This window comes from Equus asinus, chromosome 13 (assembly GCF_041296235.1).
Source record: "Equus asinus isolate D_3611 breed Donkey chromosome 13, EquAss-T2T_v2, whole genome shotgun sequence".
NCBI lineage: Eukaryota > Metazoa > Chordata > Mammalia > Perissodactyla > Equidae > Equus > Equus asinus.
Window position 1 is genome coordinate 60,290,812 of NC_091802.1, and position 275,200 is coordinate 60,566,011.

General features: G+C 58.8%; 7 protein-coding genes and 2 long non-coding RNA genes across 48 annotated transcripts; 4 read left to right on the forward strand and 5 right to left on the reverse strand.

The window, feature by feature from the left end:
• Nucleotides 1-337: 337 nt before the first annotated feature.
• Nucleotides 338-19,843, reverse strand: LOC123276096 (uncharacterized). The gene is made up of 5 exons (XR_006512372.2): nucleotides 19,563-19,843; nucleotides 6,415-6,526; nucleotides 1,533-1,683; nucleotides 1,080-1,289; nucleotides 338-997 (listed from the first exon to the last, which is right to left on the reverse strand). It is a non-coding gene; the product is annotated as an uncharacterized lncRNA (long non-coding RNA).
• Nucleotides 19,844-20,162: 319 nt separating this feature from the next.
• BAIAP2 (BAR/IMD domain containing adaptor protein 2) lies at nucleotides 20,163-95,833 on the forward strand. 14 transcript variants are annotated; one of them, XR_011493976.1, is made up of 16 exons: nucleotides 20,163-20,330; nucleotides 36,402-36,477; nucleotides 39,547-39,633; nucleotides 66,123-66,184; nucleotides 66,978-67,049; nucleotides 67,958-68,095; nucleotides 79,847-79,999; nucleotides 82,554-82,778; nucleotides 83,066-83,147; nucleotides 83,823-84,024; nucleotides 85,133-85,201; nucleotides 85,829-85,991; nucleotides 87,959-87,993; nucleotides 90,674-90,719; nucleotides 92,273-94,181; nucleotides 95,178-95,833. XR_011493976.1 is itself a non-coding variant. In XM_070483799.1 (15 exons), exons 1-14 carry the CDS (start codon nucleotides 20,277-20,279, stop codon nucleotides 90,699-90,701), a joined length of 1,446 nt encoding a protein of 481 aa, XP_070339900.1. In that variant the 5' UTR covers nucleotides 20,163-20,276; the 3' UTR covers nucleotides 90,702-90,719; nucleotides 95,178-95,833. The 14 variants fall into 14 exon arrangements, 12 of the variants coding, with proteins under 12 accessions (XP_070339900.1, XP_070339901.1, XP_044602100.1 ...); XR_011493975.1 differs by having other exon boundaries at nucleotides 20,164-20,330; nucleotides 82,946-83,147; XM_070483799.1 differs by lacking the exon at nucleotides 92,273-94,181.
• A 1,315-nt stretch (nucleotides 95,834-97,148) lies between these two features.
• Nucleotides 97,149-137,264, reverse strand: AATK (apoptosis associated tyrosine kinase). Of its 5 annotated transcripts, XM_044746157.2 has the most exons (14): nucleotides 136,857-137,262; nucleotides 113,585-113,718; nucleotides 110,539-110,686; nucleotides 107,870-107,949; nucleotides 107,265-107,383; nucleotides 106,984-107,071; nucleotides 105,893-106,026; nucleotides 104,544-104,628; nucleotides 104,348-104,469; nucleotides 102,640-102,789; nucleotides 99,491-102,149; nucleotides 99,232-99,379; nucleotides 98,891-99,076; nucleotides 97,149-97,726 (listed from the first exon to the last, which is right to left on the reverse strand). In XM_044746157.2, exons 1-14 carry the CDS (start codon nucleotides 136,936-136,938, stop codon nucleotides 97,686-97,688), a joined length of 4,176 nt encoding a protein of 1,391 aa, XP_044602092.2. In that variant the 5' UTR covers nucleotides 136,939-137,262; the 3' UTR covers nucleotides 97,149-97,685. The 5 variants fall into 5 exon arrangements, with proteins under 5 accessions (XP_044602092.2, XP_044602093.2, XP_070339893.1 ...); XM_044746158.2 differs by lacking the exon at nucleotides 102,640-102,789 and having other exon boundaries at nucleotides 136,857-137,264; XM_070483792.1 differs by lacking the exons at nucleotides 113,585-113,718; nucleotides 136,857-137,262 and adding an exon at nucleotides 112,007-112,322.
• Nucleotides 111,686-136,646, forward strand: LOC139040091 (uncharacterized). Of its 2 annotated transcripts, XR_011493978.1 has the most exons (4): nucleotides 111,924-112,060; nucleotides 113,613-116,864; nucleotides 122,379-122,494; nucleotides 122,780-136,646. It is a non-coding gene; the product is annotated as an uncharacterized lncRNA (long non-coding RNA). The 2 variants fall into 2 exon arrangements; XR_011493977.1 differs by having other exon boundaries at nucleotides 111,686-112,060; nucleotides 113,613-122,494.
• Nucleotides 137,265-137,525: 261 nt separating the features above from the next.
• On the forward strand, nucleotides 137,526-150,022 carry PVALEF (parvalbumin like EF-hand containing). The gene is given in 5 exon segments (XM_044746059.2): nucleotides 137,526-148,884; nucleotides 148,887-148,919; nucleotides 149,159-149,294; nucleotides 149,562-149,572; nucleotides 149,575-150,022. Coding segments are annotated over 5 exon segments (912 nt in total). The 5' UTR covers nucleotides 137,526-148,439; the 3' UTR covers nucleotides 149,862-150,022.
• A 5,485-nt stretch (nucleotides 150,023-155,507) lies between these two features.
• CEP131 (centrosomal protein 131) lies at nucleotides 155,508-176,610 on the reverse strand. Of its 3 annotated transcripts, none has more exons than XM_070483794.1 (26): nucleotides 176,378-176,610; nucleotides 173,385-173,577; nucleotides 172,516-172,625; nucleotides 171,954-172,068; nucleotides 171,526-171,656; nucleotides 168,339-168,452; nucleotides 167,332-167,487; nucleotides 165,801-165,918; nucleotides 165,264-165,374; nucleotides 164,888-165,047; nucleotides 164,316-164,410; nucleotides 163,631-163,813; nucleotides 162,969-163,145; nucleotides 162,764-162,889; nucleotides 162,457-162,582; nucleotides 161,205-161,321; nucleotides 160,083-160,185; nucleotides 159,142-159,343; nucleotides 158,626-158,733; nucleotides 158,430-158,547; nucleotides 158,094-158,168; nucleotides 157,110-157,252; nucleotides 156,808-156,985; nucleotides 156,529-156,725; nucleotides 155,828-155,888; nucleotides 155,508-155,752 (listed from the first exon to the last, which is right to left on the reverse strand). In XM_070483794.1, exons 2-26 carry the CDS (start codon nucleotides 173,559-173,561, stop codon nucleotides 155,678-155,680), a joined length of 3,276 nt encoding a protein of 1,091 aa, XP_070339895.1. In that variant the 5' UTR covers nucleotides 173,562-173,577; nucleotides 176,378-176,610; the 3' UTR covers nucleotides 155,508-155,677. The 3 variants fall into 3 exon arrangements, with proteins under 3 accessions (XP_070339895.1, XP_070339896.1, XP_014719530.3); XM_070483795.1 differs by having other exon boundaries at nucleotides 156,817-156,985; nucleotides 165,264-165,380; XM_014864044.3 differs by having other exon boundaries at nucleotides 165,264-165,380.
• Nucleotides 176,611-186,714: 10,104 nt separating this feature from the next.
• On the reverse strand, nucleotides 186,715-199,107 carry TEPSIN (TEPSIN adaptor related protein complex 4 accessory protein). Of its 8 annotated transcripts, none has more exons than XM_014864068.3 (13): nucleotides 198,999-199,102; nucleotides 196,921-196,993; nucleotides 196,518-196,609; nucleotides 196,269-196,362; nucleotides 193,969-194,036; nucleotides 193,689-193,767; nucleotides 193,492-193,563; nucleotides 192,402-192,605; nucleotides 191,137-191,314; nucleotides 190,887-191,000; nucleotides 190,668-190,746; nucleotides 190,282-190,416; nucleotides 186,715-189,287 (listed from the first exon to the last, which is right to left on the reverse strand). In XM_014864068.3, exons 1-13 carry the CDS (start codon nucleotides 199,044-199,046, stop codon nucleotides 188,730-188,732), a joined length of 1,794 nt encoding a protein of 597 aa, XP_014719554.2. In that variant the 5' UTR covers nucleotides 199,047-199,102; the 3' UTR covers nucleotides 186,715-188,729. The 8 variants fall into 8 exon arrangements, with proteins under 8 accessions (XP_014719554.2, XP_044602071.1, XP_070339911.1 ...); XM_044746136.2 differs by having other exon boundaries at nucleotides 187,414-189,287; nucleotides 190,668-190,761; nucleotides 198,999-199,103; XM_070483810.1 differs by having other exon boundaries at nucleotides 187,414-189,287; nucleotides 196,518-196,620; nucleotides 198,999-199,041.
• Nucleotides 198,297-202,340, forward strand: NDUFAF8 (NADH:ubiquinone oxidoreductase complex assembly factor 8). Of its 3 annotated transcripts, none has more exons than XM_070483811.1 (4): nucleotides 198,297-198,750; nucleotides 199,239-199,496; nucleotides 199,677-199,787; nucleotides 202,085-202,340. In XM_070483811.1, the coding sequence occupies exons 2-4, from the start codon at nucleotides 199,413-199,415 to the stop codon at nucleotides 202,112-202,114; spliced, it is 225 nt and encodes a 74-aa protein (XP_070339912.1). In that variant the 5' UTR covers nucleotides 198,297-198,750; nucleotides 199,239-199,412; the 3' UTR covers nucleotides 202,115-202,340. The 3 variants fall into 3 exon arrangements, with proteins under 3 accessions (XP_070339912.1, XP_070339914.1, XP_014719638.1); XM_070483813.1 differs by having other exon boundaries at nucleotides 198,524-198,750; nucleotides 199,255-199,496; XM_014864152.3 differs by lacking the exon at nucleotides 198,297-198,750 and having other exon boundaries at nucleotides 199,198-199,496.
• Nucleotides 202,341-205,571: 3,231 nt separating this feature from the next.
• Nucleotides 205,572-247,825, reverse strand: SLC38A10 (solute carrier family 38 member 10). Of its 11 annotated transcripts, XM_070483805.1 has the most exons (18): nucleotides 247,421-247,790; nucleotides 246,017-246,651; nucleotides 244,757-244,874; nucleotides 239,366-239,411; nucleotides 238,399-238,492; nucleotides 238,057-238,200; nucleotides 236,880-237,004; nucleotides 234,200-234,302; nucleotides 233,082-233,264; nucleotides 230,274-230,385; nucleotides 228,955-229,061; nucleotides 218,679-218,835; nucleotides 212,619-212,786; nucleotides 211,844-212,296; nucleotides 211,153-211,257; nucleotides 209,996-210,019; nucleotides 207,561-207,722; nucleotides 205,572-207,298 (listed from the first exon to the last, which is right to left on the reverse strand). In XM_070483805.1, exons 3-18 carry the CDS (start codon nucleotides 244,827-244,829, stop codon nucleotides 206,238-206,240), a joined length of 3,117 nt encoding a protein of 1,038 aa, XP_070339906.1. In that variant the 5' UTR covers nucleotides 244,830-244,874; nucleotides 246,017-246,651; nucleotides 247,421-247,790; the 3' UTR covers nucleotides 205,572-206,237. The 11 variants fall into 11 exon arrangements, with proteins under 11 accessions (XP_070339906.1, XP_044602068.1, XP_044602066.1 ...); XM_044746133.2 differs by lacking the exon at nucleotides 246,017-246,651 and having other exon boundaries at nucleotides 205,572-207,295; nucleotides 247,421-247,825; XM_044746131.2 differs by lacking the exon at nucleotides 246,017-246,651 and having other exon boundaries at nucleotides 247,421-247,825.
• Between the last annotated feature and the right edge of the window lie 27,375 nt (nucleotides 247,826-275,200).

Sequence of the window (275,200 nt, forward strand, 5' to 3'; positions counted from 1 at the left end):
TTTTTTCTTAATTTTGAATTATTCATTGCTAGTATATGGAAATAGAATTTATTTTTGTATATTGGTCTTATATCTTGCAACCTTGCTTAACTCGTGTATTAGTTTTAGTAGGTTTTCAGTGGAATCCTTAGGGTTTTTTATACGCAAACTCATGTCATGTACAAATATAGTTTTACTTCTTCCTGTCCAACCTGGATGCCTTTTATATCATTTTCTTGCCTAATTGCCCTCCAGTTAGAATCTCCAGTATAGTATTGACTAGAAGTGGATATCTTCACTTTACATGTTTCCATTCCACTGCCACCCCCAAAATATTAACAACAGGAAGAACAAAGTCCATACAAAAAGCATTTTATGCAAAATTCAGCCCATTTCTTTTTCCTTTCCCATTGTCCCTTCCTTCCTTTCTTCTTTCTTGCCTCCTTTTTCTTTTGGGGCAGGACAGGGGCAGTCTTGATAGACCAGATCATGCCTGACCTGCTGTGTCTTCAGAGCGGCACTTGTCAGTCTGCCAGATACCCTTGTGGATTTGATCATGAAACATGAGCTCCATGATGGCACAATTGAAGGTGGATTTGCTGTCAGGCAAGTAATTGTTCCCAAAGAGAACTGACTAACAGCTCAGTGTCAGAGGGGAGCTAGATCTCTCATTAAATGATCCGAAGCTGGGAGGAGAGGCAGCAGAGTGAATAAACAGCAGAACACTCAAAGAACACCACGCAGAATGGTGGCCACAGTCATGCCAGAGCCAACCAGACGATGTGTTAGCAAAGCACATGTAAAGTCCGGTAAGCTCAGTAGACGGCTTCAAAGAAAACCTTGTTTGCAGCAGCGATCTGAAAAAGATCTGCGGACTTTGCCTGCCTGCAGAGTCTCTGCAGGTTAGCTGTGGGAGGCAGCGGCTAAGTCTGCCGTGCAACCTTAGGCTTCGTGCACAGAGCATCTTCCTGACCGGACGCAGCAGCCTTCTCACCAGCTCATACCTACAGTGCTGTCCCTGAGTCCACAGCAAAGGCCTAAATTAGATTCAGAATATTCTGCTTAAGATCAGAAAGTGCTGTGGAGAAGGACAGACTTACCTACTGTGGTATCTCCGCTTCCAGAGGACTGATTCGCTCATACAACAGGTATCCCCAAAACTCTGGTAAAGGAACAAACGATCTACATCTCTCAAGTGTCCACTGGCTAAACAGGCGAACTGGAGCCTTCCTTATGCAGAACACGTGATTCCCTGCTGCCGGCTGCCGGCCGGAGAGTTGGTCCACATCTTCCTTTGTATATTGGTCCTCCTGAGGTATGTAAAAACAATTTGTTCTTAAGTGCAATATGGTCTTAGTATTGTAGTATCCCCCTTGTGGTCTTACTTACGCCACTTATTTCTTAGGAAACATTTTTCATAAATAATATAAAAATATAGCCATCCGAGTTTCTCTACATTAGTTCCACATCAGTAACATTTACGTAAGTTTAGCTGTGGATTTAAAGAAGCCATGAGAACACGTCCGTCTATGCAAGGGGAAGTGGTCACTTGCCTATCTCAACGGCGATGTCCCAGCAGAAATCCCTGCTCTGCCACAGGAAGTCTCCCGGGACCATCTGTCTGACCGCTGGGCACACCTCACATGCCTGTCCACCAGCGAGGCGATGCGTGGCTGATCCTGTTTGTCTGTCACCTTCCCTGCCCTGAGGAGTAACAATGAATCCTCAGGCAAAATAGGAACGTTTACAAATTAATTGTTTCGGAGAAACTACATCATCTCCAGGTTATTTTTCTTGTTTTAAAGTAATATACGGAAGGGTCCAGCTCTGTTATGGTGGCATAAGCCCACTTGAGCCCATCTCTGTCACCATTACAACTAAAAACTCAAGTGAACACAAAAGCTCCCTAAGGACTCTGCAAAGTGAACACAGCAGCAGACCGTGGAGCGAGGCAAAGGCTGACGGGACCCATGTGCAGAGGGAGTTCCTGGTTTTATCTTCTCTTTCCTCTCATGGCTTTGCCCTGGGCAGGCCTCAGTTGCAGGGGTGCAGAGCAACACAGAGGTAAAACTCTGACAGCACCTCTCTCTGGCAGAGGAACTCTGAAGAGGAACCGAGGTCCAGAAAGTTCAGGACATTCCAGAGAGGAGACAGCTGGAGAAAGGGCCCCCGCACTCTGTGTATGAACAAGTCCTGGGCCCACCTCTGGGTTAGACAGACACAGGGCAGACCCAAAGCAGCACAAAGAGGCCTTGAAAACTGAACTTAGACTAGAGCTACTGGCCACCGAAGGCAAGCAGAGCTTGTGGTCTGAACTAACCAGGTTGATGGGCTGCTGAAACAGAAAAATAACATTCTCCAGAGGATTATAACAGACCCAGAGTCTACACAACGTAACAGTCAAAATGTCAAATTTACAATCCAAAATCGCTTGACATACAAAGAGTTGTAAAAATATGACCGTTTTCCAAGGAGAAGACAACAGATGCCAACTCTGAGATGATCCAAGTGCTGAAATGATCAGACAAAAACTTTAAAGCAATTATTATAACTATGTCACAGAAGGTGAAGCTAAGCACACTTGAGACAAATGGAAAAGTAGAATTTCTCAGCTGAGGAGTAAAAACTATATAAAGAACAAATGGGAATTTTAGAACTGAAAAATACAATACCAGAAATCTAAAAAATACCAAACAGGCCCAATAACAGGAAGGAGATGACCAAGGAAAGACTCAGTGCACTTGAAGATAGATAAGAGAAATGATCCAATCTGGAGAACAGAGAAAGAAAAGATTAGGGGGGAAACCCCAAGCCTCAGGGACCTGTGGGACAGTATCAAAAGGTCTAACGTGTTATTGAAATCATCAATGTTAAAAGCATGAAAAAACATCTGAAGAAATAATGGCTGAAAATGTCTCACATTTGGTGAAAGACATCAATTTACAGATTCCAGAAGCTCAGCAATCCCCAAACAGGAGCAATTTTTTAAAAACTGTGCCTGGACACATCACAATTAAACTACTAAACATTAAAGGCGAAGAAAAGATCTTGAAAGCTGCTGGATAACAATGAAACATTACATACAGAGAAGAACAGTTTGAATGACAACAGATTTCTAATCAGAAACCAGAGGCTAGAAGATAGTGAAACAGTATCTTTAAATTACGGAAAGAAAAGAACTATCAACCCAGATTTCAAGACATTCTTAGATGAAGGGAAACTAAGAGAATTCGTTGTGCAGACCTGCTCTAAAAGAAACACTACAAGATAGTATGTAGGCTGGAGGGGAATTTATCAGATGGAAATCTGTATCTTCGGGAATGAAGGAAAACAACAGAAACGGTAAATACAAAAGATAATTGTTCCATTTAAGTTTTTAAAAATATGCATGACTGTTGAAAACAAAAATTATAAAATTACCTGGTGGGATTTTTTAAGGTAGGTAAACGTATATGTACGACAACTCTAACATGAAGGGGGCGGCAGAGGGACTTATCTGGGTGTAAGACTTCTACATTTTAATTGAAATGGTACAACTTACCTCTAAACAAAGTGTGAAAGGTTAGGTGTATGTATTGAAAATCCGTAGTGTGGCCATTAAAAAAATACAGAGATACAACCAGAAAAGCCAATAGAGTAAGTGGAATGCTAAAAAGATTTTCAAATAATCCAAAAGAAGTCAGGAAAGGGTAAAGAAAGGAGAGAAAAACAGAAAACAATAAAACAGTAGACCTAAATTCAACTATATTAATAGTTACATTAAACGGAAATGGTCTAAAAATACCAAGTAAATTCAGACATTGTCAAATTAGAATTTTAAAAAAACACCTCACTATAGGCTGTTTATAAGAAACTCATTTTAAATATAAAGACAGAGGTAGGCAAAAAGACGGGGAACATTAATCAAAAGAAAGCTGGAGTGGCTATATTAATATCAGACAATGTATATTTCAAAACAAAGTATCATCAGGGATAAAGAGGGACATTACATAAATAAAAGACAGCTTAACCTCCTAAATGTGTATTCACCTAAGAATAAAACTTCAACATACAGGAAGCAAAAACTGGCAGAACTAAAGGACAAATAGTCTCTTAGAGATTAGACGCTCCTCCGACAGTAAGTGACAGACAGGCAGACAAAAGTCATTAAGGATAGAGAAGACCAGACAACATCATCAATGAGCCTGACCTAACTCACATTTATAGGCTATCCCACTCAACGACAGCAGAGCACACATCCTATTCAAGGGCACAGGGGACGTTTACCAAGATATGCCATCAAATAGACCTTAACAAATTTAAAAGAATTGAAATCATACAAAGTATGTTCTCTGACCATAATGAAATTACTTTAGAAATCAGTAACAAAGAGATATCTGGAAAACCCACAGGTATTAAATAATTCCTGAGTTAAAGGGGAAATCAAAAGGGAAATTAGAAAATATTTTGAATTGAATGAAAATGAAGACAGAGGGGCCGGCCTGGTGGCCAAGTGGTTGGGTTCGCATGCTCCGCTTCAGCAGCCCAGGGTTTCGTTGGTTCGAATCCTGGGCGTGGACATGGCACTGCTCATCAAACCACGCTGAGGCAGCGTCCCACATGCCACAACTAGAAGGACCCACAACGAAGAATACACAACTATGTACCGGGGGGCTTTGGGGAGAAAAAGGAAAAAAATAAAATCTTTATTAACAACAACAAAAAAAGAATACATAGATAGGGCCGGCCCAGTGGTGCAGCAGTTAAGTTCCACTTTGGCGGCCTAGGGTTTGCCAGTTTGGATCCTGGGTGTGGACATGGCACGGCTTGCCAAGCCACGCCATGGCAGGCGTCCCACATATAAAGTAGAGGAAGATGGGCATGGATGTTAGCTCAGGGCCAGTCTTCCTCAGCAAACAAAAAGAGGAGGATTGGCAGCAGATGTAAGCTCAGGGCTAATCTTCCTCAAAAAAAAAAAAAAAGGAATACATAGATAAACTGAATAGTCACTCATCTATTAAAGAAATTAAGTTCTACCAAACATTAAAGGAAGACAATGCAAATTCTCCATAAACTCAGAGAAAGTAGACAAGGAGGGACTACTTCTCCACTTGTTTTATGAGGCCAACATTACCATGATACGAAAACCACAGGTCCTCACAAGAAAAGAAACCTGAAGACCAATATCCCTCATAAATATAGACGCAAAATCCTCAAAGTATTAGCAAACGGAATCCAGCAACATGTAAAAAGGGGTCTTTAGCCTGGAATAACCTGTTTATTCTGGGATAAGTCAAATGGGGTTTGTCCTGGAAATGCACGGTTGGCTCAGCCTTCAGAGAGCAATCGAAAGAATTCACCATATCAACAGACTAAAGAAGAACAACCTTATGACAGATGTCTCAGTGATGCAGGAAAAGCATCTGACAAAATTCAACATCTATGTATGATTTAAAACAACTCCCAGGAAACCAGGAATAAGAGAACTTCTTCAACTTTATAAAAGGCATCTACAGAAACCCGACAGCTCAGGACACTGGATGATGCCAAGACGGAAAGCTTGGCCCAGGCCGGCAGCAAGGTAGGAGGGGCCCGCTCACCGCCTCCAGTCAGCCTCACAGGAGGGCCTTATCGGTGTAGTAAGCAACAAAAGAAAGAAAATGCACGCATGATGGGATGAAGAAATAAAACTGTTTCTATTTGTGGACAGTGTGCCTCTGTACATATCCCAAACGAATCTGTCAAAAATCTACTAGAACTAATCAGTAAGTTTAGGGGGTCACAGACTGCTAGGCCAACACACAAAATTCCACACAGTTCTGCTTACTGACAGCGAACAAGTGGCAACTGAAGTTAAAATTTTAAACATGGGAAACAGAATCCACTCCCAAGCGGGGATGGAGTAGCGTGTGGCAGATCAGTGCTCCCACTAAGAACTAGAAAAGCTACACAAAATACAAACGTCATCTCTTCAAAGGCATGGGAGAGCTGCAGAAGCAATGAAAACGAAGGGGGGTGAGATTCCACAGCACGCGGAGCCACAGAAAGATGAGCTGACCATCTGTAGGCAGCACTTGCCAAGTGTTTGTTCGTGCTGGGTTTAATGACCAAACTGGAGATTTAAGGGGCGTCTAATCGTGACAAGGATGGAGGTTGAGGGCTGCTCTCCCCTTCAAGGCTGACAAGTTTGGGAGATGTGTGAGGATGCTAGTTGGAGCCAACGTGAAAACCTCTGGAAAGCAGGCTTGTCTGCCCATCTTCAGGGCTGAGGAGACAAAGACCCACCAAGGGAGGCTCCAGTGATGACACTAGGCTCTCTGGTTAATGTCCTGGAGGACCAGCCCCTGGAAAGAGAGCCGACCAGAGATGGACTTGCCAAAACCGCACCGCTCCTCCACTCAGCTCAGTCTTGGCTGGGACACGGTCTTCCTTAACAGAGGAGAGGTCGGACCTTACCTGCTGGAACGCATCCTCTGGGGGAGGAGTTGCCGAACTTTTTCCTAAGGTGCCGGATAGTAACTGTTTCAGGAGATGGGGTCTGTTGTAGGGCGCCGTCTCCATGGAGATGCTGTGTAAACAAATGGGCGCGGCTGTGTTACAATACACTTGGTCTACAAAAACGGGCACTTCGCCCTCGGGCTGTAGTTTGCTGACCCTTGATCAGACACTTCCACCTTCCTGAACATGTGACACCAGCATTCAACCAGAGGACCAGAAGACTGAAAACCAAGAGGAAAAACCCATCCGTGGCAACGAGCCACAGGCACTCCAGGTACTGGCGGTAGTAGAAAAGAATCTGAAAGATCTGTGACCAGAATGTCGTCATTTTTTTTAATAGAGGAAACAATGAAGAAAGTAGATTAACAGCTGGAGAATTTCAAGGAGAATTGGAATCTGTATAAACAAACATTTGAGGATCTCTGCATACCCTAAGCTTCCCCGCCCAGACAGGTCTGAGCACGTCATTTTATCCCGGGCAAGAACCGGGTATTTCACGTGCTAAAGGAAGCTGCTCTTGTGACCATAAGTGACCAGTGGACATTTACTACCCAAGAGGGACGGAGGCCCTGGAACCTGTAGGGGCGGGAGTGGAGGCCTCACTGGAGCTGAGCCTGTCTCACACGGTCACAATGCCCCTTTCCTGCCCCCTCTCCTGTGTGCCTTCTGCGGGGCAGTGGTTTGTGAGCAGCCCAGTGTGTGGAGATCAAGGACGTGGGACCACACGGGTGTCCAAAGTCTCTTGCACAGCCCTAAGGAAGGGGCTTCTGACCTCTGCCCCTGGGGGAGGGCACAGCAAGGCAGAAGCTCAGTGCCACACAGTCCCTTCTGCCCAGCTGAAGGCCAGAGCGGCTGGGGGTCAGCGAGGGGTTCGTGCACAGTGACGCTGCAGGGATCACGGGGCCACCATGCAAGGAGCCAGTCTCCATCCGTGGAGCAGTGGGACGCCGGCGCAGCGCTGCACGGGGCAGTGGGGTCAGAGCCGCACTTGAGAGCCTCCCTGGGCTGCAGCGGGCACTGGTTTGGGCGGGCTGGGGGTACTGGGGTGTCAAGCGAGGGACCACTGCCCGGGGCTGGGCTGAGACGGTCCCAGAAGGGACCTCGCTGGGGGAGGACCACGTAGGCAGGTGGAGCTGAGCTTAGGGAGCAGGTCTGGGCAGGAGATACAAATGTGGGAGCCATCTGAGTCTAAATGAGGGAAGTGGTCTGCACTGTAAGCCAGGGGTGAGCGAGGCGCGGACCTGCAGGACAGGCCCAGCGCCCAGGCTCACACTCTGGTCCTGATGGAGCAGGCCTCTAGATCACGGCCTGGCATCTCCGTCGGCCCCGCCTGCCCCCGTGGGTAGATTCCTTCCTGAGGCATCAGTTTCTTCACCTGCAGAGGAAGGTCACAACTGAGTCACCTTCGGAGGCTGTGGAGAGGCGCCCAGTACAGCACCAGGAGATGATAAACAGTATCAGTTCCTGCTGCTCTGGGCTCTCAGGTGCCTCCGTCTGGAAACAGGTTTCTTGTCTTGTTTTGAGAAATGAATTTGACTTGATATTGGCACCCCTTCCTGGGTGTGGGAGGTCAGAAACCTTCAGGCACAGGCTCCCTCTGATAAACAGCCTTAGGAGGATGGGGGCTTACGGAGAGGAGAAAAGGCCTCTAGGGGTTTCCAGAGTTTAAAGACATCTGTCCAGACACCATGTGTGCGTTCCTACAGGCGCACACGTGCGTTCCCAAGTGTGATCTTGGAGACTGCGCCATGCAGGGTCGGAAGGCGGATGAGGGAGAGGGGGTCCAGGTATCAGAGCCGCCCTCATAGTCATGGGGTTCCTCAGCACAGGGGCTTTAGTGAGACAGCTCATAGGAGTGGGCGGGGCGGGCTGGGCCTTGGATGGGAGGGGCCGGGGAGGCAGTGAGAACAGGGGGTGCGATGGGCAGAGCTGGCCGCGACAGCAGGAACTCCAGGTCAGGGACGCAATCCCAGCACTGGGTCACTGTTTGCTGAGCCAGGTGGCCCCTGCTGGCATTCTCAGTTGGCTCTCCAGGCTTCCTGGAAACCCAATAATTTACCCAATCTCCTTTCAACAAAGCCCACTTCTGCTGAAGTCTCTGAGACTCTCGACAGCCAGGACTAGCAGGGGCCGCTGCCCAGTGCCCCGGGAAGGGGCGAGGCCTTGAGAGGGAGTGAGGCCCTGCCAAGCCTCGTGGCCTCGGGAAAGCCCCTCCCAGCTCCGGGTCCTGCCCCACCTGTCCTTTGGGCTGGTGGTCAGATGCCTCAGGCAGGTTGCTGAGCCCGGCTCCCTGGCTCCTGGCCACCACCTGGCAGCACAGTCCTCCTGCCAGGGCCACGGATGGTCTGGGCTCCCACCCAAAGCGTCTGCAGGCAGCAGGTCAGGCCTTCCATTCACTCCATGTGTCTGAGGCCCTATTTCTTCACCGAGAGTACTGGCCAGAGCGCCTCCTGACTGACAGTTAGATGGCTGGTCAGCTGAGGGACCCTCAGTTCACACACACCACCCCCTTAGACCACAGGGCCTCATCTTAAGGACGACCAAGAATTACGCAACTCAGAGATACAGTTGTGGTGGTCCTTGCTGCTTCTGGAACCCTGCCTGGGCTGGAAGACGCAGCTGAACTGGGTCCAGGGAGCCCCTTGTTTAGCTAGAGGAGCTGAGTTTTGGTCAAAAGCCTCTGAGAGGAGGCCAAGCACGGGCTAGTTGGCCTCCACGGCATCTCCCAGGCTCACTTCCCTGATGGAGTTCTGAAATGAAGGTACTGAAATTCTAGAGGTCTCGTTCCTTTAAAAAAGATGCCATAATCATGAAACGATGCTCCATGTCATTAGGCATTAGGGAACTGTAAGTCAAAACCACAATGACATACCACTTCACACCCACTAGGATGGCTAGAATTGAAAAGAACAGAACAAGCGTTTTTGAGCCTGTGGAGAAATCGGAACCCTTGTGCATTGTTGGGGGGAATGCAAAATAATGCACTCGCTAGGAAAAACAGCTTGGTGCTTCCTCAACAAGCTACACATAAAATTACTATATGACCCAGCAGTTCCACTCCTTGAGATATACACACCCAAAGGAACTGAAGACAGGTGTTCAAACAAAAACTTGTACACGAATGTTCACAGCAGCACAATTCACAATCACCGAGAGGCGGGAACCACCCAGCATCACTGACGGTAGACAGACACAAGGCGGTCCATCCGTGCAACGGGGGATTGCTCAGCCACGAAAAGGAATGCAGCACTGACACACTACAGCATGGATGAACCCTGAAAACATCACGCTCAGCGAAAGGAGCCAGACATACAAGGCCACATATGCCTGCTTCCATTTACGTGAAATGTCCAGAACAGGCAAATCCACAGAGACAGAGAGCAACTGGTGCTTGGCAGGGGCTGGGGGAGGGAGAGGTGGGGACTGACTGCTAGCGGGTACAGGGCTTCCTTTTGGGTTGGTGAAAATGTGTTAGAACCAGACAGAGGGGGTGGTTGCGCTACATTGTGAATGCACTAAATGTCACTAAAGGGGACTGAATTGTATGCTTTAAAATGGTTAATTTTATGTTACGTGAATTTTATCTCCATTTCTAAAAAAGATATCATAGGGCTCTTTGGAAATGCATACATATCACGGCGAGCAGTTTTCCTGGTAGAGCTGAAGTTGCCAGGGGAGATCGCACATTCCTGCACACGCTCCCTCTGCAGGCTCCGGGCGCCGTCTGCACCGCGCGGAGAGGCAGCCTTCTCACACCAAGTGGCTTTTCTTCCTCGCTGGGCCCTGGGAGGAGGGTGTCATTCTTCCCCTTCTGAAGACGAGGGGACAGGCTCAGAGGAGGTCTGTGGCTTTGCCCAGGTCTCACACGTCATAGGAGAGTTTTAGTCCCACAGACCCGGTGCCCTTGCAGGCACCTGCCCACTGCCCAGGTTCAGGGGCTGCCCCTCTGCCTGTCACCACCCCCTCCACTCCGCCCCAGCTGTTCTCTGCATGGTCCCTACAAGGCCTCTCCGCGCCCAGGCCACCACTCTCTGTGGCTGCCACGTGTCCACGTTACCTCTCTGGGCTGTCCACCAGGTGGCAGCGAAGGCTCCCCAATGTGGAGTCCCTGCCCGCCCGTCCAGGCCGGCACTCCATGCCCTCTCTGCAGAACACGGGGCAGAGGTGCCAGGGTCACTTCTCCCCAAGGGCAAAGCTTATTATAAACCCAAATGCCTCTGTGACCTCATGAGGCTGAGCTCCCAATACCAAGGAGCATGAGGGCAGGTGCCTGTCCAGCAAAACGGATAGCAGAGGGGCCAGCCAGGTGGTGCGGTGGTTAAGTGTGCACATTCCACTTCAGTGGCCCAGGGTTTGCCGGTTCCGATCCGGGGTGCGGTCATGGCACCGCTTGGCAAGCCGTGCTGTGGTAGGCGTCCCACATATATAGTAGAGGAAGATGGGCACAGATGTTAGCTCAGGGCCAGTCTTCCTCAGCAAAAACAGGAGGATTGGCAGCAGATGTTAGCTGAGGGCTGATCTTCCTCAAAAAAATAAAATTTAAAAAACCCGATAGCAGGGCTATCCTCCTCCCCTTGACACTCCAGATCAGACCTGACCTGGCCGAAGCTGCTTGCTCGTCACCAACTCAGTTTCCCTGGGAAGCTGCACTGAAGGCCCACCGTGGCTTTCCAGCAGGAGCCTGTGCCCCGGCTGAGAAGAGTCTAGGCTTTTACTTTCCTGATGCAGAATCAAGGTCACTGGGGTTGTCCCAGTGGGAATACTACGCACCAAAGAATGAGGGGAAATTACAACTGAATCCAACACTGCCGGCCTTAGGGGCTCTGAAAAACGAGGCCTGTGGCTGCACAAAAGATTCTGTCAGCTCCTGCGGCTGCAGAGAAAATCTCAGAATCTGGGCGAGAATTAACAGCAGATTCCAGGGGCCAGGCTGCCAGAACTCCACAGGGGCCTCGTTTCTGCTGGCAGCAGAGCGACACTCTGCAAAGGTTGAGTGGAGCCCGTGTCTGGTTGGGCTAGGGCTTAAATGCTGCCCAGCTCTGTTTAAACTGTTTGCCCCCGTGGATGGAATATTCTTTTCATTTGGACAGCTAGGGAACAGCTAAAGTTTTCCATGGGCCTCTACAAAGATGTCTGTTTCTTCCAACTTTTGAGGAAAAAAAAAGAGCCTGATGGGGCAAATGATATTCTCGAGCTTGATGCTAAAGTAATTTTTCTCGAAATCATATTACCTTCTGACCAGAGCTGCCAGTAAGGCAATTCAGAAACACTCCACATGTCTTTAGAAAACGAAAGTCCTGGCCGTAGTTTTCAATTCTATTCAGACAACTGCCTGGCTTTCCCCAGAAACGGAACCCCCACTCCGGGTCCCTGCAGCTCCGGCATCAATTCCAGCCAGTCTCTCGGCCGGACCACCGTGAGCCTCCTGCTGAGACGTGCCCAGCTGTCTCCAGCCGGCTCCCCAGCCCAGCCCCTGCCAGAGGGCGGCTCTGCGGCTTCTTGTCTGGCTCCGCTGCAGACTGGACTTTGGGCATCGCAGATCTTCACAAGACTCCCGGCTCCTCTGCTTCTCAGGCTTCCTCACCATTTTCTCCAGGAGCTTGTAGTGAGACAAACACACTCCATCCCCCACAGGTGCCCAACTAGCACCCTCTGGGGGCCTCTGGAGCCCAGCTTGGCCCCTCAGCTGATTTTCCCTTCTCCCTACTCAGTTTCATCACAGTCTTTCTCGCACATTCTAGTATAAGCCACAGAAGGCGATGAGGGTAGTTATGTGCCACTCAAAGAGAACAGGACTTCACGTTTCTCGAGTGCCTGCCGCCCACTTGGGCTGTGTCTGTGGGTCCCCCGCTGACCGACGTTGTGCAAATGAACACTTGGATGACTGGCTCGCGCTTTCCTGTTGGAGCAGTCCAGTGTCCTGTCAACATAGCCAGAGCACGCAGAGCCCCTCTGGATGTCCTTGATTCACAAATACGCGAGAAGACGTGTGAGACCGGCGTGCCAGGAAGAGCAGAGATGGGAGAGAAGCCAGCCCACCGCAGGCTCGCCGCAGCTGCCTCCCCAGGTAGGAACTGCCGATACTGTCCCTGTTCTACCTCTGGGGGACATACCTGGTCCGGGAGACGCCCTGCTGTGTTAGGACCCACCCTAGACAGGGGACAACTGGGAAGTCGGCCCCAGACACCCCCTCTCACGTGCACCAACTGGCACTGTAGGGGACATGCGCCCCTCACCTGAGACCTGCACGCCACTTCTCCTGCACTTGGGAACCGAGGCCGTCCAGAGGGGCTCTCTGTTCTGGCTGTGTTGAGAGGACACTGGACTGCTCCAATGGGAAACATCAGCCGATCATCTCAATGTTCATTTGCGTAACATGGGACAGCCGGGGGCTCTTTGTCCCACTGGCAAGCCGACCCCCAGCCCCAGCCCCAGTTGGCTTGAGTTCCTCCTTTGGGAAGTACAGGGTCCTAAGTCGGGTTTCAGGATCTGCAGCAAGAAGGAAAAGTCAGATTTCACAGCTGAAGACAGCATTTTCAAATCTGGCTTTAAATAAACGTGGAATAAAAAAAAAAAAGAGAGCGCGCGGAGCCTCCAGCAGCTGAAATTAGAAGCAGCCACCCTGGGCAGGGAAGCCATCTGCGTTCGCAGCAGCGGGAGCGTCTGCAGCCTCACTCGCAGCACTAAGAAGCTGGCGAGGGCAGGTAGGCCCGGCCATCTCCCGGTGGGAGGGACCCGCGAGAACACAGCCAGGGCTTGTTCTCCACCCTGTCCTCTGAGCTCGGGTTCCAAAGAACAGATTTTCTGCTCTCCACTCCAAAAATACCTTTCAGATCATTTTCAAGGCAGCTTAAGTCACTTAAGAGGCAGGGTGCTAAGAAGACAAAGACGGCATTTCAGGGGTAAACGAGGAAGAGTGACGGCGTTGAGTGTGAAGCCAGTTCTCTTTCCTCATCTTTCCTGGGAAGCTGAGTGACCACTGAGTCTTGGGGGCGGGCCCGCCGGCACACAGCACTGGCCGTTCCCCTCCGCCCTCGGGGCCAGTGCTGATCTCTCAGCCTCGGCCTCATCACCTAAAAGACGGTCTTGTCAGGACAGAGGCAGCTTGCACGACTGCCGGCTCTTGGCTTCCTTCACTTCCAGACTTCATGCTCACCAGCTCACTGAAGAATCCTGTCACAGGCTGGGTTTGTGTGTAAGATGGCGAGGGTGCCCAAGGTGCAGTGGGTGACTGGGTTGATTTCCCCTGCTGCCTGGGTTCTTCGCCTGCCTTCAGAGGCCCCCTTCCCACCCGATCCCAAACTTGGCCTTGGCCCCTCAACTTGGGCCGCAGACCCGCCCTGCCCAGCTCTTTGCGTGAGGCGGCGCTGGCATTCTCCCTCCGACCTGGCCCTCACGGCCTCACCCCGGCCCATGCAGGAGGCCCAGGTAGAGGGGGCTCGGCCGGAGGCCTCGTCACCTGCCCGAGTTATTTAAATCTGCATTGTCAGTTAGTGTATTCTAATAAGCAAGTGGGTGACGGAGCTGGCAGACGCAGGGTGACGCTGAAATGTAATGAGAGGGGGAGGAACGCCCGAGAGAAACTCTGAGACGCTCGCGCCCCTGCGCTCACCCCCACGCTGCCTCCCACGGGCACCTGGAGTCACGCCGAAGCCGGGGCCCAGATTATGTAAGGGGGCCGGTTGCTGCGGAACCTCTCCCCGCCCAGCGCCCAGCCTGGGCCCTGACCTCTCGTGCCCTCCACCCTCCGAGGAAGCCCCCTCAGTCCCCTCCCAGCCTGACCACGAGCAAGCAGGGAACTTTCTAGGCTGCCTTGCTGAGAGGATTGAAGCTAGACCACAGCAACAAATAGGCAGGAAGGGCTGAGGGAGGCCATGCCCATGCCATGCCTGCGCCCGTGCTCCCCTACGTGCCTCTGTGGGGGACAGCCTCAGAGAGCTCCCATGGCCTTCCAGATCAGAGCCCTGCTTCACCGGCGGTGGGTAGCCTGGCTCCGCTCAGCCCTTTTTGCAGGCAGGCTCCATCACTCCCTCAGGCCAGCAGTGAAGGTAACAGCACAGATCCCTGCAAGCACGGGCTGGAATCTGTCCTGACCGTGGCTGAGCCTTTGGTTATAGAGAAGACAGCCTCTGAACAGTGCTCAGATCAAGGGGGAGCAGGGTTTGGGGGAAATGGCAAATCTAAGTAAAAGTCTGGGGGGGAAGGAGGGTGAGAAGCCACATCTGGGGTGGCAGGCAAGCGGGGCATCTGCCGGCCCATACCCCTCACCCCCTTTGCTCCTTCGGCTCTAGGCTCCCTCACGGGCAGCGGGCCACGGCTGCAGGCTGGGGCCCCACGCGCCAGCCTCCTGCATGGAAGCCACGCGGCAGCCCAGGGTGCTCTTCATGGGAACGGGGCCATTGTTCCACCGCTGACCCCACAGGGACCAGGTTCTGAGGAGCAGGCACTCACCTCAGACCTGCAGGGCGAAAAGAGGCTTGTGCCAAGGTTGCTAGTGCCCCGCTTTTAAGAAACTTCTACCTTTAGGACAGTTTCAGATTTATATAATTATGGCAAAGATACCCCACACCCAGTTTCCTCTGCTGTTAACGTCTTAACGTTAGTGTGGTGCCTTTGTTACAAGTGACGAACCAACGCTGATACATCATTATTAAAGAAAGTCCACACTTTGTTCCATTTCCTTAGTTTTTACCTAGTGTCTCTTTACTCCTCCAGGACCCCACTTCACATCTAGTCGTCCCCTCTCCTCAGGCTCCTCTTGATTGGGATGGTCTCACACTTTCCTGGTCCCAATGACCGCGACAGCTTTGAGGGGCGCTGCTCAGGGACTTTGCAGACTGTCCCTCTGCTGGGATCTGTCTGATGCTTTCTCACGATGGGCGCGGGCTTGTGGGTTTGGAGGAGGAAGAGCGCAGCGGTGAATGTCCTTCTCATCACGTCAAGGCTACATATGGTCACCGTGACTCACACTGTTGATGTGACCTGGCTCACCTGGCTGAGGTGTGCTTGTCAGTGTCCCACGTAAAGCCACTCTTTCTCCCCTTCCATCCTGTGCTCTCCGGAAGGAAGCCGCACTGAAGGGCCCCACTTTGTAAAGGGCAGCATCTCACGTGCCTTTCTACGTAGCATCTGAGTGTGTCCTAGAAATGTCCCATCTGGTCGCTAATGACAATGATCTCTTAAACATACTGAGGGCTTGCCACACGCCAGGTGCAGTTCTTGGAGCTTTTCCTGCCCTGTTTACGCCTGACCCCTCCTCCGACACGCCGCAGCAGGTACCATGCCGCCTCCACTCACCGGGGGCTCGGAGGTGAAACCTGCCCCAGGCCTTTGGTGGCCGCTGTCCCAGTGCCTGGCTCCTCCTTCACATGGCGCTACTCCCTCCACAGCACACCCAGCCCTCACCCAAGGCAGGAACCGGGGCTCTGCCCTCGACACTGGACAGGCCACAGTGCTGAGGCCGCAGAGGTGGCCTCCCTGCTGGCAGGAGGCAGGACTCCCTGAGCCCGCGAGCCTCCTCGCCTTCGTGCCGATAATGCTGACGATCGTGAAGAATGTGGGCCTGGCCAGGAACCAGGAAACAGCACTCTGGACACAATGTGGACAGTTCTGCCCCGTGACCCCAGCCCAGGCCAGTTGCCCAGAGCACCCGGCGTGGAGGGAGGAAGCAGCAAAGGCTGGGAGGGTGGGGAGGAGGAGGCCCGCTCACTCCGGATGCGCCTCCCGTCTCTCCTGCTCTGGAACTTTCTGGTTACAGATTTACAAGTGCTTTAATCCAGGAAGGAGAAAGGGAAGAGGAGTTCTGATTGGGTGGGTCCTCCTCTTGGAGAGACAGGGAGGCTGCCAGGAGGAGAGGGGAGGGGAGGGGAGGGAGACAGCTCCCTCGACAGGCTCGAAATTTCCCTGTGATCTGAGACAAATCACTACCCCTTAGGCCAAGCTCCCCCGAAACGGGGTTAGGCTGGTCAGAAAGAGAGATGGAAGTGAAAACCCTTCAAAGTTTTGCTGGGCGGTCACCTCAGAAAGGGCTCCTTCTGTTTAGCAAAAATTCACAAATCCTTGTGCCTGCCTTGCCAGGAGAACAGCTTGCTTGAAAAGCAAAGGCTGTCATCCTGTAATTAAATCTGAGACCCCCCCTCCCTACGTGACGTTAAGATGAAGCCACTTACATAACGTGACTAAAAATAAGCTGATGAAGAGATGTTCTTTCATTCTCACTGCTTCCACTCCTTTTCTCCCGGGCTGCCCCAAGCCGGGGCCAGCTGGCCCAGGGTCACTGTCACAGCTCAGTGTGGTCAGTCTTACTTCCAACCCCGGCTTAGAACCCTGCATGCTCAAGGGCCAGTCGCGGGGGACCTGCTGGTTCCCAGCAAGGGTGCTGAAGATCACCATGGCTACACGCCTTCCTGGTCGCAGGGACCTTGATGGGAGGGGCAATCAGAAGTGACAGGGAGGGGGCCGGCCCCGTAGTTAAGTTTGCGTGCTCTGCTTTGGTGGCCCAGGGTTTCGCCGGTTCGAATCCTGGGCGTGGACATGGCACCGCTCATCAGGCCATGCTGAGGCGGCATCCCACATGCCACAACGAGAAGGACCCACAACTAAAAATGTACAACTATGTACTGGGGGGCTTTGGGGAGAAAAAGGAAAAGGAAACTTCTTAAAAAAAAAAAAAAGAAAGAAGTGACAGGGAGAGTCGCTTCCTCAGTAAGCCCTGAGGAGCTGCCCGGCTATAGAAACCTGCTCCCCACCCGCCCCAAGCGCAGGAAGAACACCTGGGCCTGGGGCATGGACACTGGGCCTGGGGGTGCTGGTGGCTAACCATCTTGGCCAGTGCTGGCCCTCCTGCTAGTCCTTTGCAGAGAAGGCGGGAAGAGCAAAGCTTCTCCACTGTGACAATGGCTTCCTCTTGCTGGTCTTGGAGAGGGGTGGGCCAGACCTCAAGTGTGGGCAATGACTTCCCAGCTGCACTGACTGCCAACCTCCAGGCGAGTCGCTGGATCCCACAGCCTCCCGACTCACTCTCAGAGTCGAGAGCAGAAGGAACAAGGTGGGGGTCATGAAGGGCACTGGACACCTCTGAAATAACGAGGGGGCAGGACACACGTGCCCTCTGGCCCTGGGGAGCTGGCACTGACCTCTCCTCACCCAACCCACTGCCAGCCCTGTCCACTGCTTGGGCCCTAGGTTCTTACCCTTGGTACCCACAGCCACCCCAGATGATGCCATTTGAAGAGCCTTCCATGTCAGTAAGAAAGGCCTCAGAGGACACAGGTGGTCTCCTGGCCTGGGGCTCAGACCTCCTCCTCATGGCTGAAGGGGTCTGCATGCCCGGGCTGGAGACCTCTCACAAGGCTGGCGGCTCGGGGAAGTGCCAGCAGGGTGCTGACTTTCTTGTCTCAGTTCTCCATGCCTCAGTACGACTACCTCACCCACATCCCACTCTGCGCCTGCCGTCAGCCCCAGTGCGTTTTCTTGGTCCTTCAGGGCACAATGCTCATTCATTTCATTTGCGGCAGATGCTCTGTGCATGTTTTTCTGACTGATGGCTTCCCTCCCAGCTGTTCACCTCCTGCCCAGCTGCCAGGTGGAAGGAGCGGCCCTAGGACGAGGCTGCTGAGCCATTAGCCCACCTGGAAGGGAGACTAGCTTGAGTGGGTCCCCCACTGCGGCCGCTACCAAATGTGCATGTTCGTTGGGCAACAGGAAGGCGGTCAACGAGCAGGACTTTCTAGAAGGTGGAGTAGGGTTCGGGATCATGGATGCTTCTCTGGAGAGGTACCTCTCCTCTCTCTCCTGTTTCATAGCTGATGGGAGCAGATGGCCCAGAAGAACTCTCCGCAGGCTGCTGGCCCTTCCCGAGCCGTGAGACCGGGTTGTGCCTGCCGGTCTCCACCTGTCCTTCTTCTGATCCCAGCCACTCCAAATCCCTTTGGAGGAGCCATGGCTCTTCCCCTTCACCAGCCAGCTCCAAGTTGGCCTGTGACCTGGCTCGGTCAATAGATGTCACCAGTTGGAGGAAAGGGAAAGATGGGGAGGAAGTCCGTCCTGACTTCAGTCATGCCAGCCAATAAATGCCCTCATTGTTAGAGCCAGTTTGAGCTGGTCGTCTGTCACAACCAAAAGAATCCTAGAGACTACATACACAGGGATCTACCTTAAAACACTGCAAGCAACAAAGAAAAAGGAAGAAACCAGGCACGGTAGCCAGAAGAAAATTAAACCAAAGAAGATCTGTCTGTGGAGGAAGGCTCAAGGTTAGGGAGGAAGGCAAAGCCTTCCTGAATATCGCTTTCCTTCCCTTCGCATCCACGTGATGAGCAGCGAGGCCCATTCCAGTCACACAGTCTGCAAGCTCGAGACCTGTCTTAGTCCCCTGCTGTCTGTTGGGGGGCCTGCCAGTGTCTGTGGGTCTATGTCTCCCTGGGCACCTGCGCTTAAAGAGATCAATGAATGACTGTCCAGGAATGGGATGCTAACACAGAATGTTGGGTTTAATCAAAGAGAAACACTCAGATCTGGTGTTTCACAATGTAAAGCAAATAATTCCTCTATGTTAGTCTAATTTATGCAAATATTTCTCCAAGGGAATTGTGCTGGGAACCCTGTGTGCCAGCTTGCTCAGCTTCCTCAGCAGAACCTTCCAGGAAGCACCTCTTGATCCCATCTACAAGGTTCCCCTCCCTAGCTTTTTCCACTCCACAGGGTCCTCTCCTCCCCAAGGAAACTTCACCCTCCCACGAGGATCTTCCAGCAGCACGAGGGTCCTCTCCTTCCTAGAGGGTTTCCCCTCAATCCTCCTCACAGGATCCTCTCTCCGCCCTTCTCCAGAATCTTCCTGTCAAGTTCGCCCGCCCCCCCCCGGCCGCCCGCCAGAGTCTTCTTCCGCACCCTCCTCCTCCCAGAGTCCTCCCCTCTCCAGGATCCAACCCTCTCCAGTGTCCTCTTCCAAGTCTTCCCCCCAGGACCCTCCCCCCCTTGCCCTCCCGCCTTCATCTGTCTCTGGGATCCCCACTCGCCTGGGGCCCTCCCTCTCCGGTTCCCCGGTCCACCCTCCTCCCTCCCCAGAAGGGCCGGCCCGGGGGTCGGCGCCTGCCCCGCGGACTTACCTCCGAAGGTGCCGGGTCGGGGCAGACCCCGGGCAGCGCGCCAGCCTCTCCCATCCTTCACCATGCCCGCACGGCCTGCGCCCAGGGAGGCCCCTGTCCCGCTTGAGCCCGCGACCCTGGCCCCTTCTGGGGAGCAGCGCCCAGGGCCCGACCGCCCAGACTCGCCACTTTGCGGAGCACCGCCCGCACGCGCCTCGGCCGCGCCCCCCGCCCCCCAGCTTCTGCTCCCATCTTCCCGAGCCACCCGCCCCCGCCTCCCCGCCCCCAGCCCGGCTGTCGCCGGAGCCCCCCCAGGCTGTTCCCAGGGCCCCAGCGCGCGCCGCGCCTCCGCCTCCTCCCCCGCGATCGACAGTGCTGCTGGCCAATCGCTGCCTGGCAGCGGCCCGCAAATCCCACCCCATGCCCCCGCCTCCTGCTCCATCTCCAGAACCTGCCAATGGGAAGGGCGGCGCGGGGGCGGGGCCTGCAGGTTGCCTAGCAGCGGCGGGCTGGGCGGGGGCGGACGGCCGGGGTGGTGATCCGAGCGCGGCGGGGGCGGGAGCACGGGGGGGCGGGGCCCGTGGGGGGGCGGGGCCTGGGCCGCTATAAATGCGGCGGCCGCCCAGGTTCCGCGCTTTTGGTCCGGTTCCGTTCGCTGCTGGTCTTGCCTTTTTCTCCCGCCGCCGCCGCCGCCTGCGCCCCCGCTCTGGTCCGTGGTGCCGCCGGACCAGCACCATGTCTCTCTCGCGCTCAGAGGAAATGCACCGTCTCACGGAAAATGTCTACAAGGTGAGCCCCCCGCCGCCGCGCGCTGGGGCCCGACCCGGCCGGCCGCGGGACCCTCGGGGGTCTCCTCGGCGAGGCCGGTCACCGGTGGCGGGCGCGGGTGCCCCCGCCCCGACGGCCCCAGGCTGCCCCCGCGCGCCCCTCCGCGCGCCGCTCCGGAGTCCTCGGACCCGAGTGGAGCAGGGGCACGGGCGCGGGGCTGCTGCGTCCGGGGGCTGCCGGGGTCCGAGGCCGCCGCTGCCCGTCGTCCTGCGCCCCGGTCGGCGTGGCGGCTCAGTGGTGGCCCCTCTAGCCGTGGTTACACAAGCCTTGGGCACTTTTTTCTCAACAGGCGTCCCTTTCACAACTCCTTCGCGGGAATTGGTGGACTTGGCCTAGGTAGGAGGTCGCGCGCGGGCAGGTTGGATGGGTGGACAGATAATCCATCGTCTTATGTAACCGCGGAGAGAGAAGACTAATCGTGTAGGAGGCTGGCGCGCCTGCCTCTGCTTCTCATGTGTGTTGAGAGTCGGATTCGCATCGTTCTCTGTAGAATGTCAGTGTCACATCTGAGGACCGCGGGCTCCAGGGAAGCCCCTTGGCAGCCCCCTCCCCGGTCATTTCTGTGCCTTGTTTGCACGTTAACGGGCTTTTCGGTTTCTACTTCATCAGCATCCATTTTCTCAGTTTGGATCCCCCCCCCACCCCCCCCAACGAAACAGAGCCAGGCTCCCGGTGGCTCAAGGCCCGCTGCGGTTCCAGGCGGGCATTTTCTCACGAGGGAGATTCGTGCTCTGGGCGGCCCGCGGCGGGCCTGTTACAAAGCTGTGCTTTATTTCGAAACTGTATCTGAAGGTGAAGTAGGCTGGGAGATTTGGGTAGTTGGTGTTTACATGGCAGTTGCTGGTTCATGGCCGCTAAATGGGATTGCCAGGCGCTGGCAGAGCAACAGTTTCTAATTGTACTAAACAGCTGTGGTTGTGCCTCCCTAGCCAGTGGCCTGTGAAACCCTCTTAACTCACTCAGGCTCTGGAAAGCCAGAGGGAGGCTCCGGGAGTGGCCCCTTTGCTTTCAGCTGGAGTCAGGGGCCGGAGTGTACTCTAAGAGCTTTAATAAAGGTTTTAAAGTTGCGGCTATGTCATCTGGAGGAATCCCGAAGCCAGGTCAGCATTGACTAAGTCAGTTCTGAAGCCATGTTAGAGCTGCCGGTAAACAGCAGTCGGAGACTGAAGAGGAATCAGCGCGTAAAAGGAACAGCCGTTGGGGTTTTCTTGTTTGGTGTCAGATGGAATCTGTGGCATACGTTTGTAGTCGTGTTGCTCTGCACATGCTCTCAGGGGAGGGAGCTTTATTAAATTATTAGTCATTAGTTCCATTAGATTTGCTCAGTACTGCAGGGAGTGGGAGAGAAGTGCCCGTCACAGTGGTTTTTTTTCCCTGTTTTTCCTGCTTCTGCACCAAAACCATTAAACAGGAACTTCCATGGCAAGAATTCCAAGGGGTACAGGGTGTGGCTTTGTTCTGGGGAATCCCGCGGTCCTTCTTAATAAAACTCCCGTAACCTGGGCGGTCAGGCGCGGGGTTCCCCCTCCGCAGCTTCTCCTAGATGGAGTTGCAATCTGGACGTCTGAAGTGAGATCTGTCGGCAGGATGGTGACAGGAGACGCAGGATCTGAGTGTTTGGGGACTTTTAGCCCATTTGGAAGCAGCCTGGAGGGTTGGGGGCACACATTCAACAGGGGAGTCTGTGGTCGCCGGTCCCATCCGTGGCTCATGAGCTCCGGTGGAAGGTATGGCAGTGAGACCTAGCGTCTGCGGGGCTGACACAGCGGGCTTTGGAGTCTGCGGGCTGTGGCCCCTGCACAGGCTCCCGGCCTCTCGGGGCGGCCTGCACTGCACCGTGGCAGGTTGGGTTTGGAGGCGGTGCTCTTCCTGCCGCCCTGCGGGCTGACTGCCGAGCCTTCGAGTGCTGGCGTGGTTACCTTTTTGTCTGGTCACTGGGGAGCCCGAGTTCCACGGCAGAGCCAGCACAGATCCAGCATCTTTGGCACACTGGCCAGGCAGAAACCAGTGCACACCAAGGCACAGTCAGGACACCATGAGAGCCGCCCATGTGTGGACCGCGGCCGGTCCGGCTGGTCCTCCATCTTGCTTGGGGCCGGCACTGCCTCTGTGCCTGGGGGGGCAACTTGTGCAAGAGTGGCCGGGATGTGGCTCTGCTCGGTGTCACCCTGCGCTGCAGCTCAGCCGTTTGCTTTGGCTCCTGTGTCGCCTCAGCTGCAGTTCTGAGTGGTGTTTGTCTTGGCAAAGAAGAGACGGCAGGGACGCTTGTCCTTGGCCTCGTTGATTAAAAATGTGAGAATAAAACGTACAGTTTTGATTTTCTTCCTGGAAGAATCCATAATGCACAGTTTGACTTCTTTTCTCATGGCCCAGTTCCCATGGGAGCCATGTCCTCGGGGAAATTTCATGGAAGATGAAGGGACGAGGAGTAGAATGGCTCCCTGATGTCCCCTGAGAACTCATCCTCTGACCCTAGGCAGACAGATGGGGACGGCAGCTCTCTGGGGGCTTCTGGAGGACCAGCACTGAGCTGGGCCCTTCACGGGCTGGGGCTGCGTGCAGCAGAGCTTGGAGCCCAGGACCCGGCCCTCGGGGCAGCCCTGGGTAATTGCCCCAGGGTGAGGGGCAGAGTGCAGGGGGTAGATAGGCGTCTATGCTCAGGATTAAGGCCAAACCGCAGCCCTTGTGGGAGAGACCGCCAAGTGTCCCCCATGCTGACAAGCGTTCCCTGTGCTGACCGCAGACCTCGTGGGAGGGACCGCTGAGCGTCCCCCATGGTGGGGAGAAGCTTCTTTAGGAACTGATCTCAACTCCAAGTGGTTGCAGGGAGTGACTGTCAAGTTGATGTTCTTCTGGTGGTCCCATATCCCAAGAGAAGCTCTGGCTCCCGGCAACCTGATGACCTTTGAGAGTGGCAGACCCCAGCAGCTTCTCTTGGAATAGTACCATTGCCTGTCCTGGGGGTGCAGGGAGGTGGAAACAGCCGACAGCGTGAGGAGGAGGAAGTCCCTAGGAAAGGCTTGGGCGTGGCTCTTCGTGGTGTCGTGATCCTCGGGCCTTGGTCAGTACAGCGGGCTGGTCACTGGCGGCTGTCTGGTGGTCCTCACCCTGCAGCCTTTGTGGGGAAGCTGACCGGGCCGTGCTGCAGCAGTCCTCCAAGGCATGGCGCAGCAGGTTCCCGCAGCTGGGCATCAGGTTCGCCACCTCTGGTGCTGTGGGTGAGGGCTCGGACAAGGTGGTGGGTGTCGGATGCTGGTAGGAGGGGGCCCGTCTGGACAGGTGAGGGCCCACTGCTGGCCTTCCTGATTGAGGCCTAGCTGCCCGGGCCTTGCCCACTACCCTCTGCCACATCCCACCCCCTCTTCCAGGTGGGTGTCTGGGGGAGCGCTGGTAAGCATGGGGCCTCCAAGCCCTATGCTGCTGACCTCGGCCCCCTTGCACACTCACCCACGGCTGGGCAGTCACACCAAACTGTTGGCCGCTGGCGGAGGCCTGGCGTTTGGAGTGAACAGGACTCAGCAGGCCCCCAGTTGGAGATGGTGAAGTGGAATCTGTGATAGGCACTTCCTTGGCAACAGAAATGTCTGCTAGGGGGAGCAGACCCAGTGCCTGCTCTGCTAAGGAGGTAAGGAGTCACAGCGCTGTGCTCAGCTCTGTGCGTGCATGTGTGTGCATGTGTGTACATGTGTGCGTGTGCATGTGAACATGTGAGCATGAGCGTTGTGCATGTGTGCGATGTGTGTTTGTATGAACATGTGAGCATGTGTGCATGTGTGCGTGAACACAGGTGTGTGTGAGAGTGTAAACATGAATAGTGTGTATGTGTGTGCATGTGCTGTTTGCTTTGGTCTGCTTTAGAGGTACTTTCAGGGGCGCCCCACTGGGGTAGCGTCTTCCAATCAGATGGGGGGGCCTGCTGTCACCCCCTGGACTATGCACTTCCCTTCCCTGAGCATGCCCCTCCATGCCTGCCCTCGCCCACGCCAGCATCTTAGCAGGAGTGCCTCTCCTCTCCTCTCTCTGCAGTAGTCAGGGCGGTGAAGAGCCTTTTCTCTGTCGTGATGATCTCTGAGCTAACTGGCTTTAGCAGCTCCTTGTCCCAAGGTCACGTCCCACAGATCATCAGCCACCGCACAGGACTTTTGCCGTTGGCTCACATGGTGGCACAACCAGTGTTTGCTGGTAAAAGTGATGGGGGAGGCTCGGGGGCACTTCGGCCCAGGGTGTGGCAGTTCTGCAGCATTCCAAGCTGGGTGGGGAGCATCTTACCTGCACTGCTGTCCCGATGGGTCTTGACCCGAGCATCTGTCCCTTGTTCAGAGGGTTGGCTTGGCTGGTGGCACTGACCTGGAGGCTCCAGGTCAGAATGGCAGCTGGTGCTGCTCCGGGGTGTGGGGCACGGCCAGCAGGGAGAGGCACAGGCGGGTGCTGCCCGGGCTGCCTTCTTGTTGACACCCAGTTTTAGACTAAGCTTCCTAAGGGCCAGCCTGGTTCCTTGGGCACAGGCAGTACTGGTTGGGCTGCCCAGGACAGGCAGCCTTTCTGGAGAGGACTGGCCGCTGAATGGGAGGGCCCCATCTTTTCCTCTTCAGCGTGGGGAGGAAGGCCCCAGGAAGTCTGGGGCCCAGCTGGCACTCCCCAAGTTTTCGATCTGGGTCCTGCTCAGGGAAGCCCCACAATGTCACTGTAGGATCAGACGGTGCCAGGCAGGGCTGACCTCGCCACCCATCTCCACTCGGCCTTGCGTGGCTGCCCTGCACAGGCATTCCCTGTGCTGTCACCCTCGAGTGGGCACACGTGGCAGTGGATCTGGTGTGGGGATGCCGTGTGCTGCTGGCCAGGCTGGTTCCTGTCCTTTTTCCTTGGCTCCTGGGTGCACCAAGCTAGGGCCCACCTCGCATTGCCTTCCTGGCCATCCTGCCCAGGCCTCAGGATGGGGAGGTACAGACCTGTGTCCCCAGGACACACTGCACTTGGGCCTCCCTCTTGCAGTGCTGTGCTACCATCTGCTGCCTACGGCCGTAGTAATTACAGACGGGCGTGGACCGAGCTGGCATCTTCCTCCAGTGTCCTCCCGCCTCCCAGCTCTGATTCATGCCTGGCCCTGATTGTGCTGCACAGCCGTGGATGTCCCAAGGGGCCCCAGTCAGAGGGGGCAGGGCAGGTTGGGGGGGTGCGCCGGTGTCCCATACCTGGCAGCCAGCAGCTCCATCTTGGGAGAGGTTGGTATTCAGGCTTTTTGAAGAAAATTTTTCCATCCCCCCAAGTGACGTGCTCCCAAGTAAACCCGGCCTTCCCCTGGGACCCAGGAGTCCTGACTCAGGACCCATGTGGCTGCCTGACTGTGGGGACCTCCCAGGCCCTAGAACTATGGCAGGCCTGTGAGCGTCAGTGTTTGGGAATGAATGAAGCCCATTTCTGGGTTCTGGAGTGCCTGCACTTGCATCGCCATCACTGCCTCTGTTGGGGTCTGCTCTCTTTAGCTGTTTGCCCCAGGAGCAGCCACCCAAGACCCCCGTGGGTTCTGGAGATGGTGGCAGGATTGTGTTCCTAAGCAGATGGAGTCTCTCTTTCTCAGGGCCTGCAGGCAGGCTCGGGTGTTAGCCAGGAAGCAGTTGGTCCTGGGGGCCTTGGTGTTGGTCACCACTGAGGGGACCAGAAAGCTCAAGGGGACAGTCAGGCCTGTGAAGGGAGTGGTGGGCGTGTGAAGGTGGGGCCTGATGCGACACTGAGTCCTGTCTCCAAGAGGTGACCTTGGAAACCTTGGGGGCAGGCAGGGGTCTGTACCTGTGTTGTTGGCATGACTGCGCTCCACCTGCCAATGGGCCCTTGGGGCCTCGGTGAACCCCTTCTCCTGACTTAGACTGCGGGAACCTCTGCCTGTCCCGGAAAACCTGTCTGGTTCTCAGGCTCCTGATGGAGGTCAGAGGAATCTCCTTGCGCCTTTTCCGCCCCTGGCTGTGGCTGTGCAGAGTCTTGCTCCTTCCGTGGCGTGCACCGATGATCAGGATGGTCCCGGGTCGCTGCAGGCTCCCCTGTGGCTCCTGTGCCTGCCTGGGCCACCAGTCCTCATGTCACCGGCTGTGAGGCAAGCATCTCGAGGGTTCTGCCGCATGCCCTCTGGGACAGTGTGTGGGGGGTGCCTGAACAGGTGCCGTTGGACCCCTGCAGGCTGAACTGTGAGACACCAAGGATGTCATGGACCACTGGGAGGAAAGAAGGCTGCTGATCCAAACACTGCCACCTTGTTTGGGATTTCTGTTTTCTACTTACTGGAGTAGTTCTTTCAGAATCATTTGGAGAGATTTTTGAAAAAATCATACATCAAATATATGTGAAATAAATCGGTAGGGTTTTCCCAAACCACTTTGCATTCAGGGTCTGGCTCTTTTGAGCTTCCTTTCAGCTCCTGGCTCTCAGGGTCGGGTGTCCCATCCCGTCCCCCTGCCCCACAGCATCTGCGTTGGTCATGGGCATTCCTCACAGCTCTGGGATTTTTCTCCAAGGCCATGTTCTGTTTTTGTTGCTGGCACTTTATTGTTTCTTGATCAAAGATGGATTTCCAAGAACAGCCAGGACTCCTGTTTTCTTCTTTGCTAAGAGGCTTGTGGATGTAGCATCCAGGCTTGCCCCTGCCCAGCCATGCCAGGGACAGTCTCCAGGTGGGCCTGTGCCAGGTGATAACACACAGGTGGCAACTGCTGCTGATCTCGAGACTCAGAGATGGTGAAATGCACGGGGATTTCATAGGTCTTTGTGCTGTGAAAGTCATTGACATCTTGACGTTGGAGTGAGGGGGTGAGGATGGTTGGTGGGGTGGAGCTAGAATTCCACCCAGCAGGGTGTTTGCATCGCCTGGAGCCATGTGTGGTCAGAGTTGACCTGCTAAGGCGGAGTGGGCTTGCTGGTCCCAGCTGGGCTTCTAAACTAGGGCGGTGTGGTGGAAGCAGAAGTGCGCAAACCTGGGGCCCCTCTGAGCCCACGGTGGGGCCGCTCAAGCCGCCTCTGCACTGGATGGCATGCTGGCAGCAGAGGCCTGTGGTCCACACCTCCATGTGTTTCCTCCTGCCCCTTCCCAGAAAAGGCCCGCCCTTTGCAGTCTAGGGACCCAGAGAGCTCAGGCCCTGGCCGGACCTGCCTGGGGAGTTCAGGGTCTTGCTGGCTACAGCCTGGGAGGTGGCCTGGACACACCTCTCAGCCAGGGGCTGTGGTCAAGCCAGTGGCAGGAGTCCTGATTTCAGAATTCTGGCTGAGGCCCCCACCTGGGGAGGGAGGGGGCTGTGAAGTCGGTGCCTGGGTCTGGATGGTCTCACGCTCTTTCGTACTCAGGCTCTCTGCCGGGGAGGCAGACTGTCCTGGCTGGGCCTTGCAGTCTGCTGGTAGCCGTGAATAATCATGAGTAGCCTTGGGTGGCTGCTGGGCTGGCGCTGTGCTGAGAGTGGTGTGCGCCCCACCTCGTTCATCCCTAAACCTGCTTCACAAGGGGGCTTTGGGTGTCCCAGCTGGCAGGGGCGCATGGTGGAGTGAGCCAGTGTGTCCTGTCCCCCGGCCTGGCTGAGCTGGCGTGGGACCAGGGCTTCCAAACCGCTGCTCTGCGTGTCCTCTCAGGAGCCCCGCGGGCTTCGGGCAAGCCTGAATGTTTTTTGGTTTCTGTGGCGCCGCGTTCGCATTAATGATTAAGTGGGATGAGAGAATACTTGCTGGCACATCGAAAGTCTCGGGTAAGTGGTGGCTGTGACTCTCGGCTTCAGAACAGGAGGCTCTGCGGGGAAGAGGAGGGCAGGGTCAGAGAGGGGAGGCCCAGCTCAGGCCTCTGTTTTGCTGTCTGACTTCTGGGTGCAGAGTGGCCTGTGGTCCTGTCAGTGTGACAGCCTCCTGGGCCAGCACATCCCACCTGACATGAGGGCGCTGGGAAGAGGGGTAGTTCCTGAGCATTCCGAGGATGTGTCCCTGCTTGCTCATCCTTGGTTTCTCTTCCAGTGGGGAGCCCAGCCCTGTGAAACTTAGGTCCGAGCATTCACAGGAACAAGGACAGGTCACTGGCCTTGGAATGTTGTAACCGGTCAAGCAGTACCAGACTTGGTTTTGTTGGCAGTGATGACAAGAGAGGTAATGGTGGGGCCTCCACACGGCAGGTGGGATTGGCCCGACGTCTTAGTCAGCCAGGCTCCTGTGCTGAAGCACCGCCCAGGCGGCCCGGACAGCAGACGCTTCTTCCTCACAGGCTGGAAGTCCCAGATGGAGGCGCTGGCAGGGCTGGTTTGTTCCAGGGCCTCTCTCGGTGGTGTGCTGATGGCCATCACCTCCCTGTGTCTTCACACAGTTGTCCCTCTGTGTGTGTGTCCTAATCTCGTCGTCGTCTTGAAGGACACCAGTCAGATTGGATCTGTGCCCACCCATATGACCTCGTTTTAACTGGATCACCTCTATAAAGACCCTCTCTCCAAATATAGTCACCTTCTGAGGTTTGGGGGTCAGCATTTTGATACATGAATTTTTAGGGGACAAATTCAGCCCCTAACCCCAGTGAGCAGTTGGGCCCCTGCCCCAAGGTGCAGCGTGCTGGTCCCCGGTGTGTGTAGGGGTCGTCCTGGGTGCTGTGTGTCTGAATTGCAGCAATGTTTCCAGGCCGATCGTGTATTTCAGGCCCGCAGTTATGTTCTCTCTGACCTCAATCAAATGGCAATCCTCAGTTTATGACAACATGAAGATTTCCACAGGGACACGCTGTGATTTCATCAGGAAAGCAGTCAGTGGGAGCATGTGCTCCAGCCTGGCGCTGCATACACCCGCCTGGTCCAGGCCAGACGCCCCTGCGATGCTGAGCCGTCAGGGCAAGTGCAGCCGTGGCCTGGACACTGGGAGGAGTCTGCAATGCCTCACGGGGACATGCCCCACTGGAGTTGGGATGGACAGGACGTGCTTCTCAGCCAGGAAGGAAGTGGCTAGGCTGGTGGGGCCCATGTTTGGACCCTGCTGTGTGAGGTTCCTTGGTCTGATAGGGTTTGTCTGGTTCCTGCAGGGGGTGGCTCTCGCAGTGGGACAGACCCCACCTGGTGCTCACCAGCCCTGCTCCCTCAGCATGAGCCGATTTGGGGCTCCCCTGTCCCCGGGACTTTGTTCAGGAGGGGTCAGGGTTGGGGCACTTGAGGATTGCAGGCCCTGAGAGAGCTGGGAGTGGGGATGTGGGTGTCTAAGACCCAAGGAATCTGTGATGGTCTGTGACCCCTGCAAAGGGAGTGGGGGACTCGGGGGGTCCTGGGAGCTTAGGCTGCTCCTTCCTCGTCTGTGTGTGGGCTTGTGCCCATCCCCTGCGGGGAGTGCGGAAAGCCAGGTCTGGGAGAGTGGGCCGGAATTTTGTCTTTTATCCTAGTGTTGCTCAGGCTGTGGCTCAGGCCATCCCTTCTCCCAGGGCCGGCCAGGGTCGATGGGAAGGGGCACCCGACCCTTGGCCCCTCCTGATGGGAGACCACCATACTTCCTGGTGTCACTCTGTGCACTGTGCCAAAGACACGAGCTGTCACTTTTTTATAACATTGGCGGCTTCTGAACCACCGCTTTTGAGCAGGGCGGCTTCTCAGCCTCACACCCCTGGGCCACCCTTGCTGGGGGGCTGGAGTCCCCTGCAGCATGAGGCCCACCTGCAGCCACCCTCCAGGGCTCTCCTCTACTTCCTGAAGGGGCCGGGCTGTGCCCCTGCCTGCCCACCCCTTGCTCGGGGGCAGGGCTCGAGCCCTGTCTGTTCTGGAACAGTCTGTGCCTCAGTTGCCTAATGCTTGGTTCTGTTACAGAGTGCATTTTCACGCACCCTCCTCGGGTTGGCCTCCCCATGCACTCTTGTGGCCCAGGCCCTTGTCCCCACTGGAGGCTGTCGGGCTGAGGCTGTGAGTGCCCATGGGAGGGTCTTGTGGCCCAAAGGGTGATCGTGGTCTGTGGGGGGAGTCTCGTGAAGGGTGTGGGAGGGGACCCTGGTGCTGCTGAAATATAATTGATGTGTGTGGAGCACCTCTCCGTTTGTCCCTGTTCCTTTGGGGACCTTTTCTTTAGCCCCTGCCAGCCTTCACTCTCCCACCCTTACCTCCCAGGCCACTTCAGCCTGGAAGCTTCCAGTATGTCCACGCATTTTCTAAATGAGTGCAAACACTTACCTGCTCTAGCTCTAACCAAGATCCAGCTCAAGATCTGCCTCTTCCAGGAAGCCCTCCCAGCACTCACTGAACTCCTGGAGTTGGTTTTATTCTTTCCGGAAGGGTCCTCAGGATAGATGTCTCAGTTTTTAGAGGGGAGACAGAGCCTTCCACCCACCTCATTCCCAGGCCCAAGTCACACAGGGCTGCCCTGAGAAGCCAGGCTTCCTGGCTCAGGTTAGGTTGTCCCTCCCCGCTGCCCCACACCTGTCCCTCTTGCGTTGTGGGCGGGGCCCTCGGGTCAGGGCCCCAGCCTGTGGGTGCTCCTTATGGGGGGAGCTGCAGCAGGCAGGGCCCCCCTTGGAGGATGGCTGCTTCCTTCCCCTGGCAGTGCCTGGACAGTGGCACCAGTGGACTTGGGCTGTCAGCCCTAAAGTTGGTGACAGGGTGGGGACATGAGGGCTGGTGGTCGGGGGCATGACCTCAGGCCTTGGGCCATTGGAGGCTGGAGATGGTGTGCCCTGGGTGAGCAGATGGGGCTTTGGCCCTCCTGGAGGGCGCATGGAGCGGACTCTGTTCTGACGTGGCTGGAACGTGGCTCCTGAGGGAGCCCAGGGCAGGTGGAGTTGCTGTGTCCTGTCCTGCAGCCTTGACAGCCCATCGGGATGGCACTGAGGCCTGTGTGGAGAGCAGGATCAGCTCAGCTGTGCGGCCAGCCTGCGGTTGAAGCCAGAACTGGCTCCCCCAGGAACCAACAGTCCGGCCCTTAACCTCCCCGAGCCTGTCTTTGTGCATTTGTAAAATGGGGCAGCGGCACTCATGGGCCCGTGGGGTGAGAATTCAGGGTGATGTGGTGTAAAGGCCGCCTCTGCCCTGGCGGCCAGGTGGAGTCTGACGTCTCGCCCTGTTTGTTCTTCCGGGTGTCGAGTGTGTAGGGAAAATGCAGCCTGCTCGGCCACACGCACACATCCCGACACGGGTAGGCGCACGCACGCAGGCCTCCCCCCGCCCCCCAACGTGGGCACACGCATGCACGTGCCTGTCCTCCCCACCCCACGCGGGCGTACGCATGCGCGTGCACGTCCCATCCCCCCCCCCCCCCCCCCCCCCCCGCCACCTTGGGCATACGCATGCGCCTGCACGTCCCCCACGCGGGTATACGCACGTACGTGTCCCTACCCGGGCATACGCATGCGCACACGTCACCGTGTCCACACAGGATGCCGGCGGACACGCCCCGTGTCCTTCCCGGGCTGCGTGTGAGGGACCCGGGGAAGCAGGGGGATCGTCGCTTCCGTGGTTCCCGGAGGGACTTGGCTGTTGGTGGCGGTCCTCCAGCACAGGGCTACAGGGGGCCGGCCGGCCGGCGCTAGGAAGCGGAGCTGAGGGGCCGGAGCGGAGTCCCTTGTCAGGGCTCCTTTCTAGAAACGCGCTGGCCGTTCTCCTCCTCCCCCAAGTTGGACACGGGGTGCCTTGCTGCCCTTTGTCCTTGCTGGACGGGCAGACCCTTGAGGAGAGTAAGTCAAAGTGGCTGTCGCCGGCCAGGCAGCCAGGCCTCCCGGGCTCACGGCCCTGTGCCCCTGGACTCGGCCGCTCCCGGTCACACCTGGAAACGCTCCGCTGGGGTCCCAGGGCTGGCTGGGGCGGCCGGGCACCCCTGCCGTGGAGATTGGGTTAAGGCCTGGATTCCTGTGACTCCAAGGGGGGCAGGGACGTTCAGCTTTGTGACAGCCCAGCAAGAGGGTGACCATGAACCTTGCCGAGCTTGTGTCTCTGGCAGAGAACCCTCGTCACCCCGACCCTTCTGCATTGGGTACTCTGTGGGATGTCCAGGAGTCCTTTGCAGGCACCCTGAAGGTGTTCCCTAGTAAACGTGGAAGGAACTAACAAGGGAAAGCACGTCCGGGTGGTGGATATGGAAAAGCTACCAGAGGACTAAACTCAGTCGCCGTGAGCCACAGTGGGATGGGATCGAGTGGCGGCATTTCATCTGCACAGCGCGGGTGTTGGAGTTTGAAGAAGCAGCTGGTCGTTACTCATGCTGCAGGTTTTCTGCCCTGGCTGGGGGAGCCTGGCCCCTGGAGTGTGTGGTCCTCGGGTGCCCGTTTCATGACAGCATCATGTGCCTGGGTGTCCACAACACAAAGACGACCCAGGGAGAGGCCGCCCCTGCTCAGTGCTGGGTCACGGGGAGGCTCCCTCCTGGCCTCAGATTTTGAACCCTCTTTGGTGTCGATAATGAAAAGATACTCCCCTCCCATTTTAAAGGAAACAGGCCCGCGGGCGTTGCTCGGGAGGACGTTCAGGAGTTTGCAGGAGTCCCACAGAAAGATAGTTGTTTTGTCATTTCCGAAAAAGTACCGTGTGGTGCATGAGGGAGCCCGTGGAGCACTGTCTGAGCGATAACTGGGTGGAAGCTTGCAGTGCCCCTGCCTCCCAGGGACCCCCGCCGTTGCCTGTGTGCAGAGAGGCTGCACAGGGCCCTGTTAGGGGAGCTGGCTGGTGGTGGGGGGTGGGCGTGGAGAGTGCTCACCCCGTGGCGGGCTGTGTCCGGGGGGACAGTGGCAGGAAGCCCACTCGAGGCCTCCAGGGGTGGGTTTGGGCCCATCTCGGGCCTAGGGAAGGCACAGGCCACTGGGTCCAAATGACTCTGCGTAAGCCTTAGAATGGCCTGAACAAGGGTTCTAAGAGGTCCCTGCCAGAGAGGCCCCCCACTTCCAGAGAAGACTTCCCTACTGGAGGGCTTGGGTCCTTCTTAGGTCACCAGGGTCCCTCCTGAAAAAGTTGTTGTGGACCTGGATGGTCTCTGGCGGCTGAGATTTTAAGAGATCCAGTGACCCAGAGGTGGGTGGGTGACTGTTAACCGGGAGTACCCACCACAGGCTTCCACAGCAGGCCCACCCTGTGTGTGGAGCTGGCAGGAAGAACTGGCCCTTCCACAGGGAAGGAGGGCCTCCCTGTGCACATATGCTCCATGACGTTTCTGCCTCTGCCACTGCCTCCAGGAGGGACGGCGGCATCTGTGTGACCAGGCCCAGTGTCCTGACCGCCAGCCCCTTCTCAGCGGAGCAGAGGCTGTGCCCTGCCCAGGTGGCCTGGCTGGCACCCCAGCACTGGTCCTGCCCTGCCCACTCACTCCCGCATTCCTTGTACGTGAGCTCAGCTGCTGCACTAAGGAAGCGAAACCTGGCGGCTGTCCCCATGTGTCATTGGGTGAGCGTGGGCGGGCCACCACGGTTACCCCCTCTGTTGGCCTAGGCGGATGCTGGCCTGTTTCCTGCTGTCGCTCAGGATGTTAATGGGGTTCAAAGGATGAGCTCGGGTGGAGGCTTTTCTTCCTCCCTGGAGCGGTGGGGAGGTGTGTGTGTGTGTGTGTATGTTGCTACTGGGTCCTGCTCTTGCATGCCCACCCACTTGGACAGTGTCTCGGACCTGTGTTTGTCACTACAGTGAGAAACACGTTTAATGCTGAAACACTGTGCAGAAGCACACGAGCATACACTCATGTGCCTACATGGACCTGCATGCACACAGGAACATACTCACGTGCGTACACCCACGCACACAAGCATACACTCAGATGCATACACACACGAGCAAACACACACACACACACGCACACCTGGAACACCAGAATCGGATGGAATCCACCCTTCCAAGGTGTATACCTGTCTCTCTTCTGTTTGATTTGAACAAACCGCATGACCCATGCAGCGTTTCTCTGGCCTGAGGTCTGCGCGGGAACGTGAGCCATGGCTGCGGGCTCAGCAGGCCTCTTCGTTTCCCCGTCTGCTGCTCAGCCCAGACCTGGTCTCCCACTCGAATCCTCCTCTCCCTGCTCCCTGTTCCGTGACATCCCTGCCCCGCTCCCATGCGCTCCCTAGATGTGACATGTCCACACTCCGGGTTCCCCACCACAGTGTCTGGCCCCCAGACCAACAACCCATGTCCTACCTGCCTCCCCCCGGCTCATGCCCCATCGGCCCCACGTTGCAGTACCTCATGTTCAGGACAGGTGGGCCTGACCCCTCTCCACCCTCGCCTCACTTCTTAGATCACTGAGCAGCTCCAGCAGGTCTCCCTGTGCCTGCCAGGCCCTTGGCTACAGTGTGGTCTCCCCGAGCCATCAGAGGGAACCTTTTGAAATGTAGTCAACTGGCCTGGTTCTGCTCAGACCTCCTGCAGCTTCCCGTCCTGTCCGGGGCTGGGGGGTGTGAAGTAGGGCCTTCCCTGCCGTGGGCTGCAAGGTGAGGCAGTAGGCTCTCATCTGTTACTGCACCCCTTCTCCCTGTAGGCTGTCATACTGTCCCTGATGCACTGGCGGGCCCTGGCCTCAGGACCTCTGCCTGTTCTGGCCTGCCTGTGGCTCTCCTCACTTGGCCACATGCTTCACTCTCCTACTTTCCGAACTTGGCTAAGAACTCCTTTCCCTGCCTCTACCCCAGCCCATGTCCTGCTGTCTTGTTCTCCAAACGCACAGGATACTCCCTGGTGTATTGTGTGGGTGTGCCTTTCCTCTTGGGACGTCAGCCCTGTGGGGACAGGACTTGCTCAGGTGGAATCACTGCTATGTCCCCTTGTGGCCTCAGTTCTGCTGTAGCACATGGCAGGTGCCCTCATCTTTGCTGCATCTGGGAAGGAAGGTGCATCTGCCCTGTGGGCTCGCCCTCTCAGCTTCCCCACATGGAGTCAAGCCCAGTGCGCATCCCCTCGACAAGCTGCCCACCCAGCCTCAGAGGAGTAGGGGGTAGCTCAGGTACAGGGCCTCGTCCCCTGTAAACACGGGTCTCAGTTTCTCTCGGCCGATGCTCCTGGCTGCACCCTCAGGGTGAGTGGATGGAGCAGGTGCCAAGTGGCAGGATTTCTGGAGCCAGCTGTCACAGCCCTTCTGCGAACCCACCGTGTTGGTCATGCTGGCGGAGGGCAAGGAGCAGGGAATGGGGGGGCGTCACCTGAGGCCAGGCTGGGGCTGGGAGGGTGAGGGCCGTGTGGCCTCTGTTCAGGCAGAAGCATCTGGGGCCTCCGTGGTGTGTGGCAGGACCAGGCTGTTTCCCCTCCCAGGTGTGTTTGTCTCTTATCCTCAGGAAAGATCAGATGCGTATCATACTAGTGGACCCGAAGACATAGGCTGGGGCCACGGCAGAGTTTTCTTTGGAAGTTCCTTCCGGTGTTCTTACTGGCTGGGGTTAGCTGTCGGCAGTCAGTGTGTATTACCCGGTAGAACTCACATTTGGCGGCTGTTTGTGCGTGCCTGTTTTTATGCCTTGTAATTAAAACATTCATTTGGCCTTCGCACTGAAAATCTAATTTCTTCAGTCTAAGAACTGCTGATATTGGCACCGAGACTTCAGTCCATCGGGCAAACAGATCTGGAGTGTGTTGGATTATTCATAGCCTGGTGTTTGCAAATCAGCCCGTGGAGCGCTCTAATCAGAGCTGGTGTTTGGTAATTGATGTGTTGAGGGAAGATTTTAGTGGGAGGGGGCGCCAGGCGGGCGGCACCGTGTCGTGTGTATGGCCGGCAGGAGGGCCTTCCTCGGCTGACTCAGCCCTGCCAGATGGGGCGATGGCGCCTCAGCAGCCACCGTCTGCGTGCTGATCGCGGGCCAAGTGCTGCCCTGTGGTCTGGGTATTGTCCTCCGTTTGTTTACCCCAAACAGAGCCCCGTGCAGCAGGGTCTGTTCTTATCCCCATTGTACGGATGTGAAGACTGAGGCTCAGGAGCGTTCTTTGCCAGATCCTTCAGCAAGGGCAAAGCTGGCACTCGGACTTGGGGAGCCTGGCCGTGGCTTCCTGGTCTCCAGCCAGGAGGTGACACCTGCCATTTTCTCCTCGCTTTTGGGACACTCCCAGAGTCACCAGGTCGCACTGACGCTCATTCTTTCTCTTCTTTGCTTTCCTCCAGACCATCATGGAGCAGTTTAACCCCAGCCTGCGAAACTTCATCGCCATGGGGAAGAACTACGAGAAAGCCCTGGCAGGTAGGCCTCGGGGTGGGAGCAATGGCCTCTCAGTGCACGGGCAGCTCGTGGGCCCTCATTAGAAATGGAGGGAGGTGTTCTGTTCCCGAAACAGAGTTCAGCAGAGGGAGGGTGTAGGTGCCGCACCTCAGAGGCCTGTGAGCCCTGAAATCTGTCCCCACTATCACGGGGACAGCTGCGCCCTTGGTCTTGTGTGGTGGCTGTGACGAAAGCTCGGAGTCTGGTTCTGTTTTAGTCTGCGGCACCTAAAGATGGGTGGGATGCGGATGTCTGTCCTCCAGAATTGTCCTGATGCTGTAGGACTGGGGCTGAAACAAAGCAGTCGGTGCCCACGGTGGCTTTGGGTGTGGGGTCAGGGGTCTGGCTGGTGAGTAAACTCCCTGCAGCTCACGAGGGACGGGGGGCGATGGGGGCTGGGCAGGCGCTCTGCTCCATCTTCTCAAGACCCCCGCCTGTCCAACTCAGAGAGGGGCGTCAGTGCTGGCCACTGCAGTGGGGGCAGGAGTGCATCTGGGCCCTTCCACCCCAGCAGGGGCCGGCTGAGTCATGCCGTGGTTGGGGATACCCTGTTCTTGGGCACTAACCTCTGGTATCTCAGACCCTTAACTGTGTCTCTCCTGGCTGGGTGTCAGACTGTCGCTCTACATACACCATCGTTGGGGGCAAAGGCTTCACTCCTGTGTCTTCAAAATGTGCACCAGCCTCCGCTGGCTGTCTGGGACCTCCACGGCCCCGTGGGGGCTTGTTGGATGCGGCCTTAGGTTAAGGAGGCAAGGAGAGGGCTGGAGCTGGTCAGCTCTTGTTCTCTTCTGCCCCTGTAGCCACTTGGGGACAGAGCACCCAGCAGAACCCCCCTGTCCCTGGGTAGTGGCCTTGCTAGTCTCCAGGTAGAGGTATCTCGCAACAGTCCTGCCCACTCGCCAGGACCAGGGACCAGAGAGGGCCTCCTGTGGTGCCTGAGTCGTACCACGTGGCCCCCTGTGCCCTGATCCTTCCTTCTAAGGACCACTCCTGCAGGCTGACCGTTTGGGAGGGAAAGGCAGCAGTGACCTACACAGACCGTGCTGGGGGTGCGGGAGGACTGTGCCCCTCTGTCTCACCTCTCGGGAGTCGACAGCATCAACAGGCAGCCCCTGGCTGTCTCTCTGTTTCTGTGGGCGTGGAGGCGTGGGGGCACCAGATGTTCTGCAGCTGGCACCCTGTGACACTGCCACAGGGGGCCCGTGAGGTCTTAAGCAAGAAAGAAGGCTCCTGGTCGTCCACTGCAGCTTCTGTCGCATCACACTTGTCTGAAGGAGCTGTCCTTCCTGGAGCTGAGACCCAGCCTGTGGGGTCTTAATGACAACAGCAGATCCCAGGCTGTGGCGGTGACCTGCATCCCCACCGGGAGTTGATAGCAGGGTCCATGGCCTCTGGACAGCTGGCCTCGGGTCGCCTCCCCTGCAATACTCCATTTGCAGGACAGGCTCTCCTGTGTCATCTGAGGGCTGACTGTGCATCCTGTCTGCAATGTTGATGGACAGGAAGGGGCTTCTGAACCGAGGTGGGAGGGCCGAGGCATGGCTGAGACTGGCTTAGAGGTTTCAGACCCTGTGTGTTCCCATCACCTCAGGTGCAGCATGTGATGGTCACTTTCTCCAAGCAAAAGTCATTTCTGTTCCCTTGGAATGAGGCTGGTTTCATCCGTTCTGGGCTGGGCCTGAGTCTTGTGCACCCTGGATGTGGGACCCGAAGGTGCCAGGACTCTTCAGCCCATGGAGACAGCGGCCTTGCGTGTCTCAGACTGGTGGGGGTCGTTTTCTGAAAGCCACCTCTGTAGGACGCCACCTGCCCCTCGTGAAGTGCTGTAATCGCACTGCCGCACGCGCTGCGTCGGTGCCTCTCGCACTGAGTCCTGGTCAGAATCGCCGCCTGCCTTCTCTTTGGTTTGTGCGCCCTGGCTCTTTGTTGCGAGGCACAGGTTTCCTTCCAGGCCTTTCTGTCGCCCTTGGGTTCCTCATGAGGTTCTGCTGGGAACCATGTTGGAGAATCAGAGGTTTCCTTCCTCTGCCTGTTCTCCTGGACTGTGCCCTAGGACAGAGCTCAGCTGGCCACATCACCATCGTTATCTCAGCTGCACTCGGCCGCCCCAGCGCCAGACTTGAGCCCAGTTTGACTTTGCATCCATTTGTTTTAAGGAGCACCCCCTTCCGTCGGCAGGCGCCCTCTGGGGCACAGATGCTGCATGCGCTCGGGCTGCAGACCAGTGGCATGTGCTTAGTTGAGAACAACCTAAGTAAAACTGGATAAACGCCCAGTTATGAGCCCCTAACTGGGTTGTGTAGAAAATTGATTAGAAATTGTAATTATGCCACTGGTGGCTGTTCCTTAAGGCCCTGCTCTCCAGGCGTCCTTGTCCTCCCTCCAGCCTGCAGGGCTGGGCGGGCTCCTTCTCAGAGGAGGGAGTTTGCCAGGCACACCTGGGTCCCACAGGGTCACCTGTGTTCCCCAAGGAGGAAGCTCTCCCCAGGCAGCAGGCATGGGGCGTGGGTCCTGGGAATTGAGCTGGCACCGAGCATTTCAGGCTCAACGAGAAGTCGGATCCACCTGTGATAGGTCTGAAGTCGCGGTGGGAAGCCCCCTGCAGCGATGCCTTTAGCCTGCTTTGAGCAGGTGACTCCCTCCCAGTCTTCTCTGAGACCAGGGAACCGTAGAGAGAGTTCTCTCTCCAGCTCTGCCGGGATCGTTGAGTACCTGGTTTCCTGCCCTCCGACCTGCTGGTCCCTTGTGCAGCGCTGGCCTTTGTCTCCTGTATACACTCAGGATTCCCTCCTCCCCCTGGCAGAGACCACGTGGCCCGACGGCACCCTGCAGTTTGACTTGAGTAGCTCTGGACCTGAACTGCACACTGTGTTCTTATGGAGAAAAGGAGTCCTCGTGATTGGGCCAAAGAAGAATATCAACAAGAAAGGGGGTCAAGTTGAGGCCGAGGCCCCGGGGAGGCCGGCATGCGCCACAGCCACTGTGTTGGTCCAGGGTCTCAGCAGGCCCTAGTGAAGGGACTAACCGCTCCCTTCTCTCTTCCCTCAGGTGTGACGTATGCAGCCAAAGGCTATTTCGATGCCCTCGTGAAGATGGGCGAGCTGGCCAGCGAGAGCCAGGGCTCCAAGGAACTCGGTAAGACCCCCGATGCAGCAGAGACCCCTGAAGTCGTCGGATGTGCAGGGGCGGGTTTGTGTCTGGTCCTTCTTTGATTTGGGATCATGTTTTCCTGTCAAATAAGGAAAGATTTTCTAAAATGACAATAACCCTCAGGGCTAGCGAGGACAGTGAGGCGCACGTCCCCTGAAAGTGGGTGCACCAGGCAGCCCCAGAGTGCTGCTCAGAGTGTACACTGGCAGGTCCGTCTCCCTGAGAAGCGCTGCTTGGGAGGGCACATGGGCAGATCCATGTTTATGGGTGTCGTGGCAAAACTCAAATGGCTGACATAGGGGAGCCGTGTATGAAGTTGGACTCAGATGATGGCATAGAATGGGGTGACCCAATTTTGTATAAAGACTTTGGGCACACACACATCTCATGGTAGAGGAAGAGACCCCAGAAGTGTGACAGGTGGAACTCCTGGGATGGAGTCTATTCTTTATGCGTTTTGTATGTTTTGCGAGTTTTCTACAATGAACTCATGCTACGTTTATAATCAAGGCACACAGTATGACACGTGAGGAGTCGTGGGCTGCCCTTGAGTGACCTGAGGCCCTGGGTTGTGCTGGCAGGTTTGGGAACTTCGATTTCTCTCTGTGTCCATTAATTCCAGCTCCCAGAGTGGCCTCTGTCTCAGGCATGTGGTGGTATTCAAGCAGAGGTCCTGTAAATACAGCTGCCGCTCACACTCGCTCTCCTCCCTTCGCAATTTCCTTGCTGTCCTGCACCAGAAGTCGGGCCTGTCCGCTGCGGGGCTTTCCAGTGGCCTCTGCCACCCCTTGTTTGAGAACACGGAGGCCTGAGCCTGTCAGTGGCCCAGCTGGCCCCTGTGTCCCCGCCCTGGGTCAGCGTCATTCCTCGCGGGGCTGCCAGGTGTGTACCGTGATTGCTGCTGGGCAGCACAACAGTGGCGTCCGGATTTCCGAGAGACCAGTGTGAGAATGAGGCTGCTCTGTTGACAGCTGCAACTATGGGCCCTCTTGGGCTGGGAGGAGAAGGCAAGGGACATGGCTGGGTGGGCAGAACGAGTGACTAGGGCCAGATTCCTCACGCAGGCTGGGCTCTGCTTGCTGTCAGAGAGGCAGTACTGCTCCCTATCTCTGTGGCTTGAGAGGGAAAGCCCCAGCCTCTTGTGGGCGCAGAGCTCACCTGCCCTTGGCAGCCCTGTGAGGACAGGGAGGCGCTGAGGGGTGCTGTGGTGGTCAGGCCTGCGGGCTCAGCCTGATTGTGACGTGTAGGACGTTTGGGTGGACGGAGGCCTGGACTCTTTTGTGATAGACGTGGCTGTCGACCAGTGGGCTCTGGGCTCAGAGACCACATCTGGGCTCTGCCCAGTGCCCCTTGGCCTCCAGGTTGCAGCTCCTGCAGCCACAGTCTGGGCCCCCAAGCTCTCAGAGGAAAGTCTGATGGTGTGCGTTTGCACACAGGCTCCTGTTTGTCTCCAAAGGGACATTTTCTTATTGTGGTTAATGATATGGTGGCCATGGGGACCAGGCATGTCTTCTCCACGTAGTCACAGACACACAGACAAGCGAGGGTCTGCCCACTGGAAAATCCAGTCTCCGTGTGGCCCCACAGTGAGGGTGAGCATGTCTGAAATGGTGGTCAGATTCCAGGACATCCTGTTGGCAGAGTCCTTGGGGGTTGTTGCTACAGCAGGCCTGGTGAGCAGGATGGATGAAGTGGGCAAGCAGCGGAAGGGGAGGGCGCTGTGGGAAAGACATCCCTTCACCACTCTGGGAGCTCTTCAGGGCTCCAGCTTGAATCAGGGAGCTTCTGGTTTGCTCCTGGGGTTTTGAACTGTTTGCTGGGGCTCATCTGGGGCATGGGGTCCGTCACCAAGTAGGAGTTCCTGCTGTGTGCATCTACAGAGGTGGCTGGCAAGGTGCCAGCCAAAGGAAGACCCTGTTTTCTCTACTCACAACACTTCTGACAGCAAATGGGATTTTCCCACACCAGCCAGCTCTCCAATTCCTTGTGGACGCCAGTGAGTGTCCTCCAGCTCATTTCAGCTCTGACATATCTACCTGGAGGGGCTGCAGACCCCACAGGTTGAAGGCTCCACCCAGAAGACTGCTCTCCCTGCAGAGGCCAATTGCAAGTAGTGGGTCCCCAGCTACTCACACTTCTGTCCAGTTTGGCTACAAATCAGGGGTTCCCATGATCCTCTGCTCAGTTTGATAGTTTGCTGGACTGGTTCACACTTAGGCAAACACTTGGGTTTTCCGGTTTATTATGTAACATAGGGTGTGATAAGGATACAGATGAACAGCCAGATGAAGAGATAGACAGGGCAGGGTCTGGGAGGGTCCCGAGCTCAGGAGCTTCTGTCTGCGTGTCCCCTCCTGGCATGTGGATATGTTCACTGACCTGGAAGCTCTCTGAACCGTGTGGTTTAGGGATTTTTATAAAGGCTTTGCTGTGTAGACATGATCAGTTATCAACTCAAACTCTACCCCCTGCACCTCCCCAGACAATGGGGGTGGGGCTGAAAGCTCCAACTTCTAATCATGGTGTGGTCTTTCTGGTGACCATCCCCTACCCAGCAGCCCACCCAGAGTCGCCTGGTTAGAGCGACTTGTCACCCAGGAATTGCCAAGGATTTAGGAGCTGGGTGTCAGGAACTGGGGGGCAGAGACCACTGTCTGTCTCTTGTGTCACACCAGCCCTGCTCCAGGAGTTGGATTTTTTTCTCTTAGTAACAGTTTTATTGAGACATAATTCGTGTGCCATACGACTTACCCATTGAAAGTGTACAATTCAGCGGTCTGTCGTATATTCACAGAGTTATGCAGCCATCACCACGATCTAGTTCCAAAACTTTTTCATCACCCCCAAGAAAGAACCATACCGATTAAGCAGTCACTCCTCATTCCCCTCCCCTTAGCCCCTGGAAGTCACTCATCTGCTTTCCGTCTCTGGATTTGCCTTCTCTGGACAATTCATAGAAATGGAGTCACACATATGTGACCTTCTGCATCTGGCCTCTTTCGGTTAGCATAATGTTTTTGAGATCCATGCATGTTGTAGCATGTGTCGGTACTTCATTCCTTTTTATGACCGAATAATATTCTGTTGTATGGATGGGCCACATTTTATTTATACATTACAGTTGATGGACATTTGGGTTGTCTGCACCTTTTGACTAATTTAAGCAGTGCTGCTGTGAGTAATCCTGTACAGTGTTGGTGTGGACACTTGTTTTCATGGATGCCTGGGAATGGAACTGCTGGGTCACGTGGCCCGGAGTTGAATTTTTATTAAAGCAACACTCATCCTGGGCTAAGAGTAAGTTGATCCCTTTGCCCCACCCCGTGCACATGCCCAAGCCCCACTTTTTTGAGGCAATAACCTACAGCTTTGCATGGTTTTTTTTTGCTGAGGGAGATTCGTCCTGAGCTAATATCTGTGCCAGTCTTACTCTATTTTTTAGTATATGGGCCACCAGCACAGCATGGCTGCTAACTGAGCAGCGTAGGACCGAACCTGGGCGACGGAAAGGGAGCGCACTGAACTTAACCACTAGGCTATTGGGGCTGGCCCTGCGTGGCGTTTTCTTGCTGTTTGCTCCCATTTGTCTAAAAAGGTAGGTTTATGCTGTTCTTTTTAGATACTGTCTAATAAATTTTTATTATAGAAGATTTGGATTTAGCATTTTTGTACTGTCCCCTTGGCCCACCCAATATAATGATCACAACTTTTGCTTAAATCAGTATCTGGCGTTTATGTAACAATGGCATGAATCCCGTTCACAGCTAAGAAATGTAGTGTATTATAACCGCTGTCTTTACAGCTTACTGAGGGGTGATCAAAGGGCAGTAAACTGCACGTCTCAAGTGGACGACGTGATGAGCGTGGGTATGTGTACACACCTGTGAGAGTACTGAAAAGCTCTGTCGCCCCCAAAGTTTCCTGGGCCCCCGAGAAAGCCCTCCCACCTCTCCCCCTCCCCTGCCCCCAAGCCGGGCACCACCGATGAACGTTCTGCACTGTAATCGCGTGTGCATCTGCCGGAGCTTCCTCCAGACAGAGTCACATGGTGTGTACTGCACTCCTCTTTGTCTGGCTGCTTTCATCTGCATAATTATGTAGAAATCCATCCACTTGTTGCACATGTCAACAGTCTGCGGCGCTTGGGGGCTGTGTCAGCTCCATGGACGTGCCCAGTTGTTTATCCGTCTTCCGTTGGTGGACATTTGGGTTGTCTCCAGTTTGGGGCATTTCCACATTTGCGTTTCTCTGGAACTGACAGCGCTGAGCGTCTTTTCATGCTTATTCGCCACTTGTTTATCTTCTTTGGCGAAGTGTGTCCAGATCTTTCCCCCTTTTTTGGTTGGTTTTTGTCTTCTTACTATTGAGCGATAAAAGTTCTTTGTATTTTAGATAAAAGTGCACTGTCAGGTAGATGTTTCACAGATATTTTCTCCCGGTCTGGTTTGCAATTTCATTTTTGTGTTTTTAGAAGAACAAAAAAGTTTAATTTTAATGAAGTCTGGTTTATTTTTCTCTTCAATTATAGTTCATGCATTTTTATTATTTTGACTTTGATTATGATTTTTATTATGACATCTTTGTTTTTGCTGGAGTCAACAGTTGCCTCACTTTCATTTGCTTGGTTCTCAGTGTCCTGTTATTAACTTATTCCCAGCCCCCAGCGCACGAGGACTGCACTGCCAGCAGCTTCCCAGTCAGTCTGGCTTTTTCTTCTCTTGGAGCCTGTCCTCTGGAGCCCCCTCCTGCTCTGCTGCCTCTGGGCTGCCGCTCGGCCGTGCGTGGGACGTCTCGTCTGTGTCCCTGGGACTGTTTTTTCTGGGCCCTGTTTCTCCCTCAATTAGGGGGTCATACTTTGTGATACAGCCTGCTTCCTCAGCAGGTACATGGAAAATACGTGTTCCTGGAGCCCGTGTCTGTCTGCAGCTGTTTCTCTGCCTGGCACCGATGCCTTAGGATTCCGGGCGGGGGCCGGTCTTCCCTCGGAGTGGAAGGCATCACCCACTGTCCTCTGATTCCCAGTCTCGTCGTCTTCAATGCTGTCTTGACGCTGATTTTTTTTTTTTATGTGAGTTTTGTTCCCCCCTGGGGAAGCTTTCGAGATCTCTGTCCTTGGTGGGTGTTGTGAAATTCCCTGATCCCGTGCCTACGTGTGTCAGGCATAGATCTGAGGGGAGGGTCCAAGGAGGGGCTGGTGTTGAAGCTCCGACCCCAGGTGAGGAGGGATTGAGGGGGCGCCAGGAGGGGCAGAGAACAGGAGCAAGGGGTACATCCAAAGGCGTGAGATGGACAAAAACGAGGCGTTTTTGCTGAAGTGAGAAGTCTGGAGCAGAGGAGGGTGGCGAGGGGGCAGGGCTGGGAGCAAGCAGTGCCTGGCAGGGCTTCTGGGCTTCGGGCCCCAGGAAGATGGGTTTGTGCAGCTCTCTTTTTGCACTTGGAATTAGGACCCATCTGTGTCGTCGCCAGCAGCGGGGCCCGCTTGTTTTCGCTGCTGTAGAATAGTCCGTGAACACATGATAAACACAGCGTATTCCTTTGTTCTCCTTTCCATCAGCAGTTGGGTTATTCCTGGTGGGTTTTGCTGCTCTGAATGAGCTGGTCCACGGGACCATGACGCTGAGCCCTGCCTCAGGGTGACCTCCACATGGTTCTGCAGCGTCCACGGCAGCTGTTTGTGGGAGTGCCACTCCACGCACTGCCCAGGGGCTGGTGCCACCCTGCAAGGCCACCTCCGATGTGGCACCAGGGCTGGGGCAGGCAGCCCCGGGCTCTCCCTCCTGGACTGCTGTCCTCCTCAGCGACAGGAGTGAGCGAGTGGGCTGGCACCCGGCCTGTGAGGTTTTGGAATGCTCCTGTCTGAATGAGGCCTGGCACAGCTGCCTTCTCTTCTTGTTCCCTCATGCCACCTTCTATGTGGGCAAGTCCTGCCCGGCAGGCCAGCACAATCCCCAGGCAGAGAAGTGGCAGCTCTGGCTGACCTGGTTCTTGGAGGGGAGGGAAAATCAAAACCGGGACCCAGCACCTCGGATATCAGTGGACAGATTGTTTTCACTTTGTTGTAACTGGAGTGTCTTAGGTGCCAGTGTATCAGGCGTGTGATCCGGCCCTGGGCCTGCTGTGCGTGGTCACCTGCTGAGACAGCTGAGGTCTTCCGGGCCCTTAGGGCCACTCACCTCTGCTCCCTGCTGTGAGACCCTGGTGGAAATTCAGATTTGGGATCTTTTGTTCTTACCTGAATGTAGAGGGGTTTGGAGTTTAGTGGGACATTTTGGCCACTGTCCTCATGGAAGAATATCATTGGGGTTTTAGATATTGAGGTCACTCTCTCAGGACATGTTTTCCTCCCAGTTCCTCAGTTCCTTGGTCTCATGAACTTCGTCTGCATCTGTGGGCATCTTTGTGAGCTCCCCCTCCCCAAAGGCTGGTCAGGACCGGGCAGGGGGCCTGTGCTGAACCCGAACAATCTGAGTTTTGGATGTTCATTGACGGTCTATTCTGTCTGGCATGTGGCCCGTGTTTATAGGTATCTGTTATGTTTGAAAAGAACATATATTTCCTGATTACAGCTGCAGAGTTTCTGATTGTGTTCAAGTCTTCAGTAATTTCATCTGCTCGTTAATAAGTGAAGGAGACATTCATCTTACTCCCTAGAATGGTGGGCTCATTGGTTTCTCTGTGTAGCTTTTGCTTCACGTGTGTGCAGGCTGTGTTACTGAGTGTGTAAACTACACATTGGGCAGCGATGTCTTCCTGATGACCTGAGCCTTATCATGTAGTGACCTCCTCTGTCCCTAATGATCCCATTTTTAGTCTATTTTGTTTGCTGTTGACTGGTTTCTTCTTTCTCTTCCTGTCTACAGCCCTGGGGAATTGCTCGTTTCTGATCACTTTCTCCCCAGCAGACTTTACCCCCCAGGGCAGGAGGGAGAGATGCGATGTCCCTGCTGTCCCCAGGTGAACGGAGCTGGGGCTCTGGGGAGTCTCGGAGGCAGCGTTGAGGGTGCTCTGCTCAAACCAATGGTGTCCTAGGCCAGGGCATTTTCAACAGAGATTGTTTTCAGAGACGTGATCTCGATGCCCAGCAAACCAGGGCTTCATCCGCCCTCTCGCTTCTGACTTAGTGCCCGGGTCCCTCCGAGTGTGGCCCCTGGTGGCTGAGGGGTCAGGGATTGTCGGGCAAGCTGTGGCAGAGACCCTGGCCACTCCTAGTTTGTCCTTCCTTTTCTGTTCTGATCCTGTCCCCGCTTCCCATTCTTCTGGTTCTTCTTGCCTTTTCCTTCCCTTTAGGGCAAAATCTTCTGTGGCTCCTGCTCTGCTCACTGGGCGACAGCCGTTAGGATGATGTAGGATTCAGCTGCACTGACCCGTGTCTAATTGCTGCAGGAGATGCTACACCCCCCTTCTCCTGCTGAGCCTGCACCCTCTGAAGAGCGAGGGTCTTGAGCAGCATATGTCCTCCTACATTAGCCTACCATGGACTGCTCAGAGGGAAACCCCAAGTCACCAGAGTAGACAGACTTCAGATGCAAGGTTTCCCACTTCTGAGTGAGAGCCGCTGAGCCATGTGGTCGAAGGCCAGTCAGGTTGTGCTTTCAACAAGCAGGTGGTGGGAGGGGCTGCCCCTGCCCCTTTGTTCCGCCCTCTCCTCGTGGAAGGAACTCTGCCTTTGTCCCTTCAGTCTCTGTGCTGGGGCGGCGCGGCCTCACAGAGGGAACGTGCTCTCATCCTTACTCTGACTTCTTTCCCTGCAGAGAAGAGTCTCTATGGCCTGCTCTCAGGGTTTGCTTTGATATGCAGGCTGCTTAGTCAGGGAGTTCCGGAATCTTCTCACAGCCCTTCTAACCCCCTGGCCAGCAGCCACCCACACTCGACTGCATGCTGGTTGACTTCAGCCTCTCAGCCCTTCACCCCCGTCTCTGCCGAGGCGCGCCTCAGGGGCCCCCTCACCCCGCGGTGGGTAATCATGGAGGCGGATCCCGCCTCTCTCATCTGATCTGTGTACTTGGGGGCAGCCTTCCCGAGGCCCCACTCTGCTGATCTTCCTCACAGCTTTCTGTGCTTGGACTGACTGGCAGCTCAGGGCGATGAGGGTATCCAGCCCGGATCTGAGGCTTCATGCCAGTTCCCTGTGTGTGCAGACACATGCCTTCCTGGAGGCCATGGATCCAGGACAGTGGCTAGAGGGAGGGTGACCCCCATCTGTGTGCTTATCTGCTGATAGACCAGGGATCCAGGCATCTGCTAAGATCTGGGAGTGAGCGCATCTCTTCCGCCGCTCCCCACTCTCTTGAGCCCCTTGGCAGCGGCGGGCACAGCGAGGGCCCAGCCCAGAGACCATAGGCAGAGGGTGGGCAGGTGGCCCCCCCTGCTGCCAGCCACAGCAGGGTGCGCTTGTCTCTCCCCATTCCTCCTGTCCACAGGCAGTCAGAATACCTGATGGGGCAGCACAGCAGAGAATGGCGGATGTTTCTCGAATGCTCTGACGTGGGCTTTGGGGCTGGTCCGGGAGGTGGGGTCTTCGAGTCAGGATGTCTTCGCCCTGAAGGAGGACAGTGTTTTCCTGGCTCTGCAGAAGCCGTCCAAGCCCAGCTGAGTGTGAGCATCTGTCTCCCATCCTGGGGGCCATCTGAACACCTGCTCTGCAGAGAGCTGAGCCGAGGAGGACTCACAGCGGTGGCTGTGTCCCCTCTAGGCTCTCTGCTGCTTCTTTAAGCTTTAAGTTACAGGAAATTTCAATTCTTGTAAAAGCAGAGAGAACAGTGTGAAGAACCCCGGGTGCTCATCACCAACCTGGTACAGACCAAGTTGTGGCCGTCTTGTCTGTGCCCCATCCCTGCTGCCCCCAGGCATCTCCGGTGTCACCTTGTTTCTTCTCTGTGCCAGCCTCCGTATGCACCATGGGCATTTTTGGCCTTGGCCGTGGGGCTGAAAGCACATGTGTTTGTGGTCCAGCTGGTGAACGGGCTGGACCACAATAGTGCTCTATTCCACTGTTACACCAATCAAGAATGGATCACGCCAGGGGTCACAGTCTGCATTGACGTGCTTGCTGATTTCTTTCCCCATTGTTGGCTCCTGGGGGTGCCTGGTTCCTAGGGGTGCCCTGCTTCCTCAAGATGTCTTGGCTTCTCAGGGCATCCTGGCTCCTGGGGTGTAGTAGCCTTTTGGGGTACCCAGTTCCTGAGAAGGCCCTGCTCCTGGGATGCTCTGCTGCTGAGGGGGCGCCACCATGGACATTGCTCTGGTTCTTTGTGCAGTGGAGGGTGCTGTCCACCAACAGCTGTGCTGTCATCGCAGTACCCCCAGGGTACTGCGCACCTGAGCATGTTTGGCTCACTGTACGGCCACCTGCAGCCAAGCCCCTATCTCTTCTTTCCAAAGAGACTTTGTCCAAAGAGCCAGCTGAGCCCCAGACAACGGGGGTAGGAGGTGGAGGCCAGAGTCCCGATGCACCTGGGTTCCTGGGACGGTGTGCGAACGTGGGCAGGTGACTCAGGTGCTCTGTGTCGTTGGAATCACTCATGTGAGAAGAGGGTCACGTGGCTTTGCAAGGAGACTGTTTTCTTAGTTTTCTGGAGAGTTCTAGACTTTTCAGGAAGGTGGCACTGTTTAAAGTGAAGGCATTGTTACAGCGAGCAGGGCACAGCCTTCCCCGTGCCCTCCGTTTCCCCGTTCGTGGCTGGACCTGTGCCCTCTGGAGCTTCTGTCTGGGGCCTCACATCTGTCTGCTTGGCTGAGGGCTGGCGCTTAGCAACTGTTTTCTTTGGCCCCCACCGTCTCCCGAGGCCTCTGTTGTGTTCTCTGCCTTTGAAGAGGCCGCTTGTTTGTGATCTTTGGGCATGTGTGTGCTTGCAGGGCTTCTAGGCCTGCAGTCGGCCATCTGCCCACGCCCTGCACCCCTGAGAGCGGCAGGATCTCCGACTGGGCGTGGCCTGGGACGGGATGCGGGCCGGCAGGAGGCAGCTCCCCGCACCTGAAACTGGGCTGGGTTTGGTCACTGAGTCACTGGATTAAGGTGTGGCCTGAATAGCCCCTGGCATTTGGCTGCCGTCCACACCTGGTTACCCGAGTGAAGAACAGAGGCAAATATTCCCATGCCCGCCTTGGAGACTCGCCTTGTGGCATGCAGGCACCTCCTCTTGTTCCTTCAGGCACCCGCTGACTTTCCCAAGTTGGCTTCATGCTTAGAAGCACAGGGTGGCTTGTCCCTGTGTGTGGTGTCGCTAAATGCAGGACCCCGGGAGAAGGGAACGCCCTTGGCCGCATGACCCCTGGAGCCTTTGAGACTGTTGCCGGTGGCTCCTGTTGGCAGAGGTAGTTCTGAGATGGTGTGCTAGGCTGGTCCAGCTGCTCACCTGGTCAGGCTGCCCACCTGGTTGAGGGGCTGTTCATCTGGTCCAGCTGCTCACCTGGTTGGGCTGCTGTGCTCACAGTGAGGCCAGGGGTTTGTCTGGCGTCATCCCAGCCCCTCCCAAGTTAGAGCCATCCACAGCTGGCCCAGGAGCTTGAGTGTGTCCCAGCCTCCCCTTTGGACATATGACAACAGTCTGTCTGATATGCCACCTGCTGTCAGACCCTAACAGCAGGACCCATCTTTGAGTGCTAATCCTCTTGACAAATGCTGTTTCAAGGCCTTAATTAGACCCACGCAGTGGGAGCTGTGTCAATTTCACACCCCTGAGGGGTTTGACTCAGAGCCCCCACATCACCCAACACTACAGTCCGGTGATGGCCACAGGCCTTCGTGGCAGCCAGCTGTCGGCAGATGGTGTCCCCATGGCAGCCTGGAGCAGGACTCCTTGCCTGCAACCTGCCTTGACCTCTCCTTCCGGCTAATAACACCAAGGCCCCCCGACTATTTCTCCTGCCCTCACCCCTCCTATAGCACCTGGAGGTGGGAGCACTCCTTGAACAACAAGCAGAAGAGGTGGCTGGTGCACAGGCAGTCACTGGAAACTCAGGAACAAAGACCATGCTCTCCTGGCCTTCCACAGGCAGTAGTGATCTGTCAGAGTTTTGGCACAGACAGCTTTTTTGCAGAGTCTCTGTCCTCATGCTCAGCTTTGTGTGGACACTAAATAAATTCAAGCCAGGCAGTGGGCAGGTAGGACAGCCTCATCTGTCTTGGGCTGCGTTTACTCCACCCAGCTTGGCAGCCGAGGCCCTGGGGCAGAACATGGGAGGTCAGGGGTAGGGGGGCCTTCCCAGGGCCCCCTGGGCTCAATGGCCAGTGTGGAGGGCCTGAGGCCTCCAGCATGCCGGCTTTGCCCGTGCTGCCGGTGAGAGTGTTATGGTGCTGGATTGAACCTTTGTCGGGAGAGATTAATAAACGTCGTAATTGTGCCTGCGTGTTCACGAGGCAGCTCTGGTGATAGCAGGAGACAGACCAGGGTGCTTTCATGTTGCCTCGACATCTAAGGGCTCACTCTGGGGCAGGAATGTCGATGGGGAAGAGCAGTGCATGGCCGGGTCTTGTCCTAAGGATGGGCTGGTGGCCACAGGGCCTCTGGCCTGGCTACTGGGGTTCCTGCCTGGGAGGAGGCGGAGGAGACTTCAGCTCTGGTTCCAACCTGAGCTTGTTTCCTGGCAGTGACATGGGTCTGGGTGGAGTCTGTGAGGACCTATCCTGGGTCTTGGCATGTAGCAGGAGGCTGCTGAGGCTTTTTAAACCTGTTCCTGCAGCAGCGTGTTCGCTGGGCCCAGAGCCCCGGGGGCACTGAGCATGAAGAGTCCTGGGAGGACGTCTTTCCCACCCTAGCCAGTCTAGCCTCAAGTGCTTGGACGGCCAGAGGGACCCGGGGGCCCCCAATCCTGTGATGCCCCCCCGTGTCTCCTGCGGAATTGAGGCACCACTGACGGTGTGTACCCTGTTCTCAGTGCTGTCCACAATCCTCCCAGTGAAAGTATTTGAGGAGAACAGCAGCGCCCTCATTTAGCCTCAAGCAGAAGCTGGCCAGGAACCGGCTGCCCTGGAGTGTGGCCCCCACATGGCAGTGGCCATGGGGAGAGTTCAAGTGCTGGCTCAGGATCCTCTGTGGCAGGTCTCCGACCATCCCAAGGGGTGCCGGTCCCTTGAGTGCCCGGCGTTGGTGAGAGGACAGGCACATTAGAGAGACCGTTGATGCTCTGACTGCAACAGCCTGGTGTACTGATGACCGGTCCTCTCCTATTGGCCTCTCTTCCTCTTTGAGTCTCGAAAGATTCAGAGTAAGTTGGTGCCAGAGAAACCGTCCCCAGGAGAGCTGGTGTCCACCTGGACAGTGAATCAGGGGGCATGAGTGGGCGGAGTTAACAGAGAGCCACCATCGCTTACAGTAGTGGGTTCTCAATGGCACTTGGTAAGGAGCTGATCAGCAGCACCTCCCCATGGCCTGAGGCTTCATGGGGCTGCTCTGAGCTGGGGGTTGAGTCGGGGGGGCGGTGGGGGGCGAGTATCTACAACTTCAAGAAAGGAGTGAGATCTATGTGCCTTCGGGAAGGGAGAGAGAGGATCCGGACGCCTTCAGGAAAGGAGAGAGAGGATCCAGACGCCTGCAGGAAGGGAGAGAGAGGATCCAGACGCCTGCAGGAAGGGAGAGAGAGGATCCAGACGCCTGCAGGAAGGGAGAGGGATCCAGACGCCTGCAGGAAGGGAGAGAGAGGATCCAGATGCCTGCAGGAAGGGAGAGGGATCTACATGCCTGCAGGAAGGGAGAGAGAGGATCCAGACGCCTGCAGGAAGGGAGAGGGATCTACACGCCTTCAGGAAAGAAGAGAGAGGATCCAGACGCCTTCAGGAAGGGAGAGGGATCCAGATGCCTTCAGGAAGGGAGAGGATCCAGATGCCTTCAGGGAGGGAGAGGGGTCCGCACACCTTCAGGAAGGGAGCAGATCTACACACCTTTAGGGAAGGAGAGAGATCTACACGCCTTCAGGCTTCGGGCCTGGTCTCCCGCCCCGCTGAGGTCCAGGAAGTGTCCCATCGCTGTGTTGGGGTGTGCTCCACCAGGTGTACGGGTGCGTCTTGCCACTCGTGTCTTTCCTTTGAGTGAAAATGTGGGAAGAAAACATCTCCATCTGTTCACACCTTACATTTCCTTGCAGATCACATCAGGCAGAATTAAAAATGGCATTTTGAAAATCTTTGTGGCTGGTGGGTGGAGGGTCTGCTGGAGATGAGTCCCACAGACGAGTGAGGCGGGAGAGGCACACAGGGGAAGCTCGCTGTTCCCTCTGTTGCCTTGCAGCTCAGCGAGCGTCTCGCTGTGCCCATTGCCTGCTTCTCTGGGCGCCCGGCCCAGCCTTCCTGTCCTGTGAGAGAAGACATCCAAGTGACTCGAAGTCCCTGCCAAACCCTGCATCCACCTCTGTGTGTCACCCAGGGCTCAGCCCACTGCTCACGCTTTCCTGCCAACAAGTCCCTTTGAAGCAGCCTCCAGCCACCCTGGAAGACGGGCTGGCAACCCCGAGACCCTTCCGTGTGACTGTGGACGCCTGAGAGCGTACAGATGACCTAGGATGGCATCCAAATGCAGATTTGACTCCAGAAGGCCCAGCATGGGCCTGAGGTTCTGAGACACAAACAGGCTCCCAGGCATGGCCGACACCAAGCAAGGACCTGACCAGAGCAGATGGGGGTGGAGGCTGTGGGCAGTAAAGAGAGGGGAAGGAAGCCAGCTGGACGGACGGGGGCCGCATGTCCTCTCCCTGGTTCCGTGGAGGTCCCGTGCCCAGGCACTGACTGTTGACACATTGACACTAGAAGTCTCTGGTCTTGTTTTGTTTCAGAACAGCGCTTCGCTGTCTGTCATCACCATGGCAGCACAGCCATCCACTTTTCTCTTGGTTACCCCTCCGCAGCCACCTTCCATTTTTGCCCCTTTTTATAGGTAAGAGAAGAACCCTACTTCTCCTAGGAAGAAGCTGGTGGCTTTGAGGCCAGCAGAGAGGACGCTGGGGTTGGTAGCTGATCCCAGGGCAGGGTCCCTCTGTGCTCTCTGAGCTCTGTGTCCCGTCCTGATGGCTCTGACGGCATGATACCCTCGCAGCCCCTCAGCTGTCCATCTTCCCGTAATGAGAGCTCTATATTCGTGCCTTCTTCAGGCATATGCTAATTAGCTCTTGGAGGCGCCTTTCCGCTCTGGAAGCCACCAGAATAATTGCACATTATGGGTATTTGCTTCAGAAGGTTGGTGTGCACTCCCAGCCAAGTTGGAGCAGCTGACCCCTTAACTCAGAGCCCCTTTGCCACCAGTAGGGAACGGGAGCTCCCCCAACCTCCTGAAATGACAGATACTGGAGAAAAGAGTGTTTTGGTGCCCTTGGTGGCCACTAGTGTCCAAAAGGAATGCCATGACCACTGAGCATCAACAGCGCATCCTGCCCACCAGATTCGAGTCCAGCCCCCGGAAGACATGGCTGAAGGTCAGATATCGAAGGAAGGTCAGATGCTTTCTCTGTGCGCTCTGGCACCATCTGGGGCTGCTGAGGAATCTCCCAGCATGTGGCTCTGCCTGGGAGGAGGTGGAGAACACCAGTGAATCCCACCCACCCCAGTACGGCAGACGCATACACACGCACACCAGTCATGGCTGTGCTGGTTCCAGCTTCGCTTTTCCCGAGCTGGTCATCCAATACCCAGTGTCAGTGCCTGGGAAGGGTTGAAGTTCCCGGCAGGCCTGTGGCTGCCATGGTCCTTGCCATGGTCCTTATCTGCAGCTCCAGTTCCCAGACCTGTGAGGAGGGGCCAGCCAAGTATGGGTTCCACTGGCCCGAGGGCAGCCGACACTTCCTTTTCCCGAGGCTTCCACGCCCTCACCATCCCCAGGCTTTGTGGGCTCCTCCAGTGAGGCAGGCTGGCCGTGGCCTGCCTGGACCCATCTTGATCAGGGAGCAAGAGGTATTCTCTTGGCACTCCTATGGCCGTGCCTCGTGGCATTGCGAGTTCTCAGAGTCCCGCCAAGATCCTCTGCTCTGTGTGACACCCTCAGTTGTCAGTCTAGCCTCTGCGCCAAGAAGCGTTGACCTCCCCAGTCTGCCAGCATGAACACTCTGTTCCCAGTCCCACCCTGGCCGTGGCCTCGTGGGCACCCCAGTCTGGTGTTTCTGTGAACCCTCAGCCCCTCCCTGGCATATTGGGGGTGCAGGCAGTCAGAGAAGGGGCTACCTTCCCTCAGAGGGTCCTGGTGCTGCAACCCTGGGGTCTGAGAGAGCTTTGACCTTCGTGGGTATAGACAACAGCCCTGGGACCGCCCTGCCATCTGAGACATCTTCACTTCTGGCCAAATTGGGGTACCGCTGCCCCTTCACTGGTCACACAGTTTTGCCTCTGGGAGGGAGTAATATCAGCCACTGTGGAGTTGGGCTGGGGGCCTCAGCAGGTGGCACATAGCTCTTCCCAAACCTTCCTTGACAGTCTCCTGTTCCCTGGGGGGTTGGCCAGTGCATGCTGGATCCTCCTCCAAGGCATCATCCCGGCTGCTCCTGGGGGCCCGTCTGGGCTGAGAGAGTCTGGCTGGTGGTGCCTGTGTTGTGGGGTGACTGGGGTTGTCTGTTTGCTGGGCACGGGCGGACAGGTTATGGGATTCACATTTAGGGCTTGCAGGCAGCTCCAGGGAGCCCTCAGAGGTGACCGAACTTGACTCAGGGCCCCAGGGGCCACTTGCCAAGAACCAGGGCTCGTGCGTGGGTGGGGACTCAGAGCATGGACTTCCACTGCTGGATGTCCCCATTCTTCCAGCACATTATTGGATCCCATCCTGGAAGCCCAGTGCTTTCTGGAACGCCCGGCGTGGTCTGACAGTGCTGGGTGTTCCTCAGATCCAGGCGGCTGGGGAGCCAGGGGTTCATCAATGTCCTCCACGTTGGTAATGCTGCTGAAGACACCCCACTTTCTCACAGCATCCGCTCCCCATGCACCCCAACACCACGCCTTCATGGGCAGCTCCCCTGGCTCTTGTCCACAGGGCCCTGTGCAGTCAGTCATCTTTATGGCCTGGGTCAGAGACCAGCATGGTCATCTCGTGGCCAGGGACACAGCTGTGTAGTGGGCATGGTGAGGCAGACACCTGGTGCTTGGGACTCCCACCACTTGGGACCCCTGTTCAGGCCTGACTTTGTCATCAGGGATGAAGGACATCGGGGGTGGAAGTGAAGGGGGCGCTGGTGATGCCCACCCCTTGACCACCAGCAGGTGGTGGCCCTCCTGCAGGCACAGGGCCTGGCTCCACAGAGAGACAGAACGCAGCTGTGGGCTGGGGGTTCTTCCTGTCTTTTTGCCCATTTTTCTTAACCACTTCACGCACCATTCTCTTGCTTAAAAGGAGGAGGGTGTGCATGGAGGGGCCGCAAAGATCAGGGTGGAGCTGCTCCCACATTCCTGGCTATCATTGTCACTGTTACAGATGGAGGCAAACACTTGCCCTGTCCTTTCCCTGGGCAGGGACTGTGCCATGTGCCTTACCAACCTGATCCCCCAAATCATAAGACGGGGTCTTATTGATTTAATCATGGTACGAGGGACCAACGTCCACACTTAACCGATGAGTGATGAGGTCAGCCCAGGAGCTACCGTCCTGGAGCCCAGGCCTCGAGCCCTTTCCCCACAGAATTCTGCTCTGTTGGGACCTGTCACCCCACAGAGAGCCCTGCCTGATGGACATCTTCTGGCCCGTGGACAGGGGTCAGAGTGGAGCCTGGTCTCTGCCCCTGGGGGTTGGCCCGCTGTGTGTGACAGTGGGTTCCAGAGACCCTGTTGTTGGAAGGCCCCTCCGTAAGTGGTGTTGGACTCTCCTTCCTGTCCCACACTCCCCACCTCTCCTCCAGCCAGGGCTCAGCCTGCCTGTGCCCTTCAGAGATTGAAATTTCCTTCTTCAGGCTCCCACTCCCCGGGATCCCCAGCTTCCTCTTGGTTTCTTGGGTTAGTCAGATTGTAGAAGTTTCACTGGGTTACCCTCCGGACACTGATCTTGGAGACGATGCTCCCCTCTGATGGTCACGGTGTTCCGGGGGCCTGGCCTTCCATGGAGCACACCCAGCCCTGAGGTCTGGCATCTGGCTCCTTAGCTGCTTCATCCTGCATCGGGTGGCTCACCGTCACTGTGGGGTCAGCTCAGGCCACTGGGCTTCTTCATGGGTGTTGTTGCCAAGCTGGTCTCCTCAGGCCTGTGTTGCTTTGGCAGAAATATCTTCTTTTTTACGCCTAAATGGGTGCTAAATCCTTTTGAAATGCCAGCCTCACTCCTTTGGGATTAGGAGTCCAGTTACGCCCTGGAGGGGTGGGCCCTCGGGTGGAATCTGGTCCATGCTCCGCCTTCACCGGTAAGGATGGGAGCTCCACTGGGAGATGTGCTGGCGTGTGTGTGGCCAAACGTCAGGGCCCAGGTCTCTCTCCCCACCCTATCTTTTTCACAATCTTCCGGATTCATGCTCCCTCTCAGCTTCTTGTCATGTGCACGTTATAAGAACATGTCATACTTTCTGCAGGGGGGGAAAAGCCTAAATTTTAGTATATCAGTGTTGTGGAAGACACAGTGCGAGAGGACTTGACTAGGTTAAAGAGACTAAAGACACCTGCCACCCAGAGAGGAAGGATGGGAATGTTCATCCCTCTTGACCCACGTTTAGGCCTGTGCATGATTCACTTGTTCCGAATGCTTGTGAAGAAGCATTCAAATAAACTGAATGCTGACTCATTAAGAGAGAGACTGAAGAAACATGGTGAGATCCTGGAGGGGGACGTGGATGCATGCTGGGACATTCTGGGACACTGGGGTGGACTGTTGACTGGAAGAGGGTCTGTGTCAGTCGTCGCTTTTCTGAGCGTCAGGATGGCCGTGTGCTGACGCAGCAGATGATCATTGCTCTTACGGCATGCAAGTGGACGTGTTGGGGGCCATGTCGTGACGCTTGGCACCAGATCTCAAATGGTTCAAAGAAGTGTGTGCACGTGCACGTGTACGTACGTGTCAGAGAAGGAGCTACAGCAAGTAAGCCTGTGCACACGCCAGAAAAAGAGCTGAAGCACATGTGGCAAGATGCTCACACCTAGGAGCCTGGGGGATGGGTGAACGGCCGTTCTCATAGGCAGATTTGGAAGCTTGGGCTGGGCGGAGAACGTGTTCCATCTTCTGAGCCACAGGAAAGAACAGACTTGGCAAAGCCATGAGTCACAGCCCTTTCGATCTCCCAGCACTTCCCACCCCGTTCACCCGGGGCCAGTGGTGGACATCTCTGAGTGTGGCTGGAGGACTGTCCTTAGACCCACACCCACACCGTCCTCCAGCCACATTTGAGTCCTTGTCACGCCAGCGTTCATGTCATGGGAGACTGCCAAGTGCCTTGTTGAGTTCAAGTGGGAGGCGGGTCTGTTGTACCTGTGCTGGTCCAGGGCTCAGAGAAGCAACAAGATAGGGGCCGCTGGCCCACTCCCCATGGTCTCTGCACCACACGGTGGCCACAGGGATCCTGTGAACACCGAAGCAGGTTGTGCTCTTGCCCCCATCTCCCACCTCCTTCTCCTCCCCTCCCCATCTGCTTCCAGCCTCATTGGCCTTCGCAGTCTTCTGTGAGCACACCGTACCCTGGCCTGTGTCCTCCTGGTCCATTGTCTGGGCCGACTCCTTCCTGATTTTGCCTGGCCTGCTTGCTCTTCACTCTGCCTCCTTTCCTCCACTTGGTGCATTGTTTATCTGCCTGCCTTTCCCAGGAGACTGTGCAGATGCCGTGAAGGCAGGGCCCCTGGTTAGTCCTCTCGCCTGGAATGGTCCCTGGCACGGAGGTGCTCCCTAAACGGTCAGCATCATGAGGGTGGAACATGAGCCGGTGCTGCAGGCCCGGAGCTGTCACCTTGATCTGGGTAATGGCTCTTGCACCAGGATACCAGCCTATGATTTCTAGATTCTGTAACTTTTAAAAATCTGGTGTATGTAATTTTCTTTAGTCTTCTGGAATCTTATCTTTTCCCAAAGAGCCCAGTTTGGGGGAAACATTTGTGTTTTTCTAGTTCTGAGATGTCATCTGTGTGGTCCTACATCCCTGAAGGTGTGTAAAGTGGTTGAAGATGTCTCGCCATCTTCCACCATTTGCTGCTCCTCCGCGTTGTCTTTGGAAGTTCTGGAAGCACCCGGGGATGAGTGTCTCATCCTTCTCTGCCATCTGCCACCAGGACGTGGCCCTGTCGCAGCGTGGCACTGCCTTCCCATGCTCCTGACCTTGCCTGGAGCTCTGAGCCAGAGCATCTCTGTGCCTTTGCCTCTGAATGACCCACCTTTGAGCTTTGGTCCAGCTCACGCTCCTGTGCCGAGTGCTTGCCCTGCCTGGCTGTCCTCCCTGTGTGGCCCTCCTCCATCTGAGCGCCCCTTGTCTTCAGTTGTGCCCTGTGTATTCTGAATGCATTGCCACGCTCCCACATGCTCTGGTTTCTGCCTTTTCTCCCGAGTCAGGATTGCTTGGGCCGGAGGGGCGGCGTTGGTTCACATCTTTGCTATCCTCTCGCCTGCTCCTCCTCCATGGCTACCTTCGGTCCTCAGGTGATTGTCTTGGCCAGTTCCAGCCTCTGTGTGGGGCTGGCCGGGCCTCTCCACCCTTGTCCTGGCCTCGAGGTTCTTGCCAGGGTCTGTGCACATTTTCCAGGCTTTGTTGGGATTTTTTTTGAGCCGTGGTGAAATATAGTGTGTAAGGAAGAGAAGCAGAAGCGACTCAGTCCTAGTGTTGCCTCTGAGAGCTCATGATTCCAAGGTTTGGCAGAAGCCAGCCTGCTGGGGGGCCAGCCAGGCAGAGGCTCCCCTGGGAACAGCCCCTCTCCCTGTGCTTGCCTGCTGGGCTCTGCCGGAGGAATGCTGAGTCACCTAGAGCTGCTGGGTGGCGGCTCCTCCTTATGGAGTCAGTTCCCATTAGTATTGGTAGCTTGGCTGATGGGATTCCTATTTTCTGTTCCCGGGGGATTCACACTAGCCTGGGGCAAGGAGCCGTCCCCATGGAGCTGGTGGGGGCCGCCTGGGAGGGGCCACTGGCTCTGGCTCCTTCCCAGCAGTGGAGGGCTCCGTCTGGATCAGGAGGGACCTCGAGAGGGCCCCACTACTCTGGAGTTCTGAGGCTCTGACCACCCCCCCCCCCCAAAGGTCATAGTGCTGGCAGGGCGACCCCCAGTTTGCTCAGCTCCCCCGGGGTCTGCTGGCCTGCAGACTGTTTTTCTCAAAGCAGATGGTAAAACCTCAAAACACATATTGTGAAGACTGATCGTATACAAATAGAGTTTAGGGTCATTGTAAAATAAAACTGCTTCCTGAAGAGAGCTGGGGGTCATAGCAACACTATTCGTAATAGCCCCCAAGTGGAAGCAGCCAGTGTCCATGGATGAAAGGCTGGAGAAACAAAGTGTGGTCTGCCCTTGCACTGGAATACCATTCAGCTGTAAAAGGGAGATGTGCTGGCACACGCTATGACATGGATGAACCTCAGAAACACACTCAGTGAAAGAAGCCGGATGCAAAAGGATGTATGTGATTCTGTTTATGTGAAGCATCCAGAACAGGCAAATCCGTAGAGACAGAAAGTGAAATATTGGTTGCCAGGAGCTGGAGGGAATAGGGAGTGACTGCTAATGGGGATGGGGTTTCTCTTTAATGTGATGGGACATTCTGGAACTAGGGGTGGTGGTCGCTCCACATTGTGAATGTGCTCTAAGACGGAGTTGCGTGTCAGGGCAGGGGTTGGGGCGGGCTACACACAGGGCCTGGACTCCAGCAGCTCCCTGTCCAGCCATCCCAGGTCCAGTGCTGTGTTCTTCCTGAGGGCGGTATGCCAGGGCTGGGTGCCACTCCTCCCTGCTGGAAGGAATCAGTGCCTTCTGCACCTGTCACCTAGGGCTGGGTCACCACCTTAGGGGACAAGGGCCCCGCCTCGCTCCTGAGGCCACTTGGCCTCTCTGCAGCTGCACACGGATGCATCTACATGATGCTCGAACTCCAGGTCTCAGCTGGTCATATAGAGCCAAGGTGGTAGTGACTGTATCACCATTGTTCTGTGTTAAGTGTACGAGACAAAACTGGCCTGTGTCCGGCCACGCGTTTCCTGCACATTTCGCTCACCATGATGGGTTGTGCTGGAGTGGGAAGGAGATGCCTGGCGCATCCCCCATGTGTCCATGAGGAAGCACGTTTGCCCGTGTGTGCATGTATGCATGTGTGTCTGTGTGCATGTTTGTGTGTGCACGCATGTGCGTGTGTGTTGGCGTGTGTGCATGTGTATACGTATGTGTCTCTGTGTGTGTGCTGCCTGCCCTGTCCCTGCTTGTCCCCTGAGGATGGGTGTTGCCACATGGACTGAGTTCCACTCTTTACCTGAAGATGTGAGGCTGCCATGTCAGAGGTCACAGAGTACCAGAAGTTTTAAAACTCAAGAGCTGAAGGGTGTGCAGCTGGAGATGACTCAGCGCTGACCTGGCTGCTTAACCTGCAGAGTAAACACTTGGTGAGAGGGTTGAAGAGGGTGTGGCCTCATGTTCAGATGCCACCATGTTTTTGACACACTTTTGTACCTGTTGAAGCCTCGTGGTGCCCACATGTGCCTGTGTCCTCTCCTGTCCCTTCTCCTGATGGCCCTTACCCCTTCCTCACTCTCAGTCCCTCCTCCGAGGCCTGACCATCAGGCTCCAGGGTGTGCTGACTGACTTGCCCCGGGTGTGGCAGGGGCTGCCCTTGCACTGCCGCCCCCTCTCGACGCTCGTCTGAGCCCTGGAGGTCCTGTGAGGTGGCGACTCTCCATGCTGAGTTATCCCAACTCACTGGCTGTTTGATGTGCAAGACTGGGTCTGAGCTGCTATCTTAAACCTGGTTGTCCGACTTGAGGGCCCACCTGTGCTGTGGACCTGGGACCCAGATTCCCAGGGGCCTGTGGCTTCTGCACTCAGAGAGGCCAGGTACCTGGGAAGGTGTCCGTGCCTCCTGCTGTCCCTTGAGCCTGGAGGAGGAGTGGGAAGGCCATGGAGCCCAAGAATGAGGCTTCCGGCTGGCTCGCTGGCTCCGAGAGCCTTCGCTAGCCCTCCTTCCAGGACTTGGAAAGGACACAGGAACGAGAGGACAGGTGACTGTTACTGCTGATGCCTGAGGTTCCCAGTGTTGTTCGGGGAGCCCAGTTTGGGGCACAGCCTTGTCCCCGTGGTGGGAGTGACCATCCCCTGCAGCCTGCCCAGTGCACCCTGCAGTGCTCGGAGCGTCCAGTGCCTGAGGGCTTGCACACGCTCATATCATCGCTTTGCACGTTCCATGTGCACATGCCTTCCTGCAGCTGCTTGTAAAATATGCTTAAAATTCATTGTGTGGGCTGGTTTGTGCAGCCACCGGCTTGCAGCTTAGAGCCCTGTGCAAGCTTTGGCTGTGCGTCCCGTGGCTGGCTGCACACCGACCACATGACTGTCAGCCTAGGGGGGCAGGTGGCACCCTGAGGGCTGGGGCTCCAGCTGGGTGGAGACACTGGTGCAGTGGCCAGAATTCCTTGAGAAGCTTCACAGAGTTTTTTTGGCATCAGAAATTCCTTTTCTAAAGGATTTGCTGTTTGTTGTTGTTCTTGTTTTCAAATGTTCTCCTTGAAGTAGTTGTATGCAGCCTTTTAAGGAGATACACGTTTTCAACTTAGTCTTGACGTTAACTTACAATTCTAGGCCCTAAAGGGTATGGCAGACGGCATGGGCGCTGCCCCGGGGAGGAGACTTTCCTGGTGCCCAGCTGTCTCGGCAGCAGGGCAGCCTGTGCGTGACCACCGCCACTGCCACTTACTTCACATCTTATTTATGAACTTGCTGCCTCTCTTGAGGGTCAGTGGGGCCAGAGGGTGCTGTGTGAGGTGGTGCCTGCAAGGCTGACAACTGAGGCTGCTCCCCAACACTGGCCAGACCTCTTGCTGTCTGGGCATCGCCATCCCTTTGGCTCAGTTTAGCCAATTTCTGGATGCCCAGCTTCCCTAGAGCTCCTGACAAAGGAAGACCCCAAAGTCACATGAACACAGGTGAGACCCCAGGTGGTTTCTGGACCTCAGAGTGGTAGGTGTTTGTCCTGGGAAATTTACAGAATGCTGAAAAGCACACAGAGGCAGAGTGAAGCCCTCTTCGTTCTCAGTCTCATTCAAGTGTCCAGAGGTTGGACCTGTGGGTCTCCATTTCCCGTGTGCGCTGTTCTCGACGGCAGGACAGCTCCCGACCATGCAGGTCGGATTGGGGGCGATAAATGGCGGCAGGAGATGCCCAGAAGCCTCAGCCCCCCAAGGGGTGCTGATGGAGCTGGAGGTCCCCTGTGGGTCTGTACCAGGCAGGGCAGGTGGCAGCAGCCTGGCCTGTCCCCTGGGCAGTGCCCACTTGTGTTTTTCCCTGCAGTTTCCTTTCAGCCAAAGATAGGGACCAGGCTCTTTCATGCCACCTTCTGTCCTCCGTCATCTTTGGCCTGTTCCCTGACACCTCAAACCCCTCAGGTTGGGATGAGGTAGGAGTAGGGTTAGAGCCAGGAGAAGCCAAGTGAGACTGGTTTCCTTTCCTGCTGGGGCTGGTCACCCTCAGCTCACCCCATCAGCGTGTGGTTGACCACATGTCACGGCTCCATCCCACCCACAGGAAGCCACGCAGAGGTGGGGCCTTCTTGTTCCCAGGTGACGCCCCACCATACCCTACAGCAGCATCAGGCCCTCATCTGGCCAGTATTTGGAGCTGGGGTGGAAGTAATTTCCGGGGACTCTCGGCCCCAGTGGGCATCGCCTGTGCTGTGATTTTGGCGCTGGCATCTCTGGAGGTGCTGGCACGCTGCGGCGTAGATGTTTACCACATGGAATTAGAGGACTTGTGCTCCTGGTGTCTGCACCTGCTCATGGATGTCCCCCCTTCTCCCTCTCCCAGCTTGTGGACGAGCACGGTCCTGGAGACAGACCTGGTGTGACCCAGTCTCCGGTCCCTGTAAGCCACGTGTCATGACCCGGCTACTTGGCTTTCCAAAGCCATGTGTGTCCATGGGGGGATGGTGGCACCCCAGAGCTGCTGGAAGACTGAAGGGAGACTCAGGCTCACACACACACTCTCATGGCCACATGTGTACACTCAGCACACCCACACACCTGCTCTCACTGACAGCCACACACACTCGCACCCACACTCATGCATTGTGCACTCACACCCATGCACGCTCACCCACATGCACACTCACAGTCCTACACTGTGCACTCAAACACACCTGCACGCATGCTCACCCACACATGCGTGTGCACACACACTCATGCTCAGCGTGGCACTAGCCCTTCCTGCTGAGCGACCCTTCGCAGCACAGCAGCCTCAGACTGAGGTGTGGGTGTCTTTGCTTTTTCTGTCACAGCTACAAGCAGCTTGGTGCCAGGCGGGGCCTTTTAGTTCTTCCCTGCCACCCTGGCCCCCAGGGGTCTGTGCTTGCTCTCATGGCAGGCCCCGCCCAGGAGGGGGTCTCTGCACCAGTTGGGCAGAGGGAGTAGGGTGGATGTTCAGCGCACACTGGGTGAGCCCAGGATACCGTTGTCTTCCCTCCATGGCTGAGGAGGGATGTGATCAGGCCTTGCATGGCCTGTGATAGGACATAAGTCCCGTGGCACGTGATGGCCTGGTCAAAGCTGCTGGGTGACTCGCTGGGCTCCCTGGGAAGCGCTCACATCCCTTTCTTCTCCTCCCTGGACGTAATTTGTGTGTCTAAGGTGAAGCCCAGGCTCTTGGGAGCCTGGCGCAGCAGCGCACTGAGAGCCAGAGTCACTCAGAACTCAGGCAGCGTGTGAGGCGCCCAGACAGCATTCGCAGTGGCTCTCATGTGTCGCTCTGACAACAGAGAGTGATCGTGGGAGATGCAGCTCTGGGCCCTGCAGCAGGGAGTCTGGCTCCATGACACTTGCCAGCCCCCTGGCCTCGGGCAGCCTAGCCTGCCCACTCGGGGTGTGAGCTGGTGGACCCCTGGGCTGTGCCGGGTAAAGGAGATGCGTCCGTGAGGCTCCTGCTCACGGTCAGTGCTCAGCTCCCCCTCTCGTCGTCAGGGCTAGGGCAGCAGCAGCAGCTCCTGGAACGGCCAGGTGACCAGGAGAAGCTGCCCTCCCCTGGAGCCCAGCCATGCTTCCGGGAGGGAAAGTGACTCCGGGCAGGGGACTATCTGCGTGGCTGGTGACCATGGTCTTGGAGGGCAGTGTCATCCTATTAGGGTCTCCTGGGGTCCATAGGCACTTGTTCTGGTTTCTGGCTGGCCTTGTTCGGGGCCAGGGGTGCTCCTCATAGCTGTCCCTGAAAGGACCCTCTGGGTTGTGTGACCCCCAGGCGTCCCAGCCATGAGCAGGAGGGGGCTGTCCAGGGAAAGGCAGCACCCTGAGGTCAAGGTTTGTCAGAAAGTAACACTGTGGAGGGCAGGGATGGGCCTACTGCTCCATTTGTCTGCAGCATGTGGTCAGCACCTGCCGCAGAAGATAGCCGCTCCTCAAATACCTGCGATCGAGTGAACGCGGCCTGGACCGCCCATTCCAGCCCCTCCCTCTGCGGACCCATGCTCCTTGATGTCCTGGCTGGAAATGGCCTCAGGGTGACAGCCTGCATCTTTGTGTTGTCACACTCTGATTTCTTAATCTGCCTCTTGCGAGTGCACCAAGGAAATGCCAGTGTCCCTGAAGTGTCCCTGCTTTGGAGAAATGCTTGGAGAGCTGTACCCAGTGTTCCATGTGTCCCCAGAGGCCCTCGGTGGCATTAGCTAGGCCTTAGTGCACGGATTTGGCTGCCTGATGAGCCAGCTGATGGCCATGCACGTCTAGGGAACCGGCCCCCTCAGACTCCTCACTCCCTGGGGTTTAGAGCCGAACTCTGCTCCCAGGAGCACCGTGGGACCTGCAGCTGGTCAGGTCTCCCCTTTGTTCTGTAACTCGGGGGTGCGACCTGGGGGACGAGCCTGCTCTCCCGCCTCCCCAGGAGTCGCACAGGCTTATGCACCTACATGTCCTGAAGGAGGTTTATTCACTCTGGTGTCACCTGCTCCCAGACCAGGAGGGCTGGTGGTTGTTGGCATCTGTGAGCGAGAGCTAGACGTGTTATAAATATGCATGTGCACTCATGGGCTCACACACGGGCTCTCGACATGCAGACGTGGGCTCTTTCTGTCGTTTTGCTTTGTCATGAACATGAACTCTGATGCAGACACCTGAGGACCCCCACCTGGCCACCCCAACAGACACCAAGGTATCATGCGTTTGAGGTCCAGTGTCCCTTGTCATTCTGGAATTTTCTGTTTCCTCTTGGGGGCGTCACCAGAAGCAGCACCCCTCTCCCCCGCCCCTAGTGCACCTCTGCCTGCCGGTCACGGGGCCTCGCTGGGTGCAAGCCTCCTACGGTCCAGACTGTGGCAGCCCCCGGTGCCTGGCCTGCTGGTGCCCAATCCTGATCTTCAGCCATGGGTCAGGGTGGCAGGCACAGTGTTAGAAGTATTTAACTTTCTTCTCCTTCTCTTTTCTTTCCTGCTGTCCAGGAGATGTTCTCTTTCAGATGGCCGAAGTCCACAGGCAGATTCAAAATCAGTTGGAGGAAATGGTGAGTCCCAGCTTTCCGGTGGGGGCCCCCGGGGAGGAACAGGCAAATGCACGTGGGCAGGCACCATCAGAGGTGAGGGGAGAGCCATCTGCGTGCTTTGCCGGGGCATCCACTTGGGAACATTGCTCCGTCACGTGGCCACACTCAAAAATGTGAGGACGCAGCCTGGGCTCAGAACAAAAGTCACATACCAGGGCGGTGACTCACCATAGGGGCTGAGGATGGACAGAGGGACTTGGGAGGAAAGGACACGGGCCAGTTGGGGTCTAACACTCAGCTGGCTGCGGGGCCAGATGGAGACACTGGGTGGCAGGTCCCAGGGAGCACATGAGGGCCTGATTATAGGACCAGCCTGGACCTAGGCAGTCTAAAGTGAGAGGTCCCTCAGGTCCCTCCCACTTCACGTTCAAGTCCACAGCTCGTGTCACCTTGTGCCTGAGTAACTCCCCAGCGGAGGAGGGCAGAGTGGGGACAGTGAGGAGGCTGTGTCTGTTTTCCTCATGGGAAATGGAGCCTCTAAGTCTGTCGAAGACCGAGGTGGTCTGACATTCCAGAATTCTGTGCAGCACTCCCAGAGCCTCCTGGCTCCACGGGGCCCACCTGTCCATGCAGGGTCACCGGCCCAGGGATCAGACGGGCTCCTCTTTCACACTGACGTGCCCAGTGTCCAAGGCGACATGGTGATCCCCTGCCTCTCCCTGTGGCAGCTCCTGCCCACCTTCCCCTGACGCGCCTCCTGCTCCCAGGCCTGCGCATTGGGCTGACTGCTGATATGTGTTCTCTCCCTGTCCAGCTGAAGTCCTTTCACAACGAGCTGCTCACACAGCTGGAGCAGAAGGTGGAGCTGGACTCCAGGTACCTGAGTGTAAGTAGTCCCAGCTCGCGCCTACTGGATCTCCTCGCCCTGCTCTGGCTCTGGCGACTGTGTTTAAACCCTTCCCTCTGTCTGAAGGGTTTTCAGCTTCCTATGAGCTTCCCATCCAGTGTGCGCCCTGGGGCCCTGACACTTCTGTCCTTTGAGACTGCGTGCAGTCCTGTGGGTGAACCGTCACATCGGATGCCCCGCGTGCCTGCTTTCGCTGTCCCCCCTCTCAGTTGCTTTTAGTAGAGATGATGATGTGATGTTGCCACCCGGTGGAACCCACACACATGCCTTCTCTGACCTGTTGTAGTTTCATCAAATTCTTCGTGCCCCTGTCCTTGACCTTCGCCTCTCCCAGCCAGCTGACGGGAAGAGGGAGTGGAAGGGGTCTGTTGGTGTTTATCACACGAATTCATATGAGGCACATCTGACTGCTGCTGGGATGGGAAAGCAAGGCTCAGCTGGCTTTCCCAGGCCCCGTTTTCTTTTTTTTTTTTTTTAAGATTTTATTTTTTCCTTTTTCTCCCCAAAGCCCCCCAGTACATAGTTGTATTTTCTTCGTTGTGGGTCCCTTCTAGTTGTGGCATGTGGGATGCTGCCTCAGCATGGTTTGATGAGCAGTGCCATGTCCGCGCCCAGGATTTGAACCAACGAAACACTGGGCCGCCTGCAGCGGAGCGTGCGAACTTAACCACTCGGCCACGGGGCCAGCCCCCCAGGCCCCGTTTTCATCTCTGGGGAGCAGGGGACAGCCAGGGGCAAGGGGGCTGAGGCCTCCATGTGCCCCCGCTCGCATTTGCAGCCAGGTGTTTCCTGCGGTCCTGTGGGGCTTGGGCCACTGCCGCCATAGCGAGAGCTTGGACGGGCACATCAGCTCATCAGCCTCTGCTGGTCTGTCCTTTGAACCTCAGGCTGCGCTGAAGAAATACCAGACGGAGCAGAGGAGCAAAGGCGATGCGCTAGACAAGTGCCAGGCCGAGCTGAAGAAGCTGCGCAAGAAGAGCCAAGGGAGCAAAAACCCCCAGAAGTACTCGGACAAGGAGCTGCAGGTGGGACCCGGCCCAGGCGCCAGGGCGGGGCTCTAGCTGGGGGACACGTGGGGGCACCTGTGGTGACTCTTCCAGTGCGTGGGGACTTCTCGTGCCTTCAGCAAGCAGTGAAGGGAGAGCACTCCCTCCGTCTGCAGCACTGAGGTCGGTCCTTTTGACGGTGTTGGGCAGAGCCAGGCTCTGCTCTGCTGGTAGATTCCGGGGTGGCGAGGGCCCCAACGTCCAGAGGAGGCAGGGTGGCCAGCGCAGTTCTATGGTCCCCTGCTTTGCTGTCGCAGCCTTGGTGGGGTGCTGGGAGGCTCTCTGCCAAAGGAACAGAGACTCACCTGTCCCTCTGGATCCCGCCTTGAAGAGAGACCCCAGACCGTTACTCTAATCCACTTGTCATTGCTCTGCCCCGAGACTGGGCCCAGAGCCTGTGAGCAGGCAGATGCCAGCTGGTCAGGCAGGTCAGCAGCCTTGCAGTGAGAGGCAGATGGCACTGGGGGTCACGGGAGGGGCCAGCCCTCGTGTGGGTTCTCTCACATCGTGCCCAGCGCTGCAGGCATCATGTGCTGAGTCGGGTGAGGATTTAGGACAGCATGGCCTGTGATGGGCCTGGCCCCAAAACAACTGATTCAACAGAGCTCCCTGGCTAGTTGACACAGATTAGGCCCCAAACACCCTCACCCGCTCTCTCAGATCTTATGTAACTCAGATAAGGAGGAAAACCAGAACAGGACACCCAGGTGTCTGTAAGGAAACAGGGCGAAAACGGCTTCCTGCCTGCTGGTCAGGAGTGGGAGCTTCGAGGGCACTTGGGGTGCCTGCTTGCCTCCCCAAGCCCCATCCTTCCTGCGAGTTGGCAGGTTGGCAAGCTTTGAGGAATGCCCCACACCCCTGTCCATCACCTTCTGGGCCTGTGTGTGTGTGGCTCGTGTGTGTGCACACATGCACACACGTGTCCCCGTGGAGCCGGGACAGTGTTCCCTGTCTGGCCTCAGCCCGGGACTGAGAGGCTGTTCTTGCCTGTGGAGCACACACCGCACTCCCTGCTTGAGCATGATGCAGATGAGCAGGCCCACCCAGTCCCAACCGCCCTTACCCGCGCCCCTCTGCGCGTGTGGGTCACGGGGGGAGAGGACGGACTGGGCAACGGCAGGTGAGAGTCGGAACCCCTGTGTGAAAGCAGCCACGTGGCAGTGGGAAGTCCCTGTCATCCTCACGTGGCACTGTCGTGGCAGCTCCCTGCAGCCTCCTCCTCGTGTGGTTTCTTACAGAGTGGCAGGAACACAAGTCCTGCCTTCCTCAGTGCGGTCTCGCTGAGATGTCTTCAGTGACAGTCGTAACCCGCGTGGGCCCCGAAGGCCTTCGCAGCGCTGCCCAATGCTGCTGCAGCGAGCCTTCCTTGAGTCATTTCCCTGAAGGAGCCCCGTAGGGGGTCGTGAGACAGAGAAGGAGAAGCACCCGCAGTGATGGCTATCTGCTTTCCTGTCCCCGCCTTGATGCGTTTTGTCCTGAAAGCCTTGGCCCGCGACCAGCACCCCTGCTGCCTGGGAGGGCAGTAGCATCTCAGCGCAGCTGTAGTTGCATTCCCGCTGTTCTGAAGGGGACCCCCTAGGGCTGCTTGGGCGGCTGGGTGGTGGGACACTGAGATGGGCTTGTCCAGGGTTCAGCCGCCTGCCAGGAGCGGCCGGGAGCCTGCGCACCTTTCTCTTCTCCAGGTGCTTTTGTTGGTGTTGCTTTATTGAGATATAGTTCACGTTCCGTGCAGTTCGCCCATTTAAAGTGCACAGCCCAGTGGTTTTGAGGACGTTCACAGCATTGTGCACCCGTCACCACAATCCATTTTAGAAAATTTTTGGCACCCCAAAAAGAAAGCCCGCACCTGTCAGCAGTCACTCCTGTCTGCTGCCACCCCACCTCTCCCGCAATCACTGGTCTACTTTCTTTTTCCGTGAATTTCCCTGTTCGGGACATCTCACGTGAACACAGCCGCACAGTACGTGGCTTCTCGCCCTCAGCATGTTTTCAAGGTTCATCTACCTTGTAGCATGTCAGCGTGTCATTCCTCTTTACTGTTAGTGTTGGTGCTTCCTTTTCTTGTACAGCTGCAAACTTGGGGCTCTGTCCTGAGCAGGGCCCTCTCCCTGGACCAGCTGGCCCTGCTGTGACCAGCTCGCTGGGAGCCGTCGAAAGGGTCTGCAGCTGAAGGGTAGAGGTCATGGCCAGCACACCTTACAGCTGAGGAAAGGGCAGAGAGGGTGGAGGGCCGATGGAGGGTGGATGGAGGTCGGACCATGTGGGCTGGCGGCATCAATGGTATTCACTCCCACACGATACAGAGCCACACAGGCCTCAGATCCCGTCTCCGCTGAGTCATCGAGACTGCTGCATCTGGTTCCCAGTCACCCACTCTGCTCTGCCCACTGCGAACCCTCTCTCTTCAGCAGAGCCCTGACCGTCCACCCTTTGCTTGCCGCTTTGCTCTGGACCCTGGGCCTGCAGATCCTGGAAGGTGGGATTTGCTCCATCAGCCATGCAGGGCTGGAGGGGGACATGGCACAGGCCCTCAACCCCTGCTCTTTCCGTACGGGGAGTTCGAAGTCCTCTTCTCCTTGTGGAGGGCCTTCTGGCACTTCCCTAGCTTGGTGAGGCCACTCACGTCCAACCTGGCCTCTTTGGGCCTCACCTGGGAGATATCTGACACTGACCTTTCTCTCTGTGTCAGAGAGTCACCCCGCTACTGAGGCTCCCTTGTGCCCTGCCTCCGTCCTCCTCAGCACAGCCTCACTGACCCCCAGCAAGGCCCGGGCACCTCCTGGTCTCTGCCCCTGCCGGGCGGCAGCTCCCCACTCCTGGGGCTGTCACAGAACGGCCTCCCACAACTTGCGGCAGCTCCTCCTCACCCATCGTGTGGTCCCCTGCCTGGGCACCGCTGTGAGGCCTTGGTAGTCTGGCTCTGCCCCTCGCAGCCCAGTGGGCCTGGTGAGCTCCAGATCCTCTCCCAGCCTCAGGTTCCCTGTTTGTGAGGCGGGGTCCTTCCACCTTCTCCCTGCTCCGAGCACAGATGGGAAGGGCCCCGGGGCCCGCACACAGCCACAGCGGGGTGGCCCCTCCCCGTCCTGTGCATTCGCTCAGCTCCTCTCCTCAGGCCCTCCCCTCTGTCTTCTGCTTTCCTACATATGCTTACTTTCTGTTTTACCCTTAACCATCTGAGGCTTTATTACGATGACTTCCCCCGAATAAGTCACTTCCTTCTGGGGAGTCTGGTCCTGTGTCCCACGTGTGTCCCCTTCGGCGCACGGCACAGGTGGGTTACACTGTGACAGCCAGCGTGGGCTCAGCCATTTCAGTCACTCTTCTGAGGCTGGGAAGCCGGGGACCGGTCCAACCAGTGTGTTTTTTGCTCCGCCATGGTGTAGAACCCCAGGAGTCCCGGCTCGGGCGCCCTCAGAGTCCTTCATCCCATGTCTGTGCTGGGAGGATGGGGTACTTGGTGTGTGGCTGCCCATGGGGCCAGCGCTATAAGCTGGCAGGAGGCAGGCCGACTGCTTGTCCGGGTGAGATACGCAGCCTGCCTGGGCAGCTGAGGGCTCCTCGGCACCAGGGGCTGTTCCTGTGGTTCTCAGAGCCTTTGTAAACCTGGCCAGCAGCCAGTGTCTTACTGCTTCAAGGTGTGGTTACTGGGGGCTGGGAGGGTCCTGAGGACCTTTCGATGTGGCAGTGCCTCACCTCCCTTCCGTTTCCCTCTGAGGGAAAAGCCCTGCAGGTGCACTGAGCCGATCTCGCAGCTAGAAGGAAGGGGGTTTTGCCTTGGAGCGTGAAGGCTCCACTGAGGTCCCGGTGGTCTCGGAGCTGTGTGCGCCCCTGGTGGTATGCTGGGGACTTTCGCGGTTGTCCCCCAACCCTGGAGAAGAGCTGGCAGAGGCTGATGTGCCCCTGCATTGTCACCAGGGTGGGAGCAGGATTCTGACGTTTGGGTGTCTGGGCCTGTGTCCTTGAGCCAACCACGAGGTGGGCAACAACCCCAGGAGGCGGGAGTGACCTGGACTGTGAGCCCCTCCAGGGGAAGTGTCAGGCACGGCCCGTGGCCTTTCCCTGCTCCTTTGGAGACATTTGTGCCCAGGGTGCCTCGCACTCTGCAGGTGCCCTCGCTGGGGGGCATCACCATGTGCAGCCCTGTGGGCAGTGCCTGCAGGTGGAGGTAGGTTCTGGATCCCACGGCTGGCGCAGGGGCTGTGCTTGGGGGTCCTCAAGCTGTAATGAAGCCCCTGTTCTGACACGAGCTGCCACTGGAGGCTCCTCTTGGTGGAGGAGAAGGTGGCATGCCCAGACCACCCGAGCCCACACCGCTCTGCTCTCCAGGTGTGGATGCTGTGGCGAGAGGCTCTGACGTGTGGCTTCAAGCATGTGTTTCCTCAGTGCTCCTGAGACATGGATAGTCTTCCATGAGAGTCAATCTTGGGATCACTGTGTGCCTCCTGGAGCCCCCAGCCCACGCGTTCCCCCATCCGCACTTCAGCTTCATGTGTCTAGAACACTCGCCGGGGAGGGTGGGGAGGCTTTCCAGGTGTCTGCCGGGCAGGGGATCGACCCTCAGAGCTCATCGGGGACAGCTGCACGCCCTTCAGGGTGCTGACCTGGCAGAGGGCGCCCACCTGCTCTGCCCTCCCCCGTGGACTCTGCTGCCGGGCACTGCCGGAGCCTCGTCCACCTGGGCCTCATAGCCAGGCCAGTGACCCAATCTGCACTGAGGACAGGCTGTACCTGGAGTGGTGGTCACTGCCCATGGGGTGGCACAGGGGGCGGGAGTGGAGGAAGGTGGTCAGTTGATCAGAGCATTCCATCTGTCTGTCTGTGATGGGTTCCCCATGAGTGGGACTGGGTCAAGGCTGGCCGTTTTCAGGAGGTGCTAATAATTGAGACTGTGTTTTGGGATTTCCATGGAGAGAATTGATTTTAATTGTGGGTCACGGAACAGGCGCTTAGAGGCATTTGGGGCGCTAACTAGGACGGAGAGTCCTATCTAGAAGCAGAGAAGGCACCAAGCGCTGCCCTCCCAGCCGAGGTCACTTCCCAAACCTCCAGCCATTGCCATGTCACCGGGCCAGGCACTGATGGAAGGGCCCGTCTGTGTGGAGAGGCTGTGGTGGACGTAGTCGGTGGAGGACGTGCCATGTGTCCAGCAGGGTGTGGTTACAGGCCTCATCTGGCGAGCCTGTCTCCGCAGCCTGGGCCTGTGTCCTCTTTCCCAGGCATGTGGGTGTGAGTGGCTGTGCTGCAGCCTGACCATCAGGGTTCTCAAAGCTTCCAGGTGACTCTGATGGGCAGCCAGTCCTGCCGGCCAGCCAGTGGTCCCCAGGGTTTCTGACCGAAGGGTCTGGGCTGGGTGTGGCTGGTGCTGAGAGCTCCTGTTCTGGGCAGAAACATTTTCAGGAGCAGTGCTGGTGGAGCCGGTCCAGTTCCGGCTGCACATTCTCCCTTCTGTAGGTCGTGTGGGACTCAGGTAGGACTTCTCTTTTTTTGCTCCATTTGGCCCCATGGCCCCACCCCAAACCCAGGCCTGGTTAGAACAAGACTGAACTCAGGCAGCAGCCGTCACCCTCCGAGGGCCGTCGTGACTGTTGGGAAGTCCAGCAGTCCTGCGAGTCTTGGGCCTGTGCGTTGGGTGTGTGGCGAACTGGGTCATGGGGAAGTAGGGTGTCCTTCCTGACCCGCGTAGAGGCTCTGAGAGCTGGCAGGGGCCACTGAACCCCAAGCAGTGTTGGGGCCTGGAAGGAAGGGTTGAGCTCCTAGGAAGAAAAAACAGATGAATGTGTGTGGGGGGGGGGGGAGGACCAGGCCCCTGCTCAGTCACCCTGGGTGTGGGCCAAGCCTGCCGGCCTGAGTGCAGAGGCCAAGGTCCAGAATGTCCCTGTAGGCCCAGCACCTGGGCTTCTCGGGTGGCTCAGCACTTGCAGCTGCTGAGCCAGGCAGGGTCGTGCGGTTGAGGAGGCAGAGGGCCTGACCCCCTTCCGCTTCCCCTGGGGGCCGAGGTTGCAAGGAGGCGCGGAGCTGCAAGGGAGCGCCCAGTTCCGGCCCAGATCCACCTTCCTGGTTCCCTCTCTGAGATGCCGGCGTGGGAGGAGGAGCATGCAGCCACAGCTGGCTGGTTGCAGGGGAGGGTGGTTCTCCAGTATTCATGGGTGTGGGGGCTGGCCGAGCTCCTGCCTCAGAAGGCCATGAGGCGGGGCTCTGTAGTGGCCACACGCAGGTTTCATTTGGGGCCTGGTGCTGACCCGATCAGGTGGTTCTGTGGCCCTCAGTCAGTTTGTGCCCCCTTGCTGCGTTTGCTTGTTCTGGAAGGTGCACTTATCCAGATTGCGGTCTGAGAAAGGGGAGAGATTCATTCTATTTAAGGGGATGTGTAATTAACAAAGCAAAAACAAAATAACCATAATTTAGATCTTCAGAAAAGATCATGGCGGAGGCTGGTCCCATTACCGCGTGGAGTGTGATGCGCACTGGTAGTTTCAGCTCTTTCTGCGTCCGCCATTCTCAGTGTAAGCTGCAGCACGAGAGGCGGTCTGTGGACAAGCTGCCTGTCGCAGTGGTGCGGCGTTTTCTTTCCTTGGAGTAAAGTCAGTTAGGGGTCCTCACTGGCGGAAGCAAGTGAGAGAAAGCAGAGGCACTGCGCCCTCTTAGGGCCTCTGTGTCCAGAGCTTGCATCGGATGCTCAGGGTCCCCCGGGGGGGACTCTGCCCCATGGGACAGGCAGCCAGGAAGGACACCCTCCTCCTCTGACCCTCAGGACTGAGCTACTTGGGCCATCTTAGCTCCCCGCACCCTGGCTCCCCCTCCACCCCTCCATTGCCAGATTGAGCAGCTGGCAGGCTGCCGACCTGGGCGCCCACTCAGACAGCGCTTGAGTGAGTGACTGGAGCATCTTCTGCTGTTGGAGCAGGGAGAGGCTTTCGAGGGCAGTGTTGGCACACCACTCTTGTCCTTTCACACATAGAAGTGGCCACGTTAAAAACGAAAGAGACAGGTGAAGTTGGTTCTGGTAGATCTTATTTAGCCAAATAGATTTAGAATGTTATCTCGACACGTTGTAAAAACCATTAGTGAGGTATTTAACATTCTTTTCCCACTAAGTTTTGGAAATTGGGTGTGAATTTCGCACCTGCAGAAGCTGTGGCTGAGAGAGGGCGGGGCCGCTGTGGCCGGCAGTGCCGTCTGGACGATCTGCTTCAGCTCCTTTGGGTCCCAGGTGAGGAAACTGAGACCTGGAGGGTTTCCTGACTGCTTGGCAGAGGTCGCTCAGCAAAGCAGCGCTAGAGCCCAGGCCCTCCCCAGGTCACGGAGGAGCAGAGCAGACCCCAGGCCTGGACAGTGTGGATCCTCATCCTCGAGGGTGGTGTGCTCCCTGGCAGCCACCCAAGGCGTCCACTCTAGTGTGCCCATGGTTTGCTAAGACCCCTCCTCTTGAGTCTTGGGGACACATTGGGGTGTGAGCCTCAAGCCTCTGTCAGCATGTCCAGCCCACTGGTGTGGACAAAAGTGGCCCCACGCTCCCTTTCAGGCCCATGAAGCCTGGACATGGGGATGCTGTGGGCACACACCCCCAGCACGTCCATCCTGAGTGCCGGCATGTGAGTGTGTGGGGCCAGGGTGTGGGCAATGGGATCTGTCAGTTGTGGACTCCTTGCCAATCTGATGACTGCTGTGGGCCCTTTCCCAGGAAAATGGGACCCCGGGGCTCGTGGGTCCCTAACACCTGCCAGAGAGGCGCCAACTTACTTCCTGAGGACGTTCCCACAACAAGTCCTTGTAGAGGTGACTGGCCGGCTCTTCCGCCTCCTGGCCCATGGGCTGGATGGTGCTGTTGCTGGCTGCTCAGCCCAGCCTCAACTCTCTCCAGAGCTCTCGTGTTTAACTGAGATTTTAAGGGCCCTCCAATCCGCTGAACCACTGCAATGGCCCTGCCACGCCGTGACCCAGCAGCTTGAGGCCTCCCTCGCTGACCCCAGACTGGCCTTCCTGTTCTTGGCCTGGGTGCCGGGCCCATCAGACCAGGGAGTGGGGCGCAGGCCTGGTCAGCGGGGTCCAGGGACGCCACCAGCCACAGCCAGCAGGTCCCCAGTGACTGAATGCAAGTAAGGGGCATCAGATTCTTGCTGTCCCCTTCCTGTACATAAGAGCTAATAGGGCTCCCCTGTCACCTCCTTGGAGTAGTAGTTACCAGCAGCTAGGGGCCACAGATCACGCTCGCATTCACAACCTGCAGGGACACAAAGGGGCAGTGTTAGGTTTTTGAGAAACGTGAGACAGCCACAGCGGCCGTATCAGATGAGGTAAAGCACACCGCTCGCGTTGTTCTGGAACGCCCCTCCCCCCTCTGAGTCACTGGCTGGCTTTGGAGAGAAGAGGAGACATATGTTCCGATCACTTTTGTCTCCCCGGATTACAGGGCTGTTCAGCCCAGGGTGACTAAGTGGGAGCGTTCCGTGGGTCTTAAATGCTGTCAGCGGGGGGTTTCTATAGCGCCGTCACCATAGCACCCACTCAGCAAGGAGCAGGCAGAGGCGGCAGAGGGCAGGACACGAGGAGCAGCACTGGCCATGGTGGGACATGCTCGGGGCCATTTCCAGCAGCCTGTTGCTAAGTCATCAGAGGTGTAGGGCCAGGCCATTTTCTGTCCTTTGCGCTCTTCCAGAAAATCCAAACACTCCTCCACACTTGGGCCTGGGTCTGTGGGGGTGAGACAGTGTCCTCTCCCCGTCCCTTTGGGGTGAAGCTCATCACTTGGCCTAGATTTCCAGGATCTGCATGGTGAAGTTGTGGTTTCTCTCACAAGGAGTTGGTGTCCGGGAAAATGAGGTCAGGAAAGCTGGCTGTTCCTCGACAGAAGCGGCAGCCACGTGTGCTGGCGGGCTGGGGCTCTGCCCTGGCCAGAGCGCTTGGCGTTGGGCTCGGACAGCTGAACATCCAGGGCCCCTAGTGGAAGGTGTCAGCTCTTCCCCAGTCCCCTAGGCCCCAACCTGGGCTGGCCGCTTCTCAGGGGCTATGTCTCTCCTACCTGCTCCCCAGGTCGCGTGATCCCTGGGGAGCCGCTCACTGGCCCCGTAGCCCCTGCCTGATTGGCACTCTCCACCCCACCCCTGGATCCCCCCCGGATGCCTGTGCTGCTCCCGGCCCTTCACAGGGCTCCTTTGAATAAATGGAAATCTTAAAAATACAACACCACTCCCTCTCCTCCCAGACCCTGCTAATGAGGCCAGCGGCCTGCACCGCACTTACGTCCAGGGATGTGAAAGATGTTACCGCAGCCTAAAAACCCAGAAACCGTTCGCAGGACAGATAGCTGGGCCCGCTCCGGGCCGGGTTTGGAAGGAGCTATTCTCACTAGCGTTCTCAGGGCAAGCGGACCCAGGGGCCCCGTGTCCCGGTTTACGCTGCTGTCCTGGGGTGACCGTTCACAGTGGCACCTTTCCTTCTGCAAAGTCTACGTTTAGGTGATAACTGGTGTGGAGGCCATCGCTCTGGGCAGTCCTTCCCCACCCTCCCTGACCTTCTTGCACAAGGCTGCCGGCCGCCCGGGCTTGGGGTCTCTGCATGCCTGGCTCCCTTGAGCCCACGTACCCTTTCAGGCCTGGCCCCTGCTGGAGTTGGGATGCTGGAGCAGCCCCCGGGGAGGGCGGGAGGTGGTGACACAAGGAGTGGGGTGGATTAGGGGTTTTCCTAGAGGATTAAACCCAGGTCTTCCCCTTCTGGAACCTTGCAGAGACTTCTCTAGAGATGGCCCCTTTAGGGGGCTGCGGGGCACCAAGCTGAGCCTCTGTGTGCCCCTTTGCATGAGGACAGGGAGATGTCCCTGTCTCAGGCTGGTTGAAGCCTGCAAGGTCGTGGCGAATGTCCATGACGGTCCCCTGTAGGGACAGGACGGCCAGGGAGCAGCCGTGGGACCTCTAAGCAGCTTCAGTCGAGTGCTGAGGGTTGTTTTGGGGGGGGTGCGCTGGGGGTGTGCATCTGTGGTCCCCTACTCGTGCACATGCCCCCTCTGTCTCTGAGTAAGCTCTGCTCCTTCCAGGCTTTTCTATCCAGAGGATGTTCCTGGCCCCTAGGCCTCTGTGTTTTCCTGTCCTCATGTTTGCCTTGTGGGGCTTCTAGGTGGGAGTGTGGGGTGTGAGCAGTCCCCTTGGCAGGTGCCCTCCTCCACAGCCAAGGCCAGGTGGCATCTGAAGAGTCCTCCCCCCACTGTAGGGCCTTTCCCACTGTGCCATCCACAGGCCCCCAGGGGCACCCTGAATCTGCAGGCTGGAGGAGCCGCAGTGCAATGGAAGTTCTGCGGGAACAGGGGCAGCAGGCACATGTTTCATAACCAGAGGAAAAGTACTCGGAGCTGCTCAGGCTGCCAAGGAGGAGGATGAAGCAGAGGAGGAGGAGGAGACGGTGGCAGCGGTAGGGAGCGGAGCTGCCCCGGAGAGCCCCTCCCCTGTGCTCAGACTCTTCTTCTGGCCTGGCCCCACTTCCTGCCCAGGCGCCATCCTGTGTCCCCTTCAGCACACCCCCATAGCGGGGCCCTGCGGCAGCTTGAGAGAGCCAAGGCGTCTTCCTTGAGGCTGTAGCGTTGCTTTGGGGGTGGGGTGGCTATTCTGAGGCCCATTTAAGCTGCCCTCGCCAGTGGGGAGACGCTGGAGTTCGGTGTGGGAAGGTCTACGGGGCAGGAGGAGAAGGGGCCCCAGTGCTGGTGGCAGGGCTGGTGCACGGGTGCCAGCACTGGGGACGAGCCCACACCCGGCAGGCTGGTCCTTGCCCCTCCAGCTGAGCGCTGCTGTGAGGGGAGGTGGCAGGAACAGCCTGCTCTGCACTCCCCCTCCTGTCGCCCACCCCACTGAGTCAGAGCTGGCGGGGGAGGCCGCCCCCACACGTGCCTGGGCCTGCCCCTGCTGGAGGATGGGGCTGCTCCAGAGCAGAGCCGATGCTGCAGAAGCTGCTCTGGGACGGCGATCTCGGCCACTGGAGGTCTGCGCTCCTTGTGAATGGTCTCCTCCGGGCCTGGGGCGGGCAGGGAGGAGAGGCGAGGCTGGAAGGGCCTTCCTGCACCTGAGAAGCAGTGCCGTGCTGAAGCAGCCAGACCCTGCAGGCCCCACACACAGGCACACCAAGAGGGGGCTCTGGTGGGTGTCTGCCCAGGGGCTTTGCAGACACCAATGGTGTGCATCTAGAGTGCTCCTGCCTCCCCATGATGGTGGCCCACAGTCTTGCTGGCGCTTTATTACGTAAAGGTTCTAACTTGCAAAATCAGAAAGCGTTACAGCGTGCCCCAGTGTCACGCGGTGTCTCCTGTGTCTGTGTTCTCTAACCACCCCCACAGGATTTGGGTGTGAATTAGTCACTCTTGAACACACACGTGTGGTTGAGCTTTCCCAGTCCACTGTCAGAGTGGTTCTAGATGGTTGGAATCAGGATCCACAGGCGATGCCACTCTGGCAGACACTGCCACCAGGTCTTGCTGTGTAACCTGCCAGCATGGTCCCCGAATGTGCAGCTGCCAAGATGCGGAGAGGGCAGGGGGTTGGGGGACACATTCCCCCAGGGGCAACAGGCACAGTGAGGCATGGGGCTGCCCCATCACTTCTGCCTGCATCCCATTGACCAAAGTGAGTCATGCGGCCAAGCCCCACACCAGTGGGCTGGCCAAGAGATGTACTCCATCTCCAGTGGGGCGGCCAGACTAGACCTGATCATATGTTGTCCTGTCTCCCCACCCTCTCTTCCACCCCTCAGTACATCGATGCCATCAGCAACAAACAGGGTGAGCTGGAGAACTACGTGTCAGACGGCTACAAGACGGCCCTCACCGAGGAGCGGAGGAGGTTCTGCTTCCTGGTGGAGAAGCAGTGCGCCGTGGCCAAGAACTCCGCAGCCTACCATTCCAAGGTGAGGCGGGCCAAGCCCGTGAGCTGTGACAAAAGCAATACTGTGCTAAACGTCCCTGTGTGTTTTGGATTTCCCCAGGGGTGGAGTCTAGAAGGAGAAATAGCAGGTCAAAGGCTGCAGGTGTTTTTAAGAGTCCTGTTGGAAATTGCTGCGTGCATTTTTGAGAACAGTTACACTGACAGCTCTGAGAAGGTCTCCTCTAAGGAGGAGTGCAGTGCCGGGAGACCCCTCGTAGAGGCTGGGTTAGCCCCCGGGTCAATGAGACCCAAGGCCACAGGCTCCCGTGCAGGGACAGGGAGTGTCTGTGGGGCCTCCATTCCCCATAGTCCACAGGAGCTGGGGTGGGATCAGACCTGTCCACTGGAACATTCCAGAACGTTTGACAGTCTAGAAGTTGTGATTTGGCAGCCGAGCCGACCAGGCAGGCCCTAGTTCATGTCCTTTTTCCCTAAAGGGGTTCTGTGGACTCACACTTGATCTGAGACTCAGTGTCTGGTCCCCACGCCTTGGGCAACCAAGGATATGGTTGCCCTCCCTCTGTGGAGAGGCTCCTGCCTGCCCGGGCCTGTTGGGGGCCTTTTGTTGCAGGTGCAGAACAAGCACTGTGACGGGACCTGCATCCCCTTTGGGATTGGGGGTGGGGCCACCCCACCCCACTGGCTATGCCGTTGCCATCCAGGTCCTGTGCTGGGAGGGCTCGCTGGCGGCCCGGGCGTGGGAACGGGCAACCTCCACCTGCACACCATGCCGGCTGCAAGCTGCAGTATTCGGAGCAGGGGCGGCCGCCCCGCCCACGCGGCTCTGGGCCGTGCTGCGGCAGTTGTCTGCGCCCTCTGGCGGTGGCCAGGCCCTGTGGCTGGTCTGGGAGAGCTGGGGCCCATTGGTGCCGCAGGCAGAAAGCCATCGACCTCCAGGACACTGCCATTTCTGTCTCTGAAGGGAGCCTAGTGTTGCAGGTGGGAGTGATGACAGCTGACTTTCCAAGAAGCTGAACCCAGCCCCCCAGGGTGGGTTTAGAGAGGCACAAGCCCCAGGCTGGGCACCATGGCACAAAGGGCAGGCCCCCGCCCCCCCCACCACCTGTTCCTAAACGCAGGCCCTAGGGCATTTTCCTGCTGTGTAGGCTCAGGCCGCACAGCAACAGGGGCCACACCCTGACCCTGGGGTTATCCCTGATGGCGCTGGGTCCCTGCTGGCCTGCTTTCTCACCACCACCCCATGCCCGTCAATCATTTATCTCAACCCAGAGCCAGATGGTAAATACTTTTGGTTTTTGCCATTCCGTGCATAAGTGGCCAGAGATGTGTAAATTAACAGACATGGCCGTGTTTCACTCAAACCTTATTTACAAAATGGGCCGCCAGCCCTTGGGCTGTGGTTTGCTGATCCCTAGTCTAAACCATCAGCAGAAGAGGGGCTGTAGCCTGCTCAGAGGGCAGTTTGTCTGGCATCTTCCACTTTCCCCATGCAGGCACCCTTCCCCACCCAGACATGGGTCCTAGAAGTAGGAAGATAAGTGGGGAGAGGTAGTGAGGGCTGACAGCCCCTGTGGAGGTCCTGGAGACCAGGGTTGCCCCAAGCTGGGGGCTGCTTCACCCAGAGGGGCCCGGGGTCTGCAGTAGGACACGGATTGTGCACCTGCTGCAGGTCAAGTAGCCCACTTTGGCCAAACAGCCAGGAGCGGGTAGGGCACAGCTGCCCCCAGGCCCTGGGTGTGCCCACGCTGCGGGCACAGGACCTTGAGTGAGTTGCAGGGAACCTCAGGCTGATTCCTCAGTTCTGGCTGCTTCCTCCATCCCAGGACTCTCCGCCAAGCCTGTGGCTTCTCCTCCTTTGTGAGACCCCTGTGTTCATCTGGCCGGCTCTATCCCAGGCAGGCCCTGGTGCACACCAGAGGGACAGCTGGGCTTTCGCGCCCCTGGGTGGGGGGCAGGAGCAGTTAGCGTCCTGTCTGCCGGGTGCCAACAGGGCCCTCCCTCCCTGTGTCTTCAGCAAGCTGGTCTGACCTCACCTGGGCCCCTGGGGTGGCTCTCTCCCTTGCCCATGGTCCCCTCCTTGTCCCTCCAAGGTTTCTTGGTCCTCAGGTCTGCTGGCACAGCACTCTTCCTAGTATATTGTGGTTCACCCACGAAGGGTCTGCCCATTCCATGGCTAACATGAGTCTCTGTTCATTTCTCCTTCCATGGGCCCCTGGGGAGGCCCCTGCCCGGGTCGGGCCTTGGCTTGATCTCATTCCTGGTGGTCCCTCGACTGCATGGTTTGCAGCCACATTCTAGCCACTTTCCTTGTGGGGGGGTCAGAGATTCACAGGTGGCCTGTCTGGCTGTGAGGCACCAGCTGGTGGAGAGCAGCTCTCAGCTCCAGCTAGATGCTCCTGAGGCAGGGGGTGTGTCTCTAGGAGCCTTGGTGCCACTCGGGGTCTGGGCTGCATCAGTGCTGTCAGCAGCAGGCCCTGGCCTCTCCTGGCCCTGCAACAGGTCCCCTGGGATGTGCCTGGCTGCGGGAGCCTGCATTCAGCCCTGACTCCCACCCTGTTCTGCTTCCTCCACTTCAGGGCAAGGAGCTGCTTGCCCAGAAGCTGCCGCTGTGGCAGCAGGCGTGTGCCGATCCCAACAAGATTCCAGACCGCGCCGTGCAGCTCATGCAGCAGATGGCCAACAGCAATGGCTCCATCCTCCCCAGCACTCTGTCAGCCTCCAAGTCCAACCTGGTCATCTCAGACCCCATTCCAGGGGCCAAGCCCCTGCCGGTGCCCCCCGAGCTGGCCCCATTTGTAGGGGTGAGTCCTTGGCCTCCTGAAAGCTTTATGGGTGAGGGAGGATGGCCCCTGGTTGTCATTCTGTGGTAGCCAGGGCGCTCCTGCCGGGGTGAGGGGCTCTCCACGCTGGCTTTGCCCGGGCCAGGCCCCTACTGCAACGCCGCGCCCTTGCCGCCTCTTCTCGACAGCGGCTGTCTGCCCAGGAGAATGCACCCGTCATGAACGGTGTCTCGGGCCCGGACAGCGAGGACTACAGCCCCTGGGCCGACCGAAAGGCCGCCCAGCCCAAGTCCTCATCTCCTCCGCAGTCTCAGAACAAGCTGAGCGACTCCTACTCCAACACGCTCCCCGTGCGCAAGAGCGTGGCCCCGAAAAACAGCTACGCCACCAGTAAGGGCTCCGCTGGGGGCTGGGCTGGGGCCCCAGACCTGCTCTCTTGAGCCCACAGTAGTGATGCCATGCCTGGGGGGAGGTCGGGGGGACCCACCAGCATGTGTGCGCATGTTGTGTACAGCACCCCTTTGAGGTTTCCATCCTTGGAGCTTTGGACCCTTGGGTTTTGCGCAGCTCCCCCATTGTCTAGTAAGCGGTGGATTGTCAGCGCAGCCAGTGACAGGAGCAGATGGATGAGGCTCAAGAGGGCTTTAGTTGACCATGGGATAGCTCCCCACTCCCCATCCAGCTCCCTGGGCTCTGCCTCTCCATGTGCCATGGACAGCACCCTCACTCCCTCCCCTACGCCCCCCAGGGCTCTCAGCCCATGAGGGTGTCCTGATGAGTAGATGGGAAAGCTGAAGCTCAGACCCAGAGAATTGCCCCCAGCTGATGGGTGGCAGGTCTGTGGCTGGATCCATATCCCCAGTACCCAGGTTCTTCCAGAGTCTGAGTCCAAACAGCCCTGGAGGCCTGGTAAGAATCCACCAGGATGGATAGTCCCCCTCTGCCTGCCCAGGGCCTCCTAGCATCTCACCATCAGGCTGCTGAGCTGATGGGTGGGTGGCTGCACCCTTTCCCTCCCCACTTGGGGCAGAGCATCCCCTCACACCTGCCCTGTCGTCCCGACAGCTGAGAACAAGACTCTGCCCCGCTCGAGCTCCATGGCAGCCGGCCTGGAACGCAACGGCCGCATGCGGGTGAAGGCCATCTTCTCCCACGCAGCTGGGGACAACAGCACCCTGCTGAGCTTCAAGGAGGGCGACCTCATCACCCTGCTGGTGCCTGAGGCCCGCGACGGCTGGCACTACGGCGAGAGCGAGAAGACCAAGATGTGAGTGCCACGGCCAGTGCCCATCCCTGCGATGGCCATTTGGGGGCCACAGGGGCGAGGCGGCCTGTCCTGCCCTTTATCAAGCTTGGGGACATCAGCCTCCTGACCTTGCGGCCCTCGGATGTCCTGGCAGCTCTGGGTCCTTTCTCCCACTGATCATCGAGGTCGTACTGTAGAAAAAAACGGGCATTACAGACACGTGTGGTGAGGGCTGTTTGCACACCGCAGCAGGCTTCACCGCGCAGTCCCTGCCGTTTGTCTGGGGCCCTGTGTGTGTGCACTGCGGCATGTCTAGCACCTTCCCTCCTGTCAGGTGTGTGGCTTCCCTGTTGGTAGAGGCCAGCCTTCAACCCCAAAGCCCTTCTGCCGCCCCCACGTCTCCTCCACATGTCTGATCAGCCCTCGTATTTGGGTTCTAGAAGTCACATCGTTGAGTCAGATGAGCTGTACCTCCATGGTTTAATTTAACACCTATTGCCGAGAGGCTGTGTCAGCATCTCTCTTGCTCGACCTGGGGGCCGCCCAGGTCAGGGACCTTGCCCCTTCCCACTGCCACCATTGTTGTCTGGGTGTGTCTGTTGGTGAGAAGGGAGACCCCCACCCCGGAGCAGAGCCAGCCCTGACACTCTGGCCTGCCTCAATCAGGGAGGGAGCTGCTGTACTGAGCTCCACTCTGGCCTCCAGGCAGTTGCTGCCCTGAGAAGGGTGCTCTGAGGGACAGGGACACTGGTGGGCCACCTCTGTTCCTGAGCACTGCCACACCCGCCTCCCTCTAGACAGCTCCTCTGCTGTTGGCACCATGGCTCAGCGTGGCCATTTGGGGCTGAGGGCCTGCCCAGCCAGGTCACGTGGCAGGAAACCATCCCTGCCTGTCGAAGCGTCAGGAGCTCTGCCTGGGGTCCCCACAGGTTCCCCCGTCCTCATGCTGGAGGCCGCCGGAGCTCCCATCAAGGGAGGGGCAGCTCAGAGCTGGATGTACCCCCGGGTCGCTGGCTGGCATGTCCTGTTCTCCCTCCACAGATGCATGCAGCCAGGCCAGGGAACTGGTGGGACTGGGGGCCCTGCCCTGGGGGCCCTGGTGCACTCTCACCTGGGTCTTCTCTTTCAGGCGGGGCTGGTTTCCCTTCTCCTACACCCGGGTCCTGGACAGCGACGGCAGTGACCGGCTGCACATGAGGTGAGTGCACTGGCCCGCCAGGTAGCAGTGAGAATGGGGCCCTGTGGACAGGCACCTCTCAGAGCAGCCCAGGCCCTCAGCATGGAGAGCCTGGCTGGGCTTCTGGTCCTTTCTCCACCCCTACAGTGCCACCCACCCCAGCCCAGTGGGCTGCATGTCAAGGCCCTTGGGGTGCGTGAGTGTGGTGGTGCTTTGTGAGGAGGGGGTCTGAGAGCCCGTTCGCTGGCCCATCATGGTGGAGGCTCTCTTTGCCCCACAGTAGGCCCAGGCTCACACCCCAGCTGCTGTCTCCAGCGGGAAGGGTATGTGGAAGACCCCTGGCCCTTGGAAGAGCTAGAGAGTCCCTTATGGAGCCACAGAGGCGGGGGCTGAGTGGCTTTCAGAGGATCGGGGTCGCCGTAGGACTCAGCTCCACATGGGCTTCGGCAGTTTCCTCGTGGCACACCTTCTCATTTGATTCTGAGCAGGGAGGGAGGCCCGTGGGGTCAGCGTGGCTGCAGCCTAGTCCACTAAGAGCAGCCAGCTGTCATGCCCTCTGTGAGGAGCTGAGCAAAGTGTGGGGAAGGTGAGGGGCTGGGTCGGGGCTGGGGGCCTGCTGACTCGGTCCCTGAGCCCTGGTCCCCACAGCCTACAGCCAGGGAAGAGCAGCAGCACAGGCAACCTCCTGGACAAGGAGGACCTGGCTATCCCACCCCCTGACTACGGCACGGCCTCCCGCGCCTTCCCCGCCCAGACGGCTGGTACCTTCAAGCAGAGACCCTACAGCGTGGCTGTGCCTGCCTTCTCCCAGGTGAGCACAGGGCAGGGGCCTGGGCTGGAAGGGGCTGTTGCTGGGTGGGCTCGGCCACAGACCCACATTGGCACCTCCATAGGACATGTCTGGGGAAGGCTCGGGGATTTGGGCATTGAGTCTATACACCTGCTGTGCTTACCTTAAAGGTCACTGCTGGGCACCCTCTGCAGACCTCAGGGCTCTAGAGGGAGCACGGCCGCCCCTCTGCCTGCCCTTCCCTTGGGCTGGGGCATCGCTGGCCTTGAAACCAAGCCTGGGCATCAGGGAGGACTCAGTATCCAGAGCCCCTCCCTGAGAACTGTGGGGGTCCCTGCAATCCTGGGTCCCAGTGCAGACATGAGAGTCTGCACTCAGGCCTGGGACGTGGCTGGAACTTTCTAGTTAGCATGTTTCTGGGACCCTCAGGAGGCAGGGCCAGGCATACCTGTCAGGCTGTCCAGTACAACGTGGCCAGGGGCAGAAGCTCAAGGCTTGGGTCCTGGGTGTGGGTCCCTGGCGGAGTCTCTGGCGTGCGTGGTGGCCTTGAGGTCCAGGCAGGACCGGGGTGTAAGTGTGGACAGTGCTCACTGGGTCCCGCATGGCTCTGCCCTGGGAGGCTCACGGGGTGGGAGGGAGACAAGGCTTCAAGGACGTTGGTCTGCTGTGGCTGCATGGCAGGCAGGAGCCAGCAGCTTTCCTCCAGGGGCCAGTCTCCAGGGCTGGGTCCTGGCTTTGGGGTCGGGGGCTCCCCAGGCAGGAAGGAGAGAGAGAAAAGAGGCTTCAGCAGCCTGGGTGACCACCACGGGGTTGACCCGACGGCTGAGGGCTTCCATGTTGACAGCATGACCTGAGGCTGTGGAAGTGACATTTTAGGTGGGCGAAGTCCAGGGGAAGGGCCTGGGTACTGGAGGCCAGCTCACCCTGTCCAGCACTAAACAGCGTTGCCCACCTTGTGCAGACGGCCTTGTTGGCACAAGCTTTCTGAGGTGCCGCAAAAGGATCTGTCTGCAAGGAGCTTATGGTTTAGGCAGCGTAAACATGTGGTTTGAGACAAGTGGCAAGGGTGGCAAACCTGGAGTGGTGTGACAGGGCGCTTGGATGGGACCTTCTGGAGGAGGTGAGGTGGAACTGGTGCTCAGGGAGAGGCTGATCCAGCCATGGGGAAGCGTGGCACCTTGGGGTCACAGGGCCAGCCCACCCGGCCTCATGGCTTAGCTGGCCACACCTGGAGGGGTCTGCCTACTGCTCGCTGCTCTCATTTCCCAGTCTGTGGGTTTGGTTTTGGTGCTGAGAAAGTTGAGGAGGGCGTGCCCAGTACCCCTCAATGGCCCTGGGGCCAGGCCAGGCCATCAGACATGGGGCAGCTCTCCAGAGCACAGCCCGCAGCTCCTCGCCCCAAGGGTTCCCCTCCTGGGCAGCGGCACCATCCCTAGGGTGGGAAGCTACTGCTGCATTCTGGTGGCTCAGGGGATGCTCGGCCCAGGGGCCAGCCCAGGCTTGGATGAGGTGGGCCTGCAGGTGACTGTGCACTGCCAGTGACCTTTGCCAGCTTGGCTTCTCCACCTGGCCACCCGTCCATCGCCACCTCCCTGCAAATGTCACTGTTTCAGGCCCTGGGATCCTGGGGATCCCCACCATGTGCCCTGAGTCTGCCAGATAGCCCCAATCTCCCCCACCGGGTGCTCCTACCATGCGACCTGCAGGCACTTTTCCGCCCACCTGCTGGTGGGGAAGGGGGCCAAGTTGACCTCTCTTGCATGTGTCTGTGTGAGCTCACACATTCACAGTCAGCAGCTGGCCACGTGGGGAGGCATCCCCCTGATTTTGGGAGGTCACCACTGGGGAGGATCCTCCATGCCCTCGGCTGCAGGCAGCACCAAACACACTGGGGTCAGGAGGGGCACCTGCCCAGCCTGCTCCTGCCCTACAGACCCCCATCACCCCCAGGACCCCCGGCCTGACCTGTTCCTGCCTTTCCTCCCCAGGGTCTGGATGACTACGGGGCACGGGCTGTGAGCAGGTAAGGGGCTCTCAGACTTGTCCTTGGAAGCTGGGGGGTAGGGTGTTGTGGCCAGGTGGGGAGCAGTCCCATTGGAGGCTAGTGGGCTGGGCCGCTCTGCCGGGTTCTCTGAGGCCTGCTCCATGGGGCCTGGCTGGAGCCCGCGGCATCCACTCCGGGCCAGGCAAGTAGGGTTTAGGGGCCCTGTTCTCTGTCTCTTGCCCCACAGCCCCCCAACCTTCTCTGAAGGACCGGGGTTCTGAGAGCTGGCTACCCTGTCCTGAGGCAGTGGTGCAGGGTCCTGGGCTATCGCCAGGAGGGAAGCAGCCCCTCTCGGGCGCTGCCTTCGTGTCTCACCAGTGGTTGTGCGGGGGCCCTGGCCTGGTGCCTGTGCCAGAGCCGAGGACCCACCCAGCCACTCCAGGGGCTTCCGCTCTTTCCAAGGGGCCCCCTGGGCTGCCCACAGCCACAGCAGGAACCCCCTCGGCCTAGTTCTTTCTCAGCTCTGCTCGTTTTGCTAGTGTCCAGTGCTGCCTTGTCCACTCACGGCCAGGAGGGGGCCCTCCTGCCCCTGGGCTCATCTCCCCAGCCTGGCCAGCACAGACGGCTGGGGACTGCTGCCCCCTGTGCCCTCGCCTTGGCTCAGCCCTCGTCCTGGCTCCGCGACTTCTCGCGTCTCCCCTCCTCCAGAGCCAGGTGGCCAGGTGGCTGCTGCCCCTGAGCTGCTGAGAGGGCTGCCGCAGGGGAGGCGTGCGGCCCGGCAGCTGTCCTGTGCTTTGTTTCACAGCAGCAGCGGCACGCTGGTGTCCACAGTGTGAGGACGCTGACCACGGGCAGCTGCTGCTCGGAAGAGCTTCTGCCCCCCCCACCTGTCTGGTCTCCATCGTTTCCTCCTCAGCTCTTGGTGGTTTGTTCTCGGGTTATTTTTCTTTTCTACCTGCTCCCTCCCTGCCTTTTGTTTGGTGACCCCAGACTCTGTGATCCCCCAGGGTCCATGGTGCTGCCCCATCTCTGCTCCTCGTGTTTACATGCCCCACCCCGTGTGTCCCGCCAGGCGGGACCTGCCAGCCGGGCAGCCACGGGCGGGTGTCCTCACCCCTGCTCACCATCTGCCGTGTTCATGACACACTGTCCCTTTTTGAAGGCTCACTGCGAGCCAGGTCTGAAGTTTGAAGAAAAAGAAAAATCTTTAAAAAAAAGAAACAAAAAAAATGAAAAACAGGAAAAGCACATTTTTTTCCTGAAACACAAAAACAGATATGCATGGACTCCGGTGTACGTACTGTTATTTCTGCATCTGACTTCCCCCAGCGCACGCTGGCCTCTGTGTCAGGAAGGGGAAGGTGCTGGGGGTTGCAAGAGGCTCACGGCCCCATGGGTGCCCTGCCGAGGGCCACACCCAGGGAGGGGCTCGTGCCGAGCTCAGGGGGCCTCCTGAGGAAGCTGGCCGCTCCTGTGAGGGAGGCTGTGGCCCCTGGCCCTGCCCGGCCCACCAGGCCGGGCTCCTGAGGGCTCCCTTCTCTGCAAATGCTGGTGGATGGTGGTCAGAGACCAGGGCACAGGCATCGTTAGCTGGGCCTTGTGACCTCGCGCAGTGCACTGGTGGGGAGGGGGTCGGGAGCAGGCGCTGCCCGACCACACTCGGACATTCCAAAGACCTCCAGAGACCACCCTTCACCCCACCGTGTTCCGGAAATCATTTCTTTAACCAGCCTCGTGAAGAGTGGCAGCTGCACAGGGCAGGGGCGCATCCGGGCCTAGCGAGGCTGGCCTGGGGCAGAGCGGCTTTGGACCGGTGCCCCTCTCCTCCCACCTGGGGAAGCAGGCAGCCCCCGCCCCGTCGTCCCTAAACGCTCTCGTCTTTTTGTGTGTCTCGGTGACTTCAGAAACAGACGCACTGGACTCTGGCTACTGGTACTGCCTCTTTGCACCCTGAATCTGGGAAGTGAGCCCCAGGGGTGCAGCCCGCCCGGCTCTTCCTGCCGGAGCCCTGGGCAGCTGTGGACGCTCCTCCTCTGCTGTGCATTAGTGTCCGGTCCCCCGCAGACCAGAACGTGGCTGGTAGTGTTTGTGAGAGAAGCAGCTCAAGACTCAGACAGACCCCCTTTTATATTTAAGGAGAAACAAAGCCAGAACATGGACCTATGTAAAAAGAACCTCTGTGTTGGTGTTCTCATTTTGCTAAAAGATTTCAAATCCAGGGGATTCCATGCTCAATGGAAGAATGTAGACACAAAACCGCAGAACTTGTATGAAGATGTAAAGTGCTGAAAATTATATTCCCTGTTTCCTTTCTTCTTCCTTTTTTTTTTTTTAATCTGAATTGTGCCCTGTGCCGCAGTTGTTGGAATAAAAGTTTTATTTATTGCATCGAGTTGGGTGTGGAGCCTCCTTCCAGCCCCGCATGCAGAGCCTGGCCACCCTAGCCGGGCGGCCTCCACAGAACCACTGGCTGGCAGACAGCGCCGGCCCACGCCGCTTGCCGGGAGGGGCACCACGGGCAGCCCCACCCAGAGGAGAGAGCAGGGCCACTGGGCGTGACCCAGGGACACCCTGCCCTTCGAGCTCCTCCCTGCAGACGCCTTACCAGGGCTGGAGGGCCAGCCGCCAGGTGTCCCCCATCCTCCGGCCACGCGTCCGCGCAGAGTCCTCACACCTAGCCCTCCGCCTGCACCAACCAAGCCCTTGTGTTTCCTTGCAGCGCCGAGGTGGAAGTGGCCAGGTTTTGAGCGCCCTGACTAGAGTTAGTAAGTTGCCCTGGTTTTCTTGTGCTGGTCATTCTGTGTTCCCTGTGGCTCTGGACAGACCCTCTGGCCTCGGGCAGGGGGTGGGGCCTGAGGGTCTGCTGAGCCTGCCTCTGCTCTGGCTCGGGGCCTCTGCTTCCCCTCGGATCCCTCCTTGGGCTCTCAGATTTTCCCCTTCTGCCTGGAAGCTTGTGGGTCTGACTCGCTGCCCTGCCACTGTGTCCCCTGTCCATGGCACCTCCCCAACTGCTGGGCACGGGTCTGGCCCTGGCCCTCTGCTGGGTTTCTCCTGCCTCTGCTGAGTGCTTTGGCCACATCAGGGTGAGGCTGTGATCAGCTGCGAGGCTGGCTCTGGGTGCCCTTGAGTGTTTCTTGGACGGGCCCCTGTGGGTAAAGGTCTGAGCCTGGCCTGGCTGGCTCCTGGGTTGGTGAGTATTGCAGCCCCGTGGGGGCTGGGGAGACCAGGGTGGGGTCCTGGGGACAGCTCTGTGGCTTGTGCCCAGATGAGTGCTGCAGGCATGCTGGAGCAGGCGCTCATGTCTGCCCCACTGGGGACAGGTGGACACAGTGGCTCTGCTGCCCACTCTGCCCGGGTCAACTCACCTCTGCCCCGACGTGGCTCCAAGGGGCTGCGCCAGGTTTTCCAGACCAGGCCCTTGGCTGCCACATGTGGGTGCCCTTGCTAGCTTCCTCTAGGCCCCTCCTGGTGACTGTCCTGTCCCCTGGGTCCTTGGAAAGTAAGCACTGATGGCTAGTGGGAGAGGGGGAGCTTACTGCCCTGGGCCCCTATGCTGGGTCAAGGCAACACTGCTGCCCATCTCTCCCTACTCCCAGCCCCAAATCACTGAAGAGGTTGCTACATGAAGCTGGTACCTCGATCCTTTATAAAGGATGGTGATCACTTTAGTCCCACTGGGCGTCACAGCAACGCCATCCTACCTGTGGGGAGCTGGACCACTTAAACAGATCCTGGACTCTGTCTCCTTTCACCGCCTTTCTGTTGGTGAGCTGCAGTGTGAGTTCTGGAAAGTTCTGGAATAACTCCTGAAATTTGCGGACAGGGTGGAAATGCCTTTGACCCTGGCTTAGCAGTGGGTGACCCTGGGCCAGCCTCCTTCCCTGCCTTAGATTCTTCCTCTTCTGAGAAGGTGTCTCTAAGAGGCTTGCATCCCCCACCTGCAGACAGTACAAACCCCCCACCTCTGCCACCTCTTGGTCCCTCTGAGCTGGTGGGGCCAAGCTTTCCTCGCATGAGGGAGGCACAGGAAGGGCTGAAGCCTCCAGGACTCCATCCCTTGGTATAAGGCAGGCCTAGGGGGTGCTCGGCCCCAGGAGCATGCAGCACGGCGCCACCAGCTAGGTTCCTGGCTGTACCGAGTCTGCTCAGCCTGACTATTCAGCTGGGGATGGAGTATGCAAAGCCACCACTGGTTGGTTGAGGGACCTGCCCAGCTTTGCCCGAGCTTACAGCCCTGGGAGGGGGGCTGGGAATGAGAAAGACTCAATTCCAGAAAGGCTGACATTCTGAAGTCATGGAAAAACCACTTATGTCTTAGGAGGAGAAAGTTCAGGAGAAAGTGGAGACGTATGCGGTAATTGCTGTCTTTGCTCCTCTCTGCTCTGGAATCACCAAAGGATGGAAGTCGCACTTTGCCATGACTTGGCTGTTCTCAGAATTACAATTTCTTACTCAAGTAGCAGACTCAAAATCGCCTTAGATGATTCTCTAAAACCCGCAGCGACACAAGCTTCGTGAGCCTGGAATTGAACGCTGCTCGACTGCAGCCTTCGACCCTCCTTAGGCTGTAGGGGTTTGCCAGGGGCAGAGGCAGTGGGGTCAGGACCCCTGTGCTGCCCGGGGTCCCTGAGGGCTGGCTGTCCAGGAGGCAGTGCAGGGCAGCCCTGCCCCCTTGAACTGCAGCCCGACCCACCCTCCCCCAGCAGGGGTCCAGCTTGTGCTTTCCTGAGCCAGGGGCTTCATGCCTGGACCGTGCTGTGAGTGGAAATCCGTTCTCTGTGTAAAGCCGCCAGTCCTCCCACGTCCCTGCTCAGGAGTCCCTTGGAGAGGGGACAGAGCTGCACCCCTGGCGTTCCTCAGCCAGTGCCCCCAGGGGGAGAGCCCCACACAGCCCCTCTGGGCCCCAAGCACTTGGGCGGTTCTTGTTGACTTGCTTTGCTGGCACAAGGAGCGTGTTTTGTGTCTTGGTTTGTTGTCAATCAATCGTCCGCCGACAGTGCTGTTGGGAGAAGGCTCGGTGCCTGGCGTCCGCCTCTTGGCAGGGACAAATGTCTGGGGACGAGAGAATCTGCAGTGGCCTTAGGTCAAAATCTTGTTCTGTTTTGTCATCCGGTCGGCGGTCACACAGGTACCCTCCCCAGGGTAGCTCATGAACCCGTTCTTTCACAGAACATTCCAGAAGGTGCTAGGCCCCTGAGCGGCCACACCCCTCCTCTGATGCTGAGTGGTGGGAGGGTCCTGCCCAGGGGTCTCTGGCCAGAGCTGCGAGGGGGAGGGGACTGCGGGCCGCACCCGATCCCTCAGAACCTGCAGTGTGGAGGCAGTGCGCTCCCTGGTTCAGGTCACACTGTTCTTGGGGGAGGAAATAAGAAAAGGGGGGGTCAGAAGCCAGACCCCTGGCAGGGGAGACCCTTCCCATCCCGCAGCTCCCTCTGGCCCCGGCTGACGATGACGCTTTGCCACTGGCCTCTCTGATGAGAATTCAAGTGTGTCAGGACAGGAGTAAGGTGTGAGCTGCCCAAACCCACTCGGCCATTTTGCCCCGGCTCTGGCCAGCACAGTGCTGTCCTCTCTTTTCTGGGGCACAGGGTCTGCGTTCCTCCCTCTGCTCCATCCCTGATCCTAGACGGACTCACGTGCCCCATCTCCAGCCCCCCCAGGACCTCCAGCCTCTACCGTGGTTGGGCACAGCTGAGGGCACAGAGCCCTCTTCTAGAACCAAAGTCTGTAGTTCAGGTAGCAGCCAGGGCACGGGCCATCCTCCACCCTCCATCCCCGGGGCGGATGTCCGTGTGCATGGCAGAACCTCGCCTTTAGAACCTCCAGGTGGCCCCTGCCTGTGGCCGGCGTGGCTGAAGCTCGGCTGCTCCATCAGAGCCGAGAGGCCCAAGTGAGCAGAGCCTGAGGCCTCCTGGGGGCTGGAGGCGCCTTTAATCTGGGGCCGGAACGCTCTAAGTCAGAAGATGCTCGTCGTCTGTGTGCATGGGAGCCGCCGGACTCTCAGATGTCCCCAAGGAGATGCAGAAGCTGCGCATCAAGGGTCAGCTGCCTCTCAGTAGTTTAGCCTTTTACAAACTCAATCCAGGGAGTCTCCGCTTTTTAGAAAACCCCACGTCCTCAGGAAAACACAGGGCTGTCTGCCTGGGCACACTGGAGGGAGTGCCCGCCCGCCTGCCCAGCTCCCGTGGACGCCCAGCCCCGCTCTGCCAGAGGTGACTCCTGTCCAGGTAACGGCTCCGGAGCTGAGCGCTTCACCAGGAGTGCCGTCCTGTCCCTGCCGAGCCCTCCGTGTCCCACCTGCCATCCGTGCTGTCACTCCTAGGGCTGTCTGACGTCCCCTGGCACGCTGTCTTACACTTCCCTGCCCAGGCAGGGCCTCCCGAGCCTGCGGGGATTCGAGGAGGAGAGGCTTCCGCGAGGACCCAGCCCCTCCGTGCTCATGTCGTTCCATCTCAGCCTCTTGTCTGGCGAGTCCATCTGTATGTCAGCTGTGGCCTTGGGCATGCAGGGGAGGGCGTAGCTCCCCTGGGGTGACAGGTGGCTGACCTCTCACCAAGGAGGTGGTCAGACCCCCTGGGGGGGCTGCAGGTGTCCATCCCTGCCAGCCCTGTCGCTGCCAGCGTGCCTGTACCTCGTGTCTGTCATGTCGGCGTGGGGCGGGCTGAGGCCCACGTCTGCTCTGGGCCACCTTCCGGCCCCCGGGATGCATGGGCCGGGCTCATGTGGCTGCTGAGCTGTGTCTCTGTGTCGACAGGCGTGTCCTTGGCCAAGGGCTCAGCTGCTGTTCTCGGGCACATGGCGGGTGGGCTGCCTGGCCTTGTGGGGCCACTCACCAAACTCGGACACAGGCCCTTTTGGGACTGCTCGGGTTGCTGAGAAGGAACTGGCTCTGGGCCCCCAGTGTGAGGTGGAGGCTGCAGTGGGGCCCCTCCCTCACACCCACCACCCTGCCCTGGGAGGGTTGGTGGTTCAAGGCGTGGGGGCAGTGGGGGTGAGCCGAGCGTGGCATATTGGGGGTCAGCTGGCCGTGTGGATGGCACCCTTCCCTGACTGCCATGCAGCCTCCATTGCTCACTGGCTCTGAGCTTGGAGGCTGGGTCATCAAGATCGGCCGGGTCACCAGGTCGAGGCCACCACAGGGCTGGGGACCCACGGGCTGTAAGGTAGTTCACAGCACCCCCCCCCCCGCCCCTACTAAAACCACTCTTCTCTCCTCTCCTCAGGAATCCCTTCGCCAACGTCCAGCTGAAGCCGACAGTGACCAATGACAGGTCTGCCCCCCTCCTCAGCTGATGGCCCCGTCTGCACCCGCTGCCCATTGGGCCCTTCTTCCCCCACCTCCACCAGTAACCTGTTTTGTTACAACCTGCGTGGTCTCTGCTTAGAGAATTTTCTCCTTCCGAGCCCTTCACCTGCCCAGAGCTCTACCCTCACATCAGTCCGGCCTGGGCTGGACCCCGGCTGTTCCTGTGGAGGTGGCACCTGGCACCTGGAGCCGAGACCTGCTGCTGGGCCATGGGGCCGGCCTCACAGGATAGGCGCCTCTGGTTGTGCAGGCATGAAGCCACCAGGGTGCAGGGAAGGACACTGCGTCAGCTTGTAGCTGGAAGGGGAGCCCAGCTCCCACTGCTCATGCCTCCTAAGTGGTCAATAAATGGGCTGCCCCTTTGTGCCCAGCTGTGATCTGTCATCTCTGCCTCTGGGGGCAGAGGCCTGGGGTGCAGGGACCCGGAGAGCCTGCCACCCTTCTTTGGAAGATGAGTTTATTATGAGCACTTAACTTTCTGGGTCCCCGAGCTGTGTGCCATTGAGGGGGAGTCCCCCTCCCCACTATGGCTGCTTCCATATTTCAGCTGAAATACAGATTTTAGAAACTTTATTATGGATCCTGCTGTTTGACGTTTATTGGTGAAATACCGCCACAGTGATCGCGTTGGTGGCAGCAGTCCTCATATGGGAGAAGTTCCAGGCCGAGCTCGCTCCTCCCAGGCCCTCAAGGAGGGGTTCTGGAGCCCTCAGGTGCCTGCCCGTTCCCCAGGATGGGAAGCATGGCATGGGGGGCCAGGGGCACACAGGCCTCTCACCTCACAGAAGCTGGAGACAGGCCCAGTGGGGGAGGCAGGGTCACAGGGCAGATATTTGGTGTGGGGTCGCACAGAAGCCCCAACTCCTCAAAACCCTGCCTCCCAGCTTCCGTCCCGGCCCTGTGCTGGGGGACAGGCTTGGCCCCTGGGAAGGCAGGGGGACAAGCTTCCTGGGGAGGTCTGTGGGTCCCCCTCCGCATCCTTACCTAGGCAGAGCCAGCTATGGGGCAGGAAGAGACAGCTGCAGGAGCAGACCCCCCTGCTCTGGACAGACCCCCACCAGGCATACTGGGGACCCACATCACCGTCTTGTGCCACCAAGGTGTACAAAGGACAGTGTGGGGAAAAGGGCCACTCTCTCCTGCACCCCACTCCCCGTGGTCAGGAGGGACTACTGTGCCCCCCCCAGGCAGAGCTGGCAGCTGGGTCCCCACCCAGCATGGCCATGCCTGCTCCTGCCCAGAGTTTTATCTGCAGACCCCAAAGGAAACATACGCAGCACGAAGGCTTTTTTTTCCTTAGCTTGATTTAAAAAACAAAGAAAGAAGGAACAGGAAAATCATTGCACCAGCATCCTAAGCCTCAAACTAATAAAACTAATAAAAAACAAAAACCACAAACCCCAAATGAGTCCCCCACCCACACCCCCAAAGCAACAACAAACTTTACATCTCTTTGGCAACAATAACTTAAGATCAGCCCATTTCCATTCTCGGTTACAAAAATAGTCCCTGTGCTGCCCCGCCCCCACCCTCCTCCCAGCTCCAGCCTTCCCCATCCCTGCCGGCAGGAGCCCCGGACAGTGACCGGGGGGTACAGCCCCCACTGTCCTTTGGCAGCTGGGCCAGGCTGGGCAGTGCCCTGAAGAGGGGAGCTGCCTGCACCAGCCAGCCATGGGCACCTCTAGAACGGGGCCACCGCGGCAGGGCTGCCCAGCTTGGCCCACCTGCCTGGGCTCCAGCAGCGGGACCCAGGTGCATGAGCCAGCCCAGACCCTTGGGGAGGGAGCGCTCACGGGGTTAGCCGAGTCAGTGAAGGGGAAATACAGCCACAGACTCTGAGGTAAGGGTGGCGGAGGGGGGGCACACGAGCCCAGAGTCCTCATCTATTACTGAGCAAACGCAGAACCAGGCGGAAGGGATGAAGGGGGCGGGGAGAGGCCGTCCCAGCGGGCTTGTGCCTGCTCTTGCGTGGGGTGGGACACAGCATCCTGCAGCGCATGCAGGAGCCAGGTGGCAGGGTGTGCAAGGCCCCCCAGCCAAGAGCAGGTCCCCTGGCCTCAGAGGCCAACCAGTCCAACTGCAGCGTCCAGGGTGGAGGGGCAGCTGCAAGGGGAGTAGCGCCCGGGTCCCGGGCGGTAGGGCATCCCTAGGGGTAGCAGCAAACCCGAGTGTCCAGGACACATCCTGCCCCCGGGGCAGCATGGGCTGGCGTGCACCGTGGCTCCACTGTCCTGGCTGGAGCGGGGCCTCTTATCCTGCCCTGCTCCGGGGCGCTGCGTGGGGCACTGAGGCACCGGAAGCTGCTGCCGACCGCCGACAGGGCTGCGGTCCCCACTCTCTCTCCATCACCATCCTCGCTGCTTCCTGGAGCAGGACCATCAGGGGGTCTGGCGACACTGGCCTCCAAGCGGGAGCTGCCTGGGCCTCAGGCCTCTTTGCAGCTGCCCCCAGCACCTGCTGCAGGGCCTGGCAAACAGGAGGGGCCACGTGAGCATTCAGTGACTGGAGACACAAGGACTCCTGAGAGGACCCTGCCTTCTACGGACAGCCAGAGATTCCTCCCCCAGGACTCCCACCTGGCCTGGATCCCTGGCCTAGAGGCCGCTGACCAGCTGGGGCTGTGGTCCTCAGGCCCCTTCGCTGCAGTAGGTCTGCCTATTGTCTAGGAGGGAGCTGGACCCATTTTTTTTCCACCGCATCACCAGGGCCCAGGCCCAACAAAGCTCAGCAAGTGCCCTCCACGTCCTCCTTTTACAGGTGGGGAAACTGAGGTCCCAACAGGATGGGGCCAGGGTCATGCACTCGCCTCCTGTGACCTGCTTGTTTGCTCAGATGTCCACTAAGGGCCGAGTAGTGCCAAGGACAGGCTGACAGGCCCTTCTCTGGAGGCTGCAGCCACAGGCCAAGGGCAGCAGGGGAGGGGCTAGGTCTGGCCCAGGGACAACATGGCCGGGAGGCATCTCGGTGGAGGTGGGTGTTCAGGGAAATGGCTGGCAGCAAAGGATTTGTCAGGCCCAGGGGTCGGGTCTGTGTGTGCGGTCAGCCTGGTAGGGATGGGCCTGCCTGGTCTGTGGGTGATGGGAGAGGAGCACGGAGGGAGGGTGAGCTAAGGCCCTGAGGAGGGCCCCCACCTGGCACCTGAGCCACCACCATTCGTGCCTCTGGGCAAGAGCTGTCAGATCTGAGACATGCCAGGTCCTGAGGCACCGGCAGCGGCTGAGGCAGATGAGCAGGGGCTGGGAAGGTTCTGGTGGGAACGCTGCCGCAGGTTTTAGGGGCTAAGATCAGGTAGAGAGCAGGCTGGGGGCGCTCAGTGTCCAGTGGTGCCTCGGGAGGAGGGAGCAGAGGGTGAGGCCTGAGGGCCAGGCAGCGTGCAGTCTAGGCCCTGGGGCCCAGGGATGTGCCGGGCCAGCTGTGTCTGGGACACTGCATCTCCCTGAAAGGCAAGGAGGCGAGGCCTTGCCAAGGGGGCCGGGATAGGCAGGCTTGCCGCGACCTTGACCTCTCCAAGCCTCAGTTTCCACGTCCGAAAACAGCTTGTCCAGAAGAGGAAAAATAATGAGGGCACCCGGCCGCCCTCTCCACTACCCTCCGCGAGGTCCCCTCCCGCCAGCCCCGCCGCAGCCTCACCTCCCACGGAACCGGCGTCCGAGTCGGAAACTTGCGTGATGGAGAAGCGGGATGCGGGCGCGGGCGACACGGTGAAGCGCGAGAAGGGGCCGGACGCGGCCGGTTTGCGGGGCGCTGCGGGGGCGGGCGCGGCGGGCTCCGGAGCCGGCGCCAGCGGGAAGCCGTCGTCCCATTCGAACGCTGCGCCTGCAGGCCGCCCGCTGTCATTCGGGTGCGCGACAGCGCAGGGGAGGTGGGGGTTGGGGGAAAGAGGGCGCGGCCTCGCCTGCCCGTGACTTCACGCCCCTCGGGTCCCGCCCACCCGGGGAGTCACCGCCCCGCGGGCCCCGCCCCCAGCTCACCAGCTTCCGCCGCGGAGCCGTCGGGGGAGCGGTCCGCTCGTCGCCGCCGGCCTGGGGCGCTGGGGGAGCTGAGGCTGCCCGCTAGAAACGCGGGGGGCGACTCCTTGCTTCCAGGGAAGGGCTCCCCGAGCTCCCGGGTGGGGCTTTCCTGGAAGGTCAGAGCAGCACGTGGCTCGGGCCGCCAGCAGCGGCCACTCCCACAGCTTCCCGTCTCGCTAGGGACCCCCAGCCCCGTGCAGAGCCCCGTGCGGCCGCCTACCTGGTCGAAGAGGTAGACAGTGACGTCGTCGAAGAAGGATACGGCTTTCTTCTTGCGCTCCAGGTCCTCGCAGAAGGCCTCGGACAGCAGGCTGGGCATCTTGAGCAGGCTGCGCAGGTTGCGCGCGCTCTGGCTCTCGGCCACCACCACGGGCACGGGCGGCACCTCCTCCTCGCTCTCCTCGCTCGGCTCCTGGATGCTGTAGCAGCGGAGCTCCTCGTCCGACTCGTCGCTGTCGTCGCTGTCGTCCTCTTCCTCCTCCGACCGGCCCTCTGGGGCTGTGGGGAGTCCCGGCAGGGCCAGGCAGAGTGGGGCTCTGGGGGCGCTCGGCCCCCCTGTCCGTTCCTTCAGGGCCAGGCCCGACAGCAGTCCCGGGGCCTCCTGGAGCTCAGCGCGGTGGCCTTCTGAGCTCAGTGGAACCGGGGTCAGCAAGAAAATCTTGGAACGCCCGGAGCTGGGCTCCGGTGGCACCTGGGCTGGGCCTAGGGCCCAGGGAGTCTCCTGCCTGGGGCCCGTGGGGCAGGCGCTTGGCTCTGGGAAAGAGTCCTCAGACAGCGGCAGTGGCGGCACCTCCCTGGGGCCAGCGCCCTGTGCCTCTGTGGACACCCCAGGCTCAAGGAAGGGCTGTGCAGGCTGCAACCCAGGGCTATGCGGGCTCTCCAGGTCCAGCTCTGGCCCCGGGGCCTGAACACCTCCTGGCTTCTCCTCAGGGCCCAAGGAGGGCTCAGGCTCAGGATCCAGGTCAGAGAAGTAGGCCGAGTCGCGGTAGGGGTTCTTCTCACTGAGGCCGCCAAGGGAGGTGGAGAGCCGAGTCTCAGGCCCGGGGCTCTCACCTTCTGAGGCCAGCTCCCCGAAGGCCTCAGGCTCGCACAGCTCATGTGCCTCCTTGAGCACAAACTCGGGAGACTCGTAGTTTTCTGTGTCATAGCCACTGTCTAGGGCTCGGGGCTGCCCACCAGGGGTGCCAACAGCCGATGGGCTGAAGACCTCACAGCCGCCATCACTGGCTGAGGACGGGATGTCCAGCGAGTCCAGGGAATCAGGGGTCCCCACCTGCTTCTGCAGGGAGCGGAAGGCCGGTGTCACTTCTGGCTTCTCAGCCTGCGGGCCATCGCTGGACAAGTCAGTGAAGATGCCAGACGTGGCCTCAGTCGTGTCCTCATCCTCACTGCCTGGTGCCTCCAGCTCCAAAGAGCTGCTGCTGCTGTCCAGGGTCTTGGCTGGCTCCGTGGCAGTCAACTGACTGCCGGCGGGTGTCGGGGAGGCAGGCAGGGCGGCGGGGGCGCTGGCCTCCTCAGCAGGAAGCAGGGCTCCCTCTTGGGATGGGGATGGGATGGAGGGAAGGGGCAGTTGGAGTCCAGCAGAGCCCTCAGCCTCCTCTGCAAGTCTGGGCTCTGCCTGGGGGCTGTCACCCCCGCTTACAGCTGCCTCTGTCCAGGGGGTTGTGACCAGGCAGGTGGCAGATGCCAGGCCTTCAGCAGGACACAGATCGGGGAGGCCAAGGCAACAGCCCGGCTCCTGGCCAGAGGAGGCCCCCTTTGGCCCAAGGAGAGGCTCTCTGGGGTCCTCTGGGGCCAGGGGATGGACCAGCTCAGGGACAGCCTGTAGGGTCTGCTTCATGCCAGGGCAGCAGTCCGAGTAGCTGCTCGCATAGCCGGGGTCCCAGGACTCGGCTGCTCGGCTGCTGCTGTTGTTGTTGGCCGATACATTGGAACTCCAGTGTCTGTGCTGGGCGGCCTTTCGGGCCTCTGCCTCCCCCAGCTCCTCCGCACCCGGGGAAAGCCGGGCCCCGGAGCTCCCCGAAGGGGACGTGCCCAGCGGGTCCTCAAAGAAAGGCGGGCAGAAGGCGGTTGCGCCCCAGTCGGTGTCCTCCGCCCCAGGCTCCGCCAGCATGAGGACCCTGGGGGAGGGGGAGGGCGAGCGCGAGGAGCAGGGCGGGTCCCGGGCGCCACTCCTGCACGAGTAGTAGTCGCAGTGGCCCCAGGGGCCGTCGGCGGGCGGCGCGTGGCCCAACAGCGGCTCCATGGCCAGCGAGGTGGCTGTGCTGCCGTCGGAGTCGGAGTCGTGGTCACCGGGGTCAGGGTGCGGGGCCGTGCCGCGGGGGCTGAGGGCGCAGCCGGCGCAGTCGAGATCGTGGCCGGCGGCGGGCGTAGGCTCCTCCAGGCGGATGAAGTATTCGCTGCCCACCGAGGGGCTGTGCGCGCTGAGCACGGGCACCACGCCCGGGGGCGCGCCGTCGGGGGCGCAGAGCTCCTGCAGGCGCTCGGCGCGCCCAGGGCTTGGCGCGCCTCCGGGCAGTGGGAAGGCCTCCGCGCCGCGGCCCGCCTCCCACTTGTACTCAAAGTTGAGGCCGCGGCTCGTCTCTGTCACCGTCAGCACGTCGTCGCCGTCCGCGTGGAAGCCGTCGCCGGCGAACTGCTCCAGCAGCGGGAAGGAGGAGGCGGCCGCGAGTTCGCCAGCGCCCCCCAGTGCCAGGCCCGCAGCCCCCGGCCCGGGGCCCGCGCCGCCCCCGCCCGGCCGCAGCGAGCGCCAGCGCCGCTCGAACTCCTCCTCCGCCTCGGTGGCGCCCTTGGCGCACAGATAGGACAGCAGCAGGTGCACCTCCTCCGCCGTGGGCCGCTGCTCTGGCTGCAGCCAGCAGAACTGCATTACCTCGTACCTGCGGGGAGGGAGGCCCCGGGCTCAGTCCCCGCCCACGGGGCCCTGCCCGCCCCCCACGGGTGGCAGTGCACAGCCCCCGGAGGAGTGAGCCCATCTGCCCTCAACGCGTGCGTCCTCTCCTCCTCACCCTCAAAATCGCTTGAGGGCAGTTAAGGGAATCTCCCACTTAGTTAAAGGAGACCCCACATCTCCCCAGGTGGGCTCAGCGGTGTGGGAACTGGAAGGGTGCCGGGGCACCTTTCCCTTAAGTCATCCCTGCCCTGCCTGCAGGTGAATTTGTGTTTTGGGCAAAGAGGCCATTTCCGTTTGGGGAGAGTGTGGGGCCCAGACGTCACTGCCGGCCAGAGGGGAGCCAGGGGAGCTGGAAACCCGGGCGTCTCCAGTCACGAGGAGCCGCTTCTACCCTAGGGACTCTCAGCATCCCTCTTTGCCTCTGCCCTCCTGCTGGGGACACCCCCCCGGCCCCGCCTGGCATCACTGGTCCTCACCAGCGGTCCGACAGCGTCAGTGGCAGCTGGGGCTTGGGCAGCTTGAGCTGCTGCTCCCGCACAGCATAGGCCAGTACCTGCCGGTCGGAGTGGTGGGGGTAGGGCTGTGTGCCCAGCTCAAAGAGTTCCCAGATGGTCACGCCGAGGGACCTGCAGGGGTGACCGCCATCAGAGGGGCTGGCGTGGCCGGCCATGGCGTGGGCCACACAGGAACCCAGCACCTCAGAGCCTTGGGCACCAAGGGGCAACTCCTATCATCACACCAGCTTCTTGGGATGCCCCTCCCAAAAGACGGTGCCTTCCTTAAGTGAACGGGCAGCATGGGCCACCTGACCAAGACCAAGCCCGCACCCAGGGTGCCAGGCAAATCGAGGCCAGCCTGGCCTTACAGGGACCTAGGTCCATCCTTTCGTTCGTTCATTCATTTCTTGCCATGGTGAAGACCAGTCACTGTACCAGGTATGAGAGGCTGGAAAGAGGGAACCCAGCCGTGGGGTGAGGCTGCGGGAGGGGTAAGCCCAGGGAGGTCCCAGCCCAGCAGGGGTGGGCCTGGGGAACACACAGGGGCCGCCAGAGCACGTGGAGCTAGGAGGTGACTGGGTTCCTTCTGGTGGGTGGTGGCTTCACACAGTTCCTTGGGACCCCGGGCTGTCCCTGGAAGCTGGGGTCATGAGGGACAGAGCAGATTTGGCAACGGAGAAGTCACAGTGACCTTGGCCCAAGCCATCTAGGGGACCGCAGCCAGCATGCAGCAGGGGAGGCAGGCAAGGGAAGGTTAGCTTGATGCAGAGGCGAGGCTCAGGGAGGCAACGCAGTGTCCATGACAGGGCCATGGTTAAATGGCTCAGGGGAGGGCCCCTGGAAAGCTCAGGAAGGCGGGCTGGTCCATGGATCCAGGCTCTGAGGGTTCATCAGGAGCAGAGGGGAGGCCAGACTGAGGCCTACGGGGCTGGGAGGAGGTGGGGAGGGGAAGCGGAAGCTGGTCAAGGACAGGGCCAGAGGACCACCATGGCAGAGATGTCCCTCACAGCCTGTAGAAGTCCACACCTTCCATCTCTCAGGCCGGCTCGGAGCCTGGCCTTGTGGAGGCTGCAGTGCTGGGTCTGAATGCCCACTCTGTGCCCAGCTCGGTGCCTCCAGGCTGCAGTCCTGGAGATCCCTGGCCCCTACCAGCCCCTCTTCATGGGCACAGGTGCCACATGAACCCCCGCCCCGTCTCATGGGTACAGTCTGTTGCTCCCAGCAGGCTCTGCAACCTGACGTGTGCTCTGACCCGGATGTCTATGGGTCCTGGGAGGGATGGGACTTCCTCCACGGTCTCCACAGGCCCTGCTGGCCTGCCGACTCAGCCACTGTGGGCCACTGGCACTGGGCAGCCAGGGGTGGCTCCAGCACCCCCATGACCTCACCTAGGGACATGTTTGGCCCCCTCCAACAGAGTGATGAGATTGGACAGAGGAGCATGTCATTGTACACATGGCCTTTCTTTGAGTGGCCAACGTGCATCCCCTCCAACATGGAGGAACAGGCCGTCAGTGGGGACTCAGGCTGGCAGAGCACCCGGTGGGCCTGCAGGCCCTGCGTCCTCCCCGTGCACTCACTCGGGCTCCGGGCAGGGCAGCCGTGAGGGCTGAGGCAGCAGGTGGCAGTACAGCCATCGACTTTCAGGGGCCGCGTCCTCACGTGGGCCCCCAGGACACACACTCACCACACGTTGCTGGCCTTGGTCTGGTCCACCACCAGCAGGTTGCAGTGCACCTCGTCCACCAGCTCGGGCGCGATCCAGCGCAGCGGCACCCACAGCTGGTCAGCAGTCACGAAGTAGTCCTCCTGTGGGCACACAGGACAGTGTCACCCGCTGGGGCCCGGTTGGCCAGCCCTGCCCCTCCAGCCGGCCCACTTACTCTGTATTTGCCGTGAGACAGGCCGTAGTCGCCAATCTTCACCGTCAGGTCAGCCGTGAGGAGGCAGTTCCTCAGGGCCAGGTCACTGGGGGCAGGAGGGCAGGGTCAGGGCCCTGAGGGAGCTGGACCGCTTGTCACCAAGTGTGTCCTGGGCTCGCTCAGTGGGTGGGTGGGAAGGGGCATCTGAGAGGCTGCCCACCTCCCCATGCCCAGAGGCCCGGCCTCTCCCCAGACTGTGCACTTCAGATGGTCGGCAGGGACAGGGCCTCAAACGTTACAACGCACGTGAGGAAGAGGGGGCCCAGCGAGGGCTAGAGCATGCCCAGGTCCCCTCCTCGAAGACGTGGCCCAGCTGCACTGGGTCCCCTCCCCTGCCCGGCCCACGCCCCTGCTTCTCCTCAGACACCAGTCTGCTGACCCGTCCCTCAGGGGAGAGCCAGCCCAGGGACACTGCAGCCTTTCCAGCCACCACACCGTCACCCTCAGCTCCCTGGGAAGCAAGAACCAGTCCTGGCGAAACAGGTCCGAATGTCCCCAGGGGTCCTGCCCCTGCCTACACAGGGCCCCAGGGCAGGGGGCAGGGCGTGGAGTGCCCACCAGCAGCAGAGCCCTGGCTGCCCGGTGGCCGGGTGGGTGTCTGGGGCGTAGGGCACTGGGGCAAACGTGGGTCAGCGCACATCTGCCACACAGCTGCTGTGCCAGGGGCTACAGCTGCGCTTACACGTGGGGGCGAGCAGGCACCGGGGCTGGGTGGGCGCGGCAGGCAGGTCAGGAGGCTGGCAGCTGCCCTCTTCAACAAAATCACTGATGCTGGAGTTGCGTGTGTCATCACTCAGCACCAGGATATTGTTGGGGAGGACGGCCCATGCGGCGGCCGGGGCTGGAGGGGCCACATCCATCACCACTTCTTCCGGCATGTCCCCCTACGCTGCGCACCCTGGCCGGTTTTTCCGACTTTAGGGCAGGAAGCAGGACAGAGCCATCCCTCCCCCTGGGCCCGAGGGAGACAGGAGAGCAGGGGTCAGCATAGGGCCACGGGGTGGCACTGACCATGTTGGGGACAGAGGATAGCCTCAGGCCCTACTGTGTGCCCACCCAGGCCAGCTGGACAGTGTGCATCGCTTCACTTAACCGTCCTGTAAAAGCAGGTGTCCAACCCCATGTGCCCGGTGCTTATCACATGATAAACTTCCTTTGCACAACGGTCCTTAGAGGCCCAATAAAGACCAACCCGATGAACCTTCCCACCGCCCAGGAAGCAGGAATTGCTGGTGTCCCTTTCTGCCGGGGTGGGGCCCTCAGACAGCCCAGGGAGCCCCCAGGGCTTCCGGGCCCACCCCCGCCCTCACCTGTGCACATAGTTGTTGCGATGCAAGTGCAGGACGCCGCAGGCCACCTCGCAGGCCATGCGCTGCAGGGTCAGGGGGTCAGGTGGCATGGACTCTGCCACCCGGAAGCTCCGCAGGTAGCCCTTGAGGTCCCCCTGCCGAGAGGGGCAGCCCCGTCAGCTGCTGGCCCGGAGCCGGCGCCCGTGCAAACCAACCACTGGGCCTCCCTCCCCACGTGGGGCCTGCTGGGGCGAGCAAGGCATCCGCTAAAGGCCAGAGCAGCCGCTGTGGCCATCCCTCAGTGGCCAGCTCTTGACAGGACGACCCCACAGGCAGGGGGCACTTTCTCCAAACCACCCCCATGGACCCAGGCAGCCCTGCGGGGCCAGAACCCCTGCCACACCCCTCATACAGACCGCTGGGGCTCAGATGCCCACAACCTAACAGCTGGTGAGCAGCAGACAGGCCACACAGGCCGTGACGCTGAGCCAGGATGGAACCCAGGGCAGGTGACCAGAGGGTCAGCTGGCAACTCTCTGACCTGCTGACACCACCCAGCTCCAGGAAGGGCCCAGCCATCCTGGGGAAGCCCCAGGAGATCATGGCTACGGCCAGGAGTCCAGAAACCAGACAGTGGGGTCCTGCATACTGCAGGGACCCATGTCTGCCGAGGGCACCTCTGTAGTGCCGGAGCCATGCATGTGGGAAGGGGCCCTGAGGGCGCAGTTTGCAAGCACAGTCACAGGCCTCAAGATTAAAATGCCACAGAAGCAGAGGTGAGTGGGTGCGAGCCTCCTGCGCTGGCCCAGGTGCCTCCCAGGAAAACTGACCTCCCTCAGCAGTGCAGGTGATGGAGAAGCAGCTGGGGCCTCCCCAGGGTGCAGTGGGGTCCCAGCCCAAACAGCCACCCTCCCTAGTGGCATGGGGTCAGCTCCTCCCCACAGGCCACCTCTGGGAGGTGGTGGGGCAGGGCCCCAGGCCCCACTTTAGGGGGGACTGTGCGGCCCACAGGGTCGGGGTGAGGCCCCTCTTTGAGGAGGCTGGGCCCACTCGCCCATCGTGGACAGACACTAGGGGCAGAGGGTCTGGAGGGCCAGGGAGGGACAACTCACCATTGGGCAGAACTCCATCACCAGCAGGTAGGGCGTCACCTCGGCGCACTGGGCCAGGCACTGGAGCAGGTTGCTGTGCTGCAGGGCCCTGCGGGAGCCAACAGGCTGCCCCCTGACACACACTCAGGACAGGAGGGGGCGGGCGAGCAGGGAGCCGGGCTGGCTCTGCAGGGGTGGGGGAGCAGTGGGGGCAGCACAGAGCTGGCCTTTGTTTACAGGGCACCCCCTCCCCGGCCTGTTGCTGCCTCCTCCAGCCTCGCCTGTCCCCAGGTGCCACCCACCTGTAGGGCTGTGCCTCCTCCAGGAACTGCATCTGCTCCTGCACACTGGCGCTGGCCTTCAGCTCCTTCACCACCACCTGGGAGCTGCTGATGCCCGAGTTCACCTCCCCCAGGAACACCTGTGGGGCGGGCAGCACCTCAGCCTCCACTCTCCCCAGGCTCCGCTCCAGCCCCTGCTCTTCCTCTCTCCCCTGCAACTGGGGACAAGGCACTTCTTTCTGTGCCTTGCTTTACTCATCTGCAAAATGGGTTCTGGATCCCTCCCAGGTGAACCCGGCTGGCTGGAACATTGAGTCTTATGGGTTTGTGTCCCCCAACGCCCCCAGCTGTTCTCAGCTCTAGCTCTGGGGGTCTGCAGGGAGGAAGAGGGACCCGGTTGCCCTGCCCAGCCGGGGTGTAGGGGGAGCGAGGACCAAGATGCTGCTCCCCACCTCCTGTGCCCCCAGCCCAATGAGAGACACCTCCCAGTGTCTGACACAAGGACCTGAAGAGAAGGGGCTGTGGACCCTGTGGACCCTGAGCTCGCCAGGGAGGGGCCCAGCAGGGTGAGGCCTGCAGAGGGGCCCACGGTGCCAGCCCACCCTGACACCCAGGTCGCAACTCACCTTCCCGAACCAGCCGTGGCCAATCTCCTCCAGGTACAGGAGGCTGTGCCGGCCCAGGTCTGTGGACTTGAGCAGCTGCACTGTAACAGGGCAGGGGGCTCAGAGACCCCACCTCAGCCTCCATCACTGCCCCCATCTTCCCTCACCTGGTCCCTCGAGGGGCTGCCTGCATGGCCTGTTCTGGGGAGCCGCCCTGAGCCCCTGAGAGCTGGGGCCACACCTAGAGGCTGCCATCAGGAGCAGGGCATCTGCTGCCCTGGAAAGCCGTGGACCTGCAGGCTGCATTCGGGCATCTTTCCGGCGGGTCTGGGAAGGCTGTGCCCCAGCTACAGGGTCAAGCCAGGCAGGAGACGGCAGGGCCTGGAGCCGGGACTGGTCCACAGGCAATGCCTGGCAGGCAGGGAGGTGGGGCCAAGGCCATGGGGAGGAGGGCACTGGGGAGGCCCGCCCCTCGCCCCTCGCCCCTCACAGGCTGGCATTCCAGCGCCAGGCACGCCAAAGGCCCCTTTGTTGGGGTCTGCTTGGCACAGCCCTGTACGGAACACACTGGGCCCATTCTCCTGCAGGCTGGGCTGGGTGAGGTCAGCAGGGAGAAAGGGTCAGCGAGGGCCCCGGAGGAACGGCCAGGACCGCTGAGCCCACTCACGCCCTGCCTGTGCCCCGAGGGATTCCCTAAATTCTGCTCCCACGCCAAGTGCCTGGAGGGCCCAGGGGAGAGGGCCTGAGCCTGGCTACCAGGAGAGCCCAGGGCTGAGGGGCTGCTCCCAGGGACCCAAGACTTCAGGGAACCTTGACCTTGATGCTGAGCACAGTTTAGGGCGCGGGTCCTGTTAGGCTGTGTCCCAGGGCTCCTCTCCCTGAGCCCCAGACTGATGCCCCCAACTCTCCGGCCTGGGGTCTCCCTGAGCAGGCTCTCCAGCGTCCTGATAGTGGACACTGGGCCAGCGAAGGAGGCGGGAACATGCCACCTGCCAGCCAACTGGAAAGTTCCCCTCTCAGCTGTAGGAGGCACGGCGAGCTGGGGCTGGGGGGCTGGGGTCCACCCGAGGGGCAGCGCCCACAGGGGAGCCCAGAGACGGGGCCTGGCTGACTGTGCTGTCCTTCTCCGCAGTCTCACGGGCTGGGACCTGCTGTCCAGGCTTTTGACCCTTGACCTCCAGGTGGGCTGCCCTCCTAGCATCACCGGAAATCTCTCCCTTTCCTCTCCAGAAGCAGGGTACCCGCAGAAAGCTGAGACTAGAGCTAACAAATAGAGAAACAAGCAATCGCTGTCCTCTCGTGGGTCCCTGCCCCCTGTCCTCTGCAGGGACAGTCCCCAGAGGGTGGGGGAAGCTGGGTCTCAAAGGTTCTGTGGGGTCCCAGGCACACATTGCCCAGGGAGTAACAGGTCTGGGTCTGGGGGGCAGTGGGCCCTGTGGTGGCCCCTGGCTCCCCACCAGCTCCCAGTGTCCAGCAGTGTCAGGGGCTCAGAGACCCTCACGATCACCCGGGAGGGTCAGGGGACCTCCTGCAGCAGAGAGCCCACCTGCAGGCCTTATAGGGTGTTCCTTTGGGCCAGGCAACAAATGTGGGCATGCTTTGAGCCCCAGGCCCTGATTCTTGCCTAACTGGTGACGTCTCCTTCAGGAGATGCTGGTGTGTGTGTGTGTGGGGGCGGGGGGGTGACACTCATGGAGTCCTAGGCCGGGGGGCTGGCAGCCAGTCTCCCCCTAGGTCTGCTCTGGGGGCTGAGCCCAGTGCCTCGGGAGCTCCAGCCCATGACAAAGGCTGGGGCCAGGGTGGGCAGCATCGTGGTTAGGCTGGCAGAGCCCGGCGCACAGCAGGTGTGGCGGGCCGGCTCGTCCAGGCAGTAACCAGCCCAGGGGCCCACAGAGCCCCGACAGGGCCTGACACCCCTCCCTCTGTTCCTGGAGGAGCTGGGGTGGGCACAGGCCTTGCCTAGGGGCTCCGGGGAGGGAGCCTGAGGTCAGACTACCATGGGGGACAGGGATCCAAAGAGAACTCGGGGTTCCCACAGCACCAGCATCACGTGGACGTGGGTTCCAAGCCCAGATGGGTCATTGACCTGCAACCTCTTGAGCTCGGGCCCCGCATGTTCGAATGTAGGTGGTCAGCCTGGTGGGGGGACCCCGGCTCGGGGCAAATGGGAAACGCGGCGAGGAAGCCCAGGAAGTTGCCCCTGCCTGCACCTGCATGTGCTGGGTTGGCCCTGGGCCCCCTTCTGCCCCCAACCCCCAGGGCCTGAGTGAAAGGCTCATTCACAGCCCAGCCCACAGAGGGAGCCCCAGAGAACCTCCTCCCCGAGTGGGTGGGCGGTGCCCACGGCACACTGGAGCCCATGTCCCTGTGTGGCCAGCCAGCGCTGAGAAGTCAACAGCAGAGGAGCCCTCCTCCCAGCACACAGTGGCCCATCCCAGCACCAGAGGGAACACCCCTTGCCCTTGGTGCCTGTCTCCACCCCTTTGCACAGCAGCCCTGGGGTGGGAGAGGTGATGGGGGCAGGGCTGTCCTGGAGCCTGCTCAAAGTGCCCAGGTCCCAGCAGGAGACACACACCAGCCCCTTGCCACCCCCTCCCTAGGAGCGCTAGCTGCTGAGTCCAGAGGCCAGGCCTGCTGACCCCGAGCCACACCCTCCACCCACCACCCGGGCCTACGGGGGGCTCACTCACCTGAGCGCCCCGGCTGCTTAGCCATGGGGAGGGAGACCTCAGTGAGCGGCAGGACGTACACGTCGGGCCCGTTCGGAGCCACCACCGCCGGGGAGCCCTGCACCGAGAAGTTGGCCGCGTACTCTTCCCCCTCGGCATTCTCAAACTCCTGGGCGCAGGCGACAGGCTGTGAGCTCCAGGGCTCCCAAGATGGGAAGGGGCAGGGACGGGTGGAGCACCCACCTATCCTGCTGTGGGGTAGGGGGCTTGACCCCCTCCAGCCATCTCTTCGAGCCTCAGGGCAAAGACAGACCCCACTCCTAACCCCGGCCCCCCCCAGGGACACCTGCTGTCCCAGGAGAGCCAGGATTTGTTTTGTAGTGGGGGCCTTTTCCTCCCAAACTGCAGAGCCTCAAGGTGGGGGAGGGCACAAGCCACAGGGCAGCAGCCCCTTGCCAGCCTCAGCCCACCCCCACCAACTCATCCTGGCTCAGGTGGGGTAGGCAGTGCTGGCCCACACTGGCAGGGTGTGGGTGGGGCTGGAGGCAGGGGACCAGCAGCCCAGGCTGGCCACCCCTGCCCGTCCAGAGCCAGCCCCCAGCGCCTCCCCACCCCACTCCCCCAGCAGCCCTGCCCGCCCACCATGGGGCAGTTGCCTAGGGTCAGGGTTGGGGAGCAGGGATGGGGGCTCCATCACCCCACCCATCCTGCCCCAGAGGACAAGCAACTAAGTGCCCCGGCCTCCGGGACAAGGAACATTCCCGAGAGCAAAGGGAGCCCACCCCCATCCTCACCCCCAGGCCACACTGGCCACCTACCACAGCCATCTGCCAGCAGGCCGCCCTTGGACCTTGACCCCAGGCAGGCTGGCGTCCGCTCCCAGAACTCCTTAAGAGCCTGGCCCTGGGCAGCCTGGGGCTGGGCCCCACCTGGCTGGGCTGCTATTTTGAAATGCAGCTGTCACACCTGTGTGTCTGGGGAAGACCCCTCCCCCAGGGCCAGAGCACATTCCTGAGCCCAGAGCCAAAGTCCCAGCCTGAGGTAAGACAGCCACCTAAGGAAAAGGCAGGAGCAGGACTGCCGGCCTCTCTCAGCCTCACCTACTGTCTGCCCACAACGCCCTGCCCAGGTGGGGAAACTGAGGCCAGAAGGCTCGAGGGACTTCTGAGGAGCTGGAGCCCAGCTGCCCCCCAGGTCACGCCCGTGTGGAGCAGCAGCTGGATTGGGAGCCAGGAGGCCCTCCCTGGGCCTGGATTTTCTCAGCTGTAAGATGGAAGCATGTCCCTACAGGCCAGTCCCTCTTTGTGCCCAAAGAGGACACAGCCACTGGTGACTGCAGCGACGCCCCCTCTCCAGGGCCCGCATGACCAGCCAGGGGGCCTGGGGCCTGGGACCCCCTCTCAGCCCTGTGAGCCCAGCTGTGGCCCTGCAGAGGGCACAGATGCCCGTCTACCCCCATCAGGGCCTAGCCCTGGCCCCAGCCCATTACCTGACGGTGCCACCTGGAGGCCCGCTGGATTCTGCCGGCACAGCGGGTGATCAGGTACGACAGTGTGAGCATGGCTCCCAGCCCTGCTCCAGCCGGGGAGCCCAGCACTGGCCCCCAGAGCCCAGGCAGGAGCCCACTGTGCAGGCAGGCCCTCCCACGAGGCACACTGGCTCTGGAATGTTGTGGGCACCATGTTCCCCAGGAGGTGAGGAAGGCACGGGTGGGAGGGGCCGCTGCTGGCCCTTGTTTGGGGCCTTGTTCTCACAGCACTGTGAGGAGGGGCTGACTTATACAATGGCCAGAAAGTCCCACCCCTCGGCCCCTGTCCCCACCCCTGCCCCCCACGACCTCGCAGGATCCTCCAGGAAAATGCCAGCATTGCCTGCCCCACCCCAAGGGTCTGGGAGGATGGCCGAGCAGTCAACCGTGAGCTCTATACAGGCAGTGCCACATTCACTGTCCCCAACTGGCAGGTGACAGCTCCCCAGGCCCCTCTGTGATGTGAGACCAGAGGGCAAGAGGGGAGGGTGCTGTTTCTCTAAAATGAGGGCCACACAGCTGGGGTGCAGGCCACTTAGTATGGAGACCGATAGGGTGCCGAGCACAGTCACAGGACGGCCCCTCCTCTCCCGACTTCTCCAGGCCCAGGAATCCGACCTCCAGCCCAGGGGCGGGGCTGGCCTGCCCGCGTGGGTGGGTGAACAACCAGAGGCTAGGCTGCTATTTGCTAAGTCGGCAGGAACTGAGCCCACGCAGGCTGGGGTGGGGGGCGGCTCTGGTTGGGGTTCTCAGCTCCCAGCTTTTCTGCCTGGTCCCCCGACCCCACCGGCTCAGAGCTGCAGCTAGACGTGGGGGGCAGCCGTGGGGTTGGCAGGATGGAGGAAAGCACCCCAAGGGATGCCCCTCGGCCACCATCCTTAGTAGGGGGAGGCCTCAGCCCGAGAACCCAGCCCAGGACAACCGCGCGCGGGGAGTTTGGCCCTGGGGAGGGCGGCTGAGGGCCCGGTTGATGCTCCGTACACCACAGTGATTATGACCACTGTCCCCAGCCGCCCCAGCTGCACGTGCCCACACGTGGTCCTCTCCTCATGGGGCCCAAGATGCCCAAAGTCAGGGGATTCCAGCCGGGAGGTGGTTTTGGTGTCGGGGAAGTGTGTGTGGGCGGCTTTGGTTTCCCTTTGCCGACTCCCATGAGCAGGGATCCGAGGACCCCCTGGGCATAGGGCCCCTCCTTCTCCACCAAGAATTCGGGCCTCTAGGAAGGCGAGTCCCCTCCCACGCTGGCTCAGGAGCCCCGGGAGGCCCCCTGAAAGGCCCAACCCATACCCAGCACACAGGCCTGACCCTGAGGTGGGATACGACGGCATGACCCAAAAGCGGAGAGGTAGAGGGCTGGGGTCCCTGAGAGCCCCCAGCTCTGCTGTCGGCAGCCCCAGAGGCGGGGCTGTGGGATCCGGGCCTGGGTCTGCATGGCCCCCAGATGGCCCCAGGAGACAGGGAAGCTCAGTGCTAAGTGGACACAAGAGGGCCTTGCCCTCAGGAGCCCGTCCACAGCCCCCACGGACCCCCAGCCCTCACCTTGAACCCGATGCCACCCTTCTTACAGCACAGGCAGGCCAGCATGAGGGCGATGACGGTGAAGAGCCCGGAGAAGGACACCGCCACCACAGCCAGCGAGGACGACCAGGAGAGCTCACTGAGTGGGGCGCCGTCTGCAGAGGGAGAGAGCGGTCACAGGGCAGCCTCCATGCCTCGTCCCCCAGGTGCACTCAGGGGCCAACCGGACCCCCAGCCCTGCCTCGGGCTCCCTGGCCCACCCCGACTCGCCACGGTCTGGGACTCAGCATCCTGACCTTTGCTCAGAGACCCCACAAGCAGAGGCACAGGTGCCCAGCCCAGGGCAGGTGGACACTTTGGGCGGCCACAATGGCCTGAGCCTGCAGTCCCAAGGCCGGCCACTAGGTGCCACTCTGGTCTCACCCAGCAGACGGAGTTGGCAGAGTGGCCAGAGCCCGCCCAGCTCCCAATTCTGGGGGTTCACGGACACTCCTCCGAGAGGTCAGGGTCTCAGGGCTGTGGGGGACCCCCTCCGCATCTCTCTTAGACTCTGGTCACCCCACATCACCCCTCTGGAGCCTGCCCCAGGGGCTATCATTGCCAGAGCAATGGGGTTGGCACTGGTAAAGGCTGAGACGCCAAGGGGGCTGGGGGGGCACTCCGTCCCCACTAAGTGGGGGAGACTGTGGAGCTGGCTGCTGGCTACAGCCAGGCTCGGGGCAGCTGGGGGTCAGGACCATGAGAAATACAGCCTGTCTGGCCTCTGAGGCTTGGGGACCCCAAGGTCCCCAAGAAGGTGGCACCGCATCAGCTGGGCAGCAGAGTTCCTCCATGTGGCCTGGCATTTCCAAGTGGCCCTCTTGCTGAATCAACCACCAAGGGCCCCCCTTAGTGCTGTTTCTGTCCTGGGGACTGTGGGGACCTCCCTTCCGCAGCATCTGGTCCATGTGAGGCCCCTTATGCTTAACCCTCACCAGATGGGGAAACTGAGGTGCCCAGGACAGCACAACATGGCCCCCAACACAGAAGCATGGCCCTCAAACAGGGCTCCGAGCTGCCCTCAGTCCCCAGCTGAGCCACAGCTCTGGGGACGCTTGGTCCATCTGGTGCCCGCAGGATGGCATGCCCCAGACTGAGGAGGGCAGCGGGGCTGGCAACTCTACCCCCAGCCTGCCACTCCTGTCCCTCCAGACAGGATCCAACGCACGCCCCTTCCCCGAGGACCTTCTGTCTGTCGGTCCTCCACCCAGCCACTGGGGGTGTTCTGCCTGCCCCCAGTTCCTCTGCCCAATGAGCACCCCAACCCCTCACCTTCCAGCAGCTGAGCCCTCAGAGCCCGTAACCGACCAGCACACCTGCCACTGAGGGTCCCTGAGTTCAGACCAGAGGGGGTCTCAGCAGCACTGCCTGGGTTCTTTTTTTTTTCTCTGCTTTATCTCCTCAAACCTGCCCCCGTACACAGCTGTATATCTTAGCTACAGGTCCTTCTAGTTGTGGGATGTGGGATGCCTCCTCAACGTGGCCTGACGAGCGGTGCCATGTCCGCGCCCAGGATCTGAACCCTGGGCCGCCACAGGGGAGCGCGCGAACTTAACCACTCAGCCACGGAGCCGGCTCCACCTCCCTGGGTTCTAACTGGCCCCTGAGGTGGCTGCCATGCCTTCCCCACTGAACAGGAGGAAAGGGGGGCTCAGCAACGCTGTGGAGCCTGCCCGCAGCGGCACAGCTGACCGATTGATGTGCTTCCACTGAGGCCTTCTGTGCCCACATGGGAAGCCAGGGCTGCCTGCTAACGGGGCACCTGGGAGGGCTGCCTGGCGGTGGTGTGAGCCCAAGGGCCTAGGAAGTCGCTGAGCGCAGTGTGGACTCCTGCTCAGGTCTTGGCGCCCGTTCCCCACACCCACAGAGCGAAGGCCTGGCAGGGCTGGGGGGCCCAGAGGACAGGGTCCCCTCAGCAGGGAAACCAGCTCAGCCTGCATTTGGAAGAAACCTGTGTGCAGGGTGGCTGCAGGCCATGTCCCCCAATCCCGCGGGGAAGTGAGCAGATACCTTCACAGGGGCCTCCACAGGCAAGGTTTCGGGTACGCTACGTGGACACCCGCACCCGCCATGGAAGCCCTGTGCTGTGCTCACACCTAAACAACACACAGCACATGGGCCTCACCAGGAGCACACTCACAGGGCACCCCCAGGCAGCAGCCAATGCCCTCGAGGATGCACCATTGCCGTGGTGACCCTGGGTGCTCAACACTCCCCTCCCACCACCTCCGCCCATGTGGGCACTCCTGCGCCTCCTCCTCCGGCTGGTCGGCAGGCCTGGGGCAGGTCTCCTGGCCCCCAGGTCCTTGAAGAAGGCAGAGGCCCCGCAGCCCATCACCCACGCACCTCTCAGGGCTCGCGGGCTGCTGCACCAGGACGACCGCAGAGCCTCAGCCTCTGTCTTCAACCTTCCTGACAGTGCTAGACCCGGCTGGGTGTGACCCCCCTGTGAGCCCTCTCTTGACCCACAGCAGGCCCTGGCCACAGAGCGTGATGTGCTGGACTCAGCAGCAGAGGAGGGGGGCAGATGGAGCACTGAGTGGCCTCCCCCGTCACCCAACGCCCACGTCCCTGAAGATGGGCCTGCAGGGGTGCGGGGAGGACCACACAGACAGGCAGAGCCAGAGGGTGGCTCAGAGAGAGGCTGCGGACTTGAACCTTCAAATCTGTAAGACACGTCAGCTTCTGGAGCCCCCAGCAACGCTGGCACAGCAGAAACCAGAGCAGCCCCCTCAGAGGGCTGCCACGCCAGGAGTGTCACCTACAGACCCCCCTGCAGATGAGGACACAGAGGCCCAGGGAACTTAGGAGCCGCTCTCGGGCACCAGTGAGCCCGGGCCCCACCCTCCACCAACAGGACAACCCCGGCTGGAGGAGGAGGGTTCCGACAGCCCCTCAGCTGCAGGCTGACCCATGCCCTCCAGCATTGCCTGCAGGCCCCCACCCAGCCACCTGCACTCCGTGAGGCAGACTCAGACCCCTGAAGCCGAGCAGGGAGGTCTGCTCCCCACTGTGCATGCTTCAGTTTCAGGCGCTCAAGTCCTGCACCCCAGCACGTTCAGCCAAGGGAACCGCCCTGGTCTGGACGCTCGGAGCCGTTCTCTGCCCTTGGGGGTAGGCACCTGCTGCCTGGACCCTGCTGAGCTCCTAAGACAGACCAGGGGCTGCCCCTGGGTGCTCAGGGCCAGGTTAGGCCCTGGGGCACCGAGACTCCTGTTGCACCAACACAGCATGCACAGATGCACACGTGACCACTTCACAGGTAAGAAAACAGGCTCAGGGACATTCGGAATGCTGACAGGGCTGGGGGCGGGGTCTGGGCCCAGCTGGCTCCTGGGCTGCTCCCGACGCCCTGCTCGCTGCCCCTACAACCCACTCCACACTCCCTCAGGACCGGCTCCCACTGACAGTCAGGGAAGACTGCGTGGGGCCCGCCCGCGTGTCCTGCCCCCTGATGCCGCCTCTTCCCAGAGGGCGAGACGGGTCAGCACCTCATTTCGTTCCGGTGACGACCTCAGCCAGTGGTGTGACCACCCAGGGATGCTCGGTTCAAGGGCCAGAGTGACCCAGGGCACCCCCAGGGCCTGGAGACACAACAGGCACATGTTGAGGGACCAAGGAGAGTAGACGGCGGGAGGAAGCTGCACCCCTCGGGGTTGACACTAGGGAACGCAGGGGCACCTAGAGGGGGCACAGGGCAGCAGGCAAGGACTTAGTTCCTCAGAGCAAATACACCGATCTACTGAATAGCAGGGGCCAGTTTCTCCTGGAGAAGGGAGTTACAGACGCGGACGGGGGCAGAGGGACCCCTGAGGGTCCTAAGGCAGGTGGGCGTCAGTGGGACCCCGGGTTGTAAAACTGCACATCCGCAGGTGGAGAGAGAGAGGTGTGTACAGCCTACAGGCCATTCACAGCGGAAGGCTCCCACGGCACCGACTCGATACCCATAGTCCCAGAAAGTGGTGTCAAAGGAGATGAAGTTGCAGACAGCTTTGTTGTTAGTTTCAGAAACTTGCTGAAAAGCCCATGTAAACAAACCTCACGCCATTCAACCCTCAACAGAGCGTCCAGCTTTCTCCCTGACCTGAGCCCCTCACCTCGCGGGGCCACCCATCCCAGCACAGCTCACACTCAGGCCAACGCGAACCCCAGCCCCGAAGGCTCACTTCCAACCAGCCCCCCGCACCTCAGACGCCTTCTGCTGCCCTTGACCCAGGGAGACAGTGATGACACTGGGCCCGCAGGTGGGCAGGCCAGCGGAGTCCTGGCTCCCGCAAAGCCCACTTTAGTTGTGACCACAGCGTCCCCAGGATGGTTGGCCATGGACGCCTCAGCTGTGTGGCCCTCATTCCCCACCAGGTGGCGCTCTCTGGCCATTTTCTGTCCAGTGCGGAGAGCCTCCCCAGGGACCCAGGCAGGTGAGCATGGACAGGGTCCAGGCACTAGGCTCCCTCTGTGGGTGGCCCAGGGAGGGCCCTGCATGTGGGGAACAGAAGCCCTGCCGTGGGAGTGGAGAGCAGGGTCTGGGGTGCGGCTTGCTCAGAGGGGGCGCATGCAGCTTAGGGGGCCAAAGCTTGGGGCTGCTGCACGGAGGACCGTCCAGCATCCTGGCACACGGCCTCAGTTAACAACCCGTGTGGCAGAAGGGTTCCCCGTGACGCTGCCCCACAGGTTGGGCACTCAGGGGAACCCAGGCCTCCACGGGCATTTCTGTTCACCTGCTGCCCAGGACGCATGTGTGCAGCATCATCACCAAGGCCCTCTGCCTTGCTCCTGGATGCTGTCCTCAATGCAGACAGGAAGGCCAGACCCCCAAAAGCACCCACAGGTGCCGCCCAGCCCCGCAGAGCGCAGCAGCCACAGAGGGACAGACACCACCTATAAGGGCCCTGGGAAGGGGCAGCGGCTCCCAGGTCAGCTCATGGTCAGGGGCTGCAAGCTGGCTGCCCAGTGTCCCGATCACCCCCGCCACTTGCAGCTGTGGGAAGGGGAGATGCCAGTGGCAGGAGTGAGGCACGCCTGCAAACCAGATGAAGCCCTAACGCCCCACACTGGGGGGGCACTTGGCCACTGTGGGACCCAGCCCTCTGGCCCCACCCTCTCTGCTCATTCCGGGGTCCTCCCTACGGGAGACGGACACTTGGCATATCTGCAGACCCTGAGCGAGCAGCTGCCATGCACCAGGTCCCTGTGACCTTGTGCCACTATCAGGGGGCTCCTGGCAGTGGTAGGGAGAAGCCACCCGCTCACCTTCCCCAGGATGGGCTGGGGCAGCTCCCGGCCAGGCTGGGAGGGGACCAGAGGGACAGTGATCGGTGCACCAGGGCCTCCCTGGGCTGAAAATCCTGCCCCTCACCGGCTGTGTCACCCTGAGCCTCAGCTTCCCCATCTGGAAAGTGGGGACACCCCACACTGAGTAGGCAATAAAGGGACATCAGCTGGGCCTGACACAACCCCCTACCACAAGACCCTGCCCCCCTGCCCTCTACACTTCAGTCCAGCCCTGGGTGAGGGGGGCAGAGGCCAGACGTCTCTGAGCTTGAGGCCTGAACCCTGCAAGTGGCTGTGTGTGGAGTGACCTGGCCTGGGGCCCCGGGCTCTCCCTCCCGCCACCGTGTGCCCACAGCGCAGCACCGTGTGAGGGACAAATCCCTGCAGGGCCGTGAGCCACCCCGGGCACCTCGCCCCACCCGCCGGAGCCCCTGTAAACTCAGCCCCTCTGAGCACTTAGGAATGACAGACCCCGAAGACCCCGGAAGGCAGAGCCCAAAGTTCAACAAGAGGGAGGGGTGATCTGAAGGAGTGGAAGCCGTCCCACCCCGTGGGCCCCACCCACCCACGGGCCACACCTAGGAGTGCCCCATCCCCCTCTGTGCACAGAAGGCAGGGGGGCCTGCACAACCTGAGGGCAGAGCTGGACAGGACGGGGTCTGGAGGGGGTGGAATCCGACCCTGAGAGAACTTTCCAGCATTCAGCAGTCATGACAGCCTGCCCTGCCCTCAGTGAGCCCTCCCCCCATCCCAGCTGGACCAAGTCAGGTGACCCGCTTGAGGTCACCTATCAGGAAAGTGGGGCTTGACAGGGGATTCTGAGGACCCCAGGGCACCACACGGGCTTCCCTGGGACCTGGGTGTCCACCGGGGGCTGCGTTTCCTGCCTGGGGGGTGGGCAGTTTGCAGAAGCGGGGAGCTCACTGCATGGGGAACAGCCAAGGGCTCAGGTGCTGGGGCCACCCTCGGCCTCTCCCGAGTCACTCCCCAAATTGTCCCAGTGGTCGGGGTCGTCAGCTGGGTCTGAGGATTATTATTAGAACTTTGGCAGGGTCTTTGGTGGTGGGGGGGAGCAGGGATGGGGCAGGTGGAGTGGCCGCCCCCATGGCCTCGTTGGGGAGCAGCCCGTGCCTGCGTTCCTGGTCCCCTGGCCTGCGCTCAGCCAGCAGCAGGCCCCGGGCGCCTCAGCCCCACTCCGTCAGAGCTGGGTGTTGGAGGGCCGCTGTGCAGAGCGGTCAGCCCCTGGGAGCCACTTTGCAGGCTTCCTCCATCTGAGCCCCCTTGGGCAGAGGCAGGTGGCCAGGGTGGCCCCACCACCAGGAGGAGGGTGGGTGGCATCTCAAATCTCTGGGGCCACCCTACCCCCCGCTCGGTCCCTCAGGCTGGGTTCCTGCCAAGTGGCTGCGGGCGTCTGCGTGCACCCCTCCACTGACGCGGGACTCACTCCCCCCGAGCTGCCCCTTTCACCTGGGGCAGCACCCACGGCCAGAGTCACCCTGCACGCTTGCAGCCTGTCTTCACCCAGACAAAGGGGCTGGGCTAAGGAAGCTGCAGACAGGAACCTGGGCCTCAGAGGCCGGGGCCCCTCGCCCCAGATCCCTCCCTGCGCTCCCCCTTGCCCCCAGCCCACTCTGTGGACAGAACTGTGGGCAGGGAGCCAGGGCACTGGGAACAGAGAGGCGACACTGCAGGGAGAAGCAGGGCCTGAGGGCAGCCGAGAGCACAGGGTGAACCCTGGGCCCAAACCCCTCCAGGGGCCGCAGCCAGGGCAGGGGAGGGGCGGTGGCCGGCGGAGGCCGGGGACTGGGCTGAGGGTTCTGCAGGAAAACCCCACAGGGGTCTCCCTGAGGGCAGTGGCCAGAGCTCACCCAGCACCCTCGGTGCCCAGCGGGTGGGGCTGGCTGGAGAGGGCTCCCATTCCCTGTAATTAAGGTTTCTGCCTCAATCAGACGCGTTCAGACGGGAAGGGACTGCCGAGCCCAGCTCCCTCGTGTGAAACACAAGGTGTGAAAGCCAGTGTGTTTGTGGAATAAACACGCCCGTTCAGAATGACAACCTGAGCTGCCATGAGCAGGTAGCACGTGCCCAGCGCCCCCCACCCCGTCCTGCACCGCGCCCCACTCAGGGACACGCTGGGGCGTGGCAAACGCTACACAGGCTGGCCAACCAGCCGCCTCTGCCTCGGACCGCTGACCCTCCGCCGCCCTGGGCCGCCAGCGCTGAGGCGCAGCAGCAGGTGTTGGACACGCTCTGCTCTGTGACCAGACCCGCCCTGCGCTCCCACCTCTGTGGGCGCTCTCCTGCGGGGACCACCTAGGGCAGAGGGCCCTGTTTCACCAGTTAGATGTAAAGGAAACAACTGTCTCCACTGCAGAAGCAGCACAGAGCGAGACAGACGACAAACCCCCTCCAGACCCGGCAGGCGACTGTCCCCCGCATTGGGACCTTTGGGGCGCTGCCCTCTGCCCTGGCCTGCTGGCCTGAGGCTGTGCCCGGTGCAGCCGTGTCATTTCCAAAAGAGGCACAGCATTCCAGAAGACCGCACGCTTATGAACAGCATCTCACACTTATTGGGCGCCTGCTGTGTACGAGGGTCTCTCACGGACGCTTTCCCCGCAGGGAGGGGCCACTTTCCAGTTTACAATGAGCAAAGGGGGTCTCAGAGACCCCCTCCCCTGGCCTCACAGATCAAATCTCCCCCCCAAGCCCGGCTTTCCCCTGGACCCCGCCTTCTCTGCCACCACCCCAGGCTGCTCAGCCAGGCACATGCGGGGGGCTGACAGCAGGTTGTGTCAGGGGATGTCCCACACACAGCCACAGCCACCCTCACCCTGCAGCCGGCACTGTCTCCCGGGCAGGAAAACAGCCCCCACCGATGGCGCCCCCTCCCCTCCTCCCTCCCCTCTTCTTTCCTTTCGTGATTTGTTTTCAAGTTCAAGACACCCTTCCAGGGTCCCCCCCCTCCCCCACCGCCGCACCTTCTCTGTCGCCCCCAGGGAAGATAAGTGGGCCTGGGGCCTCGTGCCAGACCCTCAGGGCTAGAGTCCCAAGTCCTCAGCCCCTCGTCGCCTCCTGGACCTCCCACAGCCCCCTGGAAAACCTGCCAGGTGCTGGCTCTAGGACACTGCCCCCTGCCCTGTCTCCCAAGTCGTGACAGTAATTGCCCGCTGTGTGACAAGCCCTCTTTAGAAGCTTCTCCAGGACCAGGCCTGGTCCTGCTGGGATGGCAGGTAAGCAGGGCAGGGGTGGGGTCCAGCGCCAGGGGCCAGGGCCCGAGCCACACCCACTCACAGCCAGGCCATGGGCCTCAGGGCATGGATGTGGAAGCAGGCGGGGGTGATGCGGTTAGGCTGGGCAGAGGGCTGCAGAGCCAGACCTGGGTGTCCCTTGAAGGGGCATGAGCAGAAGGCAGATCCCCACGGCCACCCCTGGGGGATGGAGGATTCCTCGAGGCCTCAGGGCCCTTCTTCACGGGGCTCCTGTTTTAGGGGTCTTTACCCTGCAGGTGACATGGGAGGCTGACACAGGATCCTGTGCACCCCAAAGGGAGTAGACATCAGCCCCAAGACGATTCCGCTGGGTGACCCCCGCAGAGTGGGCGCTCTCTGCCCAGGCGTCACGGTGAGTGCAAATCACGCCTCCAGCCTCAGGCCTGTCTCCCAGGGAGGGCTGTAGGGGCCAGTGGGAGGGGGCACGGAGTGTTTCTGGGGGGCTGCGAGGATGGGGGGCTGGGCTGGAGAAGGGGAGGGCGCGGCTCGGGACAGAACCAGGCGCCAGGCTGGGCTCCTTGTAAAGGGAAAGTGACTTGTTTCTGCCAATGGGTGCGGGTGAGGGTCAGGTGAGTGGTGCGCGTGGAGGGGCTGTCACACGACCTGGGTCACCACAACTCCCTCACCACCTCCCCAGACACCTGCCAAGTCCTGTGACCCTACAATGGACGAAGCTCTAAACAGGCGAAAGAAGCTAAAAAAAGAGAGCAGAGCTATTAACGTGGCTATTAACACGTCGAGGAACTACAGTAATTAAAACCCCAGGGCGCCGGCCAGGCGAGACCCACAGGCCAGGAGCCCAATGAACAGCCCAGATCCAGGCCCAGCCCCAGAGAAGAGCCAGTGCGGAACACAGGGGACACGGTGACGGTGACACGGTGACCGAACGGCAGCCCGACGTCTGTCAGTCCGGTGACAGCGTCTTACAGGAAAATAGGTAGGGATCAGCTTTCTTAATGGAGAAGGATTTTGAAGCTAAAAGCAATGGAAGGAATCACAAAATATCAATGGATTTGGCCACATAAAAATATATGTTCAATAAAAAGCCCCAAATTAAAGGGAAACAACGAATCAGGAAAACTGACTGACAGAGAACGTGTCAAGGGACTGGCGTCATCACCACAGAGGGCAGTCATCAGCAAAAACTAAGAAAACACCCGAAGCTCCCACATGAGCAGGCAAACTTTAGTTTTCAGTTTTTCAGTTGGAGTTTTTTTAGTTTAAAAGCCTTTAAACACGCACCGTTTAGTCTATTTCAATTACACTGCGATAAAGCTGAAAACAAGAGGCAGAAAGTAGAACTGTACATAAATCCTGATCCCAACTATGTCAGAAGATCTGGAAGAAAACATCTGAAAATGTGAGCAGCGGTGTCTTGGGTGGTAGAATTCTGGGTGGTTCCTTCTTCCTAGTCGTCTGCACTTTTCATATTTTCTACAATAAGCACGCGCTCCGTCTAGAATCAGACGTGTATAATTTTATTTAATTATCACCCACGCTTAATCTCATCACGCCCATCTTTAAAGACCCCTACAGGACCACCACACACAGAATAAAGCCAGACTCCATCCTGGCATCATGGGTCCTGGGGTCTCCTTGCGTCTCTGTCCACCCCCCTCCCACACTCAAACCCCACAGAAGGAGCCGCATGGCCAGAGGTCAGAGAGGCCTCCCCAGGGAAGCGGTGGGGCCACAGAGGTGGAAGGCAGAGGTGGCCTTAAGCAGGCAAGAGAAGAGGCAGCCATTCCAGGTCTGTCCTGTGGTCGCCAGACCCACCCTGAGGAACTCGAGTTTTGACCACCTTGTGGCCAGAATGCAGACAGGACAGCACGCTGAGCTCAGGCCTGGGTCCAGGGGCGGCCCCGCCACACCCTCCATCTTCTCAGCAGCCCCCTTCATATCCTGGGCTGGATCCTCCTCCCCCAACCCCGAAAGGGCCCTTCCTGACCCCACCCTGACTCCTACCCTGGTGCCCAGTACTTCCTCTGGGGCGCCAGACCCCGGCAGCCACCCAGCCCTAGGCCTGCCCTTGGGTGTTCTTGAACACCTCATACCAAACCAGACGTGCAGTCGCCAGACCCTTGCCCATGCCCTCCTCAAGTGGGAGACCCCAGCTGTCCCTGGATTTCTCTTGCCCCTCCCCACGTCCAGCCCCACCCAGGCCACCAGCCTCCACTGCACGGCCTACCCCTGCCCAGCCTCCTTGGGGCGTCTGTGGCTTCCAGGACATCCATCACCCAGGACAGGAGCCATCTTCCAAAAGCACCACCCACCAACGCCCACTCTGAGCCCTCCAAGCTGACCCCTAACTGCCCAACTGCTGGCCATTCCCCCACTCTGCCTCCATCCTCACTGTCCCCTCGGCCTGGCTCAGTCCCAGCACCCCTGGGGGTCTGAGACCCACAGCACCCAGGAAACACTTCTGGGGAGAGAGGGCGGGCCCATCAGCCTCTCCAGCCTCAGTGCCCAGTGCCTCAGTTTCCCCAGTCTACTTGGAGGGGCCACATCCTGCCGTCTGGCCCAGCAGCTACTCTGAAGATAATAGCAATCTAATCCACTAGGATGGCCATGATTTTTAATTTTTAACTTTTTTTTTTTTTGAGGAAGATTAGCCCTGAGCTAATATCTGCTGCCAATCCCCCTCTTTTTCTTTTTGCTGAGGAAGACTGGCCCTGAGCTAACATCCGTGCCCATCTTCCTCTACTTTATATGTGGGATGCCTGCCACAGCATGGTGTGCCAAGCAATGCCACGTCCGCAGCTGGGATCTGAACCAGCGAACCCCAGGGCACTGAAGCAGAACATGTGAACTTAACTGCTGCGTCACCGGGCCGGCCCCCATGATTTTTAAAAATGGAAAATAAGTGTTGGTGAGGATGTGGAGACACCGTGAGGAAGTCTGACGGTTCCTCGCTGCGACACCACGTGATCCTGCTGACGAGGAGTGTCCAGAACTGACAAGTCCCCAGAGACAGAAAGCTAGTGGGCGGTTGGCAGGGATGAGGGGGATGAGGAGGGACTGCTGGTGGCACAGTGCATTCTTGGGGGGGTGATCAGAATGTTCTGGAACTAGATAGAAGTGGTGGTTGCACAAGGCTGTGCACGCACTAAATGCCCCTGCATCGTCCACTTTGGAATGCTTAATTTTACATTATGAGAACTTCACCTCAGTTGAAAAAACTTCTTAAGGGAGTAGTCTGATACCCCGCAATGTCCGTGCCCCCGGCTGGCTCGCTGCTCTCTCCCCAGAGCCCCTCTCCGCTCTGCCACTAGGTGCCCATAGGCTTCCTCCTCCTCAGGGAGCTGCCCAAACCCTCTTGGAGCAGATGACAGGCCCGCGGGACCCCCAGTGCAGCCCTGGCACGCCGTGTCACCATGCAGGAGGGCCAGACGTGGGGCAGCCCGTCCAGTCTCCCTGCCACACCCCGTCCCACCCCTGAAATTCGATGGATGCTCTTTCCTATAGTCAAAGGCCAGGCTGAGAGCGGTCCCCTCTTGCAAGTCAGGACAACATGGAGGCCAGGACCCCGTCTGCACGCCCACCCCCCATACACACCCTGTGCCCACCAACCACCAGGTGCAGCACCCTGTCCTGGCCCCCGACTCGCCCTCCCTGCCCCCTTGCAGGAGAGGAGTTCTCAGACCCCTCCCAAGGCTGAGCCACTTTGAATCCACCCACGGGGTCAGCACTGGTGCACCCACTCCAGGCGCTGGTTGTCTGCCAGCTCCATTGCTCTGTGCAGCCCAACACCCACCCCGCGCTCCCCCACCTTGTAACGCACTTGGTCAGAGCTGGCCTTGAAGGCCACTGCCTTCCTTCCTGGCCCCAGGAGCTGCTCCATTGGCCCGCAGCACCTCGCCACCCCATGTGCATGGACACCAAACACCGGTCCAACCCCCGCCAGCCTGTGGTTCCAGTGCGAGTGGTCTGGACGTCCGAGGGGGGCCCCTCCCCAGCCCGGTCAGTGAGCCCTGGGCTCCGGGTGAGACAGCCACACCCCGGTATTTCCGGTGCACCAAGTTTTACACGAAGTGCCCCAGCTGTCCTGCCCAGGGCCGGCACAGCCCACGGGGGCTCATGCTCAGGGGTCACCAGCAGGCCTGGGGCGGGGCCTTGACCGGGCATCTGAGGACATCCTGGCACCAGCTCCCTGCCCCCCGCGCCTGCCCGGTGATGCAAACAGGATCTCATGCAGGAAGGAACTGTGTAACCCAAGCAGGCATTTCGCTGAGTTAAGAGGGTGAGGCGAGTGAACAGCACTAAGGATGGTGGTCTGGTTGGCCAGGGTGTCAGGGGCCAACGTCCCAGGGGATCCCGGAACGGCTCTTCATCTGTCTTGATAACTCCACCTCCCGGCCCCCAGCTGAAGCAAGCAGCAGGATTCTGGGGGTGTGCGGGACCGGAGGTACAAGCAGGGGTCGCCCCATACCCCACGAGTATCCTGAGGGCAGATCCAGTGCTGGGGAGCCTGTGGGGCAGAGTTTCCGGTCAAGGGTTGTCCCAAGGGCCCAGACATGGAAGTTTATTCCTAGAGGAACAGAATTCCCAAGTGGGGACACGGTGGCCCTCGCCGGGTGGAGAAAGAGAAGCCAGGTCTCAGCACCCGTGTGGCCAGGCCGGGTGCCTCCCGAGCTCGACCCAGGCCCAGCCCACCTGTCTCCTCTCACTTCTCCCCCAAGATCTCAGGGGTCAGGTGGAGAAACGGAAGGACAGGCCCAGCGACTGAAATCTGAGCCCTGACTTGTCCACAAGCGAGACTCCCAGGGGCTGGGGTAGGAGTGGCCACACACCAGCCTCCTGGCCCCAGCACACCCGCCTCCTCCTTCAGCCTCCCAGGACGAAGGCCACATCTGCAGGATGTCCCCTATCCTGAGAGCTGGCACTGCATCGGGGGCAGTCACGGACCATCGCCGGTCCCAGCTGAGCCACCACCCAGGCTCTCCTCTGGCCCTGGTCACAGCAGGGAAACCGAGGCCTACCCTCCCCATATCAGAACCCAGCTCCAGGCAGGGGTGCAGACAGACCCCATGCCCACAGCTGCCTGGCTCCACCCCCAGCAGGGGAGAGGGGCCCGAGGGGCGCCTGGGAGGGAAGCCGGTACCCCGCTGCCCCCACCTCAGAACCTTCCAAACCCCTCCACCCCAATGTTCCAGTCCCCTAATGTGCCCGGACGTATGTGGGCACCGTCAGCCTCGTGGAGGATGGTGGGTGCCCGGGGCGTGCAGGGCCGGCCCGGTGCTGGGAGGGACCGGGGTCAGGGGAGAAGGTAATTGGGACGGTCTCGCCCCCCAGGGCAGACGGGTGGGCATGAGCTGAAGGCACCGTCTCCCCCAGAGAGGGAAGCTGAGTGTCCCGTGGCCAAGGAGAGGCCGCAGCTGTTCTGCCAGCTAAGCGTAACCTAGCACCAGGCCCAGACCCGGCAAAGGCCACAGGACTCGCGGACAAACGGCTCAAAGGCACACGTGCTCATGGCCCTCCACCGGGCAGAGGGCCCACCGAGGCAACGTGGCCTTGGGCCATGTGGGTCACACCACAGGAGGGTCCTCTCCCAGACCCGGGACCTCAGGTCCGCAGAGGGCACTAGGTAGTCGGTGTGGCCATTGTCACCTCCCTCCTGCCGTCAACGTGGGTCAGGAACTAAAACATCACCCAGAGCCTAAGAAAGGAACCCTCAGGCTCTGCATCCCGCTACCCGCAGTGGGGGCTTGGGGGGGCTTCCCCCCCAGAGCAGGGGTGGGACACACAGACACACAGACACACAGACACACACACAGGCTTGTGCTCAAACGCACACATGCACACACGGATGCCACACAGGCTCACACACAGACATGTTCACACACTCCCACGCTCACACGTGCACTCAGATGCTCCCACCCAGCCACACTCACACGCGCATTCTCCGTCCTCACACCTGCACTCGACACAGGCATATGCACTCACACGCACAGGTATGTGCACCGTACTTGCACACCCACACATTTACACACCTACTCTCACACTCCCAGCAGTCACACACACGTTTATACCCACGCGTGTGCACACACACCTCTCACACCAGGATATGTGCTCTCACACACGCACGGGCAGTGTGGTGGGGGGGGCACCCAGCCCCATCCCCCTTGTGCTGGGACCAGCGTCCACTCCCCACTGGTGTCTCCCGAGTTCCCACCCAGCCAGTGCTGGACACAAACACAGGGACAGAAGGAAGTTCCCCAACTTCAGCTCTGGCTGGTGACATCCTCCTGCTGACACGTGAGAAAGCCGGGGCCTGGTCACCACCAACACCAGAGGCTCCTTGACACTTTCCCCAGTGCACTGGGGCCCAGCCCCAGGGCCAGTCCTGGGGCAGTGTGGGTGTCCAGGATGCCCCCGATCTCCAGTCCCCAGTAGTTGAGAAGCTCCCGAGGGACAGCCAGCAGGGGCGGCTTGGTGGGGTCTGGATGAGAATGGGGTGACACGGGGGCTACGGTCCCTGTGTCTCCACTCCTGGGGCCACCCCCCCGACCAACACACACTGTCCCCTCTGCACGAATGCTCCTTCCACTTGGCCTTCAGCCTCTGGCCACCTGTCCTTCAGAGACACACACACCCCTCGGCCCCTACTCCCCTGTGTGTGACGCCTCTGGAGGGCCTTCCCATTTCGTTCACCTGGGGATCTGCCCTGACGCCTGCCAGGCACCAGGTCACCTCAAGGGACCCAAGCTGGATAGATGAGTCCCTCTCTCGTGTGTGGGCCAGGGGAGCACTGGAGGAACAGCTGGGCAGAGGCCAAGGAGCCGCCAGGCTCAGACTCACCCGAGGGAAACCCAGAGGGGCACAGCCAACCCGGGAAGGGTCTCTGAACGCACCTTGACCACAGTCAGTTTCAGACAGGACTTGAGGGCTGCTGGCCACAAGAAGGAACAGAAACCAGAATCCGACGTGCCGGCTCCCGCTCCACCCCCGGCTGTTAAGGACGGGCGGCGGGCAACCCAAGCCCAGAGCTCCCTGCCATCCTCGCCGCCGAGTTTCTGCCTGGACCCCTACAGGGGGAGGGGAGTGGGGCAAGGCTGCCCAGGAAGCAGGGCAGAGGGGACAGTGCCCGGGCCAGATGCAGCCTCTGCGTGGGCAGGAATGCACCCAGGGGTCTGGGAGAAGGAGCCGGCGGTGGCCCTGCCCGCCCAGAGCAGGCCCCACCGAGGGGCCAGGACAGCTCCCTCCCAGACCCAGTGGCCCCCAGAGGCCCGAGTGCTAGTCCAGGGGTCCAAGCAGGATCATTCCTCTAGTCATTGATCCCCAGGGGCCAGAAACCACCTCTCGGATGCCTACCTCGTGCCAAAAAGATTTCAGGCAGCTTCCCGGGACAAACAGGATGGCCTACACCGTTGGTGTGCTGTAAATGCTTGACAACCGGCTCTCCGGAAAAAGGAAAGAGGTCGGTAGCAGTCCCAAAGTGTAGCGTTCTCCAGCTCCCGCGGTGCAAAGGCTCCCGCCATGGACCATCTCAAGCTACCAGCGTGACGTCACTGTGCCCCGAGTCAGTGTCGGGAAAGACGTGCACTGTCCACCGTCGGTGCCAGCTCACCCTGCAGCCCCACGGCACCAGGCGAGCGCAACCTCCACGAAGTGAAAACTCGAGCCGTGACACACATATCTGACGAAGCGGCAGGTCCCAGGATATGTAAGTACTACCCACAAACACAGAAGGAGGAGCACAAAGGGTATTCACAGGAGAGGACCCCAAACCTCCAGGACCCGGAAAGGCGCCCCACCGTGTGAGGCAGTGGGAAAGGCAGGCAGACGCCACGCTCCCAAGATCACTGAAGTGCAAAGGGGGACAATGCCAAGCGCTGGGGACGCGGGCTGTGAATGTCATAGCCCAGGGTGCCCACTAAAGCTGCCCCAAGACCTAGGCCCACTCCTGGTGTGCCCACAACAGGAGCAGGTGGAGAGAGAGACAGAAGACCCTGGGGGCACGATTCACTGATGTGAAACCTCCAGACAAGGCGACCCTCCAGGGACAGAAAGTGGATGGGGCTGCCCAGCGGCATAGTGGTTAAGTTCACGCGCTCTGCTTCGGCAGCCCAGGGTTTGCAGGTTGGGATCCTGGACTCAGACCTAGCACCAATTGTCAAGCCACTGTGGTGGCATCCCACATAAAATAGAGGAAGACTGGCACAGATGTTAGCTCAGGGCCAATCTTCCTCACCAAGAAAAAAAAATGTAAGAAAGTGGAGGAGTGGCGACAGGGCTAGCAGGAGGAGGAATGGGGAGTGACGGCAGGTGCGTATGCGTTACTACTGGGAGGACAAGAGTGCTAAAACTGACAGTGGTGATGGTTGCACAAGTCTGAGAATAAGTAAAACACTGAAGGATACACTTTAAACAGATGAATCGTATGGTATGTGAATCATATCTCGATAAAGCTGTTAGAGAGAGAATAGAGAGAGAGACCGAGGGAGGGACTGAGCCAGGATGCTCACGGCCACACTGCGTGGAGGAGCCCAGGGCCGGGCAGAAGGTAATGTCCACCCACAGCGCAGCAGAAGAACCTGGTGAGCTGCGCACCTGGTGGCATACCGCCAGCAGAGGGAGTGGGCTACCCCGACACACTCCACACGAGCCCACCTCAGGCGTGAGGCTGAGCGCGAGCAGCCAGCGTTTCTCCTCATGTGCTGCATCCAACGGAAAGTCGAGCCTTCTCTCCAGGAGGCTGCGAGCAAATCCTGAGTGGGTCTCACAGCTCTCGGAGCCCGACCACCTGCAGGGACCACAAGCGGCTCCACGGCTCCAGGCAGCAAACGCAGACGGGAACCACCACATCCCCTGACAAGTGACCGTCTGCCCGGTGCCATCCTGGCTGGGCCCTGAGACTGGACTGGTGGCCCCAACCAGGACTAGTGGCAGAATCTGCAGGGCCCCTTGTTCAAAATCGTTAAGAATTTCAAGTTGGCAGGAGCAGAGCACGAAGCCCTGCAGGGACTCTCCCCAGAGCCAGGCCCCCTGTGAGGAACCCCCCCGCAAGATGCACCATTCTGCTCCCCATCTCATACCAGCCTCAGTGCAGGGGTGACCTCGGCAGGGCCCAAGCCTGGGCCCCAGGTTCCCGTGTCCCTGGCTGGCCCACATGGACAGGCAGGTTGTCTTTCTGGCCAGCCCGAGGCCAGCTGGTCAGGGCTGCCCGATGCCATGTGCCCAAGCCAGTGGGTGAGTGGGAGCCGCACTCCTCTCCCTCGGGGAAAGGTGGCCTGCAGGGCCCCGCCTGGCCCTCCAGAAGCTGGCCAGCATCCTGCTGCCTCACCTCACACCCCCTGCAACAGGTGCCCCCAGCCTGGCGCTGGCTGGCCCTGCCCACTCCCACGCTGCCCCTCCCCCCGACAGGGCCAGAGCAGGGCCAGCCTCAGGACTACAGCCCCCAGCCCGGGCCAAGGGGACAGTGTCCATCCGCCCAGAAGGCCCGTGCACTTACCCGGCTCAGGCAGCCACCTAACCCCAGAGGGACCCTCGGGAGCTGCCACCCATGCTGGGCACCCTAGCCCGGCCCCCCTGCCTTCACTCCCTCCCCGCTTCCTCCGAGGGCAGGAGGCTCCTCTGAGAGAGGCAGGCAGGCAGGTCCTGTGGCCACCTCACCTTCTTCCAGAAGCCTCTGGGGGGGTGGCTGCCCGGTTCACACAGAGGAGGGGCAGGCAGGCGTGGCCCCGGACAGTCCCCAGGGCCCAGAGCGCCCTGTAGGAGCGTGTGGGCTGCCCAAGCAGCAGACCACAAACTGGGGGACCCCTGCAGGGTCTCAGCTATGGGCGGATTCCCCATGTCAGGGCCGTGCTCCCCCCAGGGCTCCAGGGGACGATCCCACCTCTTCCGGCTCCTGGAGGCCCAGGCGTCCCTTGGCTGGGGGCTGCATCACTTGAGTCTCTGCCTCCACTGGCACACGGCCCCTCCTGCTCGCTCCCAGGTCTCCCTCCGCTTTCCCTCGTGCAGACCCCAGACACTGCATTTAGGCCCACCCTAGTCCAGCAGGACTTCATCTTCATTTATAACATCTCCCAAGACCTTCTTTGCAAACAAGGTACCGTTCTGAGGCTTCAGATGGGCTTGCATTGTAGGGGGACGCTATGCCACCACACCCCAGGAGCCCACCGAGGTGGGGAAGGTGGGGTGCAAGGAGGAGCACGTTTTGCAGATGGAGGATGGGTGCATACACCCCAAGGCCATGACTGCGGGTGAAGGGGCCAGGCGCGGCCCACCCTCAGGAAAAGCTCTGCGGCCAGGTGACAGGGGCAGCCTTTGCGGGCCAACCACTGGGAGGAACAGCTCCAGGCCCCCCCAGCCTCAGGCCACCTGCTCAGGGCACAGGCATCCCTGCCCACTGAGACTTCGGGGTGGTTACAGCTCCTGACTGAAATGAGAGCAGAGGTGGAGCTGAGGGCCAAGGGAAAGGCGGCGGGGGATCTGGCTCCCCCTCCCCAGTCATGACCTTGACCCCCACCTAGGGCAGCGAAAGTCAATGTCAGGATAGGGCTGAGGAGGTGATGACCACGCCATGGCTGGATGAAGCAGGGCCGAACAGGAGGTCGGGGGCCACAGCACAAAAGCCCTGGGCCGGGACTAGGTGGGCCTCATGGGCTGGGACCCCCAGAGACAAGGTAGCAGGAACTTCCACACATGAAAGCCAGGGACATCAACACACCTGGTTCAAACTCACCCAAGGCCGGGGAAAGGGTGTGGCCTCGGAGGGACCAGGGTCCAGGCCAGCCCCAAGCTCAGGCTCTGCTAGACAGGAGGAGTACGGGGGCGGCCAGCCCGGGGGTGTGGGGCCAGCAGGTCAGGAGGCCATGCTCGAGGGAACTGAGCCCCAGGAGGCCCCCCCACCCGCAAGGAGGTGACTGCACACTTTAAACAGTGGGCTCTGCGCCAGCAAGTGTGCACAAAGCAGGCGTGTGAGTGTTCACCCATGTGAAGGTGTACGTATGCACGTGTGGGGTGTATTTGTGTGTGTTTACAGGAGTGTGTGTGAGCACTGTGCAAACGTAGGTGTGATGTTTACACGTGCATGATGGCATGTGAGCGTGTGTGCATTCGTGTGTGCATTCGTGTGTGCATTCGTGTGTGCACTTGAGTACCCGTGTGCGCGCAGCTGCACAGGCGCACGTGGGTGCAGGGCCCCGTGGCGGAGAAAGAGCCCCCATGGAGGGAAGGGCAGAGCCCAGCTTCCTGGAGAATGTGCTGGAATGCAAAGAAATTGTCTTCCCTCCCCCCATGCCCAGAGGGGACCATGACCTCCCACTACTACCCCTCCCGCGCTGGCCCACACCCCACAGACCACCCAACAGCCACAGCTTCCACCCGGGGCCGCAGAGGTCAAAGGGCACAGTCCAGGAGGGCCCGGCAGCATGTGCCCCCAGCCAGGCCCGGGCAGCAGGCAGTGAGCGTGGGCCCTCAGGCTTGAGAACCGCTGCCAGGGCGCCTCCACCAGCCAGGGAGCAGGCTTCCAGGCCCCCCCCAAGCCCACTCCCAGGGTGCCCTCTCAGCTCTCAAGTCCCCCAAGTGCACCTGTGCCTGTGCCAGCTCAGACCAAGCCCGGCTGGCACACACGCCCTCCGCCTCACCCTGTCAACGCTGTCACCCTAAGGCCCGGCGTGCCCAGCCCTGCACTGGCACCGCTCACGCTCCAACACCAGTGAGCAGGCTGCCGGCTGAGGACGTGCGCCGGGCACAATGCCAGCCAAGAGCGCCTGCGGGCGGGGTCAGGGCAGGGGCTGCCTGGTCCTCCCCGAGCTTCCCCAAACTCAAGTCCTGCCCACCGGTCAACAGTGACCCCTGCCCAGAAAGCACAGCGCCCTGACCTGCTACCTGCCCAGCACCTGCTGAGACCAGGGGTCGCATCTGGTCAGCCGAGGCTGAAGAGGGCGAGAAGCAAGGTCAGCCCCCTGCCTTGGGGCGCTCTGGTGGGAGAGGCAACCCCGGTTGCCTTGAGGCTACACCATCCCTCCCTCCTAGTCTGGCCCAGCTGTTCCTGACCCCCACATGGCACCCCCATCACCACTCAGTTCTTGGCTTCCATGCCCCACCTACCTGGTCTCCCCAAGGTAAGGTTTCACCTATACAGGGCTGAGTCTCAGAGAGGTTGAGTGACCAGCCCAAGGCCACACAGTGCTGACGTCATGGGACTAGGACTGCCAAGGAATCCCCACAGTCACCCACATCCTGGGGAAGAGCTGGGCCTCAGAGGAGGCAGCCCTTCCAGATGCTCGTTGACACCGGCCCGCGTAGCCCCAGGCACGCACTCAGGCGGGGCCCCTCCAGGGCCCTGGCCCGAACATATCTGAGAGGTGGGGGGGCGTTGGTTTAAATGAGGCCCCTCAGCCCCCAGGTCACACTTGAGCATGGTCCTCAAACTCAGCCCACTTCTCTTGACATAACTGCCAGCAATGCCACCCCCTCTATGGAGACTGCCACAGAATCCCAGGACGGATGCAGAGCCGACCGTGGGCAGCAAGGCTTCTCCTGGTGATGCTGTGAGGACCCTCTGCCCAGGCGCGGCCCCTCTGTCCACCCCTGACTGTGAGCAACCACACAAACAAACTCCGAGACAGCCGTGGACATGAGTCTCTCCTGCCCTCTGGGTTTGGTGGACTCCCAGCGGGCCCCCCCACCCCACCGCCCCCAGATACTGCAGACCTCAGAAAGAACCATCTCTCTCCCTTAGGGGATTGAAAAAAGCCACGAAGCCACTGTGGCCTTGTCTCTGTGTCCCCCTCCCCAACGGAGTCCCAGGTTATTGAGGGTCCAGTTTTCCCCAGGCACACAACCGCACCCAGGGCCTGGTATGTGGGGGAGGAGCAGATGCTAGCGTCCTGATCCCACTTTACAGATAAGAAAGCTGAGGCTCAGAGAGTGAGGGCGGGCAAAGGGACTCCAGGGGGTGGGAGCAGGCTCTGAAAGCCGGGCCTTTAGTAGGGGGCAACGAACCCAACCACTCCTCCTCCCTGCCACCCACGTGGGGGCCAACACAGAGCCCTGCACCCCAGCCCCACAGCCTGCTACCCAGGGCAGGCCCTCCTGCCGTGCCCCCCGTGGGATACAGCTCTCCCCTTTGCTCGGCCTGCAGACAGGAGACCTCCCCTGGCCTCCTGACAACTTTCTCCCCTGTAAGTCATTAAACCGACACGTTATAATTACACTGATCACACCTGTTTACCCGAACACTTGCAAGAAATGCGAAGGCCCGCTGTTTCTCTAAGGTGGAAGAAGGGTCTCTGCTCCGGCCACACCTGGGTGTAGGGAGGGGTAACTGACCCCCACATGGGGCAAGTGTGGGCACCGCGAAGACTGCAACAGGCAGGGCATGGGGAGGCCTCCATGCTGGGTCAGTCCTGGCACCACCCCCTGCCAACAGCTCCAAGGCCGGCAGTCCTGAGGCTGGACCCCCGCTCCCAGCAGGCTCACTGCCTGGAACGCCAGCCCAGACCCTCCTGGCCCCCTGTCCCTAAGGGTTGTCTGGTCCTGGGGCTGCTCAGCAGGGTACCTCCAGCCCCCGCCCTCAGGGCCCAGCCAGGGCTGCAGCCGCCTGGATTCTGGGCCATCCACTAGCGACACCATGTTCTCCAAGTCCCGGGAGTTGCCTGGGAAGTCATTTCTGAACGAGTGACACCCACACCCTAAGCCCAGCAGACAGACCTCCCGTCAGCTCCCCTCCCCCAGGAGCAAATGCCTTCAGATGAGGCCGTGCCCAGGGGACCCTGCGCATTGCTTCACACACTGGCCCTCCTCCAAGGCGAGACCCAGGAGAGCCCGTCACATGGGCGCCCAGCTTTGTTTTGGCTGGATTAGCCTGTGCCAGAGGCCCAGTGACAAGTGGGTGGGACTCTGGGCCCCTGGGCCAGGGCAGGCATTTACCTCCCCCTCAGGCCAACAGGGGGCTGGAGCTGGCCGAGGCAAGGGGAAGAAAGCCTACCACCTCCTGGTGACAGATGCAGGCCTCCAGCCACCGGGGCTCCCTCTGCCCACCCCGGCTGCGCACTGCCGCCAGGAGGCCAGGCAGCCACCGGTAAACACGCTGCCAGGGCCACCGGCCTGGCAGGGTAAGAGGTCCCCTGCAGCTGGCTTGACAGCGCCACCTCGGCCTCCCCCACTGTCCAGGGGGATCTGGGCACCCACTGAGGCCTGTCCCTTGAGCCTCTGCCCAGTGGGCTCTGTCCGGGGGGCCAGCCACTGCTCCCACCTCCCCATGCAGGCTGCCTGGTGGTGGGGCAGGGCTCCCTGGAACAGGCTCCCAGCCTGGGAAGGAGGTTCCCACGCTCAGGCTGTGGACAGCAGGGGCCAGGGTGGCCTGGGCCCCAGGGGACACTCCCACACCTTCCCAGGGCTCTCAGTGCTGGCCTCCTCCTCCCCTGGACACCTGAGACCAACCCTGGCCCTCCTGCCCCAGTTACCTGGAGGCATCCACAGAGACACAGGCTGTGCCTCCACTGCCCACCAGGCTGCCGGAGGCCTCAGCTGTACCGGCGCCAGCCCCAAGGTGTACCCACCTCCACAGATCCGGGCCTCTGGGGGACCCTGCCCGTTCCTTCTGCCGCGGGCTCCGCTCAGGGTGGGGAAAGGGTTAATTTCCATGCAAAATAGGAAACCAGTGGCTCAGGAAGCATCATGTCCGCAGTGGGGGGACGTGAAGCAGGACCGGCAGGTTTGGGGCCGCGCAGAGGGCTGGCGAGGGGCGCGGCCAGCGGACTCACCGGGGTCGAAGTGCGAGCTGAAGGCGAAGCTGGGGTTGAAGAAGGACGACGACATGGCCAGGGCCAGCAGCGCGGCGGGCATCCCCAGGCGGGCGCAGCGCTCAGGACGCCCGCGGCCCCGGCCCGCGCCGCGCCATCGCCCGAGCGGCCGCCGCAGGTGCGGAGCGCGCCCTGCCTGCCGCGCCCCCGAGCGCCCCAGCCACAGCCACCGGGCCGGCGGGGTGCGGGGTGCGGATGCGGGCGGCGGTCGGGGCCGGTGCCGGAGCGGGCGGCGGCGACAGACGAGGCGCCTCCGCCCGGCCGGCCGCGGCGCCGCGGGGCTCCGGGCTGGTGCAGTCCGAAAACACTGGCGGGAGCGCGCGCGGGGGGGGACTCCCTCCCCGGCTGGGGGGGCACGGAGACGCGAGGAGCACCAAGGCAAGTTGGGGCGCGGAGACGTTTGGGGGCACAGAGGCACGGGGGGAGCACAGAAACGCAGGATGGGAAACTCGGAGACGAGGAGGGGGGGCACGGAGGCGGGGGGAGGGGGGCGCTCGGAGGCGGAAGGTGCACGGAGTTGGGGGCACGGAGGCGGGAGGGCGCGCGGCGGCGCGGGGTAGACACCGCGGCCCGCGGGGTACGGCGGCACACGCGGGGGTGGGCACCGTGTCACGCAGGAGGAATACGAAAGCGCGCGCAGGGTGGCCGGAGGCGCGCGCAAGGGGCCCACGCGCACGGGGCTCGGGGCCGGCACGCGGCCTGCACACGCAGGTTTGGGAGGCAGCTCGGGGTCTGGTCCCCGCGCCCTTTGGGCGGCTCCGGCCCTGGTGGGGCGGGGGGACTATTTGTGCACGAACCGCCCGCGCCTGTGCCACGCTGCGACAACCGTGCAGAAGGAGAGGCCGCCCCCGCCCGGGAGTGAACAGCGCCGGGCGTTTAGGGCGGGCGCAGCGGCGCCGGGCACCGAGGGACCGTCCCCTCCCCGCCCGCCGCGCGCCCTGCCGCGCCATCTTGCACCGATGCGGTGGCGCTGCAGGAGGGCGGGCGGGGCCGCGCAGGAGGCTGGGGACGGGCAGGCGGGGACCAAGGCCCCTTCCCCCGGCTCCCCCCCAGTGGGAGTCGGGAGAGTTACAGTGTAGCCAGATTTGCCGAGTTGAGTTTTATGTAACTTGGGTTGCTCACTCGGTTGCTCATCCATCCATTCATTCTCTGGCCAGATGAGCAAAACCCCTTGGCAGGGCCCAGCGGGAGGGAGGGGGTGGTGGGAGCAGGAGGGGCAGCCCCGGCAGCAGGGCCCGAAAGGCTTTGGGCAGAACGAGGATCAGTGTTCCTGGCAGAGGGGTGGGCAGGGACAAAGGAAGGATGGTGAGGGCCCGCCCCTTCAGGAGAGGTGCCCGGATGCACCCTCTGAATCTAGCGCGGCCCCTTGTGTAGAAAGTCCCCCTAATGGGCAAAGAAAGAGTCCGGGGTCCCCTCCTTTCCCCTCAGACCTTAGGGGTCCCCTGCAGTGGGTGGGGTGGCCCCACCTCCCCTCAGGCCTGTAGAAGAGGATGGGGCATCTAGAACCTTCTTACAGGCCTGGATCCTGCAGCTGCTGCTGTAAGTGGCTCTGCCCACAGGCGGCTGTTGAAAAGGCAGGAGCCACAGGTCCAGTGGCCAGTGGAGGGCCCAGCCGTGGCAGGTGCTCAGATGTCAGGGCCCGAGGGTCAGAGGCCACCGTGGCATGAGAGGCTGGGGGCTGTGGTCCAGGAGTGCCCCCAGTGTGAGGGGGCTGGCTCCACAGTCAGGGGCTCCCATCCCTGCCCAGGAGGCAGGGCCAACACTGCCAGCCTGCATGTGGAGGGCCTGTCTCTGCCCCACCCAGGAAGGTGCCCCAGACATCTGGACCCCAACGCAGCCAGGGGGGCTCTTTGGGGACAGGCAGGGGAGATGACCAGTGGCCCTAACTTGCCTGTGTCCAGACTATCTGTGCCACCACGGCTGGCCTCAGTGCCCGGGTCGGAAGCCGGCTTTCTGTGACAGTGGTCTGCCTGTGAACACACACGCGTGCACACCCGGAAGGGCCAGGTCTCGGGGCTTTAGAGATGGGGATCCTCCTCTGGGCTCCAGGTCCAGCGCTCCATTTGATCGGATGACGCCTCTTCTCCACGCCCCAGGGTCCTCGAAGCCCTGCCGCTCCCCTGGCAGAGTGACCGCTGAGCTGGGGTCCTCCAAGGCCCCCCACCACTAATCTGTCACTTTGACCAGTGCTTCCTGTGCGTGCCCGGTCGCCAAGCACTCGCTGCTCACCATGATGTGGGCCAGGAGGACTGGCGCAGGAATACAGGGGAGGGTCTGTCCACGTGCTTCTGGAGTTGGCGCTCAGAACTCCTGCCCTTCCAGGGTCCCCTGAGCCCGAGGCCCCTGGCCTCCCTTGCCTGCATGACAAGGTCACATGGGCAGGATAGAGCTCTGTGGCCCTGGGGAGGCCAGAGCTGGCCCTTGGGGCTGGTCACCTGCAAGCCGGGCTGCATGAGTCTCTCTCCTCAACCTGGGGGCTGAGGGCAGGCCCCCTGCCTCTGAGAAAGGGCAGGGAAGGTGGCAGAGGGCCCCAGCCCCAGTGGCAAAGCCCCCATGCTGCGTGCCCTGGGTCACCCAGCCTTGCTTGTCCACTGTGAGAGGCAGGGGCAGAGAGAGCGACAGGTCTCTGTGAACACGGTGTACGGCGTGGACCTCCCAGTCTGGGGGTGACCAGTGGCCAGCTCATCCCGGGGTTCCCACAGGGCTGGCTTCTGCTGATACTAGAATGGCAAGAGGTCCCTGAAGATGTGCCCCCCTTTCTGCTGACCTGGGTGGAGGCAGGACACCTCAGAGCCTGCCACAGCCCAAGCAGGGACCAGACCTGACATTAGTGGGGGCAGGGGTGCCATATACCTGAGTGACCACTGCCCGAGGGGTGCTGGCTGGTCACCACGTGCTTCCACCCTCCAAGGCCAGGCTGCTTCCTGTCTTCTCTGCCACAGGACTCAGAGTGCACCCAGGTCCACGGAGACCGGGGGATGGACGGGAGCTTGGGGACCAAGAGTATGGGGTCACAGAGGTGTCCCCAGCTGACAGCTGATGGTGTCAAGGGCAAGCCCTGCCTGCCCCCCGCCAGGGGCAGTGTGGGGAGGGCACCTTCCCTAGTTGCAGCTGACCCAAGGGGGCTGGGCCTAGCTGGGAGGGGTGTCCACAGAGGGGGCGCGGGCCTAGAAGAGATCGAGGAGAGCCCCCCTAGGTATAAGTGGGGCAAGGGGAGAGAGGTCACCACGTGTATGAGCAGGGGGGCCCTGGTGGGGGCTGGACCCGGACTCAGGGGAGGTGAGTGAGGCACCAAGTGGCCCCAAGAACTCAGGAATAACATCCACCGACAGAGGAGTGGGTACAGGGAATGTGGTGCAGCCGCACAATGGGATATTATGGATCTGTGAAAAGAATGACACACTGACACACACAGCGACACGGACGGACCTCAGAAGCGTAGAAACGTGATGCTCAGTGAGAGAAGCCGACACAAGAGGACAAAGACTGTGTGATTCCACTCGTGTGAGGTCCCTGGAGCAGGCGAATCCAGAGAGACAGGCGGGGGATTGGTGGTGCCAGAGGCCCTGGGGAGGGGGGAGGGGGAGTGACTGTTAGGGGTACGTGGCCTCTTTTGGGGTGATGACGATGTTCTGGAATTAGCTAGAGGGGATGGTTGCACGACCCTGTGAGTATACTTACAGACCACTGACCTGCACGCTCTGAAAGGGGGAGCTATATGGTGTGTGAATTACATCTCAGGAAAGCTGTCAGAAATAAGCTTAGTGATCAAGGTAGCTAATATTTTAATGCAACCTCTTAAAGAGTCAAAAATAGTGAGAGAAATCCATGATAAGCAAAATGTCACAATTTCGAATCCAAGCAGAAGCAGGAACACAGCTGAGCCGTCTGGAGCCAGAGCCAGGGGACGATTGGCACCCCTCACAGGTGAGCACCCTGGGCCGGCCCTGTTGGGCTCGGAGGGTGCCCAGGAGCCTGGCCAGCTGGGGGACAGCAGCTGCCTATGGCCCCTGGGGGCAAGTGTCCCCCGCATTCTACACCTCAGGGAGGAGGTCAGAGTGAGGGCTGGGCCTGGGGGAGCCTGGGGGAGGGAGGGAGGGCAGGAAGCAGGGGGCATGACAGCATCCCCGGGAGGGGTCATGAGAGTGTCCTGTGGCCACCATAACAAATGACCACCAACTGGGGGCTTAAAACAACGGAAATGTCGGGGCTGGCCCCGTGGCCGAGTGGTTAAGTTCGCGCGCTCCGCTGCGGGTGGCCCAGGGTTTCGTTGGTTCGAATCCTGGGCGCGGACATGGCACTGCTCATCAAACCATGCTGAGGCAGCGTCCCACATGCCACAACTAGAGGGATCCACAACGAAGAATATACAACTATGTATTGGGGGGCTTTGGGGAGAAAAAGGAAAAAAAAATAAAAAATCTTAAAAAAAAAAAACAAAACAGAAATGTGTCCTCTCACAGCTCTGGAGCCTGGGAGTCTGGAATCACCACGTCGGCAGGGCCGCACTCTCTCTGAAGGTCCAGGGAGGGCCCCTTCCTGCCTCTTCCAGCTTCTGGTGGCCGCAGGTGTCCCTTGGCTTGTGGCCACATCACTCCAATCTCTGCCTCCGTGGCCACATGGCCTCTCCTCTTCTCTGTGTCTCTCCTCTTCTCATGAGGAACCAGTCATTGGATTAGGGCCCCTGGAATCCAATGTGACCTTGTTTTAACTTGGTCACACCTACAGAGATCCCATTTCCAAGCCCAGCCCAGTGGTGCAGCGGTTAAGTGCTCACGTTCCGCTTTGGCGGCCCAGGGTTCACCGGTTCGGATCCCGGGTGTGGACATGGCACCACTTGGCAAGCCATGCTGTGGTAGGCGTCCCACATATAAAGTGGAGGAAGATGGGCACGGATGTTAGCTCAGGGCCAGGCTTCCTCAGCAAAAAGAGGAGGATTGAGTGGCAGATGTTAGCTCAGGGCTGAACTTCCTAAAAAGAAATAATAATAATTAAAAAAAGATCCCATTTCCAAATAAGGTCCCATGCACAGGTACCAGGATTAGGATATGGACATATCTTTTGGGGGCACCATTCCCCCCACGACAGAGGTAGAGGACACGGGGCAGGGCCGTGGGACAGGGTCAGCACCTCTTGGGTCCCTCCTGTAATAATAAGCCACATTAGCATTTCTGCACACAAGGCTGCCCTGCATTCAGCCCACAAACCCAGGTGCTAGGCACCACAATGGGCGTCACGGGGCCCGGGGACACCCAAGCCTGCCAGGACTCACCCCCCAGCAGGCTCCCCCCACCCACATCCCCAGATCTGCTCCCCCAGCCCACCCCTTCCTGCTGCCATTGGGTTGTGGCCCCTGCCTAGGGGTAGGGGAGGGGGACAGGTGCCCCTTGTGCCCACGTTGCCCCTCCCTCCTGTGTGTACACAGGACAGTGTAACTGCCAAGGGGAAGGGCTGTCCCCCACCCGAGCCTGCGCAGAGCTGCCCCCACCTCAGAAGAGCCCCTCCCACACAGGCCTGCCCACCACAGCTGTGCTCTGTGGGGCGGGGGTGAGGGGGGACTCCAGCATTTGCCAAAGAGACCGCAGAAGGCAGTGTGCAGCCGCCAAGGGTGCCCGGCCTCCCCAGGAAGGGAAAGATGTTGCCTGGTGTTCCAGGCCGTCCAGGGCCCCCCAGCCCACCCCCGGGGGACATGCCAGGATCTGGAGGAGGCTGTGGCTTGCAAGAGATTCGTCCGTACATAAAAGTGGCTCCCAGGAAAAGAGGAGCTAATTCCTCCTATATTTCTAGTCCTTGCATCAGAGGGCAAGGCTGGGCTGCTGCGGGCTTTGCAGGGGATTCCAGGCTGCAGCAGGGGCCCCGAGCAGGCCAGGCCCTCGATAAAAGATGTTCCAGGCAGGAGGGGGCAGGGCCAGCCCTGCAAGGGCCCGCGAGACCCGAGCCTCCTGAGGGGGCAGTGCCTGCCACTCCTGGGCACAGGGGGGACGACAGTGGCCCCTCCAGGCCAGCTGAGCCCAGAGCGGGGCCAGCGAGCTGGGGCTAGGATTTAGGGTAAGGAGGGGCAGCCTGACTCTGGACAGAAGTGGAACCGCAGGGGTGCCCCGGGGGACTGGCCAACTGTCAGCTCAGGGCAGGTGCCGGTTCCAGGAGTCCGCCCCCACTCCCCACTCCAAGGACCAACCCCAGGCTCCCTGCCCCTTGTCTCGTGGCCCAGGCAGGGTGGGCACAGACAGGGCCTTCCAGAAGATGCCAACAACACCTCCCTCCCTCACAGGGGCCAGGCGGAGAGGGGCTCAGCGCCAGACTGGTCACACTGCAGACCCTGCGTTGCTGCTCATTTCTTTGTGTTTTCTGTTTTATTTACACTTTATTAAAAGCATTGTTTCCCACTCCACGTATTTCTTTTTGTAATTGATGTGAAGTTCATATAACAGCAAACAAACCATTCTAACGTGAACAATTCAGTGGCATTTAGTGCATTCACAATGCTGTGCAGCCATCACCTCGATCGAGTTCCAGAACGTGTTCATCACCCCAAAATAAGACCCGGTACCCATTAGACACTCTCCTCTCTCCCCAGCCCCCAGCCCCCCAACCACAATCTGCTTTCTGCCTCCGGATTTGCTTCTTCGGGACATTTGAGACAAATGGAATCACACATGATGTGGCCTCTTGTGACTGGCCTCTCTCACTCAGCATCTGGGGCTCAAGGTTTGTGGTGTCATATTGTGTCGGTGCTTTGTTCCTCTCGAGGCGGGATGCTGTTCCACTGTAGGGACACACACATCCAGGGGACGTCGGTGCTGCCTGCTGGGGACAAGGCTGCAGTGTAAGTGTGGGTGTGCAGGGCGCCGGGCTCGGCCCACGCAGGGGCACAGGACACCCAGGCGGGGTGGGGAAGCTTTCTGGTAAATCCTTCTGGAGGGGGATTCTGTGGGACCACGGACTCTCGTTTGTTGTGGTCATTCTGTGACATCCTGTGAACATAGCTAAGGAGGGGGCGGGCTCCTTGGACAGAGACACACATGGGAACAGCATCTTTAGTGACAGAATGCTGGGACCTGCTCAGGGCCGAGCAGCAGGTGGCCAGTCAAGGAAGTTACGGGAACGTTCTCAGCCCGCCGGCTGACACGGAGCCGGGTCACAGCGCAGCTTGCGGGGTCGCGGTGGCTGCTCTGCTCGTGATAAACTTGCACTCAGGAAAGTCAATCGTGGAGCCGCCAGGCGCCGCGTGGGAGGCGGGCAGCAGGGACCCTCGCGAAGGCAAGCTGGCGCTGCAGGCTGGAAGGGGCGCCCGGAAGTTCTGTGCTGTCACCACTGGGACGCGGCACTGTGTGCACAACGCGCAGGCTTAACCCATGAACACGGTGAGGCGTCTCCTCCAGGCAGGCCACCACTGGGAGGGACTCTCAGTGGTGTGTCCCTCTCTGGTCCCCCATCCTCACCCTGGAGACTGCCCTGTGAGGGCCCTACCCAGGGAGGGAGGCCCCTGCCTGGGGCCACACAGCCGTGCCTGGGGTCCCATGCCCGCAGGAGCCATCCTGGCCTGACAGAGACCTCTCTTTCCCCCTGTCCCATTTACGGCCGGGCCCTGGCATGGCTCACTGACCACCCCCCAAATGACCAAGGGACAAATGACTGCCCTGGCTGCTTACCAGAGGAGGCCCCGTTGTTCGGTGTATTCTGTTGGCTTCTCAGACACCCTGGCCAGCCTGCACCCTCTGGGCAACCCTGGCAGGCTTGGGGTACCGTCTCCTGGACTGCCACACCCTCTCACCCTCATGAGGCCAGCAGGCGAGGCGGGATCTTAGGCGACAGACAGAAACCCCACTGAGGAGTCTGCAGCTGGAGAGCCAGGCCCCGCAGCCCCAGACAGGTGGCCTCCCCCTCACTGTGTCACATGCTACAGAAAAGCAGAGAACATGGGCAGGACCACACTCCCAGCCCCGACGTCCTTGTCATCAAACATCCCCATGGACGTGATGTCATCTCCTTTGGGTCCTTCTGCATGCTCCAAACATTCTGCAAAAAACACCATTCTTCATCTGATCTGAGAATCTCCTGCCGGTAACACTTCCACCGCCCTAGTTAAATCGACGGCGTGCGTCTAAAGCCCACAGATGGGCAAGAATTCAACTGACCCGCAGTCGCTGCCACAGACAGGACAACTCAGCCTTTTGGGGAAGTGAGCCGGTAGGACCAACTTGTCCCCAGCAGCACCCCCTGGCCATCCTGGGCTGGGACATCCCCCTGAGGGCCAAGCCTGGGCCTCTGAGTGGTGCCTGCTCTGCCCAGCGGCCCCTGGCAGGTCAGTCCCTGTGGTCTCCTCGGGCAGATGCGCTGGGGTCTGCGCTCTCACCTTCCTGGAGTTTCTTGAATAACCTGCCTGGGGGCTGCTATGGGGGCTGCCTGGGACCCTCTGGGGCCTGATAGAGGCAGAGCCACCCAATGGCAGGCGCCACTGCTTATCGCTTTCGTTGTCATTCATCACATATCCCACTGAATGTCACCTTCATTAGTAGGGGCAAAACCCTCACATCCCCACCACCAGGCCACCAAGTCTGTGTAAGGGTCCCAGAGAAAGCCACAGCCCCAACTCACAGCCCTGCCCCAGGCCCAGCTCACAGGCCACTGACCGGGGCCTGACCACCGTGCACAAGCCGGGCCGGGCTCTGGGCACTGGGCAGGGTGAAGCCACCTCCTGGAGCAGAAGGTGACCATGCATTTGGTGTTCAGAGCCAGCCAAGGACCACCCCTCAGCCCCACCTCCCACCCCCCCCCCCCACCTCATCGGGCCCCTCCAAGCCCCGCTCACATGCTGCCTGCAACAGTTGCCTGCGCACTGAGCTGCCTGGGGCGGGGACCAGCCTCATGCTCCCTGAGCCCCACTGAGCATAGACGGCCGCCGCAGCTACAGGCCCACATGCCTGGGTTCCAGCTGCATGCCCGTGGGCAAGTCACCAGGCCCCTCTGACCTTGGGCTCCAGCTGGCAGGGCCATGAGGATGACAGCGTGAGGCTCCCACTCACTCGATCCTCCCTCGAGGATCCTCCTCACTGGAGCTCCTCCCTCCATCACCAGTGCCATCGGCTCTCCCCACCCCCACCCTGGGCTTGGGGAGGCCAGGGCTGCTGACAGTCGAGTCTGCCCACCCGGTGTGGACACGCCAAGTGCCAACGAGCCCCTGGGGGCAACCAGTGCCAGGCTGGAGGGCCCGGGAGGAGCAGGGAGAGAGCTTCATCCTCAAGCTGTAAACAGGCCGAATGGCAGCAGGTATAAAACCTGGAGCCCCCCACAGCTTCTCCCTACATCCAACCTGGACTCGCCTCCCCAGAGCGCTCAAAGGAAGCTGGGCTGAGGGGAGCCCTGCCTGGGGACGGTGGCATGGGCACCAGGCCCAGCCGGAGCTGCCCAAGCTGCCTGGCAGGAGCTTGGGGCCTCGTCTTCACCTGCAGGAAGAGGGAAGGCCCCGGAGGCCAGGGGTATCCCAGGGAGATCCATGGGGGCAGGCAGAGGAGGAGGAATGGGGGGCAGCCCCGAGGGAGCCCCAGTCCAAAGGCAGCTGTGTGCGTGGGTCTGCAGGTGTGGGCAGCGTGCATGCGTCTACTTGTGCCAGCCTCTGAGCGGGGAGCATTCACCAACCTCAGGGCCCCCGGTGCTGAGTGGGGGTGGGGGGCTTGGGAGAGAAGAGTGTCCCAGGCCCCCAGACACACCAACTCTGGCAGGCGCTTCCCTCTGGCCACGAGGCCTTTTTCTCATCTTAGCACCTGAACTTGGTGATTCACGGGCAGAAGCTAGATGCAGCCCACAGTCCCCAGAAGGGCCACAGGGGTGGTTCAGAGGGGTCTTGGGTGGGGGAGGTTTCTGCCATCCTTGGGGGAGCATCCAGGACACAGCAATGCTGGGGACATGTGGGGGCTAGGGGTTCTTAGCCAGACCTTAAAGCTCTGGCCAGCTCTGGCTGTGGAGGGCAGTGAGGTGGTGGTGGGGGAGGTGCAGTGGTGGCGGCGGTAATGACAGGGTCAGGGGCCCTTTCAGGCACTGAGCAGGCCCCAGCAGGCTGGGCAGGGGCCGCAGGGCCGGCTTTGTGTGGTTCCTCACAGCCCCACTGCCCCCACTATACATGCCAAGTGGGACTCCATCCCAGGCCCGATCAGGAGCTATAACTACGCCGCCAGCAAGTTCCCACTCTGCCTCCCCCGCTGTCTCAGCTGTGATCTCAGGCTCCCCTGCCTTCACGGGCGGACGCCTCAGAGAGAGTGGGGTGGGAGGGAGTGGTGAATCGGCACAGCCCAGGGTGCCCACAACACTCTGCAGACAGGATGTCGACCCCAGGCTCGGCCAAACCAGGCCTGGAATTTGGTCCAGCCCCTCCTCCATGAAGGGGATGACACTGGCGTCTGGCGGGGCCCTGAATGTCGGGCAGGGCATCCCCTCCCTCCCGGGGGAGCCCAAGATTCTGGGGTGGGAGAGGGGAGTCGGGGTCTCAGCTGAGGATGTAGGGTGGGGGGCCTGTCCAGTGGGCCTCAGGAGTCCAGGCCTGCCCTTGATCCCGGCTGACCACCCCCGCCCCACCGCCTGTGCTGGCTGCCAGAGTCGGCCATTAGTGGTGATGTGGGGGGGCCCACCGCAGGGCCCAAAGCCACTTCCCCACCATCTTCCTTCCCTCCTGGCTCCTCGCACGACCCTATGAAGGGTCAGGGTGGGCAGGGGTCTCCCTATTCCACAGGTGAGGAGCTGGAGGCCCAGAGCAGCTGGGGGCACACCCAGGGCATGGAAGCAGGACCCGGTCGGGGCCCACACTCCCTGCTCCCCAGGCTGCCAGGGGTGAGCTGCAACCTTTGACTTGTGGCTTCTCCATGGGGAGGAAAGTAGACACTCTTCCAGCCACCGCCCAGCCCTTCTCGGGACCCATGGGCCATGGGGCTGCCCCTCCTGGCGATGGAAGCGTGTTCTGGAAGGCTCCACAACCCTGTGAACTTTTGAGAGGAGAAAGGAGCCTCTGAAATAGCTACTTTGCCTTGAGTCCCAGAACCCAACCCCCCTTGGGGACAGGAACCTGAGATCCCAGAGGGTCACGGGTGCCGTGAGGGGCACAGAATGGTCTGGTTGACGCCTGCTGGTCCCTTGGTCTGTGCCGACCCCTTCCCCCTGGGCTGTAGTCCCAGCCTGGTCGGTGGCTCCTGCTCAACTGTGACTCTCCATGAGGTGGGGACAGTGACATGCACACCTCGCCGGGGCTGTGGGCAGACGCACCCTAGGTCAGCCCTCCTGAGGGCTTGGAGAGGGGTGGTGGTCATCCCTGCTCAGAGAGCGTCTGGGCCTTCCTCCATCCCGGCCACCTAGAGACCGGCCTGTGCCCTGTATGTTTCTCCCCGAGGGGTCAGTGTCCAGCTGGGACAACCAGGGCCCGCTCGTCTGGGATCTGGTAGAGTGAGGCCTGAGTCTCCGTGGGAGGAGGTGGCACTTCAGGCACCCAGGAAGGTTTCCCAGAGGAGGTGGCCTTGAAGGACAGAGGGAAGTTCCCTGGTGGCGTTGAGGAGTCAGATGGCCGCCACCTCTGCCTCTTCAGAGCAAAGTGAAAGACCTTGCTCACATCACTTATGGTTTCGGAGCCTCAGTCTCTTCTGTGAAGTGGGGGGACTACCTCAAGCTGGCCAGCCAGCAAGTGGTGAGGGCTCAGCTGCGTCTTCCTTGGGGCCCTGGGCACAGGGGTCTCCGTGTGGCCAGGGTCCCAAGGGTGCTAGGACAGCTGACTCCTCCCCCTGCCGTCTGCTGCCTGAGGCCAGCTGGGGGCCTGGTCTGGGCCCCTGGGGACCCCACTCGGGGAGCAGGAGCCAGCGCCATGCAGGGTCCCAGAAGAGTGCCCCTCCGCTCTACATGGACCTGCCGAGCCAGCTCCCTGTCCACCGCAGGGCCAGGATGGACGAGGACTTCTCCCCACAGGTGAAGAAGATGGCCTTGGCCATAGGCACTTCCCTGCTGGACAAGGACAAAGACTGCTGCCCACAGACACCAGAGACCAGGGTACAACACACACACGCACACACCCAGCGCGGCCCAGCTGTGGCCGAGGAAGCAGTGGACACAGGAGCCTGTCTGTGAGCTCCCCTTCCCCTTGGCTGAGCAGCCCAGGACACACAGGGGAGGGCACGGGGCCTGGCGCCCACCCCAGGGCAGGAGTCTCCCTCTGGGCCCGGCCCTGCTGGCCAGGGCTGCCCGGCCCTGTGTGAGGTGTCCCAGTGACCCGTGCCTGGTTGTCCCAGGCTCCTTCAACTACCTCAAGTTCTCTGAGTACATGAAGGAGTTCCAGGCCATGGGGCAGCTGGAGAGCGTCATCCCCAAGGCCTTCCAGACCCTGGACAAGGACAAGAGCTGCTTCATCAAGTGGAATGAAATCAAGTAACAGCCAGTGGCCAGTGGCCGGGGGAGGGGACTGAGTCTGGGCCCCCCCCCACCCTCAGCCATCTTGCCTGCCCCAGTGGACCTGGCACCCCCAGTGGGTCCCTGGCTGGCCTTGCGAGAGGCAGGGCCAGGCCATCCAGGCCCCCAGGGACAGCACCAGACCCCCTCTCCAGCTGGGTCAGGTCTCAGTTTCTCCACCTGTAAACCATTGGGCACTGGCCAGATGCTCCCTCAGTTCTGACCTGAGTCCACCCCTGGCCCCAGGTACATCCTGTCCACATCGCCAGCAGTGGGCCTGCCGCCCTGCTGATGGCCGAGAAGGCTGAGGCCATAATCCAGGTGGCCGACAGGATTGACAGTGAAGGTGGGGCAGCACACACGGGGACAGGGACACCTCTCAGGACCTTCCTGGCCTCGCCCCTCCAGGACCCCACCCCCACAGTCACTGGCACTCGGGGCAGTTTGCTTCCAGGCGCAGACCCCACCCCTCAAATTACAGCCACCTGTGGTGGGCACCGTTATCCCCAATGCACAGATGGGGAAACTAAGTCTCGGGAACGCTGAGTGGGGTAGGGCATTCCACTGGGCCAAAGGGAGCCACTGTGGATCTCTGAGCAGAGGAGAGGTGACTGACCCAGTTTTGGGGAAGTTCGACCGGGCAGCAGAGGCCACGGGGTCGGTGGTAGGTGAGCCCTGGGGGAGGGTGGTGGCAGGTGTTCTGAGGTGGGGAGGGAGGCTCGGAGGCAGGGACCAGGGCCTGAGGAGCTGCAGAGGTGGACACAGGGGAGGGACACGGGGGGGGGGTGAGGGGGTTGCCAGGGAGGAGTGGCATTTGAGGGTTGAAGTCCTTCCAGGAGGCTCTCCACCGAGGCCCTCGGGTTGGCATCATCCTGCCACCTCCACCCTCCCGGCTGCTGGCCCCAGGCCTGGAGGGCAGAGGGCAGTGAGGTCCCCAGGAAAAGACTCAGCAGAGGCTCAGATCCCCAGAGGGACTGGCCTCCAGACGACCCTGCCAGCTGTGGGCCCATCCTCACCCCGGGCCTCCGCTCCCTGTCCGCAAATGCTGGCAACCGCAAGGCTCAACAGAGGGGCAGCCTGGCCAAGGGGTTTGCTTAGGGCTCAGCCCCCTAGGCTCCCTGTGCCTCAGTTTCCCCACTGAAAGTGGGATGATCACAGGAGTGCCTGCTCAGAAGACTCTGGCGGGAATTCTGAGGGTCCCCACAGAGCCCCAGTCCAGCGTAAGCCCCCGGAGGCGGGAAGCTCACCACCACCCCATGGGCCAGGCCCAGGGCACACAGCCGCGGTGGGGGGTGCCGAGGCACTGAGGTTCTGGTCCTTCCTGCTCCCCATCCAGGGCTCAGGAGGGCAGGACGCAGGGCCCCCATGGACTGTGGGGTCCCCCCTCACAAAAGGGGCCACAAGGTAGGGGGATTATGTACCAGAAATCTGTCTCTTGCTCTAGAATTTTTTGAGTTGATAAAAAAGAAAATTCCCAAGGAGAAGTAACACCACGCCCAGCCCTGGCCCAGCCAAGGGTCCCCCGAGGGGCATCGTGGGACATGCGTGTGTCCAATCAGGGAGGCTGTGGGGTGGACACAGGAAAATGGGAGAGAAACAGCATCAAGTGAAGGACGCAGCTGTGTGTTTGTGGGGCTGTGCCGTGTGAGCTGGGGTGGGGCACAGTCGAGGGTCTCCGTGATGGCTGGAGGGCAGGGTGGGCGTGTGGGGGTGCAGGAGAGGAAATGGGAGGTGGGGCGGGTGGGTGTGTCCACCCTCTGCCCTTCTGCCCTCCCTTGTCCCCACCTCATTGCAGGTACCCACGGAGGGTGGTCCCACTGCCCTCCCAACACAGTGCTCTCTGGGCCTGGACCCCCTTGCCCAACTCCAGCTGGGCTCTGCTCAGCCACCCTGAGTCCCACAGCAGCTGCATGAACACAGCACGGGGACGCCTGCACCCCAGGGTGCGGCCAAGGGAGGCCCTGGTGCACATTCTGTGCTGTGCCCTCCAAGCGGCCGCATCCAGGGGTCGGTCCTCTGCCTGTGCCTCCTTGCCTCCTCTTCCCTCTCCTTGATGGTGCCCCCCTTCTCCCCAAGCTCTTCCTGCAGGAGACTCCCCTCCACCTGGCTCACCCTGCGCCTCTGCTCCACCCACACCCGCCCGCCTGGGGGCTCCCACCTTGTGCCGGGCCTGAGCCAGCAGTTCCCGCCAGACCTGTCTCCCCGCACTCCAGACTCCTCCGCCCATTTTGGTTACCCAACGCCTCATTTCAGGGAAGGAGGCATCTCAACCTCAAGGTGCCCAAGGCTGAGCTCTGACCTTCCTCCCGAAGCTCCATCATCCCAACCTTCCCGTCTGTTAGAGCTGTGTCACTGCTCACACCAGGAGCCCTGAGGGCGCCATGCACAGGGTGTTGGCTGCGCTCTCCCCTCCCTCCTGGGGGCTGGTGGCCGGGAGAGCACTGGGCCCCTTCCTTGCCCCCTGTGTCCATGTGTCAGGCGTGTGTCACCTGTGGTGCGGTTTATAGGAAGTGGGTTCCCTCCAGCTGCCACACAGGACCCCAGACCCTCAAGGATGGAGGGGCCAAAGGTGGCTGGACCACCCCAGAAGTGAAGGCACTGTCACTCAGAAGCTGGGCTACTGCAGGAGCAACAGTGAACCTCGCCAGGGGCCACCTGCAGCACCAAGCGTGAGCCGAACTCACATGCCATCACCCGCCTGCGAGGCAACCCCACCAGCTCTTCTCTCAAATGGCATTGAGCCTCTCCCCCCATCCCAGCCACCCCCACCTCTTGCCTGGATGACGATTGTGGCCCTGAATTGGCCTCCGTGCCTCAATCCTCTGACAGTTGGCTCTCAGCACAGTAGCCAGGGGAACCCTTGTAAAATAGAAGTCAGACCTGTCACTCCACTCGGAACCCTTTCGAGGCTCCTCTCTCATGCAGAGTTGAGCCAAGTCCTTGGGACACCCACATGTGCTGGCTCCTTATGCATTCCCTGACCTCAGACACCCCCCCACGCCCCACACTGCAGCCTCACTGGTCTCCTCACTCCTCCACAGCCAGGCACCACCCTGTCCCAGGGCCTTTGCACAGCTTTTTCTGGACCTGGCATGCCCTTCTTTAGATATCTGTCTGCGAGACCAGCTCCTTTGTCTCCTTGACCTGCTCTATTTTTCCCCAGAGCATTTACCATCCTCTAATATTCTACAATGTTCACTTATTTATTGTTTATTATGAGCAAGAGAAGCATCAAGGACATAGGTTCTGAGATCCTGGGGAAGGAAAGCCCTGAGGGGTGAGCCTGATGTTGGCACAGGTTTCCCATCAGGCATTCACCCGTTAACGGTGGCTGAGAGGTGGAGTGGCTGAGGTGGGCGTCCAGGCTCCGGGGTGTTCAGTACCCGGCAGGGAGGGGGGCCCTGCTGTGGCTCTGGGGCTAGAAGTGAGGACAGGAGAACACGGCCAGTTCTCACGTAGGCTGGAGCCCGGTCCCTCCCCTAACTGCTGCCAGAGCAAAAATAACTCCCCTGGACCAGGAGCCAAATCCGGCTCAAAGCGGGCCAAGCCTGGCCGTGCTCGTTTGCACATCGTCTGAGCTGGCTTCGCGCTATGCTGAGCTAGAAGGCCAGAGAAAGGCCGAAAGTCAAAGAATCGCAAAGACCCAGCACGCAAACGCTCCGTAGAGAAAGCTGGTGCGGCTGTCACTCTCAGATGGAGGAGACTTGAAGGCAGGAAGACCGAGACAGCGAGGGAGAGTTCATGAAGATAAAAGGCCACCTCGCCGGGAAACACACAGCTCCACGCGCAGATGCTGCTACTAACACAGCCTCAGGATGCACAAAGCAAAGACGAGCCAACTAAACGAGAAAGAGACGGCGCACAACCACGTGGGAGATTTCAGCGTTCCTCTCTCGGGAGCTGACAGAGTGAGCAGGAAGGAATCAGTAACGGCAGAGAAGACTCGAAAAACAAGGACTTAACCGGACCCAAATGGCAAAGACACAACTCTGCATCCAACAACCAACCGCATTCTCTTTAAACACACAGATGGAGCATTTACCAAAACGGACGGAATGCTGGGCCGCGAAGTGAGCCTCAATCTAATGAGAGGACTGAAATAGTAGGGAACCCATTTTCTGACCACAGGGAAGTCAAGTTAAAACTCAACCAAAAGATATAAGAAAAGCGATGCAGTTCTAAACAACCCACATGGTCCAGAGAAACCACCACGGAAATTAGAAAACATTTTGAACCTGAGAACAGTGAAAAAAACACAATCAACCAAAAAGTGTAGCTGCAGCTGAAGTTCTGTTTGGAGGGAAATTCGTGGTTTTAAATGCATGGATTTGAAAGGAAAAGGACCGACTATCAGTGATCTGAGAATCCTTCTCCGGAAGTTACAGAAGAGAAAACGAGACTCGAGGAGAGGCGAGAGAGGGCGGTGCGAGGATTCAGAGACATGCGGCCCCTGCCAGAAGGCAGACCCGCCAGGCAGGGTGTCGGTCTGCTGTCCCCGGTTCTGCCCAGCACGAATGGAACAGAATTCTCAAGGATTGGTTTGCACTGTCACCTGTCTCTAAACAGGACTATGAGTCAGAAGCAGGTTCTGTCACGGGGGCCCAAGAATACAGCGGGCTGTGGGGACAGTGCGGGCAGCCCTCTGCTCCCTGTGGGGCCCCCCAATCCACCCCTACAACCCACAGCCAGGCGGGGAAGGGACTGAGCTGGTGAGGGGAGCCAGAGAGTCGGGGCGCCCCCACCATGAATCAGAGACCCCTCCTGGCCACAGGGAGCCCTCCGTTTCTCCTGCTGGGTGATACCCAGTCCTGCCTCGCCCTGCCTGTCCTCTCGTCCACCGAGAGTTAGAACTACCTGCAGCCGAAGGAGCTGGAAGGCCGAGGCAGCCTTTCTTGGGGGGCTGGGGCCTAACAGCTGCCCCCAAGAGCACAGTGCCGCCCCGCCCACTGCCCCCGCCCCCCAGGGAGCAGGGATGGAGTCTCAGCCCCCCTCTTCGGAGGGCACGTGTCCAGGGGGAGCACCCAGCGGGGCAGGCTCCTCAGCCCTCCCCGCCGTTCCAGCCTCCTGGGGACATGTTCCTCACCCAGCTGGGACGTGTGAAGTGCCACCACATGGCTGGTGGGCAGGTCACGGGCAGCACAGAGACCAGAGATGACATGAAACTCCAAGCCACTTAAAGTCAGAAGCAAATTATCTTTATTATCTCTGACAACTAAATCTCGAGTAAAGTTCAAAGAGCTCTGACGATAGCAGAGGTGGGAGCGTGGAGCGCAGACTGGGACAGCAGGGGCGCCCACCCCGGGCTTGTGAAAAGATGAACGAATGAATGGATGAGGGAATGAATGAACGGGCGCACGAACAGACGAAGAGGAAAGCTGTCACTAGAGCCAGGAAGTCAGGCACCGTCGCCCTGATTGGAAAGTCACCATTGTCCATCTCCTGGCGGCTTTTCTGGCTGTCAAGAAAGAGCCATCTGCCCCCTACCCCACCTCTCTCTGAAGGTCCCCCTAAGCATCTCCCCAGGGCTGCAGAGGGCAAGGGAGGGGCTCTGCCGCCCGGCCGGCCATGGACTGTGACTGGTGGGAGAGGAGGGCCTCCCTGGTCAGCACGGTTCCTGCAAGCGGCTTGGACCCAGCACCCTGGGCCAGGGCAGCAGCAGTGACAGGGCACTCGGTGGAAGGGAGGGGGTGGCGAGCCCTGAGGAGAAGCACCGGCCCGCTCCCCTGCTGGGACCTTGGAGGACGGGCCCCACCCTCCTGTGGTGAGGTCTAGCACACTTTCTCGAGGGTTCCCGCCTGTTACTCCTCTAGGGGCTGTCCCTAAGTGGGGGAAGGAAGGGGACAGTCTCTGGCCATGTGGGGGATACAACAGCCTGTGGGCTAGGGTATCGGCAGGGGTGGGGGAGGAGGCTCAGAGCTCCTTCCAGGGGTGTGGTGGGCGGGCGAAGGGGTGTGGGTGCCCCAGAGCTCGGCCAGGCCCGGCTGGCCCAGAGTGCCACTCTCTCTGCTCAGGAACTGGGGCCTGAGCTGGGGGCTGCAGGGCCAGGCAGGCAGCATGGGGCATCGGGCCAAGAGCAGAGCTGGGCTAGAGACACCCTATGCCTGGCTGCTCTGTGGAGGGGCCCTCAAGTAGCCTCCAGTCCCTGCCACCCCGGGCCCCAGCCCAGGATAGATGAGGCAGGGTCACAAGAAGTATTAAAAAACAGCTCTTTACTGTTAAAAAGCAGCGACGGTGCTCTACCCACGGGATGCGCGAGCAAAGGGCCCAGGGAAGGAGGGGGAGCCATGGGGCCGGGCCATGACCCCTCACGCCAGGACCCCCAGCCCTGCTGCTGTCGCCTGTCCATCCGTGGCACTGGGCGGTCACTGGGCACTGGGGAGCGGCCACCTGCGCTGCTCCAGCAGCTCCTCCAGGTGGTCGGCCCGCTTCACTGCGGCCTGCAACATGCCGTCCGGCTGCGGTCAGGCCCGGGCCACCCCCACCCCCCAGGCAGGCCAGCGGTGGGCACCCACCTCGTGCTGCTTCCGGAGGCTGCTCACGGCCTCCTCCTTCCTTGCCAGAGCCGCCTTCACCCTGCAGGGGGCGCACGGCGGGCTTCTGTGAGGCATCCCCGCCAGACCCCAGGCCAGCAGCTCTGAGCAAGCGGGCGGCAGTGAGGGGCCTCCACCCGCCCCCAGAAGAGCCGAACAGGCAGCTGTCCCGCCCTCCCCGGCCCAGCCCTGCTGACTGTGGGCCCTGGGCCATCCGGAGGGGTCCATGACAGGAGCCGGGACCCCCAGCGCTGGCCCCAGGCCACTGCCCACAGAACCAGGCTGCGTGAGAGTCAGAACCCAAGTGGGAACCCTGGCGGGAAGGGCTCCCTGCTGGGACGGGGGCCAGGAGCGCCCGTGGTGGCAGGTGACGGGAAAGGACTCGGGGGTCCTGCTCACTGCTCTTCACAGGCCTCCACCCTTTCCATGCAGCACCTGCTTCACCCAGGCCCGGGGCCTGGGGGCCGGGGGAGCAGCCGCCCTGGAGACCCACAAGTGGGGCACCTTCCAGGGCCTCCAAGCTGGACCCACAGCAGGGGCAGCTGACGGGCCCCGGTTCTGTGTCAGCAAGAAGAGAGGGGGCGCAGCCCACCCGCTCTCAGCCCCGTGCCCTCTCGCCAGAGCCGAGGTCCTGCCCGCCTCCCCCCCACGCTCCCTGAGGACCCGGGTGGCCCGCAGCCCACCTCCCGTGCACTTCCTCCAGCTCCGCCTGCTTCTCGCGGGTGAGCTGCTCCAGCTCCAGCCGCTGGCGGGCCCGCAGCTCGGCCAGCTCAGCCCTGACCTGCCGGGTCTCCTCCTCAGAGGCCGCCAGCCGGTCAGCAAACTCCTGGCGGATCACCTGGGCCAGGCTGCCCCGCTCTCCGGCCAGCTGCTCGTTCACCTGGGCCGGCACGGGGAGGGTGTGAGCCGGCCGGCAGGGGTGGGCGGGGCGCCGTCCCCAGGTCCCGGGCCGGTCCACTCACCGCCTTCACCTCGGCCAGCTCCTTCTCCTTCTGCCGCACCAGGCCCTGCAGGCGCTCGCTCTCCCCCTCGGCCTCCCCGAGGCGCCCCTTCAGCTCCGCGCACCGTTCCTGGAGCTTCCGCTCCGACTGCTCCAGCTCCGAGAGCTCTGTCTCGTACTTGTCCCGGACGCGCTTGACGCTGGCAGGCAGGAGGGGCAGGTCAGGGGGCAGCCCCTCGGCCCCGGGCGGGCGGCTGGCCTGGTCTCTGAGCCTGGCTGTAGGGGACTCAGGGCAGCGCCAGGCGCCTGTGGGAAAGGCCTCACCGGCTCTCGGTGGCCCTCTCGCTCTCCTCCCTGGCCAGTGTCATGTCGGCCTCCAGCCGCTGGATGACCAGCTCAATCTCCTTGTCACGGCCTCTCCGGATCTCTTCCTTCAGCTCCCGTTCCCGGTTCAGCAACCATGCTTCCTGGAAGGGAGGTGCACGGGGCTCGGCGGGGCTGCCGAAGGTGGCAGGAGAGGAGCACAGATGCGTGTGGACAGAGGCCCTGCCCCAGGCCCCATCAGTCCTCAGGGGAGGGGACCGTGTCCTGTCATCAGGACCCAGGGTGGGACCCGGCAGGGGTGGGGGTTAGCACAGCCTGGTCTGCTGCCAGACCGGCCCAGAGAAGGGACCTGGTCCTGCTGCTGAGGGCGGGCCGGGCGCCCCACACGGGGGCGGGAGCTTCAACGGGGCAGTCTCTTGGAGGGCAGTTTGGGAACTTCCACCACGTCTGACATGACGCACCCTTTGATCCACAAGCCCGCAGAGGGGAACACGTCCCACTAATCTGGCGAGCTCTCCGTGCACGGCCACGGCACCAGGCCGACAGGCCAGGCAGCACCGACCCTCGCCTCATGTCCGGCCCTGTGCACCTCTTCACCATGGCCTCCTTCCGGAAGGACAGAAGAGCCTGGGGGGGGCAGTACGTGCCCCGTGGAAGGCACCAGAAGGGGAGGGAGTCCTCCCCCTGTGTATACCCCTTACACTGGCTAAGTGTCAGTCAGTTAACGTCGAGAGCAACTGTCTGGAAGCTGCCCCAGCCCCTTGGTCTCTCCCTTCATCCCACTTAGGACTGAAGTGGCACACACAAGCAAGGCTCAGGACGAAACTGCCAACCTGAGCGGCCGGATCGTGAACCTAGAAACGTGCCCATGGGGAGGCCAGAGTGAGCCCACACTCGGCCGGCTTTGAAGCCTGGGGTGCTGGGCAGGAGCAGGGGATGAGGCTGGCCCCCTGGCCGCCCACCCTGGCCATGCCCGCCTCCCACCTCCTTCTTGGTGCGGCTGGCCTCCCACATCTGTCTCTCCACCTCCAGCTGGTCCTTCAGGGCCTTCAGCTCCATCTGGGGGCGGGCGAGAGCGTAAGGGCAGGCCTTGCCAGCCACACCCCACCCAGGGCCATGCCTGCTGGGGCCTGTGGTCAAGCAGGGTGAGGGTTTGTGGGGGAGCTGGCTGGGGGCCCGTCACAGGCCTGGCCCAGTGCTCCAAGCGGCTGCTGCCCCAGCACAGTGATGGCCTTGACACGGTACTCCCTTCACCCCCCAAGGGGCTGGCCAGGAGGGGCGGGTGGAGGGGACGGGACCGGGACCAGGTTGGGTGCAGACCTGGTGTCGGCGCTCCTGTTCCTCCCTCCCCTTCTCAAACTCGGCTCTCAGGGCCCGGCCACCCGCCGAGCTGCTCTCCTCCAGCTGCTGCCTCAGCTCCTCCAGCTCGGCCCGCTGCCTGCAGTGCGAGTCGGGGTCAGTCGTGCGGGCAGCCAGACAGCAGGGCGGGGGCGGCGGCAGGCCCTCCCGGGGGCACCTGGCTGCTTGCTGGCCCAGCCGCTCCTTCTCCTCGGCCACCTCGCTGTAGAGCCGCCGCCGCTGCTGCTCCAGGGCCCGCTGCTCCTGCTCCAGGTGCTGCTCGAAGCTGCAGGACGGCAGGCCAGCTCAGGGGAACGGCTAGGACAGGGGAGGCTGCTCATGTCACAGTGGCGCCAGGTCAGCTGAGGGCCAGAGCCCAACAGCAGCCCCACCCCGTCGATCCCAGCCACGGTGAGGGACGCAGTCCCCAGGAGACCCGCTGGTTACAAGGAAACAAGCCCATTCTGAGTCCGTGTGGCGGCCACAGCTCAGCCCCGTGACCTGCCCCATTTTCTCTGTCCCGGCACCGTCTTCAGCATCCGGCAGCATCCCTCATCCTCTGCCCTCCTGAGGGAGACCTCACAAACGCAGGGGTCCCAACATCACTCTGGAGGTCCGGGCACATCCCCAGCTCTGCTCGGGCCTCCACCCCCTGCCCGTGCCCAGTGAAGCCTGCCAGAGCCAGGGCACCCACCGCTGCTGGGCACGCTCCCGCTCCTGCTGGCCCAGCGCCTCCTTCTCCCGCTCCAGGTGCTCCCGGAGCTCCTCCGCCTGGCGCCCGTAGCGCTGTGCTGCCTGCTCGTCCGCCTGCAGCAGCTCGGCCGCGTGCAGGCTCTTGAGCTTCTTGACCTCCTGCTTGTGCTTGGCGATCAGCTTCTGGATCTCGGGCTCCAGGCCTAGGGGGCAGGGCACCGTGCTGCAGGGACCCTGCCTCTCGCCCCCAGTGCTGTAGGGGATTCCCACTTCTCGCCCACTGTGACAAGGGGGCTGCAGTCCAGCCAGGGGACTCCCCCACCCTGGGCCACCTCAGGGGCCCCAGCAGGAAGCACAGCCCCTCCCCCTGCCTGCAGCGTGGGAGCTCCCCCCTTGGCGTTCCGGCCCACGGGTCTCCCCCTGGTGATGCCCAGACCCCCCTGGAGGAGGAAGTCACTGAGGAGGAGGGTGTCCTGGGGCAGGAGGGCTGGGCATGGGTCAAATGTTGGTGGGCACAGCTGGGGATGCCCTGTCAGCCCTCAGACCTGCTAAGTGGGAGAGAAGCGACAGTGCCAGGTGGCAGGGAACCCTGGGACCCCGACCCTGAGCTCCCACATGGCTCACTTCCCTAGAAGCTGCAGGACACGGGGGGTCCAGTGAAGGGAGCCCAGCCTGAGAGAAGGCGAGGCCCATCCGTCTTGGACCCAGCCTGCTGTCTGGGGCACTGAGACTGTGGCCAAGCTCTGGTGCCCGCCAGCCTCCCCCTTCTCCCGGCCGCGGGTCAGCTGGGCAGCATCATCTGAGCACCTCACCACTCCCCAGGAAGGCCTTCTCTGCTAGGTACGTAATTAAAGCTACCGCTCTCTGCCAAGCCCCCCTTGAGTGCCTCCAGGCCTGCGGTCCTCAGCATCTGGCCAGCTCCGGGGCGTGGCCGGCCCCCACCTCGGACTGTAATCTCCTTGATCTTTCGGGTTTTCTCATTGATCCACTTCTCCCTGCGGACTTTTTCAGTGGCACTCATTAATTCTTTGAGTTTCTTAATCTCCTAACAGCAAGGAAACAAGAAGTTAACAGAGGGGCTGTCAGAGGCAAGAAGATGCAAGGGACACCCTCACCCTTGGCCACCCCCCTAGGGTTCAGGAGGTGAGGGTTCTCTCCAGGGGCAGCGTGCCAGCCCCTCCCGGCACAGCCCAGCCATCCTATTCAGCTCTCCCTAGAGGGTGGAGGCCCCACCCTCCGTGGAGGCCTAAGATGGGGGGTCGGCAGCTGGTCTGCAGAGGCCCCCTGGGAAGCCCCTGAGCCAGCACTTCTCCCGTGTGACCAGCAGTCCCCGACTCTGGCTGTCCACTGTGGTCACTGGGGGGCCTTAAACACGCCAGTGCCACCCCTACTCCCAGAGTGGGGTCTCGGCTCGGGGGCCATCATGGCCCACAGCAATGGGAGTGCCGGTAGGCAGGCTGAGGCCCAGGGGGGCAGCCTTTCCACAGCGACCACTGGCAAAGCCCAAAGTGGCAGGAGGTACAGTCCATGATTGACAAAACCCAGGAAGAATAAGTGAGGTCCCTCTGCCCAGGGACCCAGAGCTGGGGTAGGTGTGGCTCACACGCAGCCATCACTGCAGGTGGGCAGGTGGCGGCTCACTGAGTCCTGCCTCCTCATCTATGACACGGGAGGGCCACATGAGTGCCTCAGCCTCCACCCCAGGATCTGGAACCTAACGGGCATGTGGAAAGCAGCTCAGGTGGAAGGAGGGGCAGAGCTTGGTGCTGGTTGGCCCTTCCCCTGCCCGGCCTGCTGGACGGCATCCTGGGTGTGGGGCACGAGCCCGAGGCTTTCACGTGAGGTTCCGGGGCTCCGAGGCTCCACGGTGGGACCAGGGATCTTGTTCACAAGCCCCCACGACTCTGAGGCTGGGGAAGGAAGCTGCAGGGGCTGCCCTGTTCTGGGGTGGCCCAGTGAGGACGTCCCTCCCACAGGGTCCCGAGGTTCACACCAGGTCTGGAGCTGGAGTCAGGCAGTGGGGAGAGGACGCCGAGCCCCTGGCCGCTGCCCCCAGGGGCTCACCAGCTCATGCTGCTCCTGCATCTGGACCTCCCTCTCCTTGAGCCTCCGGTCCCCCTGCTTCAGCTCAGCCACCAGGGCCTCGCACTTCTCGCTCAGGGCCTTCTTGTCCTCGATCAGCTGCGATCAGAAGACCAGAGGTGAAGCTGCTGTGCTGAGATGAGGCACCCCGGCGTGATCCCTAACTGCAAGGAGACCCTACCCGTCTTGCCAAAGGAGGCCAGCACACTGAAAAGGCCAGGGCCACGATCCCGAGCCCCTGCCCTCCCTGGTCTGTGGGGGACCCTCGGGCTGGGAGGGCATGTGTGCATGGACAAGGCGCTGCCGGCCCTCACCCCCCGGAGGGCCAAGGTGATGTCAGCAAAGCCCGAGTGGGCACAGTGGCCTCGGCCACCAGCCCCCCACTGGAGCCACATCAGGATCTTCCTGGGATGGGGGTCATTCTGCCATCCTCATCACCAGCCTATGGAGAAGGACCTGCCCATCGCCTGCCAAGGGTTCTCCATGAAACCCCCAGGACGGCACCCAGTCTCACCAAGGGCTCCAGGCGGACCCCGGTTTGGACACACCTATAAGCGCTAAGCAGAGTGTTGCGAACGGCCACTGCAGGCCACTTGGTTCCTCTGGGCTCCTTCCTCTCCTCACAGACCCCACACCTAGAGTTTTCTCCGAAAATGACCCAATAGGGGCGTGGCTGAGCGCAGAGTGAGCTGGAAGCTTCCACTGCCCTCACTTGGGGTAGCTCTGGCTGCCCCACCAGCCTCAGCTAAGTAGGATCAGCCTGCCCAGGACACGGACGGCCCCACCATGGCATGAGAGAGGTTCAGGGCGTACATCCTGCTGGACAGCTCCCACCAGACGCCCCCCACCCCCACCCCCACCCCCACCCCACCCCCAGAGGGCCAACTGGTCCTCTGAGTGACCCCACACGGCTGGACCCAACCCTGGATGTGCTCTGTCCACCTGCCCCTGTCACCTGCCCACCATGCTGGGCTGGGAAGCATGGCCACGGGGGGATTAAGGCCATGGGGGCAGCACCACTCAGGTTGGGGGGATACCCAATGGGGTTGGTGTGTCTCAGCCCACACGCTGCCCATTTCTACAGAGAGGAGAAGGTGGCCCAGTGTGATGGATCTAGAAGTTTCCGTGAGGCCTGAGACGGACTGGAACCTGGGCCTGTCCCTCGCCCCAACCCCACAGACCCGGCAGGTCCTGACACCTCTGCCCTCATGCCCTGCTTCCCAGGCAGTGTCACCTGGTCGATGAAGGACAGGTGCCGCTGGATGGTGGCCTCGTAGTGCTCTCTCTGCTGCCGGAGCTGCCGGCCCAGCTCCTTCTCGGTCTCCTTGACCCGCCGGACAGTGAGGTCCCGCTGCTGTGCCTGTGGGGGACATCAGGAGGAGAGACCGGAGCAGGCCGGACGGGAGCCAGAGGAGGACACAGAAGATGAAGCCCAGTCAGGCAGTGGTGCTGCCCGGCCACACTCTAGCTCGTGACCCGGGACGAAGGCAGTAATGGCCCCACCATGGGTGTCTGAGGATTTGCCAGGGCGGTGCCGTTACCAGCGCTTTCTGCAGAAGCACCATCGCCTGCTTCTTCTCCTCCATCTCTAGCTTCAGCCGCATCACGGATGTGCTCCCCTCAGACGTGGGCTCCAGGCGCCCCGGCCCCTCCTCCAGCACAAGCCCCTGAGGATGCGGCAGGTGTCAGGCAGGCCCCGCCCACCTGGTGATGGCCTGCTGTCCCTCCCTGGGGACCCGTCCACACCTGGGGGGCTGAGGCCGGCCGGTCCTGCCCCGACTTCTCCATCTCGTCCAGGAAGCTCATGATACTCTGCAGCTTGGCCTCCGAGAGCAGCGTCCCGTCCTCGGGGGGGCCGGTGGATGCGCTGAGCTTCCCGAATTTCTCCAGGTTGTCGGCTGTCAGGGAGCTGGCATCATCCTCCTGCAAGGAAGGGGGAATAGCATTGCAGCTGTTAGGGCAGCCAAAGACTCTGGGCCAGCCTTCCAGGAGCTCCTCAAGGACCCCAGGGGCAGCTAGGGGGAGAGGGGGGGAAAGAGGGAAGAGGAGGGGAGGAGCGCGGGGAGAAGAGAGGGCACAGCAGAGCAGGGGAGGGCAGGAGGCTGGGCCTGGTCTGGAAGGAAGGCCTCTCAGGCTGCCCAGACCTTTCAGGGAGTCGCCTGGGGACAGAGACACCGCTGGCAGAGAGGTGGTGCCCACCCCCGCCCTCAGGTTATTCTGAGGGCCCTGAACCTTAATGAGCCCTCAGATGAGTTGGGGTTTCAATAAGGCCCCATCTGGCCCTCATTACGGTCCTGATTAAAGCAGGAAGAGCCCAGTGGGGTTCCCCGGCACCCGCAGCACCCCGTGATCTGTGTGGATGGTGCCACTGCCCAGGGCTGGGTCGAGGGAGGCGCGCCCATGGTCACCTCGTCGATCCAGGCGTATTTGTCCTTGTGGTAGGCCTTGGGGCGAGGCAGCGGCTCGGGTTCCTCCTCTAGCAGCTTCAGCGTGTCCAGCAGCTCGTCTAGGGTTGCCCTGGACTTGGCCCTGTCCCTGGCGGGGCCCACCACCTCTAAGTCCTCACCAGCTGCATCCTGGGAGCTGGCGTCCTGCAGCAGATGGGCAGGTGGGAGAAGCCGGTGAGGCCGTTAGAGGCTGAGGCCACCAGAGAAGCGCGGGTGTGAGGCTGGGTCTCAGCTTCCTCTGACTGGCGCGGGTCCACTGCGGCCACCCCAGCTCTGCCACGTGGACCGTGGTCACCCCAACCCCTCTCCAGGCAAACACAAGGACGGCAGGTGGGATGCGTCCGGGCCTGGCCCCCTCACCCCCCCAGCCTGGTGGCTTTGGCCGTCACCTATCCTCTGAGCTTCCAGCTTTCTTCTGTGGGCACGGACAAGGCCCACCCTACGTGTCTGTGAAAACCCAACTTGATTCCACAGCAGTCTATGAGGCCCCTCCTGCACTGGAGCAACAAGACCTGTCCCGGCAGCCTTTGCTGGTGTGAGTGACCCCAAGCCAGGGAGGGGCAGGGAAGGGGCAGGGCTCGGCCAGCCAGCATGGATGTTCCCCCGAGCCAAAGCCAGGGAGGGTGGGCGGGGGGCCGTGTGAGACCTGCTGCTTGTCCTCCGGAAACTGCCAGGGCTCTGTGGACGAGGCGGGGGCAGGCAGACAGGGGTCCTCCGGGCCTGCAGTACGCAAGCCGGCCCCTGTGCAACAGAACATGGCGTTGGCCGCCTGGGGGTAGCGAATCGGGAGGAGCCCTTGGAAGAGGCCAGGCCCAGGGGAGGCAGAGGGTGACAGCACGTGCCACAGTGGACTTCACAGAGCAGAGGGGACACTGAGGAGCCCTGACCTCCCGTGGTGAGAGGCTGGAGGAGCTGCTGCGACCCCAGAACTCTCGGCCTCCCTGCTCTGTAGGGTCCCCTGTGTCCAGCTCCAATGCAGGCGAAGCAGGAGCAGAGAAGCAGGGCCCAGTGTCTGAGGCACAGCTGACCCTTCCTCTGTGGGTGGAAGCCACCAGCTGAGTGTGGCACAGGGGGCCAGGGCACATGGACAGAGCCTGCACCTCCTCCACAGCCACAGTCTTCCCCGAGGGAGGGGGCGGGGAGGTCCACACTCAAGATGCCCATGCACGGAGGTGGGGGGTGGGGGTCAGCCTCCGGGATCCCGGCCTCGCTCCTCACCGGCATTGTTGGCCTTGTGTGGCTGGCGAGTGGCGCTCCCTGCCCTCGGGGGCAGCTCCTGGGCAGGCCGGGGCTTCCCTGCCTCCCAGGCCTCCTTCAGCAGCCCATGCTCAGCACCATCAGCGCCACCTGACTTCTGGGCTCGCTTCTGCTGCAGCTCCTGCCGGGGCAGCACCTCTGAGCAGGCTCGTCCAAGGGACAGCAAGGCCCCTTGGCCTCCCTCGGCCTCCCCTAGCCGAGCTGCCCCTCGGCCCAGTGTCCAGGGGCTTGAGGACGGAGGGCTGGGAAGGGAGCGGGCAGGGCCCCTAGGAGCACAGGCGCTCTCAGGGACACGCGGGTCCTGCCTTGGCTCCCGTGCTGCTCAGGCCCCCCGTACCTGAATGGCTGCCCGCCTGGCCTGGCGCGCCTTCTCCTCCCGGGCCTTCTTCCTGGCGGCCTCCCTCTGCTGGTGCAGGTCCAGGAGGTTCCCCTCTCCCAGCCGCTGCCGCTGCTCCTGCCAACGCGGGTCTCACTGGGAAGGTGGGGTCCCCCACCCAGACCTGGCTTTCCACAGTGCCCCCACTGGGCCCCCAGCCTGCCACTTCTTTGCTCCAGAGGACAAGCCCTCCTCCCAGGCGGCCAGAGCTCCCTCGAGTGGGGCGACGGCGCTGCATTGTGGAGCAGGGGCAGGGGCCCCACGCGGGAGACCCACTCAGACCTTTCAGCCCAGGGTGGACCCGGCAGGCCTTTCCTGACACCGAGGTCTACTGCCCGAGTGACTCGAGTAGGGAGGAAACTGTGCCCCCAGATCGGGGGGACCCACGGGGCAATTCTAGGTTTCAATCCACTGGTCCCCGAAACTCCAATGCACGTGGCTGGGACCCTGGGACTCTCGCCTGCCCCTTTGGAGGGCAGCTCACACCCCCACACTGACCTCTCGCTTAGATGCCAGCAGGTGCTCCAGGCGGGCAGCCCCAGCTTGTCGCCGCTGCACCTGGTGGCGGTACCAGCGCTGGATGGTGACGGCGGCCTGGTTCACCTGGTGGATAAACCTGCCCGGACAGTGGGGGTCAGGACTTGGCAGGGCCCCACGCCCTCCCGGATCCAGGTGGCTGAGCAACAGCCTCTCCACCCCAGGTCCCCCGAAGGCCCTGTGGGCAAAGAAGCTGGCGGCCGTGTGCACAGCCCTTCTTCAGGTGGCACACATTCCCTGGGGAAACGAAAACGCCCATCGGCACAGACACTATTCACAACCACTAGAAAGAACCCACAGCCTACCACTCGGCTGTGGGCAAACACCACGTCCGTCCTGCCGGCGAACGCTGCTCACAGACAAAAAGCAACAAACCAGAGCGTCCGCCAGGCCCAAGAGGCCACAGGCCGAGTGTTCCAGTCACAGGCCTTCTAGAAAAGGCAAAGCCCCTGGGGACAGATGGGTGTGGCCGGGGTCAGGCTGGGGAGGAGCAGGGTAACAGGTGCAAGGGACTCTTGGGGGCGACGGACGCTCTGTGTCCTGGATTGGTGGATCTGTAGACAGCACTCCCCACGTGTCACACTCATGGATCCCTACACTTAAGATGGGGGCATTTTACGGTATGCAAATTACACTCAGGAAAGATAATTAAACAAAAGCCTTAACCTTGGCTCTTGGGACCACTTGTCGATTCTTTCAGCAAAAGTGCTAACGGAGCGTCCAGGAGGTAAACGGTCACCTGCCAGGGGACACGCCTGGTGGACCCTCACGCTCAAGAGTGCCCTCCCCCAAGGGGCCCACCCACCACCCAAGGGCAGCCAGGTGGAGGTGCCCGGAGCTGCCGGCTCCTGACCGCACCCAGCTCCTCCTCCCGTCCGCTCACTTCCAGGGCCCTGTCCTCAGGCTCTAACTGGACAGCAGTGGTGACCGCCCAGCCAGGCGGAGACTCTCAAAGTCTACGCTCCCAGCACTCATCGGTTCTCGACCGGAAGCGACATCACGGACGTGGGGCCACAACAGCAGGTCCCACCTCTCCCTACCCTCCACGTTCGCCTGGGGCATGCTTCAAGGGGCAGCCCCGGAGGTTGTTTCAGATTTTTTTAGTTTTATGTTTTCTTTTCACTTAGTGCTTTGTTAATTAACAGTTTTACTGAGATATAATTTATGTGTGATAAAATCTACCCAATTTGAGTACACAATTCCATGAGTTTTAGTAAATTCACAGAGTTGTACGACAGTCAGTGGGATACAGTTTTGGAACATTTCTGTCACCCCCAAAAGACCCCTGCTCTGTGGTCATCGGCCCCAGGCCACCGCCACTCTCATTTCTGACTCTACAGACTTGCCTTTTCTGGAAGTTTTGTATAAACGGACCCGTGAAATATGTGATCTTTTCAATAGGTGATTTTTCCATATTGGGAAACCCATCATTAAATGGAAATTCCTGTCACTGGCACCTCACGCCCCTCCCCAGCCCCCGGCCGGCAGTCACCTCTCGGCCTCCTCCTCCGTCACCTCCCTCCGTCTGAGCAGGCCCACAGCACCCCCGGCGTTGTTCCGCGCCACCTGGTTGCTGCTAGTGAAGTTTTTCTGTGGCTTCCCGAAGCTGCTGCCCTCGCCCTCGCTGGTGGCCGCCTTGATGATGTTGCTGACAAGAAGGCAGAGAAAGGCTCACAGCCACCATTGCTCCCACCGCCCCCCACCGGCCCCCCTCCTGGCCCTAGGGATGGCTCTGCCCGCGGGCACGGGGAGCCCACCCAGATTTGTCCCGGGGCCCTGGGCCTGGAAGGAGGTGCCTGCCTGACATCAGGAGCAGGCAAGGCCTCTCCCTGTTCCGACTTGCTGGTCAGTCCCCAGGGCCACAGGGCCTGTCTGGTGGCAGCCTCAGTTAATGAGTTCTTTACATTTAAAAAAGCAGGGCCCGGCCCAGTGGTGCAGCGGTTAAGTTCACATGTCCCCCTTCTGCAGCCCAGGGTTCGCAATTCAGATCCCGGGTGTGGATCTATGTACCACTTGTCAAGCCATGCTGTGGTAGGTGTCCCACACATAAAGTAGAGGAAGATGGGCACGGATGTTAGCTCAGGGCCAGTCTTCCCCAAAAATAAAAATTTTTTTTAAATAGATAAATAAATAAGCATAAAGGTCTCAAAAGCCACAGGATGCCAGAGCCAGATGGTGACTCAAGGCACCGCTGAGGCCGTCCCTGACTGAGTGAGCCATGGGTGGGCACGGGGGAGGGACGCACAGCTGCTCTGCTCAGTGCAGCCCACCTGAGACGCCCCTTGACTCTGGATGTGGTCGGGGGCCCGAGACCCCAGGGGGCTCTGGTTTCTTCAGTGGGCCCCTGCGCTGGGGGTGAGCCCCAGGCTTGCCCGTGGTGCCCACCCAGGTCTGGTCTGGGGTCCCCTCCCTGGCCCCCCAGAGTGAGGGCAGCAACCAGGGCTGTGGACTCCCGCCAGGCAGGCCCTGGTGCCGCGTTTCCATGGAGCAGAGCCTTACTTGAGGGAGGGAGCCGCGTGGTTGGAGCTCTTGGGGGGCGGCGTCCTCTCTGAGGGGGTGTAGCGGTTGTGTACCATGGTGGTGACACAGTTGCCCACGGCTCCCTTGTTGCTCCTGCCAGAACAGACGGGAGGGCGTCAGGCTCTGGGAGGCAGTAACAGACCCGAGTCTGCTCACTTCGGTGTTGTCCCTGCGGGCTCCTTTCGCTGCCACCGTGCCTAACGGTAGGGCCGTTCTCAGACCGGGAATGCTCCACCCAGGGCATTCCGCCCCGCAGAGCCCAGGTGTGAGCGGTGAAAACCACCACCCTGACGGTGGATACGGCCGCGACAGGGAGAAGGGCCACAGACCGTCAGTCAATGGAGGAAAGACCTTTCCACGCCCCTAAACAAGATGGGGGAATAAGCGCTGCTCTCCCTCTGCCCCTCAAACCCAGTGGAAGGCATAAAAACGGAGTAAACACACAAGGACGAGGAGAGAGGAGACAGCAGCAAAGAAATGTCCACAAAGCTCCAGAGGCTGAGAAACAGACAGCCAGTGACGTGCAAAGTGAGAGAGGGGAAGCCTGGCTGCTGCGGGGGGGCCGCTGGGCTGCACCCCAGAACCTCAGGGAGGTGCAGGAAGGGGAGGCACCCAGCCCTTCCGAAGGAGCAGCTGCACCCCGGATCTCCTTCCTCCCCTGAGCACCCAGCAGCAAGCCCAGCCCTCCCCGGCCCACCCCCCCACAGAGGGCGAGAGGCTGCTCTGCAGGTGGAGCAGTCTGTCCATCCGGCACCTCTCCTCTTGGCCGCAGCACTGGCGAGCGGGACTCTGACCCCGAGGTGGAGGCCGGAGGATCTCTTCCTGGGGAGACTCAGCAGCCCGGAGTCCCCGACACTGACAGGTGGGGAACCCAGTACAGCAGCCCGGTCCCTGCCTAACCACCCCAGTGAGGCCACCAGGCAACGGGCTCCCAGGCCACGCTTGGGGCCTCCCTATTAAATTCCAACAGAGCCAGTATTCCAGACATTCGAGGAAAGACCAGCAAACAGAATGGGATGGAAATGAGGCTAAGTGGAGAATTAGGACATTTCAAAAAGTCTACACTCAGCGTCAGACCGTGCTGATACACGTTTAACAGCCAGGGCTCGAGGGGGAAAAGCTGGTATTTGTAGGGTTCGCCCATTTCAGTGGTGTAACATGCCCACCACGGCTGACGTCAGACATCGCAGACGCAGGCTGGGAAGAGCGGAGGTCAGTCAGTCTTGGGAGCTGGTGCGGCAGGTCCAGCCCCCCATGGCTTGGTATCCTCAAAGACGTGAGAGATGAAGCAAGAAGAGGATGCTCCCGAACAGGGAGGAAGGAAAGAAACACTCAGGAAGAAGGAGAGCTTTCGGAACTGAGACCCTAGGAGAGAACGGAGGTGAGCGAAGGGACGAAAGACACAGTGCAGTGGACCTGTCGGAAAGCGCATCCCACAGCCAGAGAGCATGGAGATAAAAGAGAGGATGCCGGCTGTGCAGGACTGATCCAGGAGGCCTGACCTGCACACAGTGGGAGTCATGGGAAGACAGATCGGAGAACCTAAAGGGAAGAAAACTGTCCACGAAATGACAAGAGCCAAGTCCCTGGGACCGAATGACATGGACAGGACAAAGGGGCCCAGTGCCAAGAGGGAACAGGAGCCGTGCTGGAGGCCCGACACCCTGAGGCTTCACAACAGAGAGACGAAAAGATGATCCAAGATGCTTCTAGAAAGAGGAAGACACAGACACGGAAAAGGAGTGGGAATCAGGAAAGCAGTGAGACTTCTCAACTGCTCTCCATGGAAACGGAGCCATGGCTCCAAGACGTCAGGAACACTTTCCGATCTAGAACCCAGCACCAGCCAAACTGTTAGGCGTGAGGCCCGAGGCATGATCACACACTCGTGGCCTCAAAAACCTTACTTCCCACAGATCCCTTCTCAGGAATCTATGGGAGGATGTGCTGCAACGGGGGGCCCACGTGGAAGTGCAAGCCCAGCGACACAGACACTGACACAGACGCTGATGTGACTGAGACATGCTTCTCCCGGGACGGTCAGGATGGAGGGAGGGTGTGCTCGTGCGTGATGTGGGGAGCAGGGGGCACAAGATAGCAAACCCCTTTTGTCCACAGCGATTAGGTCTAAGATGGAAAAAACAGTCAACAATGAGCAGCCTCAGCATATTTTGATAACTGTTTTCTAGAAAATGCTAGAAGAACTAGCTTGAAAGGGGCTGCTTCTGGGGAGCAGTGGGGGGAGGGAAGAGTAGCGGGTTTGCTATTTTTTAAGTTTGTGGCACCGTCTGACTCTTTAGCGGTGTACACGTATCACTCTGAGAGAAACTGAGATTAAATTTTAATTTAAATTCTCACATTAAACCCAAGAATTCTTCCTGTGCCGACTCTGGCCAACGATTGTGTGAAACCCCCTCAAAGACCAGTCCTTTGCTAAACGGCTCTAAACGTCGGGGAGTTCTTCCTGGTGCTGAGGCAGATGTGTCCCCTTGTCTCTCTGCCCCCGGGTCCTCACTGAGGCCGAGAGCAAGGAGGACAAGCTTTCTCTGCAGCCCAGGGTGGTGGTCCCGAGCCTGCTTTCTTCTGAATGCCCACCCAGATGACTCCTGGCCACCCGCCTCGTCCGCCAAGGCCACAGCCTGCCTGGGGCCCTCTGCAGACCCCACCATCCTGGCCGTCGCTCTGGACCTGCTGGCTTCTGCCACGTCGTGGGTGGCATGGCTGAGAGGTGACCGAGGCAGCCCAGCTCTTGCAGATGGCGAGCAGGGATGGCCCGAGACAACGTGCTCCTCCCCTCCTGACACAGAGGCTGAGCCTCGAAGCTCAAGATCCTCTGACGAGTCTTAAAAAGTTGCTCGCAACCCTGCGTGAGCCTCACCCGGGCCGATCTTTCCAAGAGCAAAGCCAGGCATCTCGGGTCAGGGGTGGGAGGAGACAGCGGGCAGAGGCCTGCAGGCACCTCCTCCGTCTGAGCTCTCCTAGGCCAGAGCAGAGCTCCTCGTGTGCAAGATACCACCCTGCAGTCTCCTCCCTCGGCCCTTGGGTGGAGAAAGCCAGCCATTCATTCACTCATTCATTTATTCTTTCCAAAGCACCCTGGGCCAGCCACGAGCAAGACAGGAACTGCAAGACAGTGCCCAGGCCAGGCACCTGCATCGGGTCGCACCTGTTGTTGGCAGTGAAGCTGGGTGCCAAGGGTATAGTGCACTCTCTCCTCCGTGGGCCCACTGGCACGTCGAGGGTGCTGGGACTCCGGGCGTCATCAGGTGGCAAGGTGAAGGCCCTGGGCTGGTCAGCCTGTTACCACATTAGACACCATCTCAGCCATGACCCCGCCAGCACATACCACTGACACCAGGCCCTCCCTGTCCCCCACTGCCTCACCCACAAACAGGGGCGATGGGATGGCCCAGGGGGCTCCTCCTCACGCTGCAATGCTGTGGTCAAGGCTGGCTAACTCACACTGACACATGCCCTCCCCACCGCCAGCCCCTCCTGCAGGGACAGGGAGAACGAAGGAGGAACCATGTCACCCTCCACAGGACAGGAGCCGCTTGATGTCCCGCCCGCTCAGACTCAGCCCCCAGCCCTTACCAGGACATTCCATGTGGCTCCCTTCTCGCTGGAAGCTTTGCTCAGACTGGCCAGCCTCTTTCTCCCACTGGGGCTGTCCTCAAAGAGCTTCAGGAAGTCGGGGGTCTCCACTGGCCTGTGTCGGAGAGGGGATGGCAAGCAGGGACAGTCACCTGGCCTGGGGAGGCCGACTCCAGGAACAGACGGGGGATATCTTACAAGGACATGGGAGGGGCTGGCCAGTCAGCAGGGAATTCTGTTCCCAAGCCTGAGGCTTAAAATAATGTTTCCTAGCTTGATCTGGCAGCCACGCCTAGAAGAGGCCTTCACACTCCGTTCTGTGGCCACCCCAACACCCACCGGAAAAGCTCAGCAAGGAAAGGGAGAGGAGCAGGCAGGCGACGTCAGCCTCCAGGCCCACATCTCTACTCGTGTGTACATCAGGTCAAGACCTGCCTGCCGGCCTGGCCTGCGCTGGCCCCATGTGAAGGTCACTTCAGGCCCCACTGCCCGACCAGAGTGCATGGAGCAGAGGCTAGAAGGGCTGATGGAGGCAGGGAGGAGAGGAGGGCTCTGGGGTTACCTGAAGGGGCTGGTCCACGCCTGGCCGGCCTGTGGCTGGTGGACTTGCGTGGTGCTGTTAGACCTTCGCAAGTTGTTGATAGCCCGGGAGCCTCCAGGCCCTGTGGCTTCCTGCCGAAGGGGAGGAAACGGCCAATCGCCTGGCGAAGGTTTCAGACGCCCGCCAGTTTGCCCGGCGCCAGGCCAGGCCTTTGAGAACAGTTCGGGGGGGTGGGGCCAGAAGGGTCTCCTGGTTCCCGGGTGAAGCAAAGCCCCAAGGCGGCATGAGGACAGGTGGGCAAGGCCCGCTGAGCGGGAGCTGGTCCTTGACCTCTATGACCCCCGCTTCCTCCTAAGAAGCGAGAGCCTTCACCCCTGGCAGGTGAAGGTCCGAGAGGAAGGGCGCGAGGCCTGGCCCGGGAGTCGCAGCAAAGGCTGCTGGTCCCCCTTCTCGTTCGTTAACCAACGAGCCTGGCCGGCTGCTCCCCCAGCCCCACTGCAGCTCTCGCCCCGCGGCTCCCACTGTCAGCCGCCCACCTGCCCACCTGCCCATGCGGGTTTCTCCAGGCCACTAGGGGCTCATCTCCTTGCCCACAGGTCAACCCCGTTTCTGGAGGATTCAAATGAATCCAAATGTTGGTGGCGCAAGAGGGACAGAGCGCTTGGCGCGGCAGGATCTAGGTTCTGCCTCGGGCCAGCCGGCCCTGACCTTGACCTCTTTGTGAGGTAGCTCCCTGGTCTGTGAGATGAAGGCCCTCCTGTCCCTGGGTCGGCCACAGGGACAGACGGAGGCAGACGTGAAGGTGGCTGCTGTGGTGGGGCAGTCAGATGCCACCCTGATGGTGACTCCCCAGGAGGCGGGGGCCCAGACGCCCCAGCTCGACCACTCACCAGCGCCTTCCTCCTCGGCTCACTGCCCGTGACCACGGAGATGGAGCGGGTGACGGGCTTGGCGGCAGAGGCGCTGTTGGGGCGCCGGGACACGGGCGGAGGGAAGCCTGTGAGACTCAGGTCCACACGTTCCGGGCTGCCCTCAGGGGGGCCGGCAAGAGTCCGGGAGCCTTTCATGGCGGATGAGGGGGCTCTGAGCAGCAGGAAGAGATGCAATGAGACGCCCTCCAAGCAACCAGCTCCCCCACACATGCCACCTCCGCCAGGCCTCAAGGGGCCCAGGGCACCCGGGTCTGCTTGCTGCCACGCTCCCCCGAGAAGCCCGCGACCACCCAGCTGCCCTCGCCAGGTGTCGGTCTCCTCATCAGGAAAACCAGGTGAGTGGCGGAGCAGGACTCCGAGTGATGAACAGCACAGACAAGTCCTCCTGGGGACAAGGACAGCTCCCTGGAGAGACCCCGCCCAAGGGTGGCCCAGGGCAGCAGACAGTCGTGGGTGTGAGTTGGCTCTGCCATTTACCCCCCACCCCTGTGACAGGGACTCCAGCTGTCTGAGCCTCACTTTCTCCATCTGTGAAAACGGGCATTAACAGGTGCCTCTCCCCGGGGTCCTCATGAGGTTTAGACAAGCAGCCGTGAGGCCGGCATGAGGCGAGCACTCCACAGGCAATGCTCAAACCAGGATTCGCTCTGATTAACGCTGCCCGACCCAGGGTCCCCACACTTATCTGGCCGCGGAACCCCCTCCATTTCCTCAGAAACACCTGGAACATCCATGAGATTCTGGGATGCATCTGCTCCCTGGCTTCGGGGTCCCCTCCTACCCCTCCTGGCGGTGGCTGCCGTTCGAGGTGTCCCTTGCTGGCCCTTCCTCTTCCCGACCCCTGAAGTCCGAGGGCCCCCAGGCTCAGCCCCGGGTCTCTCTCCTCCATCCACCCTCTCACCTGGGGGACTGCCTGTGGCCTCCTGGATCAAACACGTCCACAGGCTGCCGGTTCCCACACACGTACCTCCAGACTCAGGTTACGACTGCGCACCTGGCACCTCAGACCCCACGAGGCCAGAGTAGAGCCCTGCCTTCCACCCCCAGCTGGCCCTCCCCAGTGGACATTCTCTGTAACTGGCTCCAGCCAAGGACCCAGGCCTCATCCTGACAGCCTCCCCCTCACCTCCACACCTGCTCCCTCAGCAACTCAGCGGGGGCCCTTGCCCCGTCCATCCCTTCCCTCCACAACCCAGGCCCAAGCCACCATCTCCTCACTAGAGGACAAATGCAGCAGCCCCTCTTCCGCCCCGTCTGGGGGACCCCCCCTGCCCCTGCCCGCAGGGGGCCAGGGCAGGTCTCTGTGAACCGAGTCTCAGAGTACCCTGGGCCCTACTGAAAACCCTCCGAAGGCTCCCCCGGCACCGAGAATGAAGTCCGGCCGCCTGACACTCCTCGGGTCTGACCCTGCTGTCTCTGTGACTCCTCCCTGCCACCCTGCGCCCTCTCACTCTGCTTTAGCCAAACCGGCCTTCCTGCTGGCCCTCACACCTGGCCAGCCTGTTTCCAGGTGAGCCTTTGCATTGCAGGCCCCTCTGCCAGAAGCCCCTTCCCCGGATGTCACGCAGCCCGTCTCACTATCACCCTTCGTCCCTTCATCCTGCTTTCTGTTCCTTCCCCTGGCCACACAGGCTGCCCAGTGCACCGTCTGACCCCCTGATAAGACATAAGCTCCACGAGGACAGGGACCACATAGCCCTGGCACCTGGCGAGTGGCTGGCACTCAGGTAACAGGAATGGATGAGCCAGGATGATCAGAAATGACCACGGAGGAATGGGCATGGCCCTCCCCACCTCCGAGGACTCTGGTGGGCCAGCAGGCACACCCATCGTCATCGAAGGTCAATGCTGCGGCCTCCTCCAGCCAGGGTGCTGCAGGCCTCTCTTCTCTAGAGCGGAGCACAGAGGCTCTGCACGGGCTCCTGTCCTCAGTTATGCATTTCCGGTTGTGTGGGTGAAACTTAACACTCTCCTCTCCTCCGGGCACCGGCCACTCCCAGCTGGCCCCAGGCTGGCCCCCTTTCCCAGTCACGGGAGAGGCAGCAGCAGCAGCAGCGTGCGGGGCTCTGGGATGGTAAACACAGCCTCTCCGTGGAAACCTCTAGGCCAGACTTCATCTGCGTAGAGACGTCCCTCCCAGACCCGAAGGTGGACCCCTCAGGATGGGTTAACCCAGGACCCCCAGCCGCTTCTTCACCAGCAGCTCCCCATCTCCCTGGGGTTTGGCTCAAGGTGGTGGGACCTGAGACTGCTGACTGGACTCTGAACTCCTCCAGGGAAGGCCAGAGGAGGTCACCAGCCCTGCCTGGGGCACAAGCCCTTCCTCACTTGTGGAGGGGGCAGGGCCCCTGGCACCTGCAGGGACCCCTTCTTCACCTGTGCGGGGACCCCCTCATCTGTGCAGGGATCCCCCTCACTTGTGCAGGGATCCCTCTCACCTGCAGGGACACCCCCCCCTCACCTATTTGGAGACCACCGCTCACCTGCACAAGGACCCCCTCACTTGCATGGAGACCACCCCTCACCTGCGCAAGGACCCCATCACCTGTGCGGGGACCCTTTGACCTGTGAGAGGACCCCCCTCACCTGCGCGGGGACCCCTCTCACCAGCAGGGACCCTCTCACCTGCGTGGAGACCACGGCTCACCTGCACAGGGACTCCCTCACTTGCATGGAGACCACCCCTTACCTGCGCGCGGCCCCCCTGACCTGCGCGAGGACCCCCTGACCGGTGCGGGGACCCCCTCACCTGCGCGGGGACCCCCTCACCTGCGCGGGGACGCCCTCACCCGCGCGGGGACCCCCTCACCCGCGCGGGGACGCCCTCACCCGCGCGGGGACCCCCTCACCCGCGCGGGGACCCCTCTCATCTGCGCGGGGACCGCCTCACCTGCGCGGGGACGCCCTCACCTGCGCGGGGAACCCCCTCACCCGCGCGGGGACCCCCTCACCTGCGCGGGCCGGGCCTGGGGCGCCGGGCCTGCGGCGTCAGCCGGCGGCGGTCGTGCGGGGTTTGCCGAGCTGGGACGCCCGAGGCCCAGGCTTCGGGCCGGCAACCTCGGGCCCCTGGCCCTGAGTGCCGGGCCCAGGTGACAATGAAGCGGCCAGGCGGCTGGACTAGCAGCGGCGGCGGCAGCTAGCAACCAGCAACCAACCTAGCACCTCCTCCCGTGTCCGTCACGGAGGCCCGCCTTTCCTGCCGGCGCCGTTCCCGGATTGGCCCTGCTGCCGCCGGCTCCAGCAGTTCCGGAAACTCATTGGGCCACTCGGCTGTCCTTCAGAAGTTCAAGCGTGGGAGGAGCCGCCGAGAGCCTGGGCCGCGCGGCGGCAGCGGGCTGCCGATTGGATCCGACTAAAGAGGGCGGGGCCTAGTCTGGCGTGGGGCGGGGCCTTGGTGGGAACGGGGGTTGGGGCGTGGGGCGAGGCGGGGGCGTGGGGCGAGGCGGGGGCGCGGGGCGTGGGCAAAAGACTAGGGCGGGGCGCGCGGGCGGCTCCGCGTGTCTCCTTTTCCCGGACCTGGCCGGTCTGCGTCGGTAACCAGGCAGTCGTCTGGATGCCACGCCGTCCCGGGCCTTCACGCGGTCCCCGGGTTCCCACGCCGTCCCGGGATCCCACGCCATCCCTGGCTCCCACTCTGTTCCTGGGCTCCCCCGCCGTCTCGGGCTCCCACGCCATCCCGGGCCCCTACGCCGTCCCCAGGATCCCTCCTGTGCCCGTCTGGACACAGGAGCCCCGCCGCCTACCCCACTGCAAAGCTCTGTTTCGGGGCCCAGACCTGCATTTCCCCGGAGGCCGCGCTGGGGCCTTCCTCAGGCAGGCCTGCTCCCGGGACCCGGACACCGACCCCCACCCAAAGCCCCCTAACCCTTTTCATCTCCCGAGACCGCGCGGTGGTGTGCGCCCCGTTTTGACTCTCCTCTCCATTCCTTCACTCTTTTTTTTCGGCCTCCTTCTCCAAAGTTGTAAGCCCCCACCCCCATCCCCGCGCCGTCTCTTCCTTGGGTTGTTTTCACTAGTAAAGCATGTGCAGACCACGGGCCCCACGGGCAGGGCCTCCCCTCCTGGGTGTCCTGCGTGTCCCAAGGCGGGCACTACGCCGTCGGCCCTGGCGCTGCAGGTGCAATCGGTGCGCCCAGCACCCCCGCGCTCCTCGGCCCGGATGTCACTTGGCTGTGCTCCATTTACCTGGAAAGCCCCGATGCTGCGTTCCCCTGAGATCCACCTCAGATGCCCTCTCCTCCATGAAGCCTCTGATCTCCCCAACAAAAGTCATCTTTCCCCTTAAAATAACAGCACATTGCTGGTCTTCGCCCCACTTCTTAAAATGTGTCTAAATTTAAAAATGCTAAATTTATATACAATAAAATTCACACTTTTGAGGGTACAGTTCTTTGAGCTTTGACAAATGCATGCACTTGTGTGGCCTCCACCATGAACAAGGTACAGAACCTTCTCCCCTCTCCAAAACCCCTGGGCTTCCCCTTTGTAGGCGCACCCTCTCCCACCCTTTACCCCTGGCTGCCACTAATCTGTTCTCTTCGCTATGGGGTTGCCTTTTCCAGAATGTCATGGAAATGGAATTGTACAGTATGTAGCCTTCCTTCACTTGGCATTTTGAGATTCATCCGCATTCCTCTCCACCTGCTGAGGGGTATTCCATGGGCCGGGTGAACCACCCTTCATTTATGAGTCATCAACTGAAGGACTTGGGGTTGTTTCCGGTTTGGGGAACTGTGAATGAAATTGCTGTAAACGTTCACTTTTAGGACTTTTCATTTCGCTGGGGTAAATAAAGACTTGGGAGTGGGACTTCTGGGTCATATGGTAGGTATGTGTTTAACTTTATAAGAAATGGCCAAAATAAGAAATGCTTTCCAGAGGAGCTGTGCCGTGTTGCACTCCCCCAGCAGCATGCCAGTTCCGGTCGCTCCTCAGCGCCTGCAGCTCTTGTATTGTCAGGGTTTTTTAAAGTAATTCTAATAGGTGTTTAGTGGCATCACATACAGTTTTAAACTGCATTTCCCCAATGACTAATGATGTGGAGAATCTGTTCATGTGCTTATTTCCCATCTATTCATACAGCTTCTTCGGTGAAGGGTCTGTCCAAATCTTTTGCCCACTTTGTAAACTGGGTTGTTTTATTGTTAAATTTTGAGCGTTCCTTTTGTGTTCTTGATGAAAGTCCTTCATGAGATATATGGCTTGCAAATATTTTCTGCCACTGTGGCTTGTCTTCCCCTTCTCTTAACTGTGTCGTTCAAAGAGAAGTTCTTAAACTTTGACAAAGGACACTTTTTTCTATTACGCTTTGTGCTTTTTGTATCTCAGATCAAAACCATTGCCTAATCCAATGACAGAACATTTTCTCATAGGTTCTCTTGTAGAACTTTTATAGTTTAGGTTTCACACCTAGGTCTATGGCTCACTTTAAATTTTGTGTAAAGCATGAGGTGTGGGCTGAAGTTTTTTCTTTTTCTTTTTTGTACACGGATGTCCAGTTGTTCCAGTACCATCTGTTGAAAGGCTATCCTTTCTCCATTGAATTACCTTGACACCTTTGTGGAAAATCAATTAACCATGTTTCTGTGGGTCTATTTCTGAACTGTCTGTACTGGTGCCTTGATCCGTGCCTGACCTTTCACAGATCCCTCACTTTCTTTTTTTTTTGGTGAAGATTGGCCCTGAGCTAACATCTGTTTCCAGTCTTCCTCTTTTTTTTTCTTTCCCCAAAGCCCCAGCGCATGGTCGTAGATCCTCTTTATAAGTCATTCTAGTTCTTCTAGCTGGTATGCCACCATAGCATGGCTTAATGAGTGTTGTGTAGGTCAGTGCCCAGGATCCAAATCTCGAAACACTGGGTTGCCAAAGCAGACTTAACCACTCGGCCATGGGGCCAGCCTCCTCCATGCTGTCTTGATTGGCGCTGCTTGACATTGTCTTCAAACAAAGTACAATGAGTCCTGTTTGTTCTTTTTCAAAATTACGCTGGCTGTTCTGATTTGACTTTTCCTATAAATTTTAGTATCGGCTTGTCATGTCACCATCTGCAAAAAAAAGTCCAGCTGGAATTTTGATGGGGATTATATCTGTACATCAATTTGGGGAGAATTGATGTCTTAATAATGTCAAGTCATCCAATCCATGAGCATGGTATATCTCTCTATTTATTTAGGTCTTCATTGATTTCTTTCACTGGTCTTTTCTATTTTTCAACTTACAGATCCTACGTATATTTTTTATATTTATTTATTTATTTTTATTGAGTTATTGATAGGTTACAATCTTGTGAAATTTCAGTTGTACATTAATGTTTGTCATTTGTGTTGTAGGTGCACCACTTCACCCTTTGTGCCCACCCCCCACCCCACCTTTCCCCTGATATCCACTAAATTGTTCTTAGTCCATAATTTTAAATTCCTCATATGAGTGGAGTCATACACAGATTATCTTTCTCTCGCTCGCTTATTTCACTTAACATAATTCTCTCAAGGTCCATCCATGTTATTGCAAATGGAATGATTTTGTTCTGTTTTGCAGCTGAGTAGTATTCCATTGTATATATGTACCACATCTTCTTTATCCATTCGTCTGTTGCTGGGCACTTAGGTTGCTTCCACGTCTTGGCTATTGTAAACAGTGCTGCAATAAACATTGGGGTGCACAGGACTTTTGGGATTGCTGACTTCAGGCTCTTTGGATAAATACCCAGTAGTGGGATGGCTGGATCGTATGGTAGTTCTATTTTTAATTTTTTGAGGAATCTCCATACTGTTTTCCACAGTGGCTGCACCAGTTTGCATTCCCACCAGCAGTGTATAGGGTTCCTTTTTCTCTGCAACCTCTCCAACATTTGTTGCTATTAGTTTTAGATATTTTTGTCATTTTAACGGGTGTAAGGTGATATTTTAGTGTAGTTTTGATTTGCGTTTCCCTGATGATCAGCGATGATGAACATCTTTTCATGTGCCTATTGGCCATCAGTATATCTTCTTTGGAGAAATGTCTGTTCATGTCTCCTGCCCATTTTTTGATTGGGTTGTTTGATGTTTTGTTGTTGAGTTGTGAGAGTTCTTTATATATTATGGATATTAAGCCTTTGTCAGATATATGACTTGCAAATATTTTTTCCCAGTTAGTGGGTTGTTTTTTTGTTTCAATCCTGTTTTCATTTGCCTTGAAGAAGCTCTTTAATCTGATGAAGTCCCATTTGTTTATTATTTCTATTGTTTCCCTTCTCTGAGAAGGCATGGTGTCCGAAAAGATCCTTTTAATACTGATGTCAAAGAGTGTACTGCCTACGTTTTCTTCCAGAAGCCTTATGGTTTCAGGTCTCACCTTTAGGTCTTTAATCCATTTTGAGTTTATTTTGGTGAATGGTGAAAAAGAATGGTCAATTTTCATTCTTTTACATGTGGCTTTCCAGTTTTCCCAGCACCATTTGTTGAAAAGACTTTCTTTTCTCCATTGTATGCCCTCAGCTCCTTTGTCGAAGATAAGCTGTCCATAGATGTGTGGTTTTATTTCTGGGCTTTCAATTCTGTTCCATTGATCTGTGCACCTGTTTTTGTACCAGCACCATGCTGTTTTGATTACTGTAGCTTTGTAGTATGTTTTGAAGTCAGGGATTGTGATGCCTCCTGTTTTGTTCTTTTTTTCTCAGGATTGCTTTAGAAATTCGGGGTCTTTTGTTGCCCCATATGAATTTTAGGATTCTTTGTTCTAATTCTGTAAAGAATGTCATTGGGATTCTCATTGGGATGGCGTTGAATCTGTAGATTGCTTTAGGTAGAACGGACATTTTAACTATGTTTATTCTTCCAATCCATGTACATGGAATGTCTTTCCATCTCCTTATGTCGTCATCCAATTCTCTCAGAAAGGCCTTGTAATTTTCATTATATAGGTCCTTCACTTCCTTAGTTAAATTTACCCCAAGGTATTTTATTCTTTTTGTTGCGATTCTGAATGGTATTATATTCTTGAGTTCTTTTTCTGTTGGTTCATTACTGGAGTATAGAAATGCTACTGATTTATGCAAATTGATTTTATACCCTGCAACTTTGCTGTAGTTGTTGATTACTTCTAAGAGTTTTCCAATGGATTCTTTGGGGTTTTCTATATATAAGATCATGTCGTCTGCAAACAGCGAGAGTTTCACTTCTTCCCTCCCTATTTGGATTCCTTTTATTCCTTTTTCTTGCCTGATTGCTCTGGCCAGGACCTCCAGTACTATGTTAAATAAGAGTGGTGATAGAGGGCATCCTTGTCTCGTTCCTGTTTTCAGGGGGATGGGGTTCAGTTTTTGCCCATTGAGTATGATGTTGGCTATGGGTTTGTCGTATATGGCCTTTATTATGTTGAGGTAGTTTCCTTCTATGCCCATTTTGTTCAGAGTTTTTATCATAAATGGCTGTTGGATCTTGTCAAATGCCTTCTCTGCATCTGTTGAGATGATCATGTGGTTTTTATTCCTCAGTTTGTTGATGTGGTGTATCACGTTGATTGATTTGCGGATGTTGAACCATCCCTGTGTTCCTGGTATGAATCCCAGTTGATCATGATGTGTGATTCTTTTGATGAATTGCTGAATTCTGGTTGCCAAAATTTTGTTTAGAATTTTTGCATCTATGTTCATCAGTGATATTGGCCTGTAGTTCTCTTTTTTCGTGGTGTCCTTGTCAGGTTTTGGTATCAGCGTGATGTTGGCCTCATAGAATGTGTTAGGAAGTGTTCCATCTTCCCTAATTTTTTGGAATAGCTTGAAAAGGATAGGTATTAAATCCTCTCTGAAAGTTTGGTAGAATTCCCCAGGAAAGCCATCTGGTCCTGGGGTTTTATTCTTTGGGATGTTTTTGATTGCTGTTTCAATCTCTTTCCTTGTGATTGGTCTGTTCAAATTGTCTGCCTCTTCTTGAGTGAGCTTTGGGAGATTGTAGGAGTCCAAGAATTTATCCATTTCCTCTAGGTTATCCATTCTGTTGGCATATAGTTTTTTGTAGTATTCTCTTATAATCTGTTGTATTTCTGCAGAGTCTGTTGTTATTTCTCCTCGCTCATTTCTGATTTTGTTTATTTGAGCTTTCTCCCTTTTTTTCTTTGTAAGTCTGGCTAGTGGTTTGTCAATTTTATTTATCTTCTCAAAAAACCAGCTCTTTGTCTCATTGATCCTTTCTACTGCCTTTTTCGTTTCAATAGTACTTATTTCTGCTCTGATTTTTATTATTTCTCTCCTTCTGCTGACTTTGGGCTTCATTTGTTCTTTTTTCTCTAGTTCAGTTAGGTGTGCTTTAAGGTTGCTTATTTGGGATTTTTCTTGTTTGTTAAGATGTGCCTGTATTGCGATGAATTTTCCTCTTAATACAGCTTTTGCTGTATTCCATATGAGTTGGTATGGCATGTTATCATTTTCATTTGTTTCCAGGTATTTTTTTATTTCTTCTTTAATTTCTTCAATGATCCATTGCTTGTTCAGTAGTGTGTTGTTTAGTCTCCACATCTTTGTGCCTTTCTCAGCTTTTTTCTTGTAATTAATTTCTAGCCTTATACACTATGATCTGAGAAGATGCTTGTTATTATTTCAATTTTTTTAAATTTGTAGAGGCTTGCCTTGTTTCCCAACATATGGTCTATCCTAGAGAATGTTCCATGTGCACTTGAGAAGAATGTGTATTCAACTCTTTCAGGGTGAAGTGATCTATATATGACTATTAAGTCCAATTGTTTTAGTTTTTCATTTAGCTCCACTATTTCCTTGTTGATTTTCTGTCTGGATGATCTGTCCATTGATGTGAGTGGGGTGTTGAGGTCCCCTACTATTATTGTGTTGTTTTTAACATCTTCCTTTAGGTCTGTTAATAGTTGCTTTATGAATCTTGGTGCTCCTGTGTTGGGTGCATAGATATTTATAAGCGTTATTTCTTCTTGATGAAGTGTCCCTTTGATCATTATATGTTGTCCCTCTGTGTCTCTCTTTACCTGTCTTATTTTGAAATCCACTTGGTCTGATATGAGAATTGCAAAACCTGCCTTTTTTTCCTTGCTATTTGCTTGAAGTATTGCCCTCCACCCCTTCACCCTGAGTCTGTGTTTGTCCTTGGGGCTGAGGTGTGTTTCCTGGAGGCAACAAATTGTTGGATCATGTTCTTTAATCCTTTTTGCCACTCTGTGTCTTTTTATTGGAGAGTTCGATCCGTTCACATTGAGAGTGATTATTGATGCATGTGGACTTAGTGCTGTCAATCTGTCGCTCATTATCTTGTTTGCCTGCGTTTCTTTTCCTGTTTGCTTTAGACTACCCATTTAATACTGCAATTTCTTATGCTGGGTTTCTTAGATTTTTCCTTATTTATGATTTGTGACTCTGTTCTGTACTTTATTTTAGTGTCTACCTTGAAGTTTGTATTTAGAATCTCATGTATAATATAGTCTATTCTCTGGTGGTCTCTTACCTGCTTTACCAATACTGATATAGACCCTTTGCTCTTCCCCTCCTAAATAATTATTTTCATTTTTTATTCCAACTCGTCTTATTAATTTGTAGTTAGAGTGCTAAGATTGTCCTTGTTTTGGTAGTTTCCTTATTTTTGCCCTAATGCTATAGTTGAATATTTGCTATCCTGTTCTGGTTCTAACCATCGGTCTCCCTAGTCTGTGGATTGTGTCCCCTTTCTCCCTTTTTTCTTTTTTCAGGTATGAGAGCCTTCTTGAGGATTTCTTGTAATGGAGGGCTTTTAGTTACAAATTCCCTTAACTTTTGTTTGTCTGGAAAAGATTTAATTTCTCCCTCATATCTGAAGGAAATTCTTGCTGGATAGAGTATTCTTGGCTGAAGATTTTTATCCTTTAAAGCTTTGAATATATCACTCCATTCTCTCCTAGCTTGTAGGGTTTCTGTAGAGAAATCCGCTGACAGTCTGATAGGGGCTCCTTTATAGGCTATTCTCTTTTTTTTCCTTACTTCCCTGAGTATTCTCTCCTTATCATTCCTATTTGCCAACTTTACTACTATGTGCCTTGCAGTAGGTCTTTTTACATTGACAAATCTAGGAGATCTAAAACCCTCCTCTACACACATTTCTCCGTCGATCCCTAGATTTGGGAAGTTCTCTTCAACAATTTCGTTAAGCACACTTTCTGCTCCATTTTCCTTTTCCATATTCTCAGGAATTCCTATGATCCTTATGTTCTTACTCCTCATTGAATCCATTATCTCTCGGAGATTTTCCTCATTTTTTTAAATTCTTAGTTCTCTTTCTTCCTCTGTCTGGCGCCATTCAGCCTGTCTGTCCTCGATTATGCTGATTTGCTCCTCTATGTTGTCTACACAGGCATTCAGGGAATCCGTATTCTGTTTTATCTGGTCCATTGTGTTTTTCATCTCAAGTAATTCTGTTTGATTTTTCTTTATGATTTCAATCTCTTTTGTGAAGTAACTCCAGAACTCGGCTTGTTTCTCTATCTTTCTCTCTACCTCATTGAGTTTTTTGATTATAGCTGCTCTGAACTCATTATCACTTAGTTTACCTAATTCCAAGTCCTCAGGACTTAATTCTGTGTTTTTATTGTTTTGCTTCTGGTCTGGGGCTTTTATAAATTGCTGGATGGTAGAGGAGCGGTTTTTTCTCATGGTGGTAGAATTCAGTTGCAGTTACAGCCTGTCGCCACTAGATGGGGGTCGAGAGCGGCGGGTTAGCTCTCCGCCTTCGGGGCAAGATGGCTGCGCCCACTGGCTTTGTTGGGGGGGGGAGGGGCTGTTTATGGGTCCCCGCGGAAGGAAGCTTTCCCCCCGTCAGCGTCAGCGGGTCTCCACTGAATCAGCGGCAGGAGTCCTGGATGATCCCCGGGTCACGCGGCCCCTCCCCCGCTCCCTCCCGACCGGCGCTGCAGCGATCGCAGACTCTAGGGGAGGGAGCGATGTCCTCTCCTACCGTTCCAGCGCCTCGGAGGGTGTAAGCAAGGTTATGATCTCCGCCTGCTTGGTATTGCAGGTCTCTAACGAGCTGGCATTATGTTTATTCTCTGAAGTTCAGTTCTTCCAATCTTTTGTTGTATTTTGGAGGGGAGAGAATCCCGGGTCAGCTCACCCCGCCATTTTGCTCCGCCTATATTTATTTTTATATTTAATTTCTGGGTGCTATCATAAATAATGATGGTTTGAAAATTTCAATTTCCAATTGTTTATTGCTAATATACAAAAATACAATTGATCGTATAATTTATCCTGTAGCCTGTGACCTTGCTGAACTCACTTGTAAGTTTTAGGAATTTTTGTAGGTTCTGTGGGATTTTTCTACATAGACAATAATGTTGTCTGTGAATAGTCACAGTTTTATTTCTTCTTCTCCAGTGTGTTTGCTTTTTATTGTTTTCTTGCTTTAATGACTGGCCAGGGCTTCTGGTACAATGCTGAACAGAAGTGGTCAGACTGCTTAGCTCTGCCTTGTCCCGTCTTCAGGGGAAAGTATTCAGTCCTTCATCAAGTATGTTAGCTGCGGGGTTTTTGTAGATGCTCTTTACCAGGTGAAAGAAATTGTTATATTTCTAGTTTGCTGAGAGTTTTTGGGAATGAACAATGAATTTTGTGTCTTGCTTTTTCTGCATAAAAGGATAATGTGATTTTCCTCTACGGTTTGTTAATATGGTGAATTACACTGAACTTCAGATGTTGAACCAGCCTCACACCCCCAGGATAAACTCCACTGATTGTGATGTATTGCCCTTTTTATATATTGCTTGATTAATTTTGCTATATTTTGTTGAGGATTTTTTCATTCCTATTCATGAAGGATATTCTGTAGTTCTTAGACCAAGTGCACATGGAACATTCACCACAGCAGGCTATATTCTGGGCCATAAAACAAACTTTAAGAGTGTGACATCTTTAAAAATATAATTGAAGTAATACACAATAGGTTCTCTTACTATGTCAGAGTTAAAATAGAAATAACAGAGAAACACACCTTTAAATAGCCCATTGGAAAAAAGGAAGCCTCAAGGGAAATTAGAAAATAATTTGAACTGAATAAAAATATATAAAAATTCATAGGATGCAGCCAAAGCAGTGTCTAGAGGAAAACTTATAGCACTAAAAATGACTATATTAGAAAAGAAAGGTCTTAAATCAATAATCTGAGCTTCCACCTTAAAGAAAACAGAAAAAGAAGAAAAATAAACCCAAAGTAGAAAGAAGGAAATAATAAAGAGCAGAAATCAATGAAAAAGAAAACATAAAAGTGGAAAAAATAAAACCAAAAGTTAGGTTTTGGAAAGATTAATAATATTAATGAACTTTTTCTTTTTTTGAGGAAGATTGGCCCTGAGCTAACATCTGCCACCAATCCTCCTCTTTTTGCTGAGGAAGACTGGCCCTGAGCTAACATCCATGCCCATCTTCCTCTACTTTATACGTGGGACGCCTACCACAGCATGGCGTGCCAAGTGGTGCCATGTCTGCACCTGGGATCGAAACCCTCAACCCCCAGGCTGCATAAGTGGAACGTGCACACTTAACCTCTGCGCCACCGGGGCAGCCCCTAATATTAATAAACTTCTAATCAGACTAACCAAGAGAGGAAAAATTTATCAATATCAGAAATGAAAGACAGAATAGCATTACAGACCCTGCAGAAATTGAAAGGATACTACAGGTGTGCTACAAAAACAACTTTGTGGCCATGCTTGACAACTTACACGAAATGGATGAATTCCTTGAAAGATACAAACTACTAAAACTCATTTATAAAGAAACAGATGACTCAAATAGTCCTTTATCTACCCAAGAAATTGAATTTCAGTTAAAAACCTTGCAATTAAGAAAATTGCAGGACCAGACAGTTCCACTGGGAAGTTCTCCCAAACATGCAAGGGAGAAATAATGCTGTCCCTACTTTTAGAAAAGAAGTTCTCTCAGCGTGCCCTTTAGTAATGCTAATCTCATTAAAACACACACACATACAGGAAGGAGAGAAAAGGAAAAAAAGGGTGCAGCTTTGTGCAAAAGGTGTTTATTTGGGAAGCTGACCCTTGCACCTTCTGCGGTTCTGCGGGCCCAGAGGCTTCGCTGGGAGGCCAGCGTCGAGGGCACAGAACTGTCACACAGGGATCCGACACTGGAAACAGCTCCAGGCCGGACAGCACAGTCCCACTCTGATGGATGAGGAGACGCATGGCTGCTTCCAACCCCACACTGAGGGAGGAATTTGAGCTCAAAAACAAAGTAAGCCCCAAGCACTGGTTCCAAATCCACACAAAAAAACCTTGTTTCTGAGGGCAAGGCAGGCACCATTTCCCCAGAGGACCCCAGGGTCAGCATCTCTGAGGCCCTGCTGCATGCCTGCCCGCTGCTGTAAGCATTCCAGTCCACCTGGCCAGCCTCTGGCAAAGGAGACAGGGGGCCGAGGTGGCCTGGAGCCCTCCTCTCAGGTCGTCACTTGGCAACTGTGGCAGCTCAGCCGAGAGGCATGGGTGTGACCTGTCTCCTCCTGACTGGCCCCTCAGAGGGCGGCGCCCTGCTCTGCTGTGCCTGAGGAGCCCGGGGACTCTGGACAGCTCCAGAGGTCGCCATGCCTCCTCTCTCATGCCCTCCAGAGAGGCCGTGTAACACCCCCCCGCCACTGCTTCCCCTCCCATGCCTTTGGCCATGGGGAGAGGGGCCTGACAGTCTTTGCAGACAGGACCCAATGTGCGTGTGTCAGCCCATCTGACCAGATGGCTGTGAGGCAGGAGACCCGGCAGCCAGGCCCAGCAGCCGTCAGTCTTACCAAGCAGCTCAGGTCCTAATTCTGCCTAGAAACCGGCACAGCTCTGCCCCATCCTGGGGCCCCTGCAAGTCCTGTGGGCTGCTCAGATGAGCTGCTCCCACAGCCACCACACCCACAAAAAGAGCCTGTGTTGGGGGGGGAGGGGGGGGGTCCTGTCTCCTCCAGCAGGAAAACAGGGAACCTGCCTTGCTGGGGAGCTGAGCCCTGTGGGCAAAGACCACTCCTTTCTGCAGTGCCGTGCTGGTTCTGGCTGTCTCCTGGACTCCTGAAGCATCACCCAGAGTTTATTGCTGGCTGTTCTCTTCACTGGATGGGTCGTCATCCACTCTGAGCTTGCCCAGCGAGGCAGCTGCCTGCACCAAGGCCTCAGTGGGTGAGTGGAAGAGGCCAGAGAGAGATTGAGGCCAACCACAGACACCCGAGGGGAACCACTCTTTGGTGGGACATGAGGGGCTGTGGGCTGAGGGGACAGCACGAAGTCAGGGGGTTCTGGGAATCGTGGGCCAGGGACGTGGAGACTCCACACGAGGCCCACCTGACACGGTCATGAGTTTAAGAATGCAAAAGCTGATGGCTCTGAGCCAGGAGGCTCTCTTGCTGCCGCACTCTGTGACAACGTCCAAGGGGCCTGGGGGGCCGAGGGAGGCTCCCCTGCAGCAGTCCCAGCCCCCAGCAGGCGGGGACAGGCTACCAGCTCCATGCCGGCAAACAAGGAGCTGCAGCCACCACTGGCCACTGGGCTCCACGGGCAGCCGCTGGGGCCTGGCCCGAGCTCTGGCACTCCCTCTGTGGTATCCGTGCCTGAAGGGCCCGGCTCAGATGCAGGCCCCTGCTCCCTGGAACCTGCCAGTCCGGTCTCAGCCTCCCTGGTGTCCCCGGGCCCAGCAAGTGGGGAACCCTGCAGGGGAGGGGGCTGTGCAGGGCCCTTGGGTGAGAACAGGGCTGAATTCAGAGGCTGCAGGAATGCCTGGCCCCCGGCGAAAGGTACAGTGTCGGTCAGCAGGTCGGAGGGGCCCGCGTGGGTAGTTGCAGTGCCTGGCTCGGCCGGGGGCCTCTGGGCAGGGGGCCGCTGTCGGCAGGAAGCTTCAAAGTGCCTCAGGATCTGGACAACGGAAGGAAAGGGGACTCAGTGAGTGTTCCACGCTCTCCGGGAATCATGGGGACTGGCCTGCCCCTCCCAGTGCCTCCTCGCTGCTATCCCACCGACCAGTGTTGGCTGCTTTAACACCGGGGCCCACTGTCCACGCCCAACCTGCGGCCATGTGTCCTGCCCCACACCTGCTGTTACACACGGACGTTTTCCCTGTCACTGAACCTGGCTGCGAGACGAGCCAGCACAGGGAGAGGTGGCCCCTTGTCGGGCACCATGCAACCACCAGACATAGACTGAGAGAAAAAAAGGTGCCTTAGCCCATCCAGTCATTCCCACCTGCCGGACACCTGGGTTCTCCCAGTGTTCCTGTCCTTAGGAATACCCCCATGACGTGCCACCACACTGTGTGTCTTGTGTATCACAGAGTCACTGACACTTTGACCAAAGAGAATTTGAATTTTCAGTGGCCCCAGAGAAAAAGGGAAGAAGCCAGAGGATGCCAACAGGCAGTGAAGGCACCAGGGCTCAGCTGCAGAGAGGCCAGCAGCCCAGAGGCGCTGCCCAGAGGTCCCCCAGTGACAGACTCCCGGTGGCCTCCACACAATTCAAGCCTATGTGGGAACGGGACTCAGATGAAGGAAACATTTCTGCCCTCCAGGAGCCAAGCATGGACCCGTGAACTGTGGGGTGGAGAACAGTGGGATAAATCTCTCCAAGCAGTCAAGGAGGGCTTCCTGCAGGAAGCTCCATGTGAGCTGAGCCACGTGGAAGCAGGGTTGCTGAGCAGTAAGGTGGGCAAGCTTGGGGGTATTCCAGCAACCAGTGAGCCTCGAGGGCCATGAGCCAGTGAGAGGCGAGGACCCCGACTGCAGTTCTCAGGGCATGACTTGTCCTGGGCAGCAAGGGACAGGCACAAGTGTGTGTCTGGGAAAGGACGGTGGGACAGGGTGTAGGACTGGAGGTGTCCCTGTGCCGGCTTCTCTGGGCCATGGCTGCTGCCCACCTTGGTGGCCTTGTTGGTTACAGGTCCGGGGCTGCCCGCGCTGAGCTCCTGCAGCCGTGGCCGGGTGAGGAGCAGGATGTGCTCCTGGGGGAGCAGGTCAGTGCACCCGAGAGAGGCGATGGCACCCAGGGCTCTCTGCAGGGCAGAGAGGAGGTCGGCAGGTCCACCCAGGAGGAAGGCCTGTCTGGCCAGCTCCCTCCCTGCTCACTGAGGCCCAGTCTGAGCCCCAGTAAGCCCCTGCGGCAGCCCCACCAGGATCCTGCGCTCACTGCCCGCTCCCACTTGCCTCCCCCGGGCAGACCACCAGTGAGGAGGCCACCGTGCCACCCCCGCCTGCTCCCCTGGCACAGGCACGCACTCGCCCGCACTCACGGCCCGGCCCTCACCATCTGCACACACTCGCTGGTCCCACCCAGGTGGCAGATCAGCAGCTCCAGCACCGCCTCGCAGTTGAGCAGTCCACACCTGCACGAGGGGGCTCTGGGCAGGGGCAGCGAGGCCATTCCCCTCACCCCCTCACCCGGGCAAGGCTGGGGGGCGCAGGGCCAGGGTGAGGGGCCGGAGGACAGGGGGGTGGGGGTCTGGGAGTTCGGGGGAGGGCTCACTCTTTGACGAAGTGCTGGGTCTCCTCTCTGCTCAGGAAGGCACGCGACCCCCGTGTCACGGTCTGGACCAGGCTCAGCTCCTGCTGGCAGTCACTCAGGGTCATGGCCTCGGCCCTGTGGGGGGCATGGTGGGTCAGAGCAGAGGGTGGCTCCACCGCCACCAAGAGGGGCAAGGTCCTCCAGGTCAGGCCTCCCTCGCCAGGTGGGGCCCAGGAGGGGTGGGGAGGCATGCCCTGAGGCGCGGGCTCACCTTTCCGCCAGGTCGCTGGGGGCCCAGCTGGCCCTGGAGGGGCTGTCGCTGCCTGACCGACTACCCGAGTCTGAGGTCTTGCCCAGGTTGCCGTTCTCCTGGGATGAATTCTGAGAGCTGAGGCTGCTGTCTGGCTCGTCCCAGCCCCCGCCGGCCTGCCCGGGCTGGTGTCTCAGGGCTGGAAGAACCAGTGACCGAGGTAAGACCTGGGGGCCTCAGACCGGCCTCATGCCCACCTCCCTGAGACCCCTGGACCAGAGACCCAGGGAAGGGCCAGAGGGGCTGGGTCCCAAGCTCCAGCTCCAGAAACCAGCAGCAGAGGAGGGCAGGGCCGAGGGAGCACCCCCTCAAACAGGGGTTGAGGTGGGACACAGCCGGCCTGAGATTCGGGTCAGGGGGACACAGCAGCACCAGGCACCAGAAGCCAGGGGGCACCGGACCGTGGCAGACGTGCGAGGCGGCCAGGCTGGGATGGGGCAGAGCCAGCACAGCAGCTCTCAAATCTTATGAGCCACGTGACTGTGATAGAAGCTTCTGGTAGAGGCGGAAGTGGAGGTCCACCCGACACCTATTCCACCTTCCTCTCTAAACGCGTACGTGGGTGGCTCTGTAACCGAGCATCACTGACTGGCTGCTCCTCCCCCTGGGAGGAAGGCACCGTGGAGGCCCGCCCGTGCCTGAGGGTGTCGCTGCCAATACCCCATGGGCCGTAGAGCCGCCCAGATGCACTGAGTGATGGGATGATGGGACAAAAGCTGGAGCTGGGGCCCCTGTCCCAGCTCAAATGCTGGTTCTGCACAGGAGGAGCGGGGACTCTCGGGTACCCCCTGGCCCTCTCGGGGCCGTAACATCCCGCTCCCACTTAGCATAGCTAGCAGAGGCATCTAGACAGTGTGTGGACACTGGTCCATGAGGCAGGATGGGTCTGTGCGAAGCCACTGCAGAGGCCGTGGAGAATGCACGTTGCGTTGGCGGCTGGCTCTGCGGGGTTCCCACATGGCCCATCCAGTAACTGATGGCACTTGGCCTTTGAGAGGTGTGGCAAGACCAGCAGAGCAAGGCTCACAAAACCCCGATGGGTGTGCTGCTTGCTTCCTCCTATGTCTGCTCGCAGCCTGAGCTGGCACCCTGCAGCCCCTGCTGGTATGGAGGTCTTGTCATGTGCTCCACCCCCGGGCCCAGCAGACGACAAGAAGGAGCTTGCTTGCCCGGACCCAGACCGTAGGAAGGGAAAGCCCCTCAAGGAAGGAGTGGCACCTCATTACCTCGGGCACCCGGGACGGCTCCGGGGAGCAGATTCCCGGGACTTGGGTGGGCATGGCTGGCTGAAGGCGCCATGGCAGGCTGGTAGGCATCACCCCGAGGCGGGGGCCTCCTAGTACTGGGGCTCTCAGACCCAGGGCGCACAGCATTGGCTACCACCTCTGCCGCCTTCTGGATGGTGGAGAGGAAGGCCTCCCCCGCAGAGCCTGCGCAGAGGGAGAAGGGAGATGGCGCTGGCCTCCCTCGGTCCCGTCCCACACATTCTCCCATGGCTGCTCCCTGCCCAGGGCTCAGGAGGTCGGGACACGAGCTGCAGTTACAGAGCACAGGCTGCGCGACAGAACCCAGGCCCTTCCAGAAGCTTCCCCAGTGACTATATTCCCAGGCCCGATGGAGCCGGGACGCTCTGCACCTTACAGTAGAGCTATGTCCCTGGGTTCCCACGGTCCCCACCTCGGAGCAAAAGGCCTCCTAAGGAGCTTGTCCTGAGAATTTGACCTCCATGGCCTCTCAAGAGCTACTCGCGTCCAGCGCTGGGGGTGCCCTTCCCTACGTGAGCACCCCATGGAAGGGTGGACCAGCCGTCACCCCCCAGTGAAGAGCAGACGAGGCCTGAGGCAGACCTGCTTGAGGAAGCAGCGCCTCAGAAGTGCCAGGGGGCCCGAGAGCTGTGACGAGGATGGGCAGTGCTACAGAGGGACAAGGCCCAAAGCCCACACGAGGCCCACGGGGCCCTGCTGCGGGCCTGCCGCGCTCCAGCCAACGGGGCCTGTTGTTTCCACTTGAAACGACCAGCATCGTTCCTGCTCTGTCACCTCGGTCACAGCCAGGACCACTGTCCTCTGCTCTCAGCCCTCGAAGGAGCCAGGGGCAGAGGCCCGAGCACGGGGCTGACCTCAGCTTTGTTGAGCAGGCCCGGCTGCCTGCCATGCTCTCCCGCAGGACGGTGCAGAGAAGACGGCAGCGGAACAAGACCACAAAGGCGGAGAGGAGTCAACACGTGGGCACACCGCCCGCCCGCCCTCCACACCCCTCGGCTGACCAGAGCAGCGGCCCTCGTCCCTGCACTCCGAGAGGCCATGCAGCGCTCACCTGTATGGCCCGGTTCCTGGCTGTAGCCGAAGCCCTGGAGGGTGCCCTGGGGCCTGGACTGGGAGCCCATGCCTGCAGGGAGGACCCACGTCAGCCCCGGGCAGGGCAGCTCGCTCGCCCAGGACCCGCGGAGGGAGGAGGCCCTGAACCCTCCCCAGAACGGAGACCCAACGATGGGGCTGGACGTGGTTGCCTACCTGCTGGAGGCAAGGCCCTGGGAGGCTGGGAGGGAGGTGGAGGGGACGAGGTGTCAGAGAACAAGGCCGTCCCCAAGTCCTAGACAAGAGCCGGGGGGCGGGGGTCGCTCAGGGCTGCGGCACATTCGGCCGCAGTCCTCCCCTGCCCCCAGGCCAGCTCTGCGCCGGCGCCCGCCAACGCTTCTCCTCGGAGGGCCAGACCCAGGAGCTGTGGTCACCCAGCAAGAGTGGAGCTGGGCTCCTGGGCTGTCCTGGGGAGGGACCTGGGTCCTGGGCTCACCTGGGCGGCCGCCCGCACCTTCCGGGACAAGCTGTTCCCGTGGAGAGGATCTGGGGGCCCCGCGAAAACTGCAGGACAGAGGCAGAGGGGAGTGGAGCTGAGCTGGGTGCTGCCAACCACCCGTGGGGTACTGCGGTCAGTCTGCTCCCCCAGGGTCGCTGGCCTCAGCCCACCCTGGCCCCACCCTTGTGGCTGGGCCCCCATGGGCCCCCAGCAGTCCACTCCACTCCCCGGCACCCCCAGAGTCAGGGTGAGCTTTCCAAAACACAGGTCTGACCTCAAACGCCCTGGGGTGACATCACTTCCAGGTCAAGTCGCTACCACGGCCCGTGAGCCACCCCCTCCCGCGCCGCCAAGCCTGGGGCCTCTGCTCCTTGGACAAAGCCCGAAGGGCCCGCCACCCTATGCGGTTTCTGAGAGGTGAGCCTGCTGCCCGCACAGCCCCTTGGCTCCCCTAGCCCGATGCCCCCAGGCAAGACCTGTGAATCAACATCCAGAACATCTCCATGGTGCTCCTCTCTCCAGCCCCACGGCAGTCTCTCACCTGTGTTCCCGCATCAGCCACCTAACTGCCTCCCTCAGCCCATTCTCCACCCAGAAGCCACATGACTCGGGTCTTGTCCACTTCCTAGGGCCTTGTTGATAAAACCCAAGTTCCTCACATTGGCCCAAAAAGTCCCCTTGCTGCCCCACCTCAACCTCAGCTGTGCCAGGCTCCTGGCTCAGAAAGCTTCAGTTGTGGCAAATCAGGTTTTCTTACATGGCATTAAGTCATCGCCCAGGCTCTCCCTGCCTCAGGACCTTTGCACATGCTGGAGAGTACCCCTCCCCCATCTGCTGCATGTGCCTCACTCTGCCTCCTCTTTCAGGACTCCATTTGAGAGCGAGAGCAGCCGCCTCCCTGTTTCCTCTATCACAAATGTATCTCACTTTTCATCCCTTCAGTGCCATCTCCACCTGGCAGCCAGTCCCATGGTGCAGATATAGGACCCCACACCCAGCCAGGGCTGGCAGCCAGAAGCCAAATGAGTGGACGAACGGCTGCGTGTGCCTCCCTGCTGTTCCCACCACAGCTTTCACCTTCCCCACTGGGACCCACCTGCCAGGCCCCAGACGCACAGCCCCCTCCACTGCATGTGCCCAGGCCATCCTCTCTGCGTAGCCCCCATTGTCCCCAGCAGCACTTTCTCTCATACCCCTGTCCCCACGGCCCTGCAAACCTGTTGGGGCACCTGTCACCCTGGGGGACAAGCCCAGAGCACAAGGGGCCACAGGGATAAGTGTAACTGTGTGCGGCAGCAGAGATTTCCATGCCACAGAGCCCACGGCCTGCTGCACCCCGAGCCATGCTACCTGCCCTCCCCGAGGAGGAGGATGAGGGGACGGCTGGGGAGAAGAACCGGGCCAAGCTGCCTCGCTCCACAGCTTCGGGCACTCAGCTGTGATGATGCTCGTGACCACGAGTCACCCTGACACCTCTGGGCGTCTAGAGTGAGTTCTGCACCTCCAAGGTGTGGGCACGGCAGCCCGGGCCTCCGCCCCGCCTTCGGGAAGGGAGACAGCAGTTTTGGAGTGTGGGGGGTGAGCCCCAGTGCCTGGCGGACGGGGCAAGCTCACCAACTGCTGAGGAGGTCCTACAAGCAAGTGGTGGCCAAGAGTGACGCAGTCCCCTAACTGGCGGGGCTCCTTTAGCAACAGCTCGGGTGGGTGTATTCCTGCCGGAAGGCCGAACCCTTCCAAAGATTTGTTGGGGTCTGGGACAGCCTGCCCCCGAGACCGACCCCAGCCAGGACTGCCGCCCCACCCGAGAATCTCAGGCCACGTCCCCACAAGTCCTTGTTAGCAAGAGATGCACGATGGCCCCTGGTTGGGGGGGGATGAGGGGATGGGGCCCCACCCAGACCCACCTGTGGCCTGGACCATGACAGGCAGAGCCCCACCTCTCCCGACGGCCTCACCAGCCCCGTCCTCCCACACCTCTGAGGGCGGGAGGCTCACAAGCGCTCCCTCTGTCTCGGGCCCTGAGGAGCAGCCCTGGGGAGAAGAGAGAGCTGGTGGCAGGGGAGGGCGGTGCACCCACTGCGCCTGCAAAGGCCCAACAGGGCCGCAGTCGGAATGAGGAATCACACCCAAGGATGTGCACGGCGCCACTGGCGAAGACACGGGGGAGGAAAGGGCGGTGCCGGGCTGGGGAACTGCGTGCCGGAGCACAGAGCGAGGGGCACCGCGAGTGTCGGGCTGACCGTGCGCTGGCCAGCCTCCCCCCACAGCCCTCTCTCGGAGCTGTGCTGGCCCAGCACCTGCGGCTTCCTGGATGAAGGTGGAGTTCCGCTTGAGGATGAGCAGGAAGGACGGGGAGCCGTGACTGCACAGGTGGAGCATGATCTTCAGCACCTGGGGGGACAAGCCATGTGGGGCAAGCTGAGCCAGAAGGCAACCCACCCGGCACCGCGCCACCTGCCATCCTCAGCCTGTGTCCCTCCCCTCCCACCTTGCCCGTCCCTGACCTGTTCCCCGGGCAGGGGCTGCAGGGCTGCTGCTGGACTCACCTTGAGCTTCACACGGCCGGAGCCACTGTGCAGACGGTTCAGAAGGTACTCCAGGAGGCACTGGCTGCTGCCCAGGGACTCGTGGGAGATTTCTGGGAGGTGACTGGGTTAGGGAAGGAGTGAGCTGACCCCGGGCTGCACTCGGTGGCCGTGGAGGGAAATCAGGCCTCGCTGCCACTGGACCTCTCGCTGCATCCTCCCTGCAGGTACCACCCTGGGCCCTGGTTTCAGGAGCGTCGGGCTCCTTGGGTCTCCTGGGCCCTGTGTCACTGGTAATGTGGCTTTTAGACCCCACCCACGCCTGGTACTATGCTAAAGACACTGGGGGCCCCTCAGGACAGGAAGGCCCCAGGAGACCCGCGTGCTGCTCCAGGCCCCATGTGTGGACAACAAGGAAGGATACTGGCAATCTCCTCAAACAGGTAGCCGGGGCATGGGACGTCATCATCTGATGTTCCCTTCAGGAGAATCGGGAGCTGAAAGTGAGCGAGAGCCCCGGGCCATGATGAGTGACAGTTGCACAAAGGGCCACCCATTCCCAAGAGTGGCTGTGGGAGCCCTAGCTCTCCGGGTGCCTGAGGGAGCCACTGTGCACGCATCTCGCTGCTGGCAGCCTGCCTGGTGAGGGGGCCAGAGGGCACGGCAATGGTCCCACTGGCCACAGGGAGCCTGCAGGAGCCTCCATTCTGGACCAGTGGGGATGGAGGCCCAGGAAGAGACACTCAGTAGTGGTCTCCATGGTGACGGGCCGGTATGTTTGGGTCAGGATGTGGCATGGCCCCAAGGCCTCTACATTTGTAGACGTGCAAGATGACTTCAAGGCGTCCCTAAGGTACCTACTTATGGACTGGCAAAAAAGAGAAGGCGTGAGGTGAGCCCCCCCACGCAGGGGACTGGGGATGTTTCGTATTTCCAGAGCACTGATTGGCAGTGTGACATAACCACTCGGCCCAACCGACCCACAGCTCCACTTCTGGGGACAGACCCCGTGGAAACAACCCACAGGGAGAATGACCGACTCATGTTGTGTCTCATGTTTATTTGTAGCACAAACACATTTTAGTTTATGTGCTGACTCGTTAGCACAGAGACAGAGGGCCTCCAGACATGACAACCAGAAACCCACTGATCCCACATTCAGCAGGTGGGGGCGTGAGCCTCGGGGCAGACAGGATAGAAGACCTTGGGGTACTGAGAACAATTCCGTCAGGAGCTGGCCACAGACTAGAATTTGAACGGCAGCTGTCCAGTGTCACGTGAGCCTATGCACCTGCTACTTACACTACTTGTCCACCAAGACCCAGAGGCGAGCTGGAGAGGCCCGAACTCTCGGCAGGTGCACTGAGAGGACTGACTAGGGGCTTCTAACAGCACGAGGACGCTCTCAGCCCCCTACAGCGCCTGCCTGAGAAGGTTCAAGGCGCCGGGAGAATTTATGGTTCATGCTGGCCAACACCTGGCAACAGGCCTTGACCTTCCTTGACCTTCCGACCTCCCTTTCTTGGAGCATTTACAGTCATGCGCCACATAATGTTTCGGTCAACGACAGACCGCATATACGAAGGTGGTCCCGTAAGGTTAGCACCATACAGTCCAGGTGTGTAGCAGGCTATGCCACCTAGGTTTGCGTAAGCACACGCTGTGTTCATGTCGCCTAATGACGCGTTTCCCAGGACCATCCCCATCGTTAAGCAACACGTGACTGTACTAAAAAGGGCTCACAATTGTGAACATGGGTTTCCTACAACTCAGGAACGTCTCTCTCAAGGACGTGAGGGCCATTCTTCAAACTGCAGCCATCAGGAAGGACAGGGCCTGTCTCCCCGTCCCTCCGGGGCGATAGGACCCTATCTTCCATAACTGCCAGCTAGCAGACACAGCCGGCTGAATCCATGGGCGCTGCTCAGCCCCTCAACATTTCTCAACTGAGCCCCACTCTCCCCTGTTTTCCCTTTAAAACGCCAGTCTTCTCAGCACAAATCCGAGTGGAGCTCAGAGCTTTCCCTACTGTCAGAGTTACCCAGTAAAACGGTGACCCCGATTCCCAAACTAGCGTCTGGCTGAGTTGACCTCGGACACAGTTCGGGGCTCACTATGTTTCTTTTCCTGTAAAGCTACTTTAAATTGGGAAAGAAAGCAAATTCGGGTCCCACCGCTATCTTTCCCAATTCGGGTTCTGTTCAAGGGGCCTGAGTGACCCCAGTGGACCTGGCGTCCTGGCCACGTACATAAGGTGAGGTCCCCCAACCTTGGGAGGGGCTGAAGGGGGGAGAAGTGGGGGTGGGTCGGAGGGACCAGAGGAGGCCAGGCGAGGATGGAGGGGCCGGAGGGGACGGAGGGGACACCGAGCCCAGGAGAAGCCGGAGGGGCCGGAGCGCGGTGACCTGGCGGGGGCCGAGCGGGTCCAGGGAGGTAGGCGGCTCTGGCTCAGGGCGAGCCGGGGAGGCGGCGCGCAGCAGGGCCGAGACCGCCCGCACTCACCCGGTGCAGGAAACTCAGGCGGTCGCGCAGCGGCGGCGTGCCCGCCATGATGCCGGTCACCTCCCGGCCCCGCCCCGCTTCCGCCAGGCCCCGGTCCCCCTCCAATCACCGCTCGAGTCTGGCCCCGCTGGCCAATCGCTCGTGTGGGGCGGGCCCTGAGGCCTATTGGGGAAACAATTTGAGCCTGAGCCAATCCGAAGTCCCAGACTAAAGACAGACAAGGCAACGAGCCAATTGCAGGGCTCTGGGAGACCAGGAGCGGTTCGGAGAGAGGCAGAGACGAGAGCCGAAGCCTGGCCAACTAAAAAGCGCGGAGAAGTTTATGGGCGGAAGCGCCGACCTATCCAGCTGTTGGGTGCCGGAAGAGGACGGACCTAAGATGGCGGCGCCCACAGGTGCCGGGAAGAACCGCTCATGTCGGGGAACGCAGCGGTGTGGGGGCGGGTGCGGAGCCGCCTCCGCGCCTTCCCCGAACGCCTGTCAGCCTGTGGGGCCGAGGTGAGGAGCACCGGGCGGGGAAGCGCCTGCGAGGCAAGAAGGGCCGCGCGGAGGGCGGCGGGCGGCGGGGCGGGGCGCTGACAGCGGCGGGGGGGGGCGGGGCGGGGCCTTCTCCGGGGGTCCGGCGGGAGTCGGGGCCGCCGCGACCCTCATCTGGCCCCGTCCTCTCCCTATCCCCAGGCCGCGGCCTACGGCCGGTGCGTGCAGGCGTCCACGGCCCCGGGCGGCCGCCTGAGGAAGGACCTCTGTGCGCAGGAGTTCGAGGCCCTGCGGAGCTGCTTCCTCGCCGCGGTAGGTGGGCGCCGCCCGCCTGGAAGGGGGACCCGGGGGAGGACCCCACGAGCCCGCGCCTGTGGGTGCTTCCGACGCGCGCTCCACCCCCGCCGCCGTGTGCCGCGTCCGTCAAGTGGGGCACCAGCCTCACCGTGGGGGTGACGGTGGTGGCGGTGTGTGCGCGAAACCGCTTTGTCGCTCTACGTGGTACTGTCGCTGGGCGGTGCTGCCCAAACGAACCCCAACCCGGGACCCAGGTAGCTGGCACCCCGCACCCGCCGCGTCTCAGCCTCGCTGGCGTTCTGGAGCGCCGTGTGCTATGCGTAGGCGGTTACGACGGCGGCCGCCACGCACCCCGATCTCCCCGCGCTGCAGCCCCCTTTCTGCGGGAGGGGAGTCTGTAGGTCACGGATCCGAGGTGCGCCCTTATCACCGAGGTTGACAGGCTAAGTCCTCCAGCGCAGTGCGCTGGCCGCCTCTCACTGGCGGAACTGGGCTGTAGTGGCAGCAGTCTGCTCTCTGGACTCCATTCTGCCTCTGACCCTGAGCAGCAAGTCCCTTCTGTTTCTGAGCTGGGGCGTTTTGTGGTCCTCGTCTGATCAGACGCTGTGCCAGTGAAAGTCTTGTGAAAATCGCCAAGCACTGTACCCGAGTCAACAATTAGAGTGTCGGGGTCGCACGTTTTCATAAAGGACTCGGAGAACATAGGGTTGGAGGAGATGCAGACGTGACGGGAAGTGGGAGAAGCTGGCCGCAGCGGGAGTTCCAGAGCGCGCGAGAAGGCGCTGCCCGCCAGGAGGCTTTAATGACAAAGGTCTTCGGCTGGTGCCCAAGGTGTCACCACCTTTGGTGCCCCTGATTTGATGGGTCTGGGGTGGGCCATGATGCCAGAGACCAGCTCTGTTCCCCGGAGCTGCTGACCTAGAGAACTGGACCAGAGAGAGGGCAGTTGGGCCAGCTCCGACAAATTCAGGGAACCCGAGGTGGAGTTTCCTGATGTTCCGGGATCCTCCTAGGCAGGACGTCTGCGAGTACACGGGACAGGAATATCTGCTTCTTTAGTTTAGGAAGATAGTTCACACACTCCTTTCCCAGAAGGCTCAGCGAACTTCCGCCTAATCTTTTTTTTTTTTTTGAGGAAGACTAGCCCTGAGCTAACTACTGCCAGTCCTTCTCTTTTTGCTGAGGAAGCCGGGCCCTGAGCTAACATCCGTGCCCATCTTCCTTTACTTTATATGTGGGATGCCTACCACAGCATGGCATGTGCCAAGTGGTGCCATGTCTGCACCTGGGATCCGAACCAGCGAACCCTGGGCCTCTGAGAAGCGGAACGTGTGAACATAACCACTGTGCCACCAGGCCAGCCCCGCACCTAATCTTTGCCATTATTCTGCCCCGGACACACAGGCCTCACCCCCGCCCCCGCCATTGGCTCTTGTCACTGACCTCAGATGTGATGGGGCTGTTCACCTGAGGGTGCACGTGTCCCTTGGACTTGTGTCTTGCCCAGTGGCAGCTTCCCTGCTGTACAGCCCTCCCCGAGGGGAGGAAGGGATGAGACAAACCTCCACCCTGTGGCTCCTGGTTAGAAGTCTTTGCATGTGTGACACCCTGGGTTTCCCTCCACCTGTTGGGCTGGTCAGCAGCTGCTGTAGGTCTCTGGTCGTGTCGGACGTGCTTCCACTCCTTTGTCTCCATCACGTAGAGACGATCCCGCAGCGCCTGCCCTGCCTGCCATCTTTCTTCGCTGAGACAGCCTGGCTGCAGGCCCAGGGAATGGGAGCTCAGGACTAGGGTACCGGAGTGTTTCTCACCACGAGGAAACATGCCGATGAACCCGGTTCTGCCTATTCTGCCTGTAATCCAAGGCACTTGTGGGGGCCGCATAAGGAAGCAGAAGGGGCCTTGGGCTCCAATTCCAGCTCTGTCCCTGTGAGCCCTGACCCTAAGCATGGGTCTCAGCATCTGTGACCGCAGTTTCCTTTGTAAGAAGGGGCTCCTGCCACCTCATGAGGACTGAACGTGTTGCCTGAGGGTGCGCCTGCACAGTGCCTGGTGTGGGCGGGCGTGGGTTTGAGGCCTGTCCTCAGTGTCATGGAGCAGATCAAGCCCCTGGGCCTGTGGAGGCTGAAGCAGAGACCCAGGCCCAGGGCCCCATGCTCCAGCCAGCCGGGCCCCTGCCACACACCCCTGGCCCGGGGCGGGGCTCTTTGTAAGGTATTTGCTAGAAGATGGCATTTAGTGTGGTAGTCTTCTTTCCAGAGCCCCATCTAACTTGGAAACAACACATTCAGATAAAATATTTTCTCTTTCAGGCCAAGAAGACCCAGAAGGGAGGCCATTAGGAAGGAGGAGGACTGTGCTTGACATCCATTTGCTGCCCAAGGGTGCAGAGCCAGGCACCTTGTCCTGACGGTCCCAAGGGGCAAACATCTAACGTTCTTAGGGCTAAAAGGACCTCAATGTGTAGGCTGAGCCCAAGGCAAAGAGGAAGCGGTTTTCTGTATTAGAATAAGATGCCGTGAACCAACAATAAAGACGTGAATCAACAATAAAGATGGCAGCAGATCACGCGGGATCCCTCTTTTGTGGTACGTAGTGTGCGTGGGCCTGGCCTCTCCCTGCAGAAGCTGACGGGGCGTGGGCCTTGGCAACAGGCTGCCTCCTGATTCTCACTTTTTAAAGCATTTTCACCAGTATGTCATCTCAATCCAATGGAGCATCTAGATGTATCTCAGTTGACAGAATGTACCAGAGACAACAGCGACACCGTGAGGCAGAGATCCGCTCTGCGAGGAATCCCATACCCAGGCATGCTCTTCTAGACTAAGGCAGTGAAGACAGGTGTGAGCCAAGAGGGGTTTTGGTTTAGGAAGCCAGTGAGGCTGGCCAAAGCTGCAGGCTCCCCTCCCCGCGTGGGCTGGCTGCTCACCATTCCACAGCCTCCTTCGGAGTCAGTGCAAGCCCATCCGGGCCACAGCTCCCAGCCTCCCTAGTGCCACACCCCCCTCCCCGCTTGTCCTGAGAATAAGGTTAGGGGTGCAGCACCGCCCCTCCCAACACACACGGGCACAGGCAGGCCCCGCGACACCGGGGAGTGCCCTCAGTGCCCACTGCCCTGAACGCCACCTGCCGGGTGCATGGGGACTGTGCTCCAAAGAGCATCCTCCCAGGGACCTGGAGGGCACACTGTCCTTGGGCCCACCCAGCCCCTGGCGTCCAGAGCCCCCTGCCAGGAGCCGAGGTCTGCACTCCCTTTTCCTCAAGTGAACATGACTCCACAATTAGCCTGACTCCCCCCATGCGGAGAGCATCACATCTCAGACGTGAGCGTCCGCCTCAGTGAAGAGGGGAATCTGGCCGCTATCAAGGGCTCTGTCCTGCTGGGCAGAGTCACATCTCGCGGGAACCACTGGAATTAAGGTCCAGAAACTGGTGACACGACCCCCCTGCCCCTGCTGGGGTGACGGGAGGCTCCCAGATAGCTCGAGGGCCCACGGGAGGAAGGGGTGAGCCAGGGAAGCGGGCTTCCTAGGAGCCCCCCGAGCACAGCTGTGCAGTCTCCACTGCCCAGCCACGTATTGCCACCCGGCTGGCGCACCCAGCCTTCCTGGGCAGACTTCTCTTCCCGACCCTCCTGCCCTCCACTCGGACCCTTGACAGCTTGTCGGCTAGAGCTTCCCGTATCTTCGCTGGGCACACCCACTCCAGCCCTTCCAGAACTGTCCCCCCAGGCGCTGTCTCCTGCGTCCTTTCAATCTCCAATCCACTGGGGCAGATGGAGTCCCCACGTCTCACATCTCACACAGGGCCAGCCCGCACTCCATGTCAGACTCCCTTCCGACCTCCGCGGCCTTCATCCCTGCTCCTCTGGCCTCCCCCAACTCACTTCATCTTCAAGACTACATTTATAGAAGGGAGTTCGACAAAGTTGGCGTGGGGTGCAGCAAAGACAACTTCCGCCACCTCTACAGCCGGTCATCGCGTAGAACTCATCATGTGCGGCTCCATGCCGTTCGCCTGTCTTGGCCCTCAGGCAAGGGCCTCTGAATTCACTGAGGACTCAGCTCCACTGGGGTTCCCTCCTCGCTCGGTGGAGGCCGACATGGCCTTGGCCCAGCTCCTTTGCGCCCAGTTGGCTTGGTGGCCTCACTCTAGAATGGGAGCCCTGCAGGCAGGGTTGCGTCCAGGGCAGACCTGACCCGTCTGCTGCGAGCAGTAGCCAACACTGAGGGTGGCCCACTGGTGGCCCAGCTTGCTGCTCTAGCTGGGACTGCTGGCGACACCTACCAGTCATGGGACCCAGAAAGAGGAGCAGTCTGTGGTCAGAAAGCAAAGCACTGTTGCTGGTCCCTCCTGCTCCCTGCAGTTCTGACAACAAAGTCCCAGAGGTCTGCCTGGATTCTGGGCAGGAACATTCTTGTTCCTTCCCTGAGGGGCTGCCCACTGGGAGGAGGAGTGGAGCTGAGAGCCAGGAGGAGGGAAAAAGAGCGCTAACTGGGCCGGTGTGGCTCCTAGGGTGTGGAGGCAGGGGGCGGGCAGGCAATGGCAGAACCCCCTGCACTGCCAGTCACGGGTGGTTTTCTGAGCGGGGCTGGGCCGCTCTGAGCTACAGACGAAGTGAAAGGAGGGTGGTGTGACCTCCAGAAAAGGACAGGAAACCTGGTTCAAGCTAAGACATTCAGGAGAAAGAGCTGGAAATAAAATCCCACTCCAAAAACTCACAGTTTCAATCTGAGGAAAACGTCCAGAAGGCGTTTTCCCTCCAGGGATGGTTGGTTTGGAATTGTTTCTAGTTAAGAACGAAGGACAGGCAGCGCCCTAGACACTCCCTCGTCACAGTGCCTTCCTCTGTGTGAACAGTGCCCCAGCCCTGGCCTCCACACCCAGCCCTGGCATTCGGGAGGAATCAGCTTGGCCTCCAGAAGATTCCACTCCTTTTACTCCTCATTTCTAGTCTTCAGGCTGCCCAATGACATGGAAATTACATTAAAAAATACAAATGACTTCAAAAGGTGCCAGGAAAAGTGTGAGCCGAGTTCTGAGGCAGGAGCCCCTGTACATCCGTGGGCCTTCTGTGGGCATGGACACGGCTGGCCAGCAGTTAGTGGGTGGCCCACACAGACCCCTCGAGGTAGGGTCTGGAGCATGCCCCCTACCCCAGAAGGAGAGTGCTGCAGGACCATGCAGGCAAAGGCCCTGGGCTTGCAGGTAGGACAGCCCACCAGACCTGCCAGGCACACCTGCCCAGCACCCTCTGGGACTGTCAGCTTTTCTGCTCCTTGAAAACAAAACACAAGATCAACACCACAACACCCTCCCAACAGATGAGCTGGGTCCAGAGAGTACAGCCTGGAGCCCTGTAGACCTGGGGGGGGGGGGGGGGGGGCGTGCTGTACCTGAGAACAGGTCGCCGCCCAGGGCCAGCCGCCTGGCCTCCCCTTCCCTCATCTACCCTCTCCTTCCTTCCCTTCATCTCAGGATGGTGGTCCCCTCCTCTCCTCCCAACCCCTATCTCCCCTCCCCTCCCTTCATCTCAGGACGGTGGCCCTCTCCTCTCCCCGACCCATCTCCCCCCTCCTCTCTCCCCTCCCCTCCCCTGGGTGAGGGCCTGGTACTGGGGTCCAAATGAGCTCTGAGCAGAGCAGGTCTGCCTGCTTAGGGGTCTTTTTCGGGGCTAGGACACATCCAGTTCCCAGGTCACCGTGAGGTACGACCTCCAGTCACAGCTTTACGTTGTACGGAACCCTGGACTGTTTTCCTTTAGGTAATTTACCTCAACACCAACCTTACTACAAGACATCAGTGGTGGTATTTTTTTTAATCTCAATAACGTGACTGGGACCCACGGAGCATGTGGCGAGTGGAGCAGACCACGAAGAGGTGGAGGTGAGCAGGCGCCAGCAGCTTTCTGACACCCGCGCCCCTGGGGTACGGAGCAGAGTGAGGGGGAATGTTTGTTAAGGTTTTCTACCACACTTGTAGACAACCTTAGATAAAGAGTTAAAACTCGGAGTAACTGGACACTTGGGGCCGGACGGCTGGTCCTCAGAGCAGCCCATGTGCCGGGACTGTGCCCGCACTTGAGGGCACCGACACCTCAATCACATGATCCCGCTCAGTGACGGCAGCCACTCCCCCAGCTGCACGGGACCCACCTGTCTCAGAGAGAGCGTAGGTGGCAGGTCACAGACCTCAAGGCCCTACAGATGCCACATCTCCTCAGAGTCTCAGAGCAGCCGTTTCTCCTCCTGGCCGTGGTGAGCTCAGTCACCTGGGGGAGTTACAGAGGTGCCACAGTGATGGCAAAAACCATTCTGGAAAACGAGGCTGCAGCTAAACATCTTTCAGGCTTCAACGGAGCGTGACCTCCAGAATTCGGTGCCCACCGTGGTCCAGGTCTGCTGGTGGCCTGGGCATGCCAGGGGAGACCAGCTGACCAGGAGAATGGTGGGCATCAGTGGGCGCTCAGGGCTCCTCCAGGGCCAGGGGCAACTGTTTGATCTGGCGGCTGTGGACCACTCGCAAAGCACCCCCTGCGGCCTGGTGGAGCTGGTTCTCCAGGGCACTACGGAGGTCGCTGACCTGCACATCAGGCAGGGGGTTAAAGCTGATGATGACCCTGTCCTTCGAAGCTGGCCCTGCCTCTGCAAGAGGAGCCACCTCCCGCCGTCTCCGCCGAAGATCGGAGCCAGCCTGGACTTTCAGGTCTCGGTTGGGTTTGGCATTGTCTGGCTTCTGAGCACCGGGGACGGCTGGCTTGGGCCCCAGCTCAGGGTCTGGCCTCTGCTCAGGCTCTTGGACAGCAGTATCCTCCCCGGGAGCAGGCACATGGTCCCTGCCGAGGGTCTTCTGTCCCACCTCTGCGTGACCGCCCTGCTGTGCGCCCTGACCCCCGGCAGAGACAGCCCGGTGCTCTGGCTGACGTAACTCGGCCTGGGCCCGAGGGGCTGCTCCTCCTGACCTGCTGGACAGGCCTGCAGGTCCCCGGTCTTGGCCCACTTGTTGGGGCTTCACGTGACGGTCCCCAGTCTCTGCCCCTGCCCCCAACACATCTGCCGCTTGACTGTCAGCACCAGCAGCTGCCGCCTCCTTTCCAGACTTCTTCCTTTCGTGGGAGCCTCCGCCAAAAGCGTGCCGACTCTGCCTGGGGGATTCCCCAGCGTTGCGCTCCCCTGGGCTCCTGGGCACCCCAGCAGGGTCTGGCACGGGGACCCGCTCCTGCACACCAGCACCGGCCGCCTCGGGGACAGCGCCCTGCCGACCTTCCCTCAGCTCAGCCTGGGCTGCCTGGGGCTCCTTGTCAGCGCCCCCACCGCCGGGAGGACCAGCTCGGGCTCTGCCTGCGGCCCCCTCGGGCTCCTCCACAGAGCGCTGGCCGTGCCCCTGGGGCGGAGCAGGTGGATGCCCAGGAGCTCCGAGTACTGGTTCCAAAGGCCGCAAGGGGGGCTGCTCCACCATTCCTCCGTCGTGGGCCTCCTGCTCCTTACCTCTGGCTGCAGCCACCCCAGGCTCGGGCTGTGCATCTACTGCAAATGAAATTGGTCATCCATTTAGCCATGGAAATGAGCAGAAGCTACGATGTTGGGACTAAAAGGAATCAGGTTGCCAGCAAGTAAGAACTACAAATAAAAACTTAAATTTTCCCAGCAGGATTCTAGGCCTCGGAGCCACAGATCTAGCCACACAGGACACCTGGAGATGCTGTGGCAATCATGCATGAAGTGACACCCCACTCACCCCCACCCCCACTGCCCACTCGCTCTGCCCTCCCTGCCGGCCCAGACTTGCCCTCCTCGCCGTCCTGCCTCTGCTGGTGGATCTCCTTGTGCTGCTCTTCGATCACTGCGAGCAGCTTCTCCTGCTGGTCCAGCAGGCGCTTCTGCTGCACCTGCTGCTCTTTTATCACTTGCAACAGGACGGCGTGGTCCAGCATCTCCGCCCTGCCAGCTTCTGGTGTTCAGAAAACACACACAATCAAAGCCTGCTGGCCCTTCAGAGGCTGGGGCAGGGCTGAGGGTGGCGCGACACGTGACACCACCAAGGTTGCCTGCTGCCTCCCCAGGACACCCCGCATAGGCACTGCTCTTCTCACCCTCCAGCCAGCTCAGGGAGATGTTCAGGCCAGAGGGAGCCACTCAGGGCCACTCCCCAGGCACAGCCAAGGCCTCTGCAGTGGTGGCCCATGACCCTTCTAATGGCTCCACTCTCACACTGGCTTGTGGTTTAGACACATCCAGCAGAATACCAGCTACCCTATTGCTGCTCACTGGGAATAAATGTGGAGAGAAAGGCCGAGATTGTGTGCAGAACAACAATGATGATCCGGGCTGGGTGATTTAAACTATCAACTATTCTTAAAAAAGAATATTGGTACTTTAAGAAAGTTCCCTCCAAGGGGAAAATTTTAAAAACAGAATTGTTCTCCTTTTCAGCAGAGACAAGAGCTAGTCTCACTTCAGTGAGACCAAGGTTGGCCGCCAACACGCAGCGGGTCCTGACCACCTGAGGAAGCCGGTGCAAGCCAGCAAGGAGCAGCAGCAGGAGGAGTGAGGGACTGGCCAGCTGCAGCAAGTGTGTGTAAGAGGGCCTGCTATGCTCTTTCACACCCACCGAACACAGAACACCCACCCAAGAATGTGGACTGAGGGGAGGCCCCAGGTCTGAACACCTTGCACCAGCAGCAGCCTCCCGGGGGTCCATGGGGGAGCCCCCATTACAACAAACGCTTCAGCACTGGGTGAGCTATTCACAGCGAGCAGCTGTTGTTGTGTAACTTTTAGACATGTATGTCTGTCTTTTTTTGGGTGAGGAAGATTGTTGCAAGCTAACGTCTGTGCCAGTCTTCCTCTATTTTGTACGTAGGACGCCACCACAGAATGGCTTGATGAGTGGTGTGTAGGTCTGCACCTGGGATCTGAACCTGCGAACCCTGGGCAGCTGAAGCAGAGTGCGTGAACTTAACCATTATGCCACTGGGCTCACCCCTAGATACATAAGTCTTGAAATAGGAAGCCATGAAAGATGACGTAACTGGTTAGGGCCGTCAGGTATAGAAGTTCAAACTGGAAGGAAGAATGTTTTGTGAGTGGTGAGAGCGACCATCTGGTGAGACACCCACATGCTAGGTACACACAGATGTGCTGGCCTGCTCTCCCCAACGGTGACCTGCCAGACAACTCGGAGTGGGCCTTCTCCCAGGGACTGTGGTGGCTTGCCCCTGGAGCCCGGTGCAAGGACGTACATGTGGGCAGGCTGGTGAGGAACATGCTGGGGCCCAATGCAGAGAAGACAGGGCCACCCTGAGGACAGGGCTACAGGGAGGACAGGAGAAGGGCCAGCCCCCTGCTCCCTGCCTGGTACCCATACAGACATCCTAAGGTCATCAAGACGCCTGCCAGACAAAGGCCATGTCCTGTGAATCAGACTGGGGCTTGGCAGACCTCCCTTTAGATGAGGAACATGCACAGCACCATCCCCATGGGTCCAGACCAGCCACCTAGGCCAGGGGCCATGCTGTCACCCTGGGTGCCTGTGGCTCATGACCACATAATGGCTGATGGTACAAGGATGGCCCATATGCTGTCCCCAGGGCAGGTTCCAGAGGAGCAGGCCCCATCACCTCACTGGCTCTTGGAAGATCAGCCCTAGACTGACGCTGGAGGAGGAGGGGAAGCGGTGCCATGTCCAGCCGGAAGCAACATATAGGACAGATGTAAAACAGAGTGGAGGTGACAAGCTGTGCCCACAGCCAGAGCCCCCCGTGCAGCTCTAGGCTCCCACGTGGCCATCAGGACCACGGACCAGGTTCGCGGATGGGATGAGAGCTGCCCAGATATTAATATATGTGCAGAATATATTAATATTGGGCCATGCACACAGCAGAAGGTAAACGCAGGCCTCCCGCCCTGTCTCCTAGGTGGGGCCTTAAGCAACCAGCACTTACAGACTGCACTCAGCTGTCTTCTGGTGACAGCGGGGCCACAGCAGGGCTAAGAAAGACCAGGGCATTTGTGAAAGAAGGGAGTGAGTGGGGCATCAGGGGCCCCACTGAGGGCTGTGGCCGAGCCCGGGGGCAGACAATGCGTGCGGCCCCTGGAGCTCTGCCTCACGCGCTCCATGCAAGGCCGTGACTGCGACGGCGCGCCTGTGCCAGCTCTGCTCTTGCATCTTTAAAAACTCCACAAATGGGCCTTTTATTGGAACACACTCCTCTCGAGTCATACCTGCCACTATCTTTTTGATTTCAGCTGTTCATCCCATTGAGAGGCATATGGAAGAAAGAATAGGAAACCGTAAAACTTCTCTTTTCAGAAAGAAAAAAATTTTAAAAATCAAACAGGTTTAGGTAAACAGATTATGAGAACTGGAACCAATAAATAAAGGGAGACTAAAACCAGAGACAAAGGAACGTGTGTGAAATTCCTGAAGTGGCTCCTGAACTCCAGAAGCCCCAGCACCACGTGGCACTGCCCGCCAGGCCCGGCGCTCCAAGGCTCTGCCGCATCCCCCGCCCCACGCCCAGGGCTCCCTCTGGCTGGCTGTCCCTGCAGGGCCCGGGGGCCGCTCCTCAGACACTGCTACCAAAAGCAGTGACGCCGCAGGGGGCGCAGCCTGAGCGGGACTTGGCACAGAAGCCCGTCGGTCACCAAAGAAATCACTGGGTGACCGCTGGCCAGGATGGCTGCCACCACCTCTACTGCAGAGGCAGCGCCCAACCAGGTGGGACCACGAGAAGGTGGGGGGGGGGCGTCAAAAGCCAACAGCTGGAGTCACCCCGAAATGCGCATGAAGGTCTGGAGGAGGCTTCAGAGCAAGCCTTATTTGCTGGAGACAAAAAGTGTGCCGAGCTTTCATTTGGGGACAGGCGAGGGGTCTTCACGCAGGTGGACACAAATGTCCTGCCAAGCTAAGGGGGAAGACTAGGGTACTGGAGCTGCTGCCAGGGCTGGGTGCTAAGACAGCAGTGACGATCACCCAGCCCTCCCATCCTCGAAATAAGCTACACGTCTGGGTGCACTAACGCCCCCACACCTGGCTGGCTTTAAATACCACACGTGTTAGAAATATTAACATATCTGCTTTGAAATGAAATACAAGTGGTACTGGAAAGCCATGTGACAGAGCAACAGATTCTTTTTTAAGGAGAGAAAAGGAGATAAAAAATGTTCCTAGGGAGGTGCCGGAGAAGAAGCTGTTAGTGGGCAAGGGGGAGCTATTTTAGGTCTCTCCACAGGAGGAAAGTGGAAGGGCAGAGGCTGGGGTGGCCTGGAAAAGCCCCAAGATGATGGGCACCTGGGGTTCCTTCCCTGTCATGGCTCCGGGTCTGGCAGGAAGGGCAGATGCCCCCCGGCCCTGGGGGGATGCGGTGGGAAAGCCTTACCCTCCAACTTGCTGCCAGCGTGCTCTCCGACCTGCCCCTCCACGTTCTTCTGCTCTCGCAGCTCTGCCTGCGGCCCGGCACCCACCGGGAGGGGAGCCTTCCCACCTGGACACATGGTGAAGACTCAGGAGGTTTGCAAAACACTCAAACGGAGGCAGAGGGGGGACAAAGGTGGCAGATGCTTCCTAAAATTACCCTCCACTGCCCTCCCTCCCCCGTCAGCACAGTGTATATTCAACCTGATGATTACCAGGGAAGTAATAAAACATATTTAACAATCTCATAGGCAGAGAGCCAGCATTAACTGCCTTTGCCAATTGACATGCAGGAACCATCCTAACCAGCTCTTAGACAGCACTTAACAACGTGGTACCTGTCAAGTGCTCCTGCGCCATCCCCCGCGTGCACCCAGACACGCAGGAACAGCGCAGCACCTGACATTTAGTGGTCTGGCAAACAACTGTGTGACAGATATTACAGTAGCTGTCAAGCCACCAAACTCCTGGTCTTCCCCAACAGCTGCTGCGGGGGCTGCTACATTCACATGCTAATCTTGAGGGAGAAGAAAGAAAGCAGACAGCAGCAGGGTGATCGGTCCCTCTGGCCCCTCACCCAGCCTGGTCCAACCCCATTCCAGGGATCCCCTCAAGGAGAGGAGAGGGTGCCCAGACAGGTCCAGGCTGACACCCACCAGGCTCGTTCTTCTCTGCCGGCTGGCCCATCGCCCCCGCGGCATGGACTGGCAGGGGGAGACTGTCTGCTCTCTCCCTGGCAACTGCCACCAGGGTATCCTGCTCCTCGGGGGGCACCGCCTGGGGCTGTAAGTGCACACCCCTGTCGCCTGGCCCCAGCTCCTTCTTCACAGGCTCGACAGCTGGCTGGCCATTTTCTTCTGGAACCTTCTGAGGATCTTCAGGAAGACCACCTGCTGCCTCCAAGGCCTGGTCCTGTCCAGGTCTCCCTCTTTCTGAATCCGGCAAAGGAGGCTCCCTCTGACCCTTGCCCCCAGGAGCCTTTTCATTCATGTGTTTGGATGGATGTTCCTTCTCTGGTCCTTCTTGGTCTTGACCTTCGTCCACCATGACCTTGTCATGAGGGACGGGGGGTTCGTGGCGGTGGGCCTCACCCATAGGTACCGCAACGCCTGGAAAGAGACAGAAGATGTGTAGGGGAGTGGGCGGGGGAGGATGGCCCAGGGACTGTGAACTGGGTTCTAGTGCCCGACAGTGAAATGGGCCAGCAAGTGCCACCTTTTATAATATGATAGCTGTCTAGCTGAGGACTGATGCTACTTCTAGAAAACTACAAGAGGGCGCGCTGCCAATCAGTTGCTTCCGTCAGGGGCAAAACATCCACCTGAATCAGAGGAAGAAGGCAGAGAGGACCAGCACCTGGGTAAGCTGAGGGAAAGAGCCCCAAGGACGCCCCTCCTCGCCCTCTGGCCTCCCGCTGGGCAGCCACCCTACCCTGCCCGGGCCGATCCAGCTGCACTTCCTCCTGCTTCTCCTCGGCGTCTTCCCTCTGGGGCACGTTCACGGGGCCTTTAATCTGGGCCTGCTCCATCTCATCTTTCTCACGTGGCAGCTTCGGCTTCTCTCGGCCATCCCCGGCTACGTCCACAACTGGATTCTGGCCTGTAAGCACAGCACAGCTAACTGAGCAGCCTTTGCACACGGCCACATCGCCAATCAGCACAGGTGCCAGGCAGTTTTCCCTGGATTGTAATCACATTTCCCAGTTGAGTGGCAGAGCCTAAGCAGTTATTTGTTTTCCCTCTTCAATCATTAGCAGCTAAGTAGCACAGAAAACTGTTATTTTTCATGTGTATTCATAACAAAAATATGTCAAAATGCAATTTACACCTAACTGGGCACAGAAGAGCAACACTCCATCACCACCAGAGGGCAGCACGAGCCCGCAGCTTGTCGCGGGCTGGGGGCGGCCAACCGGCGAGGCATCTGTGGGGACAACCACCTGCCAAACTCAGCCCCTGCTGCAGACTGGGGGGCGGGGACGGGAAGGCTGATGGCAATTCTGTCGATGTCTTACTGCTGACGGTGGGAAATCAGTATTGAAAGGAATCAAGGAAAAGAGTGTCCCTTCCCACTGCCCACCGCCCCACTCCCCCTGCATCCCACAGCCATGCTCTGAGAGGCCCGACAGCTCCCTGCATGGTAGCCGCACGCAGGTCCCAGGTGAGAGGCGCACGAGGAGGGCCCACAGAACCAGGCCCAGCAGAGCATCTTAGGAAACTGTCTCCATTAAACTCTCCTTTCTACGTGTTAGGCTAACGTGGCAGAAACTAAAGAGCTATCTAGAGAAAAAACTCTACAAAACAGTCATTTCATTTCAGAGGCCTGACGCAACCTCTGCTCCCATCTCAGGAAACGACTGGCCAGGAAGGGAGGCTGAAATCTCTGTGGGCGGCAGTGCTGCTGGCTGGCAAGGCCCTGTGCATGGCCCTGCAGCTGGAGGGGCCCGAGTGAGGACATTGAGGGGATTCACAACAGGCCTGCTCAGATGGGGGCCTGCTGCCTCCCCAAGGAGGAAATGCCCCAGGCCGACTTGATGTGCCGGCCTGGGGAGGCACCTCCACACAGGCAGACAGCAGGTAGCTGGTCTGTCCCCTACACAGACGTCCAGGGAAGGGACCCTGCTGGGTGCTGGGGGACTAGTTAGCAGGAAGCACACCCTGGACTGCGCAGTTTAACCAAGTGGCTAATTCAAATAAGCGTGTGGCCATGGCCTGAGCAGGTGAAAATGTTCTGGTCGCCGCCACACAATTAACCCTGGCAGAGGCCCCTGCGCTCACCCCAGAACCCCGTAAATCAAGGTGTCTGTCTGGCAGATTAGAGTTCAGAAAGGGGCCAGGAGGGGAGGGAAAAACACGAGAAAAGAAGGAAAGGCTCCGTTTGTCACAGGACCAAGTCGCCCCTGAGCACTCCTGTTTCGGCAGGGAACAAAATTAGTCCACGTCAGGCATGCAGGGAGGGACCACCCTCTGGAAATCATCGCGGAAAGGCATGACTCTCAACTGTTTGCGGGGCCCGGGGCTCCCCGACCCGGCAGGCCACCGGCCCGGCCTCCACCCTTCGCAGCTGTCTTCAGGCAAAGGACACGGTGTTTCCTAAAACGGAACCGAGCTCTTCATCGGGACAGTTGGCCAGCAACGCCTCTTGGCTGCAGTGAAACCAACATAAAACTTCAGAATTAGTAACTGAAAGCCCCATGCCTACTCTTCTTCCGATGGTGACACAGCCTCAGCTTGCGCAAAGACAGGAAATCGCCCTGGGTGGGTGGTGGCTCTCCCGCCAGTGAGAGCCAGGCAACAAGTGGGAGCCGGGCGGCTCTGGCCCCAACTTGTCCTGGGAGGCAAGCAGCAGTTGGGCTCAGGAGCAGCCCGCAGAGGGCGTGCCACAGCCAGTTCAAACCCCAGGGGGCTCCCAAAGGGTCCTCCCTGGTCAGCTGCTGGCTGCCCCATGTCGCTCGTCCTCAAGGTCGTCAATTCCAGTTACCGAAAACGATGACTTGCCAGCAATCCCAGGCGAAGGGAACCAGACCCAGGAAAATTCCATGTTGAGGCCTCACTCTGTGGGCGGTGGGAGCTCCCCAACTGCTTGGGCAGTCTGGGATGTCAGCGGCCTCCCTCCACACTCAGAACAGCACTGCGTGGTGACAAGGGACACACTCACCCTCCTGATGGTGAGTCAGGCCGGGAGCGCCCTGAGATAGGCCGACAGAGGGCTGCCCATCAGGTGCTCTTTTCCAGCATCCAGTGTGGGCACCAGTCACTCTGTAAGGCTGGCTCAGGGAGAAGGGGCCAGGCGGACTGGACCTGTGACTCTGTCTCTGGGGTCCAGGACGCATGGCAGTATGGGGGGTATGACATCTAGAGCCGCCCCTGTCCACTGAGATGAGGAAATCTGCACCCGAGGCTGGTTTCCACTTTGGAAGGCAGGGCCGGGGGCTAGGGCTCCTCCTTGTTGACTCCCCTCTGAGACCACCGTCCCAAGTCTGGGGGTGCACCCTGCTAGTCACTGACATCGACCCACCTCTGAGCATCTTGTGATCAATAAAGATGGAAGAAGTCATCTCTGACTGCCCAGCACCAAATTAAAGTGACTTTTAAAATTACACCTGAGTCCCACAGATGGAGTCCCTGTCAACTGGAAAACAGCCCCAAGTTCAGGAGACGCGCAGGACCCCAGGGCCATGCACTCAGAAGCAAGAGCAGCCAGCGGACATTACTTTAAAAAGCCCGGCCCTGCTTTTGGGTAACTTTCCCAATAACTGATTTCTGCCTTTCCTTCCAAGTGCCTGCCTCCACACTGTCCTGAGAAAGGATAACTTGCTAAGGGCTCATTTCTGAAACCCACTCTTCTTGACTTAGCTGGCAGGGAAACCTTGACTACCACATTCTCTCATCTTTTCGAAGATGTGGGAGTCTCAACGGCCCCTTGGACCCTAGTGTCCCGGCGGGTGGTGGCCGTGGCACCAGTCTGGCTCCCTCCTCATGGTTCTCCACGGGCAGGAGGTGGAGGCGGGGGTGCTGTTCCTTGGGGGACCTACGAGGGTGGGCCGAGGTGACTCAGGGCGGGACACAGAAGGCAGCGCCCTCCCTGCCCGAGGGACCCTTCCGAATCTGGCCACGCTGGCGCAGTTATCTGGACAGCGCCAACGAGCTCACTGCCGCAGCCTCGCACACAGGCAGAGAAGCTGGACAGAAAGCACAAGCAGCGGCAGGGGGCGTGACATGCAGCATGGGGGCTGTTAAAGCCCCTGCTCCCAGGGCACGGGACAGCTGAGGCAGGACCATGCTGCTCCCAGACTAGAGAGAAGGCAGCCATGCGTGGAGCCAGTCTCCCTCACACGCACGCTGGCATCTGTCACAGTTCGGATACTTTCCCGCCTGTGTGCACGGGGCTGTGCTGGTGACAGGCAGCAGTCGAAGGAGTCCCTGGGAGAAGCACTGTGATGGAGCAGAGGGAGGGGAAGTGGCGAGCTCCCACTCCGGCCTGTGGTCACCCTCCGCGACCTGAGTGCGAATGCACGGATGCGTAGTTGCTGCCCACAGGCCCTCCTCCTTTCCATGCCACTGAAGGCCTGATCTGCTCTCCTGCCAGGCACCCAGAGGCCCAGCCTGCCCCTTCCTCTTCTCTCTCCCCAAGCAGAAGCACAGCTGTGTCGCTCCCTCTGGGGGGACGAGATGAGTCAGACAACACATGTAGGCCAAGGCTGCTCCCCAACACTGCCAATGGGGTGCAGACGCTGGGAGGAGAAAGGGGACGTGGCTGTAGTCAGAGGGAGCCGAGAGTGTTACAAAGACCGTGCGGCCCTGCCAGACCTCTAGGGCGCTATCAGACAGGAGATAAATGGCCTAATTTGCCTTTTTTTTAAATGGATAATTGCCTTGAGAGCCTCTGCAGGGCACAGCAACCTCTTCCCTCCACACCTGCTGTGCACCTCACCAGCACGTGCGTGGGCTCCGCATGCGTGGGCTCCGCACTCACAGAGCATGCCAGGCTGTGTGTGCCTGTCACATGTGTCCCCAGGAGGGCAGGACTCCCATTGGCAGTCCCAGGACCGGTGCAGGGCGCTAAGAAAGTCTGTACCATTTTGGCCTCTGTGACATCAAAGAGACCAATAAAACTATGCTCACACGCCAAGAGGCAGAAGTCGGATGGGGTGCGCACACGGCAAAGGTCCCTATGGACCCAGCTCTGCTTCAACGAGGCAACCCATCAATTACAGGGGAGGCCAGGGGTGAGAAAAATGGAGAAGGCGCTACAAACAAACGGCATGTGGTTCTGAGAGGGGCCATGTGTTTTGTTACAGCCTCGTGGAAGAAATGGAAACCAGATGTGGCCGCGGCGGGCTCCAGGTGAGTCAGCGGCCCGCGGCCCGCCTCCATGACAGGATGCAGCTGCTCCCGCCGGCCGTGGGCTGGAGGCCGCACAGCAACATGGGGACAAGCAGCTTGGTGCTGCCTTAATGCTGAGAAATCCACTACCGGGCAGGCCTGCAGCCGGCTGAGACAGAGAACACCAGTGCCCAAGTCCACTTCTGTCCCCATAGTACACAGGGCCAAGGAACCCAGCAGGTGTCAAGAGGGGTGAGCGTATGACGTCCACCTCCCTCTTCAAGTGGATTTTTCCCGTCCAAGTTACCAAATCTGTGAAACTCGGCTTGGATGCCCAGGCAGCTTCTGGCCACTCCAACTTGTTTCTCTGCTGAACCCCACTATTCCCAGGGGCCCTCTCTGCAAGGAACCTGCAAAGGGGGAATCTTCTCGCCAGCCCTCGCCATCCTAGGAAGGCACACGAGCGCACGCCCCAATACTCCGGGCTCAGGGACCCCCAAGAAGAGAGCCCAGAGAGACTGCTCTCCGCAGGGGAGTTTGTGTGGGATGCTGACTCCAGCCGGGGCTCTCCAAGCACAGGGAGGAAAAACCGGAAGAGACGGGAACAAATCCGAGGGCCACGTGCCTCCAACTGCTGGCAGGCTCGCCGGCACCAGCAAGCACGCGGAGCACGTTCACCTCTCTTGCCAGCCATTCGGGACCCTTCCCCTGTCAGTCACGGTAGGTGGGGAGCCAAGGCTCCTACCAGGGCAGGCACTCCTTAGCCATCACCGCCAAAGGCACCTGAAATCCACCAGCAAACGGCACTGCTTCCCCACGGGGCCTCCCCCCAGAGGCATGCTGGGCGGGCAGCGTGGCCAATCTCAATCCAAGCCAGGGGTCTCTCTGCAGGGGAAGTGAGCCAGACACTCAAGTACGCACCATTCATGTGAATGCATAAAAACCAACCAGTGTCAGGGCAGAAGCCCCCAGAATGAATGTTACCGCAGACACCACCCGAGCCTGATGCGGCCGGGCAACAAGGGGCCAGCGTGGAGGTAGCCGTCCCTGCGCCTCCCTCCCATCTCTGCCTGGGGGGGGCCAAAGGCTTCAAGAAGCCTCTTTTCTCTCAGCTCCCCAAGCACCAACCACCCCCAGACACAATGGAGTCCCTACTGTACTCTGGAAAGCCACGCTTGGAAACCATGCACCCCCGCACCCCCACGAGTGCACCCACAGGTGGGTGTCAGGGCCACAGCACAGGCGGGGCCTTCTGGGGTGGGCCTGCAGCTGCAGGAGGGAGTGTGGGCCGTCACTCTAGCAAGGGCAAGTGACAACACCGTGACACAGTAAAGCAAGCCAAGGGGGCATCACTGACTTTGTCCACATGAAACCTGGCTCGAAATTTACACCCTTAAAACGAAACAAATGTGAGCAACAGCCACAAATTTACTTACCTCTTAGTGCACTGAATGGTGGGCAGTGAGACCCAAGCCCTGCTGTCCACCATCCATTGTCTGTCCCCTGCACTCAGGTGGCCGCCCACTACTAGCCCCCTGAATGTCCCCTGCCCCTGCCCTCCATCACCCTACAGGACGGAGGCAGCTGGCAGGTGAGACAGCCTGCGTCTCATAACCCTGAGGTGATGCTGCCTGGGCAGCCATGTGTGTACCTGAGAGTCACCTACCTGGGAGCCGGGCCACCTCCACCTTCATGGCACCCTCGGCCTCTCCAAGCGGGTTGCCGGGGGCTTCCTTTGCCAAGTCCATGGGGGTCTCCTCATTCACGGACAGGGTGATGTATGTGCTGACCACCAGGATGCCCACACCGACCCACAGCACCACCTGGAGGAGGAAAAGACCCAGGAGCAAAAGAGGTCACATATTCCCCCTCCCCAACCCTTCCAAGGGCAGGTGGGAGGTGTGGGGTATGCAGCCCCCTCTGTGAGCGCAATGGGAGGGACTAGGGGGCACAGTGCGCGCAGGCCATGATCCTATCTGCCAACCAGCGCCCCTGACCACTAGGAGATGAAGGTGCTGCACTGATTAATGTGACAGCATCATTGGCCAAACCTGCTGGAGCTGCACTGGTGATGTGGGGAGGGGCTGGCGGGGGGGTTGCACAAGGGGAGCCTGAAGGAAGCTGGGGCGTTGTGCATGAACAGAGGGGCCTGCTCGCTGGCAGAGCACAGTGACCAGGCCTGCTGGAGAGGCCAGGCCTGCTGGAGAGCCTGGTGCTGGACACGCCTGCACTCACGGCTACAGAGACTGGGCCCCTTGACAGCTTTGCCCAGAGGAGCAAGAATCTCAGGGCAACTGTCCAGCTTGAAGGTGGGCCCTTGCATGTCCCACCCCCTCCCCCAGTGGCCATGTAGATGCAAGGCCCAGACCACTGGGTGCCTGACTCCTCACAGGCCAAGTATGAACAATCTGTCCCCCAAAGTCACCTAGCAGGCCCAGACGGGGACACAGCCGTGGAGGAGGCGGCTCCTTGCCTGCTTTAGCTGGGGGTGTCCACTGGTGCTGCCCAGTAAGCTGCACTGTAGGCATGCCTGAGAATCAAGGGGCCTCGTCCCCGTCCCTCCTTTGAGGGACCCCACAGCTGATCCTAAATGCTGCCCTCAGTAATTCAGTACAACAACTCCACATTATATAACTGTCTCCCCCTGCAGCTCCTGCTATTTTAAGACGTGCACATGCTGGACCAGTGCTCTCTGTGCCATTCATGCCACCACAGCAGTGGATGCTGCTATTTCTGCCCTGCCCGGGCCCAGCCCACCCGGCTCTCCCCAGGGGGCAGTAACTCCTGGTTCTGCAGAGTTCTGCAGGAGAGGAGCCCGTGAGGCGGCCTGCCGGAGAGCCAGGGAGACCCCGCCACCCTCCTCCGCCTGGGCTCAGAGCCAGAACTCAGAACCCTTTTCTGAAAGGCATGTTGACTCTAAAAATATCAGATCAAAGGAACCAGTGAGACTTTCCTGGGTCCAACACAATTAGAGAAGAGAGATTTCCACAGGAAGAAAGGACCCGTACTCCTGAAGGGGATGCTGACAGCTAGGAAAAAACCTCAGGGAAAAAGTCCATTTTCTTCACTGCCACTCCAGGAACACTGAGCTGGGTCAGTGCTCATGGACACAAAGTGCTAGCCATGCTCCTGGGGTCAGCCATGGTGCAGGAGGCCTGGCCATGGTGTCGCAAGGGGCCCTCTGGTAGTGACCCCTAGCAAGCACAGTCAGGTGCCGGCGGCCGCCTGAGGTGCGTGCAGGGATGCAGTGGGATTTGTGCCTCTGGTCGGAACAGCATCTGCAGACTCCACAATACACAGCTCAGGGCAGAGCTTCTGAGCCCCGCCCTTCGCCCCAATTATTTTCTTAAAAGTGTGTGGCTGCTCAGCTTCAGCTGTGTGCCCACAGATCAGCATATCACATCTTCTTACCATGAAGGGAAAATTTGTGGAGCAATGATGGTGTCCGAATATGACCAAAGTAGTTTTAAAAAATTAAGAAAGAAAGAAACTTTAAATCTCTCTCATTTCATATTTTTCCAGGCAATGGCAGAAATGACGTCTCTGAGAAATAACAACAAAAAATTCACGTCGCAACTTGGACTCCTGCAGCCCTGAGAGGGTAATCGCCACACCTGAGCGAGAGCCCTGAAATACTGAAATGGGAAAAAGAGCGACTCCACCCAGTACCACCAGCCAGTCGGGAGGAAGACAGTTCCAGAATGACACTGAGGACAGCACTTGGGGGGAATTCTGTGAGCCTGGGGTTCCCCACGCCCCGGGGCAGCAACAAAACCCCATTCACCTCCAGGCCTTGGTTTGAGCCGTGCTAAAATGGTCTTGACACAAAGATGAAGACATTTTACTGGTCACTGTATGTCAGGTATTTTTACGAGGACATCAATGAACATTTCCATGGGAGACTGACAAGCCAAAGGCAACATTTCATCCAAGACTTCGAAAGATTTATTTCAACATGCAACTTCCTGGGCTTAATGAAAAAAATCAAATGCAAAATAAAAAACATTAACTCTGTCAATGCTGAGAGATAGCGAGCTTCCTGAGAAAGATCAAGAAAACATCAGCTTAAGGTCGATTTAAGACGAAGGGCCTGCATGGAGCCAGGAGTTCCAGAAAATGAACCCAGCTCCATGTGGCACTGCACATACCTGCCACTGCCACCTGCCTGAGACATCCCATGTCCCCACTTGCAGAGCATGTCCTTCGGCTCCCCAATCTGGTGGCAGTCCCCACCCTCTCTCTTTGCCAAGACCCCACTCGTCTCCTGACACACCTGGCTTGCAAGCCACCCCTGGGCTGTGCGGGGCACTTGCCAGCTGACCACTGTCCATAGCGTGAGCAGCCTGCTGGCCCAGCCAGAGCCTTTGTCATGGGTCACATATCCCAGCTCTCCACTCTCACCCTTTCCTTTGAAGAAACACCATGGGCCCACGAAAACGCCCAGGCAGAGAAGCCAGAGACGCCCAGCTTGAGGGGAACCATGGCATTAACGCCACAGGCATCAGTGAGGACACGTGGGGTTGTGCCTGACACGGAGCGAGTCTCAGTCCCCAGGGTGAAGCTCATGCAGTGACCAGACTGAAGTCTGCAGGTGGCACGTGCTGGAAGGCAAGAGTCAGCCAGAGCCAGGTGGGAACAGGCCCACATGGCAGCATGTGGCGCCCCAGGGGGGCCGGGCATGTGGAAAGGGCACAGGTGTCGCCCAAGTCCCCTGAGGCACTGACTGCAGACCTGTCCCACAGACACAAGGCTTCTATGAGGCCCCAGGATGAGTGAGCGGCCAGAGCTCCTGGGTTCCTGCTTGGCCACTGAGATTGGGAAGCTGACTGCTGAACGTAGGCAAAGAGGAGTGGTTGCTGGTTCTCCCAAAGTCCCCAGTGAGGAGAGACACAGCCCCTGTACGGGTCGGCAGCGGTGGATGGACCAGGAACTCAGGTGGAGCCAGTGTGGGGAGCAGGGGCTGCCACGGCCCTGTCGGGTCCCCCTCTGGGGCCCGAGCCTGGCCCCTCAGCACGCACCTTCCGGGTACAACTTTCTGCGAGTCCAGAGGGCTGCTCCGACCTGGCAAAAGGGAGATAAACGTGCCCCATGTGCCGGACATCCGCCTTCACGGAGCTCTGCTGACGCTGAGTCCTCCCAGCCCAGGCAGGGCCAGCCAGGAGGAGACGTGCAAATACACCCTGACATCTTAGCCCAGGCTTGGAAAACCAGGGGCTCGGCCTGGGGCCCACGCACAACCTGGCATCCCAGAGTACCCCTGAACAGTGACCCGTAGCCTCCATCTCTGCTCAGGGTCCCCAACTCAAGAGCAGAGAGAAGCAGCCAGGGGTGAGGAGCACACATTCGCTGTCCCTCCTGACACCTCCAGGTGTCTGCAGACCGGCAGGCTCACGTGCTGCAGCTCAGTACCGAGACAGGTCAGCCTGTAGGCAGGGCTGCTGCCCTGCAGCCACACGCCCCAATTACGGTCTCCAGGCCGGCGTGGTCAGTGTCAGGCAGGCACCCAGCCAGCACGTGGACTCCAGCTGAGGGTCTTGGGGGTCATGCTCTGCTTCAGATCAGATGGCCGACCCGTGGGGGCTCATTTCTCTGCGAGTCGCGGTGCACGTTTACTTACTGACATCTTCTCAGGAGCAAAGGGGGCAATCTTCTTGGTAGCCTGTCAGAACCTCCTGCTCCCTCTGCTGGCTTCCAGGCAACAGCGCATCAATTCCAGAAGCATCAATTCCAGACAATGGAACCCAAGCTCCTCTGTGTCAGTCAGGACTAGAGAGACCCTCTGATTTCTCCAATTTTCAAGTTACAGGGTGAACCACACAATGGCGGATAAGGGCCAACTGTGTTCTCACAGTTCCAGCATATTCTTCCGAGGACGTTTCCCAGAAGGTCCATGCCCCCCACCTTTCTTGGCTCCTCTGGAGGTCTGTGGGCGGGAACAGGCCCCGCAGCGCCCAGGAGAGCTCAGGCAAGCTGGGCGAGCCAACTCGGCCTCACGCCAGGTCTGTGCCTTCCTCAGGAGCGGCAGCCAGAGCTCCCAGGATGGGGCGGGGGGAGAACGGGGGACAGGTGCCCTGCCACATCCCAAGCAGATGCCCTCAGGCCCAGGCCTGGCATGCCAAACTCCTGCCACATTTCTGAGTGTGTTCCTCAGAAGACTCGTCTTTGGAAGTAAAACACGGCAGCACGCACCAACACTACACCACAGTCTGTGGTCCAGAACTGACTCACAATGTAGCTCCCCAGGACACTGACTCAGAGGGAGCAGCTGGAGCATCTTCTCCACACAGGCTCAAAAAGTAGTTAATAAAACTCAACAAGCTCTGTAGATTTTAAAAACCACAGTAAAACTGGCAGAGAGTGCTTCCTTAACACGATTCCGCGTGTGTTTATGTCTACGTACACACCAAGGCGTGAGAAAAAGCCAGCATTAAACAGTTAAACACTAGAAGCTGTCCCAATTGAGGCAGGAAGATGACGAGCTGGGCCCTCACATCACCAACGCCACGGCCAGGGCTGCGAGACAACACACAGACGAGAGAAAGAAAAGTCGTAACAAAGGAAAAGAAGAGTGAAATTATCAAGAGATTCTGTGACAGTCCAGTAAGGTAAATGGGTAAAAAGTTAATATATGAAAATCTGTAGCCTTCCTATATACAAACAACAAGCAGTTAGACAAACCAGTGGAAGAAGGGATCCCCGTCTCCCAGACATGGTACAGGAGGTGTGCGGTGTCTGCGAGACGGAGACAGAGAAGAGGGCCCAAGAGGGGATGAGACTGAGCACACGCCCGTTCGTGCACAGGGAGACTCACGAGCAGACTGCAGGCGAGCCAGATACAGATGATTCTCTCTAAATTGATCTACAGCGCCAATGACTTCCACTTAGACCAAAAAGCAAAAAGCTGGACTTGTTTTTGTTTAGAGTTAGATTGGCTGATTCATACGTTCATATTAAAAATAAACAAGCAAGAGTATCAAGAAATGTTATTAATAAAGGTGAAGAAGAGGGATTAGAATTAAAGTGTTTCAGAGCAGGCGGCACTACCTCAAGACCGGGTAATTAAAACAGTGTGGAAGGCCACGTGACTAGACAGGCCAGCGGGCGAATTAAAACATAAGACCCAAACTAGGCCTAAATATGTACAAGAATTTACTATATGAAAGCAGTAACATTCCTATCAGTGATGGATTAATAGTGTTCTGACAACCAGGGAACCATTTGGAAAAAACTTAGGATGCCAACTCTGTTTCTTTCATCCAAATAAAATACAGGTGGATCAAAGATTTAAATGAAAAAATGAAGTCATGAAAGTACAAGAAGAACTGAGGGAAAATTTTTTTTAAGTAATACTGGAGTGGGAGGGTCTTTCCAACTATGACTTTTTCCCCCCTAAAAAGAATCTGATGGACTAAAACACTGGGACTTGACAAACTGGGAAAAATATTTGCAATTCGGCAGGCAATGGGTTAATTTCCTCATATTCTAAGGGGTTCCTAAAACTCACTAAAATCACCTCACTGAAGACAATGCTGAACCACTTTGGCAACTGAGACTTGAGGGGCGAGGCCCCAGAGAACAGAGAGAAGCACTGAGGTGCCTCTAGGTCAGGCTTCCCGATCAGTGGTGCTGAGCACAGGGGATAACAGAGCAGCAGCCCAGAGCTGGCACACATGCATAGGGCTGGGCACCAGGAATTGAGAGTGAGGGCTCCCCAGCAGCCAGGACTTGAGGGGCTATGATCTTGGAGAAGAGGAAACTCAGAGAAAAATGCCCACGTTCTGTGTGCAATTCTCCCCAAAGCACGTGCCAGTTGCCAGCTGTGCAGAGTGTCCCACAGAGAGCAGATGCCAGGAAGATGAAACCGAAGCAGGGCACTAGGCAATCTGAGGGTGATGGTGCTTAGTTAGACCCGGGAAGGGCCATACCCTAGGAGTGAGAGCAGACCAGAAACAGGTTCGCCTCAGCTGGACACAGGCCTTCTGCCTGCCTTCCGTCGGCTGGATGGAAGACAACATCACCCAGAACCCCTCCAATTTCTCAAACATAATGTCCACAAACTACCAAGCATGCCAGGAGACGGGACCAAGGGACAGAAAACCAAGAGGCCACAAGGATCGGTATAAATAAATATTGACTATCTGAAACAAGAATAATGTCTTGGGGCTGACCCCGCGGCTGAGTGGTTAAGTTCACACACTCCACTTCGGCGGCCCAGGGTTTCACCGGTTCAGATCCTGGGTGCGGACACAGCACCACTCATCAGGCCACGCTGAGGCAGCATCCCACATAGCACAACCAGAGGGACCTACACCTAGAATATACAACTATGTACTGGGGGGCTTGGAGGAAGAGAAGAAAAGGAAAGAAAAAGAAGACTGGCAACAGATGTTAGCTCAGGTGCCGATCTTTAAAAAGAATAAAAAATAATACTGTCTTGCAGGGATTAAAGTATATGTAAAATTAAAACACATAAAAACAACAGCACCAAAAGCCAGAGGAGGATAAATGGAGTTAAAATATCACAGGATACTTGCCTTATCTGGGAAGTGGTAATAAAAACTAATTTACAGTCAACTCTAATAAGTGAAGGATTCATATCAAACTGCTTTGCATAACCACTAGAAGAATAGAAAAATACAATGTCAGCTAATAAAGGAATAAAGAAGAAATACTTAAAATGCTCGATGTATACAAAAGCCAGCAAGAAAAAAAAAAAGAACAGATGGGACAAAAAAACCAAAGAGTAAGATGGAAGCGTTAATCCCCCCAAAATCAGCAATTACATTAAACTGTAAATAATCTTAAATACTCCTGTTAAAAGCTTGGATAAAAACAAAACAAAAACCAACTATATGCTATTATGCTGAGACACATCTTAAATATAAAGGCATAGAGAGATCAAAAGAGAAAGGATGGAAAAAACTATATTGTGCAAATATAAACCCAAAACAAAGCTAGGTTAGCTACATTATATCACACAAGGCTGACTTTAAGGAGAGAAGCATTTCCAAAGATTAAAAGGGGGCATTTCACAAGAAAAAGGGTCAGTTTAACAAGATATAACAATCTTAAATCTGTATGCTCCTAATAACATAGCCTCAAAATAAAAAGCAAAACTTGATAGACGAGATGAACAAATCTACAATTACAGTGGAAATTATCATTCCTTTCTCATAATGATAAACGAAAAGATTAAAAAGTCAGTAAAAATATGTAAAACCTGAAAATCACAGTTAGTAAACTTGACCTAACCATACATAGGACACTGCATTCAACAACTGCAGACCACAAAGCCCACTGAACATCCTCAGAGTAGGTGATGTGCTGGGCCACAAAGCCCATCTCAACCAACGTTCAAGGACTGAAATTCTTCCGTGTGTGTTCTCCAGCCACAGGAGGATTATGCTTGAAATCAGAGATTACTAGGAAATCCCCAAAAGTTTGAAAATCTATAAAAGCCATAAAAAAAAGAAAAAACAACAATGGAAATTAGAAAATGTTGTAAATTGAATGATGATGCCAATTCTGCGATCTGTAGTTCGGTGCAACCCCAATCGAAAGCCAACAGGCTGCTCTGGGGGAAGTGACGAGCTGATTCTAGTTTAGTTGGAAATGCAAAGGGCCAACACTGGGAAAGACCATCCTGAAGAAGAGTAATGTTGCAGGACTTGTACTGCCTGACCAGACTCCTCAGAAAGCCACAGCCAGCAAAACAGGGCAGCGCCAGTACAAGAGAGAGACCGACAGACCAGTGACAGAAGAGTCCCCCATCCACAGGTGACTGATGACAGTGGAGCTGCTGCAGTGCCATGGGGAGAGGAGGGTGCTGAGCAACTAGACAGCCATATAGAGAACACGAGCCTCACCCCTACCTCACACCATCAAGTCCAGATGGAGCATTGATCTAAATGTGACGGGTAAAATAAAAAGCCTCTACACTGTAACAGGAAATTATCTTCAGGACCATGGGATAAGCAAAAATTTCTTAAATAGTACATAAAAAGCACCCAGCAAAAGAAAAAGATCAATAAACTGAACCACACTCCAATTAAGAACATCTGTTAATCAAAAGGTGTCATTAAGAAAGTGAAAAAGGAGGCCGGCATCGTGACCGAGTGGTTAAGTTTGTGCGCTCTGCTTCGGTGGCCCGGGGTTTTGCCCATTTGGATCCTGGGTGCGGACATGGCACTGCTCATCAAGCCATGTTGAGGCGGCATCCCGCATTCCACAGCTGGGAGGACCCACAACTGAAAAAAATATACGCAACTATGTACCAGAGGGCTTTGGGGAGAAAAGGAAAAATAAAATATTTAAAAAGAAAAAGAAAGTGAAAAGGAAGCCAAAAGTGAGAAAAAATATTTGCAATATATATTTCTGAAAAAAGACATCTAGAATCTTTTAAAATCTTCCGCAAATCAATAAGAAAAAGAAAGACAAAGCAATAGATAAAAAGTGGGCACGACTTGAAGGCCTTCACCAAGGGAGACCCCCACACAGCTATCAGCCCATGCAAAGGTATTCAGCATCATCAGTCACCTGGGAATCACAAACTGAAACTCAAGTGAGGTACCGCTACACACCTGGCGGAAGGGCTAGGATTTGGAGAAGGGGCAGCAGATGTGAAAGCAACTGGAATTCTAATACGGTCCTGAGGACCACTTTGGAAAACTAGGAAAAGTTTGGCAAAATCTACAAAGCTGGATGGACATAAGCTGGAATCCAGCAATGCCTACCTCAGTGAATAATTGACCAAGCACACACATGCGCAGAGAGGTGTGGGGAGCAGCCCACGCAGGACGCTACCTGCTCTGCGTGAACTGTGGTAGAACCGTGCAATGGAAGATCACACAGCAAGGAGAAGGCACAGACCACCTGCCCCACAGTAACAGGTGTGGTTATGGGGTAAGGAGGCCAGAAACATGCCAATACATAAGACTCCCTTCATGCCCACTCAAAGGACAGGCAAAATTATCCCAAAATGTCAGAAGGTGGATGAGCAGCAATCTTTGGGGAGGAAAGCCTGCAAGGTGCCCCAGAGAAGCTTCGGGTGCTGGAATGTTCTATATCTGCCCTGGACGGTGGTTCTGAGGTTGGGTTCACTTAGCAAACACCTAGCAAGCTGTACAGGAGAATTATGTGTATATTTGCTGAATGTATACCATACTGCTGAGAAATTTACCAAAATATATCAATAAGCAAAAGCTCAACAAGTCCATAAAAGCTGAGCACGGGGAATGGAGACTTCCCAGGAAAAGAAATGCAGGGGCTTCTACACACCTGAAGAGACGCTCACTGTTGCTCCTGGGAAGCCGAGATGGCCCCCTTTGTCTGATGAAGGGAAAGAGGCTGGTGCTAAGCTGTGGAGCGACAGCGGCTGATCTTGACACAGCCACCTGGCGAAAGCCAGGCAGTTACGCATGCTCACACCCTTTGTTTTGAAGTTTTTAAAAGCTTCCTAGGATACGTTCTCAAAGATATTGGAATGCTCGTGTGCACAGATGTTCGTCGTTGTTCTGTCTGTAACAGCAAGAGACTGGAGAGGCAACTCCACCAGAGACAGCCCCTCGTGAGGTAACAGGGGTGGCCTCAAGCGGGAATGGTGATGGGAAGCAGCGAGAGGTGTGAGCCCACAAACGGACAATCCAGCCACCACACAGACACACATACAGAGAAAAGCTGTTCAGAGAAGTTGCTGCGACACACACACCAAGCCCCCTGGGAACCACCCTACAAAAGTGGTGGTGGCTCCGGGTGGCCCTGTGGTGCAAAGACTGCTGACCTTGGCTTACCCCATGTTTCCCAGACTCACGGGACCAAGTGCCTTTGTCCTAAGAAACTCCTAACTGGTTCATGGACGACGCGACTGAGAACCCGCCTCCTCTTCTCCCCGCCCCAGATCAGTCCCGGGCGGGCGGGGCAGAGAGGCTGTGAGCAGCACTCACCTGGGAGGAAAGGGCGTTCTTGTGGATTTTCTTATAGATCAGAGCCGGGCAGATGAAGCAGATGAGGCTTCCCATCGTCGCGCCCGTGAGGCCCAGGATCGTCTCCACTGGGGACAAGAAGCAACAGGAAGGGCTGAGCGCCAGCAGGTGAACCAGCCTTGCCACCAAGGCTTCTCTGGGCCCACCTCTGGGACACTAGCAAGGAGCAGAGGCACACCCTTCTGTGCCCACAAGGACACTTAGGGGCATCCCATCTGTCACCACGGACAGAGCACAGTGTGGGGTCTGGGAACCTGGGGCTGCTCCTTTCCCACTATGGAGTCTCGGGCAAGTTCCCTCCTCTCTGTGCCTCAGTTTCCTTGCCAGTGAAATGGGGCTAACTGCTCCTGCCCTTGGTTGTGTGAGCCTAAGTGAGGCAGTAGGAGCCAGCCTCTTCCCGTGGAGCCCAGCACAAAGAGAGCTCAACCCTGCTCTGATTCTTCATACGGCCTCTGGGCATCTGGGTGCCCAGCAGGGGCTTTTCAGATGGCTATTTTTTTTTTTTGGTGAGAAAGATTTGCCCTGAGCTAACATCTGTTGCCAATCTTCCTATGTGGGACGCCTCCACAGCACGGATGATGAGTGGAGTAGGTCCATGCCCGGGAACTGAACTTGCGAACCTGGGTCACCCAAGTGGAGTGTGCGGAACTTTAACCACTCAGCCAGGGGGCCAGGCCCTGGATGGCTTGTCTTAAATCACCCCACCTGCTGCTCTGCGAGCGACTGGCAGGACCTGTGCTAGGACAGACGTGGCAGCCAGGAGCCTGAAGGGTGGGGCCTCTGGGTTGTCACCTGGGGAGGACACACGCAGGTTCCACTCAATATCTGATGACAATGAGCTCTGTCTGTCTGCTGGCAGTAGGACAAGTCTTGCTCAGGGCCTTCACTTTTTCCCTGGATGACACTCAGCAAAGTCAGGGGTCGACAGCAAGGAAGGAGTTGCTTTACGAACTCTAATGTCACAAGTCAGCCTGCGTCCCTGCACTGGAGTCTCTGACCAGGCGTCAACTGCTGAGGTTTCACGCGTGTTTGTGGTTCTCTTGAGCTGCTACGTTTTGTCCTATGCCATTCTCAGGGCGCCAAAAAAAAAATCACCTGAGAGTCTCTAGACTTTCTCAGGAGACCAGAGGGGATGGCAGTAAGATTCCGGGTGACCTTGTTGAACAGCAAGACTCGAGGCAGATGCCCCTGGGGCCCCACGTGTAACAGCCAGGATGGAGAGGAACACAGAGCGGAAGAGCCAGCAGGAAACCAGGCTCCGGAGCAGCCCTCCCACTTACCATTTGGGATCAGGATTCCACCAACCATGGTTCCAAACACAATCGAGAGAGTGAGCGCTTTAAACCGCAGAGGGGGCATGTAGCCGCCAGCGGCAAAGGTCCCGTCTTTTTGCTACGTGAGAAAAAAAAAAATCGTTTTGAAATGACTGACTTCTTCTACTACTCTATTGGAAGCAGGCCCTTAAAGGGCTCTTCCAACAGCCCAGGCAGGTGTGGCTGCAAGGCCGGGAGGGGAGCGCTCCCAGGGCAATCAGATTTGGCTGAGCAACTTTAATGTGAACCCGCAACCCGAACCCGCCAGAGTCCAGGAAGGCATAGGCTGCTCCTCGCTCAGATATGGGATGTCAATTTTATCATCTCGTTTAGGAAAGTCAGTATCAAGTCCTTCCGTTTTCCTTTTAGAGCAAGGCCATGAGAGACTTGAAAAGTGCATGTAGTACAGAAAACAGAACACAGACCCAGCTCCACAGTGACATCCCTGCGGGTTTCAGAGTGTAGCAGGACCCCCCCCACACACACTCTTGCACATGCATAGCTCCACAGTGACATCCCTGCGGGTTTCAGAGTATAGCAGGACCCGCCCACACACACTCTTGCACATGCATAGCTCCACGTTGACATCCCTGCGGGTTTCAGAGTATAGCAGGACCCCCCCCACACACACACTCTTGCACATGCATAGCTCCACAGTGACATCCCTGCGGGTTTCAGAGTGTAGCAGGACCCCCCCACACACACACACTCTTGCACACACATGAGCTCGGCTGCACCATCCTCATCTTCAACAGGTGTGAGACATGCAGTCCAAGGAGAAGAGGAGAAGCCTACGATGTGGTGTCATCAAACCCAAAGTTACTTCACCTCCGTGCCTCAGTTTCCTCATCTGTAAACATGAGGATACTAGAAGCTTCTCCTCATCAGGCTTGGTGAGAACCAAATGAGATGATAAGAATGAATCTTCTAGAACAAGGCCAGGCACACAGGAGGGGCTGCCCATGATTACGACTCCTGGGCTAGGAAAATACCACTTAAGTGAGGCTTCAGAACCTTCCAGAACTAGAATTTCAAAGAACCCAATTTCCAGAATAGACTTTTACACAGACGGCTTCCTTAGGACAGACAGGGAGCTACAGCCAGAATTTCTGGTCGACCTCAGAATGATCACTTGTATACAGTCTAGCAAGGGTGCGAGGTCTATACCTTTCGACCCCGGAACGCCTGCACTAGAAATTTACCTAAGAACTCCTCCTAGCGGAGAGGAGAAGGGGGGAAGCTACATGCATGAAGGAGGTCGTGAGAGAGCTGCCCCTGAGTGGTCAAGGGTGAAAGACCCCAACAACCAGAGCATCAATGAGAGGTGAAAGAGCAAGGGCGCAGGGACGCTGTGGGTTTCCATGGCAACGCCAACTGAAACCGGAAGAAAACAGAGAAGGACTCCTGCCACGCCCCGGGAAAGAGACCGCACCAATGCCAAGCCCTCCACGTGAGAAGGAAGGGACGCAGGTGAATTTCCTTTCTTAACTTAACGTTCCCTATAATGCCACTACTGATTTTTTAATTTAAAAAATTACAAAAATGTGTTATATACAGAAACACAAATGCTGTTCAGGTATAAAGTGCATATCTGCATCAAACAGTCAAAGACTGAAGTCAGCAAGGCTTAACCGCTGGGGGCTGAGGTGGGGCCAGGCCAGTGGGAAGGATGCCACAGCTGCAGGAGCTGGGCCCACCACTGCCCCCCCAAGTGCTAAATCCTGCCTCGCTTGGCACCCAGGTGCCTGAACAGCTGCTGGGGGTGAAGGGGCAAACCGGAGTGGGGAGGGAAGCTAGTCCTTCGGAGCTCAGCCTCTGCCATCAGGTGCTGTCTCTGGTGGCAGAATCCTCAGGAAGCCACCTCCACTACATGCTGGCCACGTGGACAGTGAGCCCTGTTCCAGCTGCTCCGGAGGCCCAGGTGGCCCGCCCTCCTGTCTGGCTCTTGGCTCTCCCCTGGAGTCTCTGGGACCGCAACCCCTCCCCCGCTCTGTGGCCAAGCAGTTCAAGCAGAACTTGTGCAGCCACCAGGAGTCCTGACTGACGACACAGACCAGGCTCAAGGACCTCAGGCCGGGACACAGACACTGCCACAGAGAAAAGCCGTGGTCCGTGGGCTCCCGGACAGGCGTCCTTGGGCGTGAGCTGTTCTACACATGCCTTCTGTCGTCAACTCGGCAACAGTTAGAGAGCCAGGGAAATTCTGCTCCCGTCCGTACGTTTGAAAAGTTCTCATAAAAGACTATACAGAGCTGTGCCTGCACACACGATGGCAAGCGAAACTCAGTGTCTTACGGCTCAGACGTCTTTTGTCAAAGCATTAAAATTTTCAGGTACACAAAGGTAAACAAAAGAGCGCACTGACCCCGGCGCCCATCTGCTGACCTGGCTCCTCCATGTCCCACCCACCCCTCCCCGCACAGGACTGCTCTGAAGAAAGCCCCCGGTTTCCAGCTACTTCTCTGGTTCGGGGAACCAGCAGCGTAGCTGGGAAGTCATGGCAGACAGGCCTAACCTGCCTGGACACTGGCCTGACTGCATGTTTCCCGTGTGAATCGATCCTGGTCTGTCTGGCATTGTCTCTTCTCTCTAAAGTTGGTTTAAAAAAAGAATCCCTATTAAAAGATTTCGTTTTAACTGAAGCTTTTTTATTTTTAACTAGGAAAAGCTCCGCCTATCACAGCTCACGAAAATAAAGAACTGGCAAAGGCCGAGAGGAAAGAACGTAACTGGGATCACAGCAAAACGGCGTCTGAAGGGCCTCCAGAACCTTACCTGCTGCTCAAAAAGCAGCGTGTTCAAGGCCTGTCTGCAGGGCAGGATCATCATGGGGAAGCCCACTGCCACCGACATCATGAAGCCCACTCGGATCATCTCGGTCACCAGGTTGGAGGGGAAGTGCATCAGCACGTTGCCCGCGGTGGCCTCGGCGAAGCTCACGTAGCCGAAGAAGCCCACCTGTGGGAGACGAGAGCAGAGGGCGAGCGTGGTAGGCGCCCTGCCCTCACACGGCCTGCGAGCCGCTGCCCAAGCAGCTATGGCAAGACCAAGCCCCCGCCAGGCTCCTCTCTCCTAAAATCTCCTCCTTCATAACCAGAAGGCTAAATGTCTAGGGGCAACAGTCTGATATGGCTTTTCATGAGGACAACAGGACACCAAGAAAATGGAGCCCCCTGCATGAAAAGGGAGGAGTCAGAATGCCCCACAAACCCACACACAGAGGGGCCGATCTTGCTCTGGTCTCCAGATCCAAACCAGGGAACTGGGGGTAAACTGCGGCCCCTCATGTACTGAGACGCAGTGTCGACAGCAATGTGCATGGACCACTTGTAAAACCAGCAAGCATGCTGAAACCACAAAGGTCAGAGAAACAAGCATAATCTTAGCGTAGTTCTAATTTTATTTGCAATGTAAAAAAACAAACAAACAGGAGCAGTAAGAAGACTGGAAGAAAAACCTACCAAGACATGAGCTGTAACTGCACCTGTGGGCTGGGACTTAAGCTGATCTTCCTCCTCTGCCATCACACTTTCCATCTCCCCTTAAGGGACACGCCCCCTTTCTATAACAAATTAGCAAAGGCCTTGGAGAGGCAGGAAGAAGAGGCTCCAGTGAGCACGACCTGAGGGCAGCCATGCGCCAAGGCACCCGGGCTCCCCCTGGGATGGGAGCTGCCCAGGGTGGAAGCGGCTCCTGGGCTGGCCTGGAGCTGCCTTGAGGAGTGAGCTGCCCTGTGGGTACTGAGATGAGAAAGAAGCCAAGGGCAGGCTTACACAGGGTGGAGGGCCGCGTCCATTCCTGGCACACTCTAAGGAGCTGGAGGGAGGCAGTGTCCCATTGGGCACTGCTGCCTGTGACATGGGGGAGGAGGGGAGGGTATGAAAGGGTCCTACCATGACGTAGAAGGTGGTGACCACATTGAGGGAGGAGGCAAATATGGAGCTCATGGTTTTCACCGAGGGCTCGTCCAGGCTGTCGTAGGTGGGCAGAACCTGGCTGTATAAAAACAATCGAGTTCACAAAGCAGATTCCAGAGAGACACCCTCCTCTGGCTGTGTTAGTTCCCAAGTCCCCAGCCAACAGTCTCTGACACCTTCCTTGCCGCCACACTGGCCACCGCGGTAACTGGGCACCGAGGCCAAGATTTCGCAATCCTACAGACGGCCGGGCGCAGCGGTATGCACTCAGAGCCCCCCCGAACACGCGCTCTGTAAACATTTCAGAAGTGCCACAGAATGAAAGGCCGTTTGTTCTGCTGAAGCAGGAGCGTGACCGCTCCAGGGAGCGCTGGGCCCAGCTGAAGCAGCCCATGTTTACAGGGGAAGCAGGAAGCGGTTCAGAGCATCGCTGTCAAAAGAATGGAAAGTTAAACAAACAGAAGCCGCCAGCCGCCCGCCCTCCTCAGTGCCTCGGCGTGGGCGATCAGAGCTGACACCAAGAAGACGCTCCGCACCCATCTCTGCCCCACCCTCAGTGGGCAGGGGTTGCCCATGGACAGCTGCCCTCCCCTCGGCGTGAATGGAGGGCACCAGATGGCCACACGCCCATGTAGCCCAGGGAGGTGGCAGAGGACCTGCGGGGGAACAGCACAAACGTCTGGGTGCCAACCAGTTCGCCAGGCGGGAGTGGGGTCCACACCAGGGAGCCCCAGATGGGGAAGCAGCATAGGATCCCAGGGGAGGGGCCTCCCCACCAACTCCTAGTACACGCGGGAAGAGTCCCCACCCCGGGAGCTTCAGGTACCCTGGGGAGGGGGCTGTGCCCAGCACGTGGGCATGGGCAAGTGTGCAAAGGCCAAGGCGCCGGCACCCTCCAATCCACACCCAAGGGACCCCTGATGGCAGGAGCCACAGACCCCCACAGCGGCCACTTCAGCACCCCAGAGAGCATTCGCGGACCACCTACGACTCAGTTTACCTGAGTCAGGGGAGCTTTCTCTATGCAGCCCCGGGCTTGCTCTCTGCCTGCCCCACTGCACAGACCCAGGCCCCTCCGTGCTCAGCATTCTCTCGGCCACTCCTTGAGGCCACAGGGCTTAGTGGTTCTGCACCAAGTACTCATTTACTATGAAGTAAGACCAGAGAGCCAGACAGAGAGAGCAAAGCAGAGGCCTGGCCCATCCCTGCAACATGGAGAGTGATACAGGTGGGGCCTGGCGGGCCCTGGGAAGGGCGGGCAGGAGCTCCCACCCGCATGCACTCTGATGCATGTGCCGTGGGAGGGAAGAGCTTCGTCTCTGCCCTGGGACGGGAGGTCAGCCAACAGGCCGCACAACTCTGTCGACCCCTCACCAGCTGCTCCCTGAGGGGAACATGGGCCTAGCTGTAGGCCCAGTGCACTGCCGTGAGCAGCAGAACGAGGCGTATGCTCACAACGCTTCTGGAACCTATAATTTGACCTAAGAACCAAACCCATCAGATGTGCACTGGCTTCTACGTGGCCACCACCAAAAAAGCTCAATCACGGATCTATTTTTAAAAAAGCAACTCACAGGGGCCAGCCCTGTGGCATACTGGTTAAGTTTGGCACACTCCACTTCAGTGGCCTGGGTTCACAGGCTCAGATCCCGGGCAGAGACCTACACCACTGACAGGCCATGCAGTGGTGGCAACCCACTGCAAGACTGGCACAGAAGTTAGCTCAGGGCTAATCTTCCTCAGGAAAAAAAAAAAAAGCAACTCACAGACAAAAAGGGCAATAGGTAACGAGGTACGAGGTGAAAGAATAGAACTTCCATCAGCGATTATAATGGGGACACAAAATAGCAAGAGTGGAGCATGTTCTGGTGGAAACCGAGCTGCCAAGAGAGATGGTAAGAGGGAAATGAGGATCTGGATCTCGCATGTGGGTGTAAACACAGCAGATGAACAAATCTATCTGTCACATTAGTTTACAACTGGCACCATCCATGCCCACTAGAGCTATGGGGGCCTGCTCTGCCAGCCCCCTGCACACCGATGGTCTTTTCCTGTCTGTGCTGGATTGACGCCTCTCTTTTGAGCGGGCTACCATTCCCACCGGGCATGAATCGCTGGCTCTTGTCATTTTGGTGGCGACGGTAATGCTACTGGAATTTTGGAAGTAGCCTGATCTGCATTTACAGGGTTCTGAGCGCCAGAGAGAAGGCACACTCACACACACGCATGTGCACACGCACACACAGAGGCCTCTGAAAGCATCCCAGTGGCAGTCTCAAGTCAATGTTTGTGCAATTTCCTTTAAATGTTCTCACACGAGTAGCTGAATGCTGGCAAAGCGCTCGGGACTCTGTGAGTCAGATGGTTTTGGGCTGTTCCGCGTTCCCACAGCCAACCCTTCTCACAGGGGATTTGGCAAACTGGGTGCTCTCGCCAGCAGTGCCAGCAGCACATCTCAGGAATACATCAATTACTCTCGATGAAAACATAACCATCTCCCTCAGCTGGGAGGGGAAAGGTCACAAGCGAACGAGACATCGCTCTTCAGTGGCCTGCACTGTCCAATTAAACAAAGCAAGGGGCCCTGTCTCCCTGCATTGCACCCCCACCACGGGCAACACGCGCCCTCAGGGCCCTCACCAGCAGCAGTACTTACGACTGGCAGGCAAAGGACATGCCGAAGATGGGGATGCAGCGGAAGATGCCATCCCAGCGCACGTAGCTGACCCGCTGCAGCCACTGCCCCCCAAAGAGGCCGTGCTTGAGAGAGGAGAGCAGAATCTGCATGAGAGAGGACAGAGGGCTCGAGGGCCAGTCAGCAAAGAGAGCCCGGGCTCTGGAGCCCGCCCGGCCCCTGGCCCCAGGCAGGGCAAGAGGCAGGTGGAGGGCGTGCGGCTTGTGCACTCCACATCTCGGCTGTGGGCTCCCCCTCAGCGCAGCCAGGTGTCGCCAGCTGGGGGCCGAGGGTCCTGCACCTTCCTGGGCTCACTGCCCCTGCTGTGCCACGAGCTGGCTGGGTGCTGCCGGGAGAAGCACTGGCTGAGAGGCCTCCTGCGCCCTCGGGGGCAGCTGCCCAGGCAGGGGCTGCTTAGTGCAGACAGGAAGCAGCAAGGCCCGCCGCTGTGCCTACCCCAGTTGCCTCAGGTGAGAGGACAGTCACCCCCAACTGGGCAGGTCCTTCCCCGGCCCCACTCAGACATGTTTTAAAAGACAAACCCACTGAGGATGGGGCTGTATAGAATGCAGGGGTAACCATCACCAGGCTGGCTCTCACACAGCTGAGGGATGCTGGTATGCCACCCAGTGCCCAGTCTGCTAAGGAAAACCTACTGCAAAGATTGCCAGGTTCCTTGCCCTCAGGAATGATCATTGCTGACCTTCCCAGTGGAGGGGGCAGGTCCGGTGGTTCAGATCCCGGGGGGCTCCCACTGGGAGGCCCCCAAGCACTCAGCAAGAAATGAACATCCTGAGCATCAACTCCACACTGGATGCTCCTGTCTGGTCAGTTATAAATGCTCATTTAGAAAACAACTTGCCCCCTTGTGACAAAATGCTGACATCGTGACTCCTGGTCACAAATCCTACATACAAAGTCTTTCTGTAGAATGAGGCGTGTCCACACTTTCATTTCCCAGAGAACTGGTCATGGGCCTTCTGCCCTGGAGCCCACCCCTCTCCTGCTGTCGACTGCACTTGGGTCCAGGCGGCCCCATCTGTCCACTGGGGCTCACATGGATAATGCTAACATCATTTCCCAGGCTTTTAGCCACTCTCCTGTCATGCTCAGGAAGCAGTTGGCAGCCAGACCAGACCCGCAAGTGGCCGACACTCACCACAAACATGAAAACAGTGTAGAAGATGAGGGCCATGGCGCTGAAGGACTGGATGGAGGCCATCATGTTCCTCTGCAGGCTGAGTGGAAGCACGATGCACAAGGACACCACAAAGAGCAGGAGCACACGGAAGGTGCCGGTCACCTGGAGGGAACCAAGCACACGCTGGGCAGGTGTCACCCCAGTAAACCCCATGCCTCCAGCCCACAGGCCTGGAATGCACCCCAGGGCATAAGGAAGCTTCCCATAACGACAATGCTGATCTGAGAGGTGGACTTACAGAAAGGTCACACCGAGCTACCATATAGCTCCAATAGACCAGATGCTTAAAAATGTCCTTACCTGAAACCCAAACAGCCGAGCAAAGAAGTTGGACCCCAAGTCACCAATCACAACGTAGAAGGCAGCGCAGGTTCCCAGCATCAGCCCGATCATGCTACAGAGAAGAAAGCCCTGGCTTTGAAACGGCCTTGTAACAGGAGTCCGTTGTCTGACGATCAAAGCCTGGCCCCTTTAGCCAAGTACCGGCTCAGGGCTTGCCCATGGTCCCGGGAGGGAGCCCTGGACACCAAGCCCCAACCCCACGGTATCACTGCTGACACGCGACGACGACCCAAAGGCTGGCTGTGATCTCGAACGTTCACCAGTTCACCAGACTCGGGTATGTTTTGTCAAGTTTGCTACGTTACTTGGAATGAACACTGAATAACACTAAACTTTTCTTTATGTGGTACTATATTCTTCTCTCCACAGGAGATTCTCAAAGTTCTTTCAGGTGCTACTAAAATGCACCGTGATGTTAGACATGTTAAAAGAACAATAAACTGCTTTCAAAAAGAGTTGCTCTTTTGTGTTTACAATTCCCTAATTTAGAAGCTTAAAAGTGCAATTTCCCAGCAATCTTTTCATCTCATAAAATTTTACTCCAAAGGGAGAAAAATATGACATTCCAATTTAATGTCACCTTTATGCAACAGTGTCGGGGGGGAGCACATACAAGTTTCGGGAACAGTACTGAGAGATTAACTACATCAGAGGGAGTGCTATTTTGCTGTGTTCCTCGAGTTTTCCATTTTTATATTTTTCTTAGTAAGACTTAAATAAGGCTTTCAACTTTGTCACTAATCATTTTAAGGGTACAATAAATTGAACTTTCAACTACTTAGTAAGTAACTCTTCAGGAAAATATTATAAGTTATAAACCAACCAACATCTGAAACATATCGTTCATTTTGTGGCAATCCTCCAGTTTCTCTTTAGCTGCAGGTGAAGAACAGAGAATAATATCAAGCAAAGTTGCAGCATCTACCTGGTCTCCACCAGCATCTTCCCTGCTTTTCCGTAGGCGTGCAATGCTAGTGCAAAAGAAAGAAGAATTAGTGCTCAACCCAACAGCGTGAGAAGACATCAGGGAACGTTACTGGTGTGAGGTGTGAAGGGCAATCTGGTAAAAACCCGCTGGTCTGGAGTTTCATGGGCAGGCGGGGGATTTTTTTTATTTTGGTCTTATGCTTTTTTCAGATCTACCATCAACAAATGGAAACCACAGAAAACAAGAACAAAGTAATGGAAAGACACAAGCAAGTTGGTTTTTTCACTCAAAAAAAAGAACCGTCCCTGGGATGTAGCAGTTTGCCCACATGCGGCGGTGGAGGCAGCGGGAGCAGAGGCTGCGCCTATGCGGGCACCCGGCGGGGCCGAGCGGGGAGGCGCCCAGGAGGGCTTGGGCGGCCCCAGCCCAGCACGCCCAGTTTTCACAGCCCGCACCAAAGGGATGTGACTGAGGGTTCACTCTTTGTGATTTCAGAAGAAAATTCAGAGAATGCTTTCAAGTGTAGCACTTTGGGACAGGAGGGGACAAGTGCTCTGGGGCCTGCCTCCTTTCAAGGTAGACAGTCAGGGAACCACACTGGTGAACAGCATGAGGCTGCACTAACTGGAGCAGAGAGCAGCTGCCTGTCCCACCTTCCTGACAACAGAACTGCTTCCAGCAGATGAGAGAATAAGAGCTGACTCAGCAAGGCCCCTCCCAGACCTAACAGGAGTCCGGTAACCCCTGTGGCCCCCACCACGATCCAGCGGGACGAGGGCAGAGGGAAGTTCTGGTCTCCCAGGACAGGTGTGCGTGACAGGTCGGCCCCAGCTTCCTGCCCCTTGTTCCTCCCTCACACGGGGCCAGTGTCCTCCGAGGAGATTCGGAAAGCAGGACACCTGCAGGCAGCTGGTGTGAATGAGTCCAAAAACACTCATTGTCACTTTCATATTTCTTAGGAAAAGGCACGGCGTTGCCAAAACCAAGAGAGCCTGGCATCTGCTTGGGCTACACCAGCTATGAACGGGCAGACGGCCCGTGAAGCACAAAGGCTTCCGCCGCGGGGGTCACTCCGGCCTTCCCTGGCTGGTCTGACTGCTGGACAGAGACTCATGTCTCAGGTTCATCTAATAACGCCCGTTTGCATCACAGAGCAATCTGAACCGAGACACATCCTTGCATGGAACGCCAATCAAGGTCAGGCTGAGAATTTCAAAACTAAGAGCTCCAGACAGCAGACAGCAGCCCAAGGCCATGCTGTCACCAAAAAGAGGCCCTCCAACCCTCTGGATGACAGCAGTCGGGCAGCATGCCCCTGGACACAACACAAAACCCAGTGCCCCAAATGTGGAGGTGGCTGCTCGTCTGGCCATCCCATTCCTTTTCCTTCTCCAAAAGTAAGCTGGGCGTCTACAGCACATCTCAAACGCTCAGAGCACCCTGCCATCCCAAACACACCTGCATCCTGGACAGAAAGAAGCGGAAGGTGCTCCAGGGAGTCAGAGGACCCAGTCGGGAGGTGGCACTCTTCACCCAGAAAGACTCAACTGGTTCCCAGGACAACATCCTAAAGCGGCTGCCCCACGGTGCTTCCTGCGCTGAGGCCTGGTGTTCCAGCATCCCGGTTCTCCCCGCTTTCTTCACCTGGGCCACCCTCACCCACCCACGCCCCTTCCCCCATCATTTCAAGTGTGGATCCCTTAACAACCTCCACCCCGAGTCTCAAATACAAATGCCCGGCAGCCCCCACCCCTTAGCCTCCTGCCTGGCACAGCACCAGGAGGGTGGAGGGGGCCCAGGACTGCCCTCCTGCCCCTCTAGGTGGGACCACAGCACCAGACTAGTGCCATGAGGCTAGGAGGTGTCTGCAAGAAGGGTTTCTGAGCAAGCACACCTCGGTGCAGACCGGAGACCCCTAGCTCAGGTCTTCCTCCTCCATCTGTGACTGGCACTCTGCAGCTAACAGGCCGGGCATCACGGGGACGAGGAGCAAGCATGACCCCAACACTGGTCTAAGCAGCACTCTCGCCACGTGCGGGGCTGGGACTGGCGTCAGGAGGGGCTCTCCAGTCTTTCCCTGGGGAGGCTGGGCAGCAGCTGCCCTGGGCCCTGAAACGCTGGGTCACCTTCTCCTCCCGGGACCACAGTCTTGCCCACGGCTCTGTGGCTGCGCGGACGCAGAGCCGACTCTCAGCCCACCGCACTCAGTGCAGGACCCGGGCCCACTCCCACCCGCCACCCAAAGCTGCCAGCTGCCAACTCCCAGCAGCAGCAGGGCAGAGATGGGGGTGCACACACCAAACCGTGCGGATCAAGACGGGGTACGAGCTCAGCCCAGCCATCCCCAGAGGTGGATAAACGAGGGGTGTCAGAAAGCCAAGTATCCACGTGTACAGGTCACACATCCGACACAGGCAAGGAGAAAACTGGCTGGACAGGCCCTCTGCAGGCCCCATCCCTGGCCCAGGAGTGGGCGGCAGGCTGACCAGGGCCACAGAAACCCGGGAGGTCAGATGACGAGATCACAGACATAGCACTGGAAGCATCCACTGCTCACACCTGAGAACTCAGAGCCATACTCTGGATAGGGCAGGGTCTGGGGCTCAGAGTAGCCTTGTAGGAGCTGAGACCACTAAAGGAGGCTGACTAGCTGGCATATCTGTATATCTCCTAAAAATGAGGTTTAGGGGCCAGCCTAATGGCATAGTAGTTAAGTTTGCACGCTCCGTTTCGGCAGCCCAGGGTTCGCCAGTTTGGATCCTGGGCTCGGACCTACACACAGCTTGTCAAGCCATGCAGTGGCAGGTATCCCACATACAAAATAGAGGAAGATGGGCATAGATGATAGCCCAGGGCCAACCTTCCTCAGCAAAAAGAGGATTGGCGGTAGATGTTAGCTCAAGGCTAATCTTCCATAGAAAAACAAAACAAAAAATAAACAAATAAATAAAAATGGGGTTTAGAAAAGCCGACGTAACAGTAGAACACACAGGGTGAGGGAGCAGCAGGAAAGAAGTGGATAAAATTCACAAAAACAGCCCACAAGCAGTAAACAAAATACCACGAAAACATACAAATAACACCAACAAAAAATCCACCAGTACTCTAGCTCCCCAAACTGGGAAAGCTCTTTCTCCAGCACACGCCTACACATTGGCCGTGGCGGAAGGGGCAGCATGTGATCACCACCAGAGGTAACCAACTGAGACACTGCCACAAATGCAAACTCAAGGCTCAGCGCGGCAGACATCATTCGGAGAAAACCACCTACCCATCCCATGGAGCGAGTGTAGTTTAAACAGGCTATTTGTTCAGGCTACAGCTGCTACTCCAGGAATTTCCACACCCTCCCCTGCACTGTCTCCAGGTCTGGACGAAAGCTGTCTGTCCATCTCCTCAACCCCCACAGCTGCCCAATGCCCACAGATCCAGCAGATGACGCATGTTGGGGGTCTGCTAACAAAGGCCATCTGTCCCCACCCGATGGCACCAGGAGGCACTGGCAGCTCTCCTCTGGGGTCACCCTCTCTGGCTGCAGCACAAGCTCACAGTGGCTCCTCTGACCCAGGAGAAGGCAGAGGATGGGGAGAGAGGCCCTTTCGGTAGGTCTCCGCATGCAAGCAGCAGGAGTCAGCCCAGGTGTGGGGAGGCTGCTGACCCACGGGGTCCAAGTGACATTCTCATCTCTTCCCGTCTAGGGCCCCTGTCCAAGTGGCAGGGTCTCTCCATTTCTGAGAGACAGTGTCAAGACAGAGCCAGGATAAAGGGCAGCTGAGGCTGCAGACTGGGCCCGGGGGACTCTGGGAGCTCACACAACTGAGCCATCTCGTTTGGTACCAAAGACACAAGGGGAGACAGCTGGCGGTTTCAAAGCTCTTTTGCTTCCAGCAGCGAGAACTGGCTGCAGGCACCCTGAGCAGTGAAAGGCAGGACCCTGGCAGCCACGCAGAAGGGCGTCCATCCAGGGGGCAATTTTCTTTCAGTTGTTCACATCTAGCCAAACCAGTTTGCCTTCTCCGGGACTTTCTAAGAATAATCAGACAGCGGTCAAAACCCATGGCCTCCTCAGTCTCAGGTCACCTGTCCTCTTGCAGGGCACGGCCAAGCACTTCATGGGGTATCTGCTACAGAGACCCTCAGTGGGGAGAAAGGGGTCACCCCAAAGGCCATGGTCTGCCCACAGAGGAAGGGGCCGCTCAGCGGAGCACACTTCATCCCAAGCTGAGTTAGGTTGCCTCACCGCGGGTCAAGTATACCTGGTCAATCTTGCTTCCTCAAGTGACTCCAACAACATTAAGAGTCTGACAGCACCCTTCTCATCAGAAAGGAAAGAAAAGGAAGCACCCCTTCAGTTCAGGTCAGAACAATGCTAGAGTGCTGGTGCCAATGCAAAGCAGACAGACTGGAAGGAAAGCCGAGGTCACACTGCCAGAAGACCTGCGTGGATTCTGCAGGTGCTTTTATTTCGTTTGGCACCTGCAACTCGGCACACCATTTCCTCTCACCACCTCCTCTCCAACATGAGAGCAGTGAGCTGAGAGCCAGGCCGGGCCCTCCTCGGGCAGACCCAGCATCATGGCCACACTGGCTGGGGGGTTGTGGGCTTTCGCCAGGAGGCCAGGAATTTTCCCCAGACTCGCACAGGACCAGCTCCTGAGAACAGGTGTGTTGGTATTTCAACACCCACACTGAGAGCCAAAAGGTCCCAAAGCAGGCAGAGGGGACGCAGTCCTCACATAGCGGCCTGAGGGTGGCAGGCAAGTGAGGGGGGCCTGTCCTCAGAGCCACGCTGCCTAGGAAATATTCCAAACTGAGAGGAAGCAGAAAGCACAGCTTCCTCTCCTTTGGCCCAAATCAAAGGAAGCAAGAAAGAACAAAAGGAAATGAAATTGCAACCAACAGCATCAGGAAATAGAGAAGGCTGCTGGGGAGACAGGTGGCTTGACCCCAAGCTCTAAGCCTGGACCCAGGACAGTCTCTGCCGTGCATTCAAAGTGGGGCAGGTGGAGCAGGGTCCCTGTCTGGCAGCTCCAAAGGCTCGGGGTACTCAGGAGAGGCAGACAGCAAGCAGGCCCCCAGAGCAGCGGGGAGCTGCTGGTTCTGCCTGAATGTGGACGGGGAAACTCTCCGCGTGCATTTGCTTAAAAGGGGGACAGGAGACCAAGTAGCTCCTCAATTTTGAAGCATAAGTTTATATTAATACTTTCTAAAAATTGCATTACATTTTAAAATAAGGGAAAAAATTGCTGTTCAAGGAACTCTTTAAGAATAAAGTGGAAGAAAAGTAAATAAAGGAGTAAGGCCCCAGCCCCCAGACCTAGAACGCTGCCCTTCTGAAGAAGTGGCCTAGTGAGGGCCAGCCGCTGCCCCGAGAGCCGACATCCTCACCCAGGCCAGCGTAGGTTCTCCGCTTGCTCAGGCTGGCGGATTTCACCAAGAACATGCAGGACTGGTGCGTCATCCAAGAACAGAAAACCAAGAGCAGGGCCCCCAGGACGATGCCACACTAGAGGGTTGAAAGAAAACGAGATGTTGACAAAATAAACTACTCAGTGTCTGTTCCTCACACGCTGACCAGCACGTCTGTGGCTTAGGACAGTCGTCCCCGCTTCCCCGCCCCTTGCAGACACACGGCCCAGCTCTGCCTCACTCCCCTGTCTAAGGGTGACAATTCCTAGCATGGAAAGGGACCAATTTCCTGGATGTGGTGGCCACACACTTTGTCCCGGGGCCTTAAACTTGTGCCTCATCCTGAAAGAGCAGCAGGAACACCATCCCCCTCCCAGCCCTTCGAGAGTCCTGTGAACACCACGGTGCTGCCAACTAGTCTCCCCGGACCTCCGCGCGCCCTACAGGGGGCCACCTTCTAGCCACGTGGATCGACAGCTACGAGTGGTGAACACATTCTGAAAGGAAGAGATTAAAAATGACATTTATGCCTTTCTTATAAGTTAAACATACGCTCACCATCTGACCCAGCAATTGCACTCCTAGGTATTTACCCAAGAGAAATGAAAACATGTGTTCATGCAAAAACCTGCAAGCCAATGTTTACAGCAGGTTTATCCATAATCCCAAAACTGAAGAAACGACCCAAATGTCCTACTAGTATCTGCTGGTGCACAGATCATACGAGCCAGCTATTCTCCTCAAAGATAAATACCCAACAGAAACGCAAACGTGTGGTCAGAGCCTGTGCCCATGTGTTCCTAAGAGCTCCACGGTGGGAAACCGCACGTGTGCCAGCAAAAGTAAAGAATAAGCACTCTGTAGCACGTCCACACGATGAATACCAGCCAGACACGAAACCATACGTACAGTATGACTCCATTTACACAAAGTTAAAAACGAGGCAACACGGATCTACGGAGCTGGAGGTGGGATGTGGGCCCTTGGGGAGGGAGGCGGGGCCTGGACGGCTGTGGCGATGCTGTGCTCCTTAATGAGGGAGCTGGTACACGTTTGTTCACTTTGTGAAAACTCACCAAGAGTACACCTCAGTTGTGTGCACTTTTATGTATGCATGTTATACTTCAATAAAATGCTAACATTTTTTTTAACTACCAAAATTATTAAAACCAAACAAACAAAAAACCCAAAACCGAAACTTTTTTTAAACAACATGGCTGCCAGACACTAAAAACACACATCCCCAAATTGCCCGTTGGCCTCAGGCTGTGTTTCCCATGGAGAAGATGCTGAGTCCACGTGGGAGTGGCCATCCCAACTCTGCCAGGCCCTCGGGACAGGGTGAACCACTTCCAGTTCTCTGCTTGCACACGGGCCTCCAGCACGAAGCTCTTCCTGGGCAAGTCGGTCCAGCGCCCGTTTAAATGCTCGGGCAGGGGCCTCGTGCCCACCACACAGAAGGCACTCAGTCTGTGGACAGCCGAATCCGCTGGGCCTGAAAGCACATTTCACAGGCCTCTACACCACAGCCCCACCGCGGTGGCACTTCCCAAACGAGCATCAGGGATCGCAGTACCGGACTCAAGGATGCACAATCAGCTAACTACACATCCCAGAATGCAGTTCTGTGCCAGGCCAGCCGCAATGCACCCTGGGACCCGTAGTCCTTCCAGAAACACCCACAGGTGGTCAGCTTGGTGGGAATTCACGATGTCCAGACACAGATGTTGCCCTGGGTGCTCCAGCAGCCGCCAGCGTGGCCTTCCACAACTGCCAGCACAGTCCTTGTCCTCCGGCGACCTGCTCACCAGCCAAGGCGGGTCAATGACTCCCACAGGCACCCTAAACCATGCTCATCCACAGGCTGGGGGGCTCTATGTGAGGGATGGAAAATCCTCAGATTAAAAACAATGTGTTTTTGCTATTTTTATCCAAAAGACATTAAATACGAAAAATGCAAAGTGTCTGTTCATCTAAAATTAAACTACTGGTGCGCATTTTCAGTTCCGAAACGTCCATCTCATTTTCATTTTTCTGTCTACTTGGTTTCCTCACGGAAGAGTGGTCTCTGCAGCCGGGCGGCCACTGCCCTGCCCCGCGTCCCCTTGCCCTCCAGGGAGCCAGCTCGCGGGCGGCAGCACCTGCCCCAGGGGCAGGGGGGCAGCAACCGGAGCGCAGAAGTTCACTTTCAGGAAGGAAGTTACGAGCGTGACAACTCCGTGACCCCCTTCTCTAAAGCACGAAGGCCGGTTCGCTCGTGGATCATCTCAACAGGAGCCCGGCGCATCCACGCCCCCGCAGCGAGGCTCCCTCCGCGGTCTGTCCCGCGCGCTGGCCCCGGGTCCCGCATCTCTGCCCTCCAGGCGCAGTGACAGCGCCGGGGCCCGGCTCGCGCGCTGCTGGGCACGGTGCGCTCAGGCCGGAGTCCACAGCAGCGACGCAACGACGGCGCCGAGTCCTACGGGCAGGCCGGCTCGGAAGGGCGCTCCGGTCCGCAACCGCGCGGAGCTGCCGGGCCTGGGCGCCCCGCAGACCCCCGCGGCGCGCCCGGGCCGCCTCCGCCCGCGGGTCCGCCCGGCCCGGGAGCAGAGGCTGCGCGGCGCGCAGGGGGCGAGGGCGCCGGCCGCCGCCCGCGGGACTCACCTGTTTGAAGCAGAAGGGCATGGTGAGGACACTGACCCCTACTATGCTGTTCACTATGTTCGTGATCAGCCCCCAGTTGGAGGCGGCGGCCGCGGTCATAGCGCGAGGTCTGGGGCCCGGGAGCCCGGGTCCGAGGCGCCGGGACGACCGTAGGGCGCGAGACTCCGGTGGGGGCGCGCGGCTGCCTGGAGGAGGCGGCGTCGCGGGAAGACGGCGGGGGCAGTCAACCTCGAGACTCCGCCAGGCTCCGCGGCCGCCTCATGGCTCCGTCCCCCGGCGGCCTCGGTGTCCCCGCGCCCAGACCTGGAAGAGCCTCCAGCTGCCAGCCACGGGAACCTCAGCCCGGCTTCGCTGCGGCCCGGGCGCGCACACTTCCGCCTTCCGCTGGTTCGGCTGCCCGGAAGTGACGATGAGGGGGCGGGACTCGGCAGGGCGCGCACCAACGAGAGGCGGGACTGGAAGGGCTGGCGGGGCGGGGCGGGGGAGGGGAGGGATGGGGCGGGGCCTGGGGGCGGGGCTCTTGGGAGGCGTGGCCGAGCGAGGCGGGCCTCGGCGGGTCACGAACCAATAAAAGGCGGGAGCGGGGCCTGGAGGGGCGGGGCCTGGGCCACGTGGCCGAGTTTCTGTCCCCAGCGCCGCGCTTGTCCTGCCCTGGAGCTGGCCTCCTGAGCCCCGCCTTGCAGGAGCTTGAAGATCAGGGACTCCCTTCTGCGGGACCCCCATCCGGAAGGAGAGTGGAGCTCAGGAGAGAAAGGGCCGCACCGCGCCTTCCGGAGAAGAGCTGGGTTTCGAGGGTTCATTTTAGCAGTTACACCCTAGGACCGATTTTGAGCCTGTACTCGGTGCCCTGGGCGCGGGGCGGGGCCTTAACTGTCGAGCTAAACACTTAACCTGTTCCAAGGAGTTAGCGCTTAACGTTTTACGAGTGGTATGCTGAGGCACAGAGAGGTTCGGTGACTTAGCTATGGGCACACAGCTCTTAGAGGGGGCGTGGGATCTGCTCCCCAGGCCAGCGGCCTTCAGAACTGCACGGGAGCAGTGGGCAGAGAGAATCTAACGCTCTAATATTAAAGGAGTAAAGGAAATACTGTGAGAGGACACCAGAGGTAGAGACCAATATGACCAGAGAAATCTAGGAGAGCTTCAAGAAGGAAGTGGCTTGTAGGCTGGGCCTTCAGGGACAAATGGGCATGGAGGATGGAAAGGGCTTTGGGAAGGGGAGAGAACAAAGAAGGGCCCTGCTACATCTGCGAATTCTTAGCACCTGGCAGATGCTCACTCTATGTCTGCTGAATGGATCATAGAGACAGGAGGCCTGGGAAGGGCCGTCGGGAAGCAGCAAGCAATTCCAAGCCGGCTAGAACTGTGCACAGGAAGAATGAAAGGCCGCTGGGAGAGGATGCAGGAGGAACAGTGTTTGTAGGCACATGAAAGGCCTCATGTCTTAGCGCAGGGGCTGATTCCTCAGCTCTGGGCAGTGCAGCGGCCGGGTAAGCTCTGTCCCACCCCTCAGCCCCCCGGGCACCAGAGGAAGAAGAGGAAATGCCGGGCAAAGACTAATTAAATTCAAAGCCGAAATAACAAGCACCGTTCATTCATTTTTATATAAATCACACGTACATTCTATAACCTGCCTTTTATTAATTATGTAATTTTTATGAAATATTACCCATGCAAGATAGGATGTGAGACTCAAATGTACGTTTTAACACATAACAATAAATGCCCATAGCCTGCCATTTGGCTTTAAGACGGAATGTTAGCAAAAACTTAGAGGCTCCCTTTGGTCCCTCCCAACTGCACCTTCCTCCCCTCTTCACAGCCATCCTGGGATCGTCACTGTCCAGATTTTATCAATTCATTAGTTTTCTTTAAAGGTTTACCATATACGGGTATATCCCTGAACAGTTAAGGGGGAGACTACTATTTGTCTCTTAATACTCATTTATTCCACCTTCCAAAGTTTGCCTGCACGTGTGGCTGCCTAGAATGAATAATATGCTTCCCAGCCTCCCTGTGGCTGGGGTGGCCACACGACTAAATTCCGACCCGTGAGGGGTGAGCAGAAATGACAGGTGCAACTTCTAGGTAGATTCTTAAAAGGAGGGCGTCTGCCCCTTCCTCCCCCTTCCTTCATCCTGCTGCTTGGAGCACAGAGGTGATGGTAGGAAGCCATCCCGGGCCAAGCAGACGTGGAACGACAAGCTGGAAGGAGCCTGGATCCCTGGACAACATCACAGAGCAGAGCCGCCATCCCAGACCCTCACGGCCTCCTACAGACCGCCCCACGAGGGAGGGACAAACCATCTCGTTTAAACCATTGTTATTTTGGACTCTGTTTCATAAAGCCAAAGCTACAGCCTAACTGATTCAATAGGTATTGGGGTAGAGCATTTTTGACTGTTATGCTAACGATTTATACGTCTGAATTCTTCTGCAACTTCTTTTTTCACTCAACTTTGTTTGCAAGATTCACCATCGTATTGCGTGTACTCTGAGTCATTCACTCTCACTGCTGTATGGAATACTGTCCTTTAAATAGCCCAGAATGTATGGGTCCATTTTCCTGCTGAGGGCACCTGAGTTGTTTCCAATTATTTGCCATTATAAACAGTGATGCAGTGGACATTAGGGTACTTAGAGTTTCTCTAGGGTAAATACCTGGAAGTGGAATTGCAGATCCAAAAGTATGCATACCTTTGATCTTACTAGTTACTGCCAAAGTGCTCTTCAAAGTAGTTATAAGAGTTCTTGCTAGTTTACATCAGGGGCTGGAAAACTTTTTCTGTAAAGAATCAGATAGCAAATACTTTCTACTTACAAGCCATGTGGTCTTTGGTGCGCTATTCAATTCTACTGTTGTAGCTCAAAAGCAACCCTAGGCAATACAAAAACAATACAAAAAAAGAGCATGTGTATGTTCCGATAAAACTTTATTTGCAAAAGCATTGGCTGGGGCTGGCCCCGTGGCCGAGTGGTTGAGTTTGCGTGCTCCACTGCAGGCGGCCCAGTGTTTCGTTGGTTCGAATCCTGGGCTCGGACATGGCGCTGCTGGTCGGGCCACGCTGAGGCGGCATCCCACATACGACAGCTAGAAGGACCCACAACAAAGAATATACAACTATGTACCGGGGGGGCTTTGGGGAGAAAAAGGAAAAAATGAAATCTTTAAAAAAACAAAAAAAAAGCATTGGCTGACCCAATTTGGCCTGAGGTCACTAACATTTGGTATCATCAATCTGGCCAATCCGGAGAATAAAATGGAATCTCATTGTGGTTTTAATTTGTTCTCCCTAACTACAAATAAGGCTGGTCATCTACTTTTTTTTTTTTTTTTTTTTTTTGCTGAGGAAGATTCACCCTCAGCCAACATCTGTGCCAATCTTCTTCTATTTTGTATGTGGGTCACTGCCACAGTCTGGCCTCTGACAAGTGGTGTAGGTCCAAGCCCAGGAACTGAACCCAGGCCACTGAAGTGGAGTACGCCAAACTTAACCAATAGGCCACAGAGCCAGCCCCATCTACTCATATTTTTATTGTGCCTTCATGTTTCTTCTGTGAAATGCCCATTCATTTTCACCATTTTTCTAATTAGCTGTTTGTCTTTGTTCTTATGAATTTTGAGGAGTTCTTTCTACGTGCTGGATAACTAACCCTGTATCCTCAATTCGGGTTTGTCCGACGTCTCCTCGTCATATTAGTTTATCATTGCCATTGATCAAAATCTCTGCAAACTTAGCCGCTTAACCAATACAAATCCACGATCTTACAGTTCTGCAGGTCAGAAGTCCACCTGAAATCGAGGTGCCTCAGGCTGCCTCCTTTCTGGGAGCTCTAAGGGAGAATCTGTCTCTTGTTGGTTCAGAAGTTGGCAGAATTCGGTTCCTTCGCGTGGGAGGACCAGGGCCCCTGTTTTCCTGCCAGCTGTAAACTGAGGGCCCTCCCCAGCTTCCAGAGGCTGCTGCATGCCCTGCTCATGGCACCCTTCCTCCAACTCCCTCTCATGTTGCAACTCTCTGGCCGAGCTAGGAAACGTTTCCCAATTTTAGGGATTCCTGTGATCAGATTGAGCCCGTGCAGAGGACCCAGGATAATCTCCCCATGTCAAGGTCTGCAACTTTAATCATAGCTGCAAAGTCTCTTTTGCCATGGAGGGAAACATATTTCCAGGTTCCTGGGATTAAGGGGTGCATGTCTTGGGGGGCCACTGTTCTACCTTCTACACTCATGATGAGACAAGTTATGTTTGTTTGGCAGGAACATTCTAGAAGTGGTGCCGCGTTTCCGCTGAGTCCTGTCGAGAACGGCACGGTTTTGATGTGACCCGTTCCTGACAAGGTTCTCTTTGACCCCTTGATTGGACGAGCTTCTCCACCAGGAAGTTGCTTCTTTCTCCTTTGTGACCAATGAGTGGTTTGAGGGGAGGTACTTTGAAACTGAATATCCTGGTCCTTCTCAAACTTTCAATTTCTGCACTGATCTATATCAGTGTGGACTCTTGGGTTCCTGTTTTATTCAACGGCTCTAATCCATTACTATCACTCTTTATTTTGATGCTCGAATTGTCCCAGATTTGTACCCTGAGAGCCCCTTCAGTTGGCTCCTGTGTCCTTTGATGTGTCCCCATCATTCTCTGAGCACCTCCTTGCCTTCCCTCTCAATAAGACATTCCCAGCTCATCTTGTGCTTTTCCTGGCATCAGTCATTTCTCCAAGGATGGAGAATGGTAACAGAAGCCAAGATGTGGGCCTGGGTGCACACAGCCGTCGGAATACTGCTGCTCCTCAGCTCCCTCACTCGACACAACCAGAAGACACGCGTGTGAGTGCTACGTGCCCACATCGAGGCTTCTTCCTAAGTCTGTCTACGTGTACGAAAAGCTACAAGTTCCCGCCAATACCTCCAATGCCCCTGGAGGCCCAGAGCCACAGGGTTCATCTGGTTTTCTTCCCCTCCCTATTTGTAACTCCCCGGCTGATGCTCCCCCACCTCACTCGGGCTCCAGTGCCCCATCCTGGGTGCCTCGCCCCTCCGCCTGGACTCCCTCCCCACCCTACTCCAGTTTTGAGTGGCCGCCCACCCCCTAAACCCCACTGGCACAGACACTCCCCTCACCCTGCCCCACCTGAAGGTTTTAGGACTGAAGTGTAAGTCAGGAAAGAGAAAGGGAAAGGAAACACCGTGGCCATTTGCGACCCTGTGCCCCCTCCATACTTGCTACCCACATGAGAGTTCAATCACCAGATCTGCCAGGACGCCACTGTCCCCAGGAGCTATCTGTGGCTTCTGGAGCACAAAGGCAGTGTGACCCGGGCATGTTAACAAACCTCTCTAAGCCTGCTCTGGGGCACCCACCACCAAAGTGGCAGCAACTTCCCATTCAGTCGCTGGAGACAACAGGCATGGGCACCGGGGAAGGAGGGGGTGGGGGCTGGATGAGGGTCCTGGCTCTGCGTGCTGGCAACCTTGGTCTGCAAACAGAGGGGATGCTGGTGCCCACCTTGGACGTCTGTGGTGGGGATGCAGGCTCCTGTTTCTCCCACAGTGGGCGGGGAGGGGCAGATGCTGCTTTATCAGGGGCGAGTCCCTCCACCACCGTCTTCCCCTCCCTCTCCCCCTACCTCAGTCCTCATCAAAGGAACGCAGGGACCCAGCCTGCCGTTACGTTCACCTGAGAGCTGTGGCTGCTTCAGAGATGAACCTCCCCTCTGCCCCCCGGGGGAGGCGGCCTGGGCTCCAGGAGAGCCGGCAGTGGGCAGAGCCTGGGCCGTGGAGCTGACTTGTCCTGGGCTGCGGACACTGGACCAATCCTCGATGTTTGTGGGTGGAAAATGGAGCCCATGGCCCTGCCTTAGGTTTTCCGTGAGGCGGCCTGTGAAAGCCCCTGTGAGGGCTGGTCCCTTCTCTCCCGGGAGTCTTTATTGGGCCATCCTCTGCTTTTTCATCTGTGTCTCCAATTTCCCAACTAGAGGCATGATCGGGGGCCAGGATAGCCCCTTGGAAAAGAGTACTGGGGAACCCAGGGGCCTCGCGGCAATGTAGAATCGGGGGCCTGGGCTTTCATCACCCCGCAAGCAGGGGCTAAATGTTCTCTCCAGCCCAGTGGCTGAATCCTCTAGAAATTCGAGTTCCCATCCCCTCTCTGGGTCAGTTCTTCCCTTTTCGGATTTTCAAGCAGCAGAGCAGAGTCTTGAGGCTGCCCCAAATTCAGAGAGCTGTCCGACGGAAAGAGCAGGGGGTGCCCAGGCCTGATGGCCCCGTCTTCCCTTCCCCCTGCACTCTCCTCCCACTGTTTATATAACCCCAGAGCCATAAAACTGACAACAGGTCCAGCAGACGGGAACGGACCTCATTTAGCATCTGCTGGGCAGGGCACCATTGGATCACATGCTGTGGTGGAACCCACCAACCCCTCCCACAGCCAGACCCCAACGAGGGCCACATGGGGGGCAGCAACCACGTGGAAGGACCAGCTGCACAGGGAGACTCGGAGCTGCACCCCGCTACACCCACACTTGGCCCTGGCCTTGGTTTTCTGGGTGGGGGCCTTAATGAAGTGTAAGAAGAGAAGGGAATCACATCTGTGCCCCTTTCCACCAGCCCTGAGTGTTTTTTGAAGTCCCCCCCAACCCTGTTTATTTCACGGGCTCCTTTGGGGAGGGGGAGGGAGGACAGCAAGGTCAGGGAGGCCCCGGCTGGCCTCAGTGTGGCCGGGAGGATGATCAGGCCCCTCCTCCTGTGTCAGGGACCCCCAAGTTGGAGATACTGGGAGAGCCCGCCCAGGTGCAGGGGAGCGGAGCTGAGGCTGGGCACGGGTAGCTGGATGGGCCGCCCATAGCCCCCCACTGAGATGGACCAGGCTATGGGAGTCTCAGGAGAGCCACAAAAGCCGCTGCCCAAGGGCTTTTCCAGAGCTTGGGCTGTTGGTGACCCCTGGTGGCTTAGGTTCTGGGAGGAGGGCTGGGGGCCAGGCGCCTAGGAGAGGAGGGCAGGAGAGCCACGCACTCAGCTGCCTGGGCCGGGAGGGCTTGGAAGGGCCAGGGGGGCGGCAGAGGCTGCCAGGTTCTTGACACTCCAGAGGCCTCCGGCTGGAGTCGGGGCAGCCGTGAGACCCTCCACTGGAAAAACCACAGACTGAACATCGAGCCTTCCAGGGCCCAGTCCCAGGCCCTGAGTCCCTGGGGAATGGGAAGGCAAGGACCCCAGGAGGCAAGCAAACCCCATCCACTAGAGGCCAGGCCGGCTGCCCCAGCCATGAGGGAGACCAGGAGCCAACTGGGCCAAGGGTGGGACCGGGCCTTCTTGCCCCAAGTGGCCTACCAAGCCCACCCTCCGCCCTTTCCCTAGAAGGCAGGAAGCGAGAATAGGGTGCTGGGGAGGGGCACCCACATCTCCTCCCAGCCAGCAGCCTGGCTAGGATGCCCTCCCTCCACCCTCCCCAGGAGCCTCGCTGAAGAGGCCGCCCCAGGATGCCTGGTGGGGGAGGGGCAGGGCCAAAGGGTGTTTTCCACAAGGAGCTCAGAAATGGCCCTGAGCAAAGCCAACATCTGTGCAGGCCCCTGCCGCCCCCAACACCCAGCACCCCCACACTCACCGATTATGACCTGCGACTTGCCAGGCCTCGGCCACTGCAGCTGTCTCCACACTCACCCTCCCCCTCTGCAGGTTATGGGGTAGGCTGTGTCCCCCAAGTTCACGTGTGCAGTCCTAACCCCAGTTTCTCGGAACAAGGCCTTATTTGGAAACGGGGTCGTTGCAGATGTGATGGGTTAAGAGGAGGTCATGCTGGAGTAGAGCAGGCCCTGATCCAATATAATTGGGGGGGATTTGGACACAGACACACACACACACTGAAGACACCTGCAGAGACAGGTGACTCATCCACAAGCCAAGGAATGCCAAGGATTGCCTGCAGCCCCCAGAAGCTGGAAGAGAGACAAGGAACAGATCCTCCCTCAGAAGGAACCGACCCTGCTGACACCCTCGTCTCAGACTTCTGGCCTCCAGAACCCGGAGAGAATGAATTTCTGTTGTTCTAAGTCTGCCAGTTTGTGGGACTTTGTCACGGCAGCCCCAGAACGTAACATACTGCCCATTCCGGACGCTCCCAGGTTTCAGGCCGCACTGCTGCCACACACACACACACACACGTGCCCCGCTCGTGCACATGCAAGGCCTCCCGCAGCCTTGGCCGTGCCTGCTCTTCTGACGTGGCTGTGGTTGTCCTTCCGCCTCCACGGCCAACGGTCCCCTGGTGCGCTTCTCAGCCACCCCTTTCCCCAGCCTTGGCCCCGTCTCTCCTCACCACCCTTGGCCACCCCTTGCTGCCCTAGCCGACTGTGTACCGCAAGGGACCAAACTCACAGCACCACCGATCCGAAGCCTGGCCCTGGAGAGCTGCAGGAGCGTGTGTAGAGGAGGTGCTCACCCGGTTCCTGCAGGTAGGAAGATGAGGAGCCGGCCCTGACCCCTGCCTGCTCACCTCGGCCCTGACTCCAGGGGCAGTGGGTCCCGTGGGTGGACAGGGTCCTGCCAGGCCTCCTACTATACGCACGTGCCCTGGGGCCTGTGGATCAGAGGCCCCAATGCCCTCGTGCTCGTGGGGGCAGGGGGTTGGGGGATGTAGGGGAGAACCTTGCAGGGCTTTCTTCTCCCAAAGCAAATTCTAGAACGAGAGGGCGCCTCGGGCCTGGGACATCCTCCTGGGACACAGCAGCCTTGGTGTTCTTAGGAGCTTTCTTGGTGGCGGAGGGTGGGGGTGTCAGCGTGGGGACTGGTGTGAGGATGTGGCCCCTCTAGACTGCCTGGGGGCCTGAGGCCGATGTTCCAGATGACCCGCGATGATCCTCACATCAGGGGGGAGGTGGCATAAAGGGACAGACCTGGTCAGGACAGAGCCGAGGGGCTGGGGGTTCCCACCTGCCTCCCTCCCCACCACCCTTCTCAGCACAGTTGCGCTGACCTTTGTTGTTTTGGGTTTCCTGATAGAGGCAGCCAATGTCAGTCCCTAACTGTTACCTTGTCCACTTTCCAGATAGGGAAACTGAGGCTCAGAGAGATCGAGCAATTTGCTCAAGGCCACAAAACTCCTCTGTGTGGGGCTGAGGCTCGGGCACAGGTCTTTGTGGCACCAAAGCTCCCTGCATCCCGGGGCCATTGCCTCTGCCCCCTGAGCTGAGCTGAGGGTGGCACGTCTGTGTCTTCCAGCTGGCAGTTGACTCCAGCACCATGCCTGTGGGACTGGCCCCTGGGGATGGTTTAGGCCCCTTTAGGGGAAAGAGGACACAGTGAACACTATCACACCATTCCAGACCCAACCCCAGGCTAGCCTACTCGCAAGCTCTGGGGGTCTCAGGTGGCCCTCTATAGACCTGGTCTCCACCTGGGCCTCCCCTTTCCCTGGCCTGAATGGGGAGCCCTTGCGTGGCCAGGTCCTGTCCAGTAGCTGATAACGGGAAGTGTGTCCTCAGGCCCATCAAGGAGGGGCTTCTGTGCAACCAGGCTGAGCTGGAGGGACAGTGTGACCTTTGCGATGTCCCGGGCTCAGACAAAAGCTGCAGATTATAATCTTGGCCACCAGGAGGAAACTGCCCCTGAATCTCATTAAGATCTCATAATTTGAGGGGTGGTTGAGAATGTAACAAGATAGAAAACCTGCTTTCATCTACATTTTTTTCCCTTTTCTAAAAATTCTAGACAGGAGGGAGAGCTGCCTGGACACATAGGGGCAGAGTCGCATATCTGGACACAGGGAGCCACACACACAGGTCCCAGGCACCCTCCCTGCCGCGCCAGCGCAGGTGGGCTCCCCCTGGGGGTCCCCGGGAAATGCGCAGGTGGTCTCCCTTCCTCTTGGGGCTGGAGGCAGATTGGGGGCACAGGAACAGCTGGGGCCATTGCTGAGCACGTTCCCCATCTTGTTTCATTCTCCTGACACCAAGCAGGTCAAGAGTTGGCACTCGACCCCAGTGGCACCGACCCCTAACCACTGGGCAACGCAGCTCCCTCCACCTGCTCTGGGCCTCAGTCCTCCCTAAGCCAGGACACCAGGCCCAGGACAGGTAGTCCGTCCCATGGTCACCTTCCACCCAGCCTCAGCCCGGCAGTTTGGACTGAAGCTGGACTGAGACCCCAGCACAAACTCAGCCCACCCTGCTTCCTGCCCCTCTGCCAGGCAGGCCAGTGAGGGGGCACGGGGCCTCACTCTGCTCTCCAGGCTGCATCTGGGGAGATGGGGGCAGAGGAGGGAGGGGTGTCCTGGCAGCGGGTGTGTGCTCCCCAGGCTAGCCAGGGGGAGACCCCCAAAAGGCTTTGGGAGTAGCCAGAAATGGACGCGTCACCCTCCAGCAGGGAGGGGGCAGCCATGGCGGCCCAACCCGGTCAAACGTGGCCCCGTCAGCAGGAGCTGCCCATCCTGCATCTGGTCTACCCAGGCCCCAGAAGTGGAGAGACCTCCGCAGGATAGACTCTCCCCCAGGGACCACAGGTGTCACTTGTCTCCTCTAACAGGTTGCCCCAAACAAGGCTTGTCAAGACACCACAAGGCCCATGGGCCCTGCCCAGGCTTCAGGGAAGGCTGTGATCCACAGGGGGTGGAGGTGACCCCGGAAAGTCACACGGTCCCACCTCAGGGGGACAATCCTGTCTGGAGAAGTTGTTCCCTTGCCTCGCCATCAGAACACGAGAGCTCCTCCAGGGGGCCCCAGCAGACCCCAAGTGATAAATTACTGACTTGTCTTTGCAAGGCTGGGGGACAGGGCTACAACAGAGGGGCATGAGGGAGACACAGCTGGGAGTCCTGGGGCACAGTTGGGCTGTATCCAGGCTCCCCCATCCAGCAGCTGCAGCCCCTGGGGCCCTCTGCACCCTTGCAGCCCAGCAGTCGGGCAGGACTGTGGGCTTCGGGGAGGTATGTAGGAATGCGACATGCCCGGGCCTAGGGCAGAGCTTCTGTGAGCTTCTCCAGCTGTGCAGAGGCCCAGGCAGATGGAGCCTACGTAATTAGAGCCGGTGACAGCCGAGGGGTGATGGAGACAGGGAGCACAGGTGGGAGTCACAAGACAGGCTCTCCCTGGGGACCAGGCCCTTCCGCTCCCTGGGCAGAGGGCTGGAGCTGGGCCTGGGGGAGGGAGGCCTTCATGGAGGTGGGGGTCAGGGGCAGGAAGTCTGCAGGTGGCTGGGGACGGGGCTGAGAACAGTGGGCCTAGCCAGACCCTCTGGCTTCACACCCAGACTGTGTCTAATCCTCAGGCCCCCTGGCGTGGTGGGGAATAGGTCTGCCTCTGACAGGTGCTGGAGGATGCCCGCCTCAGTCTTCATCTCACCTTCAGAGGAGCTACTGCTGAGAGGATCACAGCCTCCACTGAGGTTCAGTTCCAGTCCCTGCCTTCCAGCCAGAGGCTAGACAAGTGTCTTGGTCTGAGCCTCTGTTTCCTTGCCTGAAATATGGTGCTAATCACTCCCCCATGCCTGGGCCAAGTGAGGCCCACGAGGGGCCCGAGACCCTGCAGGTGAAGACTGGCCTCCACTTGCTGGATCCTTGGCAGCTCACAGGCCCTTGTCCCTGGGGGTGGAGAGGGCGGTCCCGGTACCTGCCATGTCGAGTGTCATGGAAGTGAAGCGGGCCACACCTGGGAAGCAGCAGGTGTGTGCGGGACGTGGCGCTGTCCTGCCAGCTGGTGTTGTTAGTGCTGTTTGGGGGCCCAGAAAAATAGACAAGGTTTTTGGATGACACAGGAGAGTTGAACTTCCAACCTAGTAAGGTGCTGAGTCCCAAGCCCAGTGCCCATTGCCCGGTCCAGGCCTGCCAGGGGTTGGGGCTGATGACAAGGGCCACCCAGACTTGGATTCCTGGCCCAGGCTCCTCCAGCTCTTCCCACCCTCCTGGCTGGAGGGAAGGGTGGTCCCGCCCGCTGCCTCACCTGACCTGGCCATGGGCAGGAGCCTGGGACAGGCCTGAGGACAGGCTGAGGTTCCAGAGACGGTGCGCCTGACAGCAGGGCTACTGGGCAGGGAGGCTGGAGCTACAGATGGCCCCTGGCTCAGGGCTCTGGCCAGCCTGCCCACTCAGAGCCCCCAGGCCAGACCCTTCCTCCTTCCCCCTGCCTCCATGCCAGGCAGGCAACAGGGTGGCCACTGGCCAGGTACAGCAGGTAGTCGGTTCCAGGCACCCTGTGACTGCTCCACACCCTTCTGTCAGGCCTCGGTCCAGCCCCAGCCCCTCTAGATTTTCTTTCTCGCGCTCCACAGACAACTCTCCAGCACTCAGCACCCCTGGGGGCAGCCAGGAGCGATAGGGGGTGTGGGGGTGAGATCCAAGCAGGAGAGAAGACATCGGTCCCACTCCACCCCGCCAGCCTCCAGGAAACGCCATCACAGGATGGAGCCAGAAGCTGCCCCTACCCTTCCTGGAGCCCCTAGCCCCCAACGGGGGTCTTGGAAGGGACCCTTTGTGTGGTGAGCTCCTCCCTGGGGCTGAGCCACAAGATCACCTCGATTTCCCAGCGGATGGGGGCTGAAGTCACCAGTGTTTGTGGCTGTGTGGGAGAGAGTTGCCCCTCCAGGTGGCTCCCAGGGGTGCCCAGGCCTGGCCTTCCTAGTGTCGCACCCCAACCCTCATGGAAGACCACCCCCCTCCCCATCTGCAGGACCCGTCACACAACCTGCTGGGCCTGGGGTAAGATGAGAGCATGGGCCCTCGTTCAAAAGGTGGGGACAACACCAGGAAAGGAGTGAAAACACAAAGCTTTTCCTTTTCTTCCCAGCTCTCTCAACTTGTCACAGTGTTTTTTATTTGCTATTTAATGTCATTCTCAGTAAAGAAAAACTTACATTATTAGCATGCATTTTACCGTTCATCTTTTTTTTAAGAGCATTTTTTTTTGAAGATTGGCCCTGAGCTAACATCTGTTGCCAATCTTCCTCCTTTTTTTTTTGAATCTCCCCAAGGCCCCAGTACATAGTTGTATATCCTAGTTGCAAGTTATTCTGGTTCCTCCAAGTGGGACGCCACCACAGCAAGGCCTGATGAGTGGTGTGTAGGTCCGTGCCCAGGATCTGAACCCACGAACCCCGGGCCGCCAAAGTGGCGTGCGAACTTGGCCATACAGCCACCGGACTGTCCCCCTGCTGCTCACCGTTCGTCTTCATATTGAGCAATGCCAGTTCAAGATGCAAACACAGGCAGAATCACTGAAATCACATAATTTGTATTCTGTAGCTGGTACATGCTCTTGTATTTCGCTTTAACAAAACAGGAGAGACTCACCCCAAAACGAACTCAGCTGTTTTTATCTAATGTCTGCATTCTCCTCCAGCAAACTGAGGAGCTGGGAAAGGGGCAAGGGGCTGGGGTGCCAGGGCTCTCCCTTCCCTCCACATCGTCATTTGAGGGTAAGTGCTTGGCTGACGCAGGGACGGGACCCCCGTAAGAAAGGACGTGGTGGGCTCCCTGTTGGTGGTATTTCTTACAGCTACTGCTTCCTTCCTGTGATTGGAGGGGTTTCTGGCTCTAGGGAGAGCGAGGTCCCCCGGGGCTGTTGGGCAACCCCCTGCTTCCTGGTGTGTAACACACCTTGTGCTCACTTTGGGGCCTGCTGACCCCCCACAAGCACGTGGTGAGTCTCCCAGACTCTGCTCTCAGACCTTCACGGACTCTGCGTGGGAACAGGGCCGTGGCATGTAGTGGTGCGGACCCTGCTGGTGCCCACACTCCATTGTCCCACCCACAAAACGCAAGTTCAAAGGTAAGATTATCTAGAATTACAAGACAGCATTAAACCACGGGGCCCTTCCAAGCATGGGGCCACGCGGCGGCCCTGGCTGCACACCGGTGACGCTGGCCCTGTTTCTCCATACACTTGTGCTACAATGTCGGATGCGGCTCACTGGTTGGGAGGGTGGCCAGAAGAAGAGAGCCCTGGGGCCAGGGGAGGGGAGGAAGGGGCTCCCTCTGGGCCTCGGGAAGTCCCTTAGAGGCGGTGCCTCAGCTGGTCAGGGGGCCCTGCCCTGTGTGATCAGATCCCCAGCCCCCCAGTGGAGTGACCACAGCCGCTTAAAGCACAAAGCTGATTACACTGCCCCCTTCCCAAACGGCCTGCCTCCTGCCAGGCTCTCGGCCCCACCTCTGTTCTCCAGCCTCCGAGAGCCCAGCACCTTGAAGAAACCAGGCCTCTCCTGACCTCTGCCCGGCAGGCCCTTCCTCCCCACCCATCTCGAAGCTCCAGTCTCCTCCTCCTGGGAGCCTCCCTGGCCAGTCCTTCCCGCAGTTGGGTTAGCTGTGCCCTGCTCATTCCTTGTCCCCATGTGTGCTGTGAGGACTCAGCTATGGCATCAGGGAAGAACTCAGTTTGAGAAACAAAAGTCGACTGACCAGGGAAAGAACATAACCGTCACTGGTGGTCAAACCCCAGGGGCACTGCTGAGGGGCACAGCCCTGCCCGCCCAGATGCGGCTCCTCCAACCTTCTCTGGAGGCCCCAGGACACCCCCCTCACTTGGGCAGGTGGTAGGGAGGGTGTGGCCACAGGAGCCCCTCTGCCAGGAAATTCAAATTACCCCCAGACAACCTGCTTCACAGGAAACATGGCGCTGGCCGTCCACACGGGGCCCTCGCCCCCACTTCAGAGGTGAGCGTGGACTCAGGCACAGCCAGTCCCAGTCTCTGGAAGGAGCCAAGGGTGGGAACCCCTGGAGGAGGGGATGTGCTCCAGGCAGGGCCTTGTCGCTGGGACGAGGTGCAGCCCTGCACAGGGTGGGGGCTGAGCGGAGGCTTGTGGACAAAGACCAGGTAGGGACATCAATCAGCCGGCGGATCACATTTCCTGCTCAGAAAGGCCCTGTAAAACACGAGAGAAAATTGACCTGTCAGGGGGATAGATGGGCAGCGATAGTGGCCGCCAGGCGGGGGCCAGGTTCCCCTCCACCCTTGGGGTCCCACCTGCACTGCGTGCCCCTCTTCTGCCAGAGGACAGGGCTCCCATGACCTGGGCAGCCTTGGAGCAGAAGCCAGGCATGGGGAGAGGTGTCGGGTCCACCCGGCCGCCCTGGGCGGGGGGCCTGGCTCCACACTCCCACCCCCCACACGCCCTGACGGACGAGGTCCAGCTGCCTGAGCCGTCAGGCTATAAAACGGATGGAGACCAGAGATGGTGTCAGCAGACAGCCAGAGTACCTTTTAAAAAATGTAATCTCTTTTTATTTCCCCTCCCCTGCCCTCTCCTCCCTCCACACGGTAACCTCCTGGTCACCCCTCCCCCTTCCTGCAGGGCGGGCTGGTGGTGACCTTGGCGCCTGGACCTTGCTTGGCGTAGGCCGGCCAGAGCCCTCAAGGACGCCCTCCTCACCTTGAGGAGCCCTGTGCTGGGAAGAGTGTGGGCCGACAAGCCAGCATGTGTGGCTAGGGTAGGTGGGGGGAAGCAGAGCTCACGCAGGCAGGCTGGGTCCCCATGGTAGGGCACTACCCTGGCAAGGTGACCCCACCACCTGCAATTCCCACAGCCCTGGGCTGAGGTGAGACCAGCCCTGGGCGACCTGGACACCCCTGACCCGGGCCCCCATGGCTGCCTGCTCAAGGAAGAGGGCAGCGTCTGTCCTTGATCCACTCCTGAGGTGACGGGAGGCACCTCTGGCCCTGTGGGAGCTGGCCCAGCAGGCCTGGCCTCTGCTCAGCTGTGCACCCCACAGCCTCGCCTGTAGCAATGGGTCTCTGGGGCCCCTTTTATGGCTCCTGGGGACTCCCGTGCTCACCCAGCCTTGGGCGTCCATCTGGACCCCTCCGGCCACTGGGTCATAGCTGCAGAGCCCCCATGGCCTGAGGGTCACCAGCTTGCGCCCTTTGTCTGGGGGACTGGCCGCTGTTGTCTGAGGGGAAAAGCCAAGAGAAATTAAGGGAGGGCTTTGCCCTGAGGCACCCCGCAGCCTCGCGCAGGAACCGAAGACGCCAGCAGATCCGGCACAAGGACAAGCTGCTGGAAAGCATGTAAAGCCCCCACCATCCAGGAGTGAAGGCCCAGCGAGCTAGCGGGGGGTGGCAGGAGTGAGCAGCAGCCCGCGTGGTTCTCAGGCAGGTGCCCAGGGGCCGGGGAGGCAGAGCTCGGAGGCCACGAAGGCCAGGGAGCCAGTCAGGGCGCTGGGAGCAGGCATGCCCCCACGGGGCGGCCACAGAGCGGATAATCGGGGGCCAGGCCTCTCGTGGGAGACTGCCAGCAAGGCCGTGGACCTCTGGACAGTGCATTCCCTTTGTCCCTCCAGCAGACTGACTGCTGTGGAGGATGGGCCATGGGGGGCAGGTGGGAAGAGGGTACAGAGGTGGAGAGACACCCGCAGACAGAGAGAGACACCAGGGAGAGACCAAGAGGGTGAAGGACGGGCAGACAGAGGGCGGAGGCCGGACGGCTGGGTGCTGAGCAGGGCTGGGCAGCTGGGTTCCAGGAGGGACAGTCTTGCGGTGCATGCTGTGCCCACACACTGGCCGGTCGTGTCCACCTTTCCGTGAAGAGATTGGGTTGCTGTGGCCCCTGGCCAGGTACTCCTAGCCCTGCAGGTGGACAGAGACAACTTCCCGGCAACTGGAACCACTGAGAGCAGGGCCTCAGGGAAGCCAGTCCCCAGAGCCAAGGGGCCGTGGGGAGGCGAGGGTTTGCCCTAGACCAGTGCCAGGGAGGGACAATGCCGCAGCAGCCGACTGGGGGCAAAACGCACCTCGTTCTTCTTCCTGCCTCCCCCAGGCTGAGATGGGATGAGGAGCTGAGATCAGGGGGGTGGTGCCTGAATTCAGGCCTCACTCCAGGCATGGGCCCCCGCTGGCTGCTCAGGCACAGCTGGCCCTAGGAGTTGCCCTGAGTCTGGGCAAGCCCAGGCCCTTGGGTCTGACCCTGACTGGCCAGCTGACATAGCTGATGGGACTCCTGTCCTCCCCCTTTATCCCTTTTGGAACAATAGCTCTTTGAGCACACGGGCAAGAGGCCACTTACTGGAAGAGGCAGGCCAGGCTGGAGGCCTGTGGGCTGTCCCTCTGGCCTGATAGTGAGCAGGCAGATGACTGATAAGGTCCAAGAGGGCAAGAAGGAGACACCAGCTCCAGTCCCAGGGGACATGGGAGCCCCCTACTCCCCCAGACCCCTTGGATAGTGGGCACCTGGGGGATGGAGGGCAGCTAGCGAGAGCTAGGCTCAGCCACTCTATCTTTAGGGCTTGGGGGCCATAGGGGGTCCCTGAGGGTCAAGGAGTGTTGGTGAGCCTGAGGGGCCTGGGGTGGCAGTAAAAGGGCATGCGTGGCAAGCGCTGGTGCTGGGTGGGGAGCTCACACATCACAAGGCCCTCTTTGCAGGATCTTCCACAGCACCCAGACAGCCCAACACCCCCCTGCCCCCAGGCTAAGGCTCTGGGTCCCAGCACTGCCAGGCTCTCCTCCACTTGCCGGCCTTGGCCCTCAGCCACCCTTCCAAAGCCGGCCTGTGTCTCTCTCTCCTGGGCTCTCAGTCCTTGCTGGGGCTTCAGCCATGTGGCATCAACTCTCTGGCCCTGGGATCTGTCCTAGTGTTGCTGAAATCCCACCCACGACCACACGCTAAATGGGGGCGATGATCTATTTCCAAGCAGCCTCACCATTCACCTGCACAAATACGGGGCCCGGAGCACAAGCCGCCCCGGCTTCAGGCTCTGGAAGGCACGGGGGCAGGCAGCGGGAGCTGGGGTGGATCCTTGCCTTCTCCACGCACACACACATGCACAGGCATGTACACACATGCAGGTATCCACGTGGTTCCTTTCTTCCCTCCCTGTCAGTCTCCTGCCCCAGACTTTCAAACTGGGGGCTGAGGGCCAGAGGAGGGTAGGGGCTTGTCTTGTAGCTGCATGGGCACAGCAAGTTTGGGCGCTTGTGGGTGACAGAGGCTAGGAGGGACTAGTATTCACACAAGTTCCCCCATGATGCCATCACCGCCATAGGTGGCCCTCGGGCAGCCCCTTTCCAGGTCAGAGGGGACCCCCTCCCTACCTTTGCGTCCTTCTCCCTCATTTCTGCTCCCCCACAGCCCCTTGGGAACCTCCGAGGACCAGCCTATATGGCTCACACCAGCCCTCTCTTTGGCCTGTCCTGAGTGAGGCCCCTTGCTGCCTGGGTGTGCTGCCCCAAAGGGCAGAACGGGCAGATTCTTTCTGTTTTTTTGTCTGTATTGTGGTTTGAGCCTTCACCCAGCCAGCCTTGGAGGGGCCCCGGCTAGTGCTTCAGGGTGACCCCACCCCACTGCTTGGCCAGAGTGTCCACTCACCCATTTGTCTGCCACTGGCTGGCTTCACATTCTCTGGCCAGTGACCCGGCCCTGTGCCCCAGGATATCCTGCCAGTAACATGCTGTCTGGTGGCCCCTCTGTGCCCTAGCCCTGTCCGCTCCTCTTTCTCCTCTCCACCTGAAATCCTCCAGATTCGGCACTGGATCCCAAGCGGCCCAGGCACAGGCTTATGTAGGGCAGGCCTCGGCTCCCTGGGGTCGGCTGATGCAGAAAAGCAGGTTACAGCCACCGAGCCTCCAGACCGGCATGTTCTTAAGAACCAGGCAGGAAATTCTGGCGGTCGGCTCCGGGGCCCATGTCGGGGCTTCCAGGGCCTTCCCAGCATCTCTGGGCAAACCGAACAGCCATCCACAGTTGAATGAACAATTGTCCAATGTCATTTAGGGTCCTCACCTGTAGGGACTCTGGGCGTGCAAAGGGCTGCATGAAGAGCAGGCGGCGAATATGTCCCCAGTTAGTCCGCAATTTGGGTGGTGTGTTTTAATACAACTTTATTTTTCCATTTCTCCAAAAAATTAAGTTTTCTAACTCTAACAAGACAAAGAGAAAACTCAAGAAGCCAGTGAGGTTAGGTGCCCATGTGTGGATTGACACGTGCAAGGCCACTCATTTGGGGGGTGAGGAGCAGGGAATTACGTGGGAATAGAAACGCAAAGGGGGACCTTGGGGCCAGGGAACCACCTGGTGCAGAAGGTCTTGCTGCCCCCGGGCGGCTCCTGGTCCGGCCACACGGGCAGTCCGTGGTTCCTCTTCCTCACCATCTCTCAGGGCGGAAAGCTGGAGCTACCCCTCCCCCAGGCTCACCCACCAGGGTCCCCCTACCCCAGGCCCCCGAGTGGAGCCGGACAGGACCGTGGCTCCCCTTCCCAAACACACCTCTCTGACAAAATAATTTAATGCAACTTAATGGCTTGAAGTTGATGTAAAAATTACAGGCATGTGGAGGTGGGGTGGGGTGGGGTGGGGTGGGGGCCGGGTAAGAAATCCTTTTGAAAATATAATTGAGTTAATGGAGCCATAACTGTGTCTCATTTTGGGGGGTAATTGGCCTGCTTTTTGTCACTCTGTCCATTTACATACTCCTGTTTTCTTTTCGCTATTGATTTTTTCTTTTTAAAGTGGGCCACTTTACTGCAATTTTTAAAGCCCCAGTGATGAATAAAAACCTCATCTTCCCACTCGTTAAGACACAGGAATTAGCCGGGCTCAGGGCCCTACCAGTCAATTTGCGTAACAATCCTAGGCTGCCGTGTTTTGGTTGAGGCCCAGGAGCTGCCCGCTAATGGCGAGGGGTTCGAGGGGTTCCAAGCCAGCAGCAAGAGGGTCAGTTTCCAGAAGGTGGGTCCTGGGCGGGGTGGGCCTGCAGAGGGCTCCACCTGCAGGGGAGGAAGAGGAGGGCTGAAGGCCGCCCAGGAGTCCACAGTCTCCGCCTCCCAGATGGGGGCCCTCCCCTTCCTGGTGTTCCTCCCCTGCAGAGGGGGCCTTGGGGAGCTCCCCTCCCTCACCCTGCACCTGCTCCCTCATGGCTGTAGCTCAGAGGCTGCGTGCACCTGCCTCTGACTGCAGGCCAAGGCCACATTTCCTCTAGAGTTTTTTAATTTATAAAATCCATACATACGCAAAATAAATGAATCCAATGGCACAAAGGGATAGAAAGTGAAAATGGCGCCCCCCTGCACTCCAATGTCCAGAGGCCATGCGTGTGCACCACTCCATGCCACCTGCAACTTGGTTGGTTTTTTAGCCTTCTTCCTACTCTCTCCAACGTCTTCCATATTAGTACAAGCAGACCCACCCGTCATTTTTCATGCCTTTGTAGTACTCCTTTACATGTCTGTAACATGATGTGTTCAGGGCAACCAACTGTCCAGGTTTGTGGGGCCGGGGGCTTCCCAGGACACAGGATTTTCAGTGCTAATACCAGGAGGGTCCCAGGCAAACTGGAACAGTTGGTCAGCTTATGTGTGTTTGGCCAGCGTCCTACTCTCGGACATTTAGGTTCTTCTAGTTTCTCAACACAACAAATGTTGCTGCAAAGGACATCTGTGTTCGCCTATCTTTGTGCCCTTATGCAAGTGTGTCCTGAAGATAAAATTCCCAGGAGAGAAACTGCTGGGGGAAAAGGCACGCATATTTCAAATTTTGATTGTTATTGCCAAATTGCCCAGCAAAAGTGGGCCAACATACGCTCCCACCAGGCGTGGGAGCTTCTGTCTCTCTGCATCCTTGGCAAAGCTGGAGATTATCGATCATTTTGGCCTTTGTCATCTGATAGGAGACAAATAGTGTCCTGTAGGGTTATTTTAATCAGCTTTAAGATATGACTTAGATACAGTAAAAGCACTCATTTTAGATGTATAATTCGATGAATTCTTACAAATGTATACAGTCATGTAACAACTGCCAAAATCAAGGTACGGAACATTCCCAGCGCCCCCAGAAAGTTCCTTTGGGCCCCTTTTCAATCAATCTCCCACCACATCTGAGTTCCGGACGACCACGGGTGCACTTTCTGTCACTGCAGAGTAGTTTTGCCTTTCCCGGAGTTTCATATAAATGGAATCATGCAGAATGGACTGGCTTCTTTGCTCAGCCCAACGATTTTGAGATTCATCCAGGAGGCTGTGTGTATCCAGAGTTCTTGCTTCTTCGCTGTTGAGCGGTGTTCACGGTCTGAGCGTACCAAGTCTGTCGCATTCTCTTGTGGTTGGACCTCAGGGCTGTCCCAGTTTGGACCTATGAATGAATAAAGCTGCAGCGAACATTCCAGTGCAAGGCTGTACGTAAACAGGTGTTCACCTCTCTGGGTAAACACCTTGGAGCAGGACGGCTGGGTCAAGTCGGAGGGGTATGTTTAACTTTTTCTAACACTGTCAAACTGCTTTCGAACAAGGCTGCAGCATTTTACACCCCCACTGGTACCGTGTGAGCGTCCCAGCCCCTCCGCGTCCTCACCAGTGACGGGACTGTCGCCCTCTTCATGCGGTCACACCGGGAGGTCTGCAGCGTGCTCTCTCTCTCTGGTTTTAACTTGCCTTCCCTGATCAGTCCACTGTCATTCGACACTTGTCAATCACGATGTTTTTATCATGCAGAAATTTCAAACGTTTTGTGGCATAAATTTCTCTGTGGTTTTCGGGTTTCATCAAAGTTTCCTTTTACACCCCAATCATGATGACCTCAGTCCCCACAATTTGGCCTCTCAGGCTTATCCCCACCTATTTTTAGGGGGTTCCAAAGTGATAGAACCCACACTCGGACTCACAAAGGCCCCATCTCCCACCTCTCCTGCCACGCTGCTGGTCTTAATAGTGGCTTCCTGGAAAGCAGTGTAGACACTGACATCTCTGCCCACCTGGGACACCAACACCCACACCAAGGGTCCCGTCCTGCCATCAGGGCAGCTTTGCCTGTTTCTGACTCTTACTCCTCTGACCACAGTGCCCACCTCCAGGCTGAGGAGCCTGGAAGGTACGATCGTAAGATGTAGGCACCCATGGGATGACTCCCACGCGGGCAGCTGGGGCCCAGAGAGAGGGAGCCGGACATGGGGAGACAGAGTCGGGTCCCGACGGCGTCAGCCCTGACTGTGAGCCAAGCTGTGTTCCACCAGGGCTCAGGAGCCCCAAATCAGTCCCCTCTTCTTCCTGGCACGTGGCCGCGTTTCCCAGCACCACTTGCAGCCAGTCATCACATGCCTAATTATGGACAGGGGATTGCGAATGGAAGCTGAGGGGAAGGAGACAAAGAGAGCCCCCACAGGGAGGCTGCCTGCCTCGCCAGCTTGGATCCCTGGGTGAGATGGAGCCCCTCCCCCAGCCTGCTGTCTGAGAGGTTGTTTTGGCCGTATCCTTGGTCCAGGTCAGTGGTCTGGACTCTGTTCCAGGGTCTGCTCCGGCTTCCCTGCTGGGCCTCCCACTCCCAGCCTCCCCCAAGGAGGAGCCCCTCCCATCTCATTCCTGCTCTGGTCACTTCCACTTGTCTGAGCCCATGCCTCAAGCTCAGGTCAGATGTTGCCCAACTGCTCCCTGACACTGTGACACTGTTTCCAGAGTCACTTGCTGCAGTGGGTTGAATGGTGTGTCCACCCAGAGCCTCAGAATGTGACCTTATTTGGAGTAAGGGCCTTTGCAGGTATAATTTAGGTAAGGATCCCAAGAAGGGATCATCCTGGACTAGGGTGGGCCCTAAATCAATGACACATGTCCTTAGAGGAAGAGGACAGGACACAGACACCACGGCAGTGGGAACTCCGGCCCCAGTTCTCAGTACTCATTTCTCTAACATCTCAATCACACTTCAGTCTCCCTAGTCATGTGCTTCTGTTCTTACAAAGATGCAGACGCTTCTCAGGTGGGGTCGTCTGGGCCCTAGAGTCTCCATTCTATTCCTGAGAGGACTTTGCTTGCCAGCTCCTTCTAGGGTCTTGCCTTCCTCATCTTCCAGAAGTCTCGCTCGCCATCCAACCCAGTGGTTCTCCCACCTGAGCGAGCATGAGACCACTCCGCCCCATCCCTGTGCCTCCCATCAAGCAGGTCTGGGTGCACCCCTCAAGCTGCATTTCTAACGGTTCCGGGGACCACAATGAGAACCGCTGCTCTAGGTTGTGGCCAACACGTGTTGCCAGCAGCTCTGCTCACACCCTCTCTTCATCTCTGCAGGGGGAAACGGGTCTCCTCTGGGTGCACCCCCAGATATCCCGGAAAACCCCCTAGTGCAGAAAGGGAAGCCTGTACTCGGGCAAAGGAGGTCTCCGCTGGAGCAGGTCAGGGCCCTGGGCCAGGCTCCGCCATCAGGCCCGCGGAACTCAGCCCACAGCCCGGATGCATCGCAACCTGCGCCCTCTTCTGGGGGCCGGGTCCTGCCGCGGGGAAAGCCGATGGACCCCGTGACCAACGCGTGGCCTGCTCTGATTGGCTGGCCTGGGCCATGCGCCTGCCCCCGACTGGGGGAGGCTCTGTGATTGACAGCTCGAGCAGGAGAAGAAATCGTGATGGGAGCTGTTCCCACAGCGTCACTTTAATGGAAAGGAACCTTGCGCCTCAGCCCTTTCATACCAGGCAGGCGGGCCCTTTAACCTCTGCGGGCCTCCCTTTCCACTCTGCACAGTGGGATCCTCAGTGGTCGAATGAGGACCAGTGAGGTGGGCTGGGCACCAGCCAGGAGCCTGTCCACCACACTGTCACCCTCGGCCCGGTAAAGCTCTGGGCTGCAGGGACGTGAGCGTGTGGCCTCTCACCCCATCACAGGTATGCCCTTGCCTTGGTAACATTTCTGAGGAGCAGGAGGTCCCCCATCCCCAAGTAAGCTGACTGGCCACCATTGCAAAGTCCTAGGGCTGAGGGGATTTGATTCCCAGGGGACCCCCTTGCAACTGAGGCCAGTTGCACCTGTGAGGGGCCTCACCACCCTCCTGCTTCCTTGTCCCACACTGAGGAATGTGGGGTCGCCCCAGGGACACCCAGAGTGTGTGCACAATGTGACAATGAGACGATGTGACAAACACATAGTGATGACCACTCTGGGCCAGGCTGCCCTGGACTGCTGAGGTCTGGAGACCCTCGGGCCGCAGAGGGAGAGGGGCCCACTGTGTCCCGGTCCCAGCTCCAGCACCATGTGTCTGTGGCAGGTGGGTGTCAGCCTGTCCTGCTTCCTGGCTGGGGTCCTCGGGCTGGTTCCCCTCAGCTCAGAAGGGTTTGCTGCGCATCCGTCCCCCTGACTCCGTGGGCCCCAGGAGCACGCTGGGCAGCGTGGGCCTTCTTGAGCCTGCAGCCCCAGAGCAGGGCTGTCTCCGCCCTTTGGGGATGCTGCAAGCTCATTTCCCTCGCTGGAGCTCTGGCCCAGGACACCTTTGAGATTTGCCCTGAAGCCCTCAGCTGGACAGGCACTCTGCCTCTGTCTAGAGGGGCAGGCCATCCATGTGCCTGGAGCTGGTGGGAGCCTGCCAAGACCTGGGCTGCCCAGACTGCCCACTGTGGGGGTGCTGGGCAGGGGCAGTGAAGGGACACCCCAGATACTGATCTGTAGTTGGGCCTGGTCCCCAGAGCAGGGGAGGCACAGGCTGTGTGGGCCTCCCCAGGTGACACCCGGGAGCTCAGGGTGGGCCTAGGAGGTGGTCGTGGACGGTCGTGGGCCCACCCGCTGCCCTCACTCCTGCCCCACCCCTCCCAGGCCAAGGTCAGAAGGGGCACTTTGCAAATGCCTCCTCATGCTTGGTAGGGCTGCAGATGGTGGGTCGGGTAGGGGAATGTGGTGGAGTGGGGGGAGGCAGTGGCCTAGCCTGCAGGCCCCTGGAGCTGCGGAGGGCCTTGGAGATTCCCTCAGAGGAATCCCAAGGTCCAGAGAAGAGGAAGCCCCAGCCAGGCCTGCCCCTCAGTCTCAACCAGTGAGCCCAGCACTCATGTCAGGGGGCCCTGGGCAGGACTTGAGGGGACCCAGGCCAATCTGTTGTGAACTTTGTTAGTATATACTTCCTGGGGACCCACTGTGTCCTGGGGGGGCCCTGGGACGAAGTATCTGCCTGTCCCCAAGGGGCTCCTGGGAGACAAGGCCACCAGTTTGATCAAGAGAGGGCCTCCAGCAGTGGGTTGGGACTTGGGACCCCCACCCACATCACCAACCCTCTGGGAAGCCACAACAAGGGGGTTTGGGCACAGGTTCCAGAAACTGACCCAGGTTGGAATCCGGGGGCTGCCCTGGGCAAGCTGTTGGGCCTCTCTGGGTTTCAGGGTCCTCACCTGGAAAAGGGTTTGAAGAAGCTCATTTGGGCACAGGGTTCACAGCCACCAGCCTCTTGTGCTTACTGTACCTTGTAGAAGTGGAGTGAGAGCCTCAGGGAGGGGGGCTCTGAGAGGCCCCGGCCCAGCCAGGACAGGGGCCAAGCCGGATGTGGTCAGAGGCCATTCTCTGGCCCTCATGCCCCCTCTCCCCTCTTCACTCCAGGAGCAGGACAGGGGCTCTGGTAGGACAGCCGGGACACAGAGAGCCAGCAGTGTCACTCTGAGAGGTGGGCTTGGGACGAAAGGCCCAGAGAGCAAGTGGTGTCCACAGCACCAAGGCTTGAGCCCCAGAGCACGGCCAGGCCCAGGATGGAGCCAAGCGGAGGCAGCGAAGGAGCAGAGGAGGAGGGGAGAGCTGGCTTTCCAGGCCATGTGCCATGGGCTGGGACCCACAGGCCACTTGCCATCTCCCAGGCCCGCCGGACAGCCTCCCTGACGTCAGGCAGCCCCTGCACCTTTATTTCCCTCTGGCCCATGGGATCAGCCACGTCACAGGGCAAGAGCCACTGGGTGCTGAGGAAAGCCTGCCTCAGGCTGGGACTGACGCGGGCAGAGAGAGCTCCGGACGTGGTGAAGTGTGCAAGTGAGCAGGACTCCTGGAAAACCCCGCTAGGAAAAAATACCCTTAAGGGCTCAGGAAGCATGAGAAACATTGCATCTGCTAATGAGCATTATTAGAATTAAATTGGAAACCTGATAAACACTGCAATCTGGTTGCAAAAAGCAAATTCTGCCCTTACCACGGTTCTCCTGGTCAGGGGGCACCCCACGCCCTCCCATTGCGGCAGGGGTCCGCGGGGCTTGAAGATACCCAGGACAGGGATCTGGCAGGAGGTGGGGTGTGGAGTGGCCCTGGGTACTCCCCAGGCAGGGCCTCCAGCAGGCTGAAAGCTCCTATCTGCAGGAGCATCCCTGTCTGAGGGTCGGGGGATTCAGAGGCTGAGATGTGAAGCCCCAGAGCCACTGCCACCCACTTGGGGTGGCCCTGCACCCAGCCCGGCCCTGTCCCACCCCAGAGGCTGTCCCAGAATGCTTTGGGCCAGGGTTGTTGCCTGTAAGCTTGACCTGAGCTTCACTAGAAGGGAGGGGAGGTCTGAGCCCCTGATGCTGCTGAGAGGTACCACACACACACCCACCCTCATCACCCCCACCCTGCACGAGTCCCCAGACTCCCAGTGGACTCGAGTAACACCTGGGTTTAAAATCCCCATCTGCAGACACCAGTGCTGCTCCCTGGCCCTGCCCAGTGGTGTTGCTGGCTGTTCCTGGGGCAAAAGGCAGGCTGGGTCCCACTCTACCCGCCCTTGTGCTCAGGCCTCGTGAACTACCCTCTTCCTGAGCCTGGGCCTGGCCCCAGGGGCCCCCTTGCAGCCCCCTCCCCTCATAGGACAGACCCTGAGCATTTCTGGAGGGTGGATTAGGGAGCATGGTCCCCCGACAGTAAGAGGGATAACCTGGCATCCAGGCCACTCTGCCCATGATGTAGTGCTGAGGGGGCCAGGACAGGGAATCTCCACCCACCAGCTGGACCAACCTAGCCTTGGCTGTCCCCTCCCACTCTGGGGTCACTGGGTTTGAGCCCTCTCTCCTGAACCATGCAGTCTGGGGGTGCCGTCGGCTGAAGCGGAGGGTGGAGGGTGCTTAGTGGACTCCTTTGTCAGGGGACAGGGACGTGCTGAGATGGGGTTTGTTGGGGAGTGGCCATCCAGCCTGGCAGTCCCATTCTGGGCCCCCAGGGGCCCCTGCCACCTGCCCCAGGAGGTCTCCCAGCAGCTGTTTTCTGGAACAACTGCAAGCTGAGGTCGGCGGGAGGCCAGAGGGGAGAGCCTGGGTGGGGGTGAGGAGGGGAAGCCCCGCCCCAGTGCCTTGCGGCCCTGGGGGCCCCAGGAGGGGTCGGGTGGTGCGGGCAGCCCGGGAGCTGCAAAGGGCACAGAGAGTGCAATGCTGAGGCGAGCCGCCGGCGGGCCGAGACAATGTGGTTTCAATCTAATTGTCCCAAAATATTGTTACAACACAAACCACGTGCCGTCCACTCACCTGCAACTAATCAGCGGCAAAGCTACCGAATAAATCGGTTCCACACCCTCGGGGCCGGGCAGCCCGGCGCGTGAGCCCAGGCGCCCAGGCCAAGGCCACAGCCACCGGGTCTGCTTCCTGTCGGGGGCGAGAACTGTCAGGACAAGTGGGGCACCCACAGGCGCTCCTCCTCTCTCTGCAACCCCCAGCCCACTCTGGGGGACCAGGCTGGAGGGCCAGCCTTTCATGTCACAGCCGGTCCAGGCTCCAGAGGGTCGGCCAGGGAGCTGGGGCCACACTGGGGCCGAAGCTAGGTCAGCCGAGGTCTGCCAGGGTCCGAGCACCCAAGGAGCTTCCAGTGTCCTCTTTCTGCCCTGACCACCCCATCCCGAGATTCTGGCCTTGGGGGCCTTCACCCCTTTGGGAAATATTTGCATGCCCACCTCAATAGCAACACAACAGCCTTGGGAGTCACCAAGGCCTTTGGTAAATATGACTTGAGTGACTCTTCCAACACTCAAGTGAGTGAAGGATGTCCCCCATCTGGCCGACGAGGAGGCTGAAGTTTGCAGAGGACCCTAGACGTGCCAGGGCTGATTGCTGGTGGGCTGGGGCATCCAATACCTCATTCTTCCAGAGGTTCCGGCTGCCCTGCCTGCACCTGGCATGCTGCGGGGCAGTCGGGCTGGACAC

What these genes read in the sequence shown, in the direction of transcription:
- BAIAP2 (XM_044746160.2), top strand. Translation starts at nt 20,277, where the DNA reads ATGTCTCTCTCGCGCTCAGAGGAAATGCACCGTCTCACGGAAAATGTC. An exon ending in TCACGGAAAATGTCTACAAG is followed by an intron (nt 20,331 to 36,401) that starts GTGAGCCCCCCG and finishes GCTTTCCTCCAG; the next exon opens with ACCATCATGGAGCAGTTTAA. An exon ending in ACTCGGACAAGGAGCTGCAG is followed by an intron (nt 68,096 to 79,846) that starts GTGGGACCCGGC and finishes TCCACCCCTCAG; the next exon opens with TACATCGATGCCATCAGCAA.
- SLC38A10 (XM_044746131.2), bottom strand. Translation starts at nt 247,519, where the DNA reads ATGACCGCGGCCGCCGCCTCCAACTGGGGGCTGATCACGAACATAGTG. An exon ending in CGCTGCTTTTTGAGCAGCAG is followed by an intron (nt 230,386 to 233,081) that starts GTAAGGTTCTGG and finishes TTTCTCACGTAG; the next exon opens with CAAAAAGACGGGACCTTTGC. An exon ending in AATCAAAAAGATAGTGGCAG is followed by an intron (nt 207,723 to 209,995) that starts GTATGACTCGAG and finishes TCTGAACACCAG; the next exon opens with AAGCTGGCAGGGCGGAGATG.
- AATK (XM_044746157.2), bottom strand. Translation starts at nt 136,938, where the DNA reads ATGCCCGCCGCGCTGCTGGCCCTGGCCATGTCGTCGTCCTTCTTCAAC. An exon ending in GAGGAGGCACAGCCCTACAG is followed by an intron (nt 107,072 to 107,264) that starts GTGGGTGGCACC and finishes TGGCTCCCGCAG; the next exon opens with GGCCCTGCAGCACAGCAACC. An exon ending in CGCAACAACTATGTGCACAG is followed by an intron (nt 104,629 to 105,892) that starts GTGAGGGCGGGG and finishes TCCTGCCCCCAG; the next exon opens with TGACCTGGCCCTGAGGAACT.
- CEP131 (XM_014864044.3), bottom strand. Translation starts at nt 173,561, where the DNA reads ATGAAAGGCTCCCGGACTCTTGCCGGCCCCCCTGAGGGCAGCCCGGAA. An exon ending in AGCTTCACTGCCAACAACAG is followed by an intron (nt 168,453 to 171,525) that starts GTGCGACCCGAT and finishes CTGTTCTGGCAG; the next exon opens with GAGCAACAAGGGAGCCGTGG. An exon ending in ACCTGTCCTTCATCGACCAG is followed by an intron (nt 161,322 to 162,456) that starts GTGACACTGCCT and finishes TTCTGATCGCAG; the next exon opens with CTGATCGAGGACAAGAAGGC.
- NDUFAF8 (XM_070483811.1), top strand. Translation starts at nt 199,413, where the DNA reads ATGTCGGGGAACGCAGCGGTGTGGGGGCGGGTGCGGAGCCGCCTCCGC. An exon ending in TGTCAGCCTGTGGGGCCGAG is followed by an intron (nt 199,497 to 199,676) that starts GTGAGGAGCACC and finishes CCCTATCCCCAG; the next exon opens with GCCGCGGCCTACGGCCGGTG. An exon ending in GGAGCTGCTTCCTCGCCGCG is followed by an intron (nt 199,788 to 202,084) that starts GTAGGTGGGCGC and finishes TTTCTCTTTCAG; the next exon opens with GCCAAGAAGACCCAGAAGGG.
- TEPSIN (XM_044746136.2), bottom strand. Translation starts at nt 199,046, where the DNA reads ATGGCGGGCACGCCGCCGCTGCGCGACCGCCTGAGTTTCCTGCACCGG. An exon ending in CCTGTTTGAGGAGATTGCCA is followed by an intron (nt 196,610 to 196,920) that starts GTATCCTTCCTT and finishes GTCACCTCCCAG; the next exon opens with AAATCTCCCACGAGTCCCTG. An exon ending in CTTCATCCAGGAAGCCGCAG is followed by an intron (nt 194,037 to 196,268) that starts GTGCTGGGCCAG and finishes TCTGTCCTGCAG; the next exon opens with TTTTCGCGGGGCCCCCAGAT.